This window comes from Mobula birostris, chromosome 23 (genome assembly GCF_030028105.1).
Source record: "Mobula birostris isolate sMobBir1 chromosome 23, sMobBir1.hap1, whole genome shotgun sequence".
In the NCBI taxonomy this organism is placed as follows: Eukaryota; Metazoa; Chordata; class Chondrichthyes; order Myliobatiformes; family Myliobatidae; genus Mobula; species Mobula birostris.
In genome coordinates this window covers 40,568,880-40,803,179 of record NC_092392.1, presented here as the reverse complement: position 1 = coordinate 40,803,179, position 234,300 = coordinate 40,568,880, and the positions used below count along the sequence as shown (strand labels likewise).

Sequence of the window (234,300 nt, the reverse complement as noted above, 5' to 3'; positions counted from 1 at the left end):
TAGATTAACTTTGGATAGTGGTGTTACCACATCATCATCAATAGAATACGGATTCAAATTCTCATCAATAACGTGAAGATGTAACTAAGTGCTAAACTATTACCCAAGTATTCTTTTGCTACAAAAGAAAAACATAATTAAGAAAATACCTACAGGGAAGCTCAACGATCCAAAAATTTGGCCAAATCATCATAGCAATAGTTTGCTCAGTGCTTGATAAATAATCTGGATAAAATCACAAATTGTACAAAACATAAAAGAAACTAAAATAACAAATCTTATTTGTGAAGTCATTTTGACTTAATATATCATGTACTGTATGGTTCAGTTAAAATATCCATTAAAATAGTGGCTGAAATTAGTAACTAATTATAGGATTAATTTTAAGGTATTTTGCATTAATTTTATATGCACAGTTTACAACATGACAATATATTCATCAAATTCTCATTAATGCATCATGGGAATAAATTTCCTTCCATTTAGGTCATTTTGGCTGTTACTTAAATCTCCGTGTTTACATTTGTTTGACAGTTACTAAATAAACTGTTCTATTTCCTAATTTAGCAATGAAACATGGGAGATGTTTTACAAACCATATTTAATAATTAGAAAGGTAATAACTGTCTATGTGACAGAGAAATGAATAGATGAGCTGCATCTCACTTTGTACAGGAATAGTGCACGTCACTAATTGTTCTCTTTTGTTCATTACATAAGTAATTCTAGTGACAAATTAAATTTGCATGTGTTTCCAAAACTGCATCACTGTTGAAATCTATCTATCCTATCCATTCATTCGATCTATCTCTTAACTGTCTTTTAAAACAGCATGGAACAGGCCCTTCCTATTCAATGAACCACACCACCCAGCAACCCACATACTTAACACTAACCTAATCACAGGGCGATTTATAATGACCAATTAACCTACTAACCAATATGTCTTTGGATTCTGGGAGAAAACCAGAGCACCCAAAAGAAACCCAAACACTCTTGGGGAGAATGTACAAAGTCCTTACAGACGGCACTGGAATTGAACTCCGGAGCGCCTTGAGTTCTAATAGCGTCGGATAACAAGATGGTGCTGGTGATCATCGGCGATATTCTGTGGGCTGCAGACTTTGAACTAACTACTACGGTAACTTGGCACCCTATCTCCGGAAATATGTGGCATCAAACCAAGGTTTAGTTTCACTGATTTGAATAAAAACATTATACAAAAATATAACAATCACAGGCAAGGAATTGTTATCAATTTATAGGAGGTGGATGCTGCGAGCAAACGTCAGTATTGCACGTGTCTAAGTGTTACTTCGCAGAAAGCTCCTTTTGAACAATAATCCATTTGGTGAAATTACTCCCAGAAAGCTCTCGGGTGGTAATCTCAGTTATAAAACAGCAATACATTACCAAGTCGTAGTTGTGTGATCTGAAGCGGGGGTAAAGAATGGGATGCACAAGTGTTGTGAACAGCACAACAACGTACACGTGACTGTTCAGATAAATAAATGCAGGTACTAGCTGCACCCACAATACACTAATGGTAGAGGGAGTGAATGGATTGGATAGTTACTGGTATGCAGACTGATTCAGCCTGTTGTCAAGCTTTTCAAATTCAGTTGGAACTACATACTCAACCCACAGTAAATACTGTAACAGACCATGGCTTGTTCTTTGCATAGATGGAAAAGCTTTGATGAATCAGAGTGATTAGCTCCTGCTACTACAGTACTTATTTGTTCTGGCAAGTTTCATGTCATACCACAAATCTCCCCACCATTTCTCCTGAGGACTTTAACAATGGGATGCCCAATAGTGGCTATATTGAATGTCATGAGAGTTATTTTTCTTGGTTGCAATGGTATAGACTTCTGTTCATGATTATTATTTGCCATTTCTCTGTATTTAAGACTTCAGTTGGTCTCCTAATTTTGACACCAGGGACAAAATCAATTATTATGAACAATCATGGACTTGGAGGCAAGGAGAAAAGTATATTAGACACAGAGTACAATGATTTGCTGAACATTACAAAATAAAGGAAATATGTGAATGTGTGAAATTGTTATGTATTTTTGGTAATAATTCAGTAACAACATGTAAAAAATGTTAAAATGTACTGAGTTAATTTTTCTGTACTTTATTTTGAGTACAATTTTAATACAATTATTTATGGAAGAATTATGATGCTATGCAAAGATGTGCATCATTTTTTGTTAAATCCATCCTTACATGTAAAGTGACATGTTAAATCAGACGGACTTTTGCAGGAGTACAAAGTTGAGCAACAACAGTGTCTTCCATTAATGCATAAAGCACAAACATTTAATGTTAAGCTGTACAAATTCTATATCACAGATTTTACACAGAAAAAACAGATACATGGTCGTTAATTACAGTGCAAATTCAGACTCCTCTTCTCCTGGAACAGGATTTTGTTTTAGAAAACAATTCTCGATGGCATAACAAAACTCAGGTCAGTTGTATGAAAGAAATTACTTACCCACAATATTTTATTTCAAACTTTATTTCAAACCCCTTTATGACAGCACTGATTCTAGATTTAAGTGAATATAAACACCATTAACACATGGTGCAACACCTATGCAGCTCAACAATTGTATTATACTTGCCTGTACCGCTTGAATGATATCAAACAGACTGGTAAGTTTTTTTTTCCACATTCAAAAGTTTGTCTTCAGCAGACATACTGTTAAGTTTCTCTTAATAAAGTTTGTTCAATGCTCAGCAAGAAGACCACAAAGTTAAAACAGTTTGGGATAGTTGTACCCAGTTTCAAGAAACTTCTGCTTTAATGCAGTCCAAGGAGTTATAACTCACTATGATTAGAGTTCAGTTAACCCTCTTCATTTGTTGCAACAAGCTGTCGTTTTCCATCTGGGCCTCAGCAAGAGCCAATTTAGTTTTGGCTAGTTCCTGTTTTAGGCATTCGTTTTCCTCCAAAAGTAACTACAAAAAAGAACAAAAAGGCAATCATGACTTATTTTTCTTTAACATTAAAATTGTTTGCTAATATCCTTTCTCCAGTTTTTTTCTTCTGTGTTAATATGTTTTTAATGGTCAGTGTGCACAAATAATTAATTGATTAATTAACATTTCAATGGTTTAGGTGATACAAAGCACATGAAAGTTGACTACTGATTTTCATTTGCATGCTCTCTGAGAAAGTAAAGAATCAGTGAAAGCCTCCATAATTGTAAATTAGTGTAATGTGAAAGCAGAGAGCCAACTATCTCAACCTGAATAATACTTATCAAATAGGCCCTGTGGTCCATCACATTCATGCTGAAACTTATTTTGCTCGTCTCTGCCAATGGAATTTGTTCACATTAGAACAATAAATCTCAATGACTTGCCTGTCTAGGTGTTCAATGCATCTTAAACAAGGTAGCATATGCCATCACATCTTCTAGAAGCACATTCCAGATATCAACTACTGTTTAAAAGGGTAAAAACTTACCTTAAATCCCCTACCTCTCACCTTAAAACTACCTCCTCTTGCTTCTGTTACCTTAACCATTGGAGAAATATTTTGACCATCAGCTCATAATCCTATTTAATTCTATTAGGTCATCTTTCGGTCTCTTCTACTTTAAGGAAAACAAGTTCAGCCTGTTCAATCTCTCCCCAAAATTGAAGCTCTCCTGCCCAAGCAACATCCCAATGAATCGCCTTTATTCTTCCCAGTCCAATCTAGGCAACTAGAACTGCACACAATACTCCGAATGTCGCCAAACTATTACTTTGTAAAATGAAAACACAAGAGTCTGTAGATGCTAGAGGAACTCAGTGAGTCAGGCAATCTTGTTCTAATCTTTAAGTACCGATGCACGCATTGCATCATGTTAAGATTACAGGAGAACATTGTATTTGAACAGATGTTACAAAAATCTCCTTCTTAGAAAGTTTACAGGAGTCAACAATGAAGTGACTAAAAAGGCCAGTGAGATCTGCAGATTCTGTCACGGGTAGAGCACAGAGGTTCTTGATGTGGTGGGTGGGTGAGGAACATGGGAGGTCCCTCCTGTAGCTTCTGGTGGTCTTCTGACAAAGGGTCATGAGATTCTCAACACAATTTCAATTTGATTGGTCACAAGCCAAGTATTCTCATAAGATAGCAAGGATGTTATTTTTTTTCTGAAGAGGCTTTATGAATATCCTAAAGTATTGCCTTTACCTTGTAATCTCTTTCTGTGACAAAACTAGAGTAGAATAGGTGTCAGGCATGTGGTCCTTTCATTGGAGTCAGCTCATCATAATTTATAACCTCTCTGCTAGGGCTGTTGGACTGAAAAATTAAGATGATTCTGCTTGTCAGTTTGGAGGATTTTGCAGAGATGGTACCTTGAAGTTTCTGCTGTCTGTATTCAGTCTCCCTGGGGTGTACGTGAGGAGGGGTATCATTGTGAACACATGCTTTTCTGAATGGAGAGAAGAATGAACTATAGTGCCCATGAGGCTATTACTTCTCTTGCAATGAAAGGTTTATCTGGAACGCAAGGAATCCTTCAGATTCTGAAAATGCAGAGCAACACACACAAGATGATGGGGGAAATCAGCAGATCAAGCAGCATCAATGGAGAGGAATAAGCAGCTGACATTTTGGGCTGAGACCCTTCATTAAGACTTTATCTCGGTACTAGAAACAGTGTTTCAAAGTGGATAAAGAATTGTCCGAAGATAAAATTATGATATTCTGGTCTGTGATTACATGTAGTATTGCACACTTGAAGGTACAACATATAGCAACACAGATTAGATGGATTTGGTGTTAGTTATTTTCATCAATATTTGAAGAGGGCAAAGTAAGTTTGAAAATGTAGTTTAAAAAACATTTGGGACAACTGATTTTGTAAATAGGTTCAGTGATACAAATCTATGACTGTGATTATTGGTTAGCCTTTGGTTAGAGTAATGGCCTACTTGTCAAAAACTTTGGAGAGGATACTGAAGAATTTAAGCACAACTGGAATAATTACAACTTCATTAGATGGAGAGAGCAAAGAAAGTTGTTGAAAGGTAAAGAGTGCTCAAAATAACAATAATAAACAAGAGAAAATCTGCAGATGCAGGAAATCCAAGCAACACACACAAAATGATGGAGTAACTCAGCAGGCCAAGCAGCATCTATGGAAAAGAGTACAGTCAATGTTTCGGGCTGAGATGTCTGCGGCCAAATTATTTGTTTGGCTGTTACCTTCATGGCATAAAAAATACAATTGACGCATGGCTAGAATTTATTTTGTGCCCTGCGCTTCCACTTTCATGTCACAGTTGTATTCCTCCATTCCACCCTGCCTTTGGCCATCATCTGCAGTAATCCCTCTACTTCTGCTGGTCATTCTTTCAGTTGTTCAGTTTCAGACTTCCGAGATTCCTCCCTCTTCCTCTCACTTGTTTACAGTATTTCCAAAATAAACTTTCAAAAATATGCTGTTGGTCATCCTCCACATCATATCCTTACATAACTGGGTTTTTTTTTGACAGTGCTTCTATGAATTACTTCAGGCAGTACTTTGTAAATGTATTTCATTATTATACGTAGTAAATTTTACTGTCAGTTTTTACAAATTAAGCATAAACTTCTGATTTTGGTGTAGAGAAGATGTTTGATTTGTGCTCATTAGTGCTTACCTTTTCTCTGGTAACTGAATTCCCAGCCTCTGATTGCTCTGGTGCAAATTGATCCTTTGGATCTGTTTGAGTAGATTGTGACATAAATCTGACTTCTTTTGATTCATCACTTTTTAAGCATGATAATATTGTTTGCTTTGTACTTCCATTATCTGCTTGGGTCTGACTAGAAAACTGGGCGCCTGGGTAAAAGAAACAAATGTAAACAGGAAAGCATCCAAATCTTATGTAAAAAAGTGAACAGCTTGTTAGAAAATAAGCAAGATGTTACTTTGATCCAGTGATTTCATTTTACAGTTCCAAACCAGATACAAGATATAAAATATGCACAGCTTACTTTCCATGCGATGAAACACTGACCAGCTATTACCATCAATTGGACAAGAATTATTAAGAGCTAAAGGATAGTAAGGGATAAAATTGGTCCTCTTGAAGATCAGAGTGGTCGGCTATGTATGGAACCAAAAGAAATGGGGGAGATCTTAAATGGTTTTTTTGCGTCTGTATTTACTAAGGAAACTGGCATGGAGTCAATGGAAATAAGGCAAACAAGTAGTGAGGTCATGGAACCTATATAGATTGAGGAGGAGGAGGTGTTTGCTATCTTGAGGCAAATCAGAGTGGATAAGTCCCCGGGACCTGACAGGGTATTCCCTCAGACCTTGAAGGAGACTAGTGTTGAAGTTGCAGGGGCCTTGGCAGATATATTTAAAATATCGGTATCTACGGGTGGGGCACTGGAGAATTGGAGGATAGCTCATGTTGTTCCGTTATTTTAAAAAGGCTCTAAAAGTAATCCGGGAAATTATAGGCCGGTGAGTTTGACGTCAGTAGTAGGTAAATTATTGGAAGGAGTACTGAGAGATAGGATCTACAAGTATTTGGATAGACAGGGACTTATTAGGGAGAGTCAACGTGGCTTTGTGCGTAGTAGGTCATGTTTAACCAATCTAATAGAGTTTTTTGAGGAGGTTACCAGGAAAGAGGATGAAGGGAAGGCAGTGGATGTTGTCTACATGGACTTCAGTAAGGCCTTTGACAAGGTCCCGCATGGGAGGTTAGTTAGGAAGATTCAGTCGCTAGGTATACATGGAGAGGTAGTAAATTGGATTAGAAATTGGCTCAATGGAAGAAGCCAAAGAGTGGTGGTAGAGAATTGCTTCTCTGAGTGGGGGCCTGTGACCAGTGATGTGCCACAGGGATCAGCGCTGGGTCCATTGTTATTTGTCATCTATATCAATGATCTGGATGATAGTGTGGTAAATTGGATCAGCAAATTTGCTAATGATACAAAGATTATTGGAGGTGTAGTAGACAGTGAGGAAGGTTTTCAAAGCTTGCAGAGGGATTTGGACCAGCTGGAAAAATGGGCTGAAAAATGGCAGATGGAGTTTAATACAGACAAGTGTGAGGTATTGTACGTTGGAAGGACAAACCAAGGTAGAACATACAGGGTTAATGGTAAGGCATTGAGGAGTGCAGTAGAACAGAGGGATCTGGGAATACAGATACAAAATTCCCTAAACGTGGCACCACAGGTAGATAGGGTCATAAAGAGAGCATTTAGTACATTGGCCTTTATAAATCAAAGTATTGAGTTGGAATGTTATGGTGAGGTTGTATAAGGCATTGGTGAGGCTGAATTTGGAGTATTGTGTACATTTCTGGTCACCAAATTACAGGAAGGATATTAATAAAGTTGAAAGAGTGCAGAGAAGGTTTACAAGGATGTTGCCAGGACTTGAGAAACTGAGTTACAAAGAAAGGTTGAATAGGTTAGGACTTAATTCCCCGGAGCGTAGAAGAACGAGGGGAGATTTGATAGAGGTATATAAAATTATGATGTGTTCAGATAGAGTGAATGCAAGCAGGCTTTTTCCACTGAGGCTAGGGGAGAAAAAAAACCAGAGGACATGGGTAAGGGTGAAGGGGCAAAAGTTTAAAGGGAACTGGGGGGTGGCTTCTTCACACAGAGAGTGGTGGGAGTGTAAAATGAGCTGCCAGATGAAGTGGTAAATGCGGGCTCACTTTTAACATTTAAGAAAAACTTGGACAGGTACATGGATGAGAAGTATATGGAGGGATATGGTCCAGGTGCAGGTCAGTGGGACTAGGCAGAAAAATGGTTCGGCACAGCCAAGAAGGGCCAAAAGGCCTGTTTCTGTGCTGTAATGTTCTATGGTTCTAATTATCAATTTACACAGACTTCATACTTGTACTCAATGTACAGCAAATATTCAAGCCATCTATGAAAGTTGAACTAAATACATGCAGAAAAACTGCAGATTCAAATTAACTCAAAAAAGTCTTAGCTAAGCTGTAAAAAACTGATTCCATTAAAAATGTCTTTTGAACTTTGCTGAAAATGGTAATTACTTTTCATTCTCTGATTTTTGTAAGATGTTCAAACAGCATGCAGCACACAGATTTGTAGCTTTTCATAATTTAAGAGGATGCTGTGACTTGTGTTGATTAAGTTTTACTTAATTGCAAAACTTATGTTTATTTAAGACAGATCTCTATTTAAAATAAGCTAAACATTTAGTATGATTAGTACCAATCATAGTGATGCTAAGACAAAATGTTATCAAATGTGATCACCATTGAAAATTATAACCAACAGAAATAAACAAAGCTTGTTACAAAATGCACAATTTTGGGAAAAAATAAGATGAATGAATTCCTGTAGATAAACAAAATTGCCAGTAGCTGAACAAACGATGCATCATCTTCAGCTCTGACAAGACCAAGTCAATAATGTCCTTAACAAATGAATTTGCATAGCCAGCTCACTTCTAAAATGTCAAACTTCAACTGTGAAAACTATTGTATGAATGGAATGTTGAAAGATAGTTGGTGTAGGAGTCATGTATCTATTTTCTGTCTGCTGTACTTTATGTTGAGTTTTTATTATGAGTTGATAGTCATGTCGGTTGGGACATGGTAGAAGCGAAGAGTTTAGTTACGCATTCATGTTTTCTGTCTTTAGTTATGTCTAGTTTGGATAGAGCTAGGAAGTTGGCTGGGGGTGGTATCATTTTGTTGACCACAAACACATTTGAATACATTTAGCACGTTTGGCTTAAGTATGTTTAATTATGCTAAGACTGCTTATTTTGTTATATCGCTAGTTTTAGTTTCATTAGTTTTTATTGTTTCATTCCTTTTGCTGGTTTCTAATAAAGGATTGAATGTACTTCCTTCAACTTTACAAATTGGTTATCGTGGATAGCACATCATACTGTGTCAACCCCAATGTTTTGTTTCTTTGTGGTTTTGATTTGTATTCAAGTAACCGCTGCATTTTTGTCAACAAAAAGATAGTTATACCAAATAAACAGCACAGTCTATGGCAAAGGATTGCATCGGACCCATTGGCAAAATTAGAATCGCAACACTGAGAAGCCAGGAGCGACTTGCGGCAGGTAACGACCTTTTATTGATTCATGCCGTTTATTTGTGGCTTGACCACAGTTTGGGATGGTCAGCGCTACCAGTATGTTCATTGGTGTGACGCTTGCCTAGGGGATCATTGCTTTGTTCCAATGAAGTGCTGAAATATTCTGGTTGCTGACATTTGAATTGAACGCTGTTTGTTTGGTCTGGAGTGATCGCAGCTAGAAAGCAACACAAGTGGAACCAATGCCAGAGACCTTTAAGACAGAACTAAAAGAGAAATTAAACTTACTGAGAAAGTTTTAACAGATAGAATCAAAAGTTCTCAAAAGGGATACAAGAGAAATGTGAGCAAAATTAAAGATTTAATACCATCAATTGTATGTCTTGAGGAAGATTCAGAAAATATCTCACAAGTGCAGTCTCATCTTAGAGTAGAATAGTCTCCATGAAGCTGTTGCTAAGCAACATTACATGCTGTTGTCTTTAATTCCTAACCCAGAATGAGATAAGCCAACTGGAAGTTTTACAGATAATGAAACTTTTATTAATTTAGTCACAGTAGATGCTAAACAACGGCTGAAACAAAGCAATGTTTAAGGTCATGTTGTCGAAACAAGTGAAAATATTTCTCAAATTTCAAGGCATGTTTTGACTATGCATAAAGCTGAGGATTTACAGGATGACATACACCCAAGCATTAGTTCGTCAATTTTCCTGCTCCAAGTTTCGCTGCTAGCAGAACATTTTCTGTATTTAATACCTCCTCTGCATGCATTAAAATGGAGGCTAATATAGCTGCATTAATGGCACAGCAATAAACACTGAAGGATAAACATGCGTTGGAAGAGCAAGAGCAGCCAATTAGGAAAGGACAGCAGCAGACAGAAGAACAGCTTCATAGAAACAAAAAACAGCTTTGGAAAGGAAAGAAGTAGGTCAGCTGGTGGCGCAATGACTCCGGCGCCAGACCCGGAAGCGGAAGTTCCCGGGTTCGAAACCAGTCGGGTCCGCTCCCGAGTAGGCTTTTCATCTGTGCTGGGTTGAGTGTCGAGATTGTAACTCGACCTTGTAAAAAAGGGAAAAATACTGCGAAAAAATGTCTGTGTGAGGAGTGGCGCACCACACAGTCTCTCTCTTGCTCTGCGCCTTGTAAAAGCCATGAAAAAGACCTCACGGATGCACACACGCACACGCAGACTCACACGCATGCAGGCACCTGCCCAAAAAAAAGGAAAGGAAAGAAGCAGCTACGAAGGATGGAGCAGCTAAGTTGCAGGAAGAAATTGCAGTTCAGATGGTCAAAGCTAAAGTGCTAAGGGCCTCAAGTGCAGTGGATGCTAAAAGTGCTCCAGCAGGACAATCCTATGGTGTGAGTTCCTGCGTTGATGTGGCACAGAGAAAACCCAACACACTCAATGTCAATGTTGATTCATTTGTTCCACAGATATCTATGAAACAAGAGTTAGGGCCCTCAAGGGGTAATTCAGGCTGTTCACTCTCAGCCTGCACTAAGGAGGCACTCTGAACCCATGTCATATTCAACAGCTCAAGGTGCTCATTGGGGTGTTAACTTCCAGTATGGAAACACTCGTGCTTTAGATGATAAAGGTCTGATTAGTATTATGGAGGCCATAAGGACGCAAAATGAAATAACAATTTTATTGGTACAATGTCAACAATTTTCATCTTTACCTAAAAGAGAGATTCAAATCTTTATTGCGATCCATTGTAATATCATGCATTCATGAGAGTTTTAAGAATAATGTTGAAAGAAAGACTGACAATTATGGTGACTACCTCGATTTCCTTGAACAGTACACTGGAGGTTGCCTTAGACAGCTTGTCAGAAGTTGCCAGCATTTCAACCTTAAGGAAGGATACCTAAAAGCTAAGGATCATTTTGGTATTGAGCAGAAAATTGCATCAGACTACATATGAAAGGCTTTTTCTTGGCCACCTATTAAATCTGAAGATGTGAAGGCTCTTCAAGACTAGCCTTTTTCTTAAAGGCTATTGTAATGCCATGGGAGAAGTTTAGTACATGAGAGTGCTGGACATGCCTGCCAATATGTTGATTGCTGTAAAGTTGTCCCATATGCTTAGGGATCTATGGAGAAGGGTGGTCTGTGAACTACTAGACAGGCACAACCGTGAAGCCGCCATTGTTGATTTTATTGAAAAACAAGTAAGGACTCCCACCTAATGTTTGGGAATATACAGGATACTACATTACCTGCAATAAGCAGGGTGTGAACAAAACTAAGTTACAACTTCGTTCTAAGGCTAATGGAAGCAGCTTTGCCACTACTGTAGCCAATGAGAAGTAAAGCTAAAATAGTCTGGAACTAATGAAAGGGAAATGGTCTCGTCAGCCAAAAGGGTTTGTCTGTTCTGTGAGGGTAAGCATACACTGGATTCATACCCTCACCTGAAGAAAAGGCCTCATAATGAGAAGATTGCCTTCCTAAAGGAAAGTGGTGTTTGCTTTGGTTATTTGTGTACAGGACACAACAGTAACGATTGAAGGAAGCATCTTTCATGCAAGGTAGGCACTGGCAAGCGTCCCAGCATACTTCATATTTGCTGTGACAAAAAGAGTGCAGAATTGTAACAAGCTGTGAAAGAATCAGACACAACAGTGAATAATGCCCCAGTATCTAATGGCCTTATGGGGGCTGGTAATCATGATTAATTCCAGTACGAGTGAAGTCTAAGAAAGATAACAAGACAGTAGTTACTTATACTTTTCTACATCAAGGAAGTATTGCAGTGCTCTGCACAGTGGGCTAATGAACAAGCTCAACCCAATAGGAAAAAGAACACACATTTTCTTATGCACCATGGGTCAAAGAAATTTGTGAGTAGCTACATTGTTTAAGGATTGGAAGTGGCTGGCTTAGATGGTGAAAACTATTGTGAACTACCTAACATCTATATGCAGGAAAGAATGTCAATCCACAAAGGGAATATTCCTTGTCAGAGGGATCTCCAGAGACGGTCTCACTTAAAGCATGTCCATTTGCCAGAGATTGATTCTGAAATTGAACTGCTGATGGAGATAAGTATGCCTAAAACATTGGAGCTTATGGATTTTGGGCTGCTGATCATGAAAATCACCTTGAAGTTTCCCTATCATGCACTATGTTTTTTGTAATTGCCTATATTTATTTCAATTCATAATTCAAGTCAATTAAAATATTGCCCACAATGTAAGCTAAAACGTTTTCTATCTTATCCAGGAATGCCTGGGCACACTTAGGCAGGATGGATGCTGCATAGCAGGAAAGGTTTTAGAAAGGTTATAAAAGTATCACGTACACACCATTCTATGCGTTGTGCTTTCATTTATATCGGTTTGTGATCACGTTGATGCACATGCTCCACACGCATAGCATATTGTGTGTACTCATTATAATAAAGTAATTGAATTTTCAGGAGTATTTGAGATAGCAAAATGCCTCGTCAACATTGCAACAGCTGTGATAATTTCTCTTTTATGACGAGTATACACTTAAATCTCAAAGGTTCCTCTTATTAAGAAAGCCTATGGGCTTTACTTTGGGTGTAAAATTGACAACCAATACAAAGTCTGGGCTCCTCATGTTTGTTGTGCAACATGTGTTGTCGATCTTGGAGCTTGACTCACAGGTACTTCGCTGTCCAATTTATATAGCAGAAGAATCATGTGACAGACTGCTACTTCTGTCTGACCAGTGTCTGGTTTTTCTGCTAAGAACAAGAAATCCATTGAATACCCTAATCTTCCTTCAGCCATGAGACCTATGCCACATGATAATAGTTTCCAATACCAAAGCTACTAGAGACACGGAGTCTAGAGGAGGCACACAAAGATGCCACGATGTATGAGCCAGGAATGGAAAGCAACATTGATACTGATACAGATTTTGAACCCTTTACGTTGAGTGAGCCTCATCTGATAATTCAATCTGCGTTAAATAACCTGGTCAGAGATTTGGATTTGTCAAAGGCAAAAGCAGAATAACTGGGTTCAAGACTGCAAGGAAGGAATTTGCTATCACCAGGCACAAAAAATTCTACGAAGGATTTTGATATTTGAGACAGAAGTTTCCCAGAAAAAAAGATACTAAGGTTAAGGAAGGCATGTTTGTTAGTCCACATATCAAACAGGGCATCAATGACAAGCTATTCAAAGAACCTTGAGTGGGACTGGGGAAAAATGCGTAGAAGGCACTCAAGAATGTTGATGAGAAGTTTCTTCACAACTACAGAGCACCAATCTACATGCAGCTGGTTGACAACATGCCTCAAGCATACAAAACCATGAAGTGCAATGTCACTAAGATTCATTTCCTACATTCTCACTTAGACTTCTTCCTTGTAAATGTCAGTGCTCTCATTGACGAGCATGTTGAAAGGTTTCACCAGGATATAGAGAAATGGTATCAGTGCAACTGGAATCCATCAATGCTGGCTGATTATTGTTGGAACACCTAAACGAGAAGCCTCAGACACCAATTACAAATGAGAATCACCAACAAAACATTTTTAGCTTAGTTGAACTATGGCAAATTGTCAGCACCGTTATGCAATTAAACACATTATATTCAATAAAAGTTAATTTCTTGTTTCTTCAAATTCCTATGAGATACAAGTAGTCAGAAATTATATTTGTGTTCAGCTTCAAGCAACACTTTCAGAAAAAACTACTGTCCAGTGTAATGGGAAGATTGCTGAACAGTGTGCTTTGAATCTAGGGAAGAGGGTTAAGAAGTATTTGTCATTTCACATGGACTACACAGGTTTCATGTAGGATGTCGCCTCCAAAGAGTGCCAGCAGAAGATCTGGAATGTTGGGAAAGTCTGGTATATTCCACACCATGGTTTTTATCACCCCAGAAAAGGAAAACCGTGTTGTGTTTGACTGTGCAGCAATTTTTCAGGGACTATCACTTAATGCTCAGCTTTTCCAAGGAACAGATCTTAATAGTTCACTGACTGGAGTCATAACCAGATTCAGAAAAGAACCACTGGTGATCATGACGGATATTGACTTAATGTTTCATTACATTAAAGTACCAGCGGAATGCAGATCTACTGAGGTTTCTTTGGTGGCCCGATGATGACCTCAGCCAAGATATGGTGCACTTTGGAATGGTGGTTACATCAAGTTACATCTCTCTGAAGCAACTTCATCACTGAATTGTGCATATTTCAATCTTAAGAAATGTGCAGAAGATAGCAAAGAACGGTTCAGCTGCGTATTGGTGGATAAGGTTTTGTATTGCTTCTATGTTGATGGCTGCCTTGTCTCAGTGTCCTCTGAGGAAGAAGCGGTGTTTCTCTATTATGGCCTTGTATCCATTTGTGCTAAAGGTAGTTTTTGACTCACAAAGTGGATAAGCAACATGCATAGAAGCTATCTGTGATACCAGAAGAGCAAGGAGCAAAAGACATGAGGGATTTGGATTTGGATAAAGATATTCCTTGGGTGGAGAGAGTACTGAGTGTGCAATAGTGTATTCAGTCTGATATTTTCCTGTTTAAGATCATGATCCAGGATAGACCGCTTACCAAAAGGGGAATCCTCTACACTATTAGGTTCCATCTATGATCCCTTTGGAACCTTGAGTCTGGTGGTGTTATCTACAAAGAAGATCCTACAATATCCATGTAAGAATGGGCTTGGCTGTGATAAAGCTACAGCAACATCAATTGTTCATAAGTGGACAGGCTGGCTGGAAGAACTCTGCCAGATGGAAGACTTCAAGATTTCTGGATGTTTGAAACCCTTGGATTTTGGATAAGTTACTGCTGAACAGTTACACCACTTTATAAATGAATGCAAAGATGTCTATGGAGCAGAAACGTACCTATTGTTGCAATGCTTTTACTATGGGAAAATCTAGGGTACCTCCATTGAAGTTAGTTTTCATCCCTTGTTTGGAGCTCACTGCTGCTACGATGACAAGCCATATGGACACATTGTAAAGGAAGTTGTATAGGAAGCTTCAGAACTCAGTATTTTGGACTGATACTACTTCTGTGCTGAAGTAAATCAAGAATGAAGCTTCCAGATTCCGAACATTCATCGCTAACAGAGTTTCAGAAATTCTTAAGGTCTCACAAGTATCGCAACAGAGGTATGTAAACATTTCAAACTACCTTGCAGATACGTCCTCTGGAGCAGGGGTCCCTAACCTTTTGCGCACCACAGACTAGTTTAATATTAACGATATTCTTGTGGACCGGCTGAAGGGAGGCGGTTGTTCAAGTTCAACAGTACGTGACAGGGAATGAGGAAAGGTGCAGCTGACTCATATCGTTTCATATCGCCAAATCATATCGTTTCCTCACGGCCCAGTCGCACATATTTGCAGCCCAGTACCGGTCTGCGGCTCGGTGATTGGAGACCACTGCTCTGGAGGGTTGAAGCTGAAGTCTTTTCTGAAGAATAAAGTATGGGTGTCAGGTCCTCAGTATCTTCTTCACCCTGAAAGTGAATGGCCAGTGAATCCTGATTATTCTGGAGAACTTCCGTTATATGATCCAGATGTCAAGCAGATTGCTATTGAATATCATGCAGATTGAAGAGGGGATGGAAGTGGTAATATATATAATTGATCACTTCTTGTCTTGGACCGATTTGAGGAAGACAGTGGCCTGGATTCTTAGATTTAAGAACGTGCTCTTACTTCTTAGTCGGAAGAGGAAGCAACTGAATATCGACCGCTCTCAGTCTGACTTGGATGAAGGATACCAAGGGTATTCTTTGGGGAGAGAGAGATTGAGAAGGCCAAAGGTCATATTGGCTGAGATTGCCTCTCAGCGGAGACGCTCAGAAAGGAGATTGTTGGTTTTTGCCAAAGAGGGAGATTTCCAGATTAATTTTTGAGTTTGCAAAGGGGAGAAAGTGTGAAAAGGAACAGTCACATTTTCAAGCTCAATCCAATACTTGAAGACGGTGTCTTGAGAGTTAGTGGACAGCCCGGTAGGACAGCCATGCCTGAAGAGTCTAAACATCTTGTTATACTGCCAATGTACCTTTATATCTCAGATCTCATTCAGCAGCATGTACATCAAAAAGTGGGACATGGTGGCCATAGCCACACGTATCCTGGTGGCACCAAAAAGTTTTGGATTCCCAGTGCTAGTACGGCTATATGAAGAATCCTGGCTAAGTGTGTTGTTTGTTGACAGTTGAGGCAGCTCCAGGGTCTCTCCAGATGAACCTCCGTTCACACTTGTAGGAGTGGACCACTTTGAACCTTTTGAGGTGAAAAGCAATAGAAGAAAGAAGAGGACATTTGTATTAATATTTAATGTCTCCTATGTTTTAGTATGTAGTAGTAATTATTATAGTGTAATAAATAAGGGGCTGTGACGTAGGAGCCATGTATCTATATTCTGTTGTATGTTGTGTTGTATATTTATTATGGGTAGTTAGTTATGTGGGTTGGGGGCGTGGTAGAAGCTAAGAGTTTAGTTATGTATTCATGTGCAGTCTAGATTGGGTAGAGCTAGGAAATGGGCTGTGGGTGATAACTTTTTGCTGACCACTTACATACTTTTAAATACATTTAAGAATACTTAGCTTAAGTATGTTTAAATATGCTAAGACTGTTTCCTTTGGTATAGCACTAGTTTTAGTTTCATTAGTTTTTATCATTTCGCTAGTTTCTTAATAGAGGATTGAAAGTATTTTCTTCGACTTTACTACTTGGTTATAGTGGACAGCATGTCATAAAGTGTCAACCACCTGTGCTCAGTCTCTGAGCGGTTTTGGTTTGTATTCAAATAACTGCTCAAAGGTCTGATGTACATTTATTCCTATAAATTTCAAAATTAGTATCTTTCTCCCCCCCCCCCACTTGATAGTTAAAATTACAATTAAAGCAAACACAAGAATACTTATAGACAGTGAAGTACACACATAACACTCATTCTCAAGCTGCGTTGTAGCCTGGGCAAAGTGCAGTTCTAAGATATTAACAGCATTGATTAGGATGAGATTGGCTACCAATCTGGAGGTAATCTTTGGGATTGCGGTAATGACAAATCCTTCACAAAACTATAATTTGAACAAGAATGCTATATTCCATGTATATATATTTCATCAGTGTAACAGCACACACACATTAAATAAATAAGGTAGTGGGGTATTTGTTTTGAATGTTCTTTTCAGATGTTGAATGTACTCCATAGCCACCAAAGTACGATTTGAAAAGTTGATACTGTTATAATATAGGAAAATGTAACCGCTACAGTTGGGAAAAATGATTGAGAGTTCAATATTGGTCAAAAGATCAGGAACAAAGTCCATGACCTTTGCAAAAATTGTACTTTTTTCATCTGAGAAAGCAGATGGAAAATTTGATTTCACGTTTCATCTGATGAACTTCATATCTGCAAAGGAATGTCAGTTTAGATTTTTGGCTCTGGTTTATGAAATGAACATCATAAAATTTAGCTTCATCTGTGAAGCTTTCATATAAATAGTAAACTGTTTTATCCTATTTAAATACAACAAACTTTGAATTTTCATTTTTTAATGGCTATATTTCCAAAAATATAATTTTCATGTTATTCTCACATCAGGTGAGTTTGATACAATTTATTCTAAACAACATTTTAATCAACAAAAAGTCAATGTCAAAAATTGCTGAGGAATAATCACAACCTGCTGCCTTAAAATTGGGCAGGTAAAATACCAACTACAGTAGTGATAGGCAAAGGAGTTTTACAACAAAATTGTTATCTCCAAGCTAGGATTTTCAGCAAGCTTTTGTTGATTAAAAAGTATATAATGCAAATCAAATCACAAACACATTACAAGCTCGTTCTAAATCTCACCCTTTCTGCAAAGTAAACAGTTCCTCACCTCCAATGCAAAATCTTCCATCATCATTTCTGCTCACAATTAGATGATCGATCATCAGTTCCACTGGCAGTGGATCGTGGGTGGGTTGTTCACGGCATGGATTGTCATCCTTTGAATGAAATTGTAACAAGTTTTTAAAAGCTTTTATTATAATAGCTAGTTAGTGGAAAACTTCCAAAACTACTCAACCAAATTGATCTGGGCTTTACAGGAATAAACCTGATTCAGATTCTGACAAAGCTATAATCTGCTATTTGCAATACAGATGACTTTGCCAATCATGGCTTGATTAGGGATGGTCCATCATGTTTTCAAACTAATCTGCTTCCACAAATAATGATATAATAAAAGAAAATACATATATAGAAAACAATTCTGATATACTTTAAATTCTTTGTCAGCAAGAATATAAGCAAGCTAATCACCCATTCAAGAACAGAACACATAGTTCAAAGTTCAAAGTAAATTTATTATCAAAGTACATATATATCACCATATACAGCCCCAAGATTTGTTTTCTTGTGGGCATACTCAGTAAATCCAATAACCATAACAGAATCAATGGAAGACTGCACCCAACAGGGCAGACAACCAGTGTGCAAAAAGGCCCACAGATTCAAGATGATAAAAGTAGAAAATGCTAAGGAAAACCTGAAATAATCCAACACATTACAGGATCCTGTAGCAGTTTAACACAATCTGATTACTTACATAGGCACAATCAAGTGGCAAACATCATTCACCAAAATCTTGCTTTAAAATACAAACTCATAAAAGAAATCATACCTTACTATAAATATAAGCCTGATCCAGTTTTAAAGTCAGAATACCACAAATTATATGATAACTGATCCATTATTACAGATAGGACAATCCATAATAATCATTTGGATACAATAATACGGGATAAACAAGCAAAATCAATCTACTGAATAGATATAGCCATTCCAAACACACATAACAGAAATCAGTAAGTGAAAAACACCAGAAATATGCTAAATTTAAAGAGGAAATTAAGACTTTAGAACATGATCAGGGTAGACCTTGTCCCAATAGTAATATCTACAACTGGTATCATCCCAAAGGCACTACACAATAGCATTAAACAACTAGGGCTACACAACAATATCTATGCAAATCTTCAGAAAGCCACAACACTGAACACCACTAAAATAATCTGACAGTTCCTAGCAATTGAGAAATGAGTGTACTTGGGTATGCCTGCACCTCACGTTTTACCAGTTTGAGCTGAGGAAAAAAAACAATAAATAATAAATAATCAATAAATATTGAGAACCCGAGATGAAGAGTCCTTGAAAGTGAGTACATGATATATGTCCATGGCACACACCAAGAAAAGCCTCTCCAGGTTATTCAGTATGCTTCATCCTTGAATAGTAAGGATTAACTGGGTCTCAGTTCAAACTTTGATTTGTATTAAATTAACTGATCTCACAGAAAAATAAACAGCTACAACCCAGCACATCTCCAGACAATGGCCATGTTTTGTATCTGCAGCCAGTTCCCCTTCCATTCCAATAGCTGCCAGTATTCTTTATCCACACTCTATTATAAATAGTAGTCACAGGATAAAATATTCAAATGCATGCAGCAAACTTCAATACAAAATCTGGTGATAAACAGAACTGAGCATTTACTTTAATTTCCTTAGACTGAGATTTTGCATTGGAATTCATTAGCCAAAATAGTACAGGATCTTCCATACAATCTCGAGACACAACATAACCAGGGGCAAACAACAGTATTGCTCCAGCCAGCAGATTAAAGAACTATACTCAGTATGAACAGAGAAGTGTCAAGTAAAATACTTAATTCACACAGCAAATTGCCTAGAAAGCAACAGGGGAAAAAGACATGAGACACAAAAGGGAGCACTTGCAAAGAACTAAACCATGAAACATTATCTGATCTAAATAACCTTAACATTGTGATTACCATTAGAGACTTTGAAGAACCAAGATCCAAGTTTCAGTGCCAAGATAAGACTCCAAAAGCTAAAACATTTACTTGTGAATTATTTTCCAAGTTAACTAAAACTGCATACCATATAATGTAATTCAATGAATCATGTACAGGTAGTGAAATGCTATTTTATGATGGTTTCTGAAAGTAATGTGGCAGTTCATAATTTTTGTTTAACCATACACACGATAATGGATGCAGCTCCTTTTTTTTTAAAACATAAGTAAATGCTAGCTTGATATTTAGAGTACAAATCCAACCCCTTAATTTCAGCAAGACAATGCAGGCAACATACTAAACCATCAATTATGCCAGTGTAAAAACAAGATCACTGTTTTCTAATCCTGCAGAGACTATTTTCCATAACTTTGCATAAATACTAGTTTTTCATAGACATGATGCACAGGAAATAACACAATTTTTACGGTCAATTGCAAAGAAAATGTTAAGAGGGATCTTTGCTAACATTTCACTATATTGTTCGGCAAATGTTTTTGCAGAACATACCTTTAGTTTAATCTTAGAATCGGTGATTTCAATTTTCATGGGGATAATGTCAGCAGGTACTTCATCTTCCAAAAATATTCCTAAATTTGTGAGGGAAGATATCAGGAACTCTGAGTTGAAGTCCTTAACAATGCATTGCAAGAAACCATTCTGGACTGCGAGTGGTGAATGGACAGCAGCACTAGGCCCACCCTCAAGCCGTAAACTCACTTCAGGTAATTCTTTCTTGCATTCTTGTATCAATGAAGACTGGTGTCGATCTAGCCACAAAATGGGGGGGGGGGGGGGAAGAATTGAAATACAACAATGTCAAAAGAGCTAAGTTCATTGTTTAACATAATACTTCCATAAAAGCCAAGTCTGTGGTTGTATACTCATTTTCTTGCAACCATTTTTTACAACACTATTGCTTAGGGATGCATTTTCCAATCCGTATCTAGTTTTTGCTTAGTTTACTAATAAAACACAAATTGTCCATTAAATAATGTTTACTTTTCCTCAAATTAGACAAGGACAAATTTCTTGAGGAAGTATGACCATAAATTCTCAGACGTCTAACGCAATTTCTCTTTTCACATGGGGTCCCAAGGGCTGACTGAACAACAAATAGAATGCAATATTGATCAGAAGCTACCGAAAAATTATGTTATTCAAGCTCAGCTGTATCAAATCTGATGCCATGGCATTTAGAAGTACTACAAAGTGCTGTCCCTCAGAATTTGACAATCATGAGTAGTAAAGAAGTGAGAAAACATTTAATTATTGAATGATTTGTTAGATCCTGCTAAATATGCTTATTAAGGTAACTCCAGTTTTATTCTTCATACAATCACAGCATTGAAGATTTGAAATGCAGTTACCTAGTACTGTAATTCTATTCAATTTGCATGGCTTATGGTATTTTTACAAATTTTGGCTTAAAAAGATAGCAAAAGGTTAGATGCATAAATACAATACAAATCATCTACAGGTAATGAAGGGATTCAGATTTTACAGACTTTCATAACAGTTTGTCCATAAATAGGAGAGTAAACAAAAATAGCTCCCTGGTATTATAACTGTAATGAGTGGCATTAAAAGTGCATGATTCCACTCATCCAATTACTAAAGTGGTGGGGGGGAGGGAGGAGGAAGAATGGAGAGAGGGGGCAGAGGGGGAGAGAGGGGAGACGAGGAGTGGTTGGGGGAGAGGGAAAAACTAATTCTGATGTTTATAGGAATGAATGTACATCAGACATTTGAGCTTAATGTTACAGGAGCTCATTTGTGTGTTGGGATGTCTATAAATTGAGCATACATAACCTGGAGATGGCCTGCGATGCAAAATAGTTCAACGTGGAAAGGCAAGTTAGCTTTTCGGAAGACTCCTGATTAATCAGTGGTTGCTATATTGGCTTGTGGTTTTCAAAGTTCTGTGGTCTGTAAAAGACTGCACTTAAAATATTTTAAAGGGCCACTCAAGTAACTCAGTGGAATATGGAAATGACAGACAGGTGCCTGTAATTTAATGAAGGTCAAGTTGACACCAATTTCTTATGTTGTTAGAACATGTTTGAATGATGGGCCTGCAGTAAATCAACAAAGGAGACAAATGACAAGGATCTGGACCAAGCAGTGCTGAAATGGTTCAATCAACAGGAGGGCATTATAACAAGAATGCATGTGTGCTAAGCAGGCCAAGTTCCTTTTGATGCTCTGAAAATTGAGACACACTTGAGGGGTTCATCTGGTTGGCTGATTCAGCAAAAAAAAAGGCAAAATGTGTATTCAAGAGAAGTTGAGCACAGACAATACAGCAACTGATAATTATGAGATGAATTCATTGTATTTAATGAAAAAGTTGGAAATCAAACAAACTTAAGATGCAAAATTGCAGACATATCATGGAAATACTTACAACAAAGGCCTTAGTATTCAAGACTCAATGTCATATTCCAGGCCATAAGGACAGACTAACAAGTGATATATAGATCAACTGGTAACCCAAGACCGCTAAAATAGGAAAACTGTTCTCTTTTTTAACAAATAAAGCCATTAATATGCACCAGATTATTTTAACTGCAAATAATGGAAATGGAAGAACTGTAGCATTTCATAAAAGTGGTTGCCAAGAAATCTGTAATTTACCTTCCATTGCACCAGTGATCAACAGATTTTGCTGGAAAAAACTGTCATACTGGTTAATAGTGTCCCTTATCATCCTCACAAGAGCATTATCATATCAGTAGATGCTAAAATTTTACCAATTTGTTTTACTACCTAATGCAGGTTCTGTGTCCATCTTGGTGCAGAGAGTGATTCCATCAATCCAATGGAGTTATTGATGTGGTCCATTACTACAGCAGGTAACCAATTTGAACGTTTATGAAAAAGCTGATTGTAATTTAGGAAATGTCCAGAGGATGGAGTGCAGAGAAACTAATCGTACTGATCAGATCATAAGGAAGAGTCTTTCCAGAGTTGAGCATTAAATAAAACTTGGACAAGAAATTTCAGTTGTATACCCAGCAGAAACTGAGTAACAACTGAGGTGAAAACGCCTTGTTTTATTTTTATTTAGAAATACAGTGCAGAACAGGCCATTCCAGCCTAACAAGCAGCACTGCCCAGCAACCCATCTAGCCTTAGCAGAGGATAATTTACAATGACAAATGAGCCTACTAACCAGTACGCCTTTGAGGGAGGAAACCGGAACACCTGGAGGAAACCTACACGCACTCAGGAAGAGCACACAAACTTTCTTACAAAGGATGTTGGAATTGAACTCTGAACTCCAATGCCCTGAGTTGTAATAGTGTTGCACTAACTGCTACACTACCGCGGTGTCCCTCTCTTTCGCGAGATAGTGTGTAAAGGCTGCACATTGATCATCATAAACCAAGAAAGTAGTATTGAGCAAAGGGAGGAAAGATCATATTTAACAGTATTGGGTTGCTCACTGTGATGAGACACTGCTGAATTACCTCGAGCAGGAAGATACCATCTTCCTGAATAAGGAACAGACTTGATTCATGTAATTAATTTGCAAAAATCAATCACTGAAATAAACCAATATGATCAAATATTCTAATTAGTAATAAAGGAAGCACCTTGTAGTAGTTCTCATGCATTTTAATTTTTCACATTGGAATATCCTTTCTATTCCCCTATATAGCAAAGAGGAGTCTGTTTAGATACACAGATTCAGCATTTTAATTTCAATATGCAGTTAGAACCCCCCCCCATGCATCTAAAAAGAAAAACTATTGTACTTGTATATATACAGTACATATACAATAAACACTGACCATAATATTGCATGATGGCAGGGATTTGAGTCCAGATGATTACTGATATACTTCTACTGCCCCACCCTGGAAATTCCAGGGACATGCAGCACTTACAATTACACGTCTAAAGTTCAAAAGTACAAACGTTTGTAATACTTAAGTAATAAGTAAAAAGTAATAATGCTTCCTGTCTGGTTAGTAAATTATGCAAGGAACCCTGCCAAATATTAGCTCTTTGCAGCCAAAGTGTAGAGTCATACAGCAACACAGTACAATACAGGCCCTTTGGCTCAACGACTCCATGTGGACCAAGGTGCCTACCCAGATCAGCCCAATTTCCTGCATTCATACCATAATCACTCTAAGCCCTGTCCCTCCACATACCTATCTTAAACAATAACATTATACCCGCTTCAATTCCTTCCCCTGGAAGTCAGTTCCATATACTCACCACCCCCTGCATGAAAAGGTTGCCTCAAAGGTCCACTTAGATCGTTTCTGTCCCACCTTAAATAGGTGCTCCTAGTTTTGGACTCCCCTACCCTGGGGAAACTACTGTTACCTTCTACCCTACCTATGCCCCTCATAATTTAAAGTATTTATTTAGAGATTCAGCACAGAACTGGCCCTTCTGGCCAACGAGGTGGCCCAGCAACCCATCTATTTAACACTAGCCTAACCACAGGACAACATACAATGACCAATTAACCTACTAACTGGTACATCTTTGGACCGTGTGAGGAAACTAGAGCACCAGAGGAAACCAATGCACACATGGGGGAACACAATAACTTTCTTACAGAGCACACCAGAATTAAACTCTGAACTCCAATGCCCTGAGCTGTAATAGCATCATTCTGACCACTACACTACTGTAGTGCCCCTCATAAGTTCGTCTCTCATTCTCTTATGTTCCAAGGAATAAAAATATATCCTGCCCTACTTCTCCCAATAACTCAAACCCTCCAGTCCTGGTAACACCCTCATTAATCTTGTTCTGCACTCTTTCCAGTTTGAACACATTTTTCCCATAAGAGGGTGACCAAAACTGTACACAGTATTCCAAGTGTGGTCTCCCCAATGACTTAGATAATTGCATCTTAATGTCTACACTCATTGCCTACATTGTAGACACCCAATGCCCTCAGTGATGAAGGCTAATGTGCTAAATACCTTTTTCACCAAGCTGTCTACAGTGGTGCAGTGGGACATTAGCACTGTTATGGGCAGGAAGTCAGAATACTTGTAAAATAAATATGCTTGATACAATACCATATGGTAGTTTGATAAAAATATAAACTCCATATACAGTATATTACACAAAATACATAGAATAAATAGGCTGTCCATTAGCAGACAAACAATTGCAGCTCAACTTCCTAAAACTACATACAACTAATTATAACTCTAATAAACATCTTAATGTTAAGTACCAAATAATTCCCCCACTTTTGTAAATCCAAAGTATACTACATACCCAAGCTACGGTTGCTAAGGTATTGCCGAACACTGATATTTCCATGTTGGCTTGGTATTACTTGATTTATCTGTAAAGACACTGCTGTATCCTCACCCTTCACATCAAATGCACAGCTCACTCCAAAGACATTGAAAACCATCACTGATACCTGTTCAAAGAAAATAATAATGATTATAATGCAGAGCTCTTTATACTAGCTTGCAAACACATCAAATTTTTGACAAAGCACATAGAGCTCTTGTAGTGATTGCATGCATCACTGAATGGATGTTAAAAATAGTATTTGAATGGGAGTATCATCAGAAAAATACTGATGTATTGGGTGGGAGGGTCTTTGGGAGGTGTGGAAAAGAGTGCCTGGTTACATCTGACTATTTCTGCTTAAAATATGCACTTCTCACATAATTGTATTAGGTTTATCGCAAAATATAATATAGCAAATCTCATTGGGCTGGAGTCTGCTGTTCAAATTGTAGGTAATATGCATACAGAGCTTGCAACTGTGGGCAAGTGGGCTGATCAAGCCCATTGATCAAAAATATCCAAATAATCATACAATCTGATCAGCTAAAATTGCAATGTTAGTTTACCATTAGAGTTGAATACCAATTGGACACCTGCAACTTTTTGTCACACTAACAGGAACCCCAGGCAGGGCCTTTATATCAAATTGTTCTTGGCATCTTGAACTCCTGTATCTTTAGAATTGAAAGTGGACTTTATATATACACAAATACTACATAGATTCAGGAACAAAAAGGTGCTGCTGCTTGCGTTTTTGGAAAAATGCATGCAAGAGGAAAATTGGATAAACCTGCTAAAGCAGATTTAGATTAAACTATAAAATGAATAAACATACAAATGTTCATGAAAACATTACTCCAAGATTATGTTCATTTTCTCAGCTTATTTTAGGAGCAGAAACTTTGATTAAATGTGAAAAAGAGTGAAAAGGCAGGATATAAATACAGATTGACTGAAAGCGACCTCAAAATTCACTTGAAAAAATTGCAAGATTTTAACAGTTTTGACAAATTTTGACACTTTTAATTTGTGCTGGGACAAAATAAATCATTTCAGTTTTTGAATCCTAATCTGCTGAAAAATTTTATCCAAGATCTTTACAGCATTTAACTGACACAATTCTGTACATGAAAATACTGCAAATTCAGAGCTGCTCATGTTTACCAAATCTCCAGGGGCCTGTTCCACACTTTGAGATGCAGTACTGCAGACATCTGGTGATATTCTCCCACAATTCTCAGTCCCAAATGCCCCATTAGCACTTTCTGCTGGACTCTGATCAATAGAAGCTTCTTTAAGACTAACGACTGAGGTATCATCAATACCAGCATCTGAGAAGATGAACACATACTTTGTTTCAATTAAGCTAAACAAACTTCAATAAAGAAAGTTGCGTACAACTGATTGGAAAGTTTGATAGGCAAATTGGAAATGTTAACCCTGAAAGGAATTACGAAAATTTGAAATATGTATACACAACAATCTTCTCAGGTCAAGAGGAAGCCTGATCCACAGTTAACACTAAGTCATATTCAATTTATCACTTATTGTACAAGCAAAATGCACAAGGTAATTTATCATTTTATCTCAAACTTATTCTATTACATAATAAATTCCACAAAAATCACATATTGGATCTGAAAGGCAGTATCAATTACATTATTGAAACACGAGTGTAGTTCCTAAAAGTTTACTGCAATGTGAAAATTGAATTCATGACACAAAAATAACACAGTTCTCTTTTCTTATTATCCACAGTGGCTCCAATTTTTTTAAAAAAACACAATAGGATGCTATGCTAAGTATTATCCAGGGAGATTGAAATTTGGATTAAAGTAGCCCAGTGATCAGCAAATTAGATCTTCAGTCCAACAGCAGTGGATGAAGTGTTATGGATGAGCGGGCCCTGGGGAGGGGGTGGAGGGAAGAAGGTGTATGTTAACTGAAATGGAGGTGATCTAGGATTCTGTCATTGAGAAATTACCCAGGAAGCATTTTGGGGAAAAGAAAGTCTCCAAGATTGAAAACCAGGAATGAAGCCCTACTTATACACAATGGGGATCCTTGAATTCCACTCAATTAAAAGTTGGCTTTAAATATTTATGGATAGGAAGGTAATTAGGTAAAAGCTGCTGGAGGAATTTGGTATAATTGTTGTCGGCAGAATTGCCTATTGGGGAAAGGAGTTCAGAATGTTGTACTAAGTCACACTTCCCACAGGTCATCTATACTCCCACAGTCCTTTTACCCCTTTTGTTACTAAATAATGCCTTACCTACCGACATTTAACTTTATGACATCTTTTCCTTTTGTCTTAAAAAAAATTATTCTGAAGCAGTTATAGTAACAGAGAATATTTTAAATCAATGAATAGAAAATAAAAACATGCTTAAAGTGGACAATTTTGATGTTTTGCCTAGTTAAGATGAAAGAGAATAGCTTCTTAATCTGCTATTTGTTAATTCATACTGTTCAAAAGGTTTAGATCTCTGGAAACATGTCTTATCACATGAAAAAAGAACTATCAGAGCAATTAAATGTAGACAGAATGTCCCAAGCGGCTTCAGACATAACCTGAAAAATTAGATGTCAACCCAAAAGGAATTGATGGAAGAGATGGTCAGTTGAAGAATATATGTATTGGTAAACACATTGTAATACCATTGTCATTCTGAAAAATCATTTCCAAAGCTTCTATAGTTGCTCCTTAGTTAAGCTACTTAAAGCTACAGGTAGTGTTCTGAGTCTTATGTGTATTTTCCATTCATGATATCTATATCCCTTTGCAACTTCATTCTCCCATCTCCCCCCTCCTAATTTATTGTCAGCTGCAGACTGCAATCTAAAACTTTGTATTTCTTCATTGAAATCTGGTGCCCAGCTAAAACACTATTATATATTCCTAAAGTGCACCATTTGTCATATCCTGCTATTTGGAGTAAAAACTTTATCTGCCCACTCCTCAACTCCTAACCTCTAAACAATACACTAAGTCAAAGCCCATCTCTGAATCAGTCTTCTATTGGCTGTAGGGAAGGCTTGCAATTTATAATTCTTAAATTATTCAAAAATGACAGGCAAGTTAATGCACATTAATATAAAAGCCCGAGAAATACACATGCTCAAACAGACTTGGCTAATAGATAAAATAAACTACTACCACCCCTCCCATACCCCACCACTGCATTCATATCCTGATTGGAAATTATTTGATTTAAATGGACAAAATATTCCCAACAGCATGCATAAATGGGCAGAAGAATATTCTCTAACAAGTAGCTGAAAACTGATCAAAAAATTCAAATGAGCAACATGTCCTGAAATACAAATGTAGAATGCAGCTTCAAAACAGTATATTCGATTGCCTCTTTTGTGTTATGAGTACTATGAAAAGATACCATAAAAAAACTATTTTTCAACCACTGAGGACACTGGGAATTTTTTTTGACCTAGCCATCATTGTCCATGGCGGAATCAATGTTTAGATGCCACTTTTTCTTCTGCACGAGCAAATCCCATCTGCAATGCAAAAGATCCTGCCACAGCTCCATACAATAAACACAGCCTCATTCTTTCATCTGTCGACTGGCGCAAGGCTAGAAGAACTGCATGTTGATTAAGTAAAAAGCCTCTGCCCTCTGGGAAAAATATGAAATCCAAAGCAAATGAGGACACCAGGAGCTAGGCCCAAGTCCAGAAAAGACCTACCACAAAATAATTTGACCTTTGCTTAACATGGATACATCTTAAGGATTGTGCACTAAAGGTTTGCAATCTGATAAAAGGAGTGGGAATAAGTTTCATGTACCAGATCATTGTATCACCGCATACCAAGACATAGGAAGCTGCCAGAGATGCTTTCTAATGTCCCTCCCCCCCACCCAGTACTGTTTATTTAGCCATATGGTTCTGATGGAATCTTAGTACAAGTGCAGAGGTGGGGTAAAAATGTACTTCCTGAAATACTCATGGCCTTTGGAAACCCTAGAATTGTAGTTCCAACTGAAACTCCACCAGTTCTACTCAAAATGTTTCTGATGCCTTTCCATTCTGAAAAGCTTACACCCATGCCATTTTTCAGGCCTGGATGTGCCTAATGAAGAAATAAACAGTTGTCGCCTCAGGAGTAATTTTTCCACAATTTCTAACCCTTTATTTTTCTGTGTTGGCTGAAGATCAGATAGGGGATCTTAGAAATCAGTCATGGTTCAGGATTTCAAATAATTTCTTTTTAATTGAAATAATTTGGGAATGGCTTGAGTATCAAACGTCTCTTTTTACAAAGTGATTTTGCATATACTATAGGCATTGAATTAAACTGGTGAAAATTGTAAATGAAGCACTGCTTGATGAATAATTCTAATATAAACTTAAACATTATTTTAAAAAAGGAGTAATAGGTGGTCACATTGCCCCTTGAACCATGACTGATTTGTTCTCTCAGTCATTCCACCCGCCTCAAACCTACCTACCCCATATTTCCTCCCATAAAGCTTGATTCTCCTTAAATTGAGTTAGGTTTAAAAAGTTTTGGCTTATTCTCAACAACAAAATCTCATTTTAAACCTTTTTTAAAAACGTTCCAGATTTGTACTGGAGTGAAAAGTCATGAATGAATGAAGTTATGCTTTCTTACTATGATTATGCAGATTACGATATTTCTGTTTGGTAACAATTCCGTCAAATAATCAATATAGCTCTAACTGCCACAAAATGAGAAAAGGACAATAAATTCATGATTACATCTGTATTGGTAAATAACAAATTTCTTTGTAGGAACTTTTATTGCTGGGTCTTTCTCACTTCTGTCATATTTCAGTCAGTCAGTGTGTAATGTACACATCTAACCATATTTGAAAGATTTTCATCTGGAAATTTTGTTATCAACTGATAGAGCTAAACATGAGGTTGCACATGGCTCTCCATTTATAAACTGAGTTGGACACATGAAAGGAAAAAGACACAAATCTTTTTTGCCAAATCCATAATATAGACAATACTGAACGAGAATAAGATAGAAAATTCGCTAACAAAAAATTACTATCTGGAAATATGTAACATTTCTGGTGAAGAAATGCTTCCTTTTTATTCTGAGAACAGCATAACACATTGATTATTCTGTAAAGTAAAGGTCACTGTGAACACAGTCCACAATCTTGGATACTCACTCAGGTAATTAAGATTTTTCTCTTTCATCTATTTCTGGAAAGGGCAGACATACATTTTTTAACCTACATTTTAACCTCCTAGAACAACTAAAACCAGACAATCTAGAAAAATTAACTGCATGCTTCATACTCCATTTAATATTGTGTACTCCTGTAGTAAAGCTAGAGTTTATTCAGAGACATTAAATTGGCAAAGTGGTACAGATACAGTACTGGGAATGTACACATGGCAGCAATAAGAGGCAGTGAGCTAGAGATGCAATAATTTTACAGAGTTTAGATTTGATTATACGTAAAGGATAATCAGTAGGCCATTTAGCCTCTTGAAACCATTCCACTCTCAAGTTAATTCATGACTCATCTGTGACCCAATATCACCCAATGTTTTGCAACCCCACTCATTACATCCCTTTACATCCTTAGTTGACATTTTCTGTGGGTAACTTTGGATTTCCAGTATCTGCAGACTTCTCGTGTTTAGAATTTTAAAACAAAGCCAGAATAGTCTGAATTTTAAAATAAACAACTTACCCTTTAGCGACCAAGGGAGGCTTTCATTTCCATCATTCTCTAATGACTGTTCCTCAAGCAGGCTGCTGTCAATTGATACAGTGTCCAGTGAAATTTCAGATGGGCTTCTTCTCACATTTTTATATGTCACTGCACAGTTGGGTAAAGAGGGTTCCGCACGATCCTTCAATTTGCCGCTGATTCATATGTAGAAATTTAAAGTGGAGATTTTAGATACAGATTAACAGAGGTCATGCTTGTAAAGCATATGAACATTGCTTTCTCTTAGAAAATACAGACTTCTGCATGAATTATTAAGATTGCTACTACAGAAAAAAGCTCAAAGGTTAAAGAAAAAAAAGAACTGCATTACACCTTTCTTTTTGGCTTTCCATTCTATGTTATTCCTCAAAATGCCAGGGCACAACCTTCCATCAGAATTCTGATGACACTTTTCTAATTCTATTCCACTTTTCAACAATCACCAAGGAAATGCAAAAATAGCTTGGCTGAGATATTAGAAGTAAACTCCACTTTAAACCTTTTCCACTAGTAGGATTAACTTGTACCAAATTCAGAAGAGGCTATGAGTTCAAGAAAAGACAATGAATGCAGTGGGATCATAACTGAAATTTGAAAAATTGTCTTGTGATCAATGCAACTTTTCTAAAGCCTTCATCACTACTTTGTAATAAAAATGGCAGTTCCTGTTAATGCCAATCTGGATGAGTGTGAAACTGATCAAATCAAAATTACTGAACAGAACTGCAAAGGTTAACATGCTGCTGTGAACTGTTGGCCCACTGCAGTGCTTGAAAATGAGCATTTCCAAGTGCATTCTGCTTGTAAGGACCTCAGTACCACAAGCAGAAAATAATTATCTTCACACTAAGCAGGGGGTAGCAGTATGGTGCTAATTAAATCTCAGAAATGTACCAAGTGCTAGCTTCTCACTTAATCACCAATAAAGACAATGTTTGTGTGTCTGTCATTTAGTCATTAATATATTTTCTTTTCAAACATATTGCCTGTAATAAAACTAAGCAGTATGCCTGCTTTATGGTGACAACCTCATCTCTGGAATCTGCAGATAGACTGAGGCTGAAGACAAGCTTGCATGAACGAATTGCTCAGAACTTTGCAGTGGTCAATAAAATAATAGCAAGATTACAGAAGCATTTAGTCTATCTTCAAATCATAGCTATGTCCTTTGTTTCTGTAATATGTGGTGAGAAATTACAATATTTAAAACATCGTGCATCTGTACATAGACTCCAAAAAATTATTATATATTTTAATATACATGTTCAAAACTATTTGTGCAAATTTATTCTTCATTTCCAACTAGTGATATCACTTGCTGAGAGATTCATTTGCAACAGCAAAGAATCAAATAATTTCCGATGCTTATATTGTAATTGCCCAGTAAATTTTGGTAGGTTGTTCAGCAGCAGCATCGCTGTGAAACGTGGGGGAAAATGTAACAGCATTTCTCTTCAAACACAGGAGGAGTCTTACCAAAGCACATATTTTACAACATAAGAAGTTATCACAATTAATATACCATAAAATCATTTACATAAACCAAAATAGTGAATGGGAAAGTTGTGATTTCTTAGTGAAGATAAAGGATAGAATGAAGTAATTGTTTTATAAATAGAACAAAATAAAACCCAAAGAACTGAGACTCCACACTTGCAAGAACAATTTTTCAGTACCAGAATGTTTGAGTCAAAACACACCTGCCCTTTGTTAACAAATAGCAAGAGAGCCTCTGGCAAAGCCCTTTCCACTGATCAGTGTATTCCTGAAGTTAGGAATGCACTGCACATTAAATATTGATTCCTGCTCCATCAGCAGACTCAAGTTACGCTGAGCTGAGAGGCCCCTCTGCTTTGGTTGGATTTATGGGTACAGAAGCATTCATTTGAATGGGGTCGCTGACCTGGATGCAAAATGTAATTGTTTTGTTTTCTTTTAAAATTACTACTAATGTAATTAATGAAACTAAGTATTTAAAAATGTATTTAAAACTACTTGTAATTTTGTAATTTGGTTGAAATGTGTTCTCAGTTCAGACACTTAGGCAGTTAAGGAAGACTTTTGACAATAGCAAGCTAACAGGTGGTCACTGGCAAGTCTGGCTATGAAACCTCAGAACTCACCACTTACAGTATAATCAGTACTTTTGAACTGATGTTGAGAAGTGGCTCTCTCCCACAGGGTCAGAAAAAGTAGTAAAATTGCAGAAGTGGGAGAGCAAACTTGAGACGGGCCAAATCAAGCACTATATGATAGATTAGGCCACTGAATCCTTCGCCTAGGAACTAATGTGTAAAGACAATGCTCTACACATCGTCCTTACACATCTGAAGAAGGATGCTTATGTGAGAATGCTGTTCTTGGACTACAGTTCAGCATCCAACATCATAATTCCCTCCAGGCTCGACAAGAAGCTCAGAGACCTCGGTCTTCACCCTGCCTTGTGTAGCTGGATGCTGGACTTCATGTCAGATCGTTGGCAGGTAAGAGTGGGCTCTCTCAATTCTGCCCCTCTTCACAGGTGTCCCTCAGAGCTGTGTACTAAGCTCTCTCCTTTACTCTCTATACATCTATGACTGCGTCACCACCCACAGCTCCAATCTACTAATTCAATTTGCTAATGACACTACATTGATTGGCCTAATCTCAAATAACAATGAGGCAGCCTACAGAGAGGAAGTCATCACCCTGACACAGAGGTGTCAAGTAAACAACCTCTCCCTCAACGTCACAAAAACAAAGGAGCTAGTTGAAGAGTACAGAAGAAATGGAGACAGGTTAATCCCTGTAGACAACAATGGATCTGGGGTTGAGAGGGTGAACAGCTTTAAATTCCTTGGCATAAACATCACTGAGGATCTCACGTGGTCTGTACCTGCCAGCTGTGTGATGAAAAAGGCATAGCAGCGCCTCTTTCACCTCAGACGGTTGAAGAAGTTTGGTATGGGCCCCCAAGTTCTAAGAACTTTTTAAAGGGGCACAATTGAGAGCATCCTGACTGGCTGCATCACTGCCTGGTATGGGAACTGTACCTCCCTTAATCACAGGATCCAGCAGAGACTGGTGAGGACAGCCCAGTGCATCTGCAGATGTGAACTTTCCACTATTCTGGACATTTACAAAGACAGGTGTGTAAAAAGGGCCTGAAGGATCAGTGGAGACCGGAATCACCCCAACCACAAACTGTTCCAGTTGCTACAATCCGGGAAACAGTACCGCAGCATAAAAGCCAGGACCAACAGGCTCCGGGACAGCTTCTTCCACCAGGCCATCAGACTGCTTAATTCAAGCTAACACTACTGTATTTCTATGTTATATTGACTATCCTGTTGTACATAATATTTATTATAAACTACTACATTTGCACATTTGAACAGAGATGTAACATAAAGATTTTTACTCCTCATGTATTTGAAGGATGTAAGTAACAGAGTCAATTCAATAATCCTGACTTTGTTATGATTGGTAGGCAATTACATGTACTTTACTTGTACAGGCTGTGGTCACTCAGTTCGCCAAGGCTGCAGGGGCTTTCAGGTTAACAGTCAGTCTGAGGAAAACAATGATCCTCCATCGGACGCCCCCTCATGGTGTTAACAACCCACTTCAGATCACCATTGATGACCTTTCACCATGGTTGAGCAGTTCACCTACCTGGGCAGCATCCTCTCTAACAATGCCACAATAGTAAGGAACATTGACAATCAACTTGCCACAGCCAGCCTTGCCTTTGGGCACCTCCAGAAATGTGTGTGGAAGACCCACCAGCCGTGACTGTCCACAAAAATCAAGGTTTACAGGGCTGCCATTGTCACAACACTGCTATACTGCTCTGAAGCTTGGGTCTTGTATCCTAAGCAAATCTGGTTGTTTGAGCACTTCCATCGACATGCCTCCACTCCATCCTGCATATCAGCTGGCAGGATCATGTCTCCAACAACAAGGTCCTGGAGAAGGCTCAATTTCCAAGCATCGAAGACACTTTGCTGCTCAAGCAGCTCTGCTGCCCAGGCCACGCGCCTCATATGGACAACTCCAGGTTATGGAAAGCAGTACTCTACGGAAAACTCTCTCAGGGCAAGAGAGATTGTGGTGCCCCAGCCAAGAGGTACAAAGACCAAGTTAAACAGCAGCTCTCTCAGGCAAATGTCGAGGTCAACAGGTGGCAGCAGCTGGCTTGTGACAGAGACTGCAGGAGAACACTGATCCACAGAGCAGCCAAGAATTTTGAGCAATCCAGAAGAGCGACTGCTGAAGAGAAAAGGAGATGCAGGAAGGATTCTACTATCCAAGTGCCCACATCCCAGCTTTTTTTGTGTCCCTACTGCTCCAGAGTTTGCAGATACAGAATTGGTCTCAGTCAAAACAATCGTGCCTTCGCTCCTGAGGACTCTTCTTCCCTCCTGATTTTCACAAGTGAAGAACCAGCCATCATCATCACTAGTATGAGTGCCAAATGATTCTCATTGATTGAGATCAAACTGAATAGCAATTTCTAGAATTACACAAGCGCACATGGACTGAATCTGGAATCTGTTCCTTGAGGACATGCCCCATTCCTTCTCCTGCAAGCTTCAGGGCAATTTATATTTTCCTTATTAATTCCTTCATCTATATATACCAATTCAACAAGAAGTTCAAAATAACAAGTGATCTAATACAGGAATCAGTGATGGGATGTTTACTGTTTGTTGTGTACATTAATAATTTGGATAAAATATGAGGTATGACTCATAAGTTTGCTGATAGAATGAAAAAAATCACTGGTAGTGTTATTCACAGTGAGGACAGTTACAAATATGATGTTGATAAGTTGGTAAGATGGTCAGAGCAATGACTGATAGGATTTAATTCTGACAAGAAAAGGGTGATCCACTTTGACAGCACCAATAACTTTAGGCCCTACTATTTACTGCATATGATCTTAGGTCAAGGGTTTGAATTGAATTGGACATAGAATGTTACAGCACAGTACAAGCCCCGGTTAATATGATATGGCATACTATTAAGGTGATTGTTAGAAAGTACTGGGTGGATGTCAGAGGTAGTGTTTTTTTTAAATACATGAAGTGGTAGGCACGTGGAATGTGCTGCCTGTGGTAGTGGTAGAGGAAGACACATTAGGAACTTTAAAAGAGACTCTTAAGTAGGTACATGAATGAAAAAAAAGGAGGCCTGTGTGAGAGGGAAGAATAAGATTGATCTTAGAGTAGGTCAAAAGTTTGGTACAACATCATTCTCAACTTTTTTTTTGCCATGGGCATCCATCATTAATTGAGGGGTCCATGGACCAGGATGGGAATCCCTGTCTAACGGAGTATGAGACCTTAGTGCACAAGTCCAGGATTTCTGAAGCTGCTAACACATGCAAGGTGCTGAGGAATACAGATGGGATATTTGGCTTCATGAGGAGGTGGTTATGACACATTTATCAAACATTTGTTAGGTTGCAAGTGTAATAGCACGGAGACATCTCTGGTTGTTACGTATCAGAAGGATGCCATGACACGCGAGATGATGTAGAGAACACTCACCAGGATGCTACCTGATATGGAAGTTAGAAGCAGAGGCTGGGTCAGCTGGGGTTGTCTTCCTTGAGCAGACATAGCTGATGGGAGTCCTGTGAGAGGTTAATAAAATTCTGAGGAGCATAGATAGGGTAAATACAGAGAAACTTTTCTCCATAGCAGAGGATCTTGATCTAGAGGGCAAAGATTAGGGCAAGCAGTAAAAGGGAATCAGAGGGAGATTTTTTTTCAGCTGGAATCTGGAACACATTACCCGAGTAGGTGATAGAGGCAGATACCTTCACAATATTTAAATATTTAGACAAGCTCTTCAATTGGCAAGATGCAGATTACGGACCAAGTGCTGGTAAATGGGATTAATATTGATGGGTGCTCAAAGGTCAGCATGGAGACAGTGAGTCAAAGGACTTATTTCTGTGCTGTATGATACTAAGTCTTTGACTATGAAGTACATATTGAAGTGAGGGATAAATTCATGTCTCTAATGGCTTAATCATCCATAGCTCCTGAGCAGTACAATCGTTAAATGATTTGATAATTTTTCACACGCTTCAATATCCTTTCCTCATCTTTAAGTCTATATAACCATTTTCCCATTCCTTCTACATTCTCTATGATTCTTGTTAGTTTACTTCCACAAGACCTAGGAACAGAATTAGGGAATTCAGCCCATTGAGTCGGCTCTGCATTTCATCATGGCTGATTTATTTTCCCTTTCAATCCCATTCTCCTGCCGTCTCCCTTTTGACGCCCTGATGAACCAAGAATCTATCAACCTCTTAAATATACCCATTGGCTTGGCCTGTACAGCACCTGCAGCAAAAAATTCACAGATTCACCACTCTCTGGCTAAAGAAATATTTCATCATCTCTGATCTAAATGCATACCCATCAATTCTGAAGTTCTGCCCTCTGGTCCTAGACTCCCTTACTATCGGAAATATCCACTCCACATCCACTCTATCCAAACCTTTCGATATTCAATAGATTTCAATGAGATCCTCAACATTCTTCTAAACGGCAGCAAATACAGGCCCAGAGCCATCAAATGCACCCCATATGTTAAGCCTTTAATTCATGGGATAATTATCATGAAACTCCTCTGGAACTCTCTCCAATGCCAGTACATCTTTTCCCAGTCAAGGGGGACCAAAACTATGCACAATACTCCAAATGCAGTCTGATTAATGCCTTAGAAAGCCTCAGCATTACATCCTTGGTTTTGCATTCTAGTCCTCTCAAAATGACTGCCAACACTGTATTTGCCTTCCTTACCAACAACTTAGCCTGCAAGTTAACCTTCAGGGAATCTTTCATGAGGCTTCCTAGGTCTCTCTGCACCTCTGATTTTTGAATTTTTCTCCCCACTTACAATAGTGTCCACACCTTTATTCCTTCTGCAAAAATGCATGACCATGCACTTCACTACGTTACAGTCCATCTGCCTCTTCTTTCCTCATTCTCCCAATCTGTCTAAGTCCTTCTGCTGACACCTGCTTCCTCAATACTACCTGTCCTTCTACCTATCTTCATATTATCCACAAACTTGGCTACAAAGCCATCAAATCATGGACACACAATGTGAAAAGACACAGTCTCAACACCAACCCCTGTGGCGCACCACTACTCATCAACAGCAAACTAGAAAAGGCTGCCTAAATTCCCAGTCTTTGCCCCCTGCCAGTAAGCCAGTCTTCTACCTATTTTATTAGCTTTCTCATAATACCATGGGCTATTATTTTGTTAAGTAGCTTTATGTGTGGCATTTTGTCAAAGGCCTTTTGAAACTCAAATAAACAACACCCACCGACTCTCCTTTGTCTATCCTGCCTGTTATAACCTCAAAGAATTTTAAGAGATTTGTGTCAGGCAAGATTTCTCCTTTAGAAGACCATGCTGACTTTGACCTATTTTATCATGTGCCTTCAAGTGCCCAGAATCCTTATCCTTATTCTTAACTGCCCTGTAATTTCCTTTCTTCTGTCTCCCTCCCACCCTGTAATTTGCAATTTTCCAATCATCAGAAACAATTCCAGAATCTGGTGATTCTTGAAAGATCATTAATAATGCCTCTACAATCTCTTCAGCTAACTCATTCAGGACCCTGGCGTGCAGTCCATCTGATCCAGGTGACTTATCTACTTTCAGACCTTTCAGCTTCCCAAGCCCCTTCTCCTTAGTAATAGCAATGATAACTCACTTCTGCCCCGACACTCTCACAATTCTGCATTCAGCTAGTGTCTTCCACCGTGAAGACTTATGCAAAATACTTAAAGTTCCTCTGCCACTTCTTTGTCTCATGTTACCACCTCTCCAGCGTCACTTTCCATCATTCTGATATCCACTCTCATCTCTCTTTTACTGCTCATATATCTGAAAATAAAACATTTGGTATCCTATTTTACATTATTGGCTAGTTTACCTTCCTATTTCATCTTTTCTCTCTTTATGGCTCTTTAGTTGGCTTCTGTTGGTCTTAAGCAGCTTCCCAATCCTCTACTTCCCACTATTTTTTGCTATATTATATGCTCTCTCATTTGCTTTTATGCTGTCTTTGACTTCCCTTGTCTATCATGGTTGGTTCATCAGTTAAATAGAGATCTGTTTTTGGAGACCTGTATGCCATCAAGGTGTTTCAATTGATTGTAGTAAAAGTACACCTGAATCTGGAAGGTCCAACTACTGGTGCATCAATATCCTGGCAAGAACTACACCATGAAGACAAAAGAACACTCCAAGCAACTCCACAAAAAGGTTATTGAAAAGCACAAGTCAGGAGACGTATCCAAGAAAATGTCCAAGTCACTGAATAGTTCTTGGAGTACAGTTAATTCAATCATCAAGAAATGGAAATAATATGACACAGCTGTATATTTGCCTAGAGCAGGCCGTCCTCAAAAACTGAGTGACCATGCAAGAAGGGGACTAGTGAGGGAGACCTATGACATCTCTGGAGGAGATACAAGCTTCAGTGGCTGAGATGGGAGAGACTGCGCATATAACAACTGTTGCCCGGATGCTTCACCAGTCGCAGCTTTATGGGAGAGTGGCAAAGAGAAAGCCATTGTTGAAAAAAACTCGCATGAAAACTCAGCTAGAGTTTGCCAGAAGGTATGAGGGTGACTCTAAGGTCAGCTGGAAGGTGATTTTATGGTCTGATGAAAGCAAAATTGAGCTTTTTGGCCATCAGACTATACACTATGTTTGGCATAAGCCAAACACCGCACATCATCAAAAACACACCATCCCTACCATGAAGCATGGAGCAGGTTGCATCATGCTGTGAGGCTGCTTCACTGCAGCACCAAAGGAAGGCTTGTGAAGGTAGAGGGTAAAATTAATGCAGCAAAATACAGGGAAAAACCTGATGCAGTCTGCAAGAGAATTGAGACTTGGGAGAGGATTTGTTTTCCAGCAATACAATGACCCCAAGCGTAAAGCCAAAGCTACATAAGAATAGTTCAAAAGCAATAAAGTGAACGTCCTTGAATGGCCAAGTCAGAGTCCAGACCTCAATCCAACTGAAAATTTGTAGCTGGACTTGAAGAGTTGTTCACTCATGAACCCCATGCAATCTGACAGGGAAAAATTGCAGTGTCCAGATGTGCAAAGCTGATAAGGGACCTATCCACACAGACTCAAGGCTGTAAATGCTGCCAAAGGTGCATTTACTAAATTCTGACTGGGGGGGGGGTGTGAATACTTACGCAATCAATTATTTTGTGATTTATATTTGTATTAATTTAGATCACTTTGTAGAGAGCTGTTTTCTGAGTCCTTTCCTGTTGATCAGTGTCAAAAAAAAGCCAAATTCAATCCACTGTGATTCAACGTTGTAAAACAATAAAACATGAAAACTTCAAAGGGAGGGTGAATACATTTTATAGGCACTGCATTTTTCCTGCACTTTCCAAATATCCCCCAGAAACACCAGCTTTTGCTGCTTTGCTGTTGTTCCTGTTCGTATCCCTGTCCAATTAACTTTGGTTGGCTCATCTCTCATGCCCCTGTAATTTCCTTTATTCCACTTGTAATACTGATAAATCTGACTTTAGCTTCTCCTTCTCAAACTGCAGGGTGAATTCTATCATATTATGATTACTGCTTTCTGAGGGTTCCTCATCAAATCTGTGTCATTATCCAACACCAAATCCAGAATTGCAGTTCCCCTAGTGGGTTGCTCTAAAAAGCCATCTTGTAGGCATTCTACAAATTCCATCTCCAACCAGATAATTAGCAAAATATTGCCCATTTTATATACCTTTTCTATGTCCCGTTGTAATTCGTACCCCACATCCTGGATATTGTTTGAAAGCCAGTATATAACTCCATTCAGGGTCTTTTTACCCTTGCAGTTTCTTAACTCTACCCACAAAGATTCTACACCTTCCGATCCTATTTCTTAGGATTTGATATCATTTTTTTACCAATAGAACCATCCCACCCCCCCCCCCCACCTACCTGCCTGTCCTTTCGATACAGTGTGCATCCTCGGATGTTAAGCTCCCATCTATGATTTTCTTTCAGCCACAACTCGGAGATTCCCACAACATCATACCTGCCAGTATCTAACTGCACTACAAGATCATCTATCTTATTCCGTATACTACCTTCAGTCCTGTATTCATCACCCTTATTGATTTTAGTCCCCTTTTACACTTTAACTCATCCCACTGGCTGCAATTTTACCTAATCATCTCCTGTTCTTCCTCAATCTCACTACACACTATATCTAGTTGTACGCTAGCTGTCCCACCATCAGCCCTATCACTCCAGTTACCACCCCACTGCAAGAATCGTTTAAACCACCACAGCAGCTCTAGCAAACCTGTCCACAAGGATATTTGTCAGGTGAAACTCATCCTTTTTGTATAGGTCAAACCTTCCCAGATGGGATCCCAGTGATCCAGAAATCTGAAACCCTGCCCCCTGCACCAACTCTTCAGCCACACATTCATCTGTCAAATCATCCTATTCTTATCCCAACTGGCACGTGGCACAGGCACCCTAACTCCCTATATTCTCACTTCAGGACCTTCTCCCTTTTCCAGCCAATGTGGTTGGTACCAAAATGTACCACAAATTCCAGCTGTTCACCTCCACATTTAGAATGCCGTAGACACAATCTGAGACACCCCCGATCCTAGCACCTCAGAGGCAACATAACATCCAGTTATCCCTTTCATGTTCACAGAACCTGCTTCCTTCTCCTCTAATTACAGAATCCCTTATCACTACTGCATTTGTCTTCTCCCCTCTTCTCTTCTGAGCCACAGAAAAATTGTAAGACTAAGATTATAATCCTTTAAAGTACTTTGAACTACCTTGTGCTTGAAAAGTACTATACAAATAAAGTTGCTTGTTTGTTTTAAGGTTTAAGCTTATCCATTGGTATGTGGATTACCATTACATTTCATTCACTACATTTTGGAAGATTTTGCACTGTTGATTCATCATCATGTTCGCTATGTTCTCCATCAAGTTTGAACCAGAACATTAATTTCCAACAATCATCTTTGACAAGGATGATTTCAACTGTAAGTTGCTGTGCATAAGCAACTTATTAATTCAAATAACTGCTTTACACAAAGTGGCCACTAGATAGAGCCTGCATACTACTGCTATACACAAATCAAAGCTACATTTAAACAAAATAACAATTTAAATAAAACAAGAAATCATATTTAATTAGTAGAAAAATATAGGCCAGGAGTAGGGATTTAGATACCGGCAATAGAGCTATTCACAACAAACACAAAGACTTTGAACTGGTTCTCATGATGATTTGTTTAGACTTCTTGAACATTGCCACCAATACAAAGTGGAAATGTGTGATTTTAGAAATGAAGCAATAATGTCAATTTAGCAGGAGACCAAGTTGTTTTCCTTTCTATCCTGAAAACAGATGACAGTAAGCAATTTATTTAATAATATTAAAAAGGCATAGTAAAGGCCAATTAAAGAAAACAAACATTCCAGATAGTGGAAAATAATTAACAATAATAATAGAACTACTGCTCATAACGGTTTACTTCAAAGATAACACATTGGTTTCAAATAGTTACATACCTTGATAATGACTGAGCTAACATGAACTTGGTTGAACTTTGTGTTTCTTTAATGTAATCTAAGCTTTGCATAGGATTCACTTCGTCATGACCTGGTAAATCGTTTAATGAATCTACAGTTACATTTCTTTTGTCTTCCAAAGAGTTGGAAATTTCTTGTTGGCAATTCTCCTCCAAAGAAAGTGTACTACATTCATCTTTGTTTATTTTACAAACATTCAATGGGTCCATACTTCGAGAAACATTGAGATCTTCAACACTCAATAGCTTTGTGACTTCACTGTGCTGATCTTTATTCATCAAAGCAGTTCCATCGATATCCCCTGAGATATCCATTGATACTGGAAATTGACTAACAGAAGCATGAAAAGAAGATTGTGAGTTCATTCCTTTAATCAAAGCTGAATCACTATATGATTTAGAAAGTACAGAGTCTACTGGCCTGACAGTACTGTTGTGTGTGTTTTCAGATTGAGCATTTCCAAATTCATTCAGTTGTGTTTGGGAAAGATGATCAGAACTCAAAACATCTTGCTGTCCTTCATTTTCAGCTACCAGAGTTTCTCTGCTTTGAGAAGGAGAAAGGTCAGATTCTACAGGACTTGTATTTTCAGCCAAAACCTTATTGTCTGATTCTGCTTGAGGCAGTGGGCGAAGCAATAAAGCAACTTCAGCACTTTTAATCACCAATCCAATAGAAATCTTGGTTTGCTCTGCTGGTTTTCCTGTTACTTTCTCAATATTCTTCTGAAATTGCTCCTGAAGGCTTTTAATTGAATGCTGAAGCCGGAGCAAAAAACAGTACTGATAATGATTAATCTGCATGCTCACATGCTTTTGAGCATGTACAAGAACATGTATATCTGCATCTGATGACTGCAAAGATTTCAAAGGTGTAGTAAGAGCATCTAAAAAATTTGATTTACCTAGTCCATTAGTGAGTGGCTCAGATTCTGTACTATAATAATCCCTCAAGAGCTTCTTATGATGTAAACGGATACTAAAATCACTGGATTCACTTTTGCGAATTTGAGAGGCAGACTGTCTGGAAGATGAAACAGATTCTTGTGATTTTGCAAACCTATTGGGTTGGCAAACCCAGACTGAAAGTGGGAAAGAATCCACAAATCCCACAGGTCTCCCTTTTCCACTCTTCATCCCTTCATAATCAATCCAAAACTGTGAAAAGTGCACAGCCCAGACATCTGTAGCAGCAAAAGTTTTCAATGCATTTGTACTCAGCTTTGGAGTAACTAAGCCCTTATAAATATCATGCAATTTGGTATCCTGCTCATGCGCATGTCTCTGAAATATTGGGTGCAATATATTGAAACTATTTTCACTTTTGGGAAAAGTTGTGAACGTTTTGCTAAAAAAGCTATCATCTTTGAACTCCTGCAGTATGGCTTCCAGATCCGTCCGTGTACAGTGTAGTGAGAACCTTGTATTTGTAGCGATTACTTCAGATGTCTGAATAGAAATCGATTGTGGCTGGTCTTGATGGCCATTTGGTCCCATATCAGCTGGAACAATAAACTGAAAAAAGAAAGATATATTCAGTTCAAACAAGAAAGATAAATACTTAAGAACAATTTCAATACTTTTCAAATATGTTGCATGTACAACTACTATTTCTGACTGATCAAAACTAAAGTCAGTTTGCATTGGTCAGCGCGATAGGTTGAAATCTGATTTAATCCAATTAAGTGGGGAATTACAAACAATTTAAACATCTTTTATTGTCTGCATGCTTCACAGTAAGGGGAGTTGTAACAATGGCCTCAAGTAACCAAGTCAGTTGCCATGCACTAAAAATATTTCTAATCAATACTTCTCTGCACAAGTGTGAGCAGCAGATTTTGCCAGCAGATTATCATGTGCATGACTGAAAAAAGTGATAAACATGTCAGGTGGGTGACCTGAAGTAAACAGAGATGATCTTCAACATCACAATTTTTTATTTTGATTCATACTAGGCTCATAAATTTGTTTCTTAGGTCATTTTGACTTTTAAAATGAAAGTTAATAAAACCAACACTGGCCTTGAACTTAAAAACAGGTAACATAGAAACATAGAAAACCTACAGCACAATACAGGCCCTTCAACCCACAAGGTTGTGCTGAACATGTCCCTACCTTAGAAATTACTAGGCTTACCCATAGCCCTCTATTTTTTTAAGCTCCATGTACCTATCCAAACGTCTCTTAAAAAACCCTATTATATCCGCCTCCACCACCATGGCCAGCAGCCCATTCCATGCACTCACCACTCCCTGCATAAAAAACTTACCCCTGACATCTCCTCTGTACCCACTCCCCAGCACCTTAAACCTGTGTCCTCTTGTGGCAACCATTTCAGCCCTGGGAAAAAGCCTCTGACTATCCACACGATCAATGCCTCTCATCATCTTATACACCTCTATCAGGTCATCTCTCATCCTTCGTCGCTCCAAGGAGAAAAGGCCAAGTTCACTCAACCTGTTTTCATAAGGCATGCTCTCCAATCCAAGCAACATCATTGTCAATCTCCTCTGCACCCTTCCTATAGTTTCCACATCCTTCCTGTAGTGAGGTGACCAGAAGTGAGCACAGTACTCCAAGTGGGGTCTGACCAGGGTCCAATATAGCTGCAACATTACCTCTTGGCTCCTAAATTCAATTCCACAATTGATGAAGGCCAATGCACCATATGCCTTCTTAACCACAGAGTCAACCCGCACATGCTGCTTTGAGCATCCTATGGACTCGGACCCCAAAATCCCTCTGATCCTCCACACTGCCAAGAGTCTTACCATTAATACTATATTCTGCCATCATATTTGACCTACCAAAACGAACCACTTCACACTTATCTGGGTTGAACGCCATCTGCCCAGTTTTGCATCCTATCAATATCCCGCTGTAACCTCTGACAGCCCTCCACACTATCCACATCACCCTCAACCTTTGTGTCATCAGCAAACTTACTAACCCATCCCTCCACTTCCTCATCCAGGTCATTTATAAAAATCACGGAGAGTTAAGATGCTGGATTTTAAATCTTCACTTAAATATGAACATGTTAGCATCTTAGACCAACCTGAAACACAAAAAAAACTTCTAATGATGATTAATTTTAATGTTTACATACTGTCACTGCAATACTACATATTAATATACCTTGAGCATTAATCCATCAACTCGTACGTCAACATGGTCATCTTCTTTCCCACTATCAAGCTTGTAGATGGCTGTGAACTGTTCCAGACTTTGCCGTAGATCTAGTATAAACTGGTTCAACCATAATATGCTCCTGGTATCTAGTGTCAACTGTAGTGCATTCATCTGTACATAAAGATTTGGGCAAGGAACTGCAGACAGGAATACAGCATTTTATTTCTGTACTTATCATATTACCACAATATTCAAAGCAAGGTCAATTATGTTAATGATCGTGAATTCTAACTTTCACCCAGCTAATCACAGCTGTGAATTATAATCAGAAATCTAATCAGTATTTCTCATGGAATGTGAATACAAATTGCTAAGAAGAAAACTTTACTAAAAATAGATTTTGCGATTTCAAAATTGATCAGATTTATTCATCCCTTATAAAAGGAAAATAATTTAACAAGCTGCAAAATTTAAAGAATACATATTTTCACCATATTGATTTGCCTTCACTATCTAATGCAATACATTACATTCACCATAACTTAAAATATATTGTTATTTCAGTCACTTTTTAAAATTAAAATCTAGCACTATTTCAAGTAATCAGAAGCTTGTATGTCAACCTTCAATATAATTACAGTTGAAGTGTTCAAAATGTTGGGTTTTTTGTTATTGACTACCTGTTGAAACTCTGTAAGATGAATGGGTAGAGTTTTACATACTGAAGTAATCAAGTGATGTGGAATTAGTGTTAGTTAAGTGGTGCTGAGATTAAAGGTCACTAACCTCACTGCGTGAGAAAGCAATCACACGAAGTTGAATGGCCTATTCTGCTTTAAATTCTAATGTTCTTATGGCTCAATCAAAAGGCTGTCAATATCAAACATTTACTCTGCTTCTTTCTACAGCAACTTTCAGCAAATTATATTTTGGACGTTAGCACTTTATATTAATATCTTTCTATACCTATAGAACCTTATTCAATACCTCTCCTTCATTTAAAGAGAATGAAAACAAACTTTTCCTACATTTTCCTCCAATTGATCGTTGCAAATTATATTTCAATATTTTTGATCAAAAGATTCTGCGGCTATTCATGATATCTGAGATTCTAATTCCACTCTTTAATACCCTAAATATTTTAACATTTTTATTAAAAAAAAATAAACTTTAAATTAAAAATGGCACGTTACTGCATGCATCATATAATTTGAGCAGAGATTTATTCAATCAACATGCCATGATTTACATTATAGTACCACGGTGTAAAGCATCTTTTAAATACACAAATATAATACTTCACCTTTAATACTTCATTGGTAATTAAGCAATGATACAATCTGGTGAAAATCCATTTTAAAAAGATTCAACTAAGCACATAATTTATTCCTCCAGATCAGATATAGTCATGCAGAATCATAAATGATATATGATTAACAATCAGCCCACAAACCAAGAGATTACTTTACAGTAATGATTGTGTAACCTGTACTGAAAAGGAGATCTAGGGCAGAACTTTGTTGTAGATTCTTTTCCAACCTGTCCAACACATTCCATAAGGCTATAATGCAAGGTCACAAAAACCAATTTAAACAGGAATAATCACTATCTTTAAAATGCAAGGCATTTTAGTCAAAATATAATACTCAGATGGTATGTCAACGCCACACACAGCCAATATTATCTGCTCAGATAAAACATTTTTGCAATATTTAGTCACTTATACTTCTGCTTATAAACCATTAAATGCATGTCATAGGATAGCTATATCTAGCAAGTATAGAATTAACATTACAAGTTAATTTCACTTCACTGATGAACTAAGAATATGACACCCCAATCATATTTGTGTGGCAAACAAATCATAGGCTCAATTTTTCCAGCATTTTGGAGAAAATACATTCACATTATCACTAGCCTCCGAGTGGGCGTTTGCTGTGAAATGGTGAATGATGACCATCTTGAAGATCAGTGCAAGGGACCACCTTGAAGTTGTTTGTCAGAAATTAAGTAAGATTTATTACTGTTTGAAACCTGGGCTTCTTTACAGTATTTTTCAGTATAGTCACACAGCATAGAAACAGGCCCTTTGGCCTAACTGGTCCATGACGATTAAGACACTCAACCAAGCCAGCCCTATTTGCATACTTTTGGCCCATACATCTTAAAATATTTCCTATCCAGGTGTACCTGCCCAGGTATTAATTGTTACTGTATCTGCTTCATTCACCTTCTCTGGAAGTCCATCCATTTACAGATCACTATGTGGAAGAGGTTTCCCCTCAGGTTAATATTAAATCTCTGCCCTCTCACCCTAAACCTATGCCTTTTAGTTGTTGATTTCCCTAGAAATAAATATTCAATCCGTCTATGCCCTTCAGGATTCTATACACCTCTGTAAGATCACCCCTCATTCTCCTATGCTACAGTGAATGGCAATAAAAAGTAATCTTACTAAAGACACCAGCTCTTAAAATGTTTATTGGCTTGTTGCATTGAATGGAGTTAATGTTCAAAAACTCAATGAACAATTGCAGGGGACAGATTAGATATTATTTTTGTGAATAATAAATAAGATAGTTTTGTTTTAAAAAGATTTTGTGGAATATTTTTGAGCTTTGAGAAAAGTCGCAACATAGTTTGCGGTAAACACTGAAAGGTTTTTATTTTACTGCATTGTACTCAAGAGGAACTTCAAATCTAAGCAAGGGGATTAAATCTTTTCATTCAAAAAAAATTAAAGATCCAACATCCATCCAAATATTCACAATAATCTCACTGCTTCTTTCTCTCTGGACAAATAAGGATTTCTACTGGATGTCATCACATTTAAAGTCTGCTGAACAAACTTTTGATAACACCATCTTAGAGTCATCTCAATCCAATTTCTTCTCCCACCCCTTCACCCCTCCCACACAATGTGTAGCTTTAAAGGCAAATTCTTTCCATCCCGCATATTTAATAAAAAAATTGAAAATGAACTCTTACTAGGAAAGTCTTTTCCATCTGGGAAATAATATTCAGTGAATTCAATGTGAATAGCTGCCATTTCTGATGGAAGATATAAAGACTTCTTATTGCAGCAAATCATAGCTTTGGGAGAATCTCTTCGCTGATCTGCTGTAGAAACCTGCAGGGGATCAAGTGAAGAATTTTTACCAAGTTAACAAGATGGCAATTTCACCATCATAGCAAGGCTTTGGAGCACTACACAAGTTCAAATCTATTAAAGAAAATTATGAAATAAAATTAACTCAAATCAACGATTAGTGGAGTAGTACCACTAGAGTTTTGACTGACAAAGAAAATACTGGTCACCAATATCCTTCACTCTTACCCGGTTATACAGAATTCTACTTATATACGATATGATTGGCCCTGAATGATGTTTAATGATGGAGTGGAAATACTACACCATGTTCTAAACACAAGCAACAATTTTAACATTCCTTTTTATAACAGATTAATCAATGCAAGAACAAGTTAAAACATTCTGTAAATGGCTATTCTTGTAAATTATAAATAAAACTTCAAGATACAATGTTACGAGCTGCAGTCTCCAACAGGGAATGTTCTTCAGGCAGGGGGAAACCTCTCCCTAGACAAAATTTCACAAAAAGTTTTGCTTTAAGTAGATAAGCTTAATTATTTTCAGACACTTTATAATATGCAATGGTAAAATTGTAAATATTAACATCAAAATGTCAGTTTTATAGATAATCTGACTTTGTTTTGAAAAGTAGTTTTCATATTTCCTTCAATCACATTAATAAATTCATCATCTTATCAGATGTAGTATCTTTAAATATTTAATCCTGACATTCCAATGTACAAGAAATCCAGATTAACTATTGAATTTTGTAATGATGCACGGTATTCCAAGTAACGTTTTAATTTCTTGTATTGTGCAAGCTACTGACTTTTTTAACAGGCACAAGACAATTGAGTCTATATTCAAGTACACAGATCAATCTTTTGTTTGGTGAATGTGTCCGGTTCTAGGGGAAATTCAATTTCAGCATAAATGTAGACTAAAAATTCTCTTGGCTGTATTAAAGTTGGATTAGGGAACCATGTTGTTTTTCACCTTAAAAGTATTGGAAAAGAGATTGTAAAAGCCAAATAACTGTACTAACTTAGCTGAGAATATACTTTCCTACAAATAAGCACAAAAATTCTGATTTGATTTTATGTGGAGTGAATTTTGGTTAAATGGGACACATCAGGACCAGTACATTTTGGCTCAATTAAATGGCTGCTCTAATAAGCTGAAGTTCCATGGAAATTAATTAAAAACATATATATAAGACAAACTACCTTTTGACAGAGTAGTAAATTACGTATTTAAATGAAATACAGAACAAATTAGAACACTAACAATATTACTACATTACTATAAAAACTGTAGTTCCAAATAGTTATCGAAGATGGATTCATCACTAAGTGCTGGAGGAACTCAGCAGGCCAGGCAGCATCTATGGAAAAGAGTAAACAATCGACGTTTCGGGCAGAGACCCTTCATCAAGACTGGGAAAAAAAGATGAAAAGTTAGGAAGTGATCCCTGCGGAAAGTGGGGTGGGAAGGGGAGATGTACTTGGTCGTGGGATACCTGGACTATACCTCTTCCCACCCTGTTACTTGTAAAAAATTGCCACCCCCTTCTCTCAGTTCCTCCGTCTCTGCTGCATCTGCTCTCAGTATGAGGCTTTTAATTTCAGAACTAATGAGATGTCCTTCTTCAAAGAAAGGGGTTTCCCTTCTTCCACCACCGACTCTGCCCTCACACACATCTCTTCCATTTCGTGCATGTCTGCCCTCACCCCATCTTCCTGCCACCCCACCAGCCACAGGGTTCCTCTTGTCCTCACTTATCACCCCATTATCCTCTACATCTAGCACATAATTCTCTGTGTAACTTCTACCGTCTCCAACGGGATCCCACTGCCAAGCACATCTTTGCCTTCCCCACCCTCACTTTCCACATTCCACAAGGGTCACTCCCTACACAACTCCCTTGTCCATTTGTCCCTCCCCACTGATTTTCCTCCTGTTCCACTTGCAAGGATAAGTAACAAGTGCCCTATATCTGCCCCTACACCTCCTCCCACACTACTATTCAGGGCCCGAAACAGCCCTTCCAGGTGTGCGACACTTCACCTGTGAGTCTGTTGGGGTCATCTACTGTATCCAGTATATCAGTGAGACCCGATGTAGATTGAGAGACCACTTCGCCGAGCACCTACACTCCAACCACCAGAAAAAGTGGGATCTCCCAGTGGCCACTCATTTTAATTCCACTTCCCATTCCCGTTCTGACATGACAGCCATGGTCTGCTCTACTACGGTGATGAGGCCACATTCAGGTTGAAGGAGCAACACCCCGTATTCCGTCAGGATAGCCTCCAACCTGATCTCTTGAACTTCTGGTAAATGCACCCCCCACTCCACCATACCACATTCCTGTTTCCCTCTCTCACCTCATCTCTTTACCTGCCCATCACCTCCCTCTGGTGCTCCTCCCTCTTCCCTTTCTTCCATGGTCTTCTACCCTCTACTCCCAGATTTCCCTTCTCCAGCCCTTTATCTCTTTCACCAATCAACTTCCCAGCTCTTTATTTCACCCCTTCTCCTCCCGGTTTCACCTGTCACCTACCACCTAGTACTTCTTCCTCTCTTCCGCCACCCCCCATCTTCTGAATGATTTCCTATCTTTTATTTCCAGTCCTAATGAAGGGTCTTCAGCCTGAAACATCAACTATTTACTTTCCCATTGATGTTACCTAGCCTGCTGAGCTCCCCCAGCATTTTGTGTGTGTGGTCTGCACACAGTTCCTTACTATGTGATTGGATTAGAGTGATGATCTTAATATGAAGCTATCAACTGCATCATTCTTGTCAACATACAATTTGTTCTAATTATATTATTGCAATTCTTCATCTGTGAACGAAGGAACTCTTAAATTGTTGAAACTAATTTGATTAAGCATGACCTAGAAACATAGAAAACAGGTGCAGGAGTAGGCCATTCGGCCCTTCGAACCTGCACCGCCATTCAGTATGACCATGGCTGATCATCCAACTCAGAACCCTGTACTTGCCTTCTCTCCATACCCCCGATCCCTTTAGCCACAAGGGCCATATCTAACTCATTGTGCCTAGTGAGCACAATGCATAAATATTCTATCACAGAATTATTTTCTATAAGACCCCCTAAAAATCAACAAGTTATTTTCCTCCTATCATTTGAAGGAAAAAATAACCTGCAATTTCTGTAGCCCTCAATTCAATTAGTGACAGTTATGAACACACTTTTCATAAAGTGAGCATCCCAAAGTTTTTGTTTTTGTTCTAGGGGTCTCTTAGCACATGCACACATTTTCAGTAATTATGTATGTGTTCTTGGGGTTGGAGAGATGTTGCCAAAGTGAAGACAGGTCATGTGTGTGAGGGAATAATGTCCACCTGCCCAGAAACAAGCAGCTCCGAGAACAGATAAGTAGACTGACATCATCCAGATGACCCCATTCATTCAATCTCTCCACCGTTGGCATACCAAAGCTGTTATGCCATCTGCCATGTTTTTACACATTTGAGTTACTCCAGCAGTACATCCCCAAGATTCAACCTTTACCAAAGAAGAAAAGGGCAGATAGAAATGCAGGTATTCTCCAAGTCACACAGCAAACTAACGTGGGTATAAGCTGTTTTCCCTTCATCTCAGCAGGTCAAACCATGGGACTCTTTACCTAGCAGTAACCTTGAAGCAACTCCACAGAAGGATTATAGTTCAAGACAGTAACTTGCCACATCCTTCAAGGTCAATTACAGTGACAACAAATATAGGTTTTGCTGAAAATTGAATACTGAAACTTGATCAAGCCCATTTAACAGTGAAATCACAAAGCACTTTCTGTAAATACATCATGCACAGACAATGATAATATTTTCCTGAGACAAGGAGGGAATCAGGCCACAGGAAACAAAAACATAATGGGTTGTATAGGTCAACCATGATTTAACCCTGTGGCAAAATGGCCTAAAGTTCTTAATACATTTTCCTATCATGAATGGACCAGAAAAAGATGAAGAAGGGTACAACAGATGACTGGAAACCTCAAGAAACAATTATGAAGCAAGACAGTTATGACACCAAATTAAAAATTTTCCTTGAGTCAATTCTCTAATCAAACAAACTACTCCAGATTCAGCCACTTGTTTACTTCATTTATGAGGGGTGATTGATAAGTTCGTGGCCTGAGGTAGAAGGAGTCAATTTTAGAAAACCTAGTACATTTATTTTCCAACATAGTCCCCTCCTACATATACACACTTAGTTCAGTGGTCATGGAGCATACGGATCCCTTCTTTGTAGAAGTGGTCAACAGCAGGGGTGATTGATAAGTTCGTGGCCTAAGGTAGAAGGAGATGAGTTATTAACTTCAAACTTTCTGCATTACCACTCAAAGAGTTGAACTGCCCGTGCATGCAACAAGACTGTCTTGGACCTCCAGGTGGTCTACAGCTGGGGTGATTGATAAGTTTGTGTGGGTCTCCTGTCAGCATCTGGACTCAAGGGAAAACACCACCAGTTTCTCCAACCTCTTTTAACAGCTCATATTCTCTAATCCAGGTAGCCTCCACCTTTGCATCTTCTCCACAGTCTCCATATTCTTCCTATTACAGGACTACCAGAACCACATGCATATTCCAAGAGCAGTCTGATATTTCTGTTTTATGCAGCTAAGTACCTTTGCATCTATTTATATTAAAATTTGTGAGACATGTCAACCCATTTATGTAATCTGCTCAGGTTTCTGTAAACACAGCAAGCGATTTAAGGTAAAGCAGACAAAAGTTGTGTCATGGGTAGATTTTTTTTAAAAACAGACATCTGTACAATGTTATCACACCCAAATATGACAAATTGGATACCACACTGGTTACACAAACTGAAGTTTCCATTTAACATCACCTCCATCGTTTGCTGCCAAACCCAATGTCAATCTGCAGAGATTATTTAAAGCAATTACCTCGTGAACTTCCCTTTTCACCCTTGAAAGAACATTGTCAAACAGTTTGAAAATCCAAAAGTAATGCTCCATTTCTATTACAAGCAATTGCAGTCGATTTGTATGACTCAAAATATTATGTGTTAATCAAGATAAATCTGCACTTAAGGTAACAGCTTATTTTTTGAAAAAGCTTACTAGCACCACATTGCAACAATTAAGTATTTGATGCACTAAAATACAAAACATGGATTCTTTGTAAGGTACAATATGTAAAGTTAAACATTTAAAGGATTAAAAAAAATCACATTAGAATTTAATACAAAACCTGTGATATACGTATCATGAAGGTCAAATTAATTCCAGCTCTAAAACATCAAATTCTCACCTGATAAATATTTAGATCCTCCACTCTAAAAACAACACAACTAGACAATAGCTTTGTTCTTGACTGTGGGCTAGTCGAAGATGAAACATTAGCAGGACTTGTTCCTTTTGACATCTGTTCTTTCCCTGTAGTAACAGGTTTATTTCTGAGTGTGGTCTCTACATAGATTAAAGAATAAACAATTAACATACCGGCCAAAAATTCAGTTTTTGAAGTAATAGCTACTGTTCAATAAAATCAATTTTTGTTTCAAACACTTTCCAGACAGAGTAGGCAAAGATTGTTCAATCAAGACACATGAAATAAAATGTTTGCCAAAAAAGACAATTCTTTTGGGTGGAATAAACTATCCAGGTGAACAATCTGCAATGAGAAAGCTGTTGTTTTCAATGGTCCTGTTCAAAACCACACATTTTAAGTTGAGCAAACCAAAGAAAAAGAAGGATATCAACTTCAAAATAAGCTTTGGTTGCAACTGATCATTCAAATTCTCTATGATGCAAAAAATACCTCAAGTCGGGAAACCAAAAAGAGAATTAGTGGACAGTTCAGATTTGTGTTTCGAAATAACACAAATACTTTATCATTATTTTTTGGACATTTTTCTTCACATGCACATGCTTTTCTTTGTTTAAAAAAAGCAAAATCCACTGTATGTCATTATAAGTATATCTGATAGCACATTTGAGCAATTAGCCTTTAACGAGCCACTGGACCACAGAGTGGCACAACAATTCACACTATTGCTCTACAGCTCCAGAGATCGAGATCTGTGTTCGATCCTGATCTTGGGGGGCTTTCTGTGGCATATATATAGCCTTTGCGCAACTGTGGCATTACCAGCCAGGTACTTTAGTTTTGTCCCCATTCTCCAAAAATGTGCCACAATATAGGTTAAATGTCTACTATAAGTTAACCCCTCAGTGAGAGGAGAATTGGTGGGATGGGGAGAGGGGGGTGGCTAATGTTAATGCAAGAGAAGAAAATGAGTGCTTGATGGCCCGCATGGATAAAATAGGGTAAAAGAGTATGGCTCAATTACTCTCTCCTTAGAACTACACCTTAAATAGTTAAGAATCCTATATGAAGCAAATACATTTCATCATGCCATACCATGCACTGCAAATTACAAGTTCGGTGCAAAACTAGAGCACCAATCCACAACCCCACCCCCCAAACACACAGATAACTAGAACTTTGTTGCATCAATCATGAGTTTATAACCTCTTTCCCCTACAAACACAGAAAATTCAATTCTTATAATTAACCATGAAAGCATACAGAGAATACTAACCTATTAATATGTGTGGAGGTGAATCATTTGGTGATGGAGCTTTGCTTTTATTATAATCCTTCACAGCTTGCTTCAGCATATCAACATTAGACTTGAATTCTTTCAGTAACTCCTTTGCCCAGTTTGATCTAGTTTTTGTAGACTCATTGTAGTGCATCCAATGCTGACAGCTGTCTCCTGAAAACGTTAAAAATCAAAGTCATTTATGTTAGTACAGGTGTCCCCCACTTTTCAAACGTTCGCTTTATGAAACCTCACTGTTACGAAAGACCTACATTATTTACCTGTTTTCGCTAACAGAAGGTGTTTTCACTGTTACAAAAAAAGGCAGCACGCGGAAAAAGCAGCGCGCGCACCGAACAGCCGCTCTCCCCCGGATTCGGAACTGCATTCTCGCCGGCATTGCTTAAACATGTGCCTGTGAGCAGCCGGTTGCAAGATGAGTTCTAAGGTATCGGAAAAGCCTGAAAGAGCTCGTAACGGTGTTACACAGCATAAAACTAGACATAATTAAGCGTTTCGATCGTGGTGAATGAAGTAAGGACAAAGTGAGTTTAGCTTGTGGAAGTTGACGAAGATAATCTTGAAGAGGTTTTGGCATCTCATGACCAAGAACTAATAGATGAAGAGCTGATGCAATTGGAAGAGGAAAGGATAACAATCGAAACCGAATGCCGTAGCGAACGGACTGAAAGTGAAGTCGTCCAGGAACTGAACTTGAAGCAACCGCGTGAGATTTTCGCTGCAATGATAAAGTACGACTTTAATTTTGAAAGGGTACGTCGGCTTAGGGCATATTTGCAAGATGGTTTGAATCCTTACAAAGAACTATATGATCTAAAAATGCGCGAGGCTAAGCAGTCAAGCAAGCCTTCCACATCAGCCACAACAGATGACGAACCTCAACCTTTGACATCAAAGCAGGCAGGCTTAGAAGAAGATGACCTGCCTGCCCTCATCAATAATGAGATGACACCCCATTGTCCCACCACCCCAACCCCTGGGCCGTGGACAGATACCCATTCGTGGAGAATGCAGCAGTAGCTGGGACACACCTAGCACATCTTTAAGAAAAAAAGCTGAAATAAACAAGCTAATTAATTAGGTGCCACCCGGCACATAAATGTCGGCCCAGATCAGAGACGATTGCATCGCCTCTGATCTGGGCCGACATTTACATGCCGGGTGGTACTTAATTAATTAGCTTGTTTGCTTCGGCTTTTTCTCAAAGATGTGCTGGGTGTATCCCGGCCACCGCTGTACCCCTGCATGCTTCACGGATCGGTATCGGTTCGCTGCCCGGAGGGTGGGGGCCACTGCACCACCCCAGCCTCCGAGACTCAGACTAACACACCATCATCAGTGTGCTCAGCGCCGTCCCAATTCTGGCAAGTGATACTACACTGTATACACATTATTTCTACTTTATATCCGCTGTGTATTTTTATGTGTTATTTGGTATGACTTGGCAGCTTCATGGTTTAAAGGTTACTGGAGAGTGCTTGCGCCGTGCTTCTGCCGAGAGCGTTTGCGTGAGATTTTCACTAACGGAGAACAGTGCAGCAATGATTGTGGAAAAGTATTTCTACTTTATATAGGCCGTGTATTCATCATATCATTCCTGCTTTTACTATATGTTGCTGTTATTTTAGGTTTTATGTGTTATTTGGCATAATTTGGTAGGTTATTTCTGGGTGTGCGAACGCTCACAAATTTTTCCCATATAAATTAATGGTAATTGCTTCTTCGCTTTACGACATTCCGGCTTACGAACCGTTTCATAGGAACGCTCTACCTTCGGATGGTGGGGGAAACCTGTAATCTCCAGTCATTTGACTATGAGTTATCCCCTGCCTACACAATAAATGCAAATTCTGGAGGAGACGGCAGTTACAACTTCTGAAAGGTCACTAGTACCCAACAGAATTTAAGTGCCTTTCCCATCCACTTTAAAAACTATTAACAGTAAAAATTTGGTCACAGTTTCACACTGCACTAAGTAACTTACAACTTCACCATCCCATGTGCTCCATAGCTGAATGTCCAACCCTATGAACTTGAAAGCACAAAGGCTGTCTCCTTCCATGCAATTGTTCCTAGGTGCCCCCATCATCTGCTAAAACCTTCATGCATGGTTTACATCTTAAGACTTGACAATAACAATATTCCCCAGGAGAACTTGCTACAACTATTCATCCAGATACTCCATTCATTAGAATATATCAATGTCCGAACAGAAGATCACAAGGACATCCAAATCACCCACACCTTGATGGGAACCAACACGGCTACATAGACTGTTGCCTAATACAGTCAGTTCTTCAGACAAACCAGTTTAAGATGGCACTAGTGAAGCCTAGCAAGTACTTAATGGCAGCAAAAAAAAAATACAAATAACAGCTTTTCTTGTAAAATTTATGGTAAACGAGCAAAGGGGAGGCCAAGCTGACGGTCGAAGAGTACAGGTGTGAGGTGAATTTGAGGCAAGGTCGAAGCATATTCATGGCAAAGTTGGCAAGAGTGGAGTGGAGGAAAGGCAGATTTGAGCCCCGTCCACTTAAACTGAGAGCAAGGTTTGATCGATCCAAGCACCAGGATGACTTGGAAAGGTTGGGTACGGGATGAAACGTGGCTGAGGGGCCCAGACCCAGAATGTAATGACGCAACAGGGCCCGGGTCCTACTGCAAGGAATGACTTAATGTTTGGACAATTTAAATGCTAGGCTAGATGGATTGAAAAGGCAGGGTATTGGGAAAAGCGGCGAGAGCTGGGACGTTTCTGCTCGCCATTCTGCAACGCTTACTCAGCTCTGTGCTGAACTGAGCCCGAGGCCTGCTCCGGGCTCTGTGATGTTTACTCAGCTTTGCGCTGAACTGAGGCTGAGGCTGTGGCCAGCTCTGGGCTTCGTATCAATGGACTCACTTTTGTTCTGAATGCTGTTTGCTTACTTTTATTGTTTGCAAGATTTGCATTTTTTGACTCTCTCTGCACATTGGGTGTTTAATGGTCTTTTTTATGAGTTCGTTAGGGTTTCTTTGTTTTGTGGCTGCCTGTAAGGAGATGAATCTCCAAGTTGCATAATGTATACATACTTTGATAATAAATGTACTTTGAAAAATAGTGGCAACCCATTTTCTTACAGCCATATTTCTTCACTGAAATTTTTGCAAGGATCTTACAGCAAAAGCTTCCCTCAGGCAGTGTTAAACAATCTGATGACTCCCTCAGAACCCAGACAACACAAAGATCCACTATAATTAGCTCATGTTAACAAATTCCTTATTTCTTCAGAAGAAAACACTTGTTGTAATTAATACAAGTTGCTCTCTCATGCCTCAAGGGAATATGTCTATCTATACATGTACCTAAAAGTATGCTCAACAAAAAAAAAGCAGACAACCTCAGATACAATGAAAGTGTGACAGATCCAGCAACTGGCCAATGATCATGATGTGTGCTTTGTCTCAGTGCTGTCAAGACAACCAAGGGCCCACGCTGTTGTGAGCCAAAAACAATGGGGAACCCAAAGAAATGAACCACCTTTTGGAAGGAGCACTTCCACGAACTCCAGCCAGGCTGACAGGAGCTTGAATAGACCACATTATCAGCAGAGGAGCAGCAACATCTCCAAAGCCAACTCAAGTTCTAAAACATAGTGAATAGGCACAACTATTTACTCATGTTTCCCCATGCAAAGCGGCTGAGAAATGACTCAATTGAGACTATCTTCAAGAAAGGAAACAAACAAAATTATGGTAGTTAGAGGTATTTTCCTGCTGTCTGCCACAAGTCATTATTGCCACCCTCTACAAAAAACTCATACCAATGATTGAAGAGTTGCTCCCACAACATGCAGAGTGGACTTTATCTAATCAGCAGCTCAATGGAGATCATCTTCACCACTTCACCATGGAACTACTCCAAGAAAAGTGCTCGAAGCAGCATCAACCAATATCAATAGGGTTTTGTGAAATTTTATTCTTTTAATCAGTCGATTGAAAGACTGTGGAAAACCTTTAATCAAATATGGCTGCACTCAGAAACTTTATTAATTGTATGCAAATCACGACTCCCACCCAAGGGCTGACTATAAAGCCCATCTCAGTTCACAATGTGGTCAATCATAACTATGTCATTGCTCCTATGATTATAACAATTATTCTTGTTGCAATATGACATCTTGTCTCCAAAAAGAATCCCATGAGGTTGGAGCTGTTCCACAAGACAAAAGCAACACTCTATCAAAGACATCACTGACTACATAAACATGTATACCTTCAAAGGAAACAGCATTCCTCTGGACCACGGTGCATAACACAGTATATATAACTCACACACAACACATTAAAAAATTACCACAATAAAATTAACAAATAATAAGGTACATTGCAACACAAGTTTAAAAGTATACAGTATAACGCTACTGGTGCTTCATGAGTTATAAGACCTGGATGGAGGCAAGGAGTTCAGTAGTCCTATGGTGAGTTTTCCATCCCAACAATTCTTGTCCTAATGCTTTGGTATCTCCTGCCTGATGGTAAGTGGTCATAGAGATTGTTGGATGGATGGGAGAAAATATTGACAATGCTAAGGGCCCTGCGTGCGCAGTGTTCCTGACAAATATCTCTGATGGATGGAAAAGAGACCCCAGTGATTCTCTCAGCAGTCCCTGCAATCCTTTGCCGGGACTTGCAGTCAGATGCCTTGCAATTCCAGTATCAGACAGTGATGTAGCTCGTCAGGACTCTCTTGATGATGCCCTGTAAAACCTGGTTAGAATGGGGGGGGGGGGCAGGGGAGAGCCTCACTCGCCTCAGTATCCTCAGGAAGTGGAGATGCTGCTGTGCTTTCTTGACCAAAGAGACCAGGAGTGATCATCCATTATGTGTACTCCCAGAAACCTGGTGCTCCTAACTCTCCCCACGGAACAGCCGTGTATGTACCGCGAGGAGTGGTCAGTCTGCAGCTTCCTAAAGTCCACAGTCGTCTCTCTGGCCTTGACCACATTGAGTCTCAAGTTGTTGTGTTTGCACCGTTCTACCAGTCGTTCAACTTCCTCTCTGTCCACCATTTCATCGTCATTGCTGAGGCCAACCACTCCTGTCATCAGTGAACTTGATTTGGTTTGAACTTCAGTGCAGTCGACTTGATTTGGTTTGAACTTCAAGCAGCGTGAATAGCAACAGGCTGGGTGCACAGCTCTGGGGGGCACCAGTGTTCAGCGTGATGGAGTTAGGGATGTTCTGCCAACAAAGAGATACAGAAACACCTCTGCACGGATATCTAGACTGAAAAACAGCCTTTTTTTCCCAGCACTGTCATGCAGCTGAACAATGTCTTATTTCAGAGTTGTTTGTTTTAATTCAGTTGTAATTTAGATAAATAACTCAGGTGTTATTTTAAATTTAGTCATTGTGTTTTTAGTAACTGAATTGCCAATATGCTGTTTTACACTGACTGGATTAGCATTACAATCTCCTTGTCCTCAGCAATGGCAATACAGCTCCAACTTACTAACTAAAACATAAGTCACATCACAAGCTGAGCAATGGCAGACATTGACGATGAAATTCACCGCATCTTCAGTGCACTTTCGCAACCTTTGATCATCTCAGGAAAAGTGTCATGATCAATGTCTCAAACCTGGCTCAAAACAGAGCTCTTCCCTACTGAATGACATAGAATATCTACAACAAGTACCTCAAAACACTGCAGAGATACATTAAACCCACGTTCCAAAATCAATTTACAGGAAGGAAATGCTACCCCTGTCTAACATGACCAATACTGAGGCTCGAGTCACAGTCTACCAACTCTGATGTGCAGGTCATATTATACAGACACCCAAAACCAGAGGAGTCCCAAAATGAGCACTCAGAATGATTAAGTTGCATTAGAAGTGGTACTGAGAACCATATTTCTTCATTGAAAGCAGGTGGAGTGTTGGAAATTCATTCATAATTGCAAGAGACTCATGATAATCCCAGTAGGTCCAAACCAACTCAAGTCCATCCAAATAAATCAAATCTCTTTCAATTTTCCTGAATTCCATGAAGCTGGAACTTTGTATTTGAAATTCCCCAGACCCAAGGTTATAGATACTTCCAGCCTCTCCTTCATTCCTCATTTCTTCCATGACATTATTTGCTGTAAAACCACCCACCATTTATGTCAAGTTTTGAAATTTATTCTTTGAACCTCCCTTCCCATCTGTCATAACAACCTACTTAAAAACTACCAGACTGACCAAACATCTGGTCTTTCTATCTCATATTTACTTTGTTAATTTGTACCTGCCACACATCCTGGAATATTACTACATAAAAATGCAAGGGATTTTTGTTTGAAAATCCAGTGTTCAACAATGACAGGTTTAAGAAAAAAATGGCCAAGCATGTTTGAAATTAAATCGCTTTTTGTTGTTTAGTTTTTAAAATAGTATTAGAGTTCGCAAAGGGAGACTTAGAGTGTTTTGAAAATAAGAGTAGAAACAGCTCATATTTAACAACCAATGGTGAAGCATATGGATTTGCAAAAAACGGCATAGAGCACAAGTCTTAAAGAATCATCTCCACAGCAACTAGGTCTTCCCAACTCTTGGTTTACAGTGCAACAGGTTGTGGCTCTTCAAGAAATTATTTGGGTAACTTTTAAGATACAGATATAAAAAGGTTGAAAAGTAGTAGTGTGGTGACGGCTTGGTAGAATTTGCAAATTCATACTTCAGATGTGTAATTACATTTTTACTGTCATACCTGCTCTATGATAGGGATAGTAATCCACTGTAATTTGTGTAAAAGAGAGTTGCATGGCTCCGCCTGTGATTTCTCTTGGAAAACCTGCCAACAGATGGTGAAAATTAATAAAGCAAAAGTTAGTACTGGAATTTATGTTTTCCTTGCACATGAGAAAATGGTTCCATAAACTCTCCACACTAACAGTTTAACGTTGGCAAATGAAGTGTGAATTCAGCCTGCATGCAAAATGCATCTAGTCAGTGAAACCAGCTGAAAGTAACAGCCATTGACAGTCTGTGACAAAAGTCAGCAACAGTGGCAGAAACTGATAAATTCAGTATCGATTAATTGAAGGTAATGTTCAAACTGAAAGAAAAGATGCTAAGCAGATACCGTCACTGGTGTCAGACCAAGGATACATTTTAAAGTGACTAAGTGGTATCAACTTTTATTACAAAAATAGGCCTAGACATAACGGAGTAGCAATCAACAAACAAATTACTGAAACACACCTTGACCACCCATGGCCTTTTTAAGCACATGGAGTTTTCTGTCAGTTTTGAATCAAAGTAGGGAAAAAAAAAATTCTTGGAACCTTGAAAGAAGGTGACCAAGAATCAATCTTATAAACATAATATTGAGACTCAACACATGCACTACTAAACACCATTTTAAGCTAACATTTGATAGAGTAAAATGTCCACTTCAGACCATTAGGGCATTCTAATGATTTGGCATTTCATGCAGCAGGTAACATCTCCCATGAATTTGTTGACTCCTGTATTCACTCATATTCCCTTGGTCCATGGTTCCTACTCTCTAGTTATCCTCACTGCTCCCTCATTTGCACAAATGACTATGGCTTGGGTTCTTGCAGTCTTCCACCCATCGCAAGACCTGCCAGTTCTTTGGTGTTTCCCTCACCTTCCCACCAAGAATCACCAGGCCTTTGGTTTCTGTGCTCCATCAAATTCACCAGGCTCTGATTCACATGCTCCCCAAAACTAAGCCAGTTCACTGCAGAACTTACTATTCTTGTGTAATATCATGAAAAAACATGGGGGAAAAAATAACATCCAGTAGTCTGGAAAATCTATCAGTCTGACATCAATGCCCCAAACGTATGTACTCTAATACAGGGGTTCCCAAGCTGAGGTCCATGGTACATGCCATAAAAAAGGTTGGGAACCTCTGTTCTAATAGAACAAAGAATACAACTGCAAAACTCAACTCAGTATGACATTGCAGAACTAATGTAATAAGTTCTAAAATTAAAACACAGAATCTAACGAAATTATTCCTGTTCTCAAGCTAATAATTTCAACTAGCTCAAAAAGACAAAAGACAGTGTACCTCTTTCCTTCACATGAATGTCATCACAAATGTGCAAATCCAAATGAGAAATAATTAAATGATAAGATGTTTCCTTTACATCAAAAGCACTGAAAAGTTTGGCAATAGCATCATTCTGATCAGCTGTTGCTGCAGCTTGCTGCGTTCGAACCTGTTGGGAAACAGGAAGTGGAGTTGCACTCTGCAAGAACAATGTATAAATGTAGGTCAAAATTTAAGTGAATTTTAACTACTTTGAATTAAAGATTTTTCATAAAAAGATCATCAACCTGAAATGTTTATCCTGTTATGTCCAACATTTTAATATTTTAATCATCTAGCACTCTGCCACCAGACAATTTAAATCTATAAATAAATGAACTTGCTTTCTCTATTCACTATTACAAGTGTTCATGTTTCCAAATCAATTATTTTCAAGAGTTACAATCAACCTTTGCACTTTTACCTCCAGATTCATTACCCAGTCACTTCCATACTCTAAACCAAGTTCTTCAATATTTTCTGAGAACCAGAGCTGAACTTTAAACCTCACTTTTAACCCATAATTCATACAACTTCTGTAGTATTAGACATTACCATTCCCCTTCAATGTCTGGTGACCAAATCCCATGTACATTTTACTGTAAACTTTACATTCAACTTACTCAAATTCTTCTGGTTGATTTGCATTTTCCTAAGCTAATATCAGCAGAACCGTCAAACATATCCAGCACCAATTCTTTGCTACATACTCTGCCTCTCACCAATAAATCCTATTCAAAATCCTCGTCTAAATCTTGCAAGACTTCTGAAACCAAAATCATTCAACTTTACAACTGCTACACCATCAGTTCGTTAATTTACGATTTTTGGTTTATTCCCATTACAGGTCGAGTACCCCTCAGCCTAAATGCTTAGGGCCAGGAGTGCTTTGCATTTTGGAATATATGATGAGATAGTTTGGGATTGCCATAATTTCTGACTCTCAATTTATGTGTTTCCAGTAAGCAGTCTTGTCTTACACTTGTTCATCACACATGCGTACTTAACAGTGAAAATTATTACATACCATTAACATAATGAAAACATAATGTATGCAGGGAGACAAAAGCAGCACAACAGCATCTAGAGAATACTTGAATCAGTTGTTGAACAACAACAAACAATGGCAGGCTTTTTTGCTTTATGAAGTGTTTTTTTTATTTTTCATAAACTTTTGTTCATTACACATGAGGCTACTTTCTCAGAACTGTGGGTGGTGCGCAGAGACCTGCACATTACCTGGGAACCTTCCCAGTGCCTTGTGGAATATTCCAATTGTGACATCATGTCAGCAGCACTCAAACGTCTTTGAATTTCGGAAGTTGTCAGATTTTGTATTTTCAGAACTCAATTTGTACAACTTCTACCAGCTGCCTCAGCCCCACTTAAACTTGCTCTTCACACTTGTGTTTTCAGTCTATTAATAAGCCTTTAGTCACCCTCTATTATAAAATGCAATGCAATCAATGACTATTAAAGTAGGAAAATCTAATCTCCAAGTGATGTTGATAATCTGAGACGAGAGCTATAGTGGCTTCTGTGGTCCAACACTGAACCACCATTCAGAAATTTAGTCAGCAAATTTAAACCAAATGAAATGTAATATAATCACACCATGTTTTTCAGAGAAAAAAAAAGGATTTTTAATGTACAAATAGATTGCAGAAAAACACATTCCAACAGCTCTGATCCAAAATTCATTTTGTATCTGAATAAACCAAATGGCTTTCCAAGCTAACTTGCCTGGTTGAGACACCAAGCACTGTTAGTACGGACATCAAAGAGTACAGGAGAAAGCAGATGAAGGGGATTGAGATAGAAGATAAATCAATCATAATCAAATGCTGGAGCAGATTTGATGGGCTGAATAACTTAATACTGCTCCTATGCCTTATGGTCTTATTTAACCTGGGGAAGAGTTCAGAGTTTACTCTGCCCTCCTTTGTTATGTATACCTACAATACAGTTTAAGAAATTTGGTTAAATGGGCAGAAGTTGAAGTCCCTGGTGTGTACACAAAAGCCCAGACCTTTTCTCAGCTTTTTAACAATCCCCAGACATCTGTAAGCACCTGGTCTGGGAAATCTGACCACTGTGCAAATCTGGTGGGCCTCTTAATCGAGTAGGAAGAAATGGCAGTAGAGGGAATAAAAATTACATTGCTTTTCTATTTTGTGGTGGTTTAAATGTATTTAATTAATTTAAATATGCTCTAACAGTACAATTTTAAATTTATAATATTTTTCCCTAGTTTGCATATCATTGAATGTCAAAGACTTCAATCTAAATGAAACTTGGATTACGGATAAACCTGGGGTAAACATTGTTGGCTATCAAGTGATCCAGGAGGCAAGGTTCAGAATTTATTGGGCCTCAGCACCCCATTGCAGACAACTGTGCTCAGTAATTTGGGGAAAGTTGCAACCCTCAGTGGAAAGAAGATCCCTGTACTCTGGGAGAGTCAAACTTCAAAAGATAATACAGTACTGTAACAGGTTTCAGCATTTCCTAGTGTGTATGAAACAATACCATTTTTTTCTTTTACAACAACTAGCTGGTTAAATTCTTAACAGACTGTAGAAAACAACTATTGAATCCAAAATGAAGTTAATACCTGACTTACAAGATGTTTAGTCATCAAATAGCAGCACTATTTGTAGTTACTTCATTCTAATCCCCACAAACCTCCCTCAAAGAGCTGTCACTTTCACATTTATTAACAACCAAATGCAAGGAAAACAGGTTTTATACTTTCAAGTGAAAGACTAAAATATTTTGAATAGTAACTTAAGGTCAGAGATCCTACTTCAAAGCTCACAACATGCAATTAGTTCAATTTTTGCTCTCTTAGCTTTGCTTATTAGCATTTTTAAAAATCTGCTATTTCACTGCAGTCAAGGGTATGAGTAATACTATAAATAATTAAATCAATCATCAATTGATATTTAAAATTCAGTAACTTTTAATTAGCATTTGGAATGCTGTTACAATGTTTTCATTCCTTAAAGGTCAATAATATATAATTTACAAATTACAAAGCCCCTTTTGAGCTGAAATAGGTAAGCTAATAGTTTCGCTTTTACATTTGTGAATGCATTTCTCACAAGCCATATCAATTGAAGTGCAATGATTTCCACTTCTATTTGTTCTAAAATAATACTTCATATGGAATAAATTGGAAACAACAACCTGGGTTGGTGCAGAAGCCATACTCTTCCTTTGCTGTGCAGATTTTTCTATGACTTCACTCAGAGATTTTGAATACTGTGCCATTGCCTTCAATTGGGAATCCGTCAAAACCCACAATAAATCATCCAATATAAGCACCAGCTTCGATGCCACTACATTACAATCTTTTAACTGTTGAAACAAGAACAACGAAGAAAAAGATCTCAAATCCTTCCCGATACCCAAAACACAGGCTGAAGATAAAACAAGAGTTCCACCAAAATGATTTGTAACAAAATATTTCCCAAGCATTGTCAATGATCTTCATACAATCAGGATGTCTTCAAGCTAACAAGATGCAGTAAAACTCAGATAATCTTATCTGCTCAGATCTTGGTGGTGCTCAAATGATAGATTTTTGGAACTGCAAGATGTTATCAAGTCTGAAGTTATTGTTTTAAAAATGATAGAATGTACCGTAACATTCCAGTGAATCCAATGAGTTTAAAAGGAGTATGGGAACTTCACCCAGTCAGCCAAATGCAGAATTATCAGAATTTCTGAATAGTCAGATAGTGGTTTATCAGAGTTTTACCAACATCGTAAGCCAAGCTACAAGTTTAATGTTGGGAGCAGAAGTGGAAAATTGGGGGGGGGGGGGGTGTAAGGAGTGGACACAGTGGAATGGAAACTAAGCATAAACAGTACAGCACCAGTTATGGAATGTTTGGTAATTCAGTTAAATACTAATACTCATTATTTTGATCTTTCTGTCCATCACAGTACACAAACATTTTCTGTGATTGAAATTACAAACAGCCCCAGCTACAAATATTTGATACTAATACTTGTCTACAATCTAAATAACTAGGAAAATGTCTAGTATACTAATCTCTCACAATAATACCCATCATTATCATCATAATATACCATGCCATATGACATAAGCGATCATGGTCTCAATAACCATGATTGTTTTTGACAAATTTTTCTGCAGAAGCGGCTTGCGATTGTCTTCTTCTGGGCAGTCTTTACAAGATGAGTGACCCTAGCAATTATCAATAGTCTTCAGAGATTGTTTGCCTGGTGTCGGTGGTCACATAACGAGGACATAGCTTTTCATACGACCATCCACCACCTGCTCCCATGGCCCTGATCGGTTGGGGGGGGGGGGGGGGAAGGGTGCTAAGCAGGTGCTACACCTTGCCCAAGGCTGACCTGCAGGCTAGTAGAGAGAAGGAGTACCTTACACCTCCTTTGGTAGAGACATATCCTCACCCTGCTACCCTACAAGAACACTACTACTCTTAGGTAAAGAATTAGAAATGCAATGCATTTGCATCACGTTGTTGGTAATCTGTCTGACTAATAATTATTTTCCTTATCAGGCCTATTCAATAAGAAAATAAATTGGTAACTTTATAGGAACCCAAGGTTTTATTTAAAAAGTGGTAGAACATCGTGGCCAACTACACAGCTTTTCCTGAGATTCTTTGCTGTCTGTATGTGTCCAGACTGCTCACACATCTGAGAAAAACTTTGAGGAAGTTCTCTTTGTTGGTCCCTATAAATCAATAGCTGCACTTCTACACTGTATCCACTACAAAATACACGACTGCTGCAAGTTCTAAACTGCAAGCATACACCATTGCAGTGAATTTTCTGCTGAAGAAATTACTTTCTATTTCTTACCCTTCGCTTCAAGCTGACTTTCAGCTTGGACTGGTTTGTGATAAGCCTCACTGGTGCACTTAATATATCGTGTTCTTCATTCTGGATTGCATCTGCCTCTATTCGGATCATCTGCCAGGTGATCTCCTTGAATGTCAAAACCTGAGTACATAAAAAGCAAGTCAACTATCAACCAGAAAAAATAGACACCAGATTTGTTTTGAAATAAAAACACAGGAATAAAACTGTATTACTGTTTTAAACAGAAATTCTGCAGTTATTGGTCTAAGAAAATCATATTGTTACACTGCTTAACAGACACACTGATTCAATAGGCAAGCTGACTCTGGTTAATGAAGTTACATTATTCCAGAGAGAGAGCAGAAAATTACATATTATGGGCATGTCTCACACAAGTGCATATGGCACAATAGCAACTCCACATCGCTACACAATCTTCCTATTCTTTGACTTTCTTGGTACCAAAAAGTTAAATAAAACCTCACTCTAATGTTGTCAGATGCCCTGTTTAAAAATCGGTTTATTTTTGTCCTCATTACCCTAAAGGTGGAAGCAAACAACCTTATGAAATCAGAGCAGTCTACCCAGTGAAGGCAGCCCTAAGATATGGTGTGGGTTTGTCACAACAAACTGGAATGATAGGCAATTTCAGAGTCGTCTTGCAGAGTAGAATTTGTATCTTTGCCTACTCCAGAAGTGTCATTTATTGACCATGAGGCTGAGATTCTCCAAATTTTCACATTCTTATTTCTCAAAATATATAGAGTCAAGAGGTCTCTGCAAACATACAAGTTAGTTTACTCAGAGACACAGGGTGACACAAATATGGGCCCAGTATCAGAATTTTATGATCATTATTATATGATTCAAGTGCTCTTCATGCACACAAAATCTGACTGTCATTCATGCAGTTGAACAATAAAATAATGCAAGAGCAAGACCAATTCCAAAATAAAGATATAATTTACCTCACCACGTTGAGCATCTTGTATTCGGGTGAATCGTAGGTCACTTTGTTGCCAACTTGTATTTACACTATATATTTGCAGCTGGGACAACTCAAAAGATGCATTAAAAGCTCTTGCCTTGATCTTAATAATGATGGAATTCACAGAAAGGGAGATACCTTCTACAACTTTTTCAGCAAAGCCATACTCACTATAGGAAGAAGAAAACATAAATTATGAACTGAACTAATTTAACTTATCAATTATTGGTGATCAGCTTACTTGTTAAAAGTAGCAAAATAAATATCATTAACTATTCTAAAAAATATATAGCTTTGTAATTTTACAAACCATTTGCATTGCATCTAGAACATATTATATTTGAAAGCAGAAATGCAAATGATAGATTTTGACTATAGAAGTTTTTTCTGAATGATTTGTTGACATATCTCACCTCTGCCCCGAAGCTGTTGCGATAGGAGATGGACCATTAGGAGGACGAGGCTCCTCACAAGTTCTCATCTCCATTTCTACCTTATCCAGATACTAAACAAAGAGGAAATAAAAAGCTCAATATCCAGATTGAAATGACTAAAAATTGTTCACTTCAGTTCCATGTATATTTCATATGGAATGATATGGAATTCAACAAAAAAAATACAGTTCTACCGACAATGATACCAATCCAGAATTTGACTGAAGTGGCATGCTTCCTGTATGATCCTGAACAAAAATGCATTATCGGACTTTTCAAAGGGTGATTACACCTGACTTTCATTGCTACTTTACCAGTACCTACATATAGCTTGAATAGTGATTAATAGGTATGCAAAAACTCAGATAATCTTACAATGCTTAAGAAAACTAATGTCACCTGTCTTTATTTTCCACAACTCAACTTTTCCCAAAAGCTGAATTTGCCCACAAGTTTGTACAAAATATTATGGGAAATAGCTTCTCATGAAAAGAAAGAATTTTTTTCCCCAGAAGTGATCAACAGTATTACTATAGATAATAGTGTAATGGCAGGACCTTTCGAATCACTGAAGTACCGAGGAATCCTGGGGTGCAAGTGTATAACTCCCTGACAGTGGCAACACACATGTAGGGCATTCAACATACTTGTCTTCAATAGTCAGTGTTGAATGTGAAAGTATGAAAAGCATGCTGCAGCATAATTAATCTTTGGTTAAGGCGACATTGGAGAATTGTGTGCATTTCTGGTCATCATGGCTTTGAAGCAAGGTTGTGGAGGCTTTGGACAAGGTACAGAAGAGATCCACCAGGACGTTGGCTTTATAAGACAATTAAATTTTTGAAAAAGCAGAACAGTAGCTGCCTAGAACACATTGCTGCAGACTGGTTTCCCTTGTTTGGTGGCGACTGGCGGCATGGGAGCTGCGTGCCCTCGGTTGTAACGAGGACTAGGTCTCAAGCAGCGGGCTTGCCCATTGCTGCAGTCCAGGAGAGATTCACTGGAGGGGGTGTAGCGTGGCATCCAGGCTCAACTGGGGGCTAGCCTGTCCCATTGGTGCTGCCCGCCAAGTGTTCAATTGGTGGAATGACAAACTGGCATTGCCAGTAATCTGTACAATCAATTTGTGGGACATGCTGCTCAGGGTCTTGGACTACGTGTGTTTTTTTTTAATGTGTGACTATGTTTTTTTTGTTTGCTATTTTGAAATGTACTCTGTATGTTTGCATGTTTGCCCCAGAAGAATGCTGTTTCACTCAACAGTAATCATGTATGGCTGAATGATAATTAAACTTGAATTTGAATGTGAATTTGGGGAGGGGAGGGGGAGGGGAACATTCCCTCCCTCCCTTCCCCTTGAACTTGATTTGAATGATGGTGGAAACAGATACAATGGGAACATTTAAGACGTATTTAGATAGGTATGTAGTCATACCACGTGATAGGGCATAGAGGCTTATGGATCACTTGCAGGCAAATGGGATTAGTTTGGACTGGTTTAAAATGGGTTAAATAGAGTCACTGAAGGAACTACATTTGTGTGGCTGCTTATATGACAATACAAGTGTTCTGGGGAAAAAAAATCAATGTTACTTAAAAATTAATCATGCAAACCTCGCCAACTTGTGAGAATTCACTCTAAGATCATGACCCAGTATTTACCAGTTTGCTTATCACTCAAATCAGTCCACTGATAATTCCATAGCATCTGCACTCCCACTCAATCCTGTTCTGCCAGCTTGGTGTTCAATATGATCGTAACTCAAACTATCCTTGTTTGGTCTCAACACTTCTCTCTGTAACTGGATCCTGGACTTCTTGACAGAAAGGCCACAATCAGTCCATGTTGGCAGAAGCATCTCTAGCTCCATCACACAGACCACTGGCACTCCCCAGGGCTTCGTTCTCTGGCGACTGTTCACAATGCTGACACATGACTGCGTTGCTAGATCTAGCTCAAACCGAATCATCAAATCCGCTGATGACACAACAGTGGTTGGCCTCATCCATAACGACGAGACGGTGTACACAAAGGAAATGGAGCGGATGGTAGAATGGTACAAGCACAACAACTAGAGTCTCACATGGACAGACCAGAGAGATGATTGTGGACTTTGGGAAGTGCAGGGTGACCACTCTTCACTGAACATGCACTGCTCCTCTATGTAGAGAAATAGGAACACCAAGTTTCTGCAAGTGCACATAACAGACGATTTCACCTTGTCCCTCAGAACCATTTCTTTGGTCAAAAAAGCACAGCAGCATCTCCACTTCCTAATGAGATTGAAGCGAGTGAAGCTCCCACCCACCCCTCATTTTAACCAATTTTTACAGGACCAACATTAAGAGTGTCCTGGTCTGGTGCAGGAATTGCAAGGCATCTGACCACAAGTCCCTGCAAAGGATTGGGAGGGCTGCTGAGAGGATCATGAGGGTCTCTCTTCCACCCATTTATCAGGAGTACTGAATATGCAGAGCCATTAGCATTGTCAGTGATCACTCTCATCTGTCCAACAATCTTTTTAACACGCCCTACCATTAAGCAGGAGGTCCTATAGCTTTAGGGCAAGAACTGTTAGGATGAGAAGCAGCTTCTTGCCCACACCCCCCGAGGACATAAGACTACTGAACGTCCTGCCACCACCCAGGACTCATTACGTTAGAAGCCCCCGGCATCACCATACTGCTTATTTTCTTAAACTTGTATCATATATGTATTATTTGTTAAGTTACTAGCGGTAGTATTACTTTATGTGTTATGTCTGTGAGTTGTATGTATTAATCTGTGCCCCCTGGAACATTATCTCATTTGGCAGTATACGTGTTCGGTTGAATGATAATAAACTTGAACTTGTCAATACCATTCACTAGCCCTTGCCATTGACTAATATGGTGGTTTAACTTTGAAAATTCCTTTTTGCTACTTGCATTCCAGTTGCCTGATGCTCAGTGGCATGGCCTGGTCCAGTAACAGAATTTTGAAAGGTGCAAGTTATATTAGATTGAAGTTCAGTATGAGGTTGGGGGGGGGGCATTATTATTACAAGCTGAGACATATCTTACATTTCAGCCACATGAAGCATTTGGAATGCTTCTTAATGTCTTCTAACATTCATATAGTACTAAAAAACCTGAAAATATTAATATATTTGAAATTAAATGAAACTGTACTCAATTGCACATTAACTTGCTCACCGGAATAGAGAAGCTGGGCAGATGCTGCACGCAGATTCTCCAGCATAATCAAAGGGAAACTACACAAGTTCATGTGTTCCTACTGGACTACATGACAATCCATCAGAGCAGTTTTGAAAACACTGGTGAAAAGTGAATATCCACCTCGGTGTGCAAATCATGAATGTGGTGGCATCTTGCAAATAATATCAACTAAGTATCATTAAAGACCCTCACCATCTAGGACATGCCCCCTTCTCATTGCCACTGTCAGGATGGATGTACAGGAGCCTAAAATCTGAAACTCAACATTTTAGGAACAATATCTTCCCCTCTGCCATCAGACTCTGAGAAGTCCATGAGCACTATCTCACTATTCCTCTTTTGTGCTACTTACTTATTTTTATTGTAACTTATAGTAATTTGTTATGTCTGCATTACAATGCTACCACAAAACAACAAAGTTCTCAGCTTACATTACTGACATTAAACCTGATTCTGATTCTACTGTCACAGTATATCTGTGAATTGCCACAGTGATGTCAGGGGGCTGTGCAAATTGGCTTCCACAAATTAATCTTTTCTTGCTTGGTGATAGGTAAGTGCATTGCATTGTACTGTTGCCACAAAACAACAAATTTCATAACACAAGTCAGTGATAATAAACATTCTGGTTTCGAGGTTTTCTGCCACTCAATGGCAAAATGCTGGATGTAGTTCAGACCTTCATATGCAAATAGTAGAACTGAATAGTAGAACAGATATATGAACATTATTCATTCTACTTCCCTCAGGAATACACTATAATATAGATAAATGCATATTAAACATTGCTCTGAATAATGAACTTAATTTAAAAACCAAGCTGCTCAATTATTCCTTTTGGTGTCAAGTCTCATCAGAAACTGAAGCACTTAGCACACAATTTATATTTAATTACTGTCATAAAATGAAATTTTACCAAGCAGATTGGATGAGTTTTCAGTTTAGTCCAATGGATCTGAAAGAGAAAAGAAGAATTGATTAATCCATAAACATTTAATTTTTTCAGAATTACTAACACAGCTTAAATTCAAAAGAAATAATCTCCTTTGCTTCCATATAGCTTTATTCAACTTTTCCTTCAAATTTTGCAATTAATTAATGTGACCATACTTAAATTAAATTACAACAAGTCATATAACATTTTGAGAAAAGTATCGTAATAAAAATTCACAATTGAGATTATGATGTCCAATGCACAAAAGTTCCCTGAATAAAAGAATACAGGCATACTTCAATAACTAATAATTATTTGAGAAGTGGTTTTCAAGTACTGAAATTACATTTTTCCTCAAAGAACTTTAATGGGTGATTCTTCAATCAGTGACATTTTTACCTACTTGAAATTCTGAAAAATGACATTACTTCATACTCTGTATTCTTTATGTTATAATCTTTATTTTAGGTTCTGGAATGAAGGCCAGAGTTTGGCATTGATCAATCTTTAAGAGAGCTTTCATATTTTAAGGCGTTCTTGCAGAGTTTTCATGGATAAGCGTTATTTTCATCATACCATCAAAGTTCTTAATTTAATTTAAGATGAAATGAGAAAGATTTCAGTCAATCCTGCAAATAAAAACCATGCCCTTTAATAAATCTGTTTTAACTTTTTTTTTAAGTACATTAAGAGTATATTTTTGAGACACATTTTCTTAAGCATGTCAACATTTTCCTTGGCTAAATAACACATTTGTTTACTAATTAGACTATTGGAATTTAACCCTTTTTTGATAGAATGCCAATTTTGGCATCAAAGCACTTGACTCCAGCAAATGAGTTCAAACCAAAATTTCTAAATCAAACTTCATTTCCAAACAAAATATGCACTGTAATGGTAATGACAAAATACTTTTGACATTGAAAAACAATGGCTTTATTTTAACATTAACTCTAACAAAACATGTCTAATTAGAAGAAGCAAAACTTACAATTAAAGACAAAGTGTCATAAAATTTCACATGGGCTTCAGTGAGATCACAGTATCCTTTAGCTCTGTTTGCTCTCACATTTTTCTGGCCTCTCCTATGAGGCGATTCATAGTCATAGCCATACTTTATTGATTCTGGCGGAAATTGGTTTTCATTACAGTTGCACCATAAATAATAAATAGTAATAGAACCATAAATAGTTAAATAGTAGAATGTAAATTATGCCAGTAAATTATGAAATAAGTCCAGGACCAGCCTATCGGCTCAGGGTGTCTGACCCTCCAAGGGAGGAGTTGTAAAGTTTGATGGCCACAGGCAGGAATGACTTCCTATGACGCTCTGTGCTGCATCTCGGAGGAATGAGTCTCTGGCTGAATGTACTCCTGTGCCCACCCAGTACATTATGTAGTGGATGGGAGACATTGACCAAGATGGCATGCAACTTAGATAGCATCCTCTTTTCAGACACCACCATGCAAGAGTCCAGTTCCATCCCCACAACATCACTGGCCTTACGAATGAGTTTGTTGATTCTGTTGGTGTCTGCCACCCTCAGCCTGCTGCCCCAGCACACAACAGCAAACATGATAGCACTGGCCACCACAGACTCGTAGAACATCCTCAGCATCGTCCGGCAGATGTTAAAGGACCTCAGTCTCCTCAGGAAATAGAGACGGCTCTGACCCTTCTTGTAGACAGCCTCAGTGTTCTTTGACCAGTCCAGTTTATTGTCAATTCCTATCCCCAGGTATTTGTAATCCTCCACCATGTCCACACTGACCCCCTGGATGGAAACAGGAGTCACCAGTACCTTAGCTCTCCTCAGGTCTACCACCAGCTCCTTAGTCTTCTTCACAATAAGCTGCAGATAACTCTGCTCACACCATGTGACAAAGTTTCCTACCATAGCCATATACTCAGCCTCATCTCCCTTGCCGATGCATCCAACTATGGCAGAGTCATCAGAAAACTTCTGAAGATGACAGGACTCTGTGCAGTAGTTGAAGTCCGAGCCGTAAATGGTGAAGAGAAAGGGAGACAAGACAGTCCCCTGTAGAGCCCCAGTGCTGCTGATCACTCTGTCGGACACACAGTGTTGCAAGCACACGTACTGTGTTCTGCCAGTCAGGTACCGTGTGGGTTAGGCCTGTCAAAATCCATAGGTCAAGTCTCGAGAAAATGAGGTCATTCTGCTCTTTTTGTTGGCCTACTGGATATTCTGGTAGGGTATTCTTTCCGTTCTCCCTGTGTTTTCTCATCAGCAGCCTTTTTCTTTCTTTAATTAACTCTCCACTGTCATCTCTTTAGTCTCTATTTGCACTTCAGTAATTGTGAGATGATCTTAGTTTTCCTGGGTCCCTTTTTTCCCCCATCTCTCTCTCTTTCAAGGTACTGCTGATATTTCACTGGGTCTTCTTTAATTGTGTCTGTGTATTTTTTTTTGATAGGTCCGCTGATGATTTTGGGGCCATCTTGACAACTTCACCACCAGCTGTATGATTGTAATGACATTTCTCACTTTTTAAAAGAAGAAATTGGCTAAGTTTCATACTGGCTAAGTCGACCGGATAACTAACTTGTAAATGGAATTTAAATATACAGAAATAAAGTGAAGTTATTTTTTCTTCAGTTAAAACACTCAAACAGTAATTTAGTAATGACATATAATAAACATACTCACAGATCAGGAGGTATAAATCTATATTGCTCACATTTCTGAACATCAAAATGTCAGTCTTCTACCATGACAGCCACATGCTCCCCTATCCCCATCTCACTTCCTTGGCAACCACATAAGCAGTTGTTTGAAAAAAACTGACTGGATGTGTTGCACATTAGTGATGTTGCGGACATTGGTTCGTCATAAAGAATGTACAAATTGTATAACTCACATGAATTTGACATGTGTTTAAAAGTTCTTGTGAGAAAACACAAACTAAAAACTTCATGAATTGCATACTTATTACTACTTTATTTTGAAGACAAAGTTACAGACTCTGGGTAGGGGGCAAGCCCAAAGTAGTGAAATTCTGCCACATTTAAGTTTTTAACTCACTTAAAAATTAAGAAAATATTATTTATGAAGCATTCTGAAAAAAAGTTTAGAGCTACAATTACCTAACCTACAGTACTTGTTTTTGTAAAAACTATTTTTTTTCCTGAAAATCACCCTGAGGACAGAAAAGTTATCCTAATTAAAGTATCACCCTAATATCAATCAACCAGTGTTATTCTTGCTTTGAATGCTCTTTAACTATCATTATCATTGCTATTCTAGAATTGACTACTTTTTTATTGACTCTCATTTAATTCCATCTGTAATTGATTGCAATTATGACATTATCGCCATTTTGGATCATGCTCCAATGAAACTTTCTATTAAGTTAATGGATACTTCTTCTACTAATAGACAATGGCGATTTAATTCTAATTTGCTTCAAGACTTGGACTTTGTTAAGTTTATGAAGGAACAGATTGATTTCTTCTTTTTAACTAATATTGCAGAAGAAATTTCCAACGGGACAGCATGGGATCCACGGACAAATTATTTCCTATTCTGTTGGTTTGAAAAAACATATTAAGAATGAAACACTTTTGTTGGTTGATAAGATTAACTGATAAGAAATATTCTATTGCTCCTAGCAAGGAGCTTTATAAACAGAGAGTTAAACTCCAAATGGAACATAGTTTATTATTAACATCCTTGATTGAAAATCAATTAATGAAAACTAGAAGTGAGTTTTATATTCATAGTAATAAATCGGGTAAATTATTAGCTAATCAATTGAAAACTACTTTGGTTAAACATTAAATTATTAAGATCCGTAAACATGATGATACTTTGACAGTTGATCATGACGAGATAAACAAAACTTTTCAAGAATTTTATACCTCTTTACACCATTCTGACTTTCCTCATGATTTTAACATGCAACTTTTTAAGAAAATTGAATTTTCTGAAATTATCATCCGAAGATTGTTTAACATTAGAAACTCCTATTACAGAGGAAGAAATAATAGCTGTAATCTCCTCAATGAATTCCAGCAAAGCACCTAGTCCTGATGGTTTTACAGTGGAATTTTTTTTTAAATTTTATTTTTATTTGGATAAGGAATTCACAAATATCATGTACTTTTTTCACACATATAACCTTTTCCATTTTTTTATATGTATAAAACTACAATTATTTATACATTCTTAAGTACACATTGAGATGATATAAAAGGAAAATAAACATTTAAATAGATAATTATGTACTGTGGCAAATCTAACCTATTAGGCTAAGTAATGGAATTAGTTGTTAAGAAAAATGGTAATAATAGTTTCCATATAACCCTTCTGGACCATTTCCACTGGTCCAAAATGTTGTATATAAGCCTATGTATCAACCATTGTAGGTGTTTATATCTTAATTTGTTCATGCTTGCTCCTGCCCGCAGACATAATTATCCAATCCCTATGTACTTATTGACTTAATTTATTAACTTAATTAATTTATAACTTAATTAATTAACTGCAGATAATCATCCACTTTTAACTTGCACTGGACACTTATAACTGATTTAACTGACATGTGGCTGTTGTGTTTTACTATTTATTGTTAAGTTTATTATTTAGTGTTGCGTTTGTTATGTTATGATTGCACTGCCCCTGAGAAATGCTGTCTCATTCTGCCCTGCATATCTGATTTATGGTTAGAATGAATTGAATCTTGAATCTTCTTACATTAATGACTAGAAGATCCATTTTGCTGAATTGGAAAGAGATTAATCCTCCTACCACGTTTCATTGGTTCTCTCAAACTATGTTGTGTTTATATTTGGAAAAAATTAGAAGTGTTGTTTATGATCCCTCTATTAAATTCGAAAAGACCTGGAGGCCATTTATTAAACATTTTCATATGACGTAATTTGACCTTTTCCAAACTTATTTCTTTGTAATATTGGTTGAGAGGAACGGAGTCGTCGACACTAAGATTTCCTTTTTTTTAAATGATGTTACATAACAGCCCATGTCTTTTTTTTTTAGCTTAGTTGATTAATACTGTTTAAATTATTTTTTTTGGGGGGGGGGTTATAGTGTTATTTTTTTTTCCTTTTTCATGATTTTTTAAAGATATTTTTCTTTGTTTTATATTGTTCATCTGTATCCTATATGATTGGGAGGTTCATCATCTAAGTGTCAACTGGCTTTATAATTAACTATGCCAATTATATTAATGTATTCCCAATAACTTTGTACCATTACTGTGTTATGTTTATTATTACGAAACTAATAAAAAGATTGAAAATTGTCAGTAATCTAAAAAAAAGAATGCTCTTTAACCTTGTCAGCTGCAATATAGATTATGCTTCCATTCTTGACAAAGGTGTATAACCAACTAAATCAAAGATGGATGTTTTTTTAAAAAAGTAGAAAAATTATTTATTCACTTGTTGAATTAATTTCAATAGTCCAATTAAACAAATGTAGCAGGTCGCAATATGGAAAAAGGTTACATATTATAAAGGAATAAATGTATAAAAGTTCTGATTTGATAAAATACAAGTTTCTACTATTAAGCCAGCAATGACATTCTCATCTGCAAATTATGTGAATGGAAGTTCAAGTTTTGCCCATGAGTTGAGTCAGATTTTAGACGGGCAATACAATGCAGAACAAAAGGAATGCTGCTATTCTTGTCAGATATGCTATCTTTCACGTGGCATGTGTTATTGGAATAAGTTATCTAGTTCATTGGTCAATATAAATAACTGAAACAAACCAAGCCTTCAGGAGAATTGTCAGTAAATGCCAAGTTAGTTGATCTTGGCAAGAATAATGCAACTTTATAAAACACCCAGAAAAAAAAATGAATAATTAACCAAGATTTCTCTAATTGATCTAGCAACCCTGTTTTTCTAAGGTCAGAATGGAGCTTCATTCTGAAGCACTCTTAAAGGTGAATCCACAGCCAACAATCATCTTCAGCATCATCATCAGAGGACATTTTGCACTGATGAAATATACCCCAAGGGGCAAAGCATCCTGTGTGTAAATGTCTAAGATATTTTTAAAATCAGAATGCAGTAATCTCACATCACTATAATGACCTTTGACATCTATATTAAAGGACACAGCCCTTCCAAATTAGTTAGACCACACATTGTTGCAACTCCCACACTCTCACACTCCCACACAGGAGATTAGTGTGCAAACTTAAAGCACACGGTACTGGCGGTATGGTATGGATGTGGATAGAGAATTGGTTGGCCGACAGGAAGCAAAGGGTGGGAATAAACGGGACCTTTTCAGAATGGCAGGCAGTGACTAGTGGGGTACCGCACGGCTCAGTGCTGGCACCCCAGTTGTTTACAATATATATTAATGACTTAGATGAGGGAATTAAATGCAGCATCTCCAAGTTTGTGGATGACACGAAGCTGGGCGGCAGTGTTAGCTGTGAGGAGGATGCTAAGAGGATGCAGGGTGACTTGGATAGGTTATGTGAGTGGGCAAATTCATGGCAGATGCAATTTAATGTGGATAAATGTGAGGTTATCCACTTTGGTGGCAAAAACAGGAAAACAGATTATTATCTGAATGGTGACCGATTAGGAAAAGGGGAGGTGCAACAAGACCTGGGTGTCATTATACACCAGTCTTTGAAAGTGGGCATGCAGGTACAGCAGGCGGTGAAAAAGGCGAATGGTATGCTGGCATTCATAGCAAGAGGATTCAAGTACAGGAGCAGGGAGGTACTACTACAGTTGTACAAGCCCTTGGTGAGACCACACCTGGAGTATTGTGTGCAGTTTTGGTGCCCTATTCTGAGGAAAGACATTCTTGCCATAGAAGGAGTACAAAGAAGGTTCACCAGATTAATTCCTGGGATGGCAGGGCTTTCATATGATGAAAGACTGGATTGACTAGGCTTATACTCGCTGGAATTTAGAAGATTGAGGGGGGATCTTATTGAAACGTATAAAATCCTAAAGGGATTGGACAGGCTAGATGCAGGAAGATTGTTCCCGATGTTGGGGAAGTCCAGAACAAGGGGTCACAGTTTAAGGATAAAGAGGAAGCCTTTTAGGACTGAAATGAGGAAAAACTTCTTCACAGAGAGTGGTGAATCTGTGGAATTCTCTGCCACAGGAAACCGTTGAGGCCAGTTCATTGGCTATATTTAAGAGGGAGTTAGATATGGCCCTTGTGGCTAAAGGGATCAGGGGGTATGGAGAGAAGGCAGGTACAGGGTTCTGAGTTGGAAGATCAGCCATGATCATACTGAATGGCGGTGCAGGTTCAAAGGGCTGAATGGCCTACTCCTGCACCTATTTTCTATGTTTCTATGCAACAAAAACCACGTTATCTGGTTTGTCTTCAATGCAAATAAAATATCAAAGTTGCTTTACATTGCTTGAAAATATATTGTTCTATCACAACAATCGTTCTGTAAGCATCATAAGACAGTCATATATTTTTTGGAAAGATCAATGTTGATAGAAAATTTATTTGCACGCAGATTTTCCAAGAAATAATCCAGTCTTTTTAAACCAAAATTGTAAAATGAAACAGCAAATGAACATGAAGTGGTATCATCATGCCAATTGAAAAGGACCAAGAATCTGGTGAGAAGGCAAAATACAACATTGCATGTGAAGAGCCTTGATTCATACTTATTCTATGGGTCCTATACAGTTTGCAAATATTTTTCTGGATACAGGTTCAGTAAAGATTAAAGAAAACAACAAAACATCTTGCTATGAATGGACTTTCAATGTTCAATAAAAGCATAGTAATTTCAAAATTTTGATTCAAACATTTTCTATGCCCTTTTCTGCAAAGCATGTCTTCTGTTAATTTTACATCTATAATTTTAACCCATTATTTAATTAAGAACACCGTCAGATAGTGGAAAGCAGAATTGTGATCAAAAATGCAAATCAGTCACCCTGTATCTAAGAAAGAAATTGAGCTATTGACATTTTGAGTAGATACTTTTTCCAAAAGAATCACTGCCTGTTTCAATTTTTCCTTGTGCTTTCAACCCCGCATATCTTATTAGAAACAAACATTCATTACATGCTATCGAGCACTTGATTCACTGCCCTGTAGCTCTTCAAGTCTATGTGGTGAGGATTTCAGACCATTATCCTTTCAGACATCAAGCCCCAGACCCTACCAGCCTCAATTTATTTTTCAGCTCCATTCTAATCCTTCTGTGAATTAGTTTAAGCCTTGGCTTCTGTTGCACCTTTGCTGAAGGAAAAGGATCCTTTCCTTTAGGACCCTTGCAACACCCCAATGAAAGTCTTCCCTCTGCAACATCTGTTCAAAGGAAACAACACAGCTAACGAAAACATCTGCTGCCAACACTGCAAGAACTTGTGGAGAGTTGTGAATGCAGCCTAGTCCATCACACATACAGCCTTCTCTCCATGGACTCTGTCTGCATATTTCGTTGCCTCAGGAAATAGTCACCACAATCAAAGTTCCTTGCTACCTGTCATAGAACATAGAATAGTACAGTACTTTACAGGCCCTTTGGCCCACAATGTTGTGCCGACCTTCAAACCCTGCCTCCTATATAACCCCCCCACCTTAAATTTCTCCATATACCTGTCTAGTAATCTCTTAAACTTCACTAGTGTATCTGCCTCCACCACTGACTCAGGCAGTGCATTCCACACACCAACCACTCTCTAAGTAAAAAACCTTCCTCTAATATCCCCCTTGAACTTTCCACCCTTTACCTTAAAGCCATGTCCTCTTGTATTGAGCAGTGGTGCCCTGGGGAAGAGGTGCTGACCATCCACTTCACTGGTTGTGCATGAGATAAAAGCTTGGAAACATGTTCCACCTGACTTAAGGACAGCTTTTATCCAGTTGCTATTAGACTCTCATATGAGCCTTTCATACCTAAAGGCAAACTTGATCTCCTAATTTACCCTGTCATGACCCTGCCCTTGTTTGTTTACCAGCATTACACTTTCTCTGCAATTACACCACTATAGTTTGGTCTTGCTTTGCTTTTTGCTACCTTGATGCATTTATGTAAAATATGGTTTGACTGGATGGCACACAAAGGTAATTCATTGTATCTCAGTACATGTGACAAGAATAAACCAATACCAATCCTCCCCTCCTTCCCTCTAGTGCAATCTAGCCTTTCCTGTAATGCAGGGAACCAGAATTAACAAGCGAATAAACAAGCAATAAATACAGATGAAGTTTAATATCCAAGCTCTAATGTCCTTTGTCTTCATAATAATGGAAATCACCCTGTTTGCCTCTTTAACTAATATATTGGACTGCCATGCTATCTTGAACTGCGGACATACATTCAGTAGATCCAATTCTTGTCACAAATATTCTGATATCCTTCCATTTGCTCTATATTCCCGTCTTAAAACATATAATTAATCTTGTATGAATTAAATTTCATGTTTCCATTTTTCTGTCGGAAGTCTTCCTTCTTGCAGTCAACCATATGGCCAATTTCAAATAGTGCAGTTCAAGTAAATTGTCACTAGAATGATTAAATCAGTGTTTTGGTCAACGGCTTTCAAACCTGCATTTCTCATAATAAAAGATGCACAGGCAATCAATATAGTATCTTAGAGTGATCAATTTTAGGCTTTATCTTAACTTATATTAAGTGCAAGCAACTTCCAGGATGGGGAAGGAGTTGGATCGCGGTACATTGCTGTTCCTCTTAGCTATGCATCATTTTCAATCCAAAGTGTTCTTGTTGTTTAGTTTGTATCCACAGAAAACGCCAGTTACATCAAGTCCAGGTTGCTGTGGTAATTTTCAGAAGAACAGTGCCTTATTGTGTATGCTCCAACAAGTATATTACACTACTGTTACTTCACTGGAAAAATGTCAATACTTGTTTCAATCGTTGCAGTTTGATATTCTGTTTGTTTTCCCAGATCCTTTGTTTTTGAAATGAAGAGGCATGTAAAGAGTTTACCATTTATAGAAATGTTTAATACAATTAAAAACAGCAGCCTTCATCAAATTACACTTTCATTAAATAACACTAAATAAATCAATGACCTTTCTAATGGCCACTGTCACAATTTCACTAAAATTCAGCCACAATCCAAGAGAAGCATGAGCCAGCAATAGAGCAAGCACATTCTAAGTCCAATTATATAAGCAGCATTCCCACATGGGGCATTGCTAATTGAGAGTTCAGGACTGTACAAGTGGAAGTCATAATGGTGAATTTAATGGACATTCACTTGTGACAACTGTGAGATTGAGAGACTCTTCATGGCTGGAATCAACACCTGTCTCAGGGTGGACCTGGACCTACTGCAATTTGCCTTTCGCCACAAAAGGTCTACAACAGATGCGATCTCAATTGCTCTCCACACACCCTTGGTTCACGAACAATGCAAATAACTATGTCAAAGATGCAGTTTATTGACTATAGCTCAGCATTTAACATCATTCCTATAGTTTTAATTGAAAAGCTACAGAACCTAGCTCTGTACCTCCCTCTGCAACTGGATCCTCGAATTCCTAATGGGAGAAACACCATCTGTGTAGATTAGAAGTAACATCTCCACCTTGTTAACAATTAACACAGGTACTCCACAGGGATGTGTGCTTAGCCCACTGCTCTACTCCCTCTCTACACCCAGTGTGGCTAGGCCTAGCTCAAACAGCATCTATAAATTTGCTGATGATACAACCATTGTTGGCAGAATTTCAGGTGGTGACAAAAGAGCATACAGGAATGCGATATACCAGCTAGTTGGGTGGTGTCACAGCAACAGTCTTGCACTCAACAGCAGCAACAGCAAAGAGCCGACTCTGGACTTCGGGAAAGATACGACCAGGGCACATAAACCAATCCTCATACAGGGATCAGAAGTGGAAAGAGTGAGCTATTTCAAGCTCCAAGGTGTCAATATCTCTGAGGACCTAACCTGGACACAACATATTGACGTAGCTATAGAGAAGGCAAGACAGCAGCTATATTTCATTCGGAATTTGGTTTATCAACTAAAACACTGAAAAACTTCTACAAATGTACCATGGAGAGCATTCTGACTGGCTGCATCACCATGTGCTACGGGGGGGGGGGGAGGGCAGGGTGGAAATTACTGCACAAGATCAAAATAGGTTGCAGAAACTTGTAAAGTTAGTCAGCTCTATCATAGGTACCAGCCTCCGTAGTATCCAAGACATCTTCCAGGACCGATGCCTTAGGAAGGCAGCGTCCATCATTATGGATCTCCACCACCCAGGACATGCCCTCTTCGCACTGTTATCTTCGGGAAGGAGGCACAGAAGCCTGAAGGCACACACTCTGTAATTCAGGAACCACTCCTTTCCCTCTGCCATCCAGTTTCTCAATGGACATTGAACCCATGAACACTACCTCACTACATTTTTATTTCTGTTATTATGCATTAGTTATTTTAACTTAACTATTTAATAGACATATATGCTTAATGTAACTCAGATTTTTTCTATATTTATCTGTTATGTATTTCATTGTACTGCTGCTGTAAAGTTAACAAATTTCACAATGTATGCCGGTGTTATTAAATCTGATTCTGATTCTGACATAAAACTTATATGCAAAACACCACCGACTAGATTTGCCGCAACATTTAAGAAATAAAGAAAAATAAGGTTTAAAGGAAGACTAAACAAGACTGGCAGCCAATTTTTACAGCAACATTGAAAAAAATTTCAATCTATATCTATTTTAAAAAACTGAAAAATAAAATCTACCAGAGCCTAGAATATTCTTTGTCATGCAAATCAAAACTGAAAGTTGCAATTTGTATTCTATCATAAAAATAAGCTTTTCAAACATATCACATAGTATGATTAACTACACTATTAAAGTTTTGAACAAAACACATGTAATTATCTACATGGGTTTCATTCACATCTATTTGCTCATTGCACATTCGTATTTTTTGTGAAAATGCAAGGACACGTTTAATTTGACGTGTGTCTAACTAAACACAAAACCTTTACAAAGCTCAATTCTGAATATGGCAAAAATATTGCTTTAGGAAGGACATACAAAGAAATCTAGCAAAGCACTCAACTTTCCACCAGGATCAGCTTGCCTCTTCCTCAGGATGCAGAACATCTGAAAATAATTACTGCTAGATACTCCACTTTAAACCAGGAAACTGGATTAACATTTGAAGGTTGGTAAGATTTTCAACAATACAAGACTTCAATAAAGAAACAGTTATTATTACTTCCAGGAAATAAATCTAAGATATAGTAAAGCAAAAGATAAATTAACTGAAAATAAAGATGAGGAAAAAAACTGATCCATTGATTCAGGTTTATTGCATTATTATGCTTTCTATTCCCTTCAGGTTTGCTGCTGTTGGCATGTTAACATCGTTTCACTCAAGTGGTTATGCAAACAGAAAGGAAGTTACACTCTCATTCCTTTCAGCATATCTCAAAGTCTAACAAGTGTTTCTGAAGTGTCCCTATGATAGAAGGAAGATTCAAGATTGTTCAATGTCATTTCCTATACACGAGTGTAAAGGAGAATGAAATAATTATTACTCAAGATCCGATGCAGCATGAAACACCCACAAAAGATAAAGAACACAATAATAGTAAAAACACAATAAATATAAATGTATACAATAGTTCATATACATAGGTTGACTGTATGTCCATAAAGTGATGCTAGGCTATACATAAGGTGACTGAAAGGAACCAGTAAACTAGTGGGTGGAGACATTGATCAGCCTTACTGTTGGGGGAAAGTAACTGTTTTTGAGTCTGGTGGTCTTGCATGGATACTACGTAGCCTACTACCTGATGGGAACAATCCATGAGTGGGGTGGGTAGGATCCTTCATGATGTTACTGGCCTTTTTCCGATGCATTTCTTTATATATGTCTTTGATGGCAGCTAGGCTGATGAAAGTGATGAGTTGGCCAGTTTCAACTACCCATTGTAGAACCTTCCTGCCTTCACGGTGCAGTTTCCTTACCAGGAAGGTGAGGCTGTTTGTCAGTATGCTCTCTACCGCACATCTGTAAATTGACGCAAGTATGGATGTGCGAAGTCCAGCTCTCTTCACCCACCTCAAAAAGTAGAGGCTTTGGTAAGCTTTCTTTACTGTGTAGACTGTGTTCTGGGACGACAAGAGGTTCTGTGTGATGTCCATTCCCACTAGTTAGAAATTACTTGCAGTTTCCACTGCTGTACCACCGATTTAAAAGGGCACAGGGTACCGGTGCTGTAAGTGATTGAGCTTTAGAAAGCAGTTGTGACTTCCAAACATACAAATTGAAGTTAAAAATTAGAAATATTTGAATAGAAATAAGATATTTAAAAACTTTCAGATTGTCCATTTGAATCACAGATCAGCCCATCATGGCTGCTCTAAATGCTGACCTTCGAGTGACTGGCAGTCACAATACCTTCCTGCTCTTTCACTAATTTCTTATGAAGTACATGAGACAAGAGAGTGTGACTCATTCCTCTTAAGTAGAGTTTTCGGCAGCATTACAGGAATGGCTTCTTTCCAGTAACTCAAACTAATATAAAGCAATTTGGAATTTTTGAAATAGTTAAAAGGTGCCATATAAATGAAAGGTTCTTTTGGTACCTCATTCCTACATTTTCCCGAATCAGGGCCCATGCCATTTTTGCAAAGTTAACTGTGAATTGGAACAGGTCAAAAGATCAACTTTGGATATTTGTGTGCAACCACTTATCAACGCTGGCTCTGAAAATGTCGCTTGATTGATTTGTTAATAACCATCAGTGTGGCTCGACTGCTGATGGAATTCTGAAGAACATTTCAATAAAGTAGCATCATTCTTTTCCATTTTTCACAAAATTATCTGCTGTTATAATTTCTAGCAAGTCTCAAATAGTGTTCATCACAACAGCACAGAAGTAGTAGGTTAATGACAATGAAATTATTACTATTCAAAGTCATTACTGCTACACTACATCAGGATTAACAGACAAGTAGTTAAAAGCAGAAATCTTTAAATTGTCATTAACAATTCATCATTCAGTTTCTCCCCCCAGCATACTCCACATTCAACAGATCATCCTTTGCAATTTCCACCACCAAGATTCCATCACTAAACACCTTCTTCTTCAGACTCCATTCTGAAAAAGCCAATCCCTTCAATTCTCTGATCCATTCTTCCATCTCCATCAACCACTCCTGTTCTCATATCCCTCGCAACTAAAGATTTAATACCTGATGTTTTACCTCACCCCTTCCCACCATCTGGGAAGGAAATAGCCTTTCCAGGTGAAGTGATGAATCAGCTGCACATCTTTCAGACTTGGTGTATTACATTTGATGGTCACTATGTAGTCTCCTGTGTGACCACTTCCATTCAGTACTCAAGAATAACCTTGAGCTTCCATATTCAATTCTTCATCCCACACTGAACTTCTTTGGAGCAGTGCAGCTTCCATCCAGGCAACTGCAGACTTCAGGGCTCCGTCTCAAATTCAACAACTTCAAATTATTTGCTTTATCTGTACCATAACTAGATAATTCTTCAGTAAAATTATTCATGTAATATTGATGTAATACACACAAAATATTGGAGGAACTCAGAATTCCTCCAACAGTTTGTTGTGTATTTCTTAGATTTCCAGCATCAGCAGATTTTCTCTTGGTCATGTAATATTGATTCTCTTCTTTTCTCCATTGACATAGCCTGTTCCACTGTTTCCATCATTCACACTTTTTTTAAACCACAGACCTCTTCTTCCCTCACCAAATGCGGCCTGATCTGATGTGTTTTCCCATTAAAGATATTTTAAATTTTCTCCCTGCCAATTTTGACTTAACTTGGTGATATCCATTTTCACTTTAAAAAGTTTACAAATACCTATTTAACACTACATTTTTTTAAACATTGAAACTTTAGGTTTTATTTTTATACTTGGATGCTTGACTATTTATTTAAAAAAAAATTATGAATATCCTTTGATTGGCCAACAAAGACAGGATCACCCAGTGGCCAACCATTTTAAGTTTAATCCCATTCTGATACGCCAGTCCATGGCCTCCACTGCTGGCAAAATGAGGCCATTCTCAGGTTGGAGAAACAATAACTCATTTCATATGGGTAGTTGCCAAATTGATGGCATGCACATCAATTTTTCAAACTTCAGGTAATTTTCCTCTGCTTTCCCCTTCTCTCTTCTCCCATTCCCAATTCTGGCTATCCTCTCACCTCTTCTCTTCTCCTTACCTGCTTATAACCTCCCTCTGGTCTGCCTCCACCTTCCCTTTCTCTTATGGTCCACTGTCCTATCAGATTCCATCTTCTTCACCCCTTTACCTTTCCCACCTACCAGCTTCTCACTTCATCCCAGTCCCCCACCCACCTAACATCCCCCTCACGTAACTTCACTTATTACCTTCCAGCTTGCACTCGTTCCCCTCCCCACTTACTTAATCTGGCTTCTCTCTTTCTTTCTAGTCCTAACAAAGAGTCTCAGGCCGAATCATCAAATGCTTATTCCTTTCCATAGGAATGCCTGATCTGCCGAGTTCCTCCAGCATTTTGTCTGTGTGGTTCTAGATTTCCAGCATCTGCAGAATCTTTTGTGTTTATGATATACTTCTAGCTGAGGCAGTGGTACAAACACACCTTTTTTTTTAAACTTGTCTTAGTTAGAGGCTCATTTGTTCCTTAAAACATGATACTTTCAAAATATATAATCGTCCTTCCAACAAATTCTGCAGGCACCCAGTGAACAATTTTCATACTACTAAGACCATAAGACATTGGAGCAGAATTAGGCCATTTGGCCTATTAAGACTGCTCTGTCATTTCATAACGGCTGATCCAACATTCCTCTCAGTCCCAATCTCCTGTATCCCTTCATGCCCTGACCGAACAAGAATCTATCAATCTCTGTTTTAAATATACATAAAGACTTGGTCTCCACAGTTGCCTGTGGGAAAGAATTCCACAGATGTATCACTCATTAGCTAAAGAAATTCCTCCTCATCTAAAAGGATGCCCTTCTATCCAGAGGCTGTCCCCTCTGGTCTTAGATTCTCCCACCACTGGAAACACCCTCTCACATCCATTCTATCAAGGCCTTTCACCATTCAATATGTTTCAATGAGGTCACACCCCCCATTCTTCTGAATTCCAGTGAATACAGGACCAGAGCCATCAGATGCTTTTCTATGACAAGCTATTCAATCCTGGAATCATTTTCGTGAACCTGCTTTGAACCTCCTCCAGTTTCAGCATATTCTTTCGAAGATAAGGGGCCCAAAACAATTCATAATATTCCAAGAGAGGCCTCACCAGAGCTTTATAAAGTCTCAAACTTGCATCCTTGCTTTTATATTCCTCTTGAATATTGCCTTCCATTGCCTTCCTCACCACAGATTCAACCTGCAAGTTAACCTTTAGGGAATCCTGCACAAAGACCCCTTTGTTTTTTGTATTTTCTCTTCACTTAGAAAACAGTCAACCCTTTCGTTTCTTCTACCCAAGTGCATGACCATACACTTCCTGACACTATATTCCATCTGCCATTTCTTTGCCCATTCTCCTAATCCTTCTGTAGCCTCTCCAAATTATCTGTCAAAACTATCTGTCCCTCCACCTATTTTCATATCATCTGCAAACTTTGCAACAAAGGCATCAATTCCACCATCCAAATTATTAACATATAACATAAAAAGAATCAGTCCCAACACAGACCCCTGTGGAACACCACTCGTCACTGGCAGCCAACCAGAAAAGGCTCTCTTTATTCCCACTCTTTGCCTCCTGCCAATCAGCCACTGATTTATCCATGCTAGAATCTTTCCTGTGATACTACGTGCTCATAGCTTGTTAAGCAGCCTCGTATGGCACCTTGTCAAAGGCCATCTGAAAATCCAAGTACACAACATCAATTGATGTCCTTTGGTCTATCTTGCTTGTTATTTCTTCAAAGAATTCCAACAGGTTTGTCAGGCAAGATTTTCCCTTGAGGAAACCACACTGACTACAGCTCATTTTATCATGTGCCTCTAAGTACCCTGAGATCTCATCCATAATAATCAACTCCAACATCTTCCCAACCACTGAGATCAGACTAACTGGCTTATAGTTAGACTGGAGTGACCTTTGCAATTTTCCAGTCTTCTGGAACCATTCCAAAATCTAGTGATTCTTGAAAGATCATTATAAATACTTCCACAATCTCCTCAACCACCTCTTTCAGACCCTTGTGGTGTACACCAGGTGACTTATCTACCTTCAGAGCTTTCAGTTTCCCAAGAACCTTCTCTCCAGTTATGGTCACTTCACACACTTCATGACCCCTGACACCTGGAACTTCCACCATACTGCTAGTGTCTTTCACAGTGAAGACTGATACAAAATACTTACTCAGTTCATCCACTACTTCGTTATCCCCCATAACTACCTCTCCAGCATCGTTTTCCAGTGGTCCGATATCCACTCTCTCTTTTACACTATGTACCTGAAGAAACTTTTGGTATCCTCTTTAATATTATTGGCTAGTTTGCTTTTGTATTCCATCTTTAGCTTCCGACTGAGTTTTTTTAGTTGCCTTCTGTTGGATTTTAAAAGCTTCCCACTAATTTCGCTCTAATATATGCCCTCTCTTGAGTTTTTATGTTGGCTTTGGCTTCTCTTGTTAGCCACAACTGTCTCATCTTTCCTTTCGAATACTTCTTCCTCTTTGGGATGTATATATCCTGTGCCTTTCAGTACTAAGTTCCACACTGAAGAAAATCTAGTCCAATGTTTAATGAAACAGAATATGTTCCACATTCCCTTTAGTCAATTGTCCTTACACAGGACGTTCAACTCTAACAACCTTTTCTGAATGTGCCTGCACTTGAGGTACATTACGTGAATCCAATAGGCTACCTATTGGAAGTATCAGGGCTAAGTCTCAGCTTTAAGTTATATGTTCAACAGGTTTATTCTTGTCCTTTCAATGTGGCTCAAAGTTAAATAGTTGTGCAGCATTATCTAATACCTCAAGACTGTCAAAACAGATAAACTGATGTGTCCTTAAACAGCTATATTGCACTGCTCCCCTAATTATACATTTAGTTTATTTGCTTTGTTAGAACAACATGTTCCAGCAGCTTATGAGATCGTGTCTATCACAAACTAAATACAAGTTCCAGCTTTTGTTCCCTTTTCTCCATATCCAAGTTCTGCTGCACAACTCCCATATTCAAAATGAGGATCCAAACCTACAATATTTGCAAAAATATGTACTTTTTTATCTTCACTTCTGCAAGACTTGGCTCGAAAACTAACTTCCAAGTTCTTCAACCAGCTGAAATATTTCCCATTTAAGCCATCACCTCCCTTTAACATCTGGATTATCCAGAAACACAGACAGCACTCCAGATGTTTCCTAAGATGCAGCAGAACTTCTAGCTTCTTGTTCTCTCCCAATAGCAATGCACACCAGCATTCTATTAGCCATTTTTTTAATTTTAGCTCCTGTCCATTACATTTTTATGCTGTACTCCGCCAAGTACACTCCCCCTCCAAGTCTCTCTGCTTCTCCATTTCAGCTTTTCACTAATTAGAAAGTAGTTCCTCCAATCTTTTTCAGGTAATCAAACATGAATCCCAGTTACTCCCATTGATATCCACATACAAAGATAGGTGACATTGAAATCATTTATTTTTGGCTTTCTATTCCATCATCCAAGTTAATAAATATATGTACAGTTGAACTCTTACCAAAAATGCTTGTAAAATACCATTTCAGTACTGTCATTACTATATCCTGCCATTCAGTTAATTTAGCTAGATGAATAATTTGACATATTTTATAAACTTCATTTTAGCTAATCATAAATTACTTAAAGCCTATTCAATAAAATGCTGTAGTTTCACTAACTCGCATTAAAATTGCAAGTTGTACAGAATATTTAAGTAAACAGTTCCCAAAATGTATAAAAAATATACTTGATAGGGAATTACAATGTTCTCAACACACTACAATAAAAAAGTTTTGAGATGTTTGTCACATTAAATGTTACTATTTTCTTGATCACTTACATTACTTACAATAATTCTGTTTAGATACTATCACATTTCTCTACTGCAAATGCAAAATGAGGAGCAACTTCAGAATTTTTTCCATTAGCAGCCCATTTCCTCTCTTCCACCACATTCTCTTGCTCACCAACTATAACTTTTGATTTAACAAGCAACTGTTAGGTTAATTTGAAGAAAAATATGACCTGTCACAACTTGACTGAAAAGAACTCAAAGAGCAGATTTCAATAATTGTATTGGTATGTTCTTTTTTTTTGTTATGCTATTAATTATTTAATAGCCAAAATTGCAACTTTATTGTATAATCACAAATGCCTCATCTTTTATGGAGGATCATAGTCATCAACCTACAAGCAAGCCGGCTTGTCTGCTCCAGCCTCCACTTAATTTGGACCAATCTCCTGTTTGTCCTACACAGCTCAGGTAGCATTTTTGAAGGGAAAAACTGTATTAACAATTTAGGTTTAAAACCTTGTCAGAACTACTTTCAGAAGACCCACTGTCAAAACCATCAGAAAAGTAGGAATTGTTTCCAGCATTTCCCATTTAATTTCAGATATCCAGTACATATATTCTTTGATTTTCTCCTTCACATTACAGTAACATCTAATTCACTATCTGACGATTTGGAAATCACAGTGGTTGTGCACATGATTTACTGATCCACAGTTCCCACAACCCTTTTACATTCAGCTTGTTCACTGGATAGATTATTTTTCTATAACAGCTAAAAAGAAAGGAAATTAAAAGTGTGTTGGAATATTAAAAAGGAATGATAACCAATAGTGCAGAAAATCTATTCTGCATCATCGTCACACTGTAAATGTACCAGATTACTCCTGCACTATTCAATTTCAAGATCATGGTTACCCAGTGTTACCAGTCCGAAGGGTCACTCTTCACATTACAGAGCATCAAGGGTAGACATTCCACATGATAGTTTTCCTTTTCCATCTTCAGTTTGCATAATTCATTCAAAGGTAATGTAATTTGTACTTGAAAATTCCATTACTGAAATTGAGTTCCTGAAGTATTTTGCACTACACAACAGTGTTATAAGATAGCCCACCCAATGTAAAGGCCATGCCCAGAAAATAAATCCATTTCTAAAGAAGTTTCTGTTCACTCAGTGCCTTTGAGCACTCTAAATTTTAACCTAATTCATTTAGGTCATTGTCATCACAGGCACATTGAAATATTTCAGAATTTATTTATATTTACAAAATAAACTGATTTTTCTGCAGTTTCCCCAACCCGACAAAAGCAATTCTTAGCAAACAAATCAGATGACACAGGTGACAAATTGACGTACAATTAAATGAAAATCAACTCTTTAACAATAAAACTATTAGTTGTACAACATCTTTAATTATCACTCATTAATACATCAAATAAACTATTTAAATTTTATAAGCACTTGGTATTCAGGTTTTCAGAAAAATACAAATGTTATTGAGAAGAAATTCTGGGAAAGGAAAGAGTTCAAAATGCAGTAATTTGTGTTAGGATTGCAAACTGCACCCAAAGCAAAAAATTCTTCTCCCTCAGAAATGATGCTCAACATTGTCAATAAAAACAAATATAACTTCATTAAGGCAATAAAATTGAATTGAAAATGTTGAGAACATTATTTTGCAAATGTATAACAATTCCCAGAAAGTGATTTCACAAAATTCAACCCCCGAAGAGTAATAAATCACTTAGTAGTAGATGGGTTCAAATCGGTATAAAATCAGTGTATGCTGAATGCCCAAACACTGGAGGTTACAGACAGCCAATTCATCAAGTCATAATTGCTATTAAAATTAACCTTTACTCTCCATATTGATGCTAAAAATGCCAGAATTCCATTTGGCGGGAAAAAACAATACCCCAAAACACTTAGACAGACAGTGCACCATTCTTTATTTTCCTAGTTCATATTATGGTCATTAACAATACATGCTAAAAAGTTGTTCACTTATCTCCAAGCTCAATTGTTTATTCACACTGATAAAATTATCTTGTATTATTTCCACCTGCTTGGCCCAGTAATTGATTTCTGATCCTTTCCACACAAACGGTTTGATTCCACAAAACTGGCAGATTTGATATTTTCATCTCTGGGAAGTGTTGCACATAAGACACTTCAAAATCTTATGCCTTCAGAGTACAATTGATGTAGTTTAGTAATAAGTTTCTTACCCGAATTGCGGCCTTGTTACAGAACACTCTGGTGATTGCCAACCATGTTGGCAAGTCCAGCATATTTTGCAATACTTCTTCATCGAGTTCCAAGTTCGTCAATTGGCCTTCACCTTTCAAAGTACTCAAATTAATCTTATCTGGTGAAAGATTCTTGGTGAACCTTTAAGACAAGAAGAAAAATAATTTTGTCATGTATTGGTGATAAAGAAATTCAAAATCTATTCATTGAAATTTTATTGAAAGCCAAGTTTGGGGGGGCAGCAGGAAGAAAATTTGTTGGTTTGTAGCTATTTTTCGTCATAGTTCAAGTATTTTGTTTCCCACTATTGCTCAATAAAAGAAATGTTAAAATCAGGTACCACCAAAGGCATCTCTCTATAATTTTATGCACTGTTTACAGATAATAACTAAGGTAAATTCAAGACAATGGGCAAAATGTCAAAATTCTTGATTCTTGGCATGATTCTTGAAAGAAACTAACAGAAAAACAAAAGTACATCTTTCTCACCTAGTACTATTATCTTTAAGCAGCTAACAGTGCCAGTCTTGTGGGAAGAGCAGAGGAGTTGAAAGAATAATTCCACTTGTTTTTTGGAAAACTAAAGAAACTCCCCAGTGCATCAAAGCACTTTAGCTAAAAGATATTGCACCACATATAAAATGCTGGAGGAACTCAGCAGGTCAGAAAGCATCAACGTCAACATTTCGGGCAAACACATGCTTTGTACTTCCAGCATCTGCAGAATTTCCTGCGTTTAGATATTGCACCATCCTTTCATCTTTATTTGGTAAATTGGTTTATTATTGCCACATGTAGTGAGGTACAGTGAAAAGCTCATCTTGCATTCTATCCCTACAGAATATTCCATTACAATAGCATGTTGAGATAGTACAAGGCAAGACAAAAGTGTAGAAAAGTGCTACAAAGTACAGAGAAAGTGCAGTGCAGGTAGTTAAGAGTACACCTTATTGCACTAGGGAATCATTCAATAGACTTAAACAGGGGGAGAGAAGCTGTCCTTCAGGCTAATGGTATGAGCTTTCAGGCCTTTGTATCCTCAGCCCAATGGCAATCGGGAGAAGAGAGAATACCTGGGGTGGGTAGGAATTGATACATTTGCTTACATTGATATGGGAATGAAGTACATGAGTTGGGACATCATGTTACAACGGTACAAGTTATTGGTTAGACTGTGCTTGAAGTACCATGTGCAACTCTGGTCACTTAGCAGGAAAGGGTGGAGAAAAAATATTCACAAAGATGTCACCAGGACTACAAGCTCATTTTCAATGCTTAAAGTTTACATAGGTACATAGATAGTAGGAGTGTGGAGGGTTATGGTCCCAGTGTAGGTCAATGGACGTAGGCAGTTTAAATGGTTTCAGCATGGACTAGATGGGCTGAAGGACCTGTTTCTGTGCTGTACTTTTCTATGACTCTAAGATGTCCTCGATGCTGTGGAGGCTAGTGCCCATGATGGAGCTGCCTGAGCTGTTAAAGAATCAAAAAACACAAAACAAAATAAAGGGAGGGAAAGAAAAACTGGATCAACATGGAGAGATGGGCCAAAAATAAAAATAACCCTTGAGGAATTTGTTTGACACCTAATGAAAAATCAATGCAGAAATAAAAACAGAAAATACTGGTAAAGCAGGTCCAGACAACATAGTTGACAGTAACTACATTGTAGATCCGACTAAGAACGTACTTATGGAATAAGCCTCAACTTCTCACTGAAGAGCAGGATATTAATGCCTTTTCTTCAGTTACAATGCATCTTGCAGTGAGATCCCAACTTCGGCTGGCCCTGATCCACTCTTTGGATGAAATTTCTTACAGTTTATATTTTAATGATGGAAGCAGCAAAAATCTTATTTGTTCTATTCAATATTAGGACTCTCTGTAAATGCAATGTACTTACATAGATAGAATTTATAAATTTAAGTTGGGCTAGACAGAAATTATGAAAGGCTCACTGTTAGAACAAACCCCATTTCCTCCATTTCGCACCCCCAACCCCCACAAATCTACATACAATCACTCCTTCAGTAACAGGAGAAAAGAATGAAGGGCACTAGATAGATGGGAACCTTGTATATTCTCCTTTTGTAATCTCATCTGCAATGAATAAAGATTTGTCATAGCTGTACTTCTGGATTTGAGTGATGACTGATCTTCAGATCCATTTATCTCACTGTTTTCTACTTATAGTCAATTGCTAGCAATCCCCTAACCCTATTAATACATTAACCACACCTAGCACATTTTCATCTGATGCAGAAACCTTTTAGGTGACATCTTAACAAATGCTTTTCAGAAATCTAAACACATTTTCTTCACTGGTTTCTCTTTATCCATCCTGTTTTTTTTTACTTCTCAAAAGTACTTTAGTTAGTCTTTAAAATGATATGCTGACTGTACCTTATTCCAGTCAATGCAAACATTCTTATTAGAAACAAATAAACTATAATAATGAACATGCAAAAGTTTGGGCACTCCGGTCAAAATTTCTGTTACTGTGAATAGCTAAGTTAAAGATGACACATTTCTTTAATATTTTAAGCAAGATTACTTTTTTTATTTCCATCTTCTGCAGTTCCAAAATAACAAAAAAGGAAAAGGGCCCAAAGCAAAGGTTTGGGCACCCTGCATGGTCAGTACTTAGTAACAACTCCTTTGGCAAGTATCACAGCTTGTAAACGCTTTCTGTAGCCAGCTAAGAGTCTTTCAATTCTTGTTTGAGGGATTTTCACCCATTCTTCCTTGCAAAAGGCTTCTAGTTCTGTGAGATTCTTGGGCCGTCTTGCATGCACTGTTCTTTTGAGGTCTATCCTCAGATTTTCAATGATGTTTAGGTCGGGGATCTGTGAGGGCCATGGCAAAACCTTCAGCTTGCGCCTCTAGAGGCAGTCCATTGTAGATTTTGAGGTGTGTTTAGGATCATTATCTTGTGTAGAAGCCATCCTCTTTTCATCTTCAGCTTTTTTACAGCCAGTGTGATGTTTGCTTCCAGAATTTCCTGGTATTTAATTGAATTAATTCTTCTCTCTACCAGTGAAGTGTTCCCTGTGCCACTGGTTGTAACACAAGCCAAGCCCAAAGCATGATCGATCCACCCCCATTCTTAACAGTTGGAGAGGTGTTCTTTTCATGAAATTCTGCACCCTTTTTTTCTCCAAACCTATCTTTGTTCATTGCGGCCAAAAAGTTCTATTTTAACTTCATCAGTCCACAGGACTTGTTTCCAAAATGCATCGGGGGCTTATTTAGATGTTCCTTTGCAAACTTCTGATGCTGAATTTTGTGGTGAGGATGCAGGAAAGGTTTTCTTCTGGTGATTCTTCCATGAAGATCATATTTGTGCAGGTGTCGCTGCACAGTAGAACAGTGCACCACCACTCCAGAGTCTGTTAAATCTTCCTGAAGGTCTTTTGCAGTCAAATGGGGGTTTTGATTTGCCTTTCTAGCAATCCTACGAGCAGCTCTCTCAGAAAGTTTTCTTGGTCTTCCAGACCTCAACTTGACCTCCACCGTTTCTGTTAACTGCCATTTCTTAATTACATTCCGAACTGAGGAAACGGCTACCTGAAAATGCTTTGCTATCTTCTTATAGCCTTCTCCTGCTTTGTGGGTATCATTTAGTTTAATTTTCAGAGTGCTAAGCAGCTGCTTAGAGGAGCCCATGGCTGCTGATTGTTGGGACAAGGTTTGAGGAGTCAGGGTATTTCTCAAGTTTTGAAACCTGGACCAAACACCTCCATACCCTACCATCCATCCAAATATACCTATCTAAATATCAATTAAATCTTGAAATTGCATCTGAATCTTCCACTTCTGCTGGCAGCTTGTTCCACACACTCACCACCCTCTGAGTGAAGATGTTCCCCTTTAAACTTTCATATTTAACCCATGACCTCTAGTTACAGTCTCACCCAGCCTCAGTAGAAAAAGCCTGCTTGCATTTACCACTCATAATACCACTATAACACTCAATTTTGTACAGCTCAATCAAATCTTCTCCGATTCTTCTACACTCTAGGGAATAAGTCCTAACCTATTCAATCTTTCCCTATAACTCAGGTCCTCAAGTCTTAGCAAAATCCTTGTAAATTTTCTCTGCCGTCTTTCAATCTTATTGACATCTTCCTGTAGGTAGTTGGCCAAAACTGCACATAGTTCTCCAAATAAGGCCTCATCAACAGCTTATATAACTTCAATATAACATCCTATCACCTGTACTTAATTGATTTATGGTTCAATGTGCCAAAATGTTTCTTTACAACCCTAGTTCCCTGTGATACCACTTTAAAAGAATTATAAATCTTTATTTCCAGATCCCTCTGTTCTACCACACTCCTCAGTGCCCTTCAGCTCACCATGCAAGACCTACACCGGTTTGTCTTCCCAAGGTGCAACACCTCACACTTGTCTGAATTAAATTCCATCTGCCATTCTTTAGCTCATTTTTCCAGCTGGCCCAGATTCCACTGCAAGCTTTTATTGATAGTCTTCCTCACTGACCACATCTCCAATCTTGGTGTTATCTGCAAATTTGCTGATCCAGTTAGTTGACCCAAATCGTTGATATAGATGACAAACCACAACAGACCAAGCACTGATCCCTGCAGCACACTAGTCACAGGCCTCCAGTTGATAAAGTTTAAGGGAATGGGGGATTCTCAGATCCCTGCAAACAATGAATTAAGTACTGACTATGTCTGTGACTGCAGTGTGTTTGAATAATGTCTCACAGCTGCCTTCCTTAGAGCAAGATGATTAAAGTTCACCCAGATCCACATAGATGTCTCTGGGCTTTTCACACCTTTTGATTTTGACAAAAAGCAGTATCTGATGGAAATTAGACAGAACATTCCTTTCTTAATTAAAGCACAAATTTGACAGATGTTCTTATCTTTGTCATTAAGCTGTGGCTCCAGCAAACCAGGTAGGACATTCTTTTCTTTAATTAAGGTGGCTGGAGTGTCTAACAAATTGATTGTTCTTTTGTATCGGTGGCCTTATAACTTCTGACAATTCTGACATCGGCCAGTGAACTTGTAGAACCGCCGGGGAGATGAGAAAAGGTCTCTCCCTGGTGTCGGGTCCAAGTTCACTCGCCGGCTGAGCTCGAAGAAATAATCGGGTGAAAAGATAAGTAACCATCTTTTTGTGCTGTCGTTATTTGATCCAGCAAAGTTACGTTTACACAGTCAGACAGGCAACCATCTACTACCACTCTCTGGTTTCTCCCGTAAAGCCACTGCTGAATCCAATTTACTATCTCATCTTGTTTGGCAAGCAAATTGACTTTCTTGACCATCCTCTCATACAGCACCCTGTCAAATGCCTTTCTAAAGTCCATAAAGACATCCACTGCCTTGTCTTCAACTTCCCTGGTAACCTCCTTGAAAAACTCCAAGACTGATTAGATATGACTTACCACGTACTATGTTGACTAACCCTAATCAGCCTCTGCCTATCCAAATACTTATATATCCCTTAGAACACCTTCCAATAACTTACCCAATACTGATGTTAGGCTCACTTGGTTATAATTTACTGGCAATTAGTGTAAAGTTAAAATCACCTACTGTCACAACTTTATTTTTCTTGCAGCAGTCCGCAATCTCTCTACAAATTTGCTCTTCTAAGTTCCGTGGACTGCTGGGTGGTCTATAACATCACCCCACTAATTTTGTCATCCTTTTCTATTCCTCAGTTCCATCCTTACAGCCTCAGTGGATGAGCTCTCCAGTCTGCCCTGTCTAAGTACTGCAGTAACATCTTCCTTGATTAGTAATGCCATCACTCCCCCTTTAATTCCTCATGCTCTATCACGTCTAAAGCAATGGAACCCTGGAACATTGAACTGCCAGTTCTGCCCCTCCTGCACCAAGTCTTACTAATGGCTATAATGTCAAGATCCATGCCCAATGCTCATTGGCCTTTCCTATAATACTCCTTGCACTGAAATATACACAACTCAGAGCAGTAGTCTCACCATGCTCAATCTTTCGATTCCTGACTTTGTATGTAGGCTTAACAACATCTTTCCCATAACTGCTCCACTATTTGTTCTCGCCCTCTGGTTCCCATCTCCTTGTAACTGTAGCTTAAATCCACAACCCCGCCCCCCCATCCCGCCTTCCCATGCAGAACTAGCAAAACTGCCTGTAAGGATATTTGTCTCCCTCCAGTTTAGGTGCAAACCATCCATTCTGTACAGGTCCCACCTTCTTTGGAAGAGAACCCAATGATCCAAACCTCCAAAGCTTTCTCTCCTGCACCATCTCCTTAGTCACGTGAAAAACTGTATGCTTTTCCTATTTCTGACCTCACTAGCATGTAGCACAGATCATAGTCCTAAGATCATAAATTTAGAGGTAGTTATTCCCTGATCTCACTTTACAGGACTGTGTCACCCTTCCTATCCATGTCATTGGTGCTGATGTGTTCTTGACCTCTGGCTGTTCCTTCTCCCACTTTAGACTGCTATGTACTCAATCCAAGACATCCTTGACCCTGGCACTCAAAGTAACATACCACCTGGGAATCTTGTTCTTGACCACAAAAGTTCCTGTATGTTTCCCTAACCAATGAAACTTCAATCATTACAGCTCGCCTCTTCTCCCTCTTTCCCTTCTGAGCCACAGAGCCAGATTCAGTCCCAGAGACCTGACTGTTATGACTTTACTGTGCAAGGTCATTCCCCACCCCACCCAGCCCCCCACCACCACAACGTCCAACAGTATCTAAAGCAGTATACCTGTTGTTGAGGAGAATAGCCACAGGGGTATTCTGCACTGGCTGTCCAGCCCCCTATAACCTTTTCCCCTCCTGACGGTCACCCAGTTACACGTGTCCTGAACAATGGACGTAACTACCTCTCTGTATGTCTTGTCTATCAACCCCTCAGCTTCCTGAAAGATCCAGAGCTTATCCAGTTCCATTTCCAATTCCTCTACACAGTCTGGAAGAAGCTGCAGCAGGATGCCCTTCAAACACGTGTAGTCATCAGGGATACTGGTGGTCTCTCTGTCCTCCCACATTCTGCAAGAGGAGCATTCCACTATCATCCTTGGCATCGCCACTGCACTAACTGTACAATAAAAAATAGAAAAAAATTTAAAAGAAAAAAGTATACCTAAAGCCTTCTCTCTGAAGCCTCTGTGAGCCAAAGCCTCAACTCCCACTCCTATCACTGGCCCACTCACACAATGGTCTCTCTGTTTAAACCAAACTTCTTTTTATTGGCCCTTGCCAAGTGTGTAACTACACATAATCTAACATCTCCTCCGAAATTGTGATGCACAGACTGCACAAGTCTAATTCTGCCGACTGGCCCCGCTGGTTTCTTTTAAACTCTCCCTCCCATGATGCAATCCAATGTCTCCACAAGAACTGTGATGCACAGAATGTTCCTTATTGCAACTGTTCATTAGAACTCAGCCAGATGCTTTTATCCCAACACTATTCTTCACCTTTTAGATGGTTATAGATATAAATTCTGTGGGCATGTGGCCAAGTGGTTAAGGCATTGGACTAGTGACCTGAGGGTCGTGAATTCGAGCCCCAGCCGAGGCAACGTGTTGTGTCCTTGAGCAAGGCACTATTGCTCTGCAACGACACTGGTGCCAAGCTGTATGGATCCTAATGCCCTTCCCTTGGACAGCATTGGTGTCGTGGAGAGGGGAGACTTGCAGCATGGGCAACTGCTGGTCTTCCAAACAACCTTGCCCAAGCCTGCACCCTGGAGAGGAAGACTTTCCAGGCGCAGATCCATGGTCGCACAAGACTAACAGATGCCTTTAATTTAAGATATAAATTCTAAATGGAACGTTACTTTGTTCACAATTTCCTTTTTTTTAAAAAAACAGAAATTGGGAATACCCTCCTCATTTACCATTTTACTTTTCAATTTCATTTTCCAATTCAGAATATATTTGGAATCTTCATACTTACAAACTGGCTTTAAAGTTTAAGACTGCAATTTCTGGGGGATCCGAGTCCATAGGACACTCAAAGCTGTTACACACCCGTTGACTCTGTGGTTAAGAAAGCATACAGTGCATTGGCCTTCATCAATCGTGCGATTGAGTTTAGGAGCCGAGAGGTAATTTTGCAGCTATATAGGACCCTAGTCAGACCCGACTTGGAGTACTGTGCTCAGTTCTGGTCGCCTCACTACAAGGAGGATATGGAAACCATAGAAAGGGTGCAGAGGACATTTACAAGGACGTTACCTGGATTGGGGGGCATGACTTATGAGAATAGGTTGAGTGAACTCTGCCTTTTTTCCTTGGAGCGACGGAGGATGAAAGGTGACCTGATAGAGGTGTATAAGGTAATGAGAGGCATTGATCGTGTAGATAGTCAGAGGCTTTTTCCCAGGGCTAAAATGGCTAGCACGAGAGGGTCCTGACGAAGGGTCTCGGCCTGAAACATCGACTGTACCTCTTCCTAGAGATGCTGCCTGGCCTGCTGCGTTCACCAGCAATTTTGATGTGTGTAGCACGAGAGGGCACAGTTTTAAGGTGCTTGGAAGTAGGTACAGAGGAGATGTCAGGGGTAAGTTGTTATTGTTGTTTTTACACAGAGAGTGGTGAGTGCGTGGAATGGGCTGCCAGCGACGGTGGTGGAGGCAGATATGATAGGGTCTTTTAAGAGACTCCTGGACAGGTACATAGAGCTCAGAAAAATAGAGGGCTATGGGTAACCCTAGGTAATTTCTAAGGTAAGGACATGTTCTACACAGCTTTGTGGGCCAAAGGGCCTGTATTGTGCTGTAGGTTTTCTATGTTTCTATGTTTCTGAATCAAATACATCATTGTCAAATAACACGAGATCATATTTTATAATCCTTTTTTCAAAAGATTACTAATTACACAAAATCACTGTTCGTTCCGTGGTTTAGGCCATTGACAAAAGTTGTCTGAAAGTCATTGCAGGAATGTATGCTGCGATGACCATTGTCAGCTTTATTTTTCCTAGCATCTGATGTCCTCACTTTTCACAACTCTAGGAGAGCTAAATATCACATATAACATATCTAAAAGCTTCTGTCTGGTAGACTTTAGACTTTAATTACAACATACATTTCAGTTTTGTTGCATAAAATTTCCATGACTGAGGAAATTTTGTAGACATTATTCATAAACAATTACTTTAGTAACATACTAGCTTAACACTAATAATAGAATACCCATGGTTAAATTGCAACCTGGTTAACAAAAGACCTCTGGCGATCTTATTAAGTTTACTGTTGGTCAGCAGCCTGGAATTTGCACTCGTGCTAATGTCAAAACCACCAACATCCATCATTATTATCGAGAAGCTGGATTTCCAACCTCACTTTTGTTTAAAATAAAATGAGGATGTACCAAGCCCAGTTTACCTTTCCAAATCGTCCCTGAGAATGATCATCAATTAACCCACCTTTGTAGTCTTTCTGGGATGGCATACCAAACAACATTTAGAGCCGGTAGTTGCAGGATAGATCCAATGACAATGAAGAAACAGACAGACTTCCAAGTCACAATGAGGAGCATTTGGCAAGGGCATCAGCAATCATAGATTTCAATGTAAAAAAAATGACAAATTCCTCGCTATTTACCACTCCTAGTTTGCATTGTTTTGCAACCTTCATCAGATGGGAAGTTCACTGATTGATTTACATTGAATAATTATATATTTCAAGTTATAAAGATTTTGAATAAAATGTTTCAGAAAGATTACATTTCAGCTACACACGCAAAAATGCTTAAGGAACTCAGCAGGTCAGGCAGCATCTATAGAGGGAAATAACAGTCATTGTTTTAGGCCAAGACCCTCTATTACAGGGGTCCCCAACCTTTTTTGCACTGCGGACCGGTTTAATATTGACAATATCCTTGCAGACCGGCCTACTGGGGGGGGGGGGGGGGTTGCGGCAGGGTTGCCAACGGACAAGAGTAGCAGTCAAATACGTTGTGTTTACCTCGAGAAAAACTACAATGACCATGAAGCCTTGCGCGGACACCAGTACGCATGCGTGTACGTGCTGATTTTTTTCTACAAATCGTTTTTGGCGATTCTGTTTGGGGGGGGGGGGGGAGAGACGTTAATCACGACCGGAATATAGGTGATAAGTGGCTAATACACTCAATTTCGTTTCTAAAAGGGTTTATCTAACGAATTTAATATTAAACACACAAAGCATATTTTCCTCACAAGAATATAGTGATAAGTTAATTATCAGGGGAGGACAGGGGAGCTTGAAGTAAGTGTTGAACGAACTTCCAGTAGAAGTGGTAGAGGCAGGTTCGATATTATCATTTAGAGAAAAAATGGATAGGTGTATGGACAGGAAAGGAATGGAGGGTTATGGGCTGAGTACAGGTCAGTGGGACTAGGTGAGAGTAGCGTTCGGCACAGACTAGAAGGGCCGAGGTGGCCTGTTTCCATGCTGTAATTGTTATATGGTTATATGGCTATAGAAGTCAATAGCATCATAACATTTTAAGTAACATTTGGATATTAAACACACAGCACATATTTTCCCCGTATGAACATATAAAATCATTGCAACACACCAATATCGCTGAATCAGTGGGAGCCCTGGGCTTGTTTCCCTGCAACAAGACCATCCCATCGAGGGGTGATGGGAGACAGCGATAGTCGAACGGAGTTCCTTATGTTTTGTCTATTCTGCAATTTAGTTTTCATTGCATTCTTTGCAGATATGTTGAAAATGGAAGCAACGTTTTCAGTGCTTTCGTGGCTATCCCAGGATATTTAGCCTTGACTTTGATCTGGAATGCCAGCAGAGATGTTATGTTAAACATACTTTCCAGCCCAGTGTCATTTGCAAGCTCGAGGAGTTGATCTCCTTCCCGCGCTGACATGGATGACGCGCACGTAATGATCTCGCGTGCATTCAAGCTCAACAGTGCGTGACAGGGAATGAGGAAAGGTGCAGCTGACTCATATCGCCAAATCGTATCGTTTCCTCGTGGTCCGGTAGCACATGCCTTGCGGCCTGGTACCGGTCCGAGGCCCAGTGGTTGGGGACCGCAGCTCTATTAGATAAACTTTGTGACTTTTCTTTCAATTTGCTGACAAATTCATTGAGACTGCAAATTTAATAAGCCTATTTTCATTACAATCACAGGACAGTTTTCAACAGGCACCCAAGAAAACTGATGGAAGACAATGCAATAAATGTACTTTAGTGAAGCTTCTTAAAAGGCCCCACACAGAAGTCTGGCCCAGAAAATTAAGAGACTAGAGATCCAGAACACATTCAGAAACTTAGTGGAAAATGGGCTTGATGGTAGAAGGTAGAGAGTAGAGATGAATGGGCAATTTTCTGACTGGAAGTCTGTAACAAATTATGTGATGCAGGAATCAGTGCTGGGACATTTGTTATTTGTAATAGATAAAATAATTTGGATGAGAATGTATACGATCCGAGTAATAAGTCTGCAGGTGTTGGTGAGAATAATAGTGAGCAAAGAAGGTTGTCTGAGGATACTGCAGGACTTAAATCAGATAAAAGGTTGGGCAGAGCAGAGGCAGATAAAATTTAATTCAGACATGCGAAGAGATGCACATTGAGGAATCAAATTCTGGAAGGACATATAGAGTAAATGACAGGTATGCTAAGAACGTTGATGTGCAGAGGGACATTGGAGTGCATTCATGGCTCACAAATTGGTGTTAAAAAAGGTGTTACTAGTGGAAAAGATAGTGAAGAAGGCATCCGGTATGCTTGCTTTTATAGGCCAAGGCACTTCTAGCTCAGCAAAACATTAGCCCAGGCCACACTGGGAGTAGTATGTCACTGCACAATAAGATAAAAAACACAGTAATATTTCATAAACATGATGTTAACTTGCTGTTTTCCAGCACCTTTCTATATACATGTTCTTAATAGCGAGAAGGCTGGAGCTGGTAATGTATTGGGCAGTTTTGAACTTTCCTGTCTGCTGCAGTGTAGTTTCCTTACCAAGCAGTGATTCAGCTTCTTAGGATACTCTGTACTGCACATCTGAAGAATGGCTTGAGTATAGATGTGCATAGTCCAGCTCTCTTCAGCCTCTTCAGGAAGTAGAAGAATTGGTGAGCTTTCCTGTTTGTTTAGAATGTGTTCTGGGACCATGAGAGGTTGTACAAGATGTGTACTTCTAGGAGTTTGAAACTACTCACAGATTTCTAAAAGGCCTGTATCTAAATACTGATTTAAATTAAAACTACAGTTCCTCCTCCAATTGAGGATATAGCAAAAATGTTAGTCATAATCACACAACACAAAAATAGGGAAGCCAGTTCTATACTAGCTATATTTAATTTACCTCTCATTCTCATCAACTCTGCCAGATGCTACCATTCACCTACTCTATAGGGCTAACTGCCTTACCACAGCCCAGGTGTGTAGTTTAGAGGAAACCAAAGCACCAGGAGGAAGCTTAATTACAGGGAGAACATGAAAACACAACACAGAGAGCATGTGGGGGGGTGGGGGGGTTGGGGGGGAACAGTCCAGGTCACTGGAGCCATTAAGCAACAGTTTATTACTCCTATCACTGTTGCCCCATATGGATTTTCATCAAGATCCTCAATAAAATATTTACATTTTTCTTCACCTACGTTCCCTATGGCAACCCCATCTGTAGCAAAACAACTCATGGCTTGACTGACTTCCAAATTATGTCATGTGGAAACAAAAATTTTATATTAAAAACATATTGGTGCAGTAAAAGAAAAACCACTAAAATATACCTAATGATTCAAGACAATGGTACAGCTCATTATCTGGAATGAGACCACACTGAGAAGAGTACCAAGAGAAATTTCTATAATTTATATGGTTGAATGCTTTTATGCATTCTGCAGCAGTATTTTACACTTATACTGTATAGGCAGATTTTATTTCATTTTAAAGGATATTCCACATCAATTGCAGCATTTCTTTTTCTCTTAACTACACTATTTAAATTATCTTTCCAGATAACACAAATTCCAAAGCAGCCGTTCAGATGTGAGATAACTTGCTTCCAATGTGGTTTGGTGGTTCTGAGGTGGCTGATGAAACTAAGTTCTTTCATAGATGAGGCAGTGTTGCTTATTAGGATAAGTGGGAGAACTGATTGAGATGATGGAATCACAAAGAAGAGAAAATCTGCAGTTGCTGGACGGTTGACGTTTCAGGCCAAAACCCTTCAGCAGGTCTGACATTTTGGGCCGAGATGTCGACTGTACTCTTTTATATAGATGCTGCCTGGCCTGCTGAGTGCCTCCAGCATTTTGTGTGTGTTGAGAAGGTGAAGGGATTGCTTCTGTCTTTATACATGGCTTTCCCACTGAAGTCACAAGAAGTCAATGGAGATGTTAATTTTTCTTCAAGAAGGCCTTATTTTTGAACCACCTTCTTTCTGATAGCCAGAATCAGCATACATCACAAAATTTGTTGTTTTGCAGTAACACTACAGTGCAATACATAAAAAAACACACAAGTTACATTACAAAATACAGTGAATTTCAGTTAATTGGGACACCCACTTATTTGGGACAACGCTTAAAGAACAAAAACAAATCGAGAAAATAGCCAAGATTCCCTTTGTTTATTTGGGACACTATGCCACTTAACTGGGTCAGGAGACTGCTCCTTAACAGACTCAACACAGTGTCAGTTGCATGCACTTGTGTGGCTGTTAGACGCTACACTGTGCCTAGATGGGACAGTTTTTAAAGAGCTTCAGTTGCATGTGTTTGAGTTTTTAAAAAAGTGATTTTTGGCACTGATCGTTCATGAGAAATAAGCAATTAGACAATTCAGAACCGTTTTGTTCACTGCAGTTTCAAGCATTCAGACTTGGAGATGCCAGAAACTGCCTGAAATAAAAATGAAACAATTTCACTACTTCAACAAGCTAGGAATTATGAAGATATTGACAATCATTTTTAATGTTACTATGAAAATGAAGACTTGGAAGATGTAATCTTCAAAAGCATCGTGTAAAGGCAGTCCATTATCTGCACTAGGTGCCTTCGCTGATTTTGTTCATTTACAGTCAAACAAAAGAACACAACAGGGTACACTGGATGAATTCCTCCATCAATAACTATTAGAAACTAATAGTGTTGTAGTACTGTAGTATTAGTATTCTAATTTGTTCTTTACTTCATTTAAATACACAATTTGTTACTCAGTTAACTGTAGTTTGTCTTTTTTATACTTTTAAGTATTTTCATGAAACTTGGGCTAATTGGGGCAGCTGCTTAATTGGCCCAAGGTGCAAAACACAGTACCAAGTCATACACAACACATATAGCACACATAAGATAGCAGTAAACATTGAGCCACACAAAAAAAAAGCCCAAATCCCCAAGGCTATGGATGTTACAGCAATCTGCAGTCAATCACACTGCAGCTCGTCTTCCACCAAACAAATACTGGAGGACAGCACCACCGCCAGCCTGGATGGCCCGCCACATCACCTGCAAATAGGTGACACCAAGGCTTGGGGCCTAGTCCTTGCTACAGCCGAAGGCGTGCAGCTTCCCTGCCATCTGTCTCACCATTAAACCAATGACTTGCAGCATTCACATTACTAATGTCCAACAGGGTCTTGCGATCACAAGAAAGGCAACTAAGACAATCACTCGCTGTTAAACTGCGTACCGCCTTTGCGCACTGACACCTCTCTGTAGCAGACAACAGCACAGTCCACACAAAATCCAGCTCCTTCCATTTCTCCGCCAACAAGTAACTCACTGATGGAGTACACTTACAGTACTTTAAGTTCTTTAAGTTTAGAGTCTTGCAATCGTAAAAAAAAATATTTAAAAAAGACAATCACATCTTTTGTAGGCCCCATAGTAGCTACTGCATCTGAGCACACTGCCATTTTACCAGAAGTAAAACCTGTTGTTTCGTGGGAGCAGGACAGTGCAAGGCATAAAAATTACTTTATTTATTTTGTAATTATATGGTGCAAAAATGAATAATGAAGTAGTTTTTATGGGTTCATATAGTGCATATTCTTCATGACAAACTAGCTAATGGAAATAAGATATTGTTGATGTTAAGAATATGGTTCATTGTTTCACTGCCCCATTAAAGAGAATCTGACTTCAGTTTCACCATATAACAGTCAAAGACACAGCCAAAGGATTAAACACAAAGAATGTGTCCTTATTTGCACAAGTATTACATTTCTGTAAGCATCACTGAAGTCACCAGGCACCTGCATTTTGACTGTCTCTGCTTCTTTTTATGGAGACTGTTTTCAGGCCTGAAATTACATGGATTGAGTGGAAATTTGTACAGTCCTTCAGGGTTTCAGAGCACTTGCCATCATTTGAAGCTTTTGCAAATCCATTATTTACAACTTTGCAACTGACAATTTTAGAATCTACATAAAGTAAATAGCAAATCTTTTTGAAAATCTGACCACTTATTTCAATGTCAGAACAGTGATTATCAACTTTCCAAGATGATAGCTGTGCAAATCAGCTAAAATCACATTTTGAAAAACATATCAAAAATAGCTAAATCATGACAGTTTCACAAAATACCAAGTGTGACTTTGAAAAATACCAGAAAAGCACCAAATCACAATTAATGTTTTCTCAAATTCTGATCCAAATAAGTCTACATGCTTTATTGTTCAATGTGATGACACATATATTACCCAGGCTGGATTAATATTAATATGTTGTCTAGTTGGTTTCAGTAAACTTAATGAAGCACGTAAAATATTTTAGCTGCTTTAAGATCAAGTTGCAATTAATTTCACCCTATTAAGTGGTAACAGTATAATGGTCCACAATGTAACTACTTATTTACAATGAACATTTGTGCATTAATGCAAATCCTAAGACGAACTTGAAAGCTGAAATTGGGCTTGTGTTTTGACTTTGACGTTATATCTACCATTGATCTTAGCAGCAGCCTAAATTTGCATTTCAAAAGCAATATATATTAATTCAAACTGGCATTTTTTTTTACAGAAATTCTAACTTGTTTTGATCCTTTAAGGATGTATTGCATCTCCTGGGGAAAAAAATTAAAACAGTCAAAATGTTTCAGGAAGCTAGAAACTAATGTTAATTTGAGAACAGCTTATTATTCTCCATTCTCATTTAAGTTCTTTTTAAACTGCATTTCCAAAAGTAACAGGCAAACTAGTGGAAAACATTGTGCCTTACACATATTCATAAGATGATAAAACACCTTGTAATTTCTGAGATCGATATTGTGCATTCATATCAAGGATAGTTGCAGCTGTGTACATCAAATCCTTGAGATACTTCCTCAGAACTAAAGGTACACCATCGCAAAGTCCATAATATACTAAAGTAGCTTGACCCTTAAATTGGATTCAGTAACTGATATTATGGCAAGAACTCAAAACATGTTAAACTAAGTGAAACATACTTTATTTTAATGAGACACACAAGGCTATTCCTTAAAATCAAAAGGCTTTGCAGGGATATTGGGCACAAGTATTTCAGTGCACATCAAAGGCATTATCCATGATCCCATAATGGCATGAGTCTTTCAGCCTGTTCAGGCAACACCTGCAAGGTAACAACTAAAAGATATGCAGGAGAGTTCTTCGCCTGTCAACCTCTGGTCACTAATTTCAGTGTTACGTGTTGGTTTCTCCACGAACAATTACAGTGACAGTGAAAAAAGCACGAAAGCAGGGCAGAGCCTCTACTTCCTTGGAAGATTGAGAAGATTTTCATGACATCTAAAACCTTAAAAAACTTGCATAGAAATGTAGTGGAGAGAACACTGACTGGCTGCATCACAACTTGGTAAGAAAACGCCAATGCCTTTAAATGGAAAATCCTACAAAAAGTAGTGGATAGTTCCAAGCCCATCACAGGTAAAGCCCTCCATACCTTTGAGCATATCTACATGGATTGTTGTCGCAGGAAAGCAACAACCATAATCAAGGACCCCCACCCCCTAGTCAAGCTCTCTTCTTGTTGCTGCCATCAGAAAGGTGGCACAGGAGCCTCAGGACTCACACCACCAGGTTCAGGAACAGCTAATAACCCTCAACCATCAGGCTCTTGAACCTAAGCGGATAACTCAACTTAGCTTCACTTGCCCCACAACTGTTCCACAACCTATGGACTCACCTTCATGGACTCTTCATCTCATGATTTTGATATTTATTTATCATCTTTTTTTCTTTCTTTTTGTATTTGCATAGTTTGCTGTCTTTTGCCTACTGTTTGTTGTCCTATTAGTGCAGTCTTTCATTGATTCTATTATGGTTATTGGATCTACTGAGTATGCCTGCAAGAAAGTGAATCTCAGTGTTGAAAATGGTGATACTGATAATAAATTTACTTTGAATTTTAAATTGACAATTTTGACAACACTTTACACCAACTGCTGAGAAATGCAAGTGCTATATTAATGCATGGGCGCAGAGCTCACTGGGGCATGGGCAAAGGGGGATATAGCCCTGATGAAGGGTCTCGACCTGAAACATCAACTGTTTATTCATTTCCATGAATGCAGCCTAGCCAGCTGAGTTCCTCAGCATTTTGTCTGTTGCTCTGGATTTCTAACATCTGCAGGATGGCTCGTGTTAGTGTCATATTAACACAACTGTTTCTATTGAGGATAATACAACAAACTCGTTGAGGTTCAAGGGTACTCAGTATTAAAACTCGACTATGTGTATTGTGAACCCAGCAAAAACTATTACAGATATGCCAAATAAAAAAACAAAATCAATTCAGTCTTTGGGAAAATGGAAGAATACCAATCAAGGGCTTTCAGTGCATTCACTCCAAACTGTAATACTTCTAATCTGGCTTCACTTTGGTTGATCTCTTATTTTGAGCCTCCCTTATTTGTTTATTCTTCAAATCTAGTATACTCCATCTGGAGTTAACAATGTGACCTTTACATCAGAGAGTTCAAATGCAGATTGAATGATCATTTTGTGCAGCATCTGCACTCAGGTTTCAGATGTTAATCCAAGACTCTGGGTGGCAATCATTTTCATTCACCATCCCACTCCCACTGATTCTCTCTGAACATGGCCAAGTTTGGGGGTGATACAAAGATAACTGAATGAGGAAAGAATTCAGAAATCAGAAGTGCAAAGGGAGTTGGGAGTCCTACTGCAGGATTCCCTAAAGGTTAAATTACAGGTTGAGTCCATAGTAAGAAAGACAAAATGCAATGTCAGCATTCATTCTGAGGATACTAGAAAATAAAACCAAGTATGTAATGCTGAGGCTTAATAAAGTATTGGTCACAGGAGGTCCTGATAAATTGTGATAGTTTTGGGCCCCATATCTAAGGGAGGATATGCTGGCATTGGAGATAGTTTAGAGGAGGTTCATGAGAATGATCCTGGGAGTGAAAGAGCTCATATATGATGTATTTGATGTCTCTTGGCCTGAACTCCCAAGCACTTGAAGGATGAAGAGGAGAGAGATCTCATTTAAATCTTCTAAATATTTAAAGACTTGGCTGGAGTGGTCGTGGAAGAGTCTAGAACCACAGGACACCACCTCAGAATAAAAGGAATCCCATTAGAACAGATATAAGGAGGAATTACTTTTGCCAAAGGGTGGTAAATCTGTGGAATTGATTGCCACAGCCAGCTGTGGAAGCCAAGTCACTGGGGTATAGTTAAAACGGATGTAGATAGATACCTGATCAGTAAGGGTATGGGGAGAAGGCACAGGAGAATGGGGTTGAGAGGAAACAATCAAATGGCAGAACAGACTCAATGGTCCGAAGGCCTAACTCTGCTCTGTTGTTTTATGGTTCTGCATTATTACAATGAGGCCCAATGCAAGCTGAAGGAACAATAGCATATCTTTTGTCTGTCTTCCTTTCAGCTTGAAGAATCCACTTTTGAACTTTCCAACTTCAGACAGCTATCAGAATTGGGTATTTTTGCTTGTCATTCCTCTCTTTCTTTATTGTGCAAATTCAGCTCCGAAGTCTTATGGTCTTATTCGTTTATTTATCTATTCTGGTTGACTGGAAACTTCCCAGAGGCTAGACTATACAACATCATCCAGACCTCACAGCAACACATTACATAAATAAAGGAGCTGAACTAGATACATTATTTGACCCTATCACAGGAATCTCCTTTGATCTACCTGTTGACACCCTCCCCCAATACCTTTTGGAGTTTTAGAAGAATGAGGGGGAATCTCATTGAAACCTATCAAATATTGAAGGGCCCAGATGAGTGGGTGTGAAGAGGCTGTTTCCTATAGTGGGGGAGTCTAGGACCAGAGGGCTTAATCTCACAATAGAAGGATATCTCTTTAGAACAGAAATGAGTTGTTTGTTATGTGTCCCCTCTCGCTGTGAAACGGAGACACCTCTTTTCCCTTCTTAGGGTGAGAGAGAGCCTGTGGTATGCCGAATTACCGGGTGAACGAGTAGTCTCTGGGGTACTGCAAGTCTACGTCTTTACTGATGCTTTGCTGCACGCTTGAGAGCTCGGTGGGGTGGGGCGCCACTGTTTTTTTGCTGGTGGGGGGGGTTGTTGCTTTGCTGCTGCTTATGCATGGGTGGGGGGAGCTGGGGAGGACTTTGGGGTTCTAACATTTAACTGTCATTCGTCCTTTGGGGCACTCCTCTGTTCTCATGATGTATATTGAAATTTGTTGTTATGCAGCAGCAGTACATTGCAATACATAATAATAAAACTGTGAATTAAAAAGTTAAAAAGTTAAATTAAGTAAGCACTGCAAAAAAGTAGTGAGTTAGTATTCATGGGTATAATGCCCATTCAAAATCGGATGGCAGAGGGGAAGAAGCTGTTCCTGAATCATTGAGTGTGTGTGTTCAGGCTCCTGTACCTCCTCCCTAGTGGTAGCAACAGGAAGAGGGCATGTCCTGGGTGATGGTGGGTCCTCAATGATGGATGGTGCCTTTTTGAGGCATTGCTCCTTGAATATGTCATGGATGCTGGGGAGGCTATCGCCCATGAGGGAGCTGACTAAGTTTACAACTTTCTGCAGCTTACTTCTATCCTGTGCAGTGCCTCTCCCCCCACCCCCATGCCCAGACTCTGAGGTAGCCAGTGAGAATGCTCTCTACAGTATATCTGTAGAGATTTGCAAGCATCTTTGGAGGCACACCAAATGTGCTCAAACTCCTAATGAAATACAGCTGCTATCATGTCTTCTTTGTAGCTGCCACGATATGTTGCACCCAGGAGAGATCCTCAGAGATGCTGACACCCAGGAACTTGAAATTGTTCACTTTTTCCATTTCTGAAGAAGTACTCCCTGAATCAAAGTGTGGCTTCTGCACATCTTAGAGGTACTGCAGACATGATCTTCACAGACACCAATTACAGGAAAAATGCTGAGGAAAAAGCATTTGTACTTGACTTTCGTAAATGACAAACTCAAAGCACTCTGGCGTATACTATCAAGACATGGCAGTCCAGACAAGTACTTTGAAATACTGAGGCATGATGGCAGAGTGCTCAGCAACATGGCGCTGAATCAGAGTCCTTCACTGTGAAGGCAGGAGTTGAACAGGACTGTATCATTGAGCCCACTCTATTTGCTATCTTTTTTGTTCCTATCTTTCACCTCATTGGCTAATCATGTATAGAATGGACAGCAGACTTTTCAACCTCAACAGGTGCAAGGCTAAGAATAAGGTCAGCACCACCACTATCATGGAGCTCAGTATGCAGAAGACAACACCATCACAACACACTCTGATGTACTCTGACTACCTTTGCCAAGGAATATAGAGCCCTGGGTCTAAAAATAAAACACAGGTCCTGATCAGCCACTGCCCAACGAACCATTTATTCAACCCTCCATATAGGATAACAAATTCATCCTTAAAAATTTAGACTACTTTAACTTACCTTGATAAAATTCTCTCCTCAAAAACAGACATTGACTATTGACTTAAGAGACCAACCACTGCCTGAGAAGAGCTGGTGGAGCCTATGCAAGATTAAGGAAAAAAGTTGCTGAAGACAGAGACCTACAGGTCCATACAGAATGTTTGGTCTATAGAGCAGTCATTCTTTCTACATTACTGTATGGAGCTGAATTATGGGTCACCTACAGTAGGCGCCTGAAATCCCTGGAACAATACTACCAAAGAACCTTATGAAAGATTTTGAGGATTAGCTGGAAGGACAGATACATTAACACAGAAGTACTGGAGGAGGCCAATATAAACAGCATTTCCACCACGATAAAGCAACACAAACTCTGATGGTTAGCCAGCTGGTGGTGTAGTGGCATCAGCACCAGACTTCGAGGTGAGTGGTCCTAGGTTAGAATCTGTTTGGCTCTTTGCACGCTTTCCATCTGTACTGGGTTGAGCGCCAAGCTAGCAAATTAGCCTCGTAAAAAACAGATAAAACGCTAAAGAAACAGTAAAGTTGCCACCCGATGTGCCACAAGACACAGAGAGGAACAACAACAACTCTAATGGTTAGGACATGTCATTCAGGTCACATCCCCCATATAGACCCTTCCTTCTAGTTGAAGGGAAGTCCGTGAGCCCCTGATGGGCAAAGGAAACACTTCAAAGATAACATCAAAATCAGCCTGAAGAAATTCAACATCACACTAGAAACTGGGAAGACATTGCACTCAATAGATGCACTTGAAGGAAGGCTGTTCAAGAGGGAGCTGCACTACATGAGAGCGACCTCAAATGTGCCACACGGAACAAGTGGCAGCTGCAAAAAGATAGAATGAACAACCAAAATACTCAACCACTAACCACAGTGACCAGTTACTCGTGTCCACAATGCACCAGAATATGTGGATCCCTGGACAGCCTCTACAGCCACCTGAGGACACACCAATGGACAACCCCTTAGGAGAACATCTTATTCAACTCGAGTGATAACACTACCACATATTATACACATGTTTATTAACCCTTTGTGATATATGCAATATGGTTTTAAAACCACTGACCTCTCTCATTAACAAAGCATTTTTGCCTACAGGACTGTGCTGGATGCTTTTTAAAAATTTTTTTTGCACTGTTCTCTATAACTGCTAGAGACTGTTGTCTGTGAAAATACCAGTGAATCCACAGTTTCTGATATACTCAAACCACCCCACCTAGCACCAACAACTATTTCACAGCCAAAGTCACTTGGATCAAATTTCTTCCAACACTCTGATGTTTGATTTGAAGAATAACTGAACCCCTTGACTATTTCTGCATGCTTTTATATATTGAGTTGTTGCCTCATGATTGGCTGATTAGATATTAAGATTAACAAGCAGGTGTACAGGTGAACCTAATAAAGTGTATGTGTAATGTTAATTGTAACCTTTTTGAACTTAAGTTTGCATTGCCTAATAGTAAGTAGGTCCACAAAGGTATCACTTGCAGTTAGTATCATAACATGGCAAGTAGAAATGGCTTATATATAGGTGGTCTTTAAACAAAAAAAATTCTTAACTACATGGCCAAGTTTCTAAAACAGCTGTGTTTGACTTTAACAGGGCAAACTGTTTTCTCATTGTTACCAATTGCTCAATAAAATAGTTTTCTCATACACATTGATTGATCAGAATGCATTGATAAACCAACCACACTATTGCCTGTGTGGAAAAACGTGCCCCTCAGACCTCTTCAATAATTCCCTCTCACTTTATATCCATATCCTCTAATTTTAGACTCCCCAACAGAGGAAGATGTCTGTGACCATCTGCACTATGCCCCTCATAAATATTATAAACTTCAATAAGGTCACCTGTCAGCCTATGCTCTAGTGAGAACAAACCCAGCCATTTACTCTCTTCTGTACAAAAGCACCGCATTCCAGGCAATATGCTGGGAATCTCTTCTGCCCTCCTTCTAATACTACACCTCCTTCTTGTAGTGTGGCAACTAGAAATAAACACAATACTCCAAGTGCAGAATAACCAATGTTTTGTGCCACGGCAGTATAGCAGTTAGCACAATACTATCACAGCTCAGGGCATTCTGAATGGAGTTCATTTCTGGTGCTGCCTTTAAGGGGTTTGTATGTTTCCACATGACCAGTATTGAGACTTTGCATCATCCAAATCTTCACTTTCACTGTAACATTCAAGCTGATTGTCAACACCCTCAACTTCTTAGTAGTTTCTAACTTGAAGTAGTGAAAGTTTCATTTTCACTCCCAGTTGTTTCTGGCAACTCCAAGCCTCAATGCTTGAAACTGCAGTGAACAAAGCAGTTCCGAATTGTCTTACTGCTTATTTCTCACCAACTATCAGTGACGAAAATCACTGTTTTTTTAAAAACACAAACACACATAACTGACACTATTTAAAAACTGTTCGCACAAGTGCATGGCTGATGGCAGTTAGAAATTGTTCAACAACAGTCTTCTATGATGAGAGGCATTGATCGTGTGGATGGTCAGAGGCTTCTTCCCCAGGGCTGAAATGTTTGCCACTCGAGGACACAGGTTTAAGGTGTTGGGGAGTAGGTACAGAGGTGATGTCAGGGGTAAGTTTTTTTTTACTCAGAGAGTGGTGAGTGCATGGAATGGGCTGCCGGCAAAGGTGGTGGAGGCAGATATGATAGGGTCTTTTAAGAGACTTTTGGATAGGTACATGGAGCTTAGAAAAATAGAGGGCTATAGGGAAGTCTAGTAATTTCTAAGGTAGGGACATGTTCGGCACAACTTTGTGGGTCAAAGGATCTGTATTGTGCTACAGGTTTTCTATGTTTCTATCCCAATTTAAGCAGCACGGTGTCCCAAATAAATGGCTAGTTTCTTGATTTGTTTTTGTTATTTAAAAGTTGTCCCAAATAAGCAGCTGCCTTGATTAACCAATGGCCCAACTAACTGGAATGCATTGTATTCAAAACTGCAGAGTCCTCATATCCAACTTCAAAATGAAACCTTGCAAATTAACAGTGATAATCAAATTGCATGCCATATAACAAAAACTCCATTTTTATAAAAATGTGTACATCTTTTCCAATTGGCACAACCATGACTAAGAAATGATTCCAGCAACAAAGGTAAAGACCAAATAACAATTAGATTTCTTCAGCAGGTAGATTTTGAAAGTGTATGTATTTGGAGTTATGCAAGTCTGTCTTACACGTATGCAAATAGCAATTAAGCTCTAATAGTTGGATCATTTATTTGGGCTAGATTTTCTTAAAGAGTTACATTTCAGTCAAGATAAATTTAGTGCTAGTCAAGTACCTGAGTTAATCAAGTTTGTCCTCTGATCACTCTATTCAGCTTCTCATCATGAAAACCATCCAATTAATAATGGATAGCCAAAGCAATAATTGATGTGATACATGCAAATTTCATTGTGTTAGGTCAATGACTAATCAATTACTTTTAAGTGCTATAACCACACCACTTCTTTACGTTTTCAGATTAATGCTACAAATCATAAGTAACGATATCACAACCAATGCTGTGCAATCAGACTATAATTGTAGAATGTTGCTTAAATAAACCCGAAACAAATCCACCTGCATTAGGGCCATAATGTTGCTACAGCCTCACATTGTGCACACACATTATCAGAATCAGAATTAATATCACCGGCATATGTCATGAAATTTGTTAACTTTACAGCAGCAGCACAATGTAATACATGATAAATATAGAAAAAAAATAAATTACAGTGAGTATATATGTATATTAAATAGTTAAATTAGACAGAAGAAAGCCCTTAACTCCGAGTGGAGTCATCAGGACACCATCATGAGGGTGTTTTTTTTTAGCAGGCTTTCTTATTTTTACGAGGCAGAGTTGCTAACTCGACGCTCAACTCAGCACCGATGGAAAGCGTGCAAGGGAGTTGGCTGGATTCAAACTCGGGAGCCTTCGCACCGAAGTCTGGCGCAGATGCCACCACGCCACCAGCCAGCATAGTTAAATTAGATAAGTAGTACAAAAATAAAACAATAACAAAAAGTAGTGAGGTAGTGTTCATGGGCTCAATCTCCATTTAGAAATTGGATGGCAGAGGGGAATAAATTGTTCCTAAATTGTTGAGTGTGTGCCTTCAGGCTTCTGTACCTCCTTCCTGATGGTAACAAAGAGAAGAGGGCATGACCTGGGTGGTGGGGGGGGGGGGGGTCCCTGATAGATGCTACCTTTCTGAGGCACCACTCCTTAAAGGCATCTGGGATACTACGGAGGCTAGTACGCATGATGGAGTCGACTAATTTTACAACTCTCTGCAGCTTACTTCGACCCTGTGCAGTAGTCCCCCCATATCAGATGGTGATACAGCCAGTCAGAGTGCTCTCCAAGTGTAATAAATTGATGACATGGAAGCATAAATTTTAACGTAAAACTTTACAGCACCAGCAACCAGAAGACTAGGGATGAATTCCCACTGTTGACTGTAAGGAATTTGTACGTTCTTCCCATCAGTGCATGGGTTTCCTCCCATATTCCAAAAATGGATAGGTTAGGGTTAGTAAAGTTTTTTTTTTAAAAGATGAGCTTAATTGTCACTTGTACATTGAAACATACAGTGAAATACTTGCATCAAGTCAAATCAGCAAGGGTTGTGCTGGGCAGCCTGCAAATGTCGCCACACTTCCAGCGTCAACACAGCATACCCATAACTCAATAACCGCAACTCTGGAATATGAAAGGAAATTGGAGCAATTGAAGGAAACCCACATAGTCAGGGAGAGAATTCACAAGATTCTTACATACAGTGATGGGAATTGAACGCTGGTGCTGTTAAGTGATTGTACTAACTGCCACACTACTGTGCTAACCTGTTGGCATTGGAAGCAAGGTGACACTTGCCCCGGCACATCCTCAGATTGCGTAGATGCAAACAACACACTTCACTCTATGTTTTGATGTGGATGTGACAAATAAAAGATAATCTTTATGTTTTTCTTTCAGACTGAACTTGAGGCTTTATCACTTGCGCCCACAAACCTCAATTCAGTTCCCACCCAAATTTTCAGCATGCAGTTTGCATTCATTAAAAAAGTCATCTCTGAAGCAGTCTGGATTCCTAGCCTGCTGAAATCAATTTCAAATGGGAATTTTCTGTATTTTCATTTACACTTATAATTGATTTTCCCAGAGAGATCATGACAAAGAGATTTGCCATTTACTCAGTACCATCTCTAATTACTCCTGGTTGCTACTGGCATTCAGATCACCCTGTACCAATGGCAAGTGCATCAGTTTACACAGCTTCCACACATTGTTTTGTTTAGATTATGAGGCATTCGTGTTCAAATATATGTGAAAAGATATCTTGAGTATTTTGGCCTTATTCAAACAATGATGGGATGCCGTATTGACTGAGCTTTTCACAAACATATACAAGATAATATTTTCACTCTTTATGTAATGCTATTTTTCTAACCTCAGGATGGCTGAAAGTTGTAGATTTAGATTATTTAGATTATGAAGACACGCAGTCCTCTTTTATTGTCATTTAGTAATGTATGCATTAAGAAATGATACAATATTTCCTCCGGTGTGATATCACAAAACACAGGATAGACCAAGACTGAAAAAAACTAACAAAACCACATAATTATAACATATAGTTACAACAGTGCAACAATACCATAACTTGATGAAGAAGTCCATGAGCACAGTAAAAGTTCAAAGTCTCCCAAATGTCCCACATCCTATGCAGATGGGAGAAGGAAGAAAAACTCTCCCTGCCATACCCGACCACAGTCCGACTCTGAGTCATCCGAAAACTTCGAGCTCTGATCAGCTCTCCGACACCGAGTACAGAGTGCCATCTCTATCCGAGCGATTCGACCTCCTTCTCGGTCACCAACAGCAGGGGATTTTGAGGCCTTCCCTCCAAAAGGTTCCCGACCGCGCAGTAACGACAGCAGCAAACGAGCGTTTCAGAAATTTTTCCAGATGTTCCTCTGTGCTTTCATTTCCATCTCCATCAAATCAGAATTGTCCACGGCCCCTATTTAACAGATACGATATCATTTTTCACCGGAAGGCTGCGCACGCACGGCGCGCTGCTCTCTTTCCTCCCACCATCTTTTATGTTGCAGTGTACAGTACATGAATTTTAGTAAGGCACTTGACATGACATATTTATTCAAAAAGACACGAGACTTGGGATCCAAGGAAACTTGGTGGCTTGGATTAAGAATTGGATTGTCCACAGAAGGCAAAAGGTGGTAGCAGTTGGGATGATAAACTGGGTTGAAAAGTGGCAGATAGAGTCAAATCCAGAAAAGTGTGAAGTGATACACTTTAGACGCAGAATACAGGCAGGATTCGTAGTAGAGTGGAGGAACAGAATGATTTTCAGGTCCACATCCATAGTTCCCTCGAGGCCTTGTAAATTAATAGGGTGGTTAAGGCAGCATATGATGTGTTGACCTTCGATAGTCAGGGAATTGAGTTCAACATTCGCAAGGTAATGTTACAGCTCTATAAAATTCTGGTTAGACCACACTTTGAATATTATTTTCAGTTCTGGTCGCCTCATTATAGAAAGGATGTGGAAGCTTTTGAGAGGAGATTTACCAGGATACTGCCTGGATTGGAAAACATGTCTTATGAGGATAAGTTGAGCAACTTTAGAGTATTTCTCCTTAGAGTGAAGGAGGATGAGAAGTGACTTGTTAGAGGTGTATAAGATGATAAGAGGCATAGACAGAGTGACAGCCAGAGATGTTTTCGCAGGGGGAAAAATATCTGACTGTCCACCTTTCCCAGGAAATGACTAATATAAGGAGACATAATTTTAAGGTTATTGGAGGAAAGTATAGGGGGCACGTCAAAGGTAATTATTTTTTAAAAAAGAGTGGTAGGTGTGGAGAACATGCTGTCAGAGGTAGTGGTAGAGATACTTAAGAGACTCTTAGATATGCACATGGATGGAAAAAAAGGGAGGGCTATGTGGAAGGGAAGTGTTAAGATTGATCTTAGAGTGAGTTAAAAAGTTGGAACCATATTGTGGGCTGAAGGGACTGTACCCTGCTGTACTGTTCTATGCTTTATGAATCCAGTTAATTATTTTGTATTTATAGCACCATTTTAATCCTGACCAGCACCTGGAAAACAAAGTTTCTCAAACCGGAAAAGGATAGTCAAGATCACTTTTAGGATGCATGATGAGTGATGAATCTTATGGTCTGCACACTTGCTGCAGAATCTTCTCCAACCACCTAATCATGTGGACAGTTTCAAACTGAAATAGAACGACAAGAACTCCATTGTACAATTTTATATGGTTCTCAATAAATACAGTATCAATATACATAATACCCCGCATTGCAAACAAACACATTGTTTAAGTCCTGAACCAGGCTTGCATTTATAACTGCAAACAACAGGAATTCTGCAGATGCTGGAAATTCAAGCAACACACATCAAAGTTGCTGGTGAACGCAGCAGGCCAGGCAGCATCTCTAGGAAGAGGTACAGTCGACGTTTCAGGCCGAGACCCTTCGTCAGGACTAACTGAAGGAAGAGTTAGTAAGAGATTTAATCGAAGGGTCTCGGCCTGAAACGTTGACTGTACCTCTTCCTAGAGATGCTGCCTGGCCTGCTGCGTTCACCAGCAACTTTGATGTGTGTTGCTTGCATTTATAACTTTCAGGTTTTAGAGTTAAGTGTTATCCCTATAATGAAACTAAGCAAGCATTACAAATATAACAAGTTCAACTGCTAACTCCAGGAGTTTCTTCTTTTGCAGCTTGGCCCAAGGATTCTGGTTCACTGCACTGACTCAGATATCAAACTCCATTTGTATAGCTGTTACCTGATGATGTTTACCAACTTTAATGAAACAGCCACTCTTACCCTGGTGCAACACCCACAAGAACAGTTCATTCAGATCCAGTGTGCCATTCTATTAGGTACTTCTATTCTTTGACAATTTTCCACAGTGGCACATTGACAGGAACCAGCTATTTACTTCTTTATCCCAGCTCCACCATTCAGTTGGATCACAACAGAATGGTCAAACTCCATGGACCCATTTCCTCTCGGAGCTTTGAACTTCTTGATTAATATAAATCTATTAATCCCTGATTTAAAGTGAGCACAAAAAGAAACATCAATTGCCATTTTCAGAAGACATTATTTTTAGACCTTTCCCTAATTGTAGACTACTCAAATAGCAGAAATTCTTTATGCCCATTCTGAAAATTTCAAATCATCCCATTCAAACTTCCAGAAAAAATAACTATACTTTCAATCACGTAGGAGTACAGGTGGAGGCAGCTACGATGGTGCTCAATGGCAACTCCTTCGTGTTCATCTGCAATTAATCTGATCCTCAGCTTAATTTCTACCTTTGATGTCTCTCTTTTTTCTTTTCAGAGTGGATGGTGTTCTGTTGAAGACCCTGACCTGGAGTTACACTCACACTTCAGCTCTTTACAGTAGTGGGACCTGTTCTCGGGTGTTTTTGTTCTTCGGCAGAACATGGTCTTTCTTTGGGGGAGGGTTTGCAATTGCTTGTTTGATGGGTGGAAGATTATTTTTGCTGAAGTAAGTGGGGGAGGGGAGGGTCATTGTTTTGCTGCTGCTTGTGCGTGGGGGGGAAGTAGGGGGCTTTGGGTCTCTAACATTTTTACTGTCACTCATTCTTTGGCGCACTTCTGTTTTTGTGGATATCTGCAAAGAACAAGAATTTCAGGATGTATATTGTATACATTTCTCTGAAACTACTGAATAATCTCTTTTTACTCCCCAACCATCATGCCCATCATTTCTAAGGATGGGTATTGCAGATACATATAGCTGCAGCTTAAATTCTACTACTTTGCATTCTAACCAAAAGGGCAAATATTGCAATGGTCTTTTAGCTTATTTTCTAAGTCTATAATATCTTACTGATAGACCTGAAAGGCGCTTCAATGTATATAGCTTCTCACCATTTAGAAAGTAGTCTATCCCAACGTATAGGATGGAAGTAGATGAACTCACATGTTGAAAGCCAAATGGAATAGTTTGTCCATAATTTTAACTGCAATGATTCCAGCATTTTTACCAGCAAACTTGTATATCTATCTTCTATATACTACTAAAACTCTCATGCTCTGTCTGTCTGTCTGTGACCTCCAATCAGCGCAAACGCTACATTACAGCGGCACTTTTTTTGGCTACATCGAATTAAAATGCGCTAACTTACAAAATGCAGGCAAAGGTCAAGGTTATATATTCGTATAAAATTGTTCATTCGCCAAAAATCAACAGGCTGCCTTTCACCTGAGACCCAATCAGCCATCATGGAAATCGGGACACCACAGCCTGACGCATGCGCACGGTCAGCCTCAGGAGCGACACCTACCAGAGCAAAAGGGCAGGGCAGCTCTGTATCGAGGGCACAAAATAATCTGCAGATGCTGGGGTCAAAGCAATACATACAACACGCTGGAGGAACTCAGCAGGTCAGGCAGCATCCATGGAAAACGGCACCCTAACCCTAACCCTAAACAGTTAATGTTTCGGGCTGGAACCCTTCGTCAGGACTGTAGAGGGAAGGGGCAGAGGCCCTATAAAGAAGGTGGGGGGAGGGTGGGAAGGAGAAGGCTGGTAGGTGTCAGGTGAAAAACCAGTAAGGGGAAAGATAAAGGGGTGGGGGAGGGGAAGCAGGGAGGGGATAGGCAGAAAAGGTGAAGCAGGAATAGGGGAAAGCACAATGGGTAGTAGGAGGCGGAACCGTGAGGGAGGTGATAGACAGCTGGGGGAGGGGGCAGAGTGAAACTGGGATGGGGGAAGGGAGGGGGAGGGATACTGGGATGGGGGAAGGGAGGAGGAGGGATTTCAAGGGGTCACATTCTGCTAATCACCATCTGCATGTGCAGGATTGGGACAGATCTAACTGCCACCCATCAATAAGAGATAATTAAATCTTACTGTAATGACGTACTTCGAGACACCCATAAAACCCTTTGCTACAATCAAAGGACAGCGGTGACTATATCACATCCATTTAGGAGAGCGCCAACCACATCATCAAGAATAATCAGCATCCTTTGGTATTAGTGCTTCGTATCTTCTATCCAGCATTAGGGTAAAAAAAAATGGTCAGCCTACTTATGCCACGTGGAAAGGGAAGGGGGTCATTATGGTCAAGGGATGATGCCAAACGTCGTTGGGAAGTGGCAAGGAGAGAGAGAGAACAAGAATCAGATAAGGCCAGGGCCGCACGACTCCAGGATCAAAGAGTCAGGACAAAAAAAGATGAGAGAAGAAGAGACAGAGGAGGAGAGGCATGCACGTCTCCAGGATCAGAGACAAACAACAAAAGAGCTGAAGAGACAGGGGATGAAAGGGCTGCACGTCTCCAGAATGACAATGAGAGGCACAAGGGTGGCAGATAAACCGGAAATGATGCCATCAAGAGTGTCCTTCATTAAATGAGAAGCAGCTATATTTCCTTTGCCACACATCATTCTTCTTTCATAAACTGAGGTTTTCTACTTTAGTTTCCAAAGCAAAGTGATACCAATAGCATTCAGGAAAATTTAATGTTCATTCTACTCATATCAGACTGCTCTACCCTTCTCTCAAAGGGTGCCCCAACAGGTCACCTCGTTGTCTAGTCCTGTTATAAAACTGTATCAATAAAGCTTCATTCAAATAGCTAGCTGTTAATTCTTTGTACTATTATGCTCCCCAACCTAGTGTGAGTCAAATTAATAGAGTAACTATCTATCATAATTAAGGCCAAGGACTAATTAAGAAATTCAGAATGTTCAGTCTTCTCAGCCTCTGTAATCAGCCATTTCACCCCATTTTATGTTGGAAATCAGGTCAGGATTATAGCAAGAGGTTTACAGATTTAAGACAGTAGATGTCAGGAAATTCTTCCTTGGATTACACTGTAACCATTCCAGGTACCTAATATCTCCTTATTTATTCATTAAAAGGTTTGCGATGTCATTGGCAAAATAGCTTTTATTCCCCTTGAGAAAATGGGGCTATGTTACCTGCGTAAATGTACTCCCACAGGTACTTGGCAACAAGTTCCACGATTTTGAGAGAATAGCGATGTATTTTTTAAGTGAATGTGTTATGGAGGGAAACCTGCAGCCTTCAGCATTGCAGAGGTCACGGTTAAGGAATTCAAAAAAGCATAACTAGCTGCCAATACATTGCATGGACATTACACAATGCAAGCCTGTTTTTAATGGGAGTCTAATCAAACAAACTTGCTCTTGGTGGTGCACCCACCCAGGAAAGTAGAATAATATTGATTCATTCTTCTGACTTGTAACATGGTGATAAGAAAGCATCAGGTTCAGTTAGGAACGGGCAGTTGACCACATGTCCACCCACTCATCTACTCCCATGTTCACAGAATGTTGACTGTAGGAAAATTCATTGATGGCAATGCCAGTCAATGTCAAGGAAAAGTGGTTAGAATCGCCAGTTGGACCTAGTCAGTAGCTTCCACGAACATGAGAAATAGCATGAGTGCACTGTGTGGCTCCTTAGATCTATTCCAGGATACAATCTCACTGCTGATACACCCGTTATTGTTCACTTCTCCACCTGATCTTAGCAACTGAAAATCTACATAGTTCAGCCGTGCACATCCACAGTTCACTGGAAATTAAATATTTATAACCTCTATATGAAATAAATTCTTATTCCTACTCATACTGCAGATGGGGCTCGTCAACCCAGGTTGGTAGTTCATCTAGGGGACGGAAAACTCTGATCTCAAAGTTCCATTGCATTGCAGCTATACACATTCATGGGGAAGGCCTCAGGAGTAAACCCTGAGGAACAGTCCAGAGTTGGAGTCGCTATGGCAGTCCTACATTGATTTCAACACTGACTAGCATCTCCTGTAACAAAGGTGGTGCTAAACCGTATCAGCTTCTGCTGTTCCTTTGGATTCATCAGCTGCGTGGAGAGGGAGAGGCTGCAGTATGGGCAACAGCTTGCTCCACATATTGTACTGCCCTGGATGGTGTACTAGCTTTTGTGTATCAACTTTGACAGCTAGGATGCAACATCCATGGTTGACCCCAAACAACGGAGGGTCGAACTCATACCACTATCTCAAGATTCAGCCAATCATCTATTCCATAACTCTTCTCAAAGCCGGGGATTTTGGGGCCTTCCCTCCGGAGATTCTCGATCGCACAGTAGCAGCAGCAGCGAACCAGGCATTTCAGAAATTTCTCTAGATGTTCCTCTGCCTCTCACGTCTGTCTCCATCAAATCAGAATTGTGCACGGCATCCTACTCACAAATATGATATCATTTCACCAGAGAGCTGCACGCACTGTGTCGCGCCACCATCTTCTCCTCCCGCCTTGGATGTCTATCTCCTTACGATCATCTCTCATTTTTTCCCATTCAAGAACAGGTTAACCTCACTCGCTTAACACAACAACCATCTTTTTCAAGTGATCAGTCTCTTAATTCTATGCTGCACCTGTTCTAAAAATAAAAGCTATATCTTTACAATAGGTACAAAGGCCAAAATTACACACGACGGTTTGAGTGTGTTGTCTCACCATGTCTTCTACAAGTGAAGCAAGACAGTCTTTCTTTTGTGCTCTAACCCTACTGAAATAGGGAGCTGCACATTTACACAGTGTTTCACAATCCAGTGTACCGTGATCCTGCTGTGCACCAACCACTTTCCCACTATTTGCAAACTATTTCTTTTTCTTATTCTTACCAAAGTGTGTGATCCAGAGTTTGGCTGATTTAAGTGCTGGGCCAGATTGAAAAAGTCAGGCTTTTGGGGCCGGAAGAGAGGAATGGGCCAGTGTTCAGCTTGCTGCCAACAAGGTTTACTCATCCCTGCGCTGAACTGAGGTTGGGGACTGCAACTAATGGGCTCCTGGATTGGCTGCGACTGGCTTCGTGGCTGTCAGTCCACTTTTGTGAACTTCAGATCTTAATGTAACGTGCTTACTTTTATTCTTATCACAATTTTGGCTTTCAGTCCAACTAAAAATATAAAGACATAAATATTTCAAGATTTTCCAATGATGTGATTAAAAAATACATTTAAATCTAATCTAAGGCGAGAACTGCTTAAGGGTCACAATATCTGCAAACTCAACCCAGAGTTTACCAACTTGAAAGACCCATTTATTCCCATCTTCTTTACTATACAACTAAGCCTCCATCCATGCCATATGTTCATCAAACTAGCATAAACATTTATTTTAACAACCCAATGTCTGCTACTTCGTCGGGTAGCTTTTGAAACTCCAGATATACCCTGTGCAGTTAGAACTTGCTGGTTAGAACTTCAATAAAACCACATTAATGTTGATTACTGATACTAAAGCTTAAGAGCTTAATTTCTTTCATGATAGTGAATTCCAGTAATTGGCCTATCATGCCCTTTTCTCTTACTTCCTTTTCAAGAGAGAACTAATACTGCTTTCTATTTTAACAGCCCAAGCCAGAAAGTCGCCCCGGTCCTGCTGCAAAAAAGTGTTGAAGGATTATGTCATTTTCCGAGTTTCACTTTACTTTCAGTTCTGACCTCATGATGGAGGGTATATCACTGATTAAATCAGCTGAAGATGATGTTTTACCAGAACACATTACCAAGGCCAGACTCTGGAGCCAAGAGTGGCCTCCATTAACCATTAACTAGATTTTGATGAAAGCCTAAGTCTTTTGATGTTGCCTGACCTGCCGAGTTCCTCCAGTATTTTATGTGTGTTACTCTGGATTTCCAGCATCTGCTGAATCTGTTATGTTTTTGATGTAAGCTTAATGGCCTGAATCAGTAAATCACGCACATTCCACTTTCAGCATTTTCCACTTTTATTGCAACCCTCTTCTTTGTTTATATCAAGAATCAGGGAAAGATTCCTTCACATCAATGATTCACAGACACTTAAATTCTGCTGAAGTAACTAACAATCAGCTGAAGTAACTCAGCTAGTAGAAAAGCATATGTGGAATGTAGGGAATTGTCAGCTCATCAAGTCAAAACCCCACATCAAGACAGAGTGGAGAGGGCAGATGGCCAGTATAAAGAGAAGAATGGGAGTGGTGAGACAGCAGAAGAAGATGACGGGTGAACTAAAGAGGGGGGAAGATAATAGGCAGGTAGCACCAGGTGGGGAGGAGCTTGTTTGAAATTGGGAAGCAGTACCAGATAGAGAAAGGTGAAGAACAAAAATGAGAGGCAGATGGAGCGAAGTTGGGGAGGGAATTATATAGACTGGATACAGCTCCTGCCAACTGCCATCTCCAACATACCTCTCATCACCACCCCCTTTTGTCTGCCTCCATCTCATATTCGCCTGCCACAGTCTCCCAACTCCAAACAGCCCCATACCCAGCACAACTTCAGTACTACACTTCTAGTAGTCATTATAATTAAAGGAAGCTGTGCTTCTTTTAATTAATAACCATAATGACTGTACTAAAACAAGTAGTCAAAAAGAAGAAAGAAGCTTAAGGTTTAAGAAGCAAGGGTCAGACAAGACTCTAGCCAGGAAGCAGCTGAAGAGTGGAGCTGAGAGTTAGAAGTGAGCATGAAAGGCTTGGGCAAGTAGGATTAAGGGATACCCCAAGGCATTTTACACACCTGAAGAACAGGAGGATGATTAGAGTGATTGCAGGAATGGCATGTTGGCCTTCATAACAACGGAAGTTGAGTACAGGAGCAAAGAGGTCCTTCTGCAGTTGTACAAGGCCCTGGTGAGACCCTACCTGGAGTATTGTGTGCAGTTTTTGTCTCCAAGTTTGAGGAAGGACATTTTTGCTATGGAGCTAGTGCAGCGTAGGTTCACTGGGATGGTGGGAATGTCATATGTTGAAAGATTGGAGCAACTGGGCTTGTATACACTGGAATTTAGAAGGATGAGAGGGGATCTGATTGAAACGTATAAGATTATTAAGGGATTGAACACACTAGAGGCAGGAAACATGTTCCCGAAGTTGGGGGAGTCCAGAACCAGAAGCCACAGTTTACAAATAAGGGGTAGACCATTTAGAACGGAGTTGAGGAAAAACTTTTTCACACAGATGGTTGTGGATCTGTGGAATGCTCTGCCTCAGAAGGCAGTGGAGGCCAATTCTCTGGATTCTTTCAAGAAAGAGTTAGATAGAGCTCTTAAAGATAGCGGAGTCAAGGGATATGGGGAGAAGGCAGGAACAGGGTACTGATTGTGGATGATCAGCCATGATCACAGTGAATGGCGGTGCTGGCTCAAAGGGCCGAATGGCCTACTCCTGCACCTATTGTCTATTGTTTATTGTCTACTGAATGTTCAGGAATATAAGAGGAAACATGTGCCTAGGGTCAGAGGAGCTCACGGACATCCTTAATGAATACTTTCCTTCAATATTCAACAGTGACAGGGACCTTGACATTTGTGAGGACACCGTAAAACTGGCTGGTATACAATTACTAAGGGAAGTGTTTGCTGAACCTTTGCCAATGATCTTTGCGTCCTCACTATTCACAGAATTAGTACCAGATGAATGGAGGACAGGAAATGTTATTCCTTTGTTCAAGAAATGGAGTAGTGGGAACCCAGTAACCCTAAGACCAATGAGTCTTACTTCAGTGATGGGCAAATTACTTGAGAAGATTTTTAGAGACAGGATTCACTAGCATTTAGAGAAGCACAGTTTGATTAGGGGTAACACACAAAATGCTGGAGGAACTCAACCAGCAGAGTCAACTCTGACTCTTCATCTTTTTTTCCACCTTAGTCCTGATGAAGGGTCTGTACTCTTTTCCATAGATGCTGCCTGGCCTGCCCAGTTCCTCCAGCACTTTATGTGTGTTGCTTGGATTCCAACATCTGCAGATTTTCTCTTGTTTTTACTTAGAGATAGTCAGCATGGCTTTCTGGGGAATAGGTCATGTTTCACAAGCCTGATTGAATTATCTGAGGATGTGACAAAGCAACAAATGAAGGTAGAACAATGGATATGGCATACATGGATTTTAGTAAGGTGCTTGATAAGGTTCCTCAAGTTAGACTAATTCAGGAAGACAAGAGGCACAGGATCCAGGGAAATTTGCCTCTGCAGATTCAAAAATGGCTTGTGCATAAAAGGTGGTTTTATATGGAACGCATTCTGCCTGGAAGTCAGTGACCAGTTGTGTGGAGGAACAGATGGATTTTGGGGTCTACCGTCGACAGATCCCTCAAAATTGCAGCGGAAGATGATAGACTAGTTAAGAAAGTGTTGGCCTTCATGAATCATAGAATTGAGTTTAAGAACCACAAGGTAATGTTGCAGCTCTACAAAACCCTGGTTAGACCTCACTTGGAATATTGTATTCAGTACTGATTGTCTCATTATAGGAAGGATGTGGAAACTTTAGAGAGGGTGCAGAGGAGATTTACCAGACACCATGTTTTATGATGATAGCTTGAGTGAATTAGGGCATTTCTTTTTGGAGCAAAGCAGGATGAGAGGTGACTTGATAAGTGTACAGGATAAGAAGCATAGATAGCCAGAGACTTTTTCCCAAGGCAGAACTAATACAAGGGGGCATAATTTTGAGATGACTGGAGGAAAGTACAGCGGGGAGGATGTCGGAGGTAGTTTATTTACACAGAAAGTGGTGGGTGCGTGGAACTTATTGCTGGGGTTCGTGAAAGAGGTAGGCACATTAGGGACATTTAAGAAATTCTTAGATAATCTCATGGATCAAGGAAAAATGCAGGAAGGAAGTGTTAGATTGATCTTAGAGTAGGTTAAAAGTTTGACACAATATCGTGGGCCAAAGAGCCTGCACTGTACAGTAATGTTCTATGTTCTAAGCATGGAACACAAAGAAATCTTGCACCACAATGAGTCAGAGAAAGTACACAAATGCATTAGTTTTCCAAGCACTTACCCACCACAACATTGATAAACTGAAATAAAGGCAATTATGAACTTTCAAACATATTAGCCTTGGCTGTACTTGCATACATTAACTCAATCTCCAGCCACCAACACCAAACTATAGAAAACCTTTAAATACAGATTAAAATAAAATCCCGAATTTTCTTGTGGATTTCAAATGTACAATTCCTACACGTGTTTAAAAAAAAAACTAATATGTCAACACCGCGTCAGCGCAATACAGTAATATGTACAAATTACACAAAGTATTGCGAAAGCAATCTGCTCTATTGGCCCTGCAGCGGTCTAAATCAACAGCAATTCAGTTTCAAATCAAAATCACCCTCAACCAGCCACTTCTCTGCAGCTTCATACTGAACACCCAGGAGTTAAAACTTTTGTATTGATTCGTTTCAATTAAGCACGCCGTTTCACTGAAAGCCCCGTTTTAATATATGGTCAAAAATCACAGTTTAAGATTATTCCCTCTTTATTGTTATGATGGGTACTATCACAATGGCAAAATTCGTTGCTGCCTTCCTCCCCTTCAATACGGTTCTCTGAGATAACTCAGAGCTGGAAAATCTGACCCGAACAGACTGTCTCCACCCCGTCTCGACGTGTCAATTAGTACGGCATTAAACACTTCGGTGTCATCTGCTCAATTAATTCAATTTTCACCCGCAATGCTCACATGGCTAAACAGTTGACAATCCGCAAGTGCAGGTTCAAAGAAAGCCAATCTCAGTAGGAAAGAAACGAGAAAAGTTTTCTCTACTCCCGCTCTATTCTCGGCTCAGTTAAAAAAAATTGTGTAATTTTCTCCTTCACTCCGGCTGAAATATCAGAAGCAGCGACACATCTCTAGTTTTGTATCTGCTCTATGTTCACCGCTATTTCCGAATCTAGACCTCGGTGGGCGAATCCTTGTCAATGCGCGATTATTAGCCCATCAGTGTGCGGCTCAGGTTTCACTCAACATGACACCAGCACTACGGGAGAGGGAGCGGAAGGTTTCCGCGCATTGTGTAATAGTGCGGGGAGGGCTCCGGGGAAACGGGAGAGGCGACCGCAGCCGTCCACACTCTATGGGCAGGATAACACAGGAGCGGCGAGGCCCGGAAACATCCTCCTAGTCAGAGCCAAAAGCAGTTATCAACCTCCCACATACCGCATCGCTCACCTGGACAAGTGCTTCAGGATCTGCTTCTTGATGAGTCCCGCCATCACTCACGGCCCTTCAGGAAGACATTAACGAACCGCTGCCATATCAGACAATCCTGTGCGGATGTGGCATCAGGCGGACTCTCCTTCAGGCACCCGCTCACTGCCGAGCTGCTTCCATTACTGTCATCGATGGACACTGGACCAGAGCGAGGTCTGCGGGGCAAAGCGCGGCGCCGACCAGAGCGAGGTCTGCGGGGCAAAGCGCGGCGCCGACCAGAGCGAGGTCTGCGGGGCAAAGCGCGGCGCCGACCAGAGCGAGATCTGCGGGGCAAAGCGCGGCGCCGACCAGAGCGAGATCTGCGGGGCAAAGCGCGGCGCCGACCAGACCGAGGTCTGCGTGGCAAAGCGCGACGCCAACCAGAGCGAGGAGTGTGGGGCCAGGATTAGCGCGGATCAGAGCAGTGAACGAACAGCTGGAGGAACTCAGCGAGTCGAGCAGCATCTAAATTGGTGTGGGGGTGGAGTAATTGTCCACGCTTTGGATCGAGACGTTGCATGATTTTTCAGTTTGATTTTTTTTGTTTCAGTATCCAACATCTGCAGTCTCTTCGTCATCCATTTGCGGGGCAAAACGCGCGTCAATCAGAAAGGGGCCGATTGAACAGTTTGCGAGGGGAGTGTGTCTAAGCACCAATCAGAACGAGGACTGGTAGAGTGGAGCACCTATCAGAGCGAAGAGTTTCGTACGGAGCCAGACGACGTTTGTGGAAGAACCTGAATTGAAATGACGGAATGATCAAATCAAGGTGTAAAATATAGTTCGCAAACACGAGGAAATCGGCAGATGATGGAACAAGCAACACACACACAAAATGCTGGCGGAACGCAGCAGGCCAGGCAGCATCTATAGGAAGGTGCTCAGATTTGTTTCTACTATGGGTGCCAACTTAACGGATCAGACCAATATGGGACCCGCAGATTTTACGCAGGGTGGGGAATGCATATTGGCTGTTTGTGAGTTGGTATACGCCAACCACAATTTATAAACGAGAAAATTTGCAGATGCTGGGAATCCACGAAACACACACAACATGCTGGAGGAACTCAGCAGGCCAGGCAGCATCTATGGAAAAGAGTGCGGTCGATGTTTCAGGCCAAGACCTTTCGGCAGTACTGGGGGAAAAAACTGAGGAGTAGATTTGAAAAGGTGGAGGGAGAGGAGAGAGAAACACAAGATGATAGTGAAACCTGAAAGGGTGGGGGTGCGAAGTAAAGAGCTGGGAAGTTGGTGAAAGAGATACAGGGCTAGAGAAGAGAGAGTCTGATAGAAGAGGGCAAAAGGCCATAGGAGAAAGTAAAGGGGGAGGCGCTGGGTGGGCAAGGAAATAAGGTGAGAGAGGGAAAAGAGGATGGGGAAAGGTGAAGGGGGCATTACCAGAGGGGTTTGAGAAATTGATGTTCATGCCATCAGGTTGGAGGCTGCCCAGACGGAATACAGGGTGTTCCACTGACCTAGGTGTGGCCTCATCATGACGGCGGAGGAGGCTACGTATAGATGTATCTGAATGGAAAGTAGAATTAAAATGGGTGGCCACTGGGAGATCCCGCTTTTTCTGGCAGATGGAGCATAGGTGCTTGGGGAAACAGTCTCTTAATGTACGTTGGGTCTCACCGATATATAGGAGGCCACACCGGGAACACTGGACACAGTATATGACTCCAACAGACTCACAGGTGAGGTGTCTGTTAGGACCTTGAATAGTTGGGCTTCCGTGTATTCGTGACACATGAACTGGAGAATAGATAAGAAGTTGGGGATAAGCCATTTAATGCTCCAGTAGCTTTGTGATTCATTAAGATGATAACTGATCTGCTTCAACAGCAGTTACATGTTCCTTGATTCCCTTAGTCTCTGTACTGAATGGGCATAACCTTTGACTTCAGTTGACCTCGGGTGTGCAAAATTCCAGAGGTCTACCACCTTGCATTGGAATTTCTCCTCATCTCAGACATAAATGATTGACCCCTTATTCTCAAACTCTGCCTTGGTCGAGATCTCCAGCCAGCTCAGCATCATCCTTGCATCTCACCTGTCAAGCCCTTCAAAAATGAGATCTCTCATTCTTCTGATCATCCAAGAATACAGGCTTAAGCTACTCTATCCTTCTATGGCCAGCCTGAAAGAATCAAGTGAATCTTTGCAGCACTCCCTACGTGCGGAAGATATCCTTTCTTTCATAAGGAAACCAAAACTACACTCTAGCTGTGGTGTCATCAATGTCCTGTACTCTTTAATCAATCCTACTTGCAATCAGGGCTAATGCACTGTTTGTCTTCCCAACGCCTTGCTGCATCTGTATGCTAGCTTCAGTGACTAGAAAACAAGCACACGTAGATCATTTTCAACAACAATATGATCCAATCTCTCACCATTTCACAAATATTCTGCTTTTCTCTTATATCCACCAAAGTGGAAGATAACTCGTTTTCCCAGATCATATTCCACGTGCAGTGTCCCAGTCCATTCACTTGGCTTGTTCATATCCCCTAGAAGTCTCTTTACATCCACTGTACTCAAAACTCATCCAGTTTAAGAAAGATTGAGAAAATTTGAAGTGACCTAAGTAGCAAGGTAGAAGCAATGTCACAATGGTGCACCTCAGCTTCTGCAAGCTTCCCACTGGAATGGAATTACTCTACAAGGCCAATGGGAAATTGTTCAAGCTACTTTGCCTTCACTCCAAAGCCAAGGTAATCTCCATGGGCGTGGTTTCCATGTCCAGTGCTCATCCAGGCTAGTTTATATTATCTCTATTTATTCTGGCATAAATTCCAAAACCAAAATGATGAGGCCTCCATCAGTCAGGGTCGACCTTGGATGTTACATCCTAGTTATCTAGATACGCAGGCCAGTGCAGTACAATATGGAAAGCAAGCTGTTGCCTATGTAGCAAGCTCCCCATCACAACGCATCTGATGAACCCAGAGGAACGGCAGAGACCGATACAGTTTGGCACCAACCGTGTTGCAAGAGTTGCCAGTCAATATTGAATTCAATGTAGGCTGCTTCAGGGACTCCAGCTCTGGATTTTTCCCTTGGGGTTTACTCCCGAAGCCTTCCCCATGAGCGGGTATAGCCACAAGGCAGTAGAGGTATGAGATCAGAGTTTTCCTTCTAGATGAGCTGCCAACCATGGCTGACAAGCCCCATCTGCCCGATGGGACTGGTTTTGAGGCGCCGGTAATCTGCCTTTGCCTGTCAGTAGAAACAGTTCCACCAGGCTTAGTGAAGGCCAGGAGCTAGACTTGGTTGACAGGGGCTGTGTGGGTCGCATGCCATTGGGAGCATTGAATAGGTAGTGGGAGTTTGTCCCCATTATCACTCCTGGCTATAAGAATCTTAAGGAACCCCCATTATTCTATGTGAAAAGAGTCAACATTCTCATAGACCTCTATATCCCCACCTGCTGCTCACGCATCCAAACATCACAAAATCCTATGATTCTGTTAACCCTGAGACATGGTGAATCCCCTTTAAATATGACTACACTCAAAGGAAGTGTAGAGGGACAGGTTTTGTTTTGTATCGTGATGAAATTGTACTTGTTGGAAAATGGTTCATTTTCAACATTTTATCACCCTAATAAAGTTAAATCATCTTAAAAAAGAAAAGAAATTTACATTTATCTACCATTTTTGAAATCTTTTAAGGATGTCTCAAATCACTTTATAGACCATTAAGTGACTTTTGAAGGCTAATCACTGTCGTAAAATAGAAAATACGGCAGCCAATTCATGCTCCACAAATAGCAAAGTAATAAAGATCAAGTAATCTGTTTTAATTAAAATGATTGATGGACAAGTGTTGGCCAGGACATTCGGGATAACTTGTCTGTTCTTTGGATTATTGCAGAGAGTTCTTTAATGGAACAACAGAGATATCAAACTTGATTGTAGTTTTTAGTTAGTTTCAAGAATTGCATCTTCAATGAATTTCATTCCTTCGGTAGTACACTGACATAATACATTATAATCATTTTGATGATCCTGCAAACTCCTGACGCAGAGACAAAACTGCTGGCGATTGAATGGCAGTTGGCATTAAAACATTGGATCTGTTTTCCTTCCACAGATTCTGTCATTTTCTATTTTTAATGTAATGGAATATTTCTGCTGCTTTTTGCATGAATATTGTCTTGTGTTCTGCTTATTTTGTGTATTTATACATTATTTACAAATATACTTTGTAAATTTGTGGATAACATTAGTGTTTCCTTTGGGAGTTGACATTCTGGAGAAATTGAAGGTACAGTGAAAACCTATAAATACCTGGTGAAAAATGATTTTGATCATGTTCATCATTAGACATGGGGTATACAGACATTTTTTATCTGTATAAGGACAGACCAAGAATATATCCCTTCAAAACAAGATATAATTTAATTGAAATTGAACTGTAGTTCAGATACAGAAGTCAAAGTCTTGATAAAGGGTCTCGGCTCAAAATTTTGGCTGTTTATTCCTCTCCATAGCTACTGCTGAGTTCCTCCAGCCTTTTGTGTGTGTTATCTGGATTTCCAGCATCTGCAAAATCTCTTCTGTGATAGAAGTTAATGTGTTTTTATTATTATAAATCTATCACACTACACAGAAACAAAGGCTTTCATAAACTGAATAATTTTCAGTACAAGAAGATTGAATAACCTGCCAGAATACATAATAAAATTGAAGAATCATCTTTTTTTGAACAAATTTAACATTGATTCTCAGAGCTGAGAAAAATGATCTTCTGAAACTTGCACGATTCTGGAGTTGGGGTGAGTGTGGCAAGCTAAATAGTGAAGATATTTTTCCTGACAGGAATCTCAATCAAAGGATTATTCAGGCTACATTCACCAGAATGATGAACAACTGTATGAATGGGTGTTTGGGAGACCATGGGATGCACGGAGTTGGATTTGCAGGCTGCTGGCATCTTCTGCATTTCCATTCATTTCTTCTTCCACCACCACCCGCCCTCCTAAACTGCAACAATTAGGGACTGCATTGAGCAGAGCATTCTGTACAGACTGAGTAAATCATCCCCCACACCTGCTCACAATTCTTCCATTACAGTTTTTGCTGTGATCCCCTCCCACATTCTTGTTCATTTCTGATGTACAAAAAAAAATATGGGTTATTAACCAGAAGAGAATCCTGTTGTAACTCAAGGAATGTCTGGAGACTCCCAGGATAGGGGTCAACTGCTGAAGGAGAATATAAGGTATTTTTTTCTCTCAGAAGGTTGTGGATTTCTAAAATTCACAACCCCGGGAAGCTGTAGAGGCAGAACAAAGTTTCTTTTGTGGCTATGAATATATTTAATGACTCAGCAACTACAGTTAACTGGGATAAAGAATTCCTCAGATTCACAAGCCAGAGGGAAATCATTTCTCCTTATTTTAGTCCTTAAGTCATCGATCCATTTTAATTCTTATTCAGTCAGGGGCTATGGGCTTCACAGTTTAAGCCTGAGTTCAATTGCCCATCCCTAATTGCTCTTGAAAAGGTGGTGGTGAGTTCCATTCTTGAACTGCTGTAGTCCTCGAGGTGTGGTGTATCCACAATACTGCTAGGGAGAGAGTTCCAGGATTTTGACTCCGTGATAGTGAAGGAACGGCAATATGTTTCTGACTCGGGTGATGTGCAGCTAGGAAGGCAACTTCCAGATGGTGGTGCTCCATGTTTATGTTGCCCTTGTCCCAGCTGGTAGAGGTTGCAGGTTTGGAAGATGCTGTCTAGGGAGTTGCTGCACTGCATCTTGCAGATTCTACGAACTGCTGCTACCGTGTGCTAGTGGTGGATTAAGTGAATGGTTGTGGATGTGGTACCTATCAAGCAGGCTGCTCTGTCCTACATTCTGTCGATATTCTTGAGTGCTAAAGCTACATGTACCCAGGCAAGCAGGGAGTATTTCATCACTTTGGAGTTTGTTCTTATCACAGATTTTCTACCCTCTGACCTGTTGTTGTTACCATGTTGTCTACCTAGCCACTCCAGTTAAGTTTCTGTTCAAAGGACATTGATAGTGGGGGATTCAATGAGAGTAATACTTTGGTTCCATAACCTATAGATGCACTTTCAAGGATTCTACAACTCATGTTCTTGATATTAATTGTTTATTTATGTACTATTTGTCATTGTCCGGTCTGCGAAGTCTGCATTCCATTTAACGGACCCGGTAGATCGATCCTTATTCCAGGTTTTCTGCTTTTCCCTTGTTCTGTTGGTGCCTTAATTGAGGCACATGATTCTCACTTTGGGCTGTCTACATAAACAGCTCCTGGGTTCAGCTTCAGTTGCTGGACTGTTCCCGTCCCTTCTGTAGCCCTTGGCTGTAGCCTCGCCTGCTACCTTTCGCCTGAAGCTTCACCTGCGTCCTCGCCTATTCTTGCTGTCAAGTTCTACCGCCGGAGCAAGATCGGAGCCATGCTGTGAATAGATAAGGAACTGTCTTTCATTGTTTGGAACTGTCTCTGTGTCCACGCCTTTGCTAGGTAGGTCTGGCCATTTGCCACTTCCTTGTGTTGGGAACCATCTCTGTGTCTACGCCTTTGCTAGGTAGGTCCAGCCGTTTGCCACTACCTTGTGTTGAGAACCATCTCGATGTGTTCAGCATTCTGTGTATGAGTCCCGACCCTACGTCCTGTTCCCAAGGAGGTGTCTCAGCTCTGTGTTCTGTGTATGAGTCTTGGCCCTACGTCCTGTTCCCAAGGAGGGGTACCGGCTCTGTGTTCCATGTTTCTGTCTCTCAAGACCAAGGCTCTGTATTCTGCGTTCCTGTCTCCCAAGGCCAAGGCTCTGTGTTCTGCGCCCCTGTCTGCCAAGACCAAGACTCTGTGCCCTGCGCTCCTGTCTCCCAAGATCAAGGCTCTGTGTTCTGCATTCCTGTCTCCCAAGACCAAGGCTCTGTGTTCTGCATTCCTGTCTCCCAAGACCAAGGCTCTGTGTTCCAGTCTCCCAAGTCCAAGTCTTAGCTTCGTGTCCTCATCCAGTTCTGGTCCCGCATCCTGCCCAGGAGTCCTGCATCCTGCCACCATGTCCAGTCCAGTTGCCTTTCCACGTCTTGTCCTCGCCTGGATCCGGAGTCCGACCCCGAGTCAAGACCCAGGTTCTGGGTCCCCGTCCAGTCTCTGGCTCGGAGTCCTTGTCCAGGTTCCAAGTTCCTAGTTCCTCATCCAGGTCCTGCTTCCCTAGTCTAGTCCTAGCCCATGCCCTGTATCCTAGCCTTGTCCAGGGCCTGCGTCTTGTCCAGCGTCATTTCTTCCCACTTCCCTTGCTTTCTTGACACACCTAGTCCTGTTCCTAGTACTTCAGTGTCTGTGTCTTGCATTTGGGTCCACTCCCAGAGCCCCCCCTATATGACACTATTACTATTTAGTGTTTTTTTTCTAGTTTTGTATTTGCACAGCTATTGTCTTTTGCACATGTGGTGTTTGTCGGTCTTTGCTGTCTGTGGTTTTTCATTGATTCTGTTGTGTTTCTTTATATTTACTGTGAATGCTCGCAAGAAAACGAATCTCAAGGTGGTGAGATTATATGGGGACATATATGTACTTTGATTATAAATTTACTTTGAACTTTGCCTGACTCCTTCACAAGGTGGAAACATCCTCACGTTAATCCCTGTCAGAATCTTAGATGTTTCAATAAGAATCCCTCTCATCTTTAACTACAGCCCAACCTTCCTTCATAAAGTCCATCACGGGTAAAGTCCTTGCCACCATTGAGAACATCTACATGAAGCGTTGTCGCAAGAAAGCAGCATATACCATCAGGGTCCCCCACCACCCAGGACTATATGACCATAAGACATAGGAGCAGAAATAGACTATTCAGCCCATCGGGTCTGCTCCGCCATTCCATCATGGCTGACATGCTCTCTTCTCACTGCTGCCGTCAGGAAGAAGGTACAGGAGCCTCAGGACTCAAACCACCAGGTTCAGGAACAGTTATTACCCCTCAAACATCAGGTTCTTGAACCAAAGAAGATACTGTAACTTAACTCAACTTCACTTGCCCATCATTCAAATGTTCTTACAACCTATGGACTCATTTTCAAGGACTCTTCATTTCATGTTATTGAGATTTACTGTTTATTAATTTATCATTATTTTCTTTCATTTTGTATTGTTTATTTCAGTTTGTTGTCTTTTGCACACTGATTGAACGCCCAAGTTGGTGTGGTCCTTGATTGATTCTACTATGGTTATTATTCGACTACGGATTTACTGAGTATGCCCACAAGGAAATGAATCTCAGGGTTGTATATGATGACATATCTGTACTTTGATAATAAATTTACTTTGAACTTTAAACAAAACTCTGAACTCTGGAATCATTCTGGTAAGCTATAGCTGTACTGTTTCCAAATCTGGTACAGTATCTATCCATCCCCAAATAGGGAGATCCAAAAAAAAAAGGAAGATCACTGTTCCATGATTGTCTCACCGAACCTCTTAAAGGGGTTTGTGAAATTTTAGAATTTGGACGCAATGAAGTTGTTAATTCAATGCAAAATGAAATTTTTGAACTACAAGGGTCTGGAGGCTTATGTTTTGAGGCCATCCGTCAGTTATTAACGATTTATTGATTTCAGGAACATGCTTGAGGGCCGTATGCCCAGCACCTCACTCTTGGTCGCTAATTAAGGAGTTTTTAACATATACTCACCTTTTCTTGGACCCTCAATTAAATGATAGTTTGTCATTTTATACCTTTTTAACTATTTCCATGAAACTTTGGCTAATTGGGATAGCCGCTTAATTGGGCCAAAATACACTGGTCCTGATATGTCCCATTAACTGGAATTCACTGTAATTGTTGGATTATCTTGATCTGAATCTTGATTTGGCAATGTCTGGTCAGGAATGTACATGCTGCAGAAAACAATAAAGAGGCCACAGGTATTTTTTCAGACATAAGTAAAATTCTGTTTCAGAAGGTGCTTGTAGAATGCAATGAAATTACCTCAGTTGTGCTTGCCCTACTAAGCATTGTTTGTCTGGAGATCAATGATTTCCATTTGTGGAGGTTCTTTTGCTTAATGAATGCCAACAATAAAATAGACTGTCAAAGTAATAGAAACGGGTCTCAATGGTCACCATGACTGTTTGGTGATGTCTGTCTGGAGTTTTCTCTCTGTGACCCTGTAGGTTTCAGTGAATGCTGTATGTCTCAAAGTCGCTATGCTTTTTGAGTTGTTTGTGTGTGTATGTGTGTTTTACTGGTATTTTATCTGGGCTTGCCTCCGTAGTATCCAGGACATCTTCAAGGAGCGATGCCTCAAAAAGGCGGCATCCGTCATTAAGTACCCCCATCAGCCAGGTCATGCTACCATCAGAAAGGAAATACAGAAGCATGAAGGTACACACTCAGTGATTCAGGAACAGCTTCTTCCCCTCTGCCATCGGTGATATAAACCTAATTCTGAATATATGCGCCTTGTGTTGTGTATGATTGTTAGTATTGTGCCTTGCATCTTGGCCCTGGAATAACTGGCTGTATTCTTGTATGATTGAATGACTATTAACCTTGAACTAGAATTTGAACAGTAGATTGTCCTTAGTCATGGTGTCAGAAAATGGGTTACAGGGAAATAACTGGGCAAATGGGAGTGCTCAGTTTGTACTTTATATGCTGGCCAAATTGTCTGTCTTTTAGGGGAGTATGACATTTGTAACAATATATTTTTTTTGCAGTACAAGTCCTTTGGAAATTACACCACCAGAGCTTAGTTCTGTCTGGGAGTTGTACAAGCTGGAAAATAACCGAATCTGCCCTCCGCTAATGGCTTACAAAGCAGCTGCAACGTTATCTCGATCCTTTCATTTTACTTTAAAACCGCAGAGTACCATTCCTATCTTCAATAATTTAATGTCAAATGCATTTAAATGCTAAATTAGATCGGCTTTAAAAAAAAGAACAAACTTCCCTGGTTCTTCCACAGGACTTCCTTTTTCAGCCTTGAATGTGATTCCTTTAGTGCATAATATCAGAAATCTTTTAAGTACTGTACTCTGCTGTAGCAGAGCCAAGAAATATCAATGTGGTCGAGCTTATTGCTGCAAGGTACATCAATTTCTTCCGAATAACTTTGGAAATCTCCGAGCTGAGCGCGTGAAAATGGATGAATACCACCATTGACACAATTTTCAGTGCATCATGCTTTCTAGCAACTTTCCACGAAGCCCCTATTTTTAAGTAAGACCATAAGACAAAGGAGCAGAATTCGGCCATTCCGCCCGTCGAATACTCATTGGGGCTGATTTATTATCCCTCTCAAACCTGTTCTCCTGCCTTCTCTCCTCAACCTCTGATGTCCTTACTAATTAAGAACCTCTCCTTTAAATATACCTAAAATATACTGTATAATGCAGAATAATCCCATTCATTTTGATTTGCCGACTATTCCAAATTAATCTTACCAATCATTATCATGATGCTTACTCTGTCTGTGGCAATTCACTTCGAGATTTCCACTTTGAATCTAGACCCTGGTAAAATTGCCTGCCTCTTTCATGCTATAGAGAGCTCCCAGTTTATTGTAACATCAAACGATTGTCAGCATTAAGGAATTACGCATGGCTGTGTCAGCAATGTCTTCTTCACATTTCCAGCAACTAAAAAAAAACTTGAAAACCTGTTGCTGCGTAGACGGTTCAACGCCTAAAAAAATTTCTGGTAACTGCTAGGTAACAAGACTTTCTGTCTTGTCTTTCTGGATATATTTCCTCGAATACTTTCTGCTTGATAAATTCATCCGTAAAATTCTTTCTGCCCATTGCTATCAACTGAGACACTCAACGGAGGCAACGGTTTCCTTGTATTTTCTTTAGAGGTTACTCTTAAAGGTTTGTTTTCTTCCTGAAATTACACGTTTATTCAGAGAACCTACCCTAGTGTTTTCTCTCGTTAGACTTGTTTGTTGTATTCAGTGTTATTGCTTTTTTGAGAGCGGCAAAAATATTCATCTGGACACTTCCATAAACTGGCGATATTTTGCGTCCACCTGACGTTTCTTTGACACAATGGTTTAGTGAAGTGGTATGTGAACAGAAATAGTAAGGTCGGAAATTAGAAAGGAACCGCAGCCGCGACGATGCAATCCTTTCATTGGGCACAATCGCAACTTGGTTTTAAGCGTCTGGCCTCAATAGTCTGTGTCCGTATTTCTTTAAACAAAGTTGTTGGCACGAACAATGGGTGGACTCGGGGTTTAATTTTGGGGAGCGCTGCTCATATTGGTCGTGTGTATTACCATGTACGAAGATAAAGCAGGGAAGTAGGCAGGATTTTCACTGAGTGGTGCAGCAGAACTAAAGCTTATCTTTAAAAGACTATGTTCCTACTTCTAATTCTCATCTTATACTAGCAGAACCACGGAAATGGCGCAACACTTGGTGTACCGCAAATATCTGTACTGGCCATACAGAAGTATTATAATCAGGGAGAAAGGAAGCAAATACACCAATGCCTTTAGGCAATAACACATTAAAATCCTGCAGATGTTTTAGCTTTCATAGATTTGACAACAGATGACTGGCGTGTGTCTTGAGTTTCCCTGAACTCTGAAGCCAGACTGCCACGTTGTCTGGTTCGGGTAACGGCAGCGAAAAGTGCTCCAAACAATGAACGGGGCTGGTGGTCCCGAGGAGGCGAACGACACAAGGAAGTTTCGTTGATTCGATTTTAATCAGTGGAACGTAACCGCCTATACATGATCGTTCGTTTCAACTGTTATTTAATCACTAGCACCGATCTACGGTTTGAAAATAAAGGTCAGCTTCATACGTGCACGCATGCAGGGATTCGTCGATACCAATCGTAAGGTGGGGACTTAACAGTCAAATTCGAGTAAAATATTACGTCTGAAATGTAAAAGTTGAAATGGATCCCGTTCAGAGAAATAAGAGGGCAATTTTAAAAAAAGGAAAGAGGAAGGTTTAAATTCCAAGTTACCAATAGTTTTAGATGCCAAAACTGTGCAATATGACAAGAAATGTAACTGAAATGAGCCGCACCACCCTAATGAGCCTGTTCTCCTCCCAGAGTACGTGGCAACCTCAAGTCCCGCCATTCCAGAAAGCCCGAAGCTCTGGAAGTATCAGAGTTAAGTAACTTCTGGGGCTGGATCTCGCAGTAGTGCTCCTCCCCGCCCGTCCCGGAGTCCCCGAAAGCAGCATTTAGTGCAAAGCACTGTGTGCACACAACTTTGACTGCAGCCACTGGAACCACGTCGCCCGGCTTGACTTCTTTACAGTATTAGATCTGCAGCATGTCTTCCACCAAGCAGAGAAACAAGAGCCACTCTGATCGCAGCTCGTCCGGTTTGCAAGATGACGTGGCAAAGAGGAGCCTGAAGGGGGGCAAGGGGAGCGCTGAGTCGGCGTCAACCATTGGAAAAGTGCTGAACGTCCTGCTCTTTTTAGTCCTAGCCGCAGCGGCTGCAGTTTTCGGCTGGTATGTCCACAGCCTCTCGGAGCAGATCAACCATTTGCACCAAAGGAACGAAGAGACATCCCTTCGAAGCAACGACCTGACGAAGAAGATGGAAACGCTCCTTCAACAGGTCAGAGTGCTGCCCATCCCAATATCAGTTTCGGGAAACATTCACTATTGTCAGATCCCCTGGTTGAATTGTCTCGCTTAAACATGGCTAAGAATGATTTGCTTCCTCTTAACACGAGGAATTTTTTGATAAGTTCAAAACCACGTTGTCCCCAACGCCCAACGGGAACGGCGCGCCTACTACGGCACTGGCTATGTGGCTTAACTCCAGTATTCTCCGTTACGTTTGCACGAACTCTCATTAACAAATATTTCTTAGCGGTATCTTTATAACTGCGGTTATGTGGGAATTATATGGGTGCAAATTCATGTAGTTGGTAACCATGCAGGAATAATATTTTTTTCTGAAAATAGCATCTTAACACATTAAGATATGGGGTATCTTGCCATTGTTGTAACCTGCAGTCTCCAGTAAGCTATTTCACTTGGATAGCCTTATCAAAGACTAGACAACGGGGTGACCCGTTGGGGCACCCTTTGAGAAAAGGGTAGTGCAGTCTGATGTGACCAGAATGAACATGAAATTTTCCTGAATGCTATTGGGTATCGCTTTGCTTTGGAAACTGAAGTAGAAAACCTCAGTTTATTAAAGAAGAACGACGCATAGCAAAACAAATGTAGCTGCTCCTCATTTAACAAAGGACACTATTGATGGCATCATTTCTGGTTTACCTGCCACCCTCTTGCCTCTCGTTGTCATTCTGGAGATGTGCAGTCCTTTCATCCTCCATCTCTTCATCCCTTCTACTGTTTGTTCTTTGTCTCTGATCCTGGAGAAGTGCACTTCTCAGCTCCTTTGTCTCTTCCTCTCTCCTTCTCTGCCTGTTTTTGTCATTCTGGAGACATGCAGCCCTTTCATCCCCCGTCTCTTCACCTCTTCTGCTGTTTGTTGTTTGTCTCTGATCCTGGAGACGTGCATGCCTCTCCTCCTCTGTCTCTTCTTCTCTCATCTCTTTTTGTCCTGACTCTTTGATCCTGGAGTCGTGTGGCCCTGACCTCATCCGATTCTTGTTCTCTCCCTCTCCTTGCCGCTTCCCGACGACGTTTGGCGTCATCTCTTGACCACAATGTCCCCCTCCCCTTTCCACGCCTCATAATTAGGCTTTTTTTTTACACTAATGCTGGATAGAAGATACGAAACAGTAACACCAAAGAATGCTGATTATTCTTGATGATGTGGTTGGTGCTCTCCTAAGTGGACGTGATATAGTCACTGCTATCCTTTGACTGCAGCAAGGGGTTTATGGGTGTCTCGAAGTATGTCATTACAAAAAGATTTAATTATTTCTTATTGATGGATAGCAGTTAGATCTGTCCCAATCCTGCACATGCTGGTGGTGATTGGCAGAATGTGACCCCTTGAAATAGAGCTGCCCTGCCCTTATGCTCCCGTAGCTGTCGCTGCTGAGGCTGGCCGTGCGCATGCGTCGGGCTGTCACGTCCCAATTTCCATGATGGCTGATCGGGTCTCAGGTGAAAGGCAGCCTGTTGATTTTGGCGAATGAGCAATTTTGGACGAATATATAACCCTGAACTTTGCCTGCATTCTGGAAGTTAGCACATTTTAATTCAATTGAGCCAGAAAAAGTGCTGCTGTAATGCACCGTTTGCGCCAATTGGAGGTCACAAGCAGACAAACAGACAGCGCATGAGAGTTTTAGTATTATATAGATGACAGGTTGGTAAAATGGGAAACCGTGCCCAAAAGATATGCTTAACATGTATCAAACATTTGTTAGACCCTAATACTGTGTACAATTCTGATTGCCACATTGGAGAGGGCGCTGAGCAGATTCACGAAAAAAATACTAGCCTGTACATACTGTAACAGGATATTATGAATAGACTTGGTCTCTTGAAGAAAAGAAGCCCAAGGAAAAACTAATAGAGAACTTTACATTTAAGGTTTTGATTGGAGTGGATATGGAGAGAATGTTTCCACGTGTGGGGCAGAGCATAACTGGAAATCATCATTATATTAAAAAAAATCTTGGGTTGGTTCAGTTTCACTTCTTCTAATGCAATGAATTGTTTTCTGTGTTCATAATCTGATCCCTTCTGCATTGGAGAAATCAAACAAAGACAGGAGGGTTGGGTTACTTTGGGGAGTAACTCCATTCAATTGAATGAATTAATATCCATTTTAATTCTCCATCCCACTCCCATGTTAATCTGTGGCCTCCTGTACTCTTGCAACGAGACACAACACCAGCTTGAAGTAAAGTATATTTCAGCCTTCTGGAGGAAATTCTTGTTCTTAAGATAATTTGATTTCAAGTTCAAGTTTATTATCATCTGACTGTACATATATAAAACCAAATGAAACAATGGCCCTCCAGACCATGGTACACCTACAAAACATATAACATACAGAGCACCTAAACCAAAATATTACCATAAATAAGTTAATAAAATTCAACCTGCTGCAGTATAGGTAAGTAATACAGTGAGCAGCTCGCTGTCCCAGTGACAAGATCTTGGTGGTAACAGGGTATTCATTAGTCTTACAGCCTGGCAGAAGAAGCTGTTACTCAGTCTCGCAGTCCTAGTCCTGATGCTTCTGTACCTCCTTCCTGACGGTAGTAGGTCGAAGTGATTGTGGGACGGGTGGCAGAGATCCTCAACAATGCTTTGACTCCTTTGTCTGCAATGCACCCGGTTAATATCACAAATAGGGGAAACGGAGACACCGGTGATCCTCTTGGTGGTTCTAACTATCCTCTGCAGGGCCTTGCATTCTGACCTCTGTACCACACAAGGATGCAGGCAGACAGGTCTCTCTCAATGGTGTCCTTGTAGAAGATTGCTAGAAGGGGGCATGGAGCCTTGCATGCGTTGGTCTGCTCAGGAAGTGTAGATACAGCTGTGTCTTCTTGACTAATGAGTAAGTTTGTGGGTCTGGGTTAAGTTGTCCATTATGTGCACACCAAGGAACATTATGCTCTTCACTCTCTCCACAGCAGAGCCATTGATGTGCAGTGGAGAGTGCTTGACCTGTGCCTTCATGAAGCCCACAGTCATCTCTTTGGTTTTGTCCATATTGAGACTCAGGTTGTTATTCTTGCACCATTTGACAAGGCACCACCTCCTTTCTTTATGCTGACTCATCATTGTTGCTGATGAGGCCAACCACTGAAGTATCATTGGCAAACTTGATGCTGTGATTTGGGCTGAAGCTGGCAGTGTATTTGTGAGTCAGCAGTGGACTGAGCACACAGCCTTGGTGGATACCAGTGCTCAGCTTGATGGAGCTTGAGCTGCTGCTGCAAATTTGGACCGACTGGGGTCGTTCTGTTAAAAAAGTCCAAGATACAGTTACAGAGAAGGGTATGGAGTCATAATGGGGGCAGTTTACTCACCAGCCTCAGAGGGATGAACAACATCCTGTCAGGCACAGCATCATCTTCTAGGTGGGAGAGGACAGAGTGGAAGGCCAATGCAATGGCATCATCAGTGCACTGGTTTGAGCTATAAGCTACCTGGAAAGGGTCCAATGTAGCTGCAAGGTGGCATTTTATATGATCCAGTACGGGCTGCTCAAAAGACTTCATGGTTATTGAATTTGGTGCCATTGGCCACTGGAATGATGGTGGCTGCCTCAGCTTTGCTTGAGTTTACTCTGGCATGGCTCCTCCTCACCTCAGCTGTGGCCAGAGAGGGTACCTGTTCCTCGGGGAGAGGGGGCTTTCCTCAACGGCACATTGTTTAATACATCAAATTGTGCATAGAAGGTGTTTAGTCTGTCAGGAAGGGAGGTGTCGCTGTCATTTTTGTGCAGGGTGGACTTGTAGTATGTTAGGGTTTGAATACTCTGTCGCATGCGCTGTGTGTGCCTGTTGTCACAGAGGGCGCAGATCTTGCTGACCATAGAGTTGTCCTGCCCCCTGATCTGAGGGCATCATCCCAGTCCCTAAGCAGTGCACAGTCAGCCATGGTTTCTGGTTTGCTCTGGCAGTGTAAAGACTAATCACAGTAATGTCCTCAAAGCATCTTTCTACGTAGCCAGTCACTGATCCTGCATATTCATCAATGTTGACTTGAAGATTGTAGGCACTGCAGTTTTGTTTCTATCAGTTAAGGCAAGCCAGTACCAAAGGGAGATTTTTGTTGTTTTCCGCTACTTTTCCTTGCTTTCCCTCTGGGAATGGAGGACATGCCCAGCAGGTCATGTCTTGCTGCTCTGTATTTTGCAATGCCTACATTTTGCAATGCGAGAACATAAGACAAAATGCTCCCATTCCCAAATAAGCAGATAATAATGTCTACAGTTTATCACCATAGTGCTTATCCTTCTAGAGGCATCCCCCCTCTTCCACCCGTGAGGCTCCTGAATTCCATGGTGTAATCCAGCACAGAGTGTGGGCCTTAACGTAGGCTAAGTATCCGATCCACTGCCTGCTTTCAACTTCCCGGATGGTCAAAATCCCAGGGTATCTCAGCGTTGAAATGCTCATATTTATTGCAAATGGTAGTTTCAGCCCAGGTCAGAGTTCACCCAGTCAAGAGAGAGATGAGGAGGGCAATCTTGGCTTGGTCTGCAGAATACAGAGACAGCTGGAGCCCCAAATGTAAGACACACTGGGACAGGAGGTTGTGGCATTGGGTTGGGGACCCGTTGAAGTCCCCAACCAGAAAGAGGATGTGTTGGAATTTTTGAAAAAATTATTATAGATAGGAGTCTGGGGCTGGACAGGATATATCCCTGCTTACTGTGGAAAGTGAGGAAAGAGGTTGATGCTCCTTGCAATGATCTTTGTGTCCTCACTGGCCACAGACATAGTAGTAGAAGATTAGAGGGTAGCGAATGTTATTCTTTTGTTTTTGAAAACTAATGAGGATAATCCTGAGAATTATAGACTAGGGAGTCTTTTATGTTTAATGGAGCATATTCTTAGAAACAGGATTTGCAAGCATTAGGAGAAGCTTAGGCAGGTTAGGGTTAGTAAGCATGGCTTGTGAGGGGCAGGTCATGCCTCATGGGCCTGATGGAGTTCTTCATGGAAGTGACAAAACAAATTCATCAAGGCCTAATCGTGTTCCTATATCTTAGAGAGCAGTGGATGTGGTGTATGAATTTTAGTAAGGTGTTTGACAAAGTTTCCCATGGTAGGCTAATAAAGAATGTCAGGAGACATGGGATGAAGAGAAACTTGGTTGTGTCGATTTGGAATTGGCTTGCCTACAGAAGGTAGAGTGTGATAGCAGATGGAGGATTTTCTACCTGGAGGCTGCTGACTAGTGGTGATCAGTTCTGGGATCCTTGCTCACTGCGGTATTTATAATTGACTTGGATGAAGAAGTGGAGGCTGGGTTAGTTAAATTTGCAGATGGCACAAAGGTTGGTGGTGTTGTGGATACCATAGAAGGTTGTTGTAGGTTACAAAGGGATATTAATAGGACGCAGAGATAGGGTGAGAAGTGGCAGATGAAGTTCAATCCAGAAAAGTATGAAGTGATACACTTTGGAAAGTCAAACATGAAGGCAGAATATAGAGTTAATGGCAAGATGCTTAGCAGTGTGGAGGAACAGTGAGATCTTGGGTCCACTTCCATGGATCGCTCAAAGTTGCCGTGCATGTTGACAGGGTGGTTAAGAAAGCCTTTGGTGTGTTGGTCTTCATTAGTCAGGGAATTGAGTTCAAGAGCCACAAGGTAATGTTGCAGTTCTCTGAAATTCTGGTTAGACCACACTTGGAGTATTGTGTTCAATTCTGTTGGCCTCATTATAGGAAGAAGGTGGAAGTTTTAGCGAGGGTGCAGAGGAGATTTACCAGATGCTGCCGGGATTAGACAACAGGTTGAGTGAGCTAGGACGTTTCTCTTTTGATTGAAGGGGGATGAGAGGTGACTTGATAGAGGTGTACAAAATAATAAGAGACATGGATAGTCAGAGACTTTCCCCCATGCAGAAATAGCTAATACAAGGGGTCACAAGGTGATTGGAGGAATTATAGTGCAATGTCACAGGTAAGCCCTTTACACAGAGAGAGATGGGTGCATGGAACATCCTACTGGGGGTGGTGGTAGAGTCAGATATATTAGAGACTCTTAGATAGGCATATGGGTGAAAGCAAAATAGAGGGCTATGCAGGAGGGAAGCATTAGACTTATCATGGATGAGGTTAAAAGGTCGCCACAACATCATGGGCTAAAAGCTTGTACAGTGCAGTACTCTTCCACCCTTTGTGACAAAAGAAAATTATTGTGAAAGTACAGGGGTAAAAATGTAATCAAATTAGGCTCAGCAAGAAGATAAAGGTAAAAGAAAAACTCTGCAAATAATATCTTAAGTACTTCAATATCAAAGTGATTGGATCATTGAAATTACAGAAAATGGCCACTTGTCCATTCAGTTGGATTGGAACAAGATTATTCTGCCGTATCTGCTCCAATTTCCACTTCTCATTCTTTTCACTCCTGTATTCTATTACATTAACTTCCCTTCACGGCCAGCTGTATTTAAGTATTAAATGAACCTGAGTTTATTCCTTCTCCTTACCAATCTGACAACAGGTGGGGAAAAGTACAATATACCTTCAAAGCTTTCATAATTTTGAAAATTTCCATTTGATCACTTTTTCCCTCTTTGCAAGAAAAAGAAATTCCAGATTTTGTTGACTTCAGAACCATGCAACGGTAAATGTACAAAATGTAAACAAATCATTGCTTTGACGGGGTAATCCGTGATAGATCTAACTCAGTACTACCATCATAGCTACCAATTCACTCCAACATTCTTTCATTCTGTTATCAGACAAGACACCTCTTTGGATACTTGGAGTCAAAGGATATGGAGAAAGGGCAGGAAAATAGTGTTAGGATAAATTAGCCATGATCTTGTTGAATACTATAACAGGCTCAATGGTTTACTCCTGATCCTATTTCTTCTACTGATTTATGCTCTAAAAGAGCTGTAAAATCTTACTCAACCTGTAAGTTCCTTTGCACAGGACACCAAGCACAATGCTGAGCCAAAGGTGCCCACCAAGCTTTCAGGAATCATGCAGGGTCACCTCTGCTTGTCCAAGATGTCATTGTTTGATAGAATGAAAACTGAATGGCTTGCAACCTCTTCAGCAGGTACATCACTGAGGAACCCACACAGGAATTACCTGCCTTATTCTTTTATTTGCAAGCTTGGGTTTTCCCTAATTAATTACAAACAATGTTCAGCTGGTGAGTCAAGTGGAAAATGAAAGCATCAGTCTCAATGAACGTATTAAAATGGAATTAATTCATTACATAACTGGTTGCCATGTCACAGATGCGTCCCTATTTCCACTACACATATTAAATTTGTTTTGCCAAACTTAATATTTTATGTAACATTTTGTCAATTGTTTTTATAGTACGTTGACTTGTGCAATTTGTGTCACTGCTTTTGTGTTGCTGTGTTGCTGAATTACTAGAATTTATCAGCAGGTGAGTTTGAAGAAGTGCAGAGAAAGATAGCTTCCTTCAGATGAACACAGCACGTCTCAGGTTTGCAATATAATTAGTTACTGCATTTTCAAACGCGTTACTCAAGAATAAATTAAATCTTGATTCTTGGCATAAAATTTATTGGCATGTAGTGAATCTTCGCAAATGACATTTGTATTTAAGAGATCCCAGAATCATGCAAATAATCTCATCTAAAGCCATCGAATGTTTTACTTTACAAATATAATTTATCTCATTTGCTACAGTATTTTGGTTCACTGTGTCATTGTAAAATCCTAAACCCAATCTCCCAGCAAATTTCACTCTAGATTTTACAAGACAGTAGTTTTCTTTCAGTTTATTAAGAATATTACTATATAAAGATCATCTCCCTTTACTTCCACTCTCTTCATTTTTCACAGTTTGACAGTTCTGCATTAAACTGCATTTGTGCACTTTGCTCATGTAACTACATGCCCAGTAATTTATGCATCTCTCGTCTACACAGGTTGACCTCCTTGAAAAATTAAATTAGGCAAGGGTACCCAATTAGCCCATATCCCTCCAAGTTTACATTAACTTCATCTTGTACACCTTAATCTTGTGATTATAGTTGTAAACATTCATACTTAATTAGGTTGGACAACTTGGCATTGAGATCTGTGCTTCCAATTCACCAGTTGATTTTTTGCCATCAGTATGTCATCATCGGCGTAATCTAATTCCTCTATAAATGCTGCTATGTAAAGTGCCTCGGCTAATTAGTATAATTTACATTTCAAAATGCTTTTTATACATTGTTATTGTCTCTTGCAATCTCGGTGCTCTGTGATGCAGACCATTCGTCTAATGAACTATTTACCTTAAATCTTATTGGCTGCATTATTGTCCATTTTATATACTTTCAGGTTAGGAGTGACTCAGTTGTTCCCTTCTTTAGGACGTTGTGCTTTCAAGACTCATTGTGGGCAGTATCTTGTCTAGTATGGCAGCATGGTATTGAATGACTCTTCTTCTTAGACTGTCACTCAGGATTGAGGATGACTTCACAAGATCACAAGACAAAGGAGCAGAAGTAGGCCATTCAGCCCATCGAGGCTGCTCCGCAGCTCCCCCATGAGCTAAACTATTCAATCATCTAGTTCCAATTTCCGGCTTTTTCCCCATATCCCTTGATACCCTGACTAATTAGATACCTGTCAATCTCCTCCTTAAACACCCTCAATGATCGGGCCTCCACAGCTGTATGTGGCAACGAATTTCACAAATCCATGACCCTCTGGCTAAAAAAATTTCTTCTCATCTCTGTTTTAACTGGGTACCCTCTAATTCTAAGACTATGGCCTCTTGTCCTGGACTCACCCACCAATGGAAACAACCTTTCCACATCTACTCTGTCCAACCCTTTCAACATTCGAAATGTTTCTATGAGATCCCCTCTCATTCTTCTATACTCTAATGAATACAGTCCAAGAGCCGACAAACGCTCCTCATATGTTAGCCCCTGCATTCCAGAAATCATCCTCGTAAATCTTCTCTGAACTCTCTCCAACATCAGTACATCCTTTCTAAGATAGGGGGCCCAAAACTGCACACAGTATTCCAAATGAGGTCTCACTAATGCCCCATAGAGCCTCATCAACACCTCCTTACTCTTATACACTATTCCTCTTGAAATGAATGCCAACATAGCATTCACTTTCCTTACCGCCAATCCAACTTGGTGGTTAACCTTTAGGATATCCTGCACGAGGACCCCCAGGTCCCTTTGCACTTCTGATTTTTGAATTTTCTCCCCATCTAAATAATAATCTGCCCGATTATTTCTTCTTCCAAAATGTATAACCGTACATTTGTCAACGTTGTATCTCATTTGCCATTTCTTTGCCCACTCTCCTAAACTGACTAAATCTCTCTGCAACCTTTCCGTTTCTTTAACATTTCCTGCTCCTCCACCTATCTTGGTGTCATCCACAAACTTAGCCGCAAAACCATTTAATCCATAATCCAAATCATTGATATACATCGTAAAAAGAAGCAGCCCCAACACCGACCCCTGCGGAATACCACTAGTAACCGGCAACCAATCAGAATAAGATCCCTTTATTCCCACCCTTTGCTTTCTGCCTATCAGCCAATGCTCCACCCATTTCAATATTTTTCCTATAATTCCATGGCCTCTCATCTTATTAAGCAGCCTCATATGCGGCACCTTATCGCAGGCCTTTTGAAAATCCAAATACACAACATCCACAACTTCTCCCTTGTCAATCTTATTCGAGATTACCTCAAAAAATTCCAATAGGTTGGTGAGGCAGGATCTTCCCTTCATGAAACCATGCTGGCTTCGGCCTATCTTGTCATGCACTTCGAGGTATTTCATAGCCTCGTCCTTGAGGATTGACTCCAATATCTTTCCAACTACCAATGTCAGACTAATAGGTCTGTTATTTTCTTTTTGCTGCCTCCTTCCTTTCTTAAATAGCGGAACTACATTTGCGACCTTCCAGTCCTCTGGAACGATGCCAGAGTCTATTGATTCCTGGAAGATCATTTCCAATGCTTCCACAATCTCCAAAGCCACCTCCTTCAGAACCCTTGGGTGCACCTCATCTGGACTGGGAGACTTTTCTTTTCTTAGTCCACTTAGCTTCCCAAGCACTTTCTCTCTAGTAATCTTGACTGTACCTAATTCCATTCCCTGATAGCTCTGGCTATCAGATAGATTGCTCACGTCTTCCACTGTGAAGACTGATGCAAAATACTCATTCAGTTCCTCCGCCATCTCTTTGTTATCCATTATAATTTCTCCAGCATCATTTTCAATCAGTCCCGTATCTACCCTTGTCACTCTTTTACTCTTCATATATTTAAAAAAACTCTTAGTATCCTTTTTTATGTTAATCGCCAACTTCATTTCATAATTCGTCTTTTCTTTCCTAATGACTTCCTTAGTTTCCTTCTGTAAGTTTTTAAAAGTCTTCCAGTCCTCATTTTTCCCACTAATTTTTGCTTCCTTGTACGCCGTTTCTTTTGCTTTTATTTTTGCCTTAACCTCTCTCGTTAGCCACATTTGTGCCATTTTTCCATTCATGATTTTCTTTTTTCTTGGAATATATTTTTCCTGCATTTTCCTTATTTCTTGTAGGAATTTCATCCGATTCTGCTCTGCTGTCTCTCCATGACTTGCTTCCATTTGGTTTTGTGGTTGATGAGGTCAGTATGGAAACCATGGACTTAGATAGATAGAGCAAGGACTTGGGTACCTTGTGAAGTGGGTGCACTCCTACATCACTTACCATAGTTGAGTGCTACAGATGCATGGACCCGAAGTCCCAAGATCATTATTGAAGTTTCTACTCCATTTGGAATTGTTGTCAGCCAGAGATTCTCAAATACTCAGGAAGTTGCACTTCTTCTGGAGATTCTGAGCACAACTTTGTCTGGCAATCTTTTTTCCATGACAGAGCTTGCTCTTGTGTCTGTTGTGGGAGTCTGTTGTCAGGGAAATGAATGACATGACTAATCCAACTGAGTATAATAGTGGCCTTACTGCTGGTGATTTGACCTGGGAGGGGACATTTATCCTTTCACTGAATTTGGCAAATTTTGTTGAGACTGCATTTGTGGATTGCCTTGAGGTACAAGCAGTGCAAGCTTCAGAAACACGCAGAAGGCATTGTTGCCCAGTGGATGATGAGTGTAAGTGCCTGATGTGATGTTTTGAGCTTCAAATATTCTTTTTCTGAATTGACCTAAAGCTATTGCATTGTTAAAGATCATTAACAATCCTTAACAAGCATTGCTAAATGGGCAAATATTTCAGATCTTTGCATCTGATTGATCATTTGGGTCATGATTGATCTGTTTTCTAACTTCATTGCTTGCATTTCCCATATCCTGTAATGCCTTTGGAGGAGTAATATCAATCAGTCTGAAGTTCAACATGAATCATTGATCAAGCACTAAGTACAGATTAAGGATGAGAAACTTCATGCATACATTATATATAAGTCCACTCCTCAACAATTCATCTCTGACTTTTAAGGTTGATAAACAAATCTAGATTCTGCAACCAATGGATATAGTTCTCTATTCATTACATTAACAATCTTAAAAGTTTCAGTTTTAAGTTTCCGAATTTCTGGTCTGTGTAATATCTCTCACAATTAATGTTACTTTAAGCAAATATTCGTCAGCTCAGGAGTGCATAGCAACCTCACAGCAGATCTTTTTACAAAAAGGCCAGGAAGTTTTCTCCCATACCTAAATCAATATCTCTTAAGCAAAGATGATTTGTCAATTAATGATTTTTTTGTTTGTTTGTGGGATCTTACTGAGCTTGATTGCATGCTGTGCTGCTATGAAAACAGCAGCAATTACAGTTAATAAAACAGAATTAAAATATAAATGGTTCTATCCTTTCACGATTCCTGAAGCTGTGACACATTGCTCTATAAACATGAGCTTTGTCTCTCTCGGGAGCTTATTAATTTGAATTATGAATTTCCTCATGCTTTTTTCTGCTGAATGCCAGTCCTTTCATATTGTCACACTGAGTCCTATCAATTTCTCCATTTCCTTTCCTTTCTACAATTTATTCCACTAACATTTTTCATATAGTTCATTGTGGGAGGTTTTTGTGTTTCTTTTCTCTTTATTTATCAACTGTATACCCTCATTACACCAAGTAAGCCATCTTGTGACGTGCACTTTCCAGGATTTCCAGACATTTTATTGCTGTTTTAATAAGCGAAAAAATTTTCTGCAGGAATTCTGCTCTCCCTTTTTGTGCTTAAATTCTTCCCAGTGTTATTTCATTGTTTCATCTGATATACATTTGTGCATGTGTTGATTTATTTAATATATATTTGTATATTAATTTATTAATATAATCTTTAGTGAATGTGGCAAAGGTCCATTGTACGATTTCTAAATTGCCATTTTCAATGTAGGTTTTCTAGCTGTTTTATTTAAAGGAAAGGCTGGTTAAGAATCAAATTGGCACTGTACCATTTAATAAACCAGATGACAAAGTAGGTCAGGAGACAAAGTTAAAAAATTTGAAGATTACAGTAGAGAGGGAATTTTGACAGATGTGGGATAATTTTTAGCTATAGGGAAGGAACAAGTAGAAGAATCTAGTATTTTCCTGGCATATATGACAAATAAACTCTTCTCAGGCTTCCATCTGGGTGCAGGTATTGATTTTAACTGACGTTTCGATGACAAATTCTGCCATCTTCATCAGGGATGATGCCTGGTCATGTCTAGTCCAGTGGTATTTATACCCCTGTTGCCCATCCCTCCTGATTGGTTAGTCCTCAACCAATCAGGTTTCCACTGTCCCACCTTGTTTACAATCAAATTCCAGTTTTTACTCAGGGTGAGACCTTCAGCTTTGTTAAAAAGACAGCGGAAACCTAATTGGATGAGGACTAACTAATCAGGAGGGAGAGCCGGGGTATAAATACCATCAGACTAGACATGCCCAGGCATAATTGCTGATGAAGATGACAGAGATTATCATTGAAATTGATACCTGTAACTGGCTGGAAGCCCGAGAAGAGTCCATTCAAACAAGTAGAATGTTTTCATTTTAATAAATTTCGTCAGTAATGGTTTGTACATTGTACTTTTATTTCCACAGATAATGTTGTCACCTTCATCTAATTCTGTTCCATCCTCCCAAAACACATAGATCATGCATCTCTTTTAATAAGGACTCACCTCTCCTCTGTCTCATGAAAAGTTCTGATGAAAGGTCTTGGACCTGAAAGATTAGCTTTTTCGTTGGAAGCTTTTTGACCTGTTGAATATCTCCATAATTTTCTGCCTATGTTTTTCCTGTCCAAATATTCCAGATTGTTTCAGAACCAAATTCTTACCTCTGACATGGATCACTGTAAATGTTAATTCTGTTACACATTCCAGGAATACTAACATAGTCTTTCCACATGACATTACATAATTAATTTGAGTATAGAGGCAGAGCAGCTGAACTGTTTTGCATTCTATGTATCCCGAATCTACTTTAATTAATGATGAACCATTCAGACCTTTCAATTTATTTGTGGTTGTGATATCTTTCCCCCAAGAGTATCATAATTAATCACATATTTCACTTAGCTTTGTCATACCACAGTTGCATATTTTACTGAAACTTTATCAATAAACCCCTTCAGATATTAGGGCTACGTTTCTTTCAGTAGTCATGTTCTTTGGCATACTTATTTGTGAATGCAATATCTGAGGAAGATTTTAATGAAATATTCCAGAAATATTTAAAGATGTTCACAAATTTGTCAAGGTACTTGCAGCATTAATGCACACCCTTGAAATAGCTAACTTTGATCCATTCATGGAAAGTGTTGGAACTGTGAAGGAAGCCACCAGGGAGACATAGCTGGTAGATATAAAATTCTTTATTTGGGACACACAAAAGCTGGCAACCTTTGGAGTTGGGAGAGAGGAAGAGGGAGAGGGAGAGACCTGACCACATTACAGCATATTTTTACATGTTAATGGACAAAGGTGACAGGATAATTTCTATCTATTTAAACTGCACTGATAATGCTTCTTTTGAGTTACATGTAAGTTTTCAAATGCCTGGATTTTCCCACCAACTGTGGCCTCTGTGTTATATTGATGCAATGGGGTGTTGATTGCATTCATACATATGCAGACATCGCAAGTCATTTAAATGTTTCCTGTTCTGCACTACACTTTAATCTACAATCCATATTCAGATTTGAAGATTGGTTGCTGGTGAAGTTAATATTTGCCATATACCTTAACTCCAGAATACACTCTAACAGAAAGCAAGAAGGGAACAACTCTCTTTGCATTAGGTGGCTAAAATAAATGATAACTTATAGCATTCAAGCCTGGTAGCATTGGATTATTAACGATAGGATATACAATCAAATTAGTTGAGGACATGTAAAGAATATCTGTTAGAATCCAAGAATCTAGGCATGCAGGAATGTAACAATTTTCCTTTTACATGGAATTTGAAAGAGCAAATCTGTATATAAAATGCTAAGTCATTAACCTATGTTCTAAATATAGGTACTCATTAATATACACACTAAAAACAGCACCAGAGATGTGTACATTTTAGCCCCTAATTGAGTCAAAATTTTACTAATTTTAACAGTGGGTCATTGGGTATTTTCTGAACGATTTAGGCACAGCCAAGCTTTACACAATTTTAGTTTATTATTCCTACGACAGATTGAAAGCAGCGCAGAAGTGTTAAATGCCTTGGGATGTTTTATCAGTGTCAAGGGCACAATATAAATATTGATACTGTCGTCTCAGCTCTGCTGATAACTGTTACAATTTATAAAGGGATTTGCACATTGGGTGCCAGCACACCTGTACCGTGAGGCAACATGAGCATATGTCACCAATAAAACCAATGAAGCATTAGTTTCACATTTCTGTTGTTTGTGGCATTTTATTTATTTGATGTTAGTAGACTTCAATAAAGTCTTTGCTCATGAACAGAGGTATCCAAAGTGTTCAAGGTTGAAGTAATGTTGTTGTTCCTTTCCGCACCTTGTGGCACATGGAGGGGCAGCTTTGCTGTTTCTTTAGCATTTTTGTCTGTTTTTTTATGAGGCTGATTTGCACGCTCAATGCTCAAACCAACACAGATGGAAAGCGTGGCAACAGCAGCCGGATTTAAACCTGGGACCATTCGTCTCGAAGTTCGGTGTGGATGCCACTACACCACCGGCTGGCTTGAAGTAATATCCACCTTCAGTTATTTGCCAGTTTGACTCAGTCGGTAGCACTCACATGCTAGAGTTGGAAAGCTGTGGGTTTGAAAGCTCTGTCAAGATGTAAGAAAATTCCATAAGCTTACAGACAAATTGAGCATAGAGGAAATGGTACATTGTCCAGGATGTTCTTCAATGAATTTGCAAAACAGGACCCTGATTACCAATTCAATGGGTACAAATTATCAAATAGTTTGATTGAAAATATCAAGCCAAGTATCCTTCAATATAATACCTAAATTATCTCTTTTGAATGCTTTTTTAAAATCTTTGTCCAATGAGATTCAAAGAAATAGTCCATCTATAAATGTATTTTTAAATATGAAAGACAATTTGTAACCATTATAATGACAATTGGTGGGAAAATATTTAACTTTTGACCATGAAAGTTTATTATAAAAATAAGCATTCAAAAGGTAAACGTGATGAATTATTCCTTATTTTCATTTTATATTGCTTTACTGTATGTAATACAATTTAAAATTCAGTTCCCATATATCTTTCTGAATGAGTGACTGGATCCAAATGTGCATGCAGTCACGCTTCAGGCACTGCATATGATTAACCCTATTTGAATGGCAACACATCACTAAGATGGGTTTCTTGAGTTTTAGTATTATATAATTTCTTCACCTGTTGGCGCGTGGCCAAGTGGTTAAGGCGATCGTCTAGTGATCCGAAGGTCGCTAGTTCGGGCCTTAGCTGAGGCAGCGTGTTGTGTCCTTGAGCAAGGCACTTAACCACACATTGTTCTGTGACGACACCGATGCCAAGCTGTATGGGTCCTAATGCCCTTCCCTTGGACAACATCGGTGGCCTGGAGAGGGGAGACTTGCATCATGGGCAACTGCTGGTCTTTCATACAACCTTACCCATGCCTGCGCCCTGGAAACCTTCCAAGGCACAAATCCATGGTCTCAAGAGACTAACGGATGCCTATAAAAAAATTTTTTTCACCTTAATAATTATCATTTACATAATATGCAAGCTTCCATTCATACTGGGCACTATTGTAATCTGAGATAGCTGGAGTTTGAGTTATTGTAAGTGAACTTTCCAAATATCAGTTAGAAGTTACATGAATGGAAACAAAACTGTTGGTAGTTTGTTTTTGCAAAAATTGTTAAGTGTTGATACAAAATGAATTTCTCCTGCATTGTGCAGTGTTAAAAACAGAAATGCTCAGTGTAATGGCAAGAATTCAACCACAATTTTTTTGGGGAACAGGCTACATATCAAATCTAGGAGCTAAAATAAAAAATGTAAGACAGTAGTGGTAGTGCATTCTGGTACCCATTGCCAGCTCAGTAACATGGAATAGCATTGCTACTTGCATTGAAGAAGACAGAAAACCTTGCAGTGCTAGCAATACTGTTTGTTAACCTTAGGTATTTTTGGACAAGTTGGCATAATCTTCTTTTGCTACTCTGAGAGTATTGCCCTCTGGGACCAATTATCATTGCCTAGTAGGGGTGTTGGTACCTTACAACGGTGAGTGGCCAGTTTTAGTGGTGGGCATAGTTTTTTTTTCTTATTCACTTCTCAAGATTTAATGAGTACCTCACCCTTGAGAAGGTGGTGTAGTGAGCCAACTTCTTGAGCTACTGCTGTGTTTATGGTGGAGATAAACCTAGAAAGCTCTCAGATAGGCCATTCCGAGACTTGGACCCAGTTACAAGATATGGCAAGTTAGAATTGTGTGTGACTACTGGTAGTGGTATTTCTGTATAGCAGTTCCTTATTAATGGTAGATGTCACGGGTTTGGGAAGTACTTTCAGACTTGACAGAGATTTGCAGTGCATTTTTCAGATGAGATAGACTGTAACCAGAGTGTAATGTTGCTTAATTGTAAATGGTGTTAAACTTCCTGTTTGAGCTACGTAGATCCAGGTAATGGAAAGTACTCCATCATGCTTCTGCCTTGTGCTTTACACTTGTTGAAAAGGTATAGTTGGCCACAAAGCCATCAATTCCATCATTCAAATCATTGACATACAACAGAAAAAGAAGTGGTCCCAACACTGACCCTTCTAGAACACCTCATCACCAGCAGCCAATCAAAAGAGTTTCCCTTTATTCCCACTCTTTGCCTCCTGCCAATCAGCCAATGCTCTAACGACATTGGGGTATCTTTCCTGTAATACCATGGGCTCTTATCTTCCTGAGCGGCCTCATGTGTGGCACCTTGTCAAAGGCCTCCTGAAAATGCAAATAAACCACATCCACTGACTCTCCTGCCTATTATATCCTCAAAGAATTCCAACAGATTTGTCAGGCAAGACTCCCCCTTCAGGAAACCATGCTGACTTTGGCCTATATTATCATGTGCCTCCAAGTACCCCAAAACCTTATCCTTAACAATCAACTCCAACATCTTACCAACCACTGAGGTCAGACTAACTAGCCAATAATTTCCTTTCTTCTACCTCTCTCCCTTCTTGAAGAGTGGAGTGACATTTGCAATTTTCTAGTCCTCTGGAACCATTCCAGAATCTAGTAGTTAAGACATCACCCATTAGCAACTCAGACGGAATTGATTGTATATTATTGATTTAGTATTTGTTTTTATTTAACTATATGTTTTGTAAATATATAGTAATACATGAAGGAATGTCAATGTATTAATTACTCTTAAGGTTCAGCATTTAGTGACATTTATGCAGTTTGAAGAAATAAAATTATATCAATATTTATCCTGTTCTCTTCCCATTCACCAGTATCTTTGTAATGTTTCATCTGTTTCAGGTGGAATCAACAAAAGTCATGATGAACAAACTGGAATCAGTGCTTCATAGCAATCAGCAGGAACTGCAAAAAACTAACAATGCAGTCTTGAAGGGTGAAAGCAAGACAACCCAAATTGGTGAAACTGTACAGAAACTACAGACTGAAATACTGCGAGATCTCTCTGACGGCATCCAAGATGTACGGGATGCAAGGGAAAGGGACTTCACTTCTCTTGAAAAAACAGTAGAAGAAAGATTAACAGAATTAACCAAATCAATCCATGATAACATTGCTGTTTTTACAGAGCTTCAGAGGAAGAGTCAGAATGATATTGATGCAATTAAATCAAAGATTGAGTCATTAGAATTAGCGGTTGAGACGAAGAGTCAAGAAACTACATCTTTAGTCGATAAATATAATCAGTTGGAAAGTACATTACGGTCACAGCAGTCTGCATATGGTACACTGAAGGAATCAGTCTCCAAAACAGAAAACATTGTCAATGGTATATCTGAAGAAATTCACCAAAGTCAGCAGGATTTACAGGAAGCGAAGAAGAAGTTGAATGAGCAAATAAAGACAATGATATCAGAAGCAAGTAATGCTATAGAGAATGTAGAGAAGAACAATGAAAAGTTTGAATCCCGGTTAATCACCACAGAAGAGAACATTATGGCTTTGAATACAGCTGCTACACACTTGTCGGAAAAAATAGAGTACTACAATTTTGATTCAATACAGGGCACCCTGAAGAGTGTTCTTGAGTCTCATGAGTCACTCAGCAGTGACCTCCAGGCACTAAAATCAAACCTGGAAGATCTGCAAAGTCTGGAAACTGATAGAGCGCTTAACCTTCAAAGTGAAATGCAAGCTCTTGGATCACGTCAGCAACGGCAGACTGAGGAAATTCAGTCCGAATATAATGAGCGGCTAAAGCAGCTGGAACAAAATGTGGATGGAATTGGTGAAGAAACTAAGAGAATGGGAGCTGCGCTGAATTCAGTGGAAGACAATGTGCAGTCTGAGTTCCACGAGAAACTATCATCATTGGAAACATCCATGGATGAACTGAGGTCTTCAATCAATGAAGTCAAGAATGATCTGGAGCTTTTAGGGGCATCTGTTGAGAGCCTGCTCACAGAATCTGAAAACACTAATACAGCTAAGGATGAATTGTCATCCCTAAAGCTGACTCTGAACGAGTTACAATCTGATGTTGATAAACTATCAGTGTCATTAAGCAGCTTACAATAAGCTACCAGGGAAGCAACTTCAATAAAACGCAGCCCTTGAGAAAATGGAAAGAGATTTGTGTTAGAATGTTTTTATAATGAAATACAAACTTACTTAATGTACTGCTACATTTTGCAATTAAATAATAATTATGAAAATAACCTTGGTTAATGTTAGTTTGCTTCTCAACTGAAAACCAGTGAAACCAACCTTTAAGCAGTAATGACTGTTCTTCCAAATAAACATAATGTCCTTTGCTTCCTTCACCGTAAAAAGTCATGGATTACAGATGCAGACTCTGTGCAGGTATAGCAAATGCAAACTTATCTAAATTTGAAATATCACTCATCACAAATTAAAGTGTTAAGCCACCATTAAACATTTGAATGTGTTGACCAAAAATTTATTTAAATTGTGCAGTATAGTAAGTTGGCTTAGGAAACTTATAACCCATCAACTGTGACCCTTGTCACTGAGTCAAAAAGTGTGCAAATCATACTTGTGATCTGAACACATAATCGAGGATGGCACCATTATGCAAGAGTGCTATGCTGCTGGGGGTGTAACTTCTCAGAGACATTAGGGTTCTTGCATATGTCAGGGGAGAGGTATAAAATACCCTGCACCTCAAATTCAAAGAAATGGAGCTGAGCACTTCCCAGTGACCTGTCAATTATTCCTCAACCAAAATCACTGAAAAAATTATCTGTTTATTATTATATTACTATTGTCAGATTTTGCTGCAGACTGTCCACCTAATGTTGACACTATCATTTATTTCAAAATTACTTCTCTGGTTCCAAACCTCTTCGAGTTGAACCATATAAATTATCATAATAAGAAACCAACAGCAAATACAGACAGACATAGACAGATCATAAGTCAAGCATATTCTATTGGATGAATGCTCCATCTCCCTCTCATCTAAGGAACCCTTGTTTTATTTTCCCTCCAAATCCCTCTTGTAGAAAAGTAACTGCCGTGGATAGAAACATCTCCTGAAGATCACAGACTATTTAGTTACAGCCTTTCCTATCAATCTTGGATTTCACTTTCCTTCTCATCCCATTGAAGATTACTCTCTTCCAATCTGGAAGTTCTAGATTGTCCCTCATCCTTTTATGTTACTGATCTAAATCTTATGATAGGATAATCACTCTTTCCCACTAATAACATGTTGACTTTATTCACAAGCACCAGATCCAGCAATGCCCCTATGCTCAGGGCAAGATCATACTAGTCAAGGAAATTCTCCTAAATTTCCCAAGTATTTCCCAAATTCTCTCTCCTCCAATCTCTATTCTAATCTTACCCCAATAAATATTTGGATTGTTAAAGTCTTCTAGCTCATCATTCCTGTATTTCTCAGTAATTCCACTCTGAATTTTTTATATATAACTCTCATGATGGGAGTTTGATTTTTGATTTTCAACCCCTTGATTTCCAATTCTACACAACAGATTTTGTCGTTGACGCCACAAGAATTTTTATTTTTAATGTTCCAATGTATTCTTTAATCATGTCAGCCCATCCCTCTTTTTCCCTCCTCTATCTTACGTATTTTTTATCTGTGAATATTCAATACCTGGCATTTCTCACTTGTAAGCTCTGTTTTTGTTATTACATCTACATTAATTTCACACACATAGTTTTGTTCACACATGTACAATGAATTTTGAGATAACATATCCAAATAAATATGGTGTCTGCTATTCATTTTAATTTTCTAAACAGAAATGTAATTAAACATAAGGCTAATAATAAATATATTGGACAACACCTTCCAAAAAGCTTTCAAGAGGACCACAACCTTGTCATGGTTTGGAGGCTTGTGTGCCTCAATAACACAGAGAGCTACACCGGCTGGAGTGCGAGCTTCATGCTTTTGCTCTTAGTAGAGTAACCCATGCCAAACAGGTCAAAGGGTAGAGGCCAGACTACGAGCGGTGCACCGGTCCTCCAGGCTCAGGGATTCAGCTCTGAACTAACAACCCTAACTAGTAAAACAAAATTGTTACAGAAACAGCAATGAAGAATCCTCCTACATCTGTGCGTGATGGTATTCCTGAGATTCCACCCAAGTCTTGCATGACTGACAGCAGTGAAAACTGAGAGGAAGCTACTGATATGATGAAGGAAGCCCTGAATGCCTTCAGAGATGGAGGAACATTAACGGCTCTTCTTAGTAAGTGGATGTATTGTCCTTTCTCTGTATTTGTCACCCTTCCTAAACCTGTCCATTAGAGGATTCCAAAAAAAGAGTCCAGTCATTTTCAGGGTAGCATATTGAAAATAGTAAGGTGTTGCTTGGTCAGGGATTAAGTACCTGCCATTTTTAATTTGCATCACAAAGATGAATCACAAATATTGGCTGGATGGCTCTTGTCTAACCTGTCAAACATACTCAGCTCCTGCAGCTGAAATTGGGCTGTGTTGTAACCACTACAATCTGCCCTGTCATCCCTTGATAAGGCTCACTGACTTCAATATCATGTTCACTGTTTCAAAGTGTTCCTATTTAGATCCTTAAAAGGTCAAAATGAATTCAAGTAATTCAAAAAAAAAGTTCTTAAAGTCTTATTGAGTTAAAGGCACATTATAATACTCTTAAGTAAAACACAAATATATTGAGAAATAAAGAAACAAAACCAAAACTTGGCACTTTTTCAGAAAGATCAGTGACCTCATTGAAACTGCTTAAAGATGGGGTGGGGGGGATGGATTTGAGATCCGCAGAAGTCCTCAGTGATGATTACAGTGGCTGTGGAGTCAGGTGCTATGACATCTGACCTCTTGTGAGCACCCCAAAGCCAAGAAATTGGCAGTGCCTTAGGAAGAAGTGTGAAGTTGAAGATGTGATTGAGGGAGGTGAAACGCAGAATGATTTCTAAACGACAAAGGATTTGTTAATATGTGTACTGCCCTTGTTACAAAAATCACCGCTAAGCAGTAGCTCCAGCCAGTAATTATGGAAGCAATGGTTGATTAGTTTTCTTTGTGAGAGAACTGTAGTATTATTGGATGCCTTGGTAGTGTCGTGGGTAACGAGAACCTATTACAGCTCAGGCCGTCGGAGCTCGGAGTTCAATGCTGGCATCCTCTGTCGGGAGTCTCTGTGTCCTCCCCATGGTATGTGTCGGTTTTCTCCAGGTGCTCCAGTTTCCTCCCACAGTCCAAAGATGTACCAGCTAGGTAGGTTAATTGCTCATTGTAAATAGTCCCATGAATAGGTTAGGGTTAAATCCGGGTTGATGGGATTGCTAGGGTGTCATGGTTCAAAGGGCATGTTCCAGGTTGTATTTCTAAATAAATAAATAAATATGGCTGAGAAACTTTGTTATATTTATAGAAAAATTGACCAAAGTTAAACTTGGAGTGCTGTGTCCATTTTTGAATTTCTTGTGCCTACAAAGTAAAAGTATGCAAGATTCATGAGAAAGGGCTGTTGATATTGAGGGTTGGGAGAACGTGCTGTAGTTTACGGCATTTAGAAGAATGAAAAGTATTACTACTGAGGAGACATCATCAATAATCTTTACATGGAGAGTATTTTTAAGATAGAAACAGTTCCAAGGCACTTCACAAAAGCTTTATCAAATATATAATGAACTTTCCTGGTACATGGAGCTTAGAAAAACAGAGGGCCATGCCCTAGGGAAACCCTAGACAGTTTCTAGAGTAGGTTACATAGTCAGCACAACATTGTGGGCCAAAGGGCCTGTAGTATGCTGTAGATTTCTATGTTCCAGGTTTTTTTTTTCCTTTGTGAAAATACCAGAAATACAATGACTGCAATATTAGCTAGTTTTTTTAAAAATTACATTAAATTAAATGCCTTAAAAGATATTCTTTACAAGATTAAGTACTTAAACAACTAAACGTTAGATTGTATCTATCAATTTTAGCACCTACACTGAAACAAGTGTATACTAAATTACATTACTTATTTTTTTGAACTATGGTACCAGCAATAACTGTGCCATGATTTGTCAAAGAATATAGGGCAGTTTATATTAATATTACCAGAAGCGTGTGACGGGTCATCCATCAGCACTTAGATTTACAGTTCTTCACAAGCTGGGATCCAGCATTTAGCAAAGTCACACCAAAGAAATAAAATAACTTAGGGCATTTTACTACAAGAGCACATCAAGGACTAAGTGAACACCCATGCTTTCATATTTCTTAATGAAATGGATGATGAAGGATGGTAAAAATCCAACTACTGTAATAAGTTAAGACACAAATCATCCACAACCCTGGGTGCATAAACTACTCTATGAAGTTCCAAGCACACAGAAATCAAACCTATAAACACAAGAGATTCTGCAGATGATGGAAATCCAGAGCAACACACACAGAATGCTGGGGAAACTCAGCAAGTCAAGTAGCATCTATGGAAAGGAATAAACAGTCAATGTTTTGTGCCAAGACCCTTCTTCAGGGCTGGAAAGGAATGGGGAAGACGCCAGAACAAGAAGGCAAGGCAAGGGGAAGGAGTACAGGCTGACAGGTGATAGGTGAAACCAGGTGAGATGAAAGGTTGGTGTTTAGGGGAAGAGGGTTGAAGTGAGAAGCTGGGAGATGATAGGTGGAAAAGGTAAAGGGCTGAAGAAGAAGGAATTTGATAGGAGACTGGATCATGTGAGAAAGGGAAGGAGGGGCACCAGAGAGAGGTGATAGGAATGTGAGTAAGAGGGAAGAGGTAACAGGGAGCCAGAACAGGGAACAGAAGGGTAGGGGGTTAAAATTACTGGAAGTCGGTGAAATCAATGTTCATGCCATCAGATTGGAGGCTTCACAGATGGAATATAAAGTGTTGCTCCTCCAACCTGAGAGTGGCCTCATCTTGTCAGTAAAGGAGGCCATGGACCGACATGTCAGAATGGTTTTGGAACTAAAATGGTTAGCCATAGGGAAATCCTGCTTGCTGCGGACATCAAACTCTTTTACTGTATCTTCTCCCCACAGTTTTAATGCTAATGCTAATATTATTTCTTTAACACAACTAAACCTTTTTTGTTAGAACAACAGAAAGAGAAGATTCAGGAATATAGAGGAATTTCAGTCAGAGTTTGAGGAGATTTGGTGTGTCACCAAATACACTAACAAACTATTCTAAGTGGTTGCATCACCATTTGGTATGGAGAGGTCACTGCAGAAAATTGTCAACTCAGCCAGCACCATCGGGGGCACTAGCCTTCCCAGTATTGAGGACGCCTTGAAAGGGTGATGCCTCAAAAAACCAACGTCCATCATTAAGGACCACATCATGCAGGTTATGATTTTCTCATTGCTACCATTAAGGTACATGAGCCTGAAGACACACACACAACATTTTACGAATATCTTCTCCATCTCAGCTATCAGATTTTGGAATGGACAATGAACCCATGCACACCACCTCACTATTATCTTTTACTCTCTGTCTCTCTTTGCACTATTATTTAATTATATATATATACACACACACACACACACTCACACTCATATTCACACACACACATTTATATACTGTATTTCTTATTGTAAATTACAGCTTTTTAAATTGTAAAGAATTGCATTGTACTGCTGCCACAAAACAAAATTTCATGACATATGCCAGTGATATTAAACTCGATTCTGAGTCTGATTGTGAATTTTTATGCTAGTACCTCATGGTTTAGTTTTAAGGCCATGGTTTTTATGATGCCACAACACATGTGTAAGTTCTAAATCAAATGTCAAAATATACTTGCTAAAAATGCTTAATTATCACCAAATAATAATCTAGGATAAACAAATTGATAGTATAAAATAATATATTTTAAAGAAACATAATTTATTCAGAAATGTATCCATACGAATATCAATGTCTGTAACTTTCTGAAGGCATGTTACATACTAATAGTTTTCTCTGAGATTTTTATCATTATACATTAACGTGGTAGAAAATGAACCAAATCTGCCAGATATCAGTATATTTTCAGTAATAAAAGAAAAACAAAAAGCTTTGTCAATAATGCAAACTACAGACAAGTTCAGGTAATTCTGTAACTTAGCCTCCTGCTATAAAAAATACAATCATTGACCCATAGCAGTAATCTGACTTCGTCGATCTTTTGCCGCCTGATTTTCATTTGAATTTGCAGTGCAGTTAGCTATTTCTTTTCTCAAGTTGGCGATTTCCTCATTTCTTTCCTGTAAATCAGAAGAAATTTGACCAATTCTTCCAATGAGATCATTCACTTGTGGTTCTAGGAGGGAGAAATCCTTCTTTAAATTGAAAACTTTAGGTTTCAGATCATTGGCAAACATAATTGCTTTCAGAAGTTTGGCTCGACTATTTTCCAAACTAAAAAGTCTGTTGGACAGTTTATCATCTTCCGCTTTTAATTCAGTCAACTTCTTCTGCAGAAACCCCATTTTGTCCGTATTTCCAGAGACCAAGTTCTTCAGTTGTGTGACTCTTTCAACACTTGTTGCAATTAAGTCCCCAATGTTGTGGATGGCTGTCTTCTCTACACTTGTCACTTTGCTTTCCAATTCATGCAAAGAACCTTTCAGTGAACTAATATCCGAATCCAGACCAGATATTCGGCGAATATCAGTCCTGATACCCGAGAGTTTTGTGGTGACATCATTTGATATTTGAACTGTACTCTTTTCTATCCTTTCTATGGTATCAGAAAGAGAAACTAATTTCTCGTCCAACTCATTTCTCTTCTCAGTGACAGTGGCCGACCAAATCTTCATTTTTGTCATCTCCATCTGCAGGTTTTCAACTTGTTTTAGCAGGGAATGGTCTTTCAGTTTGTCCGTAACTTCTTGTGCACTTTCACACTACAGATAGAGAAGCAAGCCATTTCAGTAGCAAAAATTAAATTTAAAAATCACTAACTTAGAAGTATTTTTCTTTTATGTAAACACTAAGAATATACACCACCATGTCTCTCAGAAACATTCTTGTGTTCAAATACGTGGTATTATTATTTTCACAACACCAACAATCATTCTTGCCACATAGTTCCCATATACAATAATAAAATAAGATAAATAATTAATTAGTTTATTGCTGGATTAATGCATAACCATATTCAGGGAACACCTCAGATAATCAGTCTGTAACTTCACCTGGTGGATGGCATCTGACCTCAAGGACATAATTGACAATGCAGCACCAGTACTGTACATACTCAGGTCTAAGGAGAAAGGGCTAAATGATTCATAGCTTCTACTTATATAAATGGTCTATAGCTAGCAAATAATTAATTAACAAAATACATTACAATCTGTAGTTACCTTTGTGGGTTGAGCCATATTAATTATGGAAATACCAATACAAGCATATTTTTGAACAGGATTTTAAAGCATATATTTGTTCAAATGTATGTAAAAATATAAATGCAGTGGGGAAAAAAATCACAAAATTCTAAACAAACAATTTTCCATTCTTATCTATATTTTAGGTAGTTTTAAGTCACAATGAAAACCTGTTTTAGGTCATAATATTCCTAGGTTACAGAATGTCAGCAAACTTCACCTGGAGGAAGTTTCCCATTCAAATGGATAAATGCTCCTGTTTTAGTTAAAACTGGGGTTGCTAATGATTTCATTTGAACAGTTCAGATTCTTTGTGACTCCAAGTTGATTGTCTTGTCTCCTGCAACCTGCTGGTAGTTAGTAGAGGACAAAAGTGCGGAGAGGGTCTATGTGAGAGAGAGTGAGAGTGAGAGAAGGAGAGAGTGAGTGAGACTGAGGGAGAGAGAGAGAGAGAAATAAGAATGTAGCATGACTACTACCACCATTGACTTTGAAGGCAGAAAGTAAGAAAGCGAGAGAAAGAACTACTAATACAGAGAGCAAATTCTGAAAAATGTTGGGATGTGGTTGAGCTGAAACTGCAAAGTATGGCAGTTTGGAAAGAGACACTCAGCTCAAAGACAGTAGGGCTAAATGACAGAAGCTGCATTCAACTTATATAAATAGGATACTGTTAACAAAAAAAACAAATTATGTTGAATCATGTTTTGTTATTCTTTACCCTTTGTAGTAAAGAATTATAACTCAGAGAATAAATCACATTGATTTTTCATTTAAATAATTGTATAACATATAATTATTTAAACAATTCTACCACTATTTAGAAATGGAAAAATTGAAAACACTCCTACAGTGTCCCACTGGTAATTGGGCATATCAACATAGTTTTTAACCAGAATTTTCAGTGAACTATCAGTTTCCACCTCCGTGATTTCAATGTGAAATTCCAAGTTATTAGTCAAACAGGCTAGGATTTTTAGTTGATGTACCAGGGCTAAGGGGGCAAAACATCAATGAGTGGTGGTCCCCTGCAGCTGACTTAAGGGCACTGCTGGAGGTGTGGCAGGCAGCAATGCCAAGCTGGAAACATCTTCCTGTAAATCTCACTGAAAAAATAAATTTAAAAAAAAATTGAACTTTGAGTAGGAGTAAGCTCTGTGTAGGAGCTGAAAATGAGAACATTCTGCTTTCAATCTGAATCATCTTTGTCATTTATGGAACTATCGTCTAGTCACTAAATGACAAAATGGGCCAAGAATCCCCAGCACAAGAGGTAGGAGAAGAAAAACCCCAAATATTCGTAAGTTGGAATTCTGAATGTATCGTGAAAGAAAGCTCAAATTGTGAAAAGGAAGTCAATGTGTAAAGGGAAAATATTTGCAGTGTTACAGAGGAAAGAGCTGTTGAAGGGACTCCTAAATTCTCCAAACAACCTAAAGCCAGCGTGACCTCAGTTGGCTGATAAACCTCATCCTGTGCTTTAAGGTATTATTTTGCCTATAATAATGTCATAAAAATGAATGTAAGGGACTATCAGAAAGCTGCTTCAGTAGATGCTAACCTTTAGTCATTTTAAGGAACGGAAGTGATCCATTACTTGGCCGCGAAAAGTAAACTTATATAAATTTACAACATTAACATTACTGTCACGCCCTTCTAGAGGATATGACATATTACACATGGCTATTAAATTGAAGAACTCTATACATCCAAGCACAACATTTGAATCCCAAATCAAGGAATAAAATAGAGCTCATGTGCACCAGTTTGGATTCCTGACCATTTTCCTTACCAGGGCAAACTAAAAACCCAATAAAATTGAAAAACCTTTGAATTTAGATTCTGTTTCATGTTATATCATTCAGTATCAGATGTGGCCTCTGAATCAGATGGCTCTCCACTGTATGAAGAGAGTTTGAGATAATACTCTTGGGATGAATCATGAAACCAAACCCCTGCCTACTCCAATGAAAGAAACGTTTCACGGCATTAATTCAAGGAGATTTTCTCTGTGAGCTCTTGTCAACAATAATCCCTCAGTTAAAATTGGCCATTATCGCATTAAGGTCTGTGGCAAGCCTGCTGGGGAAAACTGAATGCTGCATACAACAAAGATTAGATTTCCATTGTACTTCCTTCAGCATCATTTAATTCCTCTGCCTTTCATGCACCAGTGACTGTCTCCTGATTCCATCCCTCCGCTCCCCCACCTGGCTCCAGCTGTCCATCATCTCCCTCCTCACCTGGTTCCAGCTACTGTCTGCAGGCCTCTGCCTCGCCACTTCCTCTCTCCTCTTTATCTCCGGTCTACACTCTCAGTCCAGATGCAGGGTGCTTGTTTTCGCTCTTGATTCTAGTCTGCAGACTCACATGTCCTTTTTCCAAAATCTATTTGCAGATGTGTTTTGTCTATTTAATTAATATTTTTTTTCTCAGAATGCTTACAAATGCACAGAATGCAATTTTCTGACCATAGATGAGAAATCTACAGCTGCCTAGACAACTCACCATCAGTACTTAACTCCAAGTTAGTTTATAGGATTTACAAATGAAAATTAACTTTACGTTAATCTTGGAGCTCCAAAGAATATACCTGGTGATAACATAAATATAGAAACACCGAAATTTTATTTATCACTCACAAGTGTCTATTTCAGTTGATATTTAGTTAAAGTTAATGGAAAACAGGCATCAAGTCAAATCTATTTTCTGTTTAAATTTAGTCAATGCATCTTAATGGAAAATAGATTTTCATTGTTATACCTGTTCTGTTTTCTAACTTCACAACACTAAACTAATTCAAACAAAAACACAGGAGTCCAAAATGCAGGTGTAACTTCAAATTTACTTTAAGCAAGTCGTGCATGTATCACACGGTAGTATGATGATGTATGCAATTCACATATTTTTATACTGTATACAACCCATAATTAATTAGTTAAACCAACAAGAATGCTTAATCAAATAATATATTTATCAACAAGAATACTCAAATATTACTGAAATATTAAATACACAATACTTGTGTTGTACATAAACATATTAATGCAGATAATTGAAGTAATCTAGAAATATCCACTGACTCAAACATAACTTTGCAGTTTTTATTTAAACTATCACATTTTCTATAATATTTTCCCTCTCAATATATACATGATGGTTTAGGGAAGATTTCTTTTACTCCAAGCTGTCTCATTGTAACGTAGTTGATTGTTGAAATGGCAGTTTGTAGGTTAATTAGGAACTGCTTACAACTGTGGTAATAATTCTGCAGGATTGTGCTAAACTTGTGCATTATACGGAGCAAGTCCAGTAATGAATTAATAATAATCTTGATGTCAAGCCACAGTGGAAATTTAGTAGTCAGGATCTGCACTTTTATTTTTAGTTTACAGGCACTGAAATCCAGTGTATAATGCCAAAGCATAATTTTCACCTCTCCTCCTTTGCTTTGGTTCAGTTCCAGATCAACGAACTGCTATGCTGATTGTATCTATAGCCCTGTATTTACTTGTGAAGGTGACCAAATGCAACAATAAAAACTGAATATTAATTCTAGCTTGCAAACATTAACAATTATATTTAATACTGGATTTCAATTAGCACGCTGGCAACTGTGATTTCACAGTAATAAATTTACCAATTTCTTAGAAACTAAAAATTTAAGAGAAATTGTCTTGTGTTAGGGACTCTACAGGCAAGATTTTTCAATATCAAGTTTATAATAGTTACAGACAAATCTTTTCATGGGTCATACAGTGCAGTAGCAAAGCCATGCCATTAAAAGGGTGTTTAAAAGCATGGTATTAAGGATGAACCTCTCTAAAACAGGCAATATCATTTATAGACTAAATAGCCCATTCTGAATAAATAATTAGTCATAGTCATAATCATACTTTATTGATCCCAGGGGAAATTGTTTTTTGTTACAGTTGCACTATAAATAACTAAATAGTAATAAAACCATAAATAATTAAATAGTAATATGTAAATTATACCAGGAAATAAGTCCAGGACCAGCCTATTGGCTCAGGGTGTCTCAGGGAGTTGTAAACTTTGATGGCCACAGGCAGGAATGACTTCCTATGACACTCTGTGTTGCATCTCGGTGGAATGAGTCTCTGGCTGAATGTACTCCTGTGCCCAACCAGTCCATTATGTAGTGGATGGGAGACATTGTCCAAGATGGCAGGCAACTTGGACAGCATCCTCTTTTCAGACACCACCGTCAGAGTCCAGTTCCATCCCCACAACATCACTGGCCTTACGAATGAGTTTGTTGATTCTGTTGGTGTCTGCTACCCTTAGCCTGCTACCCCAGCACACAACAGCAAACATGATTGCACTGGCCACAACAGACTCGTAGAACATCCTCAGCATCGTCCGGCAGATGTTAAAGGACCTCAGTCTCCTCAGAAAATAGAAACGGCTAATTATAGCGGCATCAGTCATCACTAATAAGGCCATAAATATTGCTCTAGAGCACAACCTGGATAAATCTATATTTAGACATTTATAGTGGAGATGTAAAAGCTGGAAGTACTCTGCAGGTGAGTCTACACCTGTAGGAAGAGAAACAGGTTTAACTTTTCAGGTTGAGCACCCTTCATCAGAATTTTAGCACTCTCTGCTTTCTGTAGCAGAGATCACTCCCTCTGTGATTCCCTTGTCCATTCAGCCCTCCCTACTCTTCCCCCTCCTGGCTACTAACCCTTCAAGCGGCAGCAGTGCAGTACCTGCCCGTTCACCTGCTCCCTCACTTCATCTCTGAACCTGCGGGTGTCAGCCACTGTACACAGTCCTCCCGATGTGACTTCCTCTACATTGGTGAGACCCGACATAGATTGGGGGACAGTTTTGTCAAGCACCTCATCTCCATCCATAAAATGCAGGAGTACCATTTTAATTCCTATCTCCATTCCTATGCTGACATGTCAGTCCATGGCCTGCCCTTCTGCCACTACCAGGCCATTCTCAGGGCGGAGGAGCAACACTTCACATTTTGTCTAGGTAACCTCCAACCTGATGGGAATAAATATTGATTTCTCCAACTTCATGTACTTTTTTTCACTCTCCCCCTTTCCCTCTTCTTCAATTCCCCCCTCTGGCATCTTACATTTTCTCCTCACCTGCTATCACCTCCCCCGGTACCCCTCCTTCTCTTTCTCCCATGATCTACTCTCCTGTCAGATTCTTTCTTCTCCAGCCCTTTACCATTTCCAAATATTATTCCCAGATTCTTATTTCACCCCTCCCCCTCCCCCTCCCCACCCACCTGGCTTCCCTTTTCCCTTTCTGACCTGTCTCCTTCCCCTACCCCACCTTCTTATTCTGACATCACCCCGCTTCCTTCCCAGTTCTTGTGAAGGGTCTCAGCCCAAAATGTTGACCGTTTATTCATTTCCATGGATGCTACCTGACCTGTCCACTTCCACCAGCATTTTGTGGGTGTTGCTCTGGAATTTCAGCCTCTGTAGATTTTTTAAAAATTTACACTGATTTGGATGCAAGTTTTTTTACTAAATAAACCAAGTAATTTGTACCATCACAAATTATTACTATGAAATCTGTTCAACTATTGTTCACGCTGCCTATATTTCAAAATGATATTAATCCATTCAGGCAGATGGGAGTCAGCAGCCGTGGTTGGCAGCTCATCAAGGAGAAGGAAAACTCTGATCTCAAACCTCCATTGCCTTGTGGCTACACCCGCTCATGGGGAAGGCTTTGGGAATAAAACCAAAGGAAAAGTCTGGGGCTGCAGTCCCTAAGGAAGTCCAACATTGAGTTCAACGCTGCCTGACAACTTCTGCAGTGCTGCCGGTGCCAAAGTGTATCGGTCTCTGCTGTTCCTTCGGATTCATCAGCTGTGTGGAGAAGGAGAGCCTGTGGCATGGGCAACAGCTTGCTCTCCATATTGTACTGCATGGGTTTGCACATTGTGTTCTGGAGACAGCTAGGGTGCAATATCCATGTTTGACCATGACCAGCGGAGGGCCTCAAAAAACATTATTCCAGTTCAACTTTTTAAAAAACTTTACTTGGTGAAATTAGCTCGTGACAACAACTTTACTTTGTGATTATTTAGAAGATCTCTCACACTGGCATGAAGAATGTCACCATATTATTGTAATGCCAGTATAAATAGCAATGGGGAGAGGGAGTTTAGGGGGCAGAAACACAACAGACAATTCTATACTGACTCTGTAATGTACCCAGACAATAAAGAAAGTTTTCTATGTGTTTTCTCCAGGATTTCTTACTGATTTATGCCATTAAAAAAAACATTGCCTGTCATGTCGATCTAATTATTTTTATTATATTGATAATGCAAAGTAAATTAATACACACATTTTTTAAGAAAGAAAGGTTGGACAGAAATGACAAAACCAGAGTGCAACAAAGTGATCAATTGCAAGTAATATACCTGCTGTATTTTTGGTTCATTACCAATGTTTATGAAATCCGGCGTTAAGATTACTAAGTTGTTTCCTTAATTTAAATGGACAATTAAAAAATTAATCATTTCTAATTCAAAATTAGTTGAGTGTGAGGCATGCCGAATCATTGATCCATGATCTTTTACAAAGACAGAAAGAAATTTAACAGTTTTTTCAGTGAAAAATCTTAGTCACTTACTCAAGGGTTAAATTCTTTTTATTCAATATAAAAGAAATATCAAGGAATATTCAGCATGTTACAAAGGGCCAGAGTGTGGAAGATTCACCAACTCAGGTCAATGACTAAATCCATTGTGTTTAAAAGCACATTTTTTCAGATATCCAAGGGCTACAATTTTCTTTCTTAATCGGTTACAGAGTAAATATTACCCAAAATATCATTATTATGATAAAACCTGTTTAGCACCTTCCATTTCAAAGAGAAACTAATCTATGAGGGATTTAAGAAATTTGAGATTTTTATTTTTTTTTATCAATACTGGAAATGTTCCAATTGAATATAGGTGAAGAATCTATCAAATCCAGTTTCATCCATGGCAGATCTCTGTTTTTCAATGTCACAAAAAATCATGGTTGCAGGTCGAGATATACAAAAACAAGATACTGTTGATGTTGGAAATCTTAAATAAATCCAGAAAATGCTGGAGATGAATCAGCAATTAAAGCAGAATCTCCAAGGCAAGAAAAGCATTAACCCTTCAAATCAGTGATCTTCTATCTGAACAGAAGGCAAGCTTCACATGGCAGAAAAAATGGGGAGCAAGTGGAGACCTAAAGGGTAAGTCTGACATAACATAAAGAACTGAACAATAAAACAAATGAGAGTGGAAGGTAAGAGTGTTGTCTTAAGTTTCCAGGGATACATAAGTGCAGCAATTACCATATCTCTAAAAGTAAAACATCTGAAATCCCAATTATGTGAAATTATTGTAATTGATATTAAGCCCCAGAATGCTGAAAAGCACATGATTTGAAGAGGATAGGAGGCTGGTAAAGTCAGAAAAAGCTTGGAGCAGAGAACAGTACAGGGCCTTCAACCCATCATGTCGTGTCAATATATTAACTTATTCAAAGATTAATCTGACGCAGGGATTCCCAATTGGTTAATGTTAGGGGCCTATGGCATATAAAAAAGGTAGCATACTCCTGGCCAAAACTTTCCTCCCATATAGCCTTCCATTTTTCTTTCATCCACGTGCCTCAATTAGAGTCTCTTAGATAAAGGAGTGTAAAGGAATGAGATAAAAATTTAAAGTTTATTGATCAGATTCTTGCACATGTACTCCTTTTGATTACACTCATCACTATCCAAACTTTCTCTACCTTAAGACTCCACCTAGTTCTATCTGCCTCCCACCTTATTTCCCCTTACCTGCATTTACCTGTCACCCACCTTCGTGTCCCCCAACTTCACCTCTTCTCTCTCCCATTTGCCTTTGCCTGCCCATCAACCTTCACTGCTTCTTGATCTGACTTTCACCTATTAACCTGTCTCACACCTTTCCCTTTCCTCTTTACACTATTTTCCCGCTCCACCCTCAGTCCTGCTGCAGGGTCTCGAACCACTGATGCTGCTCGTCCTCCTGAGGGAATGTGTCGTGTGAAAGCTTGCAATTTCAAGTGAGTTATGAGTTAAAAAGGCATATAACATTGAAATGGAAGAACATTATCACTGATACTGATCAAAGTTCAAAGCACATTTATTATCAAAATGTGTATACATTATACAACCTTGAGATTTGTCTCCTTACAGGCAGCCACAAAACAAAGTAGCCCAAAAGAACCCATAAAAAAGGAGCCAATGTGCAGAGAGAAAAATCAAATCATACAAACAATAAAAATAAGCAAATAGCATTCAGAACAAAAGTGAGTCCGTAGACATGAAGCCCAGAGCAGGCCACAGTTTCAGCCTCAGTTCAGCGCAGAGCTGAGTAAACGTCACTGAGCAGCAAGCAGAACCCCAGCCCGACCCTCACCTCTGGTCCCAACAACCTGCCTTTTCAATCCACCTGGCCTGGCATTTAAATCGTCCGAATACCAGGTCATTCCTCACACTTTTCAATGTGTGTGAAAGCAGTTTTGTTAACTACTTGTGTGGAGCAGCTAACACTTAAAGTGAAACAACAAGTGGCCTAAAGTGCACCACAAGGATGTGTTAATCATAGCAGTTCTGACTCACTGCAGCCATCCGTCCATTATTATATGCAACATGCCTTTCGCATTCTTTCCCCAAAACAAACTTTTCTGTAAATAAGCAGGTCTGATAGATAGCAACTGCGGAAAGTGAAGCAGTCAACCATTCATGTCCATAATCTTCAACCGTAATGTTTCTCAATCAAAATGCTAAAATAATTCAAAACCTTAATGACCGCATGATCTTTAATCAGGGGTTCAAAGACAATGAACAGCAATACTGTCTCCTGTTGATTATTTGCAGAAGTTGGGTGCAATCTTCATTTGTACTATAAGCAAACATGGAATATAATGTAGTTCATCTTGTGGAAAACAGGAATAGTTTGTCCTTTCAGTTATCAGCAGATGATGTCTATCTAACAGCACATAGCAAAGATGATTGAGTTTGTATTAATAGAATATCGCTTTCCTGCTCAAAGTGCAACATTAAATTTAACTGTGGAATGATTCTTCTTTCTCACATCTTGTTACATTCCATGACAGAATCCTTCACAGCATTATTGAGCTTTAAGAAGCAGAGTCAGACTGCAATACTTCCAGTTCTTTTTTCATATCTAGTATCTCAGTTATGACTTTTAGCATATTGTCTTCCAAATTAAACATCTGAACGGTCATGTCATCCATTTTCTTTTCTGTGGTTATAAGGTCTCTGGACACCTTGAGGACAGAGTGGACACCATTATCAATTATTGGAAGTGCTTTTTCGCATTCCTTAAACTTTGCTTCAAATTCAGTCAGTTTTTCCATGAACTCCATATCCTTTGAGATCAAATTCCTCTGTTGATCAGCTAGGCCCTCGATACTCTTTGTATTCCAGCTTGCTTGTTTGTCCAGGCCACCCAAATCTTCTTCCTCTTGTTCTTTGATTGCTCTTGTATTTCCCAAAGTACTAACTTCTAATTCTTCCATCTTTTCCTTGAGTTCTTTCATGCCTTGTTCGACAGTATTAATTTCCAATTTAATGTTATTGTGCATGTTCTTTGACTCTGACTTCAGGTTTGCAATCTCGCTGTTTATTTCATTTAAGCTTTGTTTCCATGTATCTGAAATATTTTGGAAGTTTTTGTTGACATTCTGCATTTTTCTTGCTAATGTCTGTTCTTTATTTTGTAAACTATTCATACTGCCACGCAGCTCTGACATCTCCTGTTCAAAGAAAGTCAGGACCGAACTAGATGACAGGGCTTTCTGCAGGACTTCTTCTGATAATTCCAGCTGCATCCACAACACAAAACAAGTGCAAATCTGCTTAATCATCCATACAAGTTTGGCCAACATCACTCTCAAATAATTAGTAAGTGCATGTATAGTCAATCTCCATGTCACTATTTCAAAAAGAAAATTATTTTTAAAGTGATATCTGTTAAGAAATTCACTGAGGTTCATGAATTTTAAGAATAAATTAGGAGTCAGAAATGCAGAATTGTCTTATCGCCATATTTCAGGTGAACAACAGTCTTTTGATGTCTAAGATAGGCAAACTACTTCTCTCCAGCAACTACCCTCAGGTAGACGCTAGGACAATTGGATGAGGGGCAATAGCAACTCAGTTATGTTGGCACGTGGCCAAGTAGTTAAGGCGTTCCTCTAGTGATTTGAAGGTTGCTAGTTTGAGCCTTGGCTGAGGCAGCATGTGTGTCCTTGAGCAAGGCACTTAACCACACATTGCTCTGCGACAACACCGGTGCCAAGCTGTATGGGTCCTAATGCCCTTCCCTTGGACAACATCGGTGGCGTGAAGAGGGGAGACTTGCAGCATGGGCAACTGCCGGTCTTCCATACAACCTTGCCTAGGCCTGCGCCAAAGGGGCAAATCCACGGTCTCATGTGAATAACGGATGCCTATATATGTGCAAGTAGGTAAGTGAACAGTTCTTGAGCTTTTCATAGTAGCTTCAAGCAATACACAATCAATAAATGTACACACTAAAAAGAATGAGCACATTTTTAGTGCCGAAAATTTTTAAATGGATGAACATTAGTGGTGAGAATAGGCCATACAGTCCCTTGAACTTGCTCTGTTCTTCAACAAGATCATGACCATTTTCCTTTCCTGTTCTTATATCACTTGATTCTATTAAATCCAGAATTTTTTAAATCACTGTTTTGCATGCTATCAATGACTGGGTCATCTAAAGAGTTACCATGTTTAACTGAAGAAATTTCCCTTCATTTTGGTCCCACATGACCCACCCCTTATTTTGGGATTGTGACCCGATGTTCTAGACCTCTCAGCAGGGGCAATACACTCCCCACAAATACTCTAAGGAGGAGATCACTTCTCATTCTTCTATCTTCAAAAGAACAGAAGCCTCATCTACTGAATTTCCCTCATATGACAGACCTGCCACCCCAGAAAACAGTCTGCTGATTCTTCACTGGACTATCTCTAAAACAGGGGCTCTCAACTTGAGGTCCACAGACCCTTCAGGGAATGGTAAAGGTCCATGGCATAAAAAAGTTGGGAACCCTTGATCTAAAACAAGCTCTTCTTAAAAGGTAAAAAGTAAAAAGTTTGACACAATTATTAGGGAGTGGTTTCCCTAAATGCCCTAGATAATTGTACTCTTTACTCTTATACTCAAATCCACTAGCACCATACCAGTTTGCCTTTTTTCAATAATCTGCTCTGTCTGTATTTCAGTTTTCAATGACTTCTGTACAAAGACACACAGCTCCCTTTGAACATCATCTTATCAGCATGATACCAACGTGTAGGTAACACATTCTACTCCAAGTTGTTATGTATTCATTTAATAAGTCACCACACGATTTTTGAAGCAGTGATCTATAGAATAAAGACTGCAATGCTGACAAAATCTCTATAAGTCTACAACAAGAAGTAATCCAAGGGAAAGCTATAACAGAGTGCTGTTGTCCACAGAAGTTTGCTGACCTACTATTTTGGAGGAAAAAAAATCATACAATTTTGCATAAATAAATACTATTGCAAAATCATTTTATTTGTCTGTTCACTGGTGAGGTGACAATTTATTTATTTATCTATCTATCTATTTACTGAGATACAGGGAGGAGTAGGCCCTTCTGGCCTTCGAGCCACGCCACCCAGCAATCCCCCAATTTAATCCTAGCCTAATCCCGGGACAATTTGCAATGACCAACCGGTGTGTCTTTGGACTGTGGTTGGAAACTGGAGCGGTTACAAACTCCTTACAGGCAGTGGCAGGAATTGAACCCTGGTCGTCTGCACTGTAAAGTGTTGTGCACTACACTGCCATGCCCCCATCCACTTATTGTCCATCCATTACCAACCCAAGCAAAAGAGCTTCTTCAGCCATTTTATAATCAACAACATACTCAAATCTGTCTGAAGTTACATGTACGCAGACCAAATAGATTTCCGTCCCTGAATGATATGAGTGAACTATATGAGTTTACTGACTATAATCTGTGGAATTTTCTTGTTATTGAAATAAACCTTTTTCTTTAATTAAATTCCAAAGGTGCCATAGTCATCTATATTAATATGAGCTACTGGAAAATTATCTTTAGGACATGGCCAAAAGAACATGAAGAAAATCTCGGCTTGCAGCATAAGAAAACCAGCAATAACATGTTTGTTTCATGGAAATACTGTAAAAGAAAACAAAATTGTACAGCAACACAGATAAAATGCTGGAGGTACTCGGTAGGTCAATCAGCATCTACAGAAATTAATAAACAGTCGACATGTTGGGCCAACACCCTTCATCATGACTGGAAAGGAAGGGGGAAGATGCCAGAATAAAAAGTTGGAGAGAGGGGAAGGAGGGCAAGCTAGATCGTAACACACACAAAATGCTGGAGGAACTCAGCAGGTCAGGTAGCATCTATGGAAAAGAGTACACAGTTGACGTTTCAGGCCGAGACTCTTCATCAGGACTGGAAAAAAGAAGAGAAGTTAGTTGATAGGCAAAGTAGAGCTCTGGATGCAGAGGCTCATGGGCTGGTAAATGATGACAACAGGAGCTCTGTCCCTATTAAGGCATCAGGAAGCGCAAATGGAGTAGATGCAGGTGAGGGCAGCATGAATGGTAGAGAAAGAACAACCCTGTTCTTTGAAGGAGGAAGATATCTCTGTTGTCCTGGAAAGGAAAACTTCACCCTGGGAACAGATGTGGCGGAGACTAAGTAACTGAGAAAAGGGCTGGGCATTTTTACAGGAGACAGGGTGGGAAGAGGTATAGTCAAGGTAGCCATGGTAATTGGTAGGTTAATAAAATATATTTGTAGACAGTTTATCTCCAGAGATGGAGAGCGGGAGATCTAGATAGGGGAGTGAGGTATCATAAACAGACCAAGTGGATTTAAGGGCAGGGTGGAAGTTAGAGGCAAAGTAGATGAAATTGACAAGGTCAGCATGGGTGCATGAAGCAGCACCAATAGAGTTGTCAACGTAGCACAGAAAGAGATGGGGAGCATTACCAGGGAAGGCTTAGGACATGGACTATTGCCCACAGCCAAAGAAAAGGCAGACATGGACCCATGTGGATGCCCATGGCTACCCTTGAGTTTAGAAAAAATAGGTGGAGCCGAAGGAGAAATTTGAGGGTGAGAACCAGTTCCGCCAAATGAAAGAGGGTGGTGGTGGAGGGGAACTGTTGGGTCTTTTGTCGAGAAAGAAGCAGAGAGGTTTAGGCCTTCTTGGTGTGGGATAGAGGTGCATAGAGACTGGAGATCCATGGTAAAAACTGAATAGTTGTTTTTGGTTGTTTAAGGTTAAATCAGAGTACTTAAAAAATGATTATATTATAAAGAATCCAGCAAAAGTCATAACTACAGTTGAAAACCTGCAGAGAGAAAGAATTATATCAGACTATAATGATCAAAGCAAGCATAGTGACCCACAGAGTTGAAACTTTTCTCAAACAGAGATTATTGTTTAAATTATGACACTTAAACACTTCACAGGGAAATTAGGAAGGTTACAAGAAGGCATGAGGTTGTTCTGGCAAACAAGGTGAAGGAGACACCCAAGGGCTTCTACAGACATATTAAAAGCAGAAAGGATAGCAAGGGACAAACTGGACAATTTATAGATCAGCATGGTCTATGCATGGAACTGAAAGAGATGGGGAAGTTCCTAAATATTAGAATTTTTTACTCAGAAGATGGTCACAGGGTCTATAGAACTAAGGCATAAGGGTAGAGTTCATGACCATACCGAGATTACAGAAGAGGATGTGCTTGCTGTGTTGAGGCAAATTAGGGTGCATAGGTCCCCTTGGACCTTGAGGGAGGCTAGTGCAGAAACTGCAGAGGCCCTGGCAGAGGTAACGTAGGGTGGCATGGTAGCGTAGTGGTTAGCACAACGCTTTACCAGGTTACCAGTGACCCAGGTTCAATTCCCGCACTGCCTGTGAGGAATTTGTATACTGTCCTTGTGACTGTGTGGGTTTTCTGCAGATGCTCCAGTTTTCTCCACAGTCCAAACACATACTGGTTGCTCGGTTAATTGGTCATTGTAAATTGCCCCATGATTAGGCGAGGGTTAAATCGGGGGTTGCTGGGCGGTGCAGTTCAAGAGGGCGAAAGGGCCCACTCTGTGCTGTATCTCAATAAATAAATAGAGAAGGTATTTGAAACATCCTGAGCCAAGTTGAGGTGCGAGCAAACCAGGGGATAGACAATGTTCTGTTGTTCAAGAAAGGGCTCTAAGAAGAAACCAGAAAATTATAGACCAATGAGCCTAACATAGTGGATAAATTATTGGAAGATATTTTAAGGAACAACATATATAGGGCCCAGTTAGGGATAGTCAACATGGCTTTGTACATGGTACATCATGTCTAGCCAATTGTGCCATTTTTTTTTAAGGAGGTTACCAAGAAAATTGATGAAGGAAAGGCAGTATACATTGTCTGCGTGGACCTTAGAAGGACCTTTGACAAAGTCCCACATGGGAGGCTGATCCAGAAGGTTCAGTCACTTGGCATTGAGGATGAAGCAGTAAAGTGGATCCAACATTGGCTTAGTCTTATTGGGAGAAGTCAGATTCTGGTAGTAGACAGTTGCCTCTCTGATGGAGGTTTACGACTAGTGGTATGCTGCAGGGCTTGGTGCCATGTTATCCATATTAATAATTTGGATGATAATGTGGTAAACTGGATAAACTAATGCGTGATAACACCGAAATTGAGGGTGTGGAGGACATCGAAGAAGGCTATCAGAACTTGCAGCGGGATCTGGATTACCTTGAAAAATGGCCTGAAAAATGGCAGATGGACTTTAATGCAGACAAACTGTAATGTACTTTGAGAGGACAAACCAGGGTATGCCTTGCAGAGTGATTCTAGGATATGAACATGGAAATATGGAGTGGCATCACAGGCAGATAGGGTGATAAAGAGATCTTTTGGCACATTGGCCTTCATAAAGCAGAGCACTGAGTACAAAAGTTAGGATGTTGTGTTGAAGTTGTATAAAACCTTGGTGAGGCCAAATTTGGAGTATTGTGTGCAATTCTGGTCACCTACCAAAGAAAGATATCAATAAAATTGAAAGACTATAGAGAAAATTTACAAGGATGTTGTCGGGACTTGAGGACCTGAGTTATAGGGAAAAATTGAATTGCTTAAGACTTTATTCCCTGGAACAAGTGAAAGAGAATGAGGGGAGATTTGATAGAGGTATAAAAAAATTAAGTGGGGTACAGTATAGATGGGGTAAATGCAAGCTTTTCCACCGATGTTGGGTGAAACTGGAACTAAAGCTAATAGGTTAAGATTGAAAGGTGAAATATTTGAGGGGAACACAAGGGGAATCTTCTTCACTCAGAGGGTGGCTCAAGAGTGGAATGAGCAACATTTAAGAGAAGCTTGGATAAGTACATGGAAAGAAGAGAGATGGAGGGCTATGGTAGACGTGTGTGGCAGAGTAACAGTGCAGCACAGACTAGATGGACCAAAAGGCCTGTTTCTGTGCTGTGGTACGCTATGCCTTTATATTTATTCTGACCCGAAGGCCAAGCAAAGTACAGTACAGGCAAATTTATTACAACAGCTCAAGTACAGAAGCAAAGATTTTTCTTTCATGGAGCATGGGGTTGAGTGTAGCTCTTCAGATCTATATTGCAGGGAACTTCTTTAAAAGTCCCCCAACTGACTTCTGTAACTTCAGTTGAAATCCCATTACTTGTCTGGACCAGCAGATCTGGCAAATTACAGAAACTATTAAAAACAAATCCACACATATACTTACTATTAACGAAGAAAGGTAACACATACCAAATACTATATCTAGCTATCATAGCAGTAATCAGAGATTATTCCAGAAATCCAGCTGTGCACAAAAACTTCAAAGCATTTCATTCCACTGGAGGGTATCTTGACAAAAGATAGTAGATCACTGAGAGAGTAAAAGATTTCCTTTGACTCTTTGTTGGTAGCAAAATTCCAAACAGGTTTTTCACTTGTATTCCATCGAGCAGAAAAAAATATTACTTTCATTATGCCTACATCCAAGGAAGGGATTTGCTACCTTGACCAATTATGGAACAATTTTAAAGTGCAAAATTAATAATGCTGAAGCAAATCTGGACAGATCGTTTATAACACGGCTGATGAAAAGACTTGACTGCTTCAGCACACTTATGACCTTTCAGAACCATCAGAGGCTTCTGATATAAATTGCCAATTATAAAGGTAACATAAATTAATAAAAATACCCATCAAAAATCTCTGCTCACCTCAGACTTGTGCAACAGACCATAATCGAAAGCAGATAATATTATAATAAGGACCTCCTCGGCAATGAAATGAGAGAAATTTATCAGTAGCATCTCTGCCAGTTTCATAACATACTATTTATAGTTGAGTCAAAAAACATGCAGAAATGACATATTTACATAATTTTCCCACTAATGGTTTTGCAAAAGGACCATTAGAAAGCTTAGATAATGACAGCAGAAACCACACATTTAAAGATTACAGAAGTGCCTAAGAAACTGCAAAGGAACTCAGAAATCTGCTGTTAAAAGGACAAAGATGGTGCCTGACAATGTAAACTTTAATCTTAAATTCTCTATTTTAATATTACAAACGTAAATCAATACCTTTGCTTACTTTGAAAATTATCCATGATGATTTTGGAAATGTATCTAGAGTTGCTCATGAGTTAAATCAGTGCTGATGGGACCAAGAGCTCTATGCTGTATACAGCTGATTTGAAATACAGCACAGCCTTATCAAAACTGAATGCGCTCTTGTACAAAACGTGTTCATCTTTTCCTGCACTAAGAAATCAAAACATCCATCTGCTTTGGCACTACAAATAACTTCCTCACCCTTTGGGTAAGCTATATACTGTGCACTGTGTAACCCCAAACTATGCAATAGTTTTACAAATATTATTAATCAAGCTTAATATGCATTAAATATGCCACTTAAAATTAACTTGCATGCAAATTGTATTTCATGCCATTAGAACACCGAGGGAAGATTCAAGTTTGACAGATCTGTTACCCATGGAAACTCAAATCAAATCTCATAGGTTGAGTGCCTTAAAATATTTCTGGGATGTAGATGTGTTAACGTGCAAGCTTACTCCTAAAATATTCTAATATAATATAAAATAGTCATAAGAAAGATGCTCATGAAAACAAAATAAAGTGACATTTTAAAAAAACGATAAAACTGTTGCTTATAATTTTAAAATGTGCAATATACAAGATATTATCTCATTCCTTAAGAATATTACTAAACTTCACTTGCCCCATCATTGAACTGTTCCCACAACTGATGGACTCACTTTCAAGGACTCTTCATCAAATGTTTTTTGATATTTATTTATTATTATTACTTTTTTTCTTTTCTATTTGTAGTTTATCTTTTGCACACTGGTTGCCCACCCCGTTGGGTGCAGTCTTTCAATGATTCAATTATGGTTATTGGATTTGCTGAGTATGCCCGCATGAAAATGAATATCAGGATTGTATTTGGTGACATATATGTACTTTGTTAATATATTTACTTTGAACTTTGATCTGGGACAAGACATCTAAATAAAAGCTGTGTCCATAGCTTTTAGTAACACCTAAGTGCTTAATTTGTAGGTTTCAGTATTGGATTATTAAACTATTTTCTTGATTTCTTCTGTGAATGAGGGCAACTCTGGCATGACCACATTCACTGGCCAACCCCAAATAGCCCTAAACAACAATGGACAATTTCATCAATATTTTAATAAACAAACAGGCAGCAATAATTATCAAGTGCGGACTGCTGAATTGAGGTCAGGAGATTATCTTCTCCTAATGAAACCAAATTACCAACTATAATGATAAGTTTCTGATTTTAGCTCACAAATTTATCTTTATTGAATTCAATTGCAAATTACATCAGGACCTGATATAATGATTTGTTGGTTCCCAGAATTCTGCCCATTGTAGTTGTGTACCAAAAATGGTTACTGTATTTTATCCGAAACATAAACAATTTTATCATGCTATTTACTGAAACATACATTTTTTCAGATTTTCTTTATTGCAAGGTACCTTCATTACATCTACCTTTTTTGAAACTTTGCTAACTTCATCTTCCAAGGCCTGGGTAACTTGAAGTTTCGTATAGAGTTGCTGGTACTTCTGCTCCAGATCAGCAAAGTTAGCTGACTGCTGAAACATAACCCTGCAAAAAAGAAACTTGGCATTTACTGCATGATCCTGCATCGGTAACTTCTAGATCAGGGGTTCCCAACTTCTTTTATGCCAGGTTGGGAACCATACTAGATAACAATGGTATAAGCACATAGGAGATCAGATCTTCAAAAGTTCTAAGTTTCAACTAAAAGTTTCTCAGAAGTACCATTTTGAAAGAAACAGAAACACATAGCCACCAAGTTTTATATTTCTCTGCAGCTGTTGAATATCTGCACTTTAAGTGGAAAAGCATCTGCACTGATTTTGCACATCTGACTGTACATACGAGTATACAAGATAATTATGTATATAATCTTAGCGTTTGGGCAATACCCTCCCACATTTCGCTTCCTTATTGCTTGTACGTAGCGATGGAGATGCAGCGTAAAGATTTTTACTCCCTCATGTGAGATGAACGTAAGAAATAAAATGCTAACTCTAATTCTAAAACGATGCCAAAATTTCCGATAATTTATCCAGGCAAATGCCAGCAAGGTTAGGACTTCTGTAATGTGTAGTCAAGTGTGGAAATTCCAAACTAGAGAAAGTTTCTGGAACCTAACATTTCAATACACTTCACTGCTGATCTCCCATAAGAATTTGACCATCAGGCTCTTGAACAAAGGCAATCACTACATCTTACTTTAGAGATGTTCCCGCAAATGATTATCTAACTTTAAGGACTTGTTATCTTGCTATTTCATGTTCTTGTTATTTATTACTATTTACTTATATTTGCATTTGCACAGTTGCTGTCTTCTGCACGCTAGTTGATCTCTCATTGATCGTGTTAAAATCACTATTCTATAGATTTGCTGAGTATGTCCTCAGGAAATTGAATCTCAGGTTTGTATATGGTGACCTATATGTACTTTGATAATAAAATGTACGTTGAACTTTATTAGTGTTTAATCCCGTAGCTCAATCTACTGAAAGGGAAGCTGTGTGTAACACCTGTGTAGCACCGGTCTTATCGCGTGTGACTAGTTGCTGCACTCTTTGAGAAAATCAAATTATACTAGGTGCCAGTAGGTATCGAAAGGAGGCAGTGAATAGAAACCACACATTTCTAGAGATAAGACTTGTTTATAAGGAGAAAAACAAATATGTACAAGATACGTACATGAGCAAGAACAGTTCAATATTCCAACATTCTGTTTAGGTTCCAAATCTTAGATATCAAACCAAAACTAATTCCTTTTTAAATAGAATCAGTGAGATTCCTTAGAATAAACCTTTGTTACTCCAATTTCTCTAACTAATTCGATCTAGTGTTATTCCCTATTTAAAGGCTTATAGATTAACCTTTCCCTTTTTTACTTATCTCTAGTTAGTTAGAAAACCAAATATAATTCCTATTCTCAAGTATTATAGTAACTTCAGTTTCAGTTCCAGGCAGTATATCTACAAGTTTAAATTCAAATTCAAAAATTACATATACACAGTTTAACTCCTTTCATGACAATTCTCTAACATCACAACTTATAACAAAGTAAATTTCATCAGTAACTTATCAAAGTCTTTACAAAAATAATCAGTTCTTTCAGAAAATCAAATTCGGATTCTTTGAATGAAAATAACTTATACATCCAACCGTATTATATTCTCTGCATCAGTACACATTTTGTTCCCGTGCTGGTTCATCAAATCTTGGGTAGCTCACCACCTTCTTTCTTAGTTCATTGGAATGAAATAGTTTATCATCCACAGCAAGTCAGTTCACAACCTTGTACAAAAACGGTATGATTTTACAGAACTAATTCCCGACTACATGGTAAGGATCTTGGATACTTGTCTCTGCTGATATTGTCTCGTTAAAGCTGCTGTGTGTTATAGCCATAGCTTCAATAAATCTTTTATCGCTATTGTCTCTCCTCCAGATGTTTCACCCTGAGGGTTTCAAGTTAGTAGGGTAAAGATACTCACTACTAATCCCACTCTTAACAGTTCATGTCTTCAGCTCTAATCGTTGCTGTTTCTCTCCTTGTCTGTGACTGCGTCAGCCACGCCTCCTCTCGCACAGCGCATTTTTTTTCAAATTCTCTTCTTTTAAAATCAGTAAACCTCGTTTTCATCCCTCCACAAGTGGAACTTTCTAACTTTACATCTTTGGGTTCAATTAACCAGGGTTACATGTGGATAGGAGGCAGAGTGAGTGGCAAATCATGTGCCAGGGTTCATGATCCCAATGATCTCAGTTGGGATTGTAGGGTCACGAGGATTGAAGGGCAAGGGAAAATTTAATTACCTACTTTAAATTATTTCAATTTTGTTTAAAGTCAATTTTATGTGTTATCAGCTGATTTTACTTCACTTTTTAAAATGTTAATGTTTCCATTTGTCAGAATGATTCAGAAATCCTGATAGTTCAGACAACCAGAAAGGATGAAGGTAAGGCATAGTGTTCAGGGATCTTCTTTGAATAGGGCTTCTGTGGTCCACTACCTAAGATCTTGTTGCTGTTTGAGCATTACTAAAGTCCAGGGTGCTTCTGACCAACAGGGCTGAGCCTCTACATCTGACCAGAGAAGTTCAGACAAGGGATGACCATGTTATAGCAGGCACATGGGATTAAGATCTGCCATAATGGCAGGAAAAAAAACTTTCCATTGCCCTTGCAGATCTGGAACTGTTATATTTGAGCTTGTGATGGAAAGCACCTCAAGGATCATAGTTACACAGCACAATGACTGTCTCTTCTATACTGCTCAACAAGCAACATCAGCAATAAATTCCTGATGCAGGCTATCGACCTAAACTATAGCGAATATCTTTCTGGCCCACTGAACTCCTCCAGGAGATTGTCTGCTGCTCCATACTATAGCATCTGCACTCAAATCATATTTTTCCCAAATTCCCATTACCTCCCATGGACTCTCACCAACATACTAAATGGCCAATTTAACCCACCAACCTGCATCTCTTTGGGACAAGAGAGGAAACATATGCAGTCAGAGGGAGAATATGCAAACTCCACACAGCCAGCACCAGGTCAGAATTGACCCTTGGTCTCAGAAAATGTGACACAAGAGATTCAGCAGATGCAGAAATCTAGAACACCACACACAAAATGCCGGAAGAATTCAGCAGGTCAGGCTGCATCTATGGAGTGGAATAAACAGTCAAGATAGGGTCCCATAGTGCAATTTCATTAGTCCATTTCCTTCCAGCGATGCTGCCTGGAAAGAAAAGCCTCATCCTGGGAACATTTAGAGCAGAGACAAAGCAAATGAGAAAAAGGAATAGCATTTTTACAGGAGACAGGGTGGGAAGAGTTCCTCTAACATTCTGTGAGATAGCCACTGTACTATCTGCTGCCACAGAAGATTGTCGCAACAATATGTTGGTTACAAATCGACTTCAATACAAGTACACTTTAGACAAAGGAAAAACCTGTCAAAAGACTTCATCAGTAATTCAGATTTAATTAAACTGTTTATTTTCAATTAACAATCTATCCAATCACTCATTGCCCTAACATTAAAAGGTCACTGGAATCAGGCATCAGGCATCAAAGTTCCATTTTTGCTGATGGGTTGATAATGTAATAGCAAGTGGCAAATCACAAACATGAGAAAATCTGCAGACACTGGAGATCTAATCAACACACACAAAGTGCTGGAGGAACTCAGCAGGGCAGGCAGCATCTATGGAAAAGAGTAAACAGTCATCATTTCAGACTGAGACCCTTTGTCAGGGCTGGAAAAGAAAGATGAGAAGTCAGTGTAAGAACATGGAGGGAGGGGAGGAAGAAGTACAAGGTGGTAGGTGATAGGTGAAATTGGAACTGGTAAAGTGCTGGAAAATTGACTGGTGCCAGAGATAAAGGACAGGAGAAGGGGGAATCTGACAGGAGATTGTGGAAGAAAGGGAAGGGAGAGGAGCACCAGATGGAGGCGATGGGCAGATGAGGAAATAAGGTGAGAGAGGGAAGTGGTGAAGAGGAATGAGGGGAGCAATTACCCTAAGTTCGAGAAATCAATGTTCATACCATCAGGTTGGAGGCTACCCAGATGGAATATAATGTGTTGCTCCTCCAACTTGAGAGTGGACTCAATGCGGCAGGTGAGGAGACCATGGACCGCTGCGATTAGGCCACACTCAGATTGGAGGAGCAACACCTTGTATTCCGTCTGGGTAGCCTCCAACCTGATGACATGAACATCAATGTCTTGACCTTCAGATAATTGTCCCCTTCTCCTTCACCATTCCCCATTTCCCTCTCTCATCTTATCTCCTTACCTGCCCAACACCTCCCTCTGGTGCTTCTTCCCCTTCCCTTTCTTCCATGGTCTTCTACCCTCTCCTATCAGATTCCCTCTTCTGCAGCCCGGGATCTCTTTCACCAGTCAGATTCCCAGCTCTTTACTTCACCCCACCCCCCTTCCGGTTTCACCCATCACCTACCACCTCGAACTACCTCTTCCTCTAGCCCCCGCCATGTTCTCATTCCGACCTTTTTTTTCTCGTCCTGATGCAGCGTCTCCGCCCGAAACGTCCACTGTTTCCTCTTTTCCATAGATGCCGCCTGGTCTGCCTGAGTTCCTCCAGCATTTTGTGTCTGTTGCTTTGATTTTCAGCATCTGCAGATTTTCTCTTGCTCCCGAGACACTCGTAAACCATATTCCCGAGTCTATTTAAAATAAAACTACGCCGATCCATGACGTTGAGCGAACAGAGAAACGCTGACAGCAGCGGAGTGTAGGGAGCTCCACGGGTCACAATGCCCGCATTGTTCCCTCGTATAACGGACGGGAAACGGAGTAACTACGTCTCCGGGGCTCACTGGAATGAGTGCGGTTGGTGCTCCCCAGCAGCGTCCCACCCTCTCCAGCAGCCTCCCACCAGCTCCCAGCAGCCAGTTCTCGGCGCCAGTAAAACTTTTCCGTCAGGGGAGCTGCCAAAATAAAACTCCGATTTAGATTTGCATTCCGTGACTCGGCAAAGTGACCGAAACAGACTCCATACGCAAAGAAACGCACGGAGAATTTTAAATAATTTTGGATCAACAGAAAACCACAGAGCCTTCATCTCATTAAAACATTAAAATGTTTGACTTCGTGCAAAACGAAACTTTCTCGTTCTTCTATCTATTGGATCAAGTCATTCCCCTTCCCCCTCCCGAAATTGTTGGGGGGAAACATCCTATAAATGGGGACAACTAATCCGTCCGTCCACTCACCCTGCGAGCGCCGCGCTGGCAAATAGCGAGAGCAGACACAGGGCGCTCCTCACGTCTATCGTCCGGCTGTCCTCCCTGCCCGGCCCAGTGTCGGATTCCGGCTCCTCTTTCGCATCTTGCTCCCTCGCTGAATCGTCTTGCTTGCTGCCACCCGCGGCTTTCCTCCTGTGCTTGAGCTCACTCAACATTTTGTTGTCAATTTTCACCCCGAGGACTCGTCCCTCTCCCGGCAGCAGAAAGGCGCTCGAATTTCTCCCTACACCCAACTCCGGAGCTGTGAGCGAAGAGGGGACCTCTAGCGCTCATGCCAATCCGCCGTCGAACAAAAAAGATCTTTATTCTGTTTAAATGTACAGTTCCCTTTGAGCATCTCTGAAGAGTATATCGCACAAGACCTGTGATACCGCATTGAGCGTATAACCCCGTACACGATCAACAGGATGCCTCAACCTCCCTTGTGTTAATGGTAAATTCCAACAGGTAGCGTCGATGTGCGAGCTTTCACTCAGAACTGGACTGGTGGGGGTGTAGGGAAAAGAGACTACAGTAACAGTATATTCAAAAGCAACACAAGTCACCAAGTGTTGGTTGGATTTCCAGCATCTGCAGATTGTCTTGTCTTTGTGCATATTTATAAATCCGCTCTCACTTTTTTTTAGATTATGAAGACACGCAGTCCTCTTTTATTGTCATTTAGTAATGCATGCATTAAGAAATGATACAATATTTCCTTTTGGTGTGATATCACAGAAACACAGGACAGACCAAGACTGAAAAAACTAACAAAACCACATAATTATAACATATAGTTACAACAGTGCAACAATACCACAACTTGATGAAGAACAGTCCATGAGCACAGTAAAAAGTTCAAAGTCTCTCAAATGTCCCACATCTCGCGCAGATGGGAGAAGGAAGAAAAACTCTCCATGCCATGCCCGACCACAGTCCGACTCGGAGTCATCCCAAAACTTTGAGCCTCCAATCAGCTCTCCGACACCGAGTACCGAGCGCCATCTCTATCCGAACGATTCGACCTCAATCTTGGTCGCCAACAGCAGGCAAAGCCGGGGATTTTGGGGCCTTCTCTTGGAAGATTCTTGATTGCACAGTAACGACAGCAGCGAACAGGCGTTTCAGAAATTTCTCCAGATGTTCCTCTGTGCTTTCACGTCTACCTCCATCAAATCAGAATTGTCCACAGCCCCTATTTAACGGATACGATATCATTTCACCGGAGGGCTGCGTGAATACAAGAGCACCATTTACCTTGCATGCTACAGTGAAATAGTTATTTAAGGTTGATATGGGGGGGGGGGGGGTTACCTATTAAATGCTGCACGTCTCAAATTGCCTCTGACAATCAAGTCCAGCTCCAGGCCTTCACTTGTGGCTTAGCTGCTCCGCCCGGCAGAACCGTTTCTACTGTCAGGAGAAGGGGCAAAGGCGGGTTAATAACAAGAGAAAATCTGCAAGCGGTGGAGATCCAAACAACACACACAAAATGCTGAAGGACCTCAGCAGGCCAGGCAGCACCTATGGAATCAACGTTTCGGGCTGAGGTGTTTCATAAGAACCCTTTATAAAGGCGGGTTACTGGAGCCTTAAAAACAGTCGCTTCGTGCAAACGGGGTTCGCCAGGCGGGGTGAGAAGGAAAACGCAGATCTCAAATTTCCGCAGCTTTGCTGTTATATACACTTAGGGAGAAGGCTTCACGAGTAACCCCGTGGAAAAATCTAGAGCTGGATTCCCTAAGGCAGTCCTGATGTATCTGCCTTCCTCACAACCCAAGGCAGCGTACTCCAAGCACCCACCACTCTTTGTGTAAAAATAAATTAATAAAATTGAAAATGGTAAGACAACCTGAGCTGTTTTGTAAGAATGTTATCAAACATAATTTGAGAGTGATGTACAAAAAGATGTATTAGAAGAGAGATGACCAACTCCTAAGGTTTTAAAGGGATTTGGAATTACGACAGGGGTGATAATGAGGCAGCACTGTTTTGGGACCAGACTTTAACGTCTTGCCTGTTGAAGTATGGTTGTTTTTGGTGGAATATTTGAAGTTGGGGTGATCAAGAAGCCAGAGATGGTGGAATACAATAAAAGACATGGTGTTCTCATCAATTACCAAATTTCAATGAACATTAAGGGTTATAAAATCAGCTTTTTTTAAAACAAGTACATTTTTATGTGTTTGTTCATTTATTTGTTGGCAGACAGCATGGAATAGACCCTTCTGGCCTTTTGAGACGTGCTGCCCAGTAACCCCTGATTTAACCCTACCCTAACCATGGGATAATTTACAATGACCAATTAACCTTCAGGGGATTGGCCTGTACAGCTTCACCAGAGCTTTGTTGGCCAGCCTTACTCATTTCCACCTCTCACGACCGGAACGTAGCATCGGACTTTGAGAGGCTTCCTAACATCGAGCCAATTAAGTGGACGCTCTTTTTCCAAGGGAATGGGAGTCAAAAGCTACATGGCATACGGTGAGAGGAGAAAGACTTGATAGGAATCCAAGGGGCTTTTTTTGTCATGCAGAGGGGTGGTGCATATACAGGACAAACTGCTGCAGGAAGTGGTTGTGGCAAGTACATTAACAACAAACACGTTGGTAGGAAAAATTTAGAGAGAAATGGAACATATGTGAGTGAATGGGACTAGCTTAGATGGATATCTTGGTCACTGTGGATGAGTTGGGGTACAGGGCCTGTTTCTATGCTCTCTCTCTGACTCTAAATCTTACCTGGAGCCAGACCTGCCTAAGTTGGCTCCTTGATCCTCACCCTAAGCTTCTCAATCCTCCTTTTTTGCAGAGAAAAATGACTCTGTTTGGATAAGCTTAGCAGTGAGTGTCAATAATGGATATTGTGTCCTAGCTGTATGTGATATGCAAGGCAGGCAGTATGATATGGAGAGCAAGCTGTTGCCCATGCAGCGGGCACCTCCTCCCCATGAAGATGAAGAATCCAAAGGAACGGCAGAGGCCGATACGGTTTGGCACCAGCGGCATTGCAGGTGTTGCCAGTCAGTGTTGAACTCATTGTAAGACAGCCTTAGGGACCCCAGCTCTGGATTTTTCCTCGGGGGTTTCCTTCCAAACCCTTCCCCATGAGTGGGTATAGCCATAGCACACCGTATGCCATGGGATCAGAGTTTTCCTTCTAGATGAGTTGCCAGCCACGGCTGATGGGCCCCATTTGCCCACAGCAACTGGTTTCAAGGAGCCAGTTATCCGTCATTGCCCCTTTTCCTGTTAGTAGAAGCAGTTCTGTCAGGCTTAGTAGCTAAGCCACATGTGAAAGCCAGGAGCTGGACTTGAGACTTGGTCATCAGAAGGTATTTAATTCACAATCCATCAGGAGCATTTATTAGGTAGTGGGAGCTTATCCCCGTTACCAACCACCCCCCCCACCCCACCTTCCCCGGCTATAACAACCTTAAGGAACTGCTTAGGTTGGATTGGATCTTGGAGAACATTCAAACTTCTTACAGCTGGCACCAAAGTTGAACTCCAAACTCTGATGCCCTGCACTGTAATGTATGGCATTTGCTTTTCTTTGCACCATTGCCAAAAGGTTTTCTCTACTGTCATATTCACAATGGTGCAAATGACTTGTATACTAATTTTACAATTTAGTCAGGTTCCTGCCTTCTGGTGTGCACATACTGTATCGATTACATAGATTTCCAGTTTATAACCTTTATTGCATCTTCAGCGTGAGAAAGATGTTTTGTTGATGACAAATTCCACCTGGTCATAAGCATTAGTATTTTGTTGAAAACTATGTTCTTCTGCAAATTAATATGAATAATCAGATATTATGCAGTGAGTGCTTTGATCTGAAGCATATCTGCGTGTGTGCAGCCCTTCGGTGAAAAATGATATTGTATCCGTTAAATAGGGGCCGTGGACAATTCTGATTTGATGGAGACAGACGTGAAAGCACAGAGGAACATCTGGAGAAATTTCTGAAACGCCCATTCGCTGCTGTTGCTACTGCGCGATCGAGAATCTCCGGAGGGTAGGCCCCAAACTCCCCGGCTTTGCCTGCTGCTGGTGACCGAGATTGAGGTCGAATCGTTCAGATAGAGATGGTGCTCGGTACTCGGTGTCAGAGAGCTGATCGGAGGCTCGAAGTTTTCTGAAGACTCAGAGTTGGACTGTGGTTGGGCATGGCAGGAAGAGTTTTTCTTCCTTCTCCCGTCTGCATGAGATGTGGGACATTTGAGAGACTTTGAACTTTTTACTGTGCTCATGGACTGTTCTTCATCAAGTTATTGTATTGTTGCACTGTTGTAACTATATGTTATAATTATGTGGTTTTGTTAGTTTTTTCAGTCTTGGTCTGTCCTGTGTTTTGTGATATCACACCGGAGGAAATATTGTATCATTTCTTAATGCATGCATTACTAAATGACAATAAAAGAGGACTGCACATCTTCATAATCTAATTCTAATATTTTTCATGGCTTCATTAAATTTTAAGTTTCTTGGAAGCTATGTCTCTCATTTCACTGGCATTGTCAGTGGTAAGGGCATGAGGATGACCATTACCCAGCTGTATTTTTGTGCTTCTCTTCTTTAGTTGCAAAATCAACCACAACATCATTGGTTCTGTGATTAGTTTTGTAGTTTGACCAGGTTGTAGAACATAGAACATAGAATAGTACAGCACAGTACAGGCCCTTTGGCCCACAATGTTGTGCCGACCCTCAAACCCTGCCTCCCATATAAGCCCCCACCTTAAGTTCCTCCATATACCTGTCTAGTAGTCTCTTAAACTTCACTAGTGTATCTGCCTCCACCACTGACTCAGGCAGTGCATTCCACGTACCAACCACTCTCTGAGTAAAAAACCTTCCTCTAATATCCCCCTTGAACTTCCCATCCCTTACCTTAAAGCCATGTCCTCTTGTATTGAGCAGTGGTGCTCTGGGGAAGAGGCGCTGGCTATCCACTCTATCTATTCCTCTTATTATCTTGTACACCTCTATCATGTCTCCTCTCATCCTCCTTCTCTCCAAAGAGTAAAGCCCTAGCTCCCTTAATCTCTGATCATAATGCATACTTTCTAAACCAGGCAGAATCCTGGTAAATCTCCTCTGTACCCTTTCCAATGCTTCCACGTCCTTCCTATAGTGAGGTGACCAGAACTGGACACAGTACTCCAAGTGTGGCCTAACCAGAGTTTTATAGAGCTGCATCATTACATCGCGACTCTTAAACACTATCCCTCGACTTATGAAAGCTAACATCCCATAAGCTTTCTTAACTACCCTATCCACCTGTGAGGCAACTTTCAGGTATCTGTGGACATGTACCCGAGATCCCTCTGCTTCTCCACACCACCAAGTATCCTGCCATTTACTTTGTACTCTGCCTTGGAGTTTGTCCTTCCAAAGTGTACCACCTCACACTTCTCCGGGTTGAAATCCATCTGCCACTTCTCAGCCCACTTCTGCATCCTATCAATGTCTCTCTGCAATCTTTGACAATCCTCTACACTATCTACAACACCGCCAACCTTTGTGTCATCTGCAAACTTGCCAACCCATCCTTCTACCCCCACATCCAGGTCGTTAATAAAAATCACGAAAAGTAGAGATCCCAGAACAGATCCTTGTGGGACACCACTAGTCACAATCCTCCAATCTGAATGTACTCCCTCCACCACCACCCTCTGCCTTCTGCAGGCAAGCCAATTCTGAATCCACCTAGCCAAACTTCCCTGGATCCCATGCCTTCTAACTTTCTGAATAAGCCTACCGTGTGGAACCTTGTCAAATGCCTTACTAAAATCCATATAGATCACATCCACTGCACTACCCTCATCTACATGCCTGGTCACCTCCTCAAAGAACTCTATCAGGCTTGTTAGATACGATCTGCCCTTCACAAAGCCATGCTGACTGTCCCTGATCAGAGCATGATTCTCTAAATGCCTATAGATTCTATCTCTAAGAATCTTTTCCAACAGCTTTCCCACCACAGACGTAAGGCTCACCGGTCTATAATTACCCGGACTATCCCTACTACCTTTTTTGAACAAGGGTACATAATTCGCCTCCCTCCAATCCTCCGGTACCATTCCCATGGACAACGAGGACATAAAGATCCTAGCCAGAAGCTCAGCAATCTCTCCTCTCGCCTCGTGGAGCAGCCTGGGGAATATTCCGTCAGGCCCCAGGGACTTAACTGTCCTAATGTATTTTAACAACTCCAACACCTCTCCTCCCTTAATATCAACATGCTCCAGAACATCAACCTCACTCATATTGTCCTCACCATCATCAAGTTCTCTCTCATTGGTGAATACCAAAGAGAAGTATTCATAGAGGACCTCGCTCACTTCCACAGCCTCCAGGCACATCTTCCCACCTTTATATCTCTAATCGGTCCTACCTTCACTCCTGTCATCCTTTTTTTCTTCACATAATTGAAGAATGCCTTGGGGTTTTCCTTTACCCTACTCGCCAAGGCCTTCTCCTTCCCTCTTCTTTCTCTTCTCAGCCCCTTCTTAAGCTCCTTTCTTGCTTCCCTATATTCCTCAATAGACCCATCTGATCCTTGCTTCCTAAACCTCATGTATGCTGCCGTCTTCCACCTGACTAGATTTTCCACCTCACTTGTCACCCATGGTTCCTTCACCCTACCATTCTTTATTTATCCCAAATTTATCCCTAACATTCCGCAAGAGATCTCTAAATATCGACCACATGTCCATAGTACGTTTCTCTGCAAAAACATCATTCCAATTCACACCCACAAGTTCTAGCCTTATAGCCTCATAATTTGCCTTTCTGCAATTAAAAAATTTCCTGTCCTCTCTGATTCTATCCTTTTCCGTGATAATGCTAAAGGCCAGGGAGTGGTGGTCACTGTCCCCCGGATGCTCACCCACTGAGAGATCTGTGACCTGACCTGGTTCATTACCTAGTACTAGATCTAGTATGGCATTCCCCCTGGTCGGCCTGTCCACATACTGTGACAGGAATCCGTCCTGGACACATTTAACAATCTCTGCCCCATCTAAACCGTTGGAACTAATCAGATGCCAATCAGTATTAAGGAAGTTAAAGTTAACCATGATAACAACCTTTCCAAAATCTGCCTCCCAAGCTGCTCCTCTGTATCTCTGCTGCTACCAGGGGGCCTATAGAATACCCCCAATAGAGTAACTGCTCCCTTCCTGTTCCTGACTTCCACCCATATTGACTCAAAAGAGGATCCTGCTACATTACCCACCCTTTCTGCAGCTGTAATAGTATCCCTGACCAGTAATGCCACCCCTCCTCCCCTTTTTCCCCCCTCTCTATCCCTTTTAAAGCACTGAAATCCAGGAATATTGAGAATCCATTCCTGCCCTGGTACCAGCCAAGTCTCTGTAATGGCCACTACATCATAATTCCATGTATGTATCCAAGGTCTCAGTTCATCACCTTTGTTCCTGATGCTTCTTGCATTGAGGTACGCACATTTTAGCCCTTCTACCTTACTGTTTTTACACCGTTTATTCCGTTTCTCTTTCCTCAAAGCCTCTCTGTATGGTAGATCTGGCTTTACTCCATGCACTTCTTTCACTGCTCTATCGCTCTGGATCCCATCCCCCTCGCAAATTAGTTTAAACCCTCCTGAACCATGCTAGCAAACCTACCTGCAAGGATATTGCTCCCCCTCGAGTTCAGGTGCAACCCATCCAATCTGTACAGGTCCCACCTTCTCAGAAGAGATCCCAATGATCTAAAAATCTAAAACCTTGCTCCCTGCACCAACTCCTCAGCCACGCATTCAACTGACATCTCCTCCAATTCTTACCATCACTGTCACGTAGCACTGGCAGCAATCCTGAGAACACCACCCCTGAGGTCCTGTTCTTCAGCCTTCTGCCTAGTTCCCGAAACTCACACTTCAGGACTTCATCCCTCTTCCTGCCTATGTCGTTGATCCCAACATGTATCACGACTTCTGGTTGCTTTCCCTCTCGTACCAGGATGTCGTGCACCCGGTCAGAGACATCCCGGACCCTGGCACCCGGGAGGCAATAAACCATGCGGGTGTCCTTCTCATGTCCACAAAATCTCCTGTCTGCTCCCCTGACTATAGAGTCTCCAATGACGACAGCTCTCCTCTTCTCCGTCCCCCCCTTCTGCACCACAGGGTCAGACTCAGTGCCAGACGCCCTGCCACTGTGGCTCACACCTGGTCGGTTGTCCCTGCCAACAGTACCCAGGACGGTAAACTTATTATTCAGGGGAATGGCTACAGGGGTTCTCTGCACTACCTGTCTGCTCACCTTCGCTTTCCCCCCTCTGACTGTCACCCAACGACCTGCTTCCGACAGCCTAGGTGTGACTACCTCCCTGTAGCTCTCATCTATGACTGCTTCATTCTCTCTTATGAGTTGAAGGTCATCCAGCTGCTGCTCCAGATTCCTTACACGGTCTTCCAGATCGCCCAGCCGTATGCACTTCTGGCAGATGTGACTCTGCGGGAGAGGGGAGTTCCCCCAAGACTGCCACATCTCACATGAGAGGCACATCACCGTCTCAGGAGACATTGTAAAAACTAACTGCGAGCTAGCTTGTCCTCCGCCTCTTCTCATCAAAGCCTCTCGAGTCAAAGCCTCAAAGCTCCACTCCTTCACTGGCCCACTCACGCACTGGCCGCTTTCCAAAAACAGTTCAAAGTACATTTATTATCAAAGTACATATATGTATGTCACCACAGTCACCATATACAATCCTGAGATTCGTTTTCTTGCAGGCATACTCAGTAAATCCAAGAACTATAACAGAATCAATGAATGATCCACCTAATGGTGGACAACCAACCAACATGCTTAAGACAACAAACTGCGAATACAAAAGAGAGAACATACACATACATATCTAAATGTTAGATAGATAAATAAACAAACAAGCAAGCGAGCAATAGAGATCGAGAACATGAGATGAAGAATCCTTGAAATTAAGTCAATAGGTTTTGGGAACGGTTCAATGATGGACAAGATAAGTTTTTAATGAAGTTATCTCCACTGGTTCAATAGTTGAGGGGTAATAACTGTTCCTGAACCTGGTAATGTGAGCCCTAAGGCTCCTATACTTTTTTCCTGCTGTCAGCAGCGAGAAGAGAGGATAACGTGGGTAGTTATGATGGATACAACAGGAATTCTGCAGATGCTGGAAATTCAAGCAACACACATAAAAGTTGCTGGTGAACGCAGCAGGCCAGGCAGCATCTCTAGGAAGGGTCCTGACGAAGGGTCTCGGCCTGAAACGTCGACTGCACCTCTTCCTAGAGATGCTGCCTGGCCTGCTGCGTTCACCAGCAACTTTGATGTGTGTTGTTAGTTATGATGGATGCTGGCTTCCTACAACAGTGCTCCGTCTACATGTGCTCAGTCAAGGGGAGGGCTTTATATGTGATGGACTGGGCCATATCCACTACGTTTTCGAGGCTTTTCCATTTAAGGGCATTTGTGTTTCCACACCAGGCTGTGATCCAGCCAGTCAGTATACTCTCCACTATACATCTATAGAAGATTGTCAAAGTTTTAGATGACATGCCGAATCTTCACAAACCTCTAAGAATGTAGAGGTACTGCCGGGCTTTCTTCATATGACATTTACATGCCGGACCCAGGACAGGTCCTCCAAAACAACAACACCGAAGAATTTAAAGTTGCTGACCCTCTTCAACTCCGATTTCCCCCGATGAGGACTGGCTCCAGTTTCCTCTCCTGAGGTCACTATTCATCTCCTCGTCTGTGAGGATTTTGTTGTGGCACCACTCAGCTATATTTTCAATCTCCCTCCTATATGCGCATTCATCTCCGCCTTGATACGGCCAGCAACAGCGATGTCATCAGCAAACATAAGTGTGGCACAGGAGCTGCACCTCACCACACAGCCATAGGTATAAAGCAAGCAGAGCAGGGGGCTAAACACACAGCCGTGTGGTGCACCCATGCTGATGGAGATTATGGAGATGTTACAGACAATCTGAAATGATTGGGGTCTGCAACTGAGGAAATTGAGGATCCAGTTGCAGATGGAGGTATTGAGGTCAAGAACTTGAAGTTTTTAAATTAGCTTTGAGGGGATGAGAATATTGAATGCCAAGCTGTAATCAATGACAAGCATCCTGACGTATGCATCTTCACTGTCCAGGTGCTTCAGGCTTGAGCGAAGAGCCAATGAAATGGCATCTGCTGTTGACTTGTGACGGTAGGCAAATTGGAGTGGATCCAAGTCGCTTCTCAGGCAGGAGTTGATATGTTTCATCACCAACCTCTCAAAACACTTCATCACAGTGGATGTAAATGCTACTGGATAATAGTCATTGAGGCAGTTTACCACATTCTTCTTAGGCATTGTATAAGTGCTACAAGTACAACTACAAATACCACATAAGTACAGTAATCTGATAATCTTGACACATTGGTGGTGCTGGATTAGCAGATTTTCTGGAGTATTGGCTATTACTAGCATTAATATCCCAACTTACTTCTAAGGAGATTAATTTTTTAAATAATAAATTTTGCAGTTAATCCTCTGGGTTTAAAGGGTGCACAGGAGCTGGCATCCCCGTGAATTGAAACACATGTGAGAATTTCAGTGCACAGTGAGTTGAAAGATGGCATGCAAAACAGGTTCCCATAGGAATTACACATTGAGAAAACATAATCCAGCAAGCCAGATGCTGCACTATCAGGATTTTTAAATCATTTGATAGCAGATTATCTGAGTATTACTGTACTTTCAAAACTCCTTTGAAAATTAATCCACATGTATCGTGTACTTAGATGCTATTATGGAAGCCATGAGTTATTTAAATTCACTCTGCACCATGGTCCATATTTGACACCCTCATCTGAATATCCATCCCAGAGCAGCAACTTGTGATGTTTTATTGGCTGTGGATTCTGTAGCCTGTTAAACGGGTTGGCAGTCAATCTAGAAGCAGATGCTTCACTCAGGCATTATTCCCTTCCCTGTAAATTCTGTGGCTTCTTTTCTGAAGTGAGACAATGGACAAGGGCCACCCTCAGCCTCCCTGGTTCCTGATACGAATTCACACTCCTACCACAGCTGATGAGTACCTTCGCAACAAGAACGATAAGAGTTTCGGACTCGTTGTGGAGAGCATGATTTTTAAAAGCCAAATGAAGATTCCGTGCTGGGGTGCCCAGCCTGGTATGTCCATCAAGTGCAGAGTTTCTTCTTCTGTTTTGCATGCTGCACAACCTAGTGACCTAAAAGCAGCGGCTGGTGCCAGAGGAAGGTCAGTGCTCGGGTATGGACCAGAGGGGTATGAAGTACATCAGACACTACAGTGATGGGTTATACCCGGTGAAACATCACAAGCCTTATACCCCAGCAATGTAAGCATTGACTCCTAATAGGAATACTATTTCCATAAGGAGCCTGCTAAACCACAGTCCCTATTGGGATATTTAACACTGATATACACAAAATGCTGGAGGAAAAGAGTACATTCGACACTTCAGCCCAAGACCCTTCAGCAGTGTTTGTAGTTGATCTTGTAACAATTATACAATGCCTAAGAAAAACTGGTAACCTGCCTCAATGACTATTATCCAGTAGCACTTACATCCACTGTGAGTGATGAAGTGTTTTGAGAGGTTGGTGATGAAACATATCAATTCCTGCCTAGAAAGTGACTTGGATCCGCTCCAATTTGTCTACCGTCACAACAAGTCAACAGCAGATGCCATTTCATTGGCTCTTCACTCAATTCTGGAACATTTGGACAGTGAAGGTGCATTTTGTGTGTATTGCTTGGATTTCCAGCATCTGCAGGTTTTCTCTTGTTTGCGAACAGATTAACACTGATATAGTTCATTCTTAATCAGTGACGCATGCCCTTATTGATACATAATATTCCCTCGTATGTTCTTTCTCAAGGAATCCATTCATGAATTGGCCTGGGCACCTGTCTTCAGTAACATTCAGTTCACCTTCACATACATTCTGAGGGCATGAAACTTGATTTAATGGGGTTTCATTTGGAGGAGATAGAATTACTGCCAATATCTCCCTGTGGTTGCCCTAATGGACCTACTTTATCTATACCTTTGCCCCGACAGACAGAGTAATCCTCGTAGCATTAATCTGTTTGGTGAGAATGTGAGGTGTTCCTAATTTGAGAGGTCCCTCCCATTGCCCTATATATATATATATATCTTTTCCCTCTCTCTCTTTTCCTCTCTTTCCCTCTCTCTCTCTCTCTCTCTCTCTCTCCCCCATCTTTCTCTCTCTCCCTCCCCCTTCCCTTCCCTTCCCTCCCCCACCACCTGGTGTGTACCAGGTTAGCTGAGCCTGTTCCAGAAGGTAACAGCAGAAGTCCCATGTTATTGCATGATACAGTACTGAGAATGAGCCAGTATAGTTGTGTATTTAGCACTTTTTTACTGTTTTCATGAGCTTTTGCAGGGGTGTTGATTGAGTGTCAATGTTTTATGCAGAACATGTTAGCACAACACAAAGGGGTGAATTCAATGTCAAAGCAGCTTTGCTGTTTGCAACACGATGGTTGCTATTTCCTTCCTATCCACCAGAGGGTAGTATAGTCAAACCCCGTTAATCAAACACACTCACACTTCAATATGTTGGACTGGCCCTTTTCCGCCGTACTGGATGTTATTCTATCAATACTCCAACGCACTTTTAATTCATTTTTATGGCACCCCAGGGTAAAGATGTGAGAAATCACATGGTTTATAAGGCTCCAGATTTAACCCTTTATCAAAGTACATTTATGTCACCATATACAACCAGAAGACTCATTTTCTTGTGGGCATTCACAATAAATACAAGAAACATAATAGAATTAATAAAAGGCCACACTCAACAGCACGGATAAAAAACAGTCTGCAAAAGACAGCAAACTGAAAATACAAAAAGGAAGTTAAAAAAAGAAAATAATAATAATAATAATAGAAACAGAAGGGTTCCTTGTGGCAGTTCAGGACCAGGTGGTTAACACAAAATTATCAAAAATAAATAATAAAAGACCAACAAATTCAAGATGGTAAATATAGAAAATGCCAAGAAAAAAAACAAAAACAATCTAACACACATTGCAGGATCCTGTAGCAGTTTAAAACAATCTAGGATTCCTTCACAGACACAATCAATTGTCATTCATCAAAATCTTGCTTTAAAATATAAACTCATATGTGAAATCACACCTTACTATAAATACAAGCCTGATTCAGTTTTAGAGTCAGAATACCACAAATTATATTATGACTGAACAGTTATTATAGATAGGACAATTGATAATAACTGTATGGATATAATAACAAGCAAGAACAACTTTTCTAATAGATATAGCCATTCCAAACACACACAAGTTACAGAAAGCAATATGTGAAAACACCAGAAATATGCTGAATTAAAAGATGAAATTGAAAGACTTTGGAACATGAACAAGGTATACATTGTCCCAATAGTAATATCTACAACTGGTATTATTCCAAAGGCACTATACAATAGCATTAAGCAATTACGGTAACACAGCAATATCTATGTAAATCTTCAGAAAGCCACTAGAATAGTCCAAAAATTCCTAGCAATTGACAAATGAGTGTACTTGGCTATGCCCATACCTTAGGTTTTACCAGCTTGAGCTGAGAAAAAAATAAATAATAATAATAACTAGAAACAATCCCAACACATTGCAGGATCCTGTTGCAGTTTAACTCAATCTGATTACTTACACAGGCACAATCAAGTGGCAAACTTCATTCACCAAAATCTTGCTTTAAAATACAAACTCATAAAACAAACCATATCTTACCATAAATACAAGTCTGATCCAGTTTTAGAGTCAAAGTCACTACACAATAGCATTAAACAATTAGGCCTACACAGCAATTTTTATGTAAATGTCTAGAAAGCCACAATGCTACCCATTAGTTAAGTTAGTTTGGTTGAGAGAGAGTGAACCGGGGGGGGGGGGTGATTTTTTAATATATGTTGACCGCTTAATCATGCTAATTTGAATACTAATTACTATTTTGCCATATCACTAATTTAGTTTCTTATCACTATGAGATCATTCGTCTTTTCTGGTTTCCTAATAAAGGATTGAACACACTTTTTTTGACTTAGAATTCTGTTATTTGGAAGCACATCATAGAGTGTCATCTCCCATACTCGGTCTCTCAGTGGTTTTGGTTTGTTTTCAAGTAACTGCTACACAGATGTCAGTCAAAATCAAAGCTCTTGGGATTAAAGACCCAGTGGCTGTGATGGTTAAAAGCTGAAAAGCGGAGAAGAATGGCAGGTGGACTCACTGTTGGACTCCAATGACAGGAATGAGGCACGGTATTAATGTTTTAGATGGTGTGAAATGTGGAAATGAATTAAACACAAAGGACAACAGTAGACTTCAACTGGACCAAAACCACTGCAATGGATAGACACATGATTGCACTTTGAGGTGATTTTCATTTTGCTCAGTAATTAAAAAGAATCAATTCTGAAGAGAGTACATTGGAGATATCATCATAACTCACTAAAATAATATATATAGTTTGCCATTTACGCAAACTTGTTTAGAAACCCTGTGTTTTATTTTTGCCAGTTTTTTCAACAGGAATGTAAGGTATGTCATAGACAAGCCCTCTTAAAAGCTTGTACCTTCTAAAAACTGTCAGCAAATTTGCTCACTCACTCAAGCTTTTCTTTGGATTTCTTCATATTTCTAGCCAATCAAAACAACAATTACCACTTTAACGATTCCTGTCTTTGTCCTCTATACTCAACAACCAAAATTTCATCCAGACAAGCTTTTTCCCAAGTCTCAACCATCCACGTAACTAATCTAAGACTTGAGACAATTATTATGTCTGGAGTTATAGACACATCGAATTTCAAAAAAAAACTTTTAAAGTTTCCGTTGTATTCCTGCACGGATTGAAACTGAAACCTCAGATCTGATCCTGAACCACCATTGCTTTTTCTTTTGTTTTACTTCATTTGTTGTTGTTGAGTGCCATCGACTCATGGCGACCCTATGGTTAAGGTAGTTGTCCATAGGGTTTTCATGGCAAGATTGCCAGGCCTTACTTCGACACAGATACTGCTGATGCCCAGGTTGGGACCCTGGCCGGATTCAAACTCCGCACTATCCACCAGCCGATGCCACTAGACCACCTCTACTTCATTTAACCATGATTAATTTACGCAGATTTACTTTCCATGCAGTTCAAATTAGGATACTACCCCACCTCTATTTCTCTGATGAAGTAATTTATGTTCTCTGAAATTCCATTGGATGAAGTAACTTTCAAGATATCTAATAGAAATAAAGTGATTAGGTCATAACATTGATATTTAAAAGTTAGTGTTTCCCTTTCTTTGTTTGTGGTTTAATTAATTAGCTCTTACGATTTACGTAAAGGATTTTCAGAACCTTGCCTCTTCGTAAGTTAAAGGAAATGGATGGCCTGCATTAGAATTTCAAACAAAATACCAACCAAATTTTTGATAGACTAAATGTGAATAATTAAAAGCTGTTTTGTTGAATTAGGATCTACCAAAAAGAAAGTAGAAATCCTTTGTATAATCATTAATTGTAATTTTCTTAATGATGGCAGAAGGAATGTTTCCATCAGATAAGACGTTCTGTGCAGCAGAACTCACTTACTGCCCGTTATAACGCTGGTGTTAAGAACAGCAATGAAGGTCCTCCATCTCTGTGTGTCCTTGGCTATTCCATTGCACAAAAATATAGAAGAATTCTTCATTGCTGTTTCTGTAACAATTGTTTTTTGACCAGTCAAGGTTGTTCGCCCTGGGCTAACCCCCGAACCTGAAGGACCAGTGGTCCACTCTTAGGCTGGCCACTACTCTTTGGCCTGTTTGGCATGGGTAACCTTATCAAGAGTCAAAGCACAAGGCCCCGACTCCAGCCAACAGCTCTCCTGGGCATTGAGGCACACAGGCCTCCAAACCCTACGACAAGGTTGTGGTCCTTTTGGAGGGCGCAGCAGAACAAAACTGTCAAATCTCATTGCGTAACAGAAAACTAAGTGAAGAATAACAAATCCAGACAGTAAAATTGCTCAATTTCTTCAGCTTTTACTTAATCATTTAGTTTCAACGTGAGTATATAACATTTACAAAATTATCAACATATCACAAAATAATTTCACTAAAGCGCTTCAGAAAATTTACAAGGAAAATTGGTGAGTTATTGAAATCCTTGGTTAATGCAATAGAAAAAGCCTTTCTCCTTTCCAGTAAATATACTTTGCATTTGAATCCTGATATCAAAATTGGAGATTTCACTGTTAACTGGATGTTTTAACTTCCTGTTATTTTTGATGACTCTTCTGTGCACCTAAATGAAACACATCATAGAAAGCGTCTTAATCTTTCCTTATATTTATATTTTCCTTTCATAATCACAGTCATTTCTTCCTTATGCTTTTCATTATTTTATAGCTTACTAACTGAGTTGCATGCCTTTAGTTCGTCATGAGCTTCTTGTTTTTGTTAACACTTTTTGGGACGTTTCAGGCATATTTGCCATGGGCATTCTATACCTGGGTCACAGTGAAACTCCCCACATTGAACACCGGGATTCAAACACCGGGCAGATTCATTAGGGAAAAGGGAGTTCTTTTTTGCATTCGCAAGGCTTGCAACTCAAATGTCTCTTTTCTAAATCTTCCTTAGCTGTAATTACTCCTTTCCTGCAGTCACATTTTAGAATCTACAGTACTGTGTAAAAGTTTCAGGCTCATATATATCGCTACGGTGCCTAAGACTACTGCACAGTACTGAAGTAATTTTATGCATTGCAATGTAATGATGTCGCCAAAAAAAACCAACAGATTTCTTGACATATGAGAGTGATGATAAACCTGATTCTGATATGGGTCTCTATTGTGGACTGAGAGTGGTAAGGGGGCAGGGAGAGGGGAATCATAGTTGCGAAAAGGGGAAGGGAGAGGGAGTGAGATGCACCAGAGAGACATTCTGTAATGATCAATAAACTAATTGTTTGGAATCAAATCACCTTGCCTGGTGTCTCAGGGCTGGGTGTGTCTGCATCTGTGCCACCCCCTGCCCCTGGCACTCCTTTTCTGCTGCCTGTCCTACACCCCTCCCACGGCGCTCCACACTCATCATACCCAACATCGTTTGCTCCTGCCAGATTTACAGGCTCGCTCTCCGTTCCACATTGACAAATATAGTACTGTGCAAAAGTCTTAGGCACCTAGTTACTGTATGGTTGGGAAATCCAGGTTAGAAGTGATCTTGGGGTTATTTCATCCCAGATTGGGATTTCTCTATATTTTGGAAATGTCCTGGCAATCGTTTGAGGGAAGGGGTGACTTGGTTATCCTTGGCTTGATTCACTTAGGACTTTTGCACCATACCATACCTGTTTTGGATCTCTTCTTAAAGCACCAAAACGTGTTTTTCCTAGCCAAACAATTTTACATTAGGTACCTTCTGGTCTGTTTCTATAATTAATTCACCAAATTATTAGGTTAATTGTTCATCACTTCTGTGAACCAGATACTCCTTTGATGCAGAAGTCTGGAATGGAGATTGGTTCTGAAAAGAATAGCAAGTTGCTGACCTTGATAGCAGGCTTTGTTCTACTGCTGAAAAACAACCTAAGGAGGCCTAAACTCTGGCCACAGTTTTCAAATCCATGGTAAAAAGGCTGTGTTTATGGACTGGAGAGTAGTAAATGTCATATATTCATTCAACAAGAGAGAGAAAGTTAGACCTGGTAAACTAGTGAAGTCTGGCTAAAGTGTTGTTAATAGGTTCTTAGAATTCATAATTTAAGGATTATTTGGGAAAGACAGTGGCAATTGGAATTGAAATTGGTTTAATATTGTCTCATGTACCAAAGTACTGTGAAAAGTTTGCCTACCATTCTGTTTATAAAGTTCAAATCATTAGTGCGCAGAGGAGGTGCAAGGTAAAATAATGACAGAAAGCAGAATTAAGTGCTTTACAGTACCTAAAGAGAAAGTGCAGTGCAGGTAGACAATAAGGTGCAAGATCATAAGGAGATAGATTGTGAGGTCAAGAGTCCATCTTATCTTATGAGGGAACTATTCAATCATCTTACAACAGTGGGGTAGAAGTTGTCCTTAAGCCTGGTAGTATGTGCTTTCAGGCTTCTGTATTTTCTGTCCAGTGGGAGAGGGGCGAAGGGAGGAAGTTCAGGGTGAGTGGGGTCTTTGATTGTACTGGCTGTTTTAATAAGGCAGTGAGAGGTATAGACAGAGTGCACAGAGGCAGTCTGGTTTTCATGACGTGCTGAGCTGTGTCCACTACTCTTGAGCTTATGGCAGTCACAGGCTGAGCAGTGGCCATTCAAGGCTGAGATGCATTCGTATAATAGAGTACTTCCTGTATGCATCAATAAAAATTGCTATGGGTCAACAGGGACATACAAAATTTCTTAAGCCTCCTGAGGAAATAGAGTCACTAGTGACCTTCCTTGGCTGTAGCATCTACATGGTCGAAGCAGGACAGGATATTGGTGATGTTCACTCCTAGGAACTTGGAGCTCTCATCCCTCTCAACATCAGCCTGCTGATGAAAACAGGAACATGTGCCTACCCCACTTCCTGAAGTCAATGACCAGCCTTTGTGCTGAAATTGAGATTGCTAGCATCAGGTAGCACTACAAAATATGAACACGAGCCATTTTAATAAATCACTGTTTGTACAAGTAAAGGTAATGTTGTCAATTGGATGGTGATTGTGAGGAGGCATTTGGTCACAGAGCAGTCCAGGTAGAAATATGCTTAGGACAGAAAACAAGTCCTTATGGTGGAAGGAAGTTGCTCAGGTTTTAAGTTGGAACCAGCGGCCTCCAGGGACCAGTGTTAGGTTTCCTCCAGTCCTATATCGTTGGGGGATGGTTTGAACTTGGATTGGGCATCGACATGCAAAAGTAAATTTTCTTGAAACAGCTGGGACAACTCAAAGACTTTAGGGGAACAAGACGGTGAATCAAGCCAAGGATTACCAAGTCACCCCTTCTCTCAAACAACTGCCAGGACATTTCCAAAATATAGAGAAATCCCAATCTTGGATGAAATAACCCCAAGATCACCTCTGACCTGGATTTCCCAACCATACAGTAACAATAGAGTTGTACAAGGTCCTACCTCTACTGCATCATTCACAAAAGGACAATACACACCCATGCAATCATCTGTTTGAACTTCTTCCATTTGGCGGACTTTATAAGATTTTCTATGTCCCCATTTACAGACTGAAAAATAGCTTTTTCCCCAGAGCTATAATTGCTCTGAACCAATCGATCAAGTATCATCCATAAATTTGTTATATTGCTACTTTAATACTGGTTTTATGACTGTCATGCATCTGAGTTGCACTTTTGTACCGCTGGACATTGCTTGTACTGGCTGGTTACTTGATTTTATTTATTGTTTATTTATTTTATTTGTTGTTTTATAGCGTTGAGTATGAGAGTTGCAAACTCATTTTCACTGTATTGGTGCATGACAAATTGTACTATGCAATGACAATAAAGATATTTCATTTTCATTTCAAATGCTTGCAGATTTTAGAAACATCAATGCATAGTGTATCCAGTTAAGACCTGACTTAATGACTTAGTAATATAATTCAATATTGAATATGAATACTTGTACAATATCTTTCCCATTTAAAAAAAATACCCTCCATTGTTGTGTGAATGAAGTCACCGGAGGAAAGCACTGGTAGGTGTGAAGCAGCTTTTTTATTTGACAAAACCAGATACGAAAGCATATGGAGACTCTTTTGGTCGAAAGGACGGCCTGTGCCTAACACTATACACATTTTATGTGCTGAAGATCAAAGAAAATTCAGGAGAAGTCGAACAAATCCATATTTACAATCTTTCTACAGTCACGCCCAAAACAAGTGTTAATCAAGGTCGCATCCTTGCACTGGAATGTTGATTGGACTCGTGCATATGTGGACAATCAGCTGAGTGCCTATTTCCTGGTCTGCCTGGTCTGCGAACCTCTCATTCAAAGCTGCATTAAAATCAAATCCACAATCCATATTTAGATCTGAAAGTGGTGGCCGAAGTTATCTGTTAAATTTGCTAAACCATAGAATCACTCTAACGCCCTCTGTGGACTTAATGAATCAATTGTCCTCTTTCTGCACTGTAATCACTCAAAGAAGTGGTGGAGGCAGAAGAAAGGAAACTGTAGACTAGTTAGTCTGACTTCAGTGGTAGGAAGGTGTTGGAGTCGAATATTAAGGATGACTTCTCAGGGTACTTGGAGGCACATGATTAAATAGGCTGTAGTCCTGGTTTCCTCAAGGGAAAATCTCGCCTGACAAACCTGTTGCAATTTTTAAAGAAATAACAAGCAGCGTAGACAAAGGAGAATCGATTGATGTTGTGTACTTTGATTTTCAAAAAACCTTTGTCAAGTTACCACTCATGAGGCTGCTTAACAAGCTATGAGCCCATGGTATTACAGGAAAGATTCTAGCATGGATAAAGCAGTGGCTGATTGACAGAAGGGAAAGAGTGGGACTAAAGGGAGCCTTTTCTGGTTGGCTGCTGGTGGCTAGTGGTGTTCCACAGGGCTCTATGTTGGGACTGATTCTTATGTTATATTGCAATGATATGGAAGATAGAATTGTTGGCTTTGTTGCTAAGTTTTTGCAGATGATATGAAGATAGGTAGAGAAGCAGGTAATGTTGAGGAAGTAGGGGGAGGCTAGATTAGGAGATTGGGCAAAGAAGTGGCAGATGGAATAGTGTCGGTAAGTGTATGGTCATGCATATTGGTCGAAGAAATGAAAAGGTTGATTATTTTCTCAATGGATAGAAAATACAAAAAAACGAGGTGCAAAGGGACTTGGGAGTCCTTGTGCTGGATTCCCTAAAGGTTAATTTGCAGGTTGAGTCAGTGATAAGGAAGGCAAGTGTGATGTTAGCATTCATTTCTAGAGAATGAGAATATAAATGCAAGGATGTAATATTGAGACTTCATAAGGTTCCGGTGAGTCCTCACTTGGAGTATTGTGAGGAGTTTTCAGCCCCTTATCTTAGAAAGAATGTGCTGAAACTGGAGAGAGTTCATGAAAATGATACCAGGATTGAATGGTTTGTCATATGAAGAGCGTTTGATGGCTCTGGGCCTGTATTCACTAGAATTCAGAAGAATAAGGGGTGTGCACATTGAAACCTATCAAATGGTGAAGGGCCTTGATAGAGTGGATGTGGGAGGATGTTTCCTACAGTGGGAGAGTCTAAGACCAGAGGACACAGCCTTAGAGTAAAGTGGCGTCCTTTTAGAACTGAGATGAGGAGGAATTTCTTTAACCAGAGAGTGGATAATCAGTGGAATTCTTTGCCACCGGCAGCTGCAGAGGCCAAGTCTTCACGTGTGTTTAAGGCAGAGGATGGTACATTCTTGATTGGTCAGGGCATGAAAGGATATGGGGAAAAGGCAGGAGAATGGGGCTGAGAGGAATATTTAGCTAGCCATGATGAAATGGCGGAGCAGACTCAATGGGCTAATGGGCCTGTTTCTGTTCCTACACCTTATGGTCTTGTGGTCTAATAACTACATGGCATGTGAATCATTTCCCCATTTTAAAAGGAAATCTTCTTAAGTAGATAAAGAATTCCATTAGTTATATTTTCAGAAGAAAAGGAGTGGAAAAATGGTGAAGGAAAGGAAAGAATGAAGAGAACTATGTTGATCAAATAATTTTCTAAAAATGCAAAATGTAGAAGGATAAATGCATCACATGACATTTGGGGTTTCATAAATAGAGATATATATATTTAATAATCAGTGATTATTCACTGATCATGACTACCCTGAAAACTTTTACAAAAGATCCTAAGGAAGGGTCTTGTTCTGTTTGTTCTTTTTCCATAGATGCTACCTGAACTGCTGAGCTCCTCCAGCATTTCGTGTGTGTTGCCTTGGACCTCCAGCATCTGCAGATTTTCTTGTGTTTTACAAGATATTCAGACAATTCCCTGAGCTTGTGCTTCTTTTGAATTAGTGGAGGTCAGTGGAGTTAAGACACTTGTCAATGTTCCAGAAGATTTAACAACACTTTGAGATTGATACTGAAGCCACTCTTGCTGTTGAAGTATCTACTCTGTTTTACCATATTTTACTTTATGAGAATTTACCCCGTTACCAAATAGATATAAAGTCACAGACATTGGTACGTTCAACCCTTTAATACGTGATCCCAGAGAGCCATTACCTTACGACTCCACAAATGTCAGGCTACATCTTAAATTTATACAGTAAATTTTGGGCAAATTCCAACAGCCAAACATACTTAGTCAATGATTTCATGAAGCACTCGTTATGTATCAGCTGGTTCACAAATGTTTCTGTGTATTACACAAAATTAGAATTGCATGTCCACATTCAGTTCCTCTATTTACCAGACAGTCTCGGACAAAGGTTAACAATACCTTATCATTGGCATGATCTATTGCTAGCCTGTTGTTATCTAACACAAGCAAGGCAGCGTTTACATCTTATCCTGTCACCCTCATGACCCAAATCTTGAGCTAGTCAAACTTGACAACAAAATTTAACTCAAAATTTAATTTTTCTTCCACACTTGCATTGGGAGTTCCAAGTTTGAACGTACCACAACATTCTGTCACCTTGCTCCATTTAAATACTAATTTACTTTTCAGTCCTTCCTTCGAGAATGGATGACCTCACAATTTCCAGCATTATATTCCATCCTATAACTCCTTGCTTACTCAGTCAATCTATCAGCATTCTCTTGTAGGGATTTTCTGTCCTCCTCAAATCCTGCGAAACCAGCTATTTTCAGCAAGCACAATTACAGTGCACTTGATCTCCTCATCCAAGATGTTAATATAAATTGTAGAAGGTTGACACAACAGCAGTGATCCCTGTGGCATTCCATGAGTTACTGATTGCCAATCACAAAATGACTCTTCACCTGAATCTCTATTTTCTGTTGTTTAGCTAATACCCTATTCATGTCAGTATTATAATTCTCCCAACCTTCTTCATTCTGTGCAGCAATTTATCGTGGGGTATATTATTAAGATTTTCTGCAACTCCTTAATTCAATGTATTTGCTAATCCTCAAAAGTCTCCAGCAAATTTCTCAAACAGAAAGTCCCTTTAGTAAAACCATGTTAACTTGGCTTGATTGACATATTATTTCCTAAATGGCTTGCCACAACTTCTTTAATAATAAATTCGAGCATTTTTACATTAACCAGTGTTAGTCTGATAGGTTTTGGTTTTCTGTCCTCTTCCTTTCTTGAATAATGGCATGATATTTGCAAATTGGTGATGACAAAAGAAAATTAGGAGAAAAGAAACTGAAAAAGATAACTGGAATACAAAGTACTGAACAAGTACTTGAATGCAGTTTTTAAATATGAAGGAGGCAGAATATTCATCTAATCATAACTAGTGTAGTACTGTAATAGGCAGGTGGTGGTAATTATACAACTCAACCTGCAGAAACTGCCAAAGAACTGATTTTCTTAAAGACTCTGATGATGAAGGAAATGAAGGATTGCCATTGCAATCTTAAACTGATCTGAGCGTGCTCAAAACGAACACAATGTAGCCAGTGTATTCATACCTTTTAACATGAGTGACACTGAATGGCTTCCTTAAGTTTCACATATTAACATCACTTGCACATGTCAAATGTGAATTGTGAAAAATTAAACAATAACCAAGAAATAGAGACTGCTACATTTATTTAATGATAATTTACTCAATGGTCCTCAGGTTATTTACCACAACCGAGGAGTGAGAACTGGGTGCAGATATATTATCATGACATATGACTACCTGGCAAATCAGATACTATGATCAGTGTGTAGCAGCACATATAATGTAAAAAGATACACATCTGAATACAAATTTTATCCAACACAGCAGCATTTCCATGGTGATAGAATGGATTATGGGATAGAGAATCAGCACCATGTCAATTTGCTCTTTCTTTTACCACAAATACCTGGATTAAGGTAATCTTTGATTGAGAGTGCGATAAGTACAAAGCAATACCTATTTCATAGTAGAATTTACTGAGGTTATGAAATATTTCACTTATGTAATCTCACCACCACTCTAATACCAATATGATGTCTGCACTGTAAATTGGACCTGACGATTCACCAAATGGAGAGAGAACAGAAATAGTTCTGGATTCTACCCATTACCTAGATTTTTAATTAGTTTTTCAATTAAATGGAGTGTATTAATTAAAGATATAGCAATGTTCATTGGAACTGAGCTTCTGAATTATCTTCCAGTATCAAACTGCTAGTCCTGGATAAAATTGAAGAAACAATTTTACAGTGGCTTACTATCTGACTTGAATACTAATGAGGACATGATTGCATTGAAAGGCTGGCATTATGTTGTGCAATGCGTGCTTGTGATCCACATACTCATGGGGATACCAGCGAAGTGTATCTATTTCTACACAGAATATATTTATCCTTTTGTGTGCTATTTATATTACTGGAATTCGTACTTTGATGAAATTTTGTGCATCAGTGATTATATTATTGAAACGTTCTTTTAGATAAAATGATTCAATTCACAAAATATAGGTCAAAAATTATTTTGTTTGTCAGTCTTTAAGACCATAAGACATAGGTCTGACATTCAGTCATGGCTGATCCTTTTCTCCCCTCCTCAGACCCAACCCCCAGCCTCCTCCCCGCAACCTTTGATGCCATGTCCAGTCAAGGACCGATCAAGCTCTGCCTTAAATACAGCCAACGACCTGCCACCACAGCTGCCTGTGGTAACAAATTCCCCAAATTCAACACCCTCTGGTCAAAGAAATTTCTCCACATCTCCGTTTTAAATGGACACCTCTCTTATCCTGAGGCTGTGCCCTCTTGTCTTGGACTCCCCAACCATGGGAAATATCCTTTCCACATTTACTCTGTCTAGGTCTTTCAATATTTGAAAGGTTTACATGAGATCACCCCTCATCCTTCTAAATTCCAGCGAGTTCAGACCCAGAGCCATCAAACATTCCTCATATGATTACCCTTTCATTCCTGGAATCATCCTTGTGAACCTCCTCTGAACCCTCGCCAATGCCAGCACATTTTTTCTTACATGAGGAGCCCAAAACTGTTCATAATACTCATGGTGAGGCCTCACCAGTGCCTTATAAAATCTTAGCATCATATCCCTTCTCTTGTATTCTAGTTCTCTTGAAATGAATGCTACCATGGCATTTGCCTTCCTCACCACCTACTCTACCTGCAAGTTAACCTTCAGGGTGTTCTGCACAAGGACTCCCAAGTCCGGTTGTATCTCAGATTTTTGAATTTTCTTCCCATTTGCACATTTATTTCTAATACCAAAGTGCATGACCATGCATTTTCCAACATTGTATTTCATTTGCCACTTTCTTGCCCATTCTCCGAATCTGTCTAAATCCTTCCGCAGCCTACCTGTTTCCTCAACACTACCTGCCCTTCCACCAATCTTTGCATCATCTACAAACTTAGCAACAAACCCAAATATTCTATCATCTAAATCATCAATATATAGCATAAAAAGAAACGGTCCCAACACTGACCCCCGCAGAACAACATTAGTCACTGACATCCAACCAGAAAGGGATCCTTTTATTCCCACTCACTGCCTCCTACCAATCAGCCAACACTTTAACCATGCCAGTTCCTGTAATACCATGGTCTCTTAACTTGGTATGCAGCCTCATGTATGACACCTTGTCAAAGGCCTTCTGAAAGTCCAAGTATACAACATCTACTTCATCCTCTTTATCTATCCTATTTGTAATCTGCTCATAGAATTCCAACAGGTTCAGCAGGCAAGATTTTCCCTTGAGGAAACCATGCTGACTTTGTCCTATCTTGTCCTGTGTCACCACGTACTCCTTAACCTCATCCTTAACAGTTCACTCCAACAACATCCCAACCACTGAGGTCAAGCTAACAGGTCTATAATTTCCTTTCTGCTGCCTTCCTCCTTTCTTAAAGAGTTGAGTGACATTTGCAATTTTCCAGTCCTCTGGCACCATGCCAGAGTCCAATGATTTTTGAAAGATCATTACTAATGCCTCCACAATCTCTACTGCAACCTCTTTCAGAACCCTGGGGTGCAGTTTATCTGGTCCGAGTGACTTATGTACCCTTAGGTCTTTCAGCTTTTTGACCACCGTCTCCCTTGTAATAGTAACTGCATTCACTTCTCTTCCCTCATGCCCTTCAACACCTGGCATACTGCTAATGTCTTCCACAGTGAAGACTGATGCAAAATACTCATTTAGTTCATCTGCCATCTCCTTGTCCCCCATTATTATTTCTTCAGCCTCATTTTCTAGCGGTTCTATATCCACCCTCATCTCTCATTTATTTTTTACATACGTGAGAAAGCTTTTACTACCTACTTTGATATTGTTTGCTAGCTTGCTTTCATATTTCATCTATTCCCTCCAATGATGCTTTCAGTTCCTCTCTGTAGGTTTTTAAAAGCTTCCCAACCCTCTATCTTCCAGTTAATTTTTGCTTTGTTGTTTGCCCTCTCTTTTGCTTTTACGTTAGATTTGACTTCCCTTGTCAGCCACAGTTGTACGATTTTGGCACTTAAGCCACTACTATGCTTCTGGGCTTGATAGTTTTTCTCATCCTTTTGATATCTATAATTTTTCTGTGATTTACATTCTGGTTATTAGTGCGTGTTTGCATTTGTTCTACACACACAACTTATTTTGTAGTAACTATCGATTTTCATGAACATCCACTAAACTCTGAATCAATGGACTGGAAATGGCAAATCACAAAGCAAAAACATCTTTAGTATCAAGTGGAGATCCGTAAAAAATGTAATTGTAGTTTTGTTCCAGCTTAAAAGGGACTGGAAAGATAATACACACATCTCAATCTGGATAAATTTCAATCACTTAAAATTAACTTTACAACATGACATTTCTATCATTTCAAATGCAGTAAATATCTTGTTTCACATGTTTGTTTCCACAAAGGTTGGTTGAGATGTTATGTGCTGAGGTCCTAAATTTCACAATTTTCAAGTGTTGCAACTCACCGTCAGTCTTATACCTCTGGTACAGTATCTGCAGAGGAAATAGGTCTTCACTGACAGATGAAGGTCTGATTGGTTCTATCTTTCTAAACAGGTTTTTGAATTTAATTTCTTCCATTATTTTCTATGGGATTCTGGAAGATAAGGTGAAAGTTAATTAGGAAAACTATACACACACACACACACACACACACACACACACACACACACACACACACACATACACATACACACACATAGCCTATCTAAATATTCACTCCCCTTGGAAGTCTCAATTTTTATTGTTTTACAATATTGAATCATAGTGATTTAATTTGGCTTTTTAGATACTGATCAACAGAAAAGATTTTTTCATGTCTAAGTGAAAACAAATCTCTACAAATTGGTCTAAATTTATTACAATAATTAAACACAGATTAATTGACTGCATAATCACTCACACCAAGTCAGTATTTAGTAGATGCACCTTTGGCGGCAATTACAGCCTTGAGTCTGTGTGGATAACTTTATCTGCTTTGCACATCTGGACACTGCAATTTTTCCCCATTCTTCTTTACAAAACTGCTCAAGCTGTGTCAGATTGCATGGGGATTGTGAGTGAACAGCCTTTTCAAGTCGAGCACAAATTCTTAATTGGATTAAGGTCTGGACTCTAACTTGGCCACTTCAGGGCATTAACTTAGTTGTTTTTAAGTCATTCCTGTGTGGGTTTGGCTTTATGCTTGGGGTCATTGTCTTGCTGGATAACAAATCTCCCAAGTTGCAGTTCTCTTGCAGACTGCATCAGGTTTCCCTCCAAGATTTCCCTGTATTTTGCTGCATTAATTTTACCCTCTACTTTCACAAGTCTTCCAGGGCCTTCTACAGTGAAACATCCCCACAGCATGCTTCATGGTAGGGATGGTGTGTTTTTGATGATGTGTGGTATTTGGCTTATGACAAACATTGCATTTAGTCTGCTAGCCAAAAAGCTCAATTTTGGTTTCATCAGACCATAGAACCTTCTTCCAGCTGACTTCAGAGTCTCCCACATGCCTTCTGGCAAACTCTAGCTGAGATTTCATGGGAGTTTTTTTTTGATCAGTGGCTTTTTCTTAAAGCTGCGACTGGTGAAGCACTTGGCAACAGTTGTGTGTGCAGTCTCTTCCACCTCAGCCACTGAAGCTTGTAACTCTTCCAGAGTTATCATAGGTCTCTTGGTGGCCTCCTTCACTAGTCCCCTTCTTGCACGGTCACTCAGTTTTTCATGTTAGCCTCTCTCGACAGATTTATAGCTATGCCGTATTATTTCCATTTCTTGATGATTGACTTAACAGTATCCAAGGGATATTCAGTGCCTTGGAAATTTTCTTGTATCCATCTCCTGACTAGTGCTGTTCAATAACCTTTTTGTGGAGTTGCTCGGAGTGTTCTTTTATCTTCATGGTGTAGTTCTTGTCAGGATATTGACTTTCCAGCAGTTGGACCTTTCAGATACAGGTAAATCTTTGCAACAATCAATTGAAACACCTTGACTGCTCACACGTTTATATATAGCTACCACACCTTAACTAATCATATGACTTCTGAAACCAATTGGCTGTATCAGTGATGATTTGGTGTGTCATGTTGAAGGTGGTGAATACTTACACAATCAAATATTTTGTGTTTTATATTTGCAATTAATTTAGTTCACTTTGTAGAGATCTGTCTTCACTTTGACATGAAAGAGTCTTTTCTTGATTCAATGTTGTAAAACTATAAAACATGAAAACTTCCAAGGGGAGTTGAATACTTGTTATAGGCACTGTGTGTAAATGTGTGTACATATGTATGTAATGGCTGAGACAAAATCAGTAGTCTGAGGTGCAGTATGGAGACTTAAACACTGACAAAAAGGGTCTAAAATCTGTACTTTGTATATTGAGCCACTTTCTGTTATAAAATATTATTAAAAGCATTAGTGCATGGAATTTCATAAGAAGATATGTTTTTGTGGGTGGTGGGGTAGAGATATGTCTCTACCAAAGGAAGTGTAAGGCACTCCTTCCCTCTACGGCTTGCAGGTCACCCTTGGGCAGGGTGTAGCAGCTGTTAGCCCCGTCCCCCGCACCTCCGATCAGGTGAAGGCATGGGAGCAGGTGGTGGATGGTCGCATGAGCAGCTGGTGTATATCACAAGTCCTGGTTATGGGACCACAGACACCTCCTTCTCTCTGCTAGCCTGCAGTTCACCCTTGGGCAGGGTGTACCATCTGCTTAGCCCCCCGATCAGGATCATGTGAAGTCATGGGAACGGGTGGCGGATGGTCGTATGAGCAGCTGATGAATATCACAAGTCCTGGTTTTGGGACCACTGATGCCAAGCGGACAATCTCTGAAGAGCATTGGCAATAGAACATAGAATAGTACAGCACAGTACAGGCCCTTCGGCCCACAATGTTGTGATGACCCTCAAACCCTGCCTCCCATATAACCCCCCCACCTTAAATTCCTCCATATACCTGTCTAGTAGTCTCTTAAATTTCACTAGTGTATCTGCCTCCACCACTGATTCAGGCAGTGTATTCCATGCACCAACCACTCTGAGTAAAAAACCTTCCTCTAATATCCCCCTTGAACTTCCCACCCCTTACCTTAAAGCCATGTCCTCTTGTATCGAGCAGTGGTGCTGGCTATCCACTCTATCTATTCCTCTTAATGTCTTGTGTACCTCTATCATTTCTCCTCTCATCCTCCTTCTCTCCAAAGAGTAAAGCCCTAGCTCCCTTAATCTCTGATCATAATGCATACTCTCTAAACCAGGCAGCATCCTGGTAAATCTCCTCTGTACCCTTTCCAGTGCTTCCACATCCTTCCTATAGTGAGGTGACCAGAACTGGACACAGTACTCCAGGTGCGGCATAACCAGAGTTTTATACAGCTGCATCATTACATCGCAACTCTTAAACTCTATCCCTCGACTAATGAAAGCTAACACCCCATAAACTTTCTTAAGTACCCTATCTACCTGTGAGGCAGCTTTCAGGGATCTGTGGACATGTACCCCCAGATCCCTCTGCTCCTCCACACTACCAAGTATCCTGCCATTTACTTTGTACTCTGCCTTGGAGTTTGTCCTTCCAAAGTGTACCACCTCACACTTCTGCAGGTTGAACTCCATCTGCCACTTTTCAGCCCACTTCTGCATCCTATCAATGTCTCTCTGCAATCTTCAACAATCCTGTACACTATCTACAACACCACCAACCTTTGTGTCATCAGCAAACTTGCTAACCCACCCTTCTACCCCCACATCCAGGTCATTAATAAAAATCATGAAAAGTAGAGGTCCCAGAACCGATCCTTGTGGGACACCACTAGTCACAACCCTCCAATCCGAATGTACTTCCTAGACCACCACCCTCTGCCTTCTGTAGGCAAGCCAATTCTGAATCCACCTGGCCAAACCTTCCTGGATCCCATGCCTTCTGACTTGCTGAATAAGCCTACCGTGTGGAATCTTGTCAAATGCCTTACTAAAATCCATATAGATCACATCCACTGCACTACCCTCATCTATATGCCTGGTCACCTCCTCAAAGAACTCTATCAGGCTTGTTAGACATAATCTGCCCTTCACAAAGCCATGCTGACTGTCCCTGATCAGTCTATGATTCTCTAAATGCCTATAGATCCTATCTCTAAGAATCTTTTCCAACAGCTTTTCCACCACAGACATAAGGCTCACTGGTCTATAATTACCCGGACTATTCCAACTACCTTTTTTGAACAAGGGGACAACATTCGCCTCCCTCCAATCCTCCGGTACCATTCCCATGGACAACGAGGACATAAAGATCCTAGCCAGAGGCTCAGCAATCTCTTCCCTTATCTTGTGGAGCAGCCTGGGGAATATTCCTTCAGGTCCCGGGGACTTATCCGTCCTAATGTATTTTAACAACTCCAACACCTCCTCTCCCTTAATATTAACATGCTCCAGAACATCAACCTCTGTCATATTGTCCTCACCATCATCAAGTTCCCTCTCATTGGTGAATACTGAAGAGAAGTATTCATTGAGGACCTTGCTCACTTCCACAGCTTCCAGGCACATCTTCCCACCTTTATCTCTAATCGGTCCTACCTTCACTCCTGTCATCCTTCTGTTCTTCACATAATTGAAGAATGCCTTGGGGTTTTCCTTTACCCTACTCACCAAGGCCTTCTCCTTCCCTCTTCTTTCTCTTCTCAGCCCCTTCTTAAGCTCCTTTCTTGCTACCCTATATTCCTCAATAGACCCATCTGATCCTTGCATACTAAACCTCATGTACGCTGCTTTCTTCCACCTGACTAGATTTTCCACCTCACTTGTCATCCATGGCTCCTTCACCCTACCATTCTTTATCTTCCTCACCGGCACAAATTTATCCCTAACATCCCGCAAGAGATCCCTAAACATCAACCACATGTCCATAGTACATTTCCCTGCAAAAGCGTCATCCCAATTCACACTCGCAAGTTCTAGCCTTATAGCCTCAATTTGCCTTTCCCCAATTAAACATATTCCTGTCCTCTCTGATTCCATCCTTTTCCATGATAATGCTAAAGGCCAGGGAGCAGTGGTCACTGTCCCCCAGATGCTCACCCACTGAGAGATCTGTGACCTGAGCCGGTTCATTACCTAGTACTAGATCTAGTATGGCATTCCCCCTGGTCGGCCTGTCCACATACTGTGGCAGGAATCTGTCCTGGACACACTTAAACTCTGCCCCGTCTAAACCATTGGAACTAATCAGGTGCCAATAAGTGTTAGGGAAGTTAAAGTCACCCATGATAACAACCCCGTTATTTTTGCACCTTTCCAAAATCGGCCTCCCAATCTGCTCCTCGGTATCTCTGCTGCTACCAGGGGGCCTATAGAATACCCCCAATATAGTAACTGCTCCCTTCTTGTTCTTGACTTCCACCCATACTTACTCAAAAGAGGATCCTGCTATATTACCCACCCTCTCTGTAGCTGTAATAGTATCCCTGTCTGGTAATGCCACCCCTCCTCCCCTTTCCCCCCTCTCTATCTCTTTTAAAGCACTGAAATCCAGGAATACTGAGAATCCATTCCTGCCCTGGTGCCAGCCAAGTCTCTGTAATGGCCACTACATCACAATTCCATGTATGTATCCAAGCTCTCAGTTCATCACCTTTGTTCCTGATGCTTCTTGCATTGAAATACATGCACTTTAGCCCTTCTACCTTATTACCTTTACACCCTTTATTCTGCTTCTCTTTCCTTAAAGCCTCTTTATGTTAGATCTGGCTTTACTCCATGCACTTCTTTCACTGCTCTATTGCTCCGGGTCCCATCCCCCTTGCAAATTAGTTTAGACCCTCCCGAACTACGCTAGCAAACCTACCTGCAAGGATATTGCTCCCCCTCGAGTTCAGGTGCAACCCATCCAATCTGTACAGGTCCCATCTTCCCCAGAAGAGATCCCAATGATCCAAAAATCTAAAATCCTGCCCCCTGCACCAGCTTCTCAGCCACACATTCATCTGCCATCTCCTCCAATTCTTACCATCACTATCACATAGGTTTGGCAGCAATCCTGAGAATGCCACCCATGAGGTCCTGTCCTTCAGCCTAGTTCCCAAAACTCACACTTCAAGACCTCATCCCTCTTCCTGCTTACGTCATTGGTACCAACATGTATCACAACTTCTGGTTGCTTTCCATCTCATACCAGGATGTCGTGCACCCGGTCAGAGACATCCCGGACCCTGGCACCCGGAAGGCAACAAACCATGCGGGTGTCCTTCTCACGTCCACAAAATCTCCTGTCTGCTCCGCTGACTGTAGAGTCTCCAATGACAACAGCTCTCCTCTTCTCCATCCCATCCTTCTGCTCCACAGGGTCAGACTCAGTGCCGGAGGCCCTGCCACCGTGGCTCACACCTGGTCAGTCGTCCCCGCCAACACGGTAAACTTATTATTCAGGGGAATGGTTACAGGGGTGCTCTGCACTACCTGTCTTCTCACCTATGCTTTCCCTCCTCTGACTGTCACCCAACGACATGCTTCCGACAGCCTAGGTGTGACTACCTCCCTGTAGCTCTCATCTCTGACTGCCTCATTCTCCCTTATGAGTCAAAGGTCATCCAGCTGCTGCTCCAGATTCCTTACACGGTCTTCCAGATCGCCCAGCCGCATGCACTTCTGGCAGATGTGACTCTGCGAGAGAGGGGAGTTCCCCCAAGATGGCCACATCTCACATGAGGCACATCACCATTTCAGGAGGCATTGTAAAGACTAACTGGGAACAAGCTCGTCCTCCGACTCTTCTTGTCGAAGCCTCTTGAGTCAAAGCCTCAAAGCTCCACTCCTTCACTGGCCCACTCACTCACTGGCCGCTCTGCTTGAGCTACCTCTCTATTTATTTGCTTGAGCTTTTCAAACTGCTTGGTCACCTGACCTCGATTGCCCAATCAGCTGCTTTCTGCTGAGTCTGAGCTATTCATATCTTGATTGTCTAATCAAGTGCTTTCTGCTGAGCTATTCAAATCTTAATTGACTTGATTGCACAGTCCAACTGCCAAAACTGCCAGAATCTCTTGAGTTAAGGCCTCAAAGTTCCACTCCTTCACTGGTCCACTCACTCACTGGCCGCTTTCCAATAGCTGGGGTTATTGTTATGACACTGCCTGGAAGAAGGCAATGGCAAATCATCCCTGTAGAAAATTTTTCCAAGAACACTCATGATCGTCCATATCATACGTCACAACAAGTTGGAGAATTAGACAACATAAATCCTTAGGAGCTCCCTAAATAGTATACGGCTGTTATTCCTACAAACTTTTCCCTGTATTATTGGACATTGGCTATCAAGCTCATTAGAGAAGCACTGGAACATAGATTGACCACAGAATACTTTGTTGGATATGAAACTTTTGTCAACAATATGATATTCACACTGTGAAATTCACCGATTCAAAAACAAAGGGCTAATAAATATTCCACAATAATACCTGAATCAGAACTGAAGAAATATGAGAGCATCACTAATCGCATTGGGGTTGTGACACTCTGAAGGTGAAGCATTTGGAGAAAAGAATGTTAAGTCCATTTTAAACAAGAGTTATTTGAATTTGAAATGCAGACTTGTAAATGAGCTCAAATGTGAATATTGACAGTGTCCTTGTAACGAGCAAAGAATTTTTCTTATTCCTGCAAATGCACTTATTGCTTAAGTTTCTTTATTGCTTTTTATAGGGGTTCTAGCGAATGTGCAAAAGGTCTGATGTTTAAAGGAAGACCACTTTTTTTAACAGTTCAGTAAAGCAACCTTGTTGATGGAAGCCACCTAATGTATCATTAAAGATAACTTCATATAAATTGGATTTTATTTGGCTTAGTAAACACATGCAGTGTTTCATACAAAATGTCCATTTGTGATACCCGAAGAAAAGGTTATGAAATTGGAAAAAAGTTGATTTTTTGAAAACTTGTTCAGATAGGTTTCACCCCTAGGAACAGAGGATCTTATCCCTGAGGCCTTCATCAGGGAATCAGAGGTGAAGAGGGTCAGCAACTTTAAATTCCTCGGCATAGTCATTTCAGAGGATCTGTCTTGGGTACTGTACGCAAATGCCATTACAAAGAATGCATGGCAGCATCTCTCTGAGAAGTTTGCAAAGATTTGCCATGTCATCTAAAACTTTGTCAAACTCTATAGATGTGCAGTGGAGAGTATACTGACTGATTGCTTCATAGCATGGTACAGAAACGTCAATGCCTAAAAGCAGAAAAGCCTACAAAAAGTAATGGATACCGCCCAGGTAAAGTCCTCCCCATCATTATGCACATCTACAAGGAGCAGTGTTGCATGAGAGCAGCATCCACCTTCAAGGACCCCCACCATCCAGGCTATGCTCTCTTCTTGTTGCTGCCATCAGGAAGGAGGTACAAGAGCCTCAGGACCCACATCACCAGGTTCAGGAACAGTTATTACTGCTCCACTATCAGGCTCTTGAACCAGAGGGGTAACTTCATTCATCTTCACTCACCCAACTCCGAACTGTTCTCACAATGGACTCACTATCAAGGACTCTTCATCTTGGGTTCTCAATATTTTTTGCTTATTTATCCATTACTATTATTATTTTGGCTTTTTTATTTTTATCTTTGCAGAGTTTGTCTTTTGCACATTAGTTGTTTGTCCATTCTGTTGTGTGCAGATTTTCATAGATTCTGTTGTGTTTCTTGTATTTACTGTGAATGCCCACAAGAAAATGAATTTCAATATATTATATGGTGACATTATATGTACCTTGATAATAAATTTACTTTATTATCAAGTATTGGAGTCATGCATTAAAACACTGCCTTTAGCATTTGCAGTGGCACTTGCTCACAGAAATTGCAGCTGCTGCAGATGTGCCGTAGGAAGGCAGTCGGAGCCCAGTGGAACTTTCTCCATGTCAGCCTGTGTAGCGTAGAAATGCCTGCCAAGGATACCAGGGGAAAGGAGGATGAGGAGGACACACCTTCAGTATGTGTACACACCAGCTATCCTCCCCTTCTCCCAGGCAATCACAGCAGCAGATGGAGTTCGACAGTGTGAGTGGCCTTAAGCCAATACGTTTTGCAGAGATAGCCCTGTTGTTCAGCTGAGCTTGGCTGCAATAAGTGGTGAGAGACCCAGCAAAGATGTGCGAAAATATGTGTGGCAATAAACACAGACGACGGCAGACTAATGTTTCAGTGAGAATTATTTAATTGCCATACTCTTGACAGTTTGCCAACGGCATTTGTGCCTTGTTTATTGTGCAAGTTAAAAACAAAGGTCATAGTTTGCACATGTTACTTCTCTTCCTTAGCCATCCCGAAATGAAAGTAGGGCATTTTGATGACATTGTATAAAGGCACATTGTGTGCGGTCTAATTTCCTGTTGGACAGACATTGCATCAGAACTAGTTGCTAATGGTTCTGAAAATGGACAACGTAATTTTTAACACTGACTGAAATAAGAAGTGGATCCATTATCTAGACTTTGATGTTTGCATTCCTGTTTACGCAAGATAAAGGGAAAACATTTTCCATGTGGTTCAAAAGTCATGGAAGTGAAAACTAGGTGTGGGTGATAAAACTTAGAAAATGGTAAAGTGGGAATCAAAGAACAGATGGAAAAATTGATTTTTAGATTGAACGGTAAGAGTAGTTAAATAACCGTAATGTTAATGGAAAAAAACTAAATTAAGATGATTAAATATATCATAATAGGAAGAAAACGTGGATCAAGAAAATAAATAAATGATTATAGAAGAATATATTATTTTTCATAAAGACCAAATTCTCAACTTTGCTTTAACACTGACGTGATATTACTAGTCACAGTTCACGCACACACACTACACAGCTGAATACTAATCTTGACCTGGTCATTTTTCAGGTGTCACAACTGCAAAATGAAATATTGAAAATATATTTTTGGAGGGAAAAGCTGTGAGTTAAGGAAAGTTTTTAAATGCTTATGAAAGTTTCAAGGGTTAAAATAAAATTGAAAACAATGAAAAAGAATAAAAGATAAATGTTCAAAATATACAGAAATGTATCAATAAAATTTAGAATGAAGTGTTGAAACTCAAATCATGTGTTCCACATTTTTGGGCATGATAACAGTTGGGTGAAATACATTCAATGGTTTAATAAAGTAGACAAGTTATTTGTTGATATTTTGCACTGGAAATATTTTGGGGAACAGCTTCGCATTGATTTCAGCTGACAAAGATCTAGATGACTCATCAGCTTCCACCATCAGTACTGTTTGTGAATCGTTTTGGTAATCCCAGTTCTATCCATTACAGGAAGCAATTCTGCTAAGAGCAGGAAATATAGATTACAGAGCATCTGGAACGACATTCATGAGCAATAGTATTACAGCACCAAAATAAAAAGGATTAGGATGAATGACTGAAAAATAGACTGAATTGAAACAGCAGGAGAACTAAATAGTGAAGAAAGAGAAAGTGAATAATGAAAAAAAGAAATAGCCAAGAATAGGAATGGAAAGTGAGATAAAGGAAAACAGAAGTACATCTGGGTGAAAAACTGGAAAAACCATGGGTGTGATAGGGCAGGATTGAAATTCCTAACATGCCGGAAAAGAGCTAGTGAAAGAGCTGATTAGTATAAGGATGTTGTGAGGAAATGCTGAAAATGACTGAAAGAAACCAAGTGAATAGGATCACTATAGTAATACCTGGAACTTGGTCGCAGATGTTAGGAAACGTAGTGGAGGCTTGACCCAAAAGCAGAGCAGCAGAGACAACTCAGTGGTGAATGATAACTATAATACTAGACTGGGAACATAACAAGCCATGAGGGTCCACAAAATGAGAGAGAACAGGTACTAAACTCCACAGGTAGTAAGATAACTGAAGGCTAGAATCAACTGGAAGAAGCTGGCTGGTTTGATGGCTGAACAAAGACTGTGGATGAGGGATGGGTTTTAATAGGCTGCAGGTGATAAATTGGAAACAAGTGGTAGCTGACTCCAGTTAGTTGGGTGGAGAAGGGAAGGTGCCTGCCTGTGCATGCCTGAGAGGAGCCCC

The 234,300-nt window shown here is 39.8% G+C and overlaps 3 protein-coding genes across 9 annotated transcripts; 1 reads left to right on the top strand and 2 right to left on the bottom strand.

The window, feature by feature from the left end:
* Positions 1-2,148: 2,148 nt before the first annotated feature.
* Positions 2,149-134,245, bottom strand: bltp3b (bridge-like lipid transfer protein family member 3B). 5 transcript variants are annotated; one of them, XM_072241507.1, is made up of 22 exons: positions 134,068-134,245; positions 95,106-95,268; positions 73,871-73,909; positions 69,715-69,806; positions 69,282-69,471; positions 68,314-68,454; positions 66,643-66,813; positions 63,433-63,583; positions 62,098-62,181; positions 55,342-55,518; positions 54,048-54,205; positions 48,638-48,779; positions 47,136-47,210; positions 45,656-45,846; positions 42,498-44,032; positions 30,880-31,055; positions 26,345-26,511; positions 25,154-25,304; positions 20,408-20,667; positions 17,918-18,026; positions 5,659-5,840; positions 2,149-2,973 (listed from the first exon to the last, which is right to left on the bottom strand). In XM_072241507.1, exons 1-22 carry the CDS (start codon positions 134,109-134,111, stop codon positions 2,857-2,859), a joined length of 4,515 nt encoding a protein of 1,504 aa, XP_072097608.1. In that variant the 5' UTR covers positions 134,112-134,245; the 3' UTR covers positions 2,149-2,856. The 5 variants fall into 5 exon arrangements, with proteins under 5 accessions (XP_072097608.1, XP_072097606.1, XP_072097607.1 ...); XM_072241505.1 differs by having other exon boundaries at positions 2,150-2,973; positions 63,433-63,613; positions 66,640-66,813; XM_072241506.1 differs by having other exon boundaries at positions 2,150-2,973; positions 63,433-63,613.
* ckap4 (cytoskeleton associated protein 4) lies at positions 134,124-165,973 on the top strand (the record flags this gene model as incomplete). Its single annotated transcript, XM_072241863.1, is given in 5 exon segments — positions 134,124-134,405; positions 134,407-134,446; positions 145,845-145,916; positions 146,522-146,661; positions 164,616-165,973. Coding segments are annotated over 5 exon segments (1,770 nt in total), but the record flags the coding sequence as incomplete, so codon positions are not given.
* A 5,705-nt stretch (positions 165,974-171,678) lies between these two features.
* LOC140186849 (inhibitor of nuclear factor kappa-B kinase-interacting protein-like) lies at positions 171,679-196,938 on the bottom strand. 3 transcript variants are annotated; one of them, XM_072241512.1, is made up of 3 exons: positions 196,606-196,938; positions 191,295-191,412; positions 171,679-172,652 (listed from the first exon to the last, which is right to left on the bottom strand). In XM_072241512.1, the coding sequence occupies exons 1-3, from the start codon at positions 196,791-196,793 to the stop codon at positions 171,894-171,896; spliced, it is 1,065 nt and encodes a 354-aa protein (XP_072097613.1). In that variant the 5' UTR covers positions 196,794-196,938; the 3' UTR covers positions 171,679-171,893. The 3 variants fall into 3 exon arrangements, with proteins under 3 accessions (XP_072097613.1, XP_072097612.1, XP_072097614.1); XM_072241511.1 differs by lacking the exon at positions 196,606-196,938 and adding an exon at positions 195,880-196,250; XM_072241513.1 differs by lacking the exons at positions 171,679-172,652; positions 196,606-196,938 and adding exons at positions 181,276-183,001; positions 195,880-196,376.
* Positions 196,939-234,300: the final 37,362 nt, after the last annotated feature.

Bases quoted from the DNA above. Each gene is read 5' to 3' on its own strand.
- bltp3b (XM_072241505.1), bottom strand. From the start codon at position 134,111: ATGGCGGGACTCATCAAGAAGCAGATCCTGAAGCACTTGTCCAG. The intron at 48,780-54,047 runs GTGAGAATTTGA...GATCCCCTGCAG, and splicing joins AGGATCTAAATATTTATCAG to GTTTCTACAGCAGATCAGCG. The intron at 20,668-25,153 runs GTATGTAGTATA...TTTTGTGGCTAG, and splicing joins CCTTAGCAACCGTAGCTTGG to ATCGACACCAGTCTTCATTG.
- LOC140186849 (XM_072241511.1), bottom strand. From the start codon at position 196,085: ATGGATCGGCGTAGTTTTATTTTAAATAGACTCGGGAATATGGTTTAC. The intron at 191,413-195,879 runs GTCGGAATGAGA...TCTTTTTTGCAG, and splicing joins ATCAGGACGAGAAAAAAAAG to GGTTATGTTTCAGCAGTCAG. The intron at 172,653-191,294 runs GTAGATGTAATG...CTCTATCTGTAG, and splicing joins TTAGCAAAGTTTCAAAAAAG to TGTGAAAGTGCACAAGAAGT.